The sequence below is a fragment of the Tympanuchus pallidicinctus genome, unplaced genomic scaffold (assembly GCF_026119805.1).
Source record: "Tympanuchus pallidicinctus isolate F22 unplaced genomic scaffold, pur_lepc_1.0 scaffold28, whole genome shotgun sequence".
In the NCBI taxonomy this organism is placed as follows: Eukaryota; Metazoa; Chordata; class Aves; order Galliformes; family Phasianidae; genus Tympanuchus; species Tympanuchus pallidicinctus.
The window spans coordinates 4602626-4888400 of record NW_026294745.1 but is presented as its reverse complement, the minus strand read 5'-3'; the positions used below and the strand labels follow the sequence as shown (position 1 = coordinate 4888400).

Sequence of the window (285775 nt, the reverse complement as noted above, 5' to 3'; positions counted from 1 at the left end):
TCAGCTTACATGTTGCTTGGCAAGTTTTTTGTTTTGTCTATCTGTTGATCAAGTAATACAGCCCATCACCTGTATCAGGCAGGCTTTGCACCCTGACTGGTCAGCTGGAACTTAAAGAAGACAAGGACTGATGTGATTTCCTCTCCATAACAGTAAGGAAAAAACAAACAAATACATTTTTATGCTAGAACTTAAGAAAGATTCAAAACCTGTGAAAAAAATCCCAAAACTTATTTCAGTGCCAGCAAACAAAGCAGCCCTTTTCATGAAAACTCAGTGCAACTTTTTCACAGGCCATATTCTCTTCTTATTATAAGCTCGTCATCACTGTTTAACCAGTCTCTAGCTTTCGCTTTACGCTGTTCTCACTTTTTTCTATCATCTTATTTCCTTAATGTAATTGTGTAGGCTTTTTGCAGGAGGTAATAATACAGATGACTTGCAATGAGGAAAAGGGCCCTTTGATTAAAAGAAGTAATTCTGGTGTGTGAAGGTTTTATTTGAGAAAAGCCAAACAAAAGCCTAATATGGCCCTTACTTTGCTACTAAAGGAGGCTGCACCAGTGGGACTTCTCAGGTGAGGCCAATTGGCAGAAAGTACTCAAGGAAAAATTCTTAATTTAGTTCCATAACTCCCAATGACAACACTAAGGGGATGAGGGAAGGACAGTGCACCGTGGGATTTCCTCGAACTGGAGAAGATATTAAACATAAGAGACTGAGCTGAACTGTTCAACCTCGAAAGCATGATGCAATACACAGCAGTTCAACCAGTGAGCAGGACCTGGGTTCTTCACATGAATAATTGAGCTTAAGTAAAGAGACTTCGATGAGGATTCAGGAAAGATTTCTCTGCTTTTGCAGTTTATTGCAGTGAAATCTGTCCAATCTATTGACAGAGCTCCAAAACACACATGGGTTGGTGCTCTGGTAAGCTTGCAGTGAAGCATTTGCCAAAAGCTGTTGAAATTCTCAACGTGCTTCAAGCGTTGGCATTCTGTGCAGAAAATGGTGCCACCTATCAGTGAGAAGGAGGAACCTGAACAGCAAAATGATTTGTTTGAACTGAAGAAACTGCTATTTTCATTGCAAGGGTGATGGTTTTCTACTAATGAGCAATTAGCGAGATGTTTGGCTTGTTCAGAACAGTTTTGGGAAAATGAGGTTCTGACCTGGCTGGCCACTTCCAGGCTGCACGAGGGGGACGTGGCCAGACAAACACTGGATGTTCTCCTCTTGCAGACCGTCAGGGTAGAGATCTGAGGAAAGTCTGCTGCCAGGGTGCAAAATGCCAGTCAGCCAGGTAAGCTGAGGTCCAAATCACCAAAGGTTAGTAGCTTTTTTGTTTGTTTGTTTTAATCTGAATCTGAAGAGATTTTGATTGAAATATACATATATCTCTTTTTATATGGTATAGGTCATTCTGAGATGCTCTCCAGAGCAGAATGTAGGCCTGTAAGTGATTCATTTCTCCATCCCTGTAAGCATTCAGCTTTTACAGCTTCTTACCTATATCTAAGTCCACTGGAGAAAGTTTGTCTTAAAGAAGTCTTTATGCACCAAGATTTCTGTCTTACGGAAAGAAGCATACAGGTCTGAATTTCCCCAAGCTATATTCTGTACTGTATGTACCATTAATTAAGAGACCTTTCAAAAAAAATACTCCTTCTTTTATTCCTGTGCTTGTGAAATCTGATTCCAGGTTAAGATTCTGATTTACTCCATGTGTATATATCAGAGATCTCATGATCTCATAGAACTTCTGTGTAGCAAAAGTATACAGCAACCAAAAAGAAAAAGGGCATCAGCAACATCAAAAAAGTGAAGAAAAAAAAAAAAAAAAAGAGAGAAGAAAAGTGAAGAGTGAGTGGATTGTAAGCTACTTTTAACATGTTTGTATGGTTTGCACCTCCACCATCCTTCCGTCCATTCCACAACATGAGGATCTTGCAGCCAGAACACAGTTCTGTTGCAGTGATACTTTGTTGTGCCATGGTAAAGTACACAGAAAAGCTTTGCCAAAATCTTTGTTACAAGGAAGCAATAAAGTAACTCTCAGTTGTGGAACCCAGGCTTACAGGAGAGCATGAAGGACTCCCTTCGTATCTCATGGACTGGGAAACGCAGGATGCTGTTCTCTGTAGGATATGCAATCTGAAACAATTTTATCGGAACTGCTAGGCAGAAATCTTAGTAAGTTGGAATTAAACAACTTGGTGTTTCTATCTTGGAGGCAAAAAAAAAAAAAAAAAAAAAAGTGCATTTAAAAAATCACCATATGCACAGTAAGTGGCAGTTAGTAATTAAATTCTCACAGCATCTTTTCACAGTGCCAGGCAGAGCATATTGGCTTAGCGTGGCCTGGTTGTCGACTCTGAACCAAAATGATTTCTAACAGCAATCAAATACATTTTGAGACATACTCATAAAAACGCTAGCTCAGAGGCTCAAAGCAATAATGATTCATGTATTAGCAAATGAACCTGTCCTCTGCAAGCTAGCCCTGAAATGTAATAAGGGATCGGTCCAAAGCAAGAAGGAAGTGTATTTATTAAGATGCTGAGAGGTAATATTTTGTAATGGAAGTTTTGGGTGACATCTCATCAGTGGAGTAGCTCTGGATTGAGGTGTGGGATTGGTCTCTGGAAGCCCTGTTCCATCATGGATGCCTCTATCAAATCTGTATCCATTGGGGCATGCAGGTAATGCAATGGCCAACAGCATCCCCATCACTGGGCAGCACCAGGAGAGGCTCTTCAGTCAGTGTTCAAAAAAGAAATCATGCTCCATTTTATCCCAATGGTTTTAATTCTTTGCTGGAAGCCATTCAGCTAACCAGCATTTAGCAAATGGAGGGACGAAGGGAGCAGAGCTCAGCTCCAGGCATCGCAGAGCTGTGAGCTTTCAACGCACGAGGCACAAAAGCCGCTGATCTCCTGGTGAGGCGCAGCTGTGGCTGCACCACGCCCTGCAGCTGCTGCCATTTGCCATCCAATTGCTCTCAGCTGGGCTGCAGGGCAGGTTGAAGCACCAGAGCACGCCTTGCAGAGAGCGCTCTGTAGCTCAAACGCGTTGAGAGCTCTTCCCTCGCTATGGCGGCGATCTCTGAGCACGCAGCGAGGCACCGCGCTGGCTCCATCCCACCAAAGGTAAGCTGCCGGCAGCGAGGCGTGCGGGACGGTCTGCGGTGCTGTGGCGGCCGCCATCTTGTAGTGCTGCCACCTCGTGGGGAGCGCGGGTGCAGCTACTGAAGAAGCTTCTGGAAGGAGGGTGAGGAGGACTAGCAGGAAGGAGGCATCTCCAAGGAACTGGGAGGAGAAACGTGTGCAGCCCGGAGTTCTGTGTTTCTCAGTGGTACCCTGAGGAAAACCTGGCTTTCTCACTGTGTGCTTTGGAGGGGCTGAGAAACTGCAGCCCTTTTCAGGTAGCAGGTCTTCAGTGCTGCTTTCAAGTGCTGTGGGGTGGGAGGTAGAAAACTTGGGTGCGCTCCTTTGTTTTTTGCTGCATATTCGCTGTAATGTGTGTGCTGGAGCAGTCTTTATGCACTTTCTGCACTTAATTCGCTTTCCTAACATATGTAGATGTATTTGTTTGCCTCTCTGCAGCCTGCTTGTGTCTTTTATGCTGGGTCCTACTCACCCCCTGTGGTACCACGTGTGTTCTCCCAGCTGCTTTTGATGCAGGGCAGTACTGAGTCAAAACTTCAGGAAAAATAATATTTTTCTTCCCCAAAAAGGAGCACAAAAAAAAAAAGTATTTGTGGTGCTTTCAAGCCAGGAGGCATTTAATAAGGCTGGCAGAACCTGCAGTTCTCTTATGTGCAACAGTGCTGTGAGATGTGTGGTGGAGATGGGATCAGGATGAGGGGCAGCTCTCAGAACAGGCTGTCATGCCTCAAAAACCTCAAATTATGTACTAATTATCCACCTACACTGCCAGAGTATAAATAACCAATGACTTCAGCTTGCTGAGCTGAGGATAGTTCCTGCTGTAACAAGTCTGTAGGCTGCGTGGGGTTTGTTGGTTTTTTCCCAATGTGCTGGAGGTGCCATGATCAGCAGTGAATTTGTATATGTGGTGTATGTACTGTTTTTCAGCAGTAAAAATGATCTAAAGGCAGTTCTCTATGAAATTGAGTCAGTGCTTAGTGTTTTCCTTACTGCAGTTGGTTCCTTAATTGTTCTACTTGCTTGTTCTGTAGTGTTGCATTTAGTTGTGGGAGGGAGAAACAGATTCAGAAGAGCAGCCTTTGTCCTCACCTTGTCCTTGCAAACCAAGGAAAGTGCTGACAAGAAGGCCCTTCCTGAGTCAGGGCATTAGAAGTGTTGCTCAGAGCTGTAAATTTCCAGGGCTGTCATCAGAGGATACCAAACCAGAGTATGCTTATGTATGGAAGCAAAAAATAATGCTAGAAAGGGTTCGAACATGGATTGAGACTGCTGTAGAGCAAGGAACTGTGAAATAATCAATCCAGATGTTTTGACTGCTGAAAGCTTGCTTTCTGGAGGAGAGGTTTTGACCCAGTATCTTTCAAGTATGCTCAGTTTTTACTGTGCTTGACACTAGCATCTCTCATAGCCTTAGCTTTACTTCACAGTGATACCGGTTAAGAAAAAATAAATCTCCCTTGTTGAAGCTAGGGAGACTTCTTACGGCTATGGCAATTTTTAATAGTCACTTTATTTTCTATAAAAATATTCTATGGCAAAAAATGTTAAATTATATGGTTTGCAAACATGGTAATGTTATCATTTGTAATCACAATTTTCCATCAAATGAATGCAGTGCTCAGTGCCTAGAAAATAGTGAAATATGTTGCAAAGTGGCTGCCACGCTTCGAGTGAGAATAGGAAGCAGTGCAGCTCGGATCAATGCCAAGTTGTTCCTGCTGTATTAATAAACCCCTCCTGCTCCCCTGCCTAACCCTGAAGCAGATCTCATTAGCCGGCACCTTTCACCAGATGAAGACAGAGGTTAAATCCCAGAACAGATGTGTGGGCCCACATGAAATTAATTCTGACCCTTCGCAGTCTGAGCTCTGTCCTTGGGGGGCTGGGGGAGGGGAACAGCAGCTTTGTCCCCTTGTTCCCAAGGACTAGAAGCGAGCTCTGGGTACTGATTCAGCAGTCTCTCCTGGTGAGGTTAGCATGGTGGCAGAGTTTCATAATCAACTCTGATTGCATGCTCAGTCTGAGCTTGGGAGCTCTTCTAATTTTTTTAATGATATCTTCCTGTTTATAAATACACTTCAGGTGCCATAATGCTGTAGAATACTAATTCACTTGCATTATTTATTGCTTTCCTTCTCTGAGACTGGAAACCTAAGTTGGAAGTGGAGGGTCCAAAGATGGTTTTAATTAGATAATTTAGATATCTCTGATTTCCCCCTTTAAAGTAGAACTTAAAGTGGGAGGTGGATGGGTGGAGGATGATAGGGTCTGTATGGCCCACCCAGCTCTATCAGGATGCCCCCTCTTCTTCTGGAGGCATTTAAAATGAGAATTTGTGTACTTGTTTCTTTTTGTAAGTAAGTGTAGTAGAAATGCTGGGTCACAGCCTGAAGCAGTGATGGAGCACCTGGTGGGAAGGCAGGGCCAATCCAGGGGAGCTCAGGGGCAGGCAATGTACCTCAGTGATTGGAAGGGGTGGAGCCAGAATCCTCCCCTTCCCAGACCTCATTTAAGGATTGGCAGTGGAGGTGAGGGTATCTTGCTGGAGATCCCTGCATGCCTAAGGCTTTCTGAAGGTAAGCAGCTTTTTGCCTTCATTTTTATGCCCACAGCTGCTTCATTTGGGCTTGCCCTGATTTGCAGCAGCTGAAGACTTTGCTACCCCACTATTATCACTGTACTTTCCATCATATCATAGTGTTATAGTAAGAAAAAGTAGCTTTTGCATTTTAAATATTCTGTGTTGGTTTTGCTGAAGTTTGATGCTGGGCTGTTGGTGGGACTGAAGTGTGGTAGTGTAAAGCAAAACTACCATGTTCTACCAAATATTACTTGGCAAGTATTGTTATAGTTTAGGTGTTTGGATTCTCTTAATAGTATTCAGTGTTTTAATTGCTGTTATTTTTTTAATGCTATTGTTATTTTCTCCTAACTATTCAGTCTTAACAGTGAAACTTTGTTCTCTGCTCTTGCTTGGGAGTAAATAGCATCTGTTGGGATGGAGGGGGAGGGGGTTGGTTCAGACCTTGGAAGCAAGGCAACAGGAACAGCTGGCTCTGAGTGCTGGCTGTGCCCACAGGGTGAGCTTTGTGTGTGCTCCGTGTGTTTGGAGTCCTGGACTTGTGCTGTAAAGTATTGGGAAAAATGGCCCATGTGGGAGAACACTGACTGTTTGCCCTTCAGTGGTGAACACTGCATGACTATCTGCTTGTTCTTTGAATTAAAGGAACAATCCAATATCTGTTTTGGTTTTCTCTATCATGTGCAGTATGACAAGCTCCTTCCTAGACTTCATATAAAGCAGAATCCAGAGAGGTTTCTTCTGTGCAGTGGATGACAAAAACCAGAGTAATATCTTCTGCAGAAAGTCTCTTGTGTTAAGTTGTTGTAGACACAGTTACGATTTTCCTTTTAATTAGGTAGTTGAGATGCTTTCAAAGCCATTTATGCAGATAGAATTGTATACCTTGCACATCTTCCTTCTTACCATTAAGATCCTCTGGCCAACTCCTGAAAGATGTGAGCTATGATGACTTGGAAATATTTGTTTTGCCCGTTTGTGAGCCAAGCTGCAAGCTCCTCACCTACAGACTCTCTTTGGAGCTTTTCAGAAATACATTGGCAGAACAGAAGCAATGCTCAGCCTGCCAAACCTTGGTCTTAGCTGCAAGCTGTTTATTTATTTTTTTTCCTTTAGAGGAGCCCTGATGATCTCCGTGAGCAAAGTCAATGCAATTAAATGTGGGTTGTTTATTTTGTCTCCCCTAGAGTATAGGCAGTCTGGTTAGTTGTGAACATTGCTGTGCCCTTGCCCTTCTGCTCGTGCTTCAACAGAGCTGGCTGCTTCTTCCCCACAGACAGAAGTGATGCATCAAAAGTGAACGATGAAATGCTGCACAAACATTAAGTGCTGTGGAAAAGGTGTTGGTTGATGGGAGGCTGCTGGATCATGAGGAGGGGATGCTGTTTGTGGTTGTGTATGGAGGTAGTTATTGACCCAGCCCCCAGATACTGTGTGGTGATCTGCTTGCAGTGATCTGAAGGATGAGACCTGGTTTATTTCTTGCAAATCAGCCAGAGGAGAGAGGAGCCCAAAATGTATGTGATGCTTCAGTCTTCCATTATGCAGCTCATTGCAGCAGAATTCTGTTAAAACAAATATTCAGAATCTGTTTCTTCAGTGTTACAAACTGGTTGCTTTGGTGGTACTGACTTATTGCCAATGTTACTGCAGTCCCTTTCTCATGGCACAGAGCAGCTGACTGAGGTGAAGCATGCGTTGAATTGGAGTAGCTGATGCATTTTATGGGGCTACCCACTATATTCTAATTTCATGTCTACTCATCAGCTTTTTTTCCTCTGGTGACATCAGACTGGGACTTGCTTTCCTGGATCCAGTCTGAGTTCCTCTACTGGGAGAAAAACTGGTAGCATAAGCACAACTTCTGGAAGAAATTCATTGCTCACTTGAGTGAGGCTTGGAATATCTCTTGTAAGGTCTGAACTTTGTTACACAGTTCTGTGTTAATGATTACCTCTGTAATTGCTGAACTCTGAAGTTGTGACTGAAGGAATTTGAGTATTTTTGACTTTTTTGGGGGTGTGCTTCATATGTTTTGTGCCATTGTCTTTGCATTATGATGTCCAGTAAATAAGTGGATAAATCTGGCTCAGGAAATGCTCGAGGCAGGAGTCTGGCCAAGAAGCTCAATTCACCACTAAATGGTCTTGAGGAAAGAAATTGGATTTAATTTAAATTAACATGCCCAGTGCCTATCACACAGCATCTTGCCAAAGTTCAGAGTGACCGCTTGGTAGACGAGGTGTCTGATAGAAGACCTGAGTGTTAACTGAGGATTTTACTGTAATGCCAAAGCATTCAGAATACTGGTGCATGAATACACCTGTGGAAGGGTTCTGCATTGAGGAGAGCAGAGTGCTGGAGCTTGCCATCACCTGTAGCAATAGCTGGCCAAGCTCCAAGCTGTCTATTTACTGGTTGGTTAGCTTTATTTACTGCTTCCGTCAACAGAGCATTTACAGCCCCTGGTTTGTTTCTTTGCTCTGATTGCTGTAAGTAAATGGTGATGATTTCTCTGGTTGCAGTGGTGAGATGCTCAGGTCCCAGACCCACACCTGTGCTGCACAGATAGCAGTGTCTGGGCCTGATCCTTCCCCAAGACGACAGCATGTTGGGCTGCCTGCATGCACGTTTCTGTAGCAGTGCATCAGGAGCAGTCTGCCAGTGTTGAATTGGCTGCTGCATTTGCAGTGCTGAACAGCAAGAAACATTTATAGTTAATAATTGCATTTTATTATAAGGCTAGCAGTTACGGACTGCTTCTCCAGTACTGCCAAAGCTGGCCCATCTAATGAGAATGTATTGCCATGGCAACCAATGGCATTAGTATTTTTTATAAGAAGTAATTAAACTCTCCAAGTCAATTTGCCCTTACTTGTCAGATTAGGAAATAGAATGCTGTTTATTGCTTTCTGCTGAAGCTTTGCGGTAGTTGGAGGGCCAGCAGGACTGGAGCTGTGGAGGAGATAGCAAGGCTGCAAGCCCTTTATTTTATGAATTATTCTCTTTCTAACATGTGACAAGTGTGGGAAGGCTCTGTGATGGCTTGGAGTGCTCCCATTCCAGGGGGATCCATAGGATGCCTGCTGGGTGGGGACGTGTGGTTAAATATAGAGGCTTTGCTTTGTGAATGTACGAAAATAGACAAAAGATCAACTTGCTGTTGAGACGTATGCGCGAACATGATATGGAAAAACAACATCTGTCAGAAATATAAGTAGAACGAGACAGATATCTCTGTTTTGCTGCTGCCAGATCTGTTTATCAGCCCTCATATGCTGCAGGAGGTGAAGTCTGTTTGTAAGACACGCCTAAGAATTTCCCAGAGGGAAGGGAGAACCACGGCCAGCTCTGGTGACAGACAGGGCTCTGAAAAGTATCCAGCTGGCTTTGTTTGCTCCAAACGTGGCTGTTCAGGTTGTTCTGTACTCAGGGTGAGCTTGGAGGGTGCCTGGAACAAACGGGCCAGCCATGCAGCAGGAAGGGACAGGGCAGCCCATTTCGTGCCACCTTTGTTTTTTGCTTGAATGTCCTGAAGTGCTGTTACTTATCCCTGTGAAACAAATCTTAGAACTGCAGCTGTCAGCAATCACATCCTGAGAGGTTTAGTTTGGCTGCCCTCCTCTTGTGCCCTGTAACTCAAAGAGACTCAGTCTCTAGCGGAAAAGGAGGAAGAGGCACCTTAAGTGTTTCCACTTCTAGCTGTGGAAGGGCTCTGTCTGATCAGCTGAGATGAAAGCAACCATCCCAGAAGGTGTTCAAAGTGCCCCTTGCTTTTTTGCTACTTTGTTGAACTAGTAGGAAAGGGGTATTTGATGCTTTGGATAAGGGAATACTTACACAAAGATCTTTGTTTGGTGGCTGGCGCTAGAAACAAATTTTATTTCAGGTTTGCCTGACTGCCAGATTGCAGTTTTGAGCACCAAAATGGAGTTGGAGCAAGACTGGACAAAGGGATCTGGCAAACATTCTTGTATATCCCCAGACTATTAACATGAGGGAAGATGAAAGAATAAAGCAATGGTAGCAGCTGCAGATATAAAATTATGCAAATAATTATGCAAAAATGACAGCAATGGGGAAAATCCTAAGAAATCTATTGCATCTGTGCTCATGGTGTCAGGACAGCACAGATAGCTGCTAGGAGGTCACAGAGCATCAACTCAGTACTTTTATGCAAAGGCTGTGGTAATGAAAGCCACTCTTGCCAGAGAGTGATTTATTTATTTTTGTAAGATAAGCACAAAGGAGAGTTTGGAGTATCTTTATTTTAATTGTTTTTTATTTTTTCTAAGGACAATAAATTGGAGTGAGATGTTAGAAATGATTGCTGCCTGGAATAGTTTGCGTTAAATCAGCACAGGTGGAGAGGGGCAGGTTTGGGGCGGAATATATCAGGATTGAGTTTTGGCTCCTGGAATCACCGCTCAGTAGGGTCACTCCTTCCACTCAGTTCCCTTTCCCCTGCCTCCTCCGTGCAGTAACTCCTGCAGATAGAGCTCCAATTAATAAAACGTACCTTTATGTATGCATTATCATAATACAAGGGCTCGAGAGGCGAACAATCCCTTCATGCCTGAGCAAATTTAAAACTCATGATCCTCCTGGGATGCTTGCTGGGAAATGAAGAAAGGGCATTGGAACACTTCTGCTGAATGATGGCTATCCTTTGCAAAGTGCTGTGAGGCTTGTTAGGGTCTGAGCGTTTATGGGAACCTTTCTGCTATTAGATCTTGTGAAATGACTGTAATTTAAAATGCTGGCTCTCTTAAATGGGAGATCTGCATTATGCTTTAAATCGTTCTCTTGGATGAGCCTGGGAAAAATTGTAAATGTGATCACTGCAATAAGAGCAAACAACCAGAAATATTTAAATTTGCCAGTATCTTTAAATGCAAAATACTGCTAGTGTGAGGTTTGAGTGCACAAGTGTGTGCTCCTCTGCTTGCTCCGTGGGACACAGCTGCTGGCTGACTATTGCTGTTAGGAGGGAGTAATCCTCCCTGTGTGGTGCTTGGGCTGTCTCATGTGCATACAAGGCTTGGGCACATCCCAGCTCATGCTGTACAGCCTGTATAGACAGGCAGCTGCCCCAGAAGCTGTTAAAATCTGAGGTGTAATGACAGTCAGTTAAAGAGACGAGGATGAGGGGAAAGTCAGTGGTCCAGTAATGTGCTAATGGCAGAGTTCTAATTAGTGATCAAAACACTCCAACTTCCTATATCCATTGCCAAGTGCTCTTCAGTGTGCCAGAAGGGAGAACTGTATGCCAGGATTTCACAATAACTTAATGGCATTGGAGGGTTTTTATGAGAGCATCTACTGCATGTGCACGTGTAATGCAAGTTGTTGTCCATTAGCCAGATTTAGTAGTGCTTTGCAGAAATAAGACTATTAATAATCACTTATTAATTCTTATTAACTTGATTCAGTTATTAATAATCGGGGACAAGTGACGGGATGCTCCCTTTCAATAAGTAAGTTCTTACAGCTTGGCCTTCTGAATGGAGGCTGTAGTGACTTCCAACTGCTGGAAGTGGTGCAGAGGGTCTGGGGGTGGTCAGTGCAGCGTGAGATGCTTACACACAGTGCTCAGTGCCCGACTGCCAGGAAGGTCTGTAGCACCAAAAAAAAAAGGCAACAGACTTGGAATCCAGTGCACTGAATGCCTGATAGTAATGCTTGATACAAATCCTTGGTGTGATCAAGGCCTCAGCTCCATGCTGGGGTCGTGTATCGAGTGAGCAGCCAGCCATGATTTGTGTTCTGATTTCCATTTGTAGTATTTCATCCAGTCTTGCATGAGCTTATTTGTAAAGAGCCCAACTGAGTGTCGGGGTGTTCGTGGTTTTACAGCTTGACTTCATGTAAGGTTTGTCTCCCTTCCCAGTACCTAAACGTTCTTGGAAAGACATAGTGACTTTGTGTACATATTTATTTTTACCAACATGAGAGATAAGCTCCCATAGGGACCAATCTAATTAAGCTGACAATCTTGCTAAGTCATGTAGTTACTAGCTAGTAGATAAATAAAATGAACTCGGCGTTATTTGTTATTTGTTCTCAGTCTTTAATCACCCAGTAGTAATTTCATAATTGAATTAAAGTACTTAACCATTCTAATGCAAATTGACTGGCTTACAGTTCTTCCCTGAGTAAATTGTAGCAAATCTGGTACCCATGGTATCAACCTTACTCGCTTACAGTTAATTTATCTTCATTGTTGAGCTGCTTTTCCTTTATTGCAGAAGAAAATGTCTGGTTGTTGGCTTGTTGGTTATTTTTTGGTTGGCTGTTGTTTTTCCTGTTAGAAGTTGGAAATGCTTGAGACAAGAGGAGCCAGAAAGGAGGCAGGTGACAGAAGCAGCCTGGTTTCTGTTCCTTCTTTAATAACATGCAAACAAGTGAATGGTAGACACAAATTAGATTGCTAGAATCTGAGGAGGCAAAATGAGTCCTTATCAGAGTGCAGTAAGAATTCCTCTTTCATAGTTAAAAAGAATACAAAAGCTTGCCTATACAGAGAATTGTCCGCATGAGGAAGGTGTTTTAATTGGAGAATCTGCTTGTGATTTAAGAGAATATTTTAGCAAACTTGTGTGCCACTTAAAAGTTTATTTGACTATGAAAATAATTACTAGGAAGGATGTACCAAAGAAAGAGTGTGGATCTAACTGCTCATTGCAGAGACTCTTGAATTTAGAAGTCAGGAAGGCAGGAGTTAATTTCAGACAGAAGACGGCCTTCCTTGCTGTTTAGCACAAGGTAACTGGACATGCTACAAGTACTGGGGCTTTGAGAGTCAAGAGGTGGAAATGCAGCTTCCATAATTGTCTTCAATCAGCATTTTGTAAACAGGTGCCCTTACCATACAGGAGGAGGTGGTGAGGGGACAGAGCTTTTGCTGCTGCATAGCTTATAGCGTTTCTGAGAGCTTGTTTGCACAGAAGCCTTTGGAAATCATAGCAAAAGGTAATTTATTTTTGTTTAGCTCATTATACTTAACTCTCTTCTCCTAGAAATAAAATAAATGCAAGTAAAATAAAGTACTTAGAAGCCTTCCTTTTTTTTTTTTTTTTTTTTTTTAGCTGTTTTGAGAGACCTTTATCAGGGGGTGGGCTATAGTTCTGGGCTGTAGGTTGGTGTAATTAGAAGAGGACAGTCAGAGATGAACTTCTACAGGAATTAAGCAGAAATTATTCTAATTCTAAAACAGTAGTCAAATCTCAGAGAGGAGAAGATAGATTGTCTTCCTTCTTTTGTCCTGTAAGATTTGCCTGCTGTACATTCTGCTGAACAACTTGGCCCAGGAGACTGTGAGCTGTAAGCATGAACATACTGGGGGGCTGATGGGGGCAGGCTGCTGGTGTGAGGCTGTATTGGGATTCTTTTGGTCCTGTGTTAGGTTGGCTCAATCTTCTCTTGTTCCTGCTCTTTGGTGACTGGATTTGTAAGCAGCTCTTCCCTACCAGGGAAGGCATGTAATCGCTCAGTTACGCTTATCTGTACTAAGACTGCAGTGGCTGATCCCAATAGATGCTTGGAATGAGATTTGGGGCTCTTTAGCAGCATCTAGAGTACCCTTACTTCTTAAACTTTTGGAGTTATAGCATGTTAGGTTCTGGCCAGGCACAGTTGGAGCTCAGAGCACATAACGGCTTACTTGAAAGAATTTTAGTCAAGGTTAGAAATTAAGGTTACTGTCAAAGGCAGCTAATTGAATTGCAGGGCATGCTTCCCATTTAAGAAGCATCAGACGTGCAGATCCTCCCACGTTTATGCTTGCCACGTACTAACAATTAAAGCTTCTACCTGAAAACACCAGATAATTGTATTCATCTAAAGGGTGGAGAGGAGAAATCTTTCTTTTTGTGATATACTGGAGAGAAAATGATGGCCGGTACCTGATTGGGGTAACAGATGCACAGGAGCTGTAAAACGCAGCTTCTGTTTTGTCTGGACATTCTAAACAAAAGGTTTAATTTGGAAACATTACGAATCTGACTGGACTTTAACTCTCGCTAACCTCTGGCTCCTCGACTTTCTGCTAATGAGGTGCTATTTATCAAACTACTCAGCTGTAGTTTTTTGGGTTTTTTTGGAATGGTTCTGCTGGTAATGTGATTATTTGATTCTGAGACTGTCACCTTTGCAGTCTCTGTTCCTTGGAGTTATCTTCTCTCTAGTCAGTTGCTTTCACTCCACAGTTAAAAATAATTTCTATCGTGACAGGGGGTATATATATGTGGTTTAGCCTGGAATGTGCTGGACAACAATTTCTTGAGCATATGTTCTTTTCTATCATATGAGAATGAAACATTTTGCATATTTAATGTTCCTGTGATCTTTGAGGGCTGGTCTCTTCCTGAATATTTCAGTGTTGTGTTGTGACCTTACCTGAGTGTAGCAACAACTTAGAGATCAAGCTGATGGCAAGTGGGGGTTAAGTATTGCCAGCTATTAAATACTTTCTGCTATTCCTTCAGCCTATCTACCATGTGTAGAGATGTGCAGGACGTATTAGCAAACTTGCTGATCCCCAGTTCTTCTGTTAGGAAGAACCTGCAATAGTAGCATAGATTTGTACATGACTGGGGAGGTTGCTGGAAGAGATCAGAGAAGTCTCGATATTTCTAGTGAGGAAAGAAAAGCACCAACAAAAATAAATGACTCATCTCTTATCACAAACTGTCATTGGCCATGGGTTTCATTTCTGTGGTCAACCTGTGCTGATAAATCTCTGTCCTCATCCATGCACATGAACTTCTAGAGTGGAGGGTCTTGGTTTCTTCAAGTACTGCAGCCCATTCTGCAGTCAGTATCTCACCAGTGTTTTTGAAGTTTTGTCATTCATGTAGACATAATAATATTAATAATAATAATAAAAACATTGTGATTGAGTCAGAGTGATTTGGGAAGCTGCTGTCTCTGTTCTTCTCTCTTAGCTGAAGATTATGGATGGCTGTATGGTTGTTCTTTTATATTTAACTAGGTTACTTTTGGTCTCTGCAGCTAATCAGTAACATTTCACTTCAGTGATCTCATCTTCTCTGTGAAGCAGAGCTGTTGGCAGTCTTCACAGCTCCTGGCACAGTTGGCATCTTATGAGACATCTCTGCCAGTGTAAAAGACAAGCTGCTGGGTTTTGGAGCGGTCTGGGAGGGAGGTGGGTATGCAAACTGAACTTGGAGTTGACACCTTTTCTGCATTGTCTGTAGGGAGAAATCAGCATTCAAGAACAGCAGAGGTTTCAGACTAGTTGTACAGGAAATGCATTTTTGTTGCAAGTCTTAGCATCCTTTTCCTAATTTTCTTCACACTTTACTTTCCTCAGTAATAATAGGTGGAGATGTTAATGATGATATCATGTGCTATTTGTGACTGTGACAGTGTAATTGAGAGTAATGATAACATAATAATGATAACGGCCTCGTACTGCAGCGCTGATGTCTCTAGGCAAAGGAAGTAGGATGGTAGTTCCTTGTCAGTTAATTGAAAAAACAATTTTGCTTGGGATCTACAAAGGGAGGGAAAGGAAGGGAGGAAAACGGTTACAGTCTGAAAAATCGGGCACAATATGTTTAGGATGTGCCAAATATGTTCTGGGGACTGTAAAAAAAAAAATAATAATAATAATAAAAAATCGTATTTAATGAACATTAGTGTGATCTATAAAAACAGATGTTCTCCCTCAATGAGGCATTAATTAAAGATAAAGATGAGTTGAAATGAAGACTGAAAAACCTGCTGCTTCTGGAGTCTTTTAGGGATAGAGCTGATTTATTGAATCTTGCCTTGGAATGCAAGTTCTAATGAAGATGAACCTTGAAATCGGGCAAGTAAATGTATTGTTCTATGGCCTAGCACAATATGTTCTATTTACATCATGTTGGAAGTTAAGCTTGGTATGAATTGCAGTTTGCCCTGTGGTTTCAGTGAAGGTACCTGATGGTGATAACAGCTTTACAATTGCTAAGGACACAGCCCTGTGTGGAGCACGTTAGTTACAGCATGGTGGAGCTGCAATGTGCCTAAATGAAAATGAATAAATTCAAGTGGGTGAATAAATATTGCTGCCTCTGGTAACTATAAAGTAAAAGAACTGCTTTAACTAAAGACAGAAGAGGTCAATTTATGGTTGGGTTTTTCTAGTCTGAAAAAGGTAGTAAATAGAGGCAGAGGACGCTTGCTCCAATAACAGCTTGTAAATTTAAGCAGGAGTGGTGGGCTGTGTCTGTAAGTGAATGCTGGAAAGTGGAACTCCAAACAATGACTGCAACTTCCTGGTAAGCAGGGCAAGATGTGGAAATGTGGAAAATAAAAATCATTCTTTAAAAGCTTTTTATCTCTTTAATTAGTGTACTGGCTCAAAATCTCCTGAGTGTTGCTGATGTAGTTCAGGTTTAAAACAATGGCTAATTTGCTTAATTGCATGCTTGAGCTTCTTTTATCTCTCCAGAAAGCACAATTGAGTTCCTCTGTGCTGTTGCAGTTCTACCTGGCATACCCCAGAGCTGCTCGGAGGGATGCGAGCATTATTTTGGACCTGTTTTTCCTGTTAGCTCTGCCCAGGCAGCAGTAGATGTTTCAGCACATAGCTATATGTACAGAAAAAGCTGACTGGCTTTTGTTCTCTGCTAGCTTTGTTTAACACACAGAATATTTTTAAAAAGCAATTCAGAAGACTGCGCAAAGAAAATCGTGTGGCAAGTTTTTTGGGTCCCGAGATGCATCTGTGCTGAAATTAGTTGGGAGTTTCATGTAGTTATGGATGGAGGTGCATAGGTAAACCAGCTTAGAGTTCATCTGTTTTCCATCCTTAAAGGTAAAGAAAGTGGGACAGAAAACAGTAATCAGAAATGAAATCTTATCTTAGAGAAGGGAGAGGAAAATGGAATTCTTCTGAAGGAAGAATACACATAGTAAGATACTCATTTCTTCTGTTGTAGTGGAAGGGAAGAGGCTTAAGTAAGAAAGACAAATAACCGGTTTGAGAGTCGTTAGAGAATTCACTGTAGTCTCTTACGCTCACTGCAGTCATCTAATGATGTTATTTTATATTCAAGCAGGAGTTCAGAAACAGGCATTTAAAAATAATTTATTTGCTTTTTTGTCTTTTAAGAGTAGCATGTCTTGCCTTTGTTTATTTTGTTCACTAAAACTTGGCTTCTGCAAGTTACGCATCTGGTAAATATCCATCCTTATTTGTCAAATGATTTAATTCTGAAATAAAGTGATTCTTCCTTGGAATCTGCTTGCTTTTGTAAGTATCAGGATCAGAAAGTATCTTCAAGGATTCTTCAGTTTGTGAAGTTCATCTTTTCCAAGGGAATCTGAGCACAGATAGGAGTAGGTGCACATCAAATTTGACTTGCAGTTGTAGGTGATCAGGTGTGCTGAGCAGTGTAGCAGCAAGGGTAAAGGCTTGAGGAAAACAGGCATTGATCACAGAACTGTAAGTATTGGCAAAGTTGATTGCAAGAGGACAAGGGTCATAAATCGATCAGGTTATAATGAAGATTGAATGTGGAGAAACTGGGAAAGTAGTAATCTGTTCTTAGAACACACAATTCTACTGTGAAGGAAAGAGGATTAACTGCTGCTTAAAATATTGCAACTCCTGTGTTCTGGGCTTCAAGGCCATAATGTGTCACAGCTCTCCCACAAGTGTTGGAGGCTGGTTATGCAGCCATTTATGCAGATCACACCTCTGATACCTTGAGGGTACTTAATTCATCTTCCAGCACCGTCTCACTGCCTCCTCCAAATCTTTGGGTTTGCAATACAAGATGCATATGAATGGCATTGCTTGGCAGAACTGAAAACCAAAGTACCTTGCTATGAAGACCCTTCAAGCATTAGGAATAACAGCTAATTCAATAATACAGGAAGTGTGCGGTTTCTTTAATTCCAGACAACCTGCTGAATATTGGACTGATCTGTTTTCTCTTTTGAGAGGGCTCAGATGGACTGAATTAATGCAAACATATTGATTGTTTTCCAAATGATTGACAATAATTGGTGTTTCAACTCCCCATGGGTTTCTCAGTGTTCTGGTAGTTTCTCAGTCCTGCTTCCAGTCTGTCAGTTCTCCTATTGTATCAAAATCTAGTTTTTGCATGGTTGCAGAAGGAAGGGTACCAGTGGAACTACTGCTACTTAACATTCCACAACATAATCCATGAGATTATGCATGGCTTGACTTGACTGGGGAGAGAATCCATTTTTGTTGTTTTACTCAGGAGCTCTCAGAAGTTTTTTGGTTTTTTTTCTCAGCAAGATGTCAGGATCCCAGCAGGCTTTCAGAATTCATTACAACCTCTCAACAGTATAAGACAAGAAGGCTGAGGTAGAGAGGAGAAGAATAATTGAAGATGATAGTTGTCAGAATAGTTTGCATGCCTGCACATCTGCATTGCTGTATTGGGATCTCTTCCTCAAATACAAGCTGATGCTGCAGCAATGTGTTGGCTGTTCCTAGAGAAAAATGGTACTCCTTGGTTGATTAGCTGTCAAGAAAATGCTGTTCTCTTCCAAAAGCTCTTGATGAGTATTTACATCTTACAAAATAGGATTATGGAATTGGGCTGGACTATCATCTTCAGCTTTTCCTGTGGAGCAAGTTAGAGAGAATGTGCCTCTAAAATAACGTCAGTCCTGAGGGAACGTTCATTTCATCCTCTCATTCATTTGCTTTACTGTTTCCTTGATGAATACAAATCTTTAATTTGTGAACACTTTGCTGCTGAAACTGATTTTTGCACTTGTAACTGTGAAACTTATGGATATGTCTGCTGACTGTCAGCCAACTGCAGAAGTACAAGTACTGTTCACTGAGGTATCCTTGACTGTGCTAACACTGGGGGGACTTAAACTCTGAGCTCTCTGATTTGTTCTCAAGCTCAAAACACTGTAAACAGCAAGGACCTGTAGTGACCAGCTTCCATGCACTTTATTCTGGCTTCTCTCTCTACCCTCTTGTTGCCCCATGGCTCTTAGGGGGCAATTCCTACCAATAGGAAACGGTGAGAAACAGAGCAGGCAGAAACTGGAATGTGAGCTTTTTTAAAATAGACAAGGGTAGTTCCTGTGTCTTGATTCTGAGAGCAGTATTCCTTGTGGGAAGAGTCCAGCCACTGCTCTGAAGACAGATTTATTCCCAGCTCTACCATTTCCACTGCAAATAGAGGCAGATGGTGCAGTGGTGTCTCTGGACCATATGTTCTTTGTTTGCTCAATTGGTTCTTTTGTAATTCTGCTCTGGTTGCTCCACCTGCTTGTTTATGAAAGATGGATGGTTTCTTTGCTGATTTTTGTCTGATTTTTACTGTATTTTCCCTGACCACACTTCTAAATGTCACTTTCTTGGAATTGTCAAGCAGTGACTTTTTGAGCACTTAAATCAAAAGGATATGGCTGAAACAGCATAAGGTAGGAAGGTTGCATAGTCCAAGCAGTTGCAGTGTGTTTCTGTCAGATTTATGGATACATGTTCTTGCTTATGCTGGCTTAACTTCAGTGACTTTGCTGTAAGTGTTCCCAGTTTGCTGGTAGTTCAAAATAATTAATGGAAATTGTTTTGTTGGCATTTTACTTGGCTATTATACATCGGGTCTGCCCAAGTTGGCCATCACTAAGAAAACAGTATAGTTTGATAAATATTTTTATTAAATCTTCATTCACTAGCTGGAAGGCAGAATTACCATTTTAAGATAACTGACAGGCATAGTGCTAAAGCAAGATTACGCTGTCAGGATGCAGAGATAAATTTAGTCAAAATAGGCTGTTAGTACTAAAACATCCTCTTCTATTCTATAACACAAAGTAATGCATATTCGTAATAGTGTTGAGTGAGCTCTTAAACAAGTAATTTCTTTTAAAATTCCAATTAGAGTAGATCGTCGCTAATAAAGATACCGTTTTATCCTTTCTCTGACAAGCAGTAGAGACATAATTTATCAGTACAATGGAAGGAAGCTCCAAAGAAGGAGCAGCGTGCTTCTGGTGCCCACAGGCTTCCCCAGTTCCTTCTCTGTTGTTCTTTCCTGGTGGGTATTATAAATGAATTCCTGCAGCTCTGTTGTGAGTGGGTTTCCTAATAATCCCACTGATTTAAATAGAAAATGGTGTGAGAATTAATTGAGGGAAACATGTAAGAAACAAATGGGTGTTTCCAGGGGCTTCTCTTCAGCACTGGTTGAACCCACTGTTTTGGTACCTGCAGCCCTTCCGTAGTGGATGACTGCTGGAGTGAAGCTGCTTGCTGAGCCCTGTTTGCTCAGCGTTGGCTGTAACAGGGCTGAATATCCCTTTCTGCTCCTCTAGTCGTTCTAATCATTGCTATTTGGACTTGAATTCTCTTCACCAGCACATCCTTGTTGCTGAATGTGTCCTGCTACTGCTTGTATTTGGTATACTGTATGTCCCTGTCCCAAGAATATCTCTCTCTTGGCTTTGCTCTGCATCTTCAGGTAGGCTGAGCTAGCAAGCTTTGTCCAAGTGTGGTCAGAACTGTGTTCTGTCTGTGGCAAGCTGCAGGCAGTCAGAGGAATGAACTGATAAAGAGGAATCTAGTAGAGCAAGTAACTGACTGACATGAATCTCCTTTTCCTTTTTAGGTGTATGACAGATGTTTACTGACATTTATGAGCAGGACAGATTTGATCTGGCACTTGAACCATGCCAAGACTAAGGGACATTGTAAAGGACAAGTTGATGAATAGGCCAACTTGTTGAGCTAGACTGGCTGAAAAGCAGTTTTGAGGTGCAGAAGGAGCTACAAATGTGAGAGAAAGCTCTGAGATGAAGAAAAATGCTGGCACATGACTAAATGGAGCATAAGCTGGCCCTGGATGTGTGTGAATCCAAGTCTGAGGGCTTAGTTTAAATGATGAGAATAGCATTTTGTAGTTCAGCAGTTCATTTTGTCAAATCAGAACTTTAGAGGAAGACAACTGAAATCTGTTCTATTTGTGGACAGCTGCACAGCTCCTATGTCATACCAATAGGCTGCTGTTGTTTCAGGCAAACACTGAAATGTGCACTATCTTGAATGTTTGTCTGGAGAACTGTGAGATTTCACTTAAGTATGATCTGTTTGCCAAAAGATTATATATCTTCAGTCTTTTAACTAAAAAAACTGATTGCTACTGATCTTTTTCCCTCCCCCTTACATGCTAGTCAAGTTCAGAGATTGTTTTGTTAAATTCAGCCGTTTTTAATTTGAGATGTGTTTTTTATATTATCAAAACTAACGTGAAAACACGCCTATTGAAGCAGGCTTCATAATGCTTACCTCAGGTTTCTGGGTAGTTTTGTGAATCAAACCTTTCCTTCTTTTGCATCTCCCATGGAGGGGGGGGGGGGGGGGAGGATAATTGAAAGGCATTGCCAGTTGGCTCTCCCTAGTAGCACACAAATGACAACCAATAGAGAAAAGTTACCTGCTTCCACCTGTGGTTGTGCACAGTGTGCAGTCTGAGGGTGTGCATTATCTGAAGGCTTTCCTGAGATTTGTTTTTTCCATCTTTCCTCTATCACCATTAAAAGACAAGGCACATGTGGAGGCTGAGATATGAATATTAAAACAGTGTCAAGAGGATGCTCCTGCAAACCAGTTCAAGGGAGGTTTTAGTAGTTTCCATCTAGATGGTGATGATGTATGTTGATTAATCCATATGACTTCACTTGAGTACATGCAGCGACTCCATCAGATGCTTTATTGCCTACAGAGGGAGTTGCAATTAGAGTTCACCTGTCGTCTTCTCAAAATTTATTTAAAGAAGGAAAACAATGCTTCCCCAAAGAGCTGCAAATTTCCTTTCATTACAGGGAATACTCAGTCCCCTACCAATCATTGTTGTCCTTAAAGGACAAGGATGTTGCCTCATGTTTTCTTAAGAAACTTCCTTTTCTGAGATGCCAGATACTGAATGGGCTGTGGAAGACAGGTCCTGCTTGCTGGAGAAGAGACTTCCTGCAGACCAGGGCCTGGAGTAAGAGGCAAAAGTTGAGATGCAGGTAGGGAGATGAATTGACACAAGGCAGGGAAGTCTGCAATGGGAGGAAGAGTTGAAGTGTAGAAAGAGCAAGAAAGAGCTCTACTATTTGTTTTAGGTCTTCGGGATCGCATGCTGCTCTGTATAATGCAGACAGCACACTAGTGCAGCACTAGGAAGGCTCGTCTTTCAACGCATGTTGGTACTTGGTAGTTTTAATTCTGTATTTGATTGAGGGTCTGAGATTACTTCAGGCTAAGTATTTTCATAATTAAAATGCCTCACTACCTTTGGATGAAAGTGAAACTGCAGATGATTGTAGAGATGTGAAAGGAGCCTGCATAACAAGAGAAAAGTTTCTTGCTTCTACATCGTTAAATAAATGTTTGATGTAGAAGAATGCAGTGAACAAGACTCAGCATGTTTGTTGTGATTTAAGGAGTTGTGCACTGTGGCACAACTAAGTGTCCATAGTATGGCCACTGTGCTAATCTGTGTGCTTATTACTGGCAGTACTCTTCTTAATTCTAAAGCAAATGACTTTTACGAGAGTAATTGTCATGAAAGTGAGCACTTGAATTGGCAGATTCCTGGGGATTTCATTCCTTTAAGGATGAGGGATCAAAGATATTTTGTGTCAGAATGAGTACTGTAGTGAGGGAGGAGCTGCTACCTGTGGGTGAATAGTCCAGAGGACTTAAATTTTTTAGAAACAGTTCAGAGACAAACATCTTTTTTCACTGAACCTCTCCTTACTCTCACTGCCGTTTCATGTCTTGTCACTGATACAGCTGTTTCTTACAGGTGGAGAAAATGCAGTTTCCTTGTTTACGGGTCACTTTCTTGCCATAGAGTCTCTAATCACCTCGAATGGTTGAGACCTTGATTCATGTTCCGTAAGGCTGCCTACCCCCAAGCCAACTTCAGGATTAAAATAATGATTGTAAATGAACTATAGAGCGAAGTCAAACTATCAAGTGAGAAGGAAGAAGGGCAGTGTGAGGAAACTGTTTACAAATAAATGGCCCACCAGAAATATAAATAAATTATTTTTCTTCCCACATCCAGCAGGGTGGAGAATCACTGAAGCTGCAGATTTATGTAAATGTGGGTATACATATGTATTCATGCAGCTAAATTTTGTCAGCATTCCTTTATATATTGGAGGATTAGATGACAGTTGCTTTAATTTAAGTAGTGTCTGGCATCCAGTCTGTTTGCTTTGGTTGCGATTATGTACTTGTTTTCCTTCCTTCTCCCCCGTCATCTCCATCTGTGAACTCACTTATATCCACCTTTCACTTTAAATTGTAACCTCATCAGGAAATATAAATTGACCACATTGTTTTCTGGAGGACATGATGAAATATCTCTGCCCTCTGCAGCTTGACTTTTGCTATTGCTGTTGCCAGCTCCCCTGCCAGTAACAGCTTGGGGTGTTGCACTGTGAGCTGCCTGGCTGGGGAACAGGGACTTGGTCCAGGGCCAGCTGAGCCCCTAACAACTCGTTCACAGCACATCACTCAAATGGTGTTCCTGTGCAACTGATGGATGCTGTACTGCTGTACCCAGGAGCAGGAGGGAAGGCAGGAGATGCTGCCACAGGCTTCGTTCCTGCTTGGCACCCCTTCCCTGCGGCACAGCATTCTTAAGAGTTGCTCTACCTCTGTGTCTTTGTCTTACATTGCTACAGCATCAGTGCTTGAGCTATGGGCTGTAGGATTGCTGTACATGTGACAGTTGAACTCAGATGGTTTGAGGTCCTCTGAGTGTTCCCCATCACAATGAGAAGGGAGCTAATACTTCTGTCTTTTCTTTTGGGGTAAATCCTGGCTCCTTTGCACTGCTTTTACTTTGTATTTTACTGAGCTGGTGTCTTCTCTCTCATCGGGACTGTGGCACCTCATCCATGCAAAGTTACCTCCCCAGGTGCCTACCACCTCCCTTGTAGCTGTGATTATGGGCACAGAAACAGGAACTGCACAAGCATGCCCTTGGTAACAGAACAAGGCATGTGCAGAAGTGCATTACTGTCACCTAGTGATGAACAACGATGGACTTGCCAGTTGTCAATTAATTGTATGGATCACAAGCATAGCTAGTGCAGCTGTTACCAGGTTTTGTAGCCAAAGCTCTTACAAAAAGAGCAATGGTGAGCTCTCCAGCAGATGCTTGGGCCTGGGTTGCAGCCAGTTCTGCAAGGAAGACCTACTAACCCTTCCTCTCTTGTGATCTATCCAGTTGGAAAGGAGTCTACAAGAGTCCCTGTAATGGGGGGGATAAAATGTCATTACTGTGATTCACCACTTCACTGTAGTAAATCCTTTGAGGAAATTTCTCTGGATCACTCATTGCAGGCAATATTTCAGCATCCATGTGCTTTGATATTTGCTATAAGCTGTATATTTTACTAATTAGCTTTTTCTGTCCCAGGGGACTACATGTTAACGTGTTCAACCTTTCCAAGGTGAAATGGCAGGAGCAGGCTGGGCAGCGTGTTCTCGCAGTGAAGAAGTACTGTCCCAGCATATGGGAGAAAACATCTCAAAGATTCTTTCTTTACTGTTTTCTTAAGGTCCCCATATTGATCCCTCCTGTTTAGCAGCAGGTACCAGCTCTGTGGGAAGATGCAATCGATAGTTCAGTGCAACAGCCTGACAGTTATTTACTCATCAGCTCATTAGGGTGGGGAGAGTAGATTATGCTTCTCATAATTTCAGTATTGACTAGCACGGCACACTTGGCTTTTCTTGCCCATTTTCTTTTTTAAATTACCAAACAATGGATAAGCCTGAAGAGGTGGGGGGAAAATAGTTTATAATGAGAGATTCCTGTAAAAGTAAAGAATGAGTCATAATAAGACAAAACTTAAACAGTGATCAAGAAAAAATGTGATAGGAAGAGTGCTGGTAGCTCAACATTGGATAAAATGGAGTTCCTGCTTTGCATACATATGATGGATGGGACTGGAGCTGGCTGGGTGTGCCAGCTGGAATCCCTTGCTGTGATCTGTGCTTGTCCAGTGCTGCTGACTGAGGTGCAAAAAAGCAAACTTACTCTGAACTCTATTAGTGCCTGCAAATGGGGGAGGAAGACAGCTTCTTGCTTCCCTGGACTGTTGCCATTAATAACTTGTACAGTTGATCCCCTGCCCCAAAGAGCCGTGCTCACCTCCCTGGCGTTGTTGTGACACAGAATATACACGCATCCAGTTAGAAACAATGGGATTTGGGCATTGTCTCCATACTACAAAATAAGAGCACTGTTTCCCTGGTTCAAGCAGACCTATAAACCAGACTGTGGTTTCCTTGATTTCTTTCGCAGTCGAGTTGCTGCGTCTTTATCTGCCTATAGAGAGTGTTTTCATCATTTTGTACCTTTGTGACATGAAACATAGTATTGAAGATTGATCCTCCTTATTTGGTATGATTTTGTGGATTTTTTAATTTGCTTTCTGTACAGCCTGTCTTGGGGTGAGCGAGTACATTGTCTGCTGGGGAGCGACTGGAATGTTGGATCCAGGCACTTCAAAATCTGTTGTGAAGAAAAGCACTCAATGAAGCTAAAAACTAATTTATGAGAGCCATTCAGAAAGGGAAAAGCGTCAGGAGTAGTGTTCAGCCCTCACATTGATTTTCTGTGACTGCTTGTGTTCTGAGCTTGTGCTTACATACATTGCCTGAAAAACTGTCTCCTTTGCAGCTCTCCTCCAAGGTTGCATTTTCTATTTTTGATTATAGGCTTTATAAGATCTTTTTCTCGTCTATTTTTCATCGCCAGGAAAGAACCAATTTTCCCATTGTAAGAACTAAGTGGCACTAAGGGCTTTTTGTAAAGGCACTAACTACAAGTTTTACTTGCTGGGTATTGTGAAGTATTGAGGCTGGCTGATTATTGCTCGTCTCAAAAGCAATCTTCCAAAATTAGACTGCAGGCTATATGAATGAGAAGATTTATTGCTAAAGCACTGGAAATTGACCCAACAAAAAGGAAGGTTTCAGTGGAAACTTCTCCATTAGATTCAGTGAACCCTAATCAGGTCCCTGTAATAAAGCAGCATTTCAGAAACAGGATACTTCAGGAATAGGTATAAATTATCTGTAGAGACCTGGATAGCAAATATTAATAAGAGTTAACCAGAAATATTTATGCAACCACATTCTTAAAGCAGCGATTTTCTATTCAGAGCCATTGCATGCAGGAGTTTATGTCTGTCGATGCACTGTGTTCTTTGGACAGTTAAATATTAATGAAATTAAAGCTCTGTAGCATCCCAGTGGGAGAATGTAACGGCGCATCATCTTGGCGAGCGGTTTTATTTTTCAGTAAAGTAAGCTTGGTTCTCACACTGGTGCGTGTGCTGAAAGCAGCAACGTAGCCATTACAAAGGCTGCTGCATCGCACCGGTGTCACAAGAAGCTGTGGAAATACTCGATGCAGCAAGGTTGCTCAGCACTGACTGGTAAAATGTGATTGCAGGCTTGCCCAGCTCCCTGTGCTGTTGAGAGCATGGCTGTCTGCCTCAGCACAGCACTTTGCACAGGGCCCCACTTCAAGTAGCTGAGAGGCAGAAAAATTGACAGCTCCATTTTATAGAAAGAAAGTGAGAAACCTCTAAATGCAGGATGCTGAACATTTAGACCCTATAAGTGGGGACAAGTTTACTGGCCAGGCCTGAGCTGAAGTGGAGTGCATTGGTTTTGCAATGGAGGTATGTGGCTATAAATTCTGCTTGTTTTTTTTCAGTTTCACTGGGCATAGGGAAGAGTCCTTTGCATGCATGGAGAGAACCCATAGCAGAGCATTGTTTTGGGGTGACAAACAGGTCCTATGTCTCAGAGTTGTCTGTCACTTCTACTTGTTTACATTTAACACTTAAGAAATGCAAAGCATCACTCTCCTTCCTAAAGCCCTTCAGAAGAGTCCTAATTGACACCAGGCAGTAAAAGCCAAGTTGTTGGAGCAGTGACCCGTTGTCATTGAAGCTGAAGAGAGTCAGCAGTGGTTAATAAATCATAAACCTATTTTCCAAGCCCTACCCTAATTATTCTTTGATTCTAAGATCATCTTGCCAAGACTTTTAAGGCAAAAGAGCTTGAAAGGTAAACGCGAATGGTGAGCAAAGCTGTTCTCAGGGGGATGTGTGAAGGGAATGGCTGAGAAAAGGAGCAACTGTGGGACTGACTGCAGTGCTGCCAATAGTGTTGACTGTGTTTCTGTGGGAAAACACAGTTGTTTGGTTGCTTGGTGGTTTTTTTTTTTTGTTTTTTTTTTTTTTTTGCATGGAGAAAATCTTTCTATTTCCCTTTTTCTCTTTTTCCTTTTTTCATTTTCTGATAATTAAGTGGAAATTGATGCCCAAAGCTGGCCACTGAGTTACTGCTTAGGAATAGTAGAATTCAGTGATGGAAAAGACACACAAATACAGCAGTCTTTTGCAGAGTGGTCCTCTGTGTGGTGGAGATGGCATTGGTCTCTGGTACCACTTTGCCACTGATAGTTGCTTTTGACTTTTAGTTTAACCAGATGTAGGGGGCTGCTTGCTGCTGGAAGTCTTGTGAGCTTCTGTGCCAAAGTCAACACATTTTTTTCCCTGGGAAAGCTTTGCAATTTAGGAGCATCTTTGGGAGTGTCAGGCATTTGAATTTTTCATGGGTTCTTAATCTCTTCTCTGGATACAAATACGAGAGGAAATGATTGTGAATACTCTGGAGTAAAATCACAGAAAATGTCTGGAAAAATTAAATTAGCCAGATGGTTACAGTCAGCTTGTCTGGAATGCCACTGAATGCACACAGTCTCCTTACACAGTCCTATGGAGGAGGACATAGAGCTGACAAGTGCAGTGGGGACCAGCAGCCAGGAAGAAGAAGCTGCAGTGCCCAGGGCAGGGGCTGCATGGCAGTAGGGCAAACATCTTGTCAGCAGCTAAAAGAAGGCTGGGTGCACTCACCTAAGTGTGCTGGAGCTGCTGTATCTGCTTGGAGGTTAAGTGAATTGAGAATATGAACTAAATGTTGCTGTGCTGGATGTCAGTACTTCAGCTGGTATAGCACTAACTCATGGAAACACAGCCATACATTCAGCTCCAGTGGTGGCAACTCCTGTCGTGTTCAGTTAGAGGGAATTCTGTCCTACATCTTATCCTTGAATGGGGATTTCTATAGCGACTGTGATCCTGCTCAACAGAACCTTTGATAAGCCCCACTTTCACTCTGTAGATTATTTGTGCCATTTTCTCTTCAAATATCTCAGTTTGAAATGGAAAGTGGTAATTTAACACTGGTTAGGTGACAAATGTGTTGCTCACAGATTTGGGTTTTATATATATAGATGCGCACACACACATATACACATTTTTAAAAAATCCTCTTCACATGATGCTGCAAAGCAGATAGAAAGCAAGTAGCAAGCTCTGCTGAAATGGTATGAAAGGAAATACAAATGCATATTGCTGCAACCCTTCCTTTCACCATTGATGTGCAATTCTAATGCTTGCAGGCCAGTATTGGAATTGTTCCCATTCTGCTGATGAAGACAGAATGAATTAGTTCATTTCCATGCCCTTTGAAAGTGGATGATAAGCACATTCACAAGGTCTGAGATGCTGTTGCACTTATCTGCATGCGTTCTCTAAAGAAATTGTTTCTGTTGGCCTTTTTAAAGTAGGAGAGTTGAACAAAGCAGTGTGCTATCAGTTGAGTGGCACTAGCTACAAAGCTTTTCCATGGGAGAAAGTATCTTATCATCCTTGAACTTACTAAAAAGAACAAAATCCACCCACTTCACCACTTTCCCAATCAGAGCTCAGTTTAGACCTGAGCTCATAACTTCTCTTTGGGGCTCTCAATTTAGATTAAAAAAAAAAATTAATGGAAATCTGCAAATGGAACAATGACTTTGGTTTTGTGATCGTGCAACACTTAACCTTTTTGTATGAGTTATTTAGCACCTTAAGGGGCAAAACATTTTAAACCAGGATTATGTTTAGTCCTTTTGATAGTTAGGCTAAAATGAAGTTATCTCTTAATTAAAATTGATCTGTCATCACATGACATGAAATGGGTTTGTCCAATCAGATTGGAAGAAGCCAACACAAATGTTCAGGTCTTATTATGTCCTTTAATTCAAAAGCTGCTAAAACCTAATGAAGAGAAAAGGATTTTCAGCCCAAGGTTATAAGCAAAGGAAATTTTTAAATGACTAATTATTTAAGTGGGAAAATTGCATCCTTGCGAAAGCTGTAAATTCACATTTTTGAATGAGAGCAAGAGGGCTTTGGTTTTTGGTTGGTTTTGAGGCCTTTTTATCTGCATTGGTTGTTTTTCTTTAATAGCTGGATAAACCTGCTCTTTCTGTAGCTTTTGCGTTCTGCACAGCATAGATGAAACTCAGGAAGCACAGAGACTCTGGATTACGTGGAAGCTTGTCCAAACTCAGTGCTGTTTCCCTGAGCACATCCTGCAGGCAGAGCATCTTCACAGCGAGGTGATGCTTCTGAAGTGTATGTGACAGCGAGCACCACCAGAGGGCTCGTGAACGGTTCCAAAACAACTTAATGTCAAGTTCCTTTTGTCCTAGCTGTGCTTTCCCCAGGATGAGGAGTAGCACAGGTGAAGCAGAAATGCAGGCCCTGCTATGTGCACTCACGCGCTGCTAGTGGATGCCTGTGTCAGTCTCCAGCACCAGGCTCTTCTCACACCTTCATTCCCAGAGCAGATTGTGCTGTTCCTCAGATGCGTGCTCTTCCTGTGATGTAGGCTGTGTGGTTAGGGACTGGATAGTTTGGAAGTTGTTGGCCTGTTCACTTATCTAGTGCAGTTTTTCTGGGTCCCAATCCCAATGGCTCTAGGAAGGGAATTAAAAAAAGGCAAAAATACCACTGACTAATTCTGAATACGTGATGTTTTGATGCATGTGAGCAGACTGGAGCTGAAAGGCAGGTCCAAGTGCTGATGTTTGAGACTTATTTGAGCTCATGCTTGTGGAGATGGATGTAGGTCAGTATCTTACCACTTGCTATTATCACTGAAGCCATCCAAGAGCAGAAGCTTTGCCTGCTTGCTTACTACTTATTGCCCTCTTGGGAACAATTTCAAATTAAACGTTACCGGTGCCAGCGATGCTGCTTGATAACTGAAGGATAAGGCTGAGTGGGAGCAGGATTTATTAATGGGCAATTACTAGGATGTAAGAAGTAGGACAATCTGTTCTGATTTAGTAATATGAAGCGTTAGGTCTGGGAATTGAAACTGTTGAAGAGGTTTCTCTGCAGTTGGGAAGTGGTGTAAGTAAAACTCATGCTGAGCTCGCTGGGGAAGGCAGGAGCTACCTGTGTGCTTCAGTTCTAGCCTCCACGTTTGTGCCTGGGAAGAAAAGAATGGCAATAGAAGATGAACACAAGACAGACAGGTTATAAGCAGCCAAAGATGTCTCAAGGCCCTTTTCATTATAGCATTTATTTGCAATATAGTTAGTCATCATATGGTGGTTATATGAAGCGTGCGTGAGTACAGCAAACAGAGAAAAGGGATGTTAAAGAACGTGGGGAAAAACAGGCCCAGATCTCTATAGGTGTTTTGAAACTTGCCTCCTGCCGGGCTGTAGGACTTCATACTTAATTGCTTTTAAGGTTTTTTTTGGGAGAGAAACTTCTTCCATTTAATGTTGGAGGTGATTCACATTTTAAAATAAACCTGCTGTCATGTCATGTAAAAATGTGCATTACTCACAGTTTGTGACAGCATAAGCTGAATAAAAAACTTGTTAAATGGATTTTCCAGATCGAACATTACTTCTTTGCATTTGAACCAGTGGAAAATCAATCACTGTAGCTGCCAGGAAAGACGTGATTTACAAATGCAGGCTGAGTGGTGTGAGTGGGAAAAAAAAAACATGACTGCAACTGTACAAAGGCCCTTCTTGCTAGCACAGCCTGCTTTGTCGTGGGAAACCCATCCAAAAACCATGACTTGAGCCAAAAGTCCATATGGGAGCAAAGCTGACTTGAGAAAAGATATGGAGATAAACATTGATACACGAGGCCAGAATCAATCCACCTTCTGATAAGGTTGTCGGGAAACATCTTGTTTTAAAGGTGATGTCTGGTAATGGCTCTGTTTGCTGCATGCTTTGTGCAGAACTAGCAGGTAACTATCAGGTTGAATATCTGCCCTCATCTGCCTATAATGTGTACAATCAAAATGCTTGGAATTATTTGGAACGAGGAGCTCCTTTGAATGCAGCATGCAGTTTGCTCTCTTGTTCTTTCGTAGGCTGAAGTGAAATTTTTCAAATCATTAGTCCTTAAAGGACTTCTGTTGTCTTGAAATCAAGACCTTGAAAAGGCTTCATACGTTGTATTTCAGAAAACAGTGCATGTTTGTGTACAGCCAGCCTTGCATTAAGCATTTCGTACATATTTGAGAACATTGAAATGCTCCAACCTAATAGACTGAAAAGGTTAGTAGAGTTAGTGCGTGGATTATTTAACAGTTTTTATCTGCTCATGATCTCAGTACATTGTAAGGTCTTCTGTGGTAGTACATTTGCAATTGGGAAAACCCATGGTTTTCTCCGTGGGGAGATGAGAGGATTTCTCACATTCCATATGTGAATTTTATTTCTCGTTCTAGAGGTAGAGTTTCAGAAGGATGAATGCTTTACAGGCTTACTGACAATAAGTGTGTAAAACGCTGAAGCTGACAAGAGAACTCATTGAAAGGAATTGGTATTGAGAGTTCTTTGGCAAAGGCCAGATTTTGTACCCCAGTAAGTTCGCTTCAGTCGTTCAAAACTTAAATTGTCCCTAAGTACTGGCTCCAGTACTACTGCTCACGGTGCATGTTTCACAGTCACTTTTCTGTCATGTGCCAACAGTTGTGTGGAACCTGACTCGGGGTCTTCATGGTCTTCCATTTCTTGCCATGCTCAGCTGGCAGTTAACTGCATGCCCGGTTCAAGTGGTGGAGATCTACCTAAGCTCTCCTTTCTCTTCTGTGCTCGAGCAAAATATGAAATGAAGCTGCTGCTCTTGCTGCATTCTGTTTCAGCAGCTGACTTAAGGCACGCAGCGTTGTGCCTCTTGGGGACTGCTCTCCTTTGAAAAGGCTGGAGAGACCTCTGGGCAGGATAGAAATTGTGCTCAGAAACGATTTTTGAAAGTCACACTTATATTTGATGGCTGTTGTGTTGTCTAATATTGAGAATGATTTCAGTCCAGCTTCTCACAACTGGAAAATCTCATTGCGTGCTACAACAGAAGCAAGAATCCATTATTCTTGTTATTACTGGATGTAACATAAGGGCTGCTTGTGTGTTACCATTCCGCTCTTCCCCAAAAAGTAGATGCCTTTTTAACCAGACTCGTGTGTACAATCAAAATGGTCTTGACACATTCTGTAGCTGTTTCATGGATCTGATAGCTGGGAATTTGCAGGGTCTCCAAACACATGGAGGGATTTGAGCTGTATGGTATATCATCATCTTCTTCCACCTGTTCATACAACTGCATTCCATTTTATTTTAATTAAAACCTAGCAGGTGTTTCACTAGGGTTGATCTGAAGAGCAAGAATGCCAGTTTCTCAGCAAAACAATGACAGAGTAAACTGAAATACCTTGCCTGCCTATTACCTGGTCCAAAGGTAGTAATTCTGTCTGTAGTACAAACTACTTTGCTACATGCATAAAATCTCTGCAAACTACCAGTTTCTATTTGTAACAGCTGCTTAATGCCTGATGACTAAATACCTGTAACCACTAACAGAGCAGCAGTGTTCTCATCTCTCCTTGCTAGACATACAGTTAGCTTTGCTATACAAATCTTCATAAAAAAAAAAAAAAAAAAAGTTTTCCTCTACGTTATTGAGATTGATCTGAGAAATAAGTAATTTAGAAGGCAGTGCTGGACTTGTGAGGTCATAGGTTGGGAGGATGGGCTTTGTTGTGGTGCACAGCTCTGTTTGTGACATGAGTGTACTGAAGTGCATCGGGCCATCTGTTACCTCTGGCTTCCTGTTCTTTTCCACCAGCAGTGCTGCAGAGAGAAGGGATGAAGATGGTGCTATCAGAAAGAGTTCTGGATAGCTACCATACCTGACTGAGTTCACTTTCAGTATCAGCCAGAGAGATGGAAGAAGTTAGGAGCAGGAGGCATGCTTTGATGCTGAGATTACTTTTTTCCTTTGTACTGAAGTCATGATGTAAAGTCCTGAGACTTCATTACAAATCTTTTTTTTTTTTTTTTTTTTTCCCCCCCCCCCTATTTCCACAAACCCAAGTAAAGCAAAAATCAGGGCATGCTGGGGGGGACTATTGTCAATTTGCTAATCATGAAATAGTTTTGTTTTTCTCCTCCTTTCAAAGGATACGGTGATGCTTTTTGCCAAAATTTGATGTTTCAACCATTCTGTTTAATGTCTAATCATTATTCTCCAGGACTGTCAGTACAACTTGTCTGTGGCTGCCAGACAGCATTGTTCCCACCTCAGTGAAGCTGCCATCTACCAAATTTGATAAGACTATCAGAAAAAATTAGAGATCAGTGCATTTTCTAGAGGCCTTTGTCATGGCAAAAGCAACGCATTTTAACAATGCTGAATTTGCTTAAAATGCGTCAGAGGGTTGTGAATTAGGCACCAAAGTATTGCTCCTAAGTAGTAGATAGAAGTGCTGTATGTGCCAGCTGATGGTCTCAGCTGAAATAGATTGTATGTGTGTATTGTCTCTTCTGATACAAGGAGTAGAATCAGGGATTTCAGGCTGATAGTTTTGTGCTGAACGCAGTAACTTGCTCTTGGCTATCACTTGTGTTATAGGATGAGCGGGTTTGATTTGTAAGCAATGAGAGAATCAGCCACTTTTCATAGTATGTTTTAAAGGTTAATCACCAATTCATGGCTGAGCATTCTGGAAAATGACTGCGTGTTGATTCATCTATTTCTGTCTGTACCAAATCATCAGCTATTCCAAGGTTTAGTTGACCTTGCAAAATATCTAAAATGCAATCTTTATTTAATAATTGTCATTTTCACCTTTGTCATCTCCACAAATAGAGTAAAAAAAACCTACAGAGTGTATTCAGTATGTAAGGAAGGGCCAGAACCCATTATATCAAGTTAGGTCGTCTTTTCCTACAGTGAATTCTGACATTAAAGGTCTTTACACATCAGAACATCAATCCTTTTTTCATATACGCGTGTGTATACCCAGAAATCTTGCACTGTGTGCCATTGTGATTCCCACTTTTCTAAGAAAGATATAACGGAGGGGAAGGAGAGGAACAGAGTTGGATCAGGCTGAAGTAGATGCTGCTCTTTCCCTGGTAGAGAGAAAATTTTATTTGAAGTGAGACATTTCTGCCTAGATGAAGTTTGTTACTGGGTATTTATGTGAGGATCTGAACCATAATGCAGGAGAGATTTACATACTTTACCCAATTGTTCTTGATTCTTCATTCAGTGATGAAGAGTCTTGGGCTGTGCACATACCTGGCACCTCGGCCTGTGCTACCCTCAAATCTCAAAACAGTGCAAACCCAGCTTTCCAGGATCGGGAGAAATTTAGCTCTCTTGCAGATGTGACTTCAGTGGTTTCAAGGATAATGCGTTTGGGACAGCTCAATCTGCTGTGACCCACAGAGCTGCATAATATGGGATAAAATGTAAATGCTCCTGGAGGTGGAAGCTTGTGCCAAGGAGCCTTATGAAAGAATTTGGCCTCTTGCAGGCGTAGTATACTATTATGTAAATTACTACTTTGTTTGACAACTGAATGGCATTAAAACTGTCTGGGAGTTTATTGCTTGGAGCAGAAAGATCCTAAGAGCTACATTTGACATCATTTAAATTGCAATGATGCTGTGTACTATGTAAAATAACTATCTTTTTTCAGAAAGTGTGCTCGCTCTCTCCCTGAAATTATTTAAAACCCCAGCAAGATCTTTTCCTATAAAATTCAGTGTTGAGTAGGCAGGGGAGTACTACAGAATTTTTAAAGGAACTTGACAGCAATGCAAAGAGCCTCTGCAAAGAGCTATGTGGGAGCTGCCTTTACCTGGCTCAGGAGGAAACTTAAAGCTGTGCTCTATGAGAGCTATCATATGGCAGAAGCATGTTAATGAAGCTCATCACAAGAGCCTGCATCCGGCAGCATTAAACACCAGTGCTGGGTCCTGGCCTTGGGATGCCTTCTAGGAGGAAGTGAAGAGAGGATGGGTGACAAACTATACTGCAACAAAGGATGCAGTTTGCTGAAGGTGTTTTTGAAGCGTTGTTGACCAGATCTGAAGCAAAGCCTGAACCTCAGACTGAAGGATCTATGTTGTGCTCATATCTAGAGTACAGTGAAGAATGTACTGCTCTCAGAGATGTGGTGCATGTACTGCTTTGACCGCAGAAGAAGGATTAGCTGCTTTTATGGAACGTAACTGGATGAGCAATTGGCCTGAGACATTGCATGGACAGAAATAGGAGACTTTTTTCACTGGAAGGTTCTGTAGGCAAGTAGGAAAAAGTTGTCTTCTGAATACACTGAGGATCTGAACCCTCCTCCAGTCCTGCTGGCCCTGTTTTTGTTATGGGGAAAGGTTTCCATTTTCCAAGCACTTCCAAGTTTGTGACTGGGGGGGGGGATGTTATCTGTAGTGCTTCTTAACCTTGCAGTGTATCACAGTGAAGCTAGGGCTTCATTGTTCAAGCAAAGAACCATTTAAATCTAATCATCTAACCCACCTCCCCTGCTTTCTAATTAGAAAATCAGTATGGAGCTCTTAATCTGCTCCTTATTTCCTTCCCCTGGCTGATGTCCACAGAAATTGTAACTGCTCTGGAAATGTTAGCAGACTTGATTGGAAGCATGGTTTGTTCCTCAGTGCCCCTGTTAAATACCTTGGATGAAGGAAGAATAATACATTGACTTTCAGTATTTCCATGCTGCACCCCTTGGCTATTTAGTCATGTCACAAAGAGCCATGTAAGTTTTCAAAAACCAGATGGCTGTAAACCTCTGTAAAATCTGCATGTATTCCAGTGTCAAAGGTAGCACCTTTTTTTGAAAAGTTAATTAATAGCTGTGATTTTGCAGGAAATTAAATGCAGGAAGCATTCCTTCAGACCTTGCTCCTGACTGGATGTCTGGAACTACAGTAATTGCCTTGTATCAGGAATGTCATTTTTCATTTCTAGCAGGTCTTGTTGAACCAGACAGATTCTTAAATTGCTATTCGTTCTCTGTTCTGTAGTGAAGCAAACCTTTTAGTTCAGCTTTTCATACATGGATGCATGAATTCTGAAGATAGCCAACATGCACTCTATAAAGGTACGTGCTGTGCAAAGCTCTAGCAGCTGTGTAACCTCATCAAAGGATTATTGCCCAGTAATAGCAGGCTGCTGTTTGTCTTTCTGACTTCTCAGAACAGAGAGGAGAAAATGAAAAATATCCCACTGTTTTACAGGCTTCAAAGGCATTGGGGTTCTTTGCAGACCCATTGCGTTGGTACACAAATAATTTCGTGGATAGAGAAGAGGGGAGAGGTCACAAATATTCACTTTATCCTCTGGATTTACATTTCTAAGGGTTGGGGTTCCGTTGGGTTTTTTGGTTGGTTTGGTGTTGTTTGTTTGCCCCATTTTTCCATAACCAGAATAATTTGACCTTTACTAGCTAACAAGGGATATTTTTCAGAGCAAATCAAAAGATGGGGGAAAGAGTCCAGCAGGCTCAGTTCTAAGGCCAGGACAGTTCTTGGCCAAAGGGGAGTTAATTTGTCCTAAAAAGTAACTTCAAAACTTTCATTTTAGTTGAACCCAGCACTAAGCAAACATCTGGATGTAACCAGCCTTACGCATATGGGATTTCAATGGGTTTGGTCATCATCTCCCAGATGATTCCTTCCCCTTCTCTTAATCTGAATAAACCCAGTATTTTTAATTGGGTGTTCTTATTTCATTCCTTGATCCTTTTGTTCTTTGTATCCTATCAACAGTTCGTGCACCATATATGTTTTTTTTGGCTATCACTGATGTAAATTCTGCAAAGTAGTTCACGCTCTGAGAACTCCATAATCTGTGTGCAAAATCAATTCCCTTCATTCATGCATGTTCCATGCCAGCAAGGTTAGGTTTTTCATTATTGAAGTCTAATCTGAGTCTCATGACGATTTGAAATCTTGTAGTGCAAGTGATGAGCACACAGCAGATTTTCATCACGTATTCTTCATTCATTTGCAGATGTTAGAGGAGCGGTGTGCAAAGAGCACTGAACTGAGGCAATCCAATGTTAAGCCCACTGACGACAATATGAATCTATAATTCTTGTTGTGAGATTTTGGCAGAAAAGCATTTCCATTAATATCTGCCCCTGGCGTCAGTGGAGCTTAAGAAATAAGAATCTGACACATTTATTCGCCACCTAAATTTTTAAACAGCAAACACTTTTAAAGCACTTGCTGAAATATTTAAGCCAGACATATAATAGACAATGAATGACAGGAAGAAAGAATGCACTGGTTTATTGGAGAAAGGGGAATTTGAGAACTTGATGTGGAGAACCTTTCTAGTTAAGCTGACTGGTGATAATTCCCAATTGAATTGTTTGTACTAGGTTATTGAATCTGAGAATCCTTAAATGAGTTCCAGCCCAAGGTTGTAATCTGAGCCATCTAAAACCCTTGCAGATGTCCTTCACTAGCTGAGATCAATCTAGAAAGTCTTACAGAGCTGTCAGCAACTTCACCCAGAAACAGCTTCTTGGCGGGAATGAATTAATAGGAGAATTTAATGTGCCAGCACTGCAATCTACCATCTCCCTCATCGTCTGCTGAGAGTGAGAGAAGTCAGTTTTTGGGCTTATGAACTGTCATGCACTGAATTCTCCATCAAAAAGGAGTTCAGGACCTGTTTCTGATTTAAAGCTCTTCATTCGCATCTTTTTTTTCCCTCCCCCTCTTTTCCCTCTTCAGCAAGGAACTAGAAGGGCATCGTTCAGAAGAAAAGAAAGGTAGCAGGTGGACAGCCCTTACAACACTTGCTGCTGCTTGGTTTTTATTGGCTGTAGCATTTTACCATTGCAGTTGATCTCTTAAATCAGAACTTGATCAGTGACTTCTGAGAACCTCAGGCTTTAGACTTCCATATTATTTTGATCAAGTGGAAATCCCATCTTTCTTGGAAGTCTCCAAGCTTCCTAACTCTGTTTATATCTCAGAGCAAAAAATCCGAGGTTTTGTTGATAGAGGATGCTGCCTCTTTTGAAGGCAGAGTGCGAGTAGCAGTTATGCTCATTTCCCTTCTGGTTCTTATCCTGTGCAGGCTGAGGTGAGAGATGCCATACAGGCACTCCTTGTGCCAGCAGTAGAGCTCACTTGTCAGACCTGAAAATCACAGGGCCATCTTTCCAAGTGTCTGAGGTAACCTTGGCGTGTCAGACAAGCTTGTGCCTGATCCTGTAATGCATAAAGATGTCCTGCCAGGAGAAAAGCAAGAGAGCTTCTTTGCTGAACTCCAAGTGAGCCTTGTCATTATTTATTAAAGAGTATGGAGCCAAAAACTCAACTGTTTTTGACACTTTAACCTCTTGTAGCTTTATTTGTATTTATGGTAAAGTCATTCACAGAGAAATGCATCGCGCTCATTTCTGAGGAAGCTGAAACAGCACCGTTCTGTTTGTTTAGGAAGGGCATCTTTTTATTCTCATTTAAAATACGGGACAACACAGTCGATTCCTCTAATGCTTTCAGCGCTCGTTCAGCATGCCTGAAAGAAGAGCCCAGCAGAAATCTCAGGAGCAAGCTGTAATTAGCTGAAGTGAACAGATGGCTCCAACTTCTTGTGCCTTAGCAATGTGACAGCACCTCACGAGGAGCTGTGACAGCATAGGACGCTTGTAGGAGAGGGGTGGGCTGAAAGCTCTGTGTCTGCAGCACACTCAGGCAGTGCCTCATCCAGGCAAATGTTACTTGACCGTTCATTGAATTATCTGTCTAGATGGCCTTGGATAAAGGACAGCAGCAAAGGAAGGAGAAAAAGACAAACTAAGATTTAAACTCATATTGAAGAAAGGGTGGAATGAGATACAGACTTTGAATGTGAAGTCATTTAATTGGTCCTGATTGGTTCTGTGGGTGGTTACTCTTATTTTGGAATTAGAATGTGTTTTCTGAGTAAGCCTCTCTTCTAAATGGATTAAGCAAATTCAACTAAAATATTTTAAATACTATTGAGGAGTGGGCGCAATCACAAGCGGAATCGGTGTCTGAAGCAACTTCTGGCATAAAGATGCCCTTCTGAGAGCAGTCAAGCAGTTCTGTTTCTGCTGTGTTTCGCACAGCCTAATTTAGTATCAGCGTTCCTGACACTGCGAGTAACATTTGTTTTATGTTCTGTTCCTCATATTTGAGTCTGTGTAGGAAGCGCTTCTCTTTCTGAGAATTTTCCAGATCTTCAACTTCTTTGGGAGGAATCCTGGTTTTTCAAACAGGCAAAGTTAAAAATGTAAGAAGCAATTTAGGTCAAATAAAACATTCCTTTGTAATCTATCTTTCTATAAGTTCAGTTCTTAGTAACAGAAGTAATTCAGTCTGATTTTTGTAGTACTTATATTCTGTTTTCTTTGTGTCTTGTATTTGGTCTTTAACAGCTGTGAGGCAGTACTAGAGCAATACCAGGCCATTTTTCATTTTGGTCTCTAAACAGTTCCATTTTTAACAAAACGATGGTGGTTAACTTGCTGGTAAGTGTACTCGCGTGCCTGAAATGAAGTACCTGCAGCAGGGATGTGCTGAGTGTGTGTCTGTGCTGCAGGTTGTTCATCTGAGCCTCTGCCTTGCTCTGGCACATAAATATTTATGTGAAGCAGTCTGATTCCCCATATGGAGTGCCTCTCACAAACATAACATCTCAGTCTCCTGTGAGACTAGAATGAGACGAGGAGTCGCACCAGAATCCCCAGAACTGCCTCTTTAAATAGCATCCTGCTTGAAATGAATGGATAAAATACTGTAGTAAAAAGGAAAATAGAAAATATTTGAGGCTGCATGGTTTAATCAGTGGAAGTACGGCATCAAGTGGCACCTTATCTGCAGCATGTGTGTGGAATTTGAGGCAGGGCAAGTATTGTGGTTTTGAGCAGAGAAATTCAAGAGTCTTTTCTTTAGGAGGGTTCTTAAAGTTGTCTATGGTATTGCAGATGGGAGAAACTTGCTGAATCTTGGTTAAATGCTGCACAATTTCTGTAAATATTGTAGGAGCTCCTGATAGCCAAAGGGGATTAAAGAACATTACATAGAAGGGGCACAGAGTGCTTATAAGAAGGAACCTGCCTACAGGTTTGGGTCCTTAAGCTGCTAAGGAGAGCCTGTTAGCATCTGTTTCTGGAGGAGGGCCCTACAGCATTTCATCCTGGACCCCATTATCTGCATGCTTTTGATGCACCAGCTTGTTTGCGGTGTCTGGTTGTGAGGACAAGTTGTCCTATGTAAAGATTCTGTAGAGAAGCTCCTTACTCTGGATGAAACCAGAGCAGAAAACTGGAGAGCTTTCACTGAGGCAAACCTTCAGGCATGATGGGGCCAGGCCTCTTCCTGACAGTGCTGAGTTCCAGCTCTGTTCTGCCATCACAACTTCTGAGCTGTGCGTAAGTGTAACTGATGCCTCCCAGCAGTGTTTGCATTCAGGTGTGCTTATCAATTTTTAACAATGTCAAATTAGCATATTTATTTCTAAACGTTGCAAACGGAATGTTGCTGGTAGGAAACATTTGATTTACTGCATTGCTGCTAGCCTGCCTGGAAAAAGCTGAGTCAAAAGGGTACAGACAGTGATACAGAGAGATCACTGAGTCAACAGTGATCCGAATCAAACTGCTGCACAGCGCACTCTGAGCAATGAGAGGAAATCTGGGCTGGCTCTCACTTTGTGCATTCCAGCCCCTTGTTCTATTAAAGGTCTTCTCTGGAAATGCGTAGTATGGAATCCATGAGGGGCCCATATCCTTAGTTTGCACTGCGTTCTTGGTTTCTCATCCACATTCCGCTCTTGCAGTTATTAAAAAAAAAAAAAGCATCTGAAGTTGAAAGAGTGAAAAAAATAAACCTGAAATAGGGGGAAACTTGACTCATATGTAATTTTTCTTTCAAATTCTCCTTTAATTTTAAAAAGGTTAAACCAATTGGAAAAATAATTAGCAGAACAAACACTGTTGTCGTCAGAGGAGACCTTGTCTGCCACGCCACTGGCTCAGGAGGATGGTTACAGCTGAGTTGCTGCCCAGGCCTCCTTCCTGCTCTGGAACACACAGCTGACCGATTGGCAGGCCCTGAACTCTATGCTGGTGGGTGTCATGCTGTAATAAAGCACACCTCAGTTAAACACATAAAAACAGGCTTTAATTCAGAATGAGGTACTTAACTCTGCATTGTCAACCTGCCCTATCTGTTTTAATCACACCGAAATACATATTGTCTGCAACTGTTAATGCTCCAGAGCCTGTTTGACAACTGAATGCAGCTGAAAGCCCTTAATTCTTGATTTGTTTTTGTTTTTAACATGTGGCAGCAAATCTAGATGCAAAAAACCTGACTATCCTCCACTGAAGTTTGCCCAAAACAGAAAACCAATTTGAAAGAGCAGGCTCTGTTCGAGAGCTTGTTAAGCAGAGATTTTGAATGGATTGGCAGTTGTTCGAGGCTCTTGTCTACTAAAATAAATAAAAACTCTCAGTGTTTAGGAAACATTTCCAACTTCCTTGTTTATAGAAAAAAATAATTATGCAGACTGTTCTGAATGGGATTTTAACTCTGTTAGAATTAGTCAAATTTATCTGTGCTATATAATGCCTAATATTCTACACAATAACGACAGCTCTGGGTGAGGTGTGCAGTACTGCAGCCCCACCAGTGTAGGTGGAGGTGTGCTGGCTGGTGTCTGCGCCAGGGAAGAGGCAGATGAGTGGGAAATGGCACGGCGGTGGCAGGCTGCCAGCACAAACCTGACTGCAAGGCTGGACAGCAAAGGTGAGCATGGGCCATGAGCTGCCACTACAGTGGACCCCATCCTGCCTTTTATGCACAGCAGCACTGAATCAGAGTTGTTAATGCTGCCAGCACTGGCAGCACGGTTCTGCTCCATCTTCATGTGCTGCTCACCTTGAGGAAACACTGCATGGCTCGGATTTTGCTAATATTGCAGGGCTTTGGGTCTCGGCCTCCAGCATTCCTCTGTTAGCTGGCTCTGTACTGCTGCAGGCATTCTGGAGACAGGACTGTTCCCACAGCATTTCACTCAGCATGGGCAGAGCTGTTGTTAGCCATAACCTGCATTGCATTGCGTCAGTGTAATCTGTATTGTTCTTTGTTTCCTTTATGGTTAGTTTCCTTCAAGCTGGATTCAGAAACCAGCAAGAACCCCCTCTCTCTGGCTTTACTGGTGCTAAATCATAACACTGATTTGGGGGCTGAAATACTTTCAGAAGTGGCGTGCTCTCTGATAGTGACCGTCAGAGATGGGATGCCCAGCTCGATGGAGCCGAGGAGCATCCAAGACCAGCTCTTCTTCAGCAGTGCCTTCTCTGATAAGTGTTGATCCCATTTGAGAAACTTGAGCAGAAGGCCCATCCATACACTGCAGAACTAGGCAATGGATAAGAAAACCTAATTATGCTCTGTTTTGTTATCTGTCTTTTGACCTTTTGTAGTATCTGCAAGCTTGTTTGTCTTGCAGTGCTAGCAGAAGCATGAGTAAAGGAGCTAGAAAAAGAGCTGAGAGCTCACAAAATTGAGCACTGATTTAGATGAGAACAACAAGCCCAGTTTTTCTTGTGTAGATGTTCCTTATCAGTTCTTTACTCACTGAGGTAGGTCAAAACTTTTCAAACTGGGAAAATATTTTTTATTGTCTGTTGAACTCAATCAAGCCACGATTCAATTAACTGAACCGAGAGAGAGAAATGCTAGCAAGTTAGATGTGCACCTGTCAGAGTGTGTGGAATATTAATAGGAATGTTCTACAAATTCTTTGTCAGCAGCAGCTGGAGCAAATTTTTTTGACTTTGATGAAAAGGAAAAGAAGAAATCTATTTCAGTGCAGTGACAGATGTATGTTTACTTTACAAACACGACGACTGCTAAGTGGTGCTGGAATTCAGCTGCTAGAATAAAGGCAGTGGCATTCATTTAGTTCCATTTCCAGTTGTAAGAGATCATGTTTTTTGTTCTCCCAAATAAAATCACTGCAAATGTCACTTAATTGCAAAACTGCACAGGCTGCTCCCATCTTGTCTGGTCACCTGTCACCCCAACTACTTCAGCTCATTTTGCTCTAAGGGAAGGAAGGGCTGTCTTTGGTCCTGTGACTGTTGTAAAAACAACTTGTATTTCCTACTGCGGGAGCAGGCAGGCTGATGCTGCAAGGGATGCCCATCCATGGCAAAGCAGGAACATCCATTTCCTCTTTGCTCACATCAGAAGCTGAATCTGTGACAAGCAGTTCCTCTGACTGGAGTAAATGGTGACATTTGTTAAGCGCTTCCAAATTGGTGCTTTGTGAATTCGTAATGCCCCTACCTGGTGTCTGATCCAATTGCTGCTGAAGTGAAGTCTGTGGGAGTCTTTCTACTGCATTCAGCGCAGCAAAGGAAGGCTCCTGCTGCATGGTGTGTGTGAGCAGGAAGCAGGGGGAGGTGGTATAATTTACTGCTGCTTGAGGATTTCTTACAGCAACAGCAATTCCTAGGCGGGATACAGAACGTCAGTGACCTAGGGCAGCAATTCAGCCTGGCAGTATACTGTCTGCAGCTCCCATTTAAAGACTGATGACCCAGTAATAAACATTGTTCATTGAAACTTGATGGGAACAGGAATTGGTTGGAACAAATTCTCCTATTACTGAAGTTCTCCATTTCCTTCCACAAAGCTCCCAAATCTTAGCTGGGACCGCAGCCCTCTGACCTTCCTGCAGAGGGTTTGGGAAACAAAGCAGACTGTGTTGTTAGAGTGGGCGTGATGTCCAGGATCTCCTGTACAGGGCCTAAATATCCTTCCCTCAGTTTGTAGCAGGAGGGAAATACTTCAGCTATGGCGTAAAGCTGCTTATGTTTGTTGAGCGCAGCAATACATGGATTTATTTGACTCATTAGTAAACTTTTGTATGCAGTGGGTCTGTTATTCCTTCAGGCTTTTGCTGCTATACAGTGAAGTACATGATTAAATCCAGCAAGAGTCAGCTTAGAATCAATCAGTTTTGTGTAGGTCCTTTCGAACACAAGTTACTTTAGTGCTCTTTTCAGTTAGAGTTGCCATTTGCTGATTGTTCGAAGAGAATTGGTTGGTACAGGTCTCAAGAAAAGTTAATTCTATTCAGACCTAGTGCAAGCAAATTTTATTGTGCGTGCAGCTGTTCAAGATTAAGTAATTATTTGATGAACCTTTGGAGGCAATGAGTCTTAGATGAAGCATGTACACATTTTTATTATGCATACATTTTTCTTGATCAGTTTTTTCTTCATTTGGTCACTCATTTATGTGGAAGCAATGTGCAAAATCTGCATATTTCACTCTTTAGGAATAAAATTTCCATTTACATAGCCTTAATGCTTTTAGCCAACATGTCCCTCTGTCCATTATCAAAACCCAATGATCTATTACACTCCACATGGCAACTTCAATAAGCAGGTCATCTCTAAAAGTCCAAGGTTAGACTTTCTGCTGGGCTCAACCGGGCTCTTGTCCTTTGAGTTCTTTTTGAGCTCACTGAGAGCCATTTCACTTTCTGTTGGGCAGAGGTCGCTTGCAGGGGATCATGGCCCAGCTCTCTTCAGGAGTGTTCTGCCAAGTGTTCTACATGCTTTTGTTGCTTAGAAAAAGATGACAAATCAAAAGTTAGTTCACTTTCTACTTTGTTCTTTGCATGCAGCTTGAAGTCCTTTCTGTTAGAACTGATTTCTGGGGGAAAAAAAAAAGACAAAAGGGAGAAAATGGGTTTTGAAACAATGAGCTAAAGGGGGTATGTTTCTGAGAAAAAGAGCCTGATGGTTGTTTTTAAGCCTTTGAAATACTTAACAGTCTGTGCTACCTAGAGTAGATGAACGTGATATTGGTCAAGCCTTTGTAAAGCCAGTAGAAACAGTAGCTTTGGGTTCAGGACTCTGCCTGGGTCCATTCCCAAGGGCGGGCTATGATTTTGGCTCCAAATGATGTAGGATGGCATTTCCTATCCCCCTGGTTAGCCTGGAGGTCTGCTCCTGAGCGCTGTGTTCTGAGACTGTCCCAGCAAAGCCTGAGGGACCAACTCCTGGGCCGTTGCATCAGACCCATGTGCTTAGGGAACAATGCAGCAACACCGACTTGAACCATGTCAGGTCTGAGCATGCTACTTCACCTTTGCTGAATTAGCTAAAATATAAGATAAGGAACATGAGTTTATGTTCTGGTAGCTGAAGAGAGTTTGGGATCTTGGCAGGTAAAGTGCTGCAGATAGATGGTGTGTGATCCAGCATAAAGCCTGCCTGTGAAAAGTTATCCTGTCAATGTTTGGTTTTTTATTTTTATTTTTAACAAATCTGAACCAGCGGAGCAAATTTGTACTGGATCAGTGCTTTGTGTCTCACAGCTGCAGTAGTTTTGATCTAAGTTGAATTTATTGTATCACTGAACCGTGGTGCAAGTGTGCAGAAGATGTGAATACAGCTCCGGGAGCTGTATTTCTGTCAGGAAAACACACCCTTCACATACCTCACCCTGAAGCTCTTTGTTTCTGGCTGTGTTGCTTCTGAATCTCAGAGCCTTTCTCCTCGATTGCCCTTCCTTCAAACTCAGCTCCTCCAGCACGCTGCTGTGTGTCTCTATAAAGAGAGTTACATAGCAGGGTAGAACTGCTCACGTGCTTACAAGAGATAAATGGTTTGAAATTTGTTTAATCAGGGTCAGTTTGCTTTTCTGCATGTATTTAAGAGGAGAGGATGACAGTTTGCTGTTTGTTGCATCTGTTGCCTGCGTGTGAAAGAAAAGCATTGGTCATCTTCAGAGTATAAAAACCAGTGACCAGTGCCATGTTGAAGGTATCTCACTGTTTGCTTTACCGTGTTAAACTTTTTCTGTGTTCGTGAGTAAATGTAATAAAATACATGGGTGTAGATCCTGATACTAAGTGACATCTCTGCTCCCCCAGAACGTGGTTTGCCACATTGCAGGTAGAATTGCCAGCTTTCAGCCCTTGAATCTTGGTGGAGGTGGCAGTGTGAGCACAGCAGCACCATCTGCAGCACCAGGATGAGGTCAGGGTGCTGTGCTGGGACAGTACAGCATCCCTGCTGCCCATGGGGAGCCCAGCAGCTTCCATTGAGCCTTTCATCTTCTGAAAAATTGCTTTTCATTAGCAGATGGTTCATGCTGAGAGAGCAAGCCTGTGCCTAAAAGCAATCTGCAAGAGGCTAAGGCTTTAATGATGAAGTGAGAGGTCTCTATAACGAGGAGCGCTCTTTGTAGCATGCTTGTGAACACGTTCCAGGCTTCTTCACACACCAGGGAGCAGATCGTTACATGTTCAAGATCTCTATCCATTCCCTTTTAGGCCCTAACTCTTATCAAAGTCAAACATATCTGTTTGGGCCTTATGTAGGTTTCTCCTTTTCTCCCCTTTTGGTGTTTGAGAGCTGTTGTCTCAAGCTGGCAGCTTCAAATCCTTGGTTGATTCTTCTCCTGACTCCCCAGTCCACATAAAAGAAAGGTATGGAAAAAGGAGGTAACTGTGGGCTTTTCCCATGTCCGTGCCAGAAGGAGGGCTCTCTGAGAAAATGGGATTTGGGGAGATGCTCATTCATGTTCAAATAAATGCTTTTCTATATAAGCTCTTTGGAAACTAGAGGAAAGGAGGAAATAGCAAAGTTATTTGTTTTCTTTAGCATTTACAGGCAACTTGGCTTGTGGCCTTACTCATTAACTGGAGTTGGCTCCTTCACAGAAATGATAACGTGTGCTCTGACTTTCGTTTCAAATCCAATTTTACTGGCAAAATTCAATTCTAAAGCTATTCTTCACGATGAAACCATATTTGCAAAGTCAGATGGGTAACGAGGAACCCCAAGTCATCAGCCTTCCAAGGCAGCCCTCAGCAGTACTGGGAAACATGCAGCTTCTTCCTGGCATGGCAGGTGTTAGTACAGTCTCTCAGAGAGCTCAGGGAAGATAACAAAAGAAAAAGGCGTAAGACACCATCAGCTCAGAGCCAGTTTCTGAGATTTCTGAGTGTAAAGACAACTTATTTTTGTGAAAGATCTTAAGATCTCAAACACCAATGGGTTACTTTGCCTGCATGCAAAGTAACCAATAGTTCCCATCAAGTGGTGAGCTATTAAACAGAGCTGTTAGCTCCTCTGCAGCTTATGAATCAAAGTAAGCTCTCACCAGCCCTCTCCAGGCAGCCGCTGTGATGGCTCTGGTTGAGAACTGAGTCCCCTCAGCCTTTAATGTGACCCCCACGCAGGCTGTTTGGCAGGCACAGCCCACGCTCCATCTGTCTGTGTGGCATCCTGCCCTCCCACTATGCACCATGTGCCAGGGCAGCTTTGCTAAACCACGGGTTGAGAAGCAGAGACCAGCAGACAGCACCAAGTGACCAATTGGTTTCTAGCTGCAGGACCATTAAGCGTCAGTCAAATTTCCTACTGCTTTTAGGGAAAAAGTGGAGAGCTGCAGGGCCCAAAAGGCCCTGTTAGGCACCTTGAGTGGTTCTGTGCCTTCATTGTGGACTCACAGACGCAGAACCGTGCTTGAAGCATCAGACTCTGCAAGGCTGATTGAACTGCTTGCTTGAACTGACCTCAAGCAAGAAGTGTCACGAAGTGTGTGGGGGGCCTGGGGGCTTCAGCCATGGCTGAGCCCTGCTGCATGCAGTTATCGCATGCACTCTGCTCTCAGCATGGAAGAAAAGCTTCCAGAAGTTTCAAAAGAGAGCCAAGTTAAATATTTTGCCATAAAAGGTTCAGAGCTTCTAATGTCCTGGTAGCCAAACTCTGCTTTTATCTATGAGGTGTGCGTGAATGAAAACTTTAGAACAAATGACCTTTATGGCATGTGCCAATATTTTAGCTTAATGGCAGATGTAAATTATTATTGCGTCCTATTTTCTAAAGAGAGCAAGTGCACAGGAATTTGATTATATCGAACCTCTAACTGCATAAACACAATACTAGCCCCAGTGGACTAATTCCATTAAAACTTGACCTATCCATCTCGAAGTTGCTCATGAATACAAACCAGAGCTGCTAGCACTGCTGGGTTTGCAAAACAACGTGTACATTTTTGTGTCAGATAATAAAAGCCAGCTTTATTTAGAGGGAGATTAAAATAAACAGGCTTAATAATATATTTTAAAACTTCATTGTTGGTGATGTGTTGTTTGTCTCCGCTTGAATGCTGTTCTTTATTACAGCTGTATATTACCTTCAAAACACCTCTCGCTCTGAACCTTGCAAGGTGCTGCATCTGTGAACGTATGATGTGTGGCACAGACGGGGAGAATTTTAATTCTTGCAGGAGAAAGGGCTGTTTCAGTATTTTGCCTATGCAAACTGTGCTCTGACTCACCAGTTTTTCAATGCTGCCTATATTTTAGATAACTCTTTTCTATCTAAATAACGTATTACTGCTGAGGTTTGGGAGTCATTAGGGAAGATCTGCCCAATTAGCATGTTAATTAGGACCTACCCAATTTGGTTGATAGGGAGGTGATTGTTTTATTAGCATTCTGTGAGATGAAAGAAAGATTAATGACTGTGCATGCACCCCTTGAGGGGTATGGAAGTAGCACTTCTCTTTTGAGCTATCTGCCTGTGAGAACAGGCATTTGAAATGGTGGGTCTTACTGAGGGAGTTACCTGCCAACCAGTTACGCCTGGAGCAGAGGAAAGTATAATTGAGTTTGTTTCTTGATGAGAAGGAAATGGTATTACAAAGCAAAGATCACAGGGCAAGAAGGTCTGCTCTTAGAAATAAGTGAAATCCGATTGATGGACTGAAATCAAAGACAGCTTTGGTCCCTTACGTTGGGTGAGTTTGTCAGTGAGCCAGCAGGACTAAATTCATGGTTGTCGTAGCCACTGTAGGCATATGTGGTGACTAGGTGTCCCACTGCTGTGAATGGGAAGGGCTGGCCTCAGTGCTTACTGCTGCCTGTAACATGCTCTCTGCAGCAGTGGAATGGGTGTGTTTTCCTAATGGGTACAGTAAAGAATTCACCTCTGCTGGCCTTCTCTTCTGCTCCTCTTGTCTACCCGTGCTTTGTGCTTCTCAGCAGCCATGCTCTTTGTACCCCCAGGTACGCCTCAGATGAGGCGCTACATACACAGAGGGATCTGCCTTTGTCTCTCCTGCCCTCTGTCCTCATCTGAGTTGGTCACAAGGGTTAAATCAACACCTCTGGATACCCCATACGTTAGGACCTGAAGAAGCAGGTCCTGAACGCTGGGCATTGCCTGATGTGGTCAGTACACCAATCATGTGCTCTCTGCAAGCAGGCTGGTATATTTCTTCCAGGTTCCATGATTTCTCATGGCTTCATGCTCCCCTACAACCGTGGAGCCTGACCTATTGATAGGTCATACAGATTATGCCCAAGGTATTAAAATTCAAAAGGCCTAAAATGAGGTCAGCTGAAGGAACAAGAATGAAAAGTAAAAAGAAGTCTGTCTGTATTCAAATGGAGAAAGAATGAACAGTAATAATAAGCAAAAAGGGCTCTGGACAAAACTATCCAAGACAAACACATCTTTCTTAGAACTTTATGATTACTGTCTCCTCCCACACTGTTTCAACTTTAATTCTGCAGCAAGAGAAAACACAGTGTGCTTGTAAAATGCTGAAGAAAGAAGCAAAGTGTTATCATCATTGATCTTTCCATCAAATTGTTAAATAATTTCTGTCTTGTTCTTGATTTAAGACTTGTCCTCTCTTGCTGTGGTTGATGAGCTGAGTCCTTGAGGTGATCAATAGCAGGACGCTCTCCAGTTGTGTTCTGCCAAGTCTTTTACTGTTGCTTCTTGTGACAGCGCCTACAAACTCCCACAGCCTTGCATTTTGTGTGCTGCTCAGTGCTGCATGCAGAGATGGAAAGCTGAAAGTACAGAAGGAACCTTGCAATGCAAGCTCCTGGGAGCAGATCCAGCCCACGAGCAGGGACTGTGGGAGACTGGAAGCCACAAATGGGCATGAAGTGGTGAGAGGCCTAATGAAGGCAAAGAAGAAACAGCTTTAACTAAATCCTTCTCGTGGCCTGAGTTCTCTTTGAAAACCCATCTTGTATATGGTATGCAGTCACCTAAACAAACATCATTCTATTTCTGAGACCTGAGCTGTAAAGACATTCTTTATTTTGTACTACTTGAAACTTCTGGTTTAAGCAAAGCCATATGTGTGTGTGTGGTAACATCCATGAATCCATAGGGAAAATTATTTCACTGGATTCTTGATATACAGTTTCATAGCCACTGAGGGAAGCAGATACCACAAAACTGGACTCAGGAACCTTGGAAGTTGTGTCCCAGTCTGAGTGACAGTTGGTTCCATTCTGATTTGATCTTCTTTTCCATTATATCTGTGAAACCAAAGCGTTCGAAGATTCTCTGGTAAACACACCAGCTGTTTATCATTCTGTTGGGAAACTGCAGCAATAATTTGTTCCAGGGCTCTCAAATATTCATGTGCCCAAGGGAAACAACAGAATGTTGATTTCCTTACTTACTCTGAGATCTCCATGTACATCAGAACTATTCTGATGTAGTTCTCTCTTACATGAAATCATCCTCCCTCATCACTTTCATTAAATTCCTGAGTAAACAGGAATTCTCAACATTCAGAGAGTTGTCAATGAGGTCTTGTCCATCAGTGCGCAGGAAATTGCATTTCTGGCTTTGGTATTTGAGTATTACAGAATTCTTTCTCTAAAGGAAAGGATACCTTCTTGTCCAATTATACCCAGTGGCAAGGAGACCGAAGAAGATGCCTGCGTATTGGATTAGTTTACCATAGCTTGATCGTGTTGTAAATGCAGGGTGTTCTCTAAACCTTTGTTCTCCTGCTCACATTTCCCTTTGTGTCACCTGTGCAAATCTTAACATTTATGTGAGAAATTGCTGTGGTTCCAGGAAGATTTGCTAGAAATAATTCTATTATATTTCTCTGCATGTCTGTAGGCCCTGGGTGTCTCTACCATTAGATGACCATAAAGTAGCGCACGATGCAGGAAAATCCCGATGTCAGCTCCCATCGAGCGTGTAGGGAGTCTCATGCTTTCAATGGTTTGCAGTGTTTTTATGATAGTTTTTCAATCTAGTATTGCTGGAATGGATTGCTTTATTTGTAGCCTTTGTTTTTTCTATTTTGTTACGCTGTGTCTTTCTTACCCATGTGAATGTGGATCGGGATTGTAAATTAAGCTCTTGATGAATTTTAAATTGGGATATGAGCAGCTTGTTTGTCTCACTGAGAATGCAGAAAAATGGGATACGTGTCTGTGTCGTGTGAGTTACAGCCAACCTGTTCAGTAAAAAGCTGCACACAGCAATAGCGATGTGTTTTTTAAAGTCACCCTGAGACAGAGTTTGCCATTTGTCAAGTGAAAGCTTTTTGATACCAGTAAAAACAGCATAAATTACGTTTCGATACTGCCAGCAGTACCCATGGGAGACCACAGTTCCGTATGAAACAATTGATTCTACTGATACAAGCAAATTAGGTTTTTGCGACACAGGGAGGAGTTTTCCTTTTAGTCTAAAATGCTCCCCATTGAGTGCTCCCACCAGGTATACTGTGCTTTCTGAAGTCATTAATGTAGATCAAAGAATAATTAGGCTTTGGCAAGCATAAGGGGATTTGATTAATCAGACTGAACAGCATCCTTTTATCTCATAATACCAACAGCCTGTTGATTCAGCATGGTGTGATCAGGTTTTAAGAAAGTACTTCTGCAGTTATTTTCCCCTTGCACAAACACATAACATCAACAATGAGCAGAATCCATCCTTTTATTTCTTAGCTTTCCCAAAAGTAAAGACTGGAAGCAAATTTATAAGCCATACAGCAGATCCTGGGTGAAAATAGCAGAAGGCTGCCGTGAATTTATAGCTGGTATTTTCCAGTGGTTGACATATTGCTTATCTCCAGGAGCTAGGTTTTCTCCTGGCTACAGCTCCGTGTCTATTACTATGCTCTGTTAGCCAGTAATTAACGAAATTAGACTTACATGCAATGAGGAAGTCTTAGAACACTTGCACTTGGCTGGATCAGCCGAAGGGTTCGGGAATCCAGATGATTCAATGTTTTTAGCATTAGGCAGAGTTGATCTGTAGCACAGTTGTCTCGGTGTGAGTACAAGTAAGATTTAGGCTGTTAATTCTTTTAAGAAACATCTTCCCTTTGTTTGTGAGGGCACATCACACCGAAACATTAATGGTGTGACTAAATCAGCCTTCGGTACGCTTGTTTGTGTTTTCCCATTATGTGGCCCATCTTAAATCTCCTCAAGAGGACCTAAAACTAACCTGCCTTCATTGGAATTGTTATTGAATTGAACATGTACACTTTTAGCCAGTCTTAAAATTGCTTCAGGAGCATTCACTTAATAGATGCAGTTTTTAGATACTAAACCTGAACATCTAATTCTTTGTGATAGGCAGAAACCATCTGTCTCACCCTGCAGTTCACATGTATTTTAATACCTACAGAAAGTAGGAACATAGCTGCATCATTCCAGACTGCATGGTTTTTCTATACCTTTGCAAATATGCTTTGTCTGTTAGCACACAGATGTAGAAGATCCATGGATTCATTGTTTCTCTTTCTCTGCTATTTTCTTATTCACTAGCAGGAGCTTGATTTATTCATTGAAAGCTCTGTTTGCAATTCATAGCCCATTTTTCCAAAGATTCCCATGCTCTCTGCCAGCACCTGTGCCATAGCTTTGTAAAAAGGGCATGCCCTGCCACCTCAGCTTGTAGATGACCTATCAATTCCTGGGGCATAAATGTTCATTTCAGATGGAGCAGGGCAGACAGTCAGTGGTGTTAACATGAGTGTTAACCTCGTGTCTGTGGAGCACTAGGAAGACTGTAGCATAAAAACGATCAGGGCTTGGCATACAGAGACTTTATCTGGCTTAATCACCTGGCTAAACCCTAGAAAATTACTATCAACGTTTTAAAGTGCATTGATTAGGCCAGGCAAGAGAAGATGAATCAAACCAGAATTTTTAAATTGACTTTGCACTTTAAAAAACAACACAAAAAAAGGAAAATACAGACCTCCTTCAGCTGCTTGGGTCAGTTCAGTTGTGCAGTGTTGATAGGGAATGGAAGAAAAGCTTTTATTGTTAACATTTAAGTTGACCTTAATGGCCAGCCTAGCATTTGAAGGAGTAGATGACGTAACTGGGAGAAATGCAGGCTTTTAGGAGACCAGGGCTCTGGTGCTGCAATGGAAGGGCTGTGAGCACGGAGGAGGCAGAGGAAAAACACACTGCCTGCTTCACCCATCCTGTTCCCTTCTTTAAAACGTCTCAGAGGACTTAATAGCTATTAGCAAGGCTTATTTTCTGTCACCATTATTACCTAGTCACTTCCAGTTCATTCTCCCTTTCCCAGAAACTGCAGGTACTGGACAGGTTGAGAGCACATCTGCTGCTGTGATAAATCAGCCCATGCTTTTTGTGCACTTACTGCCTGACATTTACAGTGAACTGGGCAAACCGAAGTATAGCAACGTTATGAATTCTCACCTTCTTCCCAGAAATGGTACTCTGCTTTTCCCATCACACTGCAGTATAACAGTGCGAAACACCAGGAGGGTCACTGCTGCACGAGTGCACGTGCCTGGCAGCAGCCAAAGGCATCTGGGGTGTGCTGGGAGCCCCAAGGAAATGACTGGACTGGGAAGCCCTTGGGAAGGAATGCTGGTGTGGAGAGTGGGGTCTGATGGAGGGCTGGTAAAGAATTACTCCAGCAGTTAAAGAGGAAACAGCACAGAAAGCTGCTCTGTGTTACATTGCATTTCCATATGAAACACATCTGCGTTTTCCCTGGTTGTTGAGGTGGAAAAAATAGAGGATCATAAAATAAACTTCACTGTTTTATGATAAGAACGTGATTTTCAGCTTCACTGGGAATGGGTTTTTCCTGCTTTTTAGTACAATTGTGGATGCTGTCCTCTTTCTGGTAAACTGGAATACTTTCCAGCCCTCCATGGTCAGCTGCTAGCAACCAGGAGGGGCAGAAGGTCCTGGGGAAATGGGAGCCTTCAGGCAGAGCGCCCAAAGAGCCACTGCCAGTCAGGGCATCTGCCTTGCTCCAGTCACAGATAACAGAGTTTACTTGGACAAAAAGCCTTCAGAGGACGTCTGAAGGGTAACAGATTTTCTGGTGGGTTTTGTACCTGGCCACCGTGGAAGAAGGCTCCACACAGTTGGAGTCCACAGTCTTGGGGAAGGAGGGAATTTCCACCTAAGATTAATCCTGAGGTATGGTCGAATGGAAGAAACGTACCAACACTCCTTGTACAGGAAATAGTCCTCAGTTGATGTGATGTAGTGGCTGGCAGCCCTTCTCATGACAGGGGGCTGCAACGGATGATCTTTGAGGTCCCCTCCAACCTCAGCCATCCTGTGGTTCTGTGAGCTCAGAAGAAAGCAAGCGCTCTCTGTTGCTTTTTCTAAAGAGAGCCTTACAATTGCTTGGTTCTCCACTGCTTTCCACCAGTCACAGCTTCACACAAAGCAGCACGGCAGTGCCTGTCCTCCTTCAGCACAGCACATGGTGCTGGCTTCCTTCCAGCTCTCAGGGTTGGGTTTACTTAAAACAACAATGATAAAATGATCTTTGCAAGTGGCCGGGCAGCAAATCTCACCCCACGCTGCTCGGTGCTCCCTCCCAAGGCACAAGGAGAGGAAGCAGCGCAGCAAGTAGGCAGTGTTTCCTTAGCAATGTTTTGCTGTTTGTTTTCTTTGCTTGTATCCGGATGGCGTGTTTCCTTTCACCAAGTGGTGAAACATACCACAAGGAAAGCAGGAGGAGTAATGCTTTTATTACCAAAGTATGCGGAACAAAGTGCTTTCCTCTCCCGATTTATTTCTAAATCACATTCCCACTAGTAGTTGCATCTATTTCCTGCAGTACAGTCTGGGTGAGAGAAATCTGGGGAGAAATTACCTCAATAATGTCTTTCTAATCTTTCTTGTTTACAGCACGGGTTTTGTTCAAAGTCATTATGACAGGCGGTGGAAGATTCTGAGTATGATGCAGTTATTGAATTTTAAATGAAAACTAAATTGGCTGTGGTAGAGGGGAAAAATATTTCATAACACAGTAATTTTTCCTCAGGGTACAGTTGCTACATTTTATTAGAAATAAGCAATTTTCACTATGTCTCCGAAACATATAGAGCAGATAAATGTGAGATATTAATCTGAGGAAAAAGGCCTTTTATAAGTATTTAACAGCAAATGGTGGCTTGAAGTTTGCACGTTTCCTATGTATTTCTGGTGTGCCTGAGCAGCTATTCACTCGTTTTACTGAAGTAAAACATGGCTTTCTGTATTGGACAAAGCTCTCTCATGGGGTCGATTAGAGGCTATTTGATGGACCTATTTGTAGTATTTTTCTGCTTAATCTGTGCGTTTGGGAAGTGAGGAGCATCATCTGTATTTGCAAGGTACTGCTTTGCACACACTGCCTTCTGCCTGCAGCTCTGCTATGGTAAAGCCTTGCAGTGCACAGCTCCCATTGCACGGACAGGGCTGGGCTTTCTCCCAGTGCTGCTCCACCAAAGCAGTGATGGGAGCACAGCTGCTGTGAGCACTGACGTTCCTTAGCAACCCCACGTAACTTTGGGATCCTGCTGCCAACCAGGTCACGACTGTTCCTGCTCCTGCCTCTGTGGGCTTCAGTGATGTTTGCTCATTAGTCTCCTGTTCGCTCGCTTGTCTCCTGTTTGTTTCGTGGCTGTAGATCAAGATGCAAATCTAAATGCAGGGTGTGTTAGGTAGGGTAAACGTGGCAAGCAGGCATGATGCAGTTCAATTTGAGCAGGCTTGCAACAAGAAGCAATTATGGAGAAATCCTGGTTTGTTTGGAGTCAGGTTGCTTTGCACTTTGGAGAGTAAAATCTATGTAGGCACTGAGTGTAAAATGACGTGTTAGAGACACTTTCAGAAGAGCACGGGTATGGGATTTTGTTAGATCCTTGCAGGCTGCTGCCATTTTCAAACCCTGATCTGGGGTTGGATTTTTCACACTTGTTTCAGAATGCAAAAATAGAGATTCAGGGGAGGTTTGCAAGCCAGCTTCCAGCAAACCTCACATTAAGTGAGCTAATTCAATTTATCTTTACTTATCGAATGCTGGAATGAGGGACCATTTAGAACTGAATATGTTAATGTAAGTCTCTTTCCAGATTAATCACGAGCAGTTATATTTTTATGATTTAGCAGTATTGTTTATGACTAACATTTACAGAAGATTGCTGGTAGATTTTCAATAAAAGCTTTTCATCTAAAACTTAGATTATAACAATTTTAGAGCTAATTGGACAACCGTTGAATTCAAAAGCTGATAAATATAGGGAGTTTTTCAAAACTCTGTATTGCATACTGCATAATGGCAGGTTAGACCTCCAGATGCATCAGTGTGTGATGAACACATAGCTTCTAAAAATACTGTTGTTATTCATTGGTTGAAATATATCCTAGTCCCTGAGCAAATGGAAGTTCTCCCCCCTCAATTCAAATTAAATCAGTCATAAAAGCGTTTTCCATTGAGCAAGTCATTTCATTTTAGAGCACATAACAAAATCCCCAATAGCACATTTTTCCCTCTTTGTTTGTTCACTCTGTAAACGTGCCAGTGCTTTGGTGTCCATTGCCTGGCTTCCTACATTGTCTGTGTAGGCTTCACAAACCGAAATGGGGCAGAGACGTGTATTAAGAAAAATTAAGAGAACATGATTGCAAAAACCTGGAGGAAAACTTATGGATCACTTGCAGTGTAAACAACATTTTTTTCCTTTTTTTGCACTGCCATGTGGCACATAGGCACCGGTGTCCCTTGAAGGCTCTGAGCCCTTGGTCAAAGTGTTGGGGTCATCTCAGTGAAATGCATGGCAGGGGCAGCATGGCCTGTGGGATGGGCAGCTGGGCTTACCCAGCTCCACCTGCAGGAGCCTTTCTGGACAGAAGGGCAGAGAAGGGAGGCAGACTTGTGGTCCGTCATGCTGACATCACTTCCCATCAGTCATGGAAAACTTCCTAGTAAAAACCCTGAAAAAGGTCAAAAATTTCGAGTCTAGGGAAAAACCTGTCCTCTCTCCCTCCCAAACTGGGATTTCACGATCTTTAAATTTTGTTGTCAGATTTGCCATTAAAGCTCTTGAATGTTAGCACAGATACGCTTTCCGTTAACTTCACGCATGAACAAACACTTTGGGACTTCTCCATTTGCATGTGTGCATCGTTATGCAGACAGTGCTGCTTCAGACTATCCCCCATTTCGTGATATTTTAATTAATTGTTTCCTGCTTGTCAGCACTGTGTGACAGTCATTCAATGTTAGTTTTATATTTTGCACAAACCTTGCTGTAAATAGTCCTTCAGCATCTACATGAAGAATGTAAATGTTGTCCTAATTTCCAGCATCATTTAAAAGCCCACATAACAGCTATCCTCGCGAAAGCAAATTGAGTCTGTCACGTCATCTTCTATGGAAGTCTAATTCTTGGTAACAAAAGATATTGCAGCTGACAGATGGAGCTGCACAGTACATAATTAAGTCTCCAGTGTATGTCAGCTGTAGCCTTTCAGACACCATTAGTCTGACCAGTGCAGCCATTTAGGTACTCATAAAAAAAATTTAAATTCCCTTGGGTAGACCTGGAGGTTTGTGTGAAAACTGAACTCCAAAATGTGCTAAAGCGAACAAAATAGGATCGTGTTCATCCCCGGACCTTCCAGTGATAAAATTTGATACGACTCTTTAAATCCTCACTTTACTTCCTTTTCCTTTGCATTTATTATGTCCTGAGTGTAGCTAAGCATAAACTCTTCTCAGTAGGGAGGCTCATGGAGTCACTGGATGGAAAATACATTTTCTTTAGAAAACTAGCTCCGGGAACCCCCAGCTGTGCAGAAGATGCAATTGTGTTAGGTTTGTAATGGTAGATTGTAAAACTTAGGAAAAACTACAAAACAACAGAAAACTTCAAGGGAAGAAGAGATGCGCTTAGCGGTGCAGTGCATGCAGAATGAAAGGAGAGCCAGGCACCCTGCGATCAGATCTCGCTATCTGTTGTGCTCAGGGATTGCTGTGTTCAGGGCTTTTCTTCCTGCAGTCACAAAGATAAAAACAGGAGGTTTTTCAGTAAGCTGTTCCACGGCTCTGCTGATAAATGGTGGCACATCTCGCAGCACTGCCTCTGACTACGTGAGCTGCCCTGGTTTGCAGGAATACCTGAGCAATACAAGATCTCTGTTTTTTCCTGTGACTCCAGTGTTTCTAATTTGTTCCTTTTTCTTTCCTTCCTTGGAATACTTACAGCAGTTTCCTGAAAGGCATTATTGACAACAGCAAAAGCAGCTCTCAGAATACAACCCCTTGTTCGTGTTCTTCCTTGCTTTTTGGTGCGCCTTGTGTTGTTAAAGACAGGTTCCATGCTGCATGTATCATTCTAGTTATTAAGGGAGGTTAATTTGGAAGCTTTAATTAAAAGACTGGCAGAGAAGCACAGAGCTGTACTCTTAAAGGTCTGCCCATAAGAAGTGCGCAGTGGTACAGCCTTCCCCTGCAGCTCGGAGTTGGGAGGGTCTGTTCCTGCAGTCCTCCTGGTCAGCAGCCTTTGTCATGTGTTGTTTCCTCAGAGAGATGCGCACTTGGCTTTGTTCTTTGGCTTATATTAGGCAGGTTTGACTTTAAGAAATAATCCTTTCCCTAAACAGAAGAGTGAATCTGTCTCATTCTGGGAACTGCTCTTGGTGAATTTGCACTCTGTCCTACGTCTTTCAGGCTGCTCTCTAATCTGGCATAGATGTACAGAACTAGTTAGAAGACTGAGCTTTCTCACCCCATTTCCATGCTCTCCCACAACATAACCAAGTTATAACACTATCCTCAGGCAGAATGCATTACGGAGAGTGCCATTACTCAATAAACCACACATGGGGTCAGGCAGGAGAAATTTTTCCTTGCGATCACCTGAGGAATAAGATGTCAAAAATCCCAATTTCATCAGTCAGACTTCACATGCTCTTTTCCCCTGGCCCATGCTGTTAGATGCTGATGTGGCACTGCTGGCAGAAGGGGCTGCTTTGGTTCTCATGTGGTGGTGTAAGGTAGGGGGTAGCTCCAGCTAAAAGCTGTGATGGCTGTGATACATCAGGTGCAAGACCTGGAGAGAGCAAACTGTCATATCGCATACACCAAATTTTCAGCAATTAACAACTGTAATGGCAATTGTGATATTTTATAGGCTGTCCTTCCCACTACTGTGGAAAATGGAAGTTAATGGAAATACACTTGATAATACTTGCTGGCTGAAGGGCTTACATTAGTGATCCAGTACCTCCAAATGCACACTTAGGTAATAATGCAGTGAATGAATCAGGGAGGAATGAGATTTTTTCAGAGAAATAATAAACACGTTTCTCTCTCACCAGGCTCAGCTGGGATATTACTGCTGTTCATATAGCCAAGCCTTTTGTTGCGGAGATGAAGTGCTGCGTATAAACTTGTTCATTACCAGCAACCTGACAAACACTGAGCTAATATCATGTCAACAATCAGCTGGGGATAATGCATTTCCTCTCCTCCTAATAGATTTCCTTACATATAAGCAGTACTAAATATTACGGTGGGGAAAAAAGGCAGAGGAAGAATGTCTGCTCTCTGTGATACGCACTTCTTTTGATTTGAAGTACTAGGGGCAGCGAGGATTAATTTGTTTGGGGATTATCTACGCACAGGAAGAAACTTGCTGATCACTCAGGTGAGTGGCTGCTGCTGGTGTTTGCTGCACTTTTGTCCAGCGGTCGCCGCTCTGTTCGGTGAAATCGTTACATCCAGAGGTGGGGAGAGAAGGCTTCATCACAGCTGCTGTTGCCCTGTTGCAGGTCTGTTAGCAGAGCTCTGGGAGGTGTGTCAGTCAGATCTACTGCGTTCACTGACCAAATTGAGAGCTTTGTTCTTCTTTCCTATGGGAAACCGCATTACCGCTACCAGCCAGATTTGCTGTCCAGACAAAGTCATCCTCAGAAAAGGCTTAGTGCATCTTCAGCACAACATAGCACTTAACGGCACATGTATAATTATGTTTTATAAAGGTTTTATAAGAATAGTCTGAACGATATTAATGATGTGTGAGCATAGGTGGCAGGACGAGATTTATGTTTCAGGCAATTACATTTTACAAGCTGAAGTAGAGAACAAAGGTAATTAACAAGAATAATGAAGGCACTATCTTGCCATAAATCACTGTTAAAAAGAGTAAATAATAGAAGACAAAGGGATTATGAGACAAGTTCGGTCATTATTCATCAATTTTAGAGTAGGAGGGTGGGTTTAATTAGCGAAATGGCATAGCACTTGTTTGGGGCTTTTCAAATAATTTTGATGCTCTTCTAGCGGGGGAGCAAACATCTGATCAAATGCAGATGACAGTGATTGTCTCCTCCACAGTCCTGATCAGTGCAGGAAATTTCACTTCATCCTCCTTTTAATGAAGCAAATGGAGCTATTAGTAGGCGTGCTGGAATGAGGAATTTTGCAGGTGAGGTGGCAGTCTCCCTGACTAGTGAAGGAAAGAGCACCTGCTTCTCCAGCAGTTCCAGCTCCCCATGAATTGCTTAGTTCCAGGTTTTTATCTGCCAGGCTTCGTGGATCAGAGAGCAAATCAGCCTCCTCTGGGAGGACTCTTATCTATTAATTACTTTTTCCTTTCCTTATCCTAAGAGAAGCTATTTCTCGTGCTGAGCTACGGGAAGTTGATGCTGAAATGTTCTAACTGCAGATGTTACTGGGGCACAACCATGAGCTCACATGGGCAATTTGTGGCAGTGCAGGCACAGCACTAGCATCTTCTCCAGGTGATTTCTTTACATGTCTCAAGGAAGCAGCTCACCTTCAGCTGGTTTTACCCTTTCTCCCCATTCTGTTAAGTCTTACAAGAGGTGAGAGAAATAACCGCATCTCCTCCTGCAACTGCCTTTTGTAGAGTGGAACGTTTGACCTTCACAACACATGAGATCACAGCAGGTGATGTGTGGACTCACCATGGCTTTTTTTTTGTGGGAATTACTTAGCTTAGTCCTGGAGCATGAATGGTCCAGCACCCTCAAAGGCTATCAGAATCTAGGACTGGCTGTATGCTATGTGTTTCTTGCTCTCAGAGCAATATCATGTTAGTTTGTTCCCTTTCTCTAAGCAGGGATTCATTCTCAGGGCATGGAAGAGGGAGATATAAGGCTCTTCCTCTGCCTGTGTTTTGCACCTTGCTTTTACACGTGATGCCCTTTGGACAGATCAGTGTTAACTACATACTAGAAGTCTCTGTCATATGAAAACCTTACAACCCATCTTCTGCTGTGAGCTGTTGGCCATGGTGCTTGGACACCATGCTTGATAAGCATGATGTAACGGCTTAGAAAGCAGAGCATTAGCAGATGTCTCACTGCTTAGCACAAGCACTGCAGAATGATGTGACAGGCTCAGTCGTCCTGATCAGAGTTATCCCTCAGTGAGTTCTCCTTTGTCTTCAGTGTTGTAGGAGAAAGAAGGTGTTTTCTCTGGACTCTTTATTATATAGGTTGTGGGGAAAAAAGTGAAAAATTGTGAAAAAAGAAATAACATCACAAATGCTTGTTCAGCACAGAGAAAATGGAGGCAGATGTGTCTAAGTCCAGAAATTAGCAGCGTGTACTTGGGAATAAGCCCCAAATGTTGAAGCTTGGTAGGATGGAGACACAGAGACACCAGACGAAGCCACATACCAAATAGTTCAGATAGATTTTCCCACAGATAAACCAAACATTTAGCAAAGTTTCTAAGGATTGTATCTTAAGATTTTAACCAATGCAAAGGCTTCTTTGGAAGTTGTTCTTTGTTCTGGTTGTGCTACACAGGGCAGAGAGAATAAGGGCTGAAAGCACAGCCGTGTGGTGAGAGGGTCTTTCAGCCTGCTGGCCTGGGCTGCAATTTTGACTGACTTTCCGGAGTAAGGAATAAGCTGGTTGCTACTTGTAGACACATCTGATTTCTCATTGCCAGGAGGACATGCTGCTGTTCTGATAAGGAAAAGTAACACCAAGTTGTTTCTCCATTCCCAGAACACAAATCCATTTTTGCAAGCTGTTAGCCAGATTATGATATGAATCAATATCGCCTCTGTAGTTATCCCCAGTTGAAGGCCTTTTCATTTGCACTTGGTATTTGTCTGTTCTGGTTTAGTGTGAAGCAGGTGGGGGATTTCTTTGCACTGCTGGAGAATTGCTACAAGGCATCATGAGGGAAAGCTGTTTTATTGCAGGGTGAAAATCAGAAACATACGCAGCCTGTTTTGTAGAGCATTAGGGCATCCTCTGACTGAGAAGTACCATAATGAGAAATGGACTATTAACTGTTATTCATGGTTACGTATGCAAAGCTTGTGAGCCAAGTTTAATTAAATTCAATAAAGACATATGCAATAAAAACGAACAGTTAGCAGCAGTGAGGGGTTCTGATCTGAATCTGTGAAGGCTTTCTTCATCCCTGTTGTATAGTGAGAAATGAAAAGAGTACTTCATCTCAACTCCAACGTGTATAGAAACAGAAAGCATTGTATTGCCCAACTGCAAGGGGGTAAACTCTGTTTCCTTGTCTTTATCCTTGATTATATGCTCAGCATGCCCGCCTAGCCTACCAATTCACCTTCAGATACCGACAAAATGCTGTGTGTCACACAGAGAACACGTCTTATAAATGTAAAAAGTTACAATATGAGTTGTAATAAACTCTTACAGGAGGCCTGCTAATGTGTGCAAACAATAGCCAGTAGCTAGCCAGTGTTCTGGCACGGTCTGTGCTGCTGGTGGGGATGAGTGCTGAGTAATGCTGCAGGGGTGCACTGCTGAGCTAAAGAAGCTTGTTCAGTGTTCCAGGTTCTCTGTGCTGTGTCATCTCTGGTGATGCTGTGTAATAGTGCCGATCCCTGCGAGAGGGCTTGATCCCATGCACCAGTGAAAAGTGAGCAAGGAGAGTTTGTACAGGATAAATGGTGGATCTTTGCTGGTCTGGCTCATTTTTACTGGAATGGGTCACGGAGGAAGTTGTATGAAACATGGTGCAAGGAAATCTGAGCTGATGTGTAACTTTTGAGAAGTAGTGGGAGCCCAGCAGGGGCTGCGTAACCCTTCACAGGCCAAGGCCCAGGTAAGGATTTGTTCTTGGGCTTCCTCCATGTGCTAAGCTGGCACACAGCGCCGTGCACAAAAAGAAAAATGTGAGAGGGTGGCAGTGCTTCTTAGAGTCTCAACTTGGACAAAGAGTTTTGAGAGCTCAGTTTTTTTTCAGGGGGATCAGTACAACTTCACTTGTATTACAGATAGCACCTGTCCTCCAACTTGCATAAATCAGCATGAAGTTGGTGAGAGCCCTGCACTGGGAGTTTTGTTGGTAAAATGGGAATGGGACAATGTTTGAGCAGCATCAGATGGGGATGGACAGCATGGGGATGCAGCATCACCTCTCAGCAAACCAGGCTGCTCATGTAGCCTCAGGTGATAGCTTCCTATGGAATACCCTCCTCCAGTACTGATACTGCTGTGTTCTTCGTAAAGATGTGAGGTCTGAATGCAGGTGCAGTGAGTACTCAGAATTTCAGACTTCGCTCACGTTCACCTCCCTCTCTTTGTATTTAGGCCTGGGGAGTCAAGCAGAGCTACCTTTTAAAGATGCTGTTGAAAATTGGGAGTGGAAGAAAAGTCTTCAAAGGCTGTTGTGGGAGTGGAGAGGGATGGGGATTTCTAACGGGATTTAATGGAGCTGGGAGCTGAGTTATTTAAGACTAGAGCAAAGATCCTTTGTATTGACAATTCGCTGTATGAGCCATAAACTCTTCACTCTGCGCATATAAAAGATGAAAGGACCAATTACTTATTGAGGCATTAAACACCCAGGGGACAAGGACTTCTGTCTGGCAATAGTAAACATATCGACTGAAACCTATTTGAATTTCAAATTGCCAAATGTCCTGATTTTTGAAAAGCTTCCTATGATAACCAAGGTCTGGAAAGTCAATTGAAACTTAATTCTCCCCGATATCTCATGGGGATAAAGTACATGAATCCGGACAGATTCAATTATTTAATTTTAATGAAAAAATAGATAGCTGCTTTATAATTTCCTTACTAGCAGTAGATGGGAGTTCAGCTCCTTTTTCTCAGGTGTTATCCCAGGATAAATGACAGTTGAGGTCTGCCAAACACAGGTTGCTGAGAGGTTAATGTCCAAGGATTTTCTGTTCCCCGTTGTCCCTCGGTCACCCTTCACAGGTCAGGCTGATGTGTGTGCTCTGCCTGCAGGTGGTGCGGGTGCTATGGATGCAGCATTACCCAGGGGTCTGTTACAGGGTGCTCTACATCCACGTGTTGCAGAAGAACGTTTGCTGTCTCATCCATTGGAAAGACTCTCCCAGAGCAAAGCAGCCACAGGTCACTGCTGCTGCTGTCTGCAGGGTGCAGGAAGGTACTGTGTGACTGCTTGGAGGACAAAGTGAGAGCAAGTGGGGGAAAAAGCCTCTCAGATCCTGCTGCTTTATTTCGCATGGCAGAACAAGGTTCTGTTTGGAAATGCCCCTAGTGCCAGCAGAGGAGCTTGGGTGCTCTGGGAGTGATGTGAGCCTGACATGACTTGCCTCAAATCATCTTTCACTGCTCTTGCACATTTGTTACTAAGATAATTCATTGTGATTGATGCCATTAATGTGAGTAACAATGGAGTCACTATTTCTTTGTATTTCACAGCGTTGCTTTAAACTTTGACTCCACGGGACACCATGAAAACAATTAGTGCAATGTAATCATGGGTATTTACTATTCAGTACGCTTTCCTTTTGTTTTCACATTAATGCTGTATACAGAACAAGATACACAGCAACAGCAGGGTTGTTATCAACACCTCAGAGGAGCTCATCCTCCTCTTTGTATGCTCTGCACACCTAGAGTGAACATCCATAATCGTAACAGTTGACTGCATGTGTACTGAGGGGCAGAAGAGACACCTCCTTCTGTATGCTGTCCTTGACCTTGGCATAATAAGGTTTTTATCAGATACAGTCAACAGGAACACCACACAGTGCTTCTGGCTGAGTACAACTGCTGTTTGCTGATGCTTCTGTTTTAATAGGTCTGTGCTAAATAAGAGAGGATGAGTTGCTGCATGTAAGATACGTTCAGCTGGTTATGAAAGGGATTTCGTATCTCTGCCTTTGTCTCCAGTGGTTTCTGTTGGGATTCCCATCATGCAGTCATTTTTCTGTATTCTGTTTTCTCTCTGGTCTACAGTCATAAATGAAGGCATGCATTCATCACCACGGCAGCTTTAAATATCAAATGCTTGATGAATTTACTCTCAGATGGCCGGAAGCAATACTGTGATTGCAGCGTTTTATAATCATCAAGACTTGTTTCTCTAAGCTGAATTAATTTGCATGAGCAATGAGTTATTAGAAAAGTTGCTGGTAACTGGTGTGTACGAGCAAATAGTGGGAAAACTATTGCAGACTGTGCTTTCCTTGGGGAAACTCAACTCTGCAAAATGTTCTGAACCAGTGGGTGAAGAATTGTATCTGGGAGCAAAGGTTTAAAATAGAAACAAGGAATCCAAGCCTCTGTGGTCACATCTGCGGAGTCAGGCTCCCTCTGTGGCTAGACAGAGCATTCCCATGTTTCTACCAACACCCATCTCCAACTATGGCCTTACTTTCCAGTAAATCCAGCGCTGGGGTTTGAAATGCATGTCAAAAATACAAAGAGAAGCATTGCTCTTGTGTCAACTCAACCTGTCACTGAAGTGCACTCAAGAATTCTTGATGAGTTAATTGTGTAGCAGCAGATGAGATATTCTGTCCCCCTTCTTGTGACATCTAGGCTCTATATTCTGCCTGCTGACTCAATCAGTAGGAGTAAATGTCATGTTCACCCTTCTGTGATCCCAGTATTTACATCAAGGCGGGTTGGTGGCGTACAGATCTGGATGGATGATTGGGCTGGCATTTGTTCTCGTGGTGATGGCTTCTTTTTAAGAAGATTTCTCTCTTGGGACTGAGGGGCAACATCTGTGTCTGCAGCAGGATCTCAGCTTTTTTTTTCCGTGAAGGTGCTTAACCGCTTCTGTTAATTACCAAAGTGGAGGGCAGTGGTTACATTTTCCAGTTTCAGTGAGGTTTCTCCATCTCATCGTGGTATTCTTTGCTGTATTAATTGCTTATGTACAAAAGCTTGTGGCATTGTGCAGATCACTAATAACAGGTCTTAATGACTGTGTACCTCCCTCTCCTTTTCCAGTCCGTGCTTTATTGATGTTTTCATTAAGCAGACCAAGCAGGCTGGTTGCACATACCAAAATGTCTGCTTTGCCTCAGAGAGAAAGACAAATCCTTAAAGGAATTGGCTGTGGGAGGATGCCAGGCAGCGAGCTCAAAGGGACAAATAAAAACACTCTGAATGATCCTGTTGGAACTTCTGATCAGGAGAGATGGCAGAGGGAAAGACTGTGCACTACTAGAGTTTCCAGAAAATTCTTCCTAGATTCTACGTGTGCTGGGAGGAAGGCGATGTGGAAAGTCTCCTGGCAGATCTGGGTGAACAGCTTTGGGTGTGTTGTTAAATATGGCGGGATGACCTGTTAGCTTAAGGGCTCGTGCAGCCTTTCTGAAATGGTTTACCAGTCACATTTTGTCATGTCCGCTGCTGTGATGATTTTTAATAATTCCAAAGAAGGGGAAAAGCCGTAAGAGGAAAGAGTTTGCTATCAGAACCTGTCGTGGTGGGACAGAGTGATGCAGAATGACATTTAGCAGGATCTGTGACAAATGAGACTTCCTGCAGCCAGGAACAGCAGTCCTTGAGTTGCTCTTGTTCTAATACCTGATACCTGGCTTTCTAGAAAGCACTGTTGCTGTTTCTTTAGATGGTGGGAATGATAAGAGGGCTGTGAGACCCTGAGTGGTTTGTCTACAGGTGGTGGAGTTTAATGATTCCCCATGAATGGAGCTGATTGTTCAAGGCCAGATCCCAGCAGGCGAAGTAGGAAGGGGGGAATGGAGACTTAAAGGCATGGCTGGAGTCAGAAGCCCAGTGAGCCTTGTGTCCTTAGCAATGGGGAGATCTTGTGCTGATCAGAGATCGCCTGTCAGTAGAGTGAAACTATTTTATTTCATCTGAGCATCCGGACCAGGAACCGAATACCACTGAGAACAAAGCCAAGCCCTTCAGTGAGATGTGGAGAAGTGGCTGCAGGTTCTGAGAATCCCAAGATGTTAAAGCTTCAAATTGCAAATATAAAATAAGGCTATTTTAGGTCAATTTTATTCATTCTCAAAATGCATTAATTATATTTTTTTCTAATGCTAGGCCTGTGCATTTTGACTTGTGTTGCCAAGGGAACTTGGCTGTATCAGTGGAAAGATGTGAAAAATAGTGCTAATGAACCCAAGTTACTTCTGAAGTGTTCAGAGTAGAGAACAGCATGGTGGATGTGCAAATTTTTATTGGAATTCACTTGGAGGACCTGAACAGCTTGCAAAGCCTCCAAACAGAACTTGTTATTCTGATAGCTTTAACATGGAACTTTTCTTTCTAGCTGTGTGTATGTATATTTATATACACATGAATATATCCTTGGTTCATGCTTCCTGATATAAGAAGGCACAATTCCTAAATTGAAGACACTGCCATCCCAGTTTTTATTCCCTCCTGGAGCTCTGGGGATGGTCTGTGCAAAAGGCACAGTGATGCTTTTCTTCACGCTTTTCTTCTCACCTTGGGAATTTTGTCAGGTGCTACTTCAGAGGTGTTTCATTCATTGGACTCATGAATTATATTCAACCTTTATTTGCCTGTTCATCAGATCACCCTTTATTTTGTTATTCCTTTGAGAGAATCCAGCATGAATTGGAATTTATGAACTATCAGTGTCTCCCATGCTCACTAAATATGCCAACACTCCACCAAACCTGATGGATGAGCATGAGTAATAACTTGGCATTTTGTAGAACTTTTCATCAGAGCCATTTCAAAGCCCTTCACAGTGGAAGTATAATTATCTCCATACGGCAGAGGAGGAAATGGAGGCACAAAGCTGCTCATATCAGGAAAGCATCCAGGTCTCCCAGGATCTCCCTTCAGTGCCTTGACACTGCCTTCACTGTTGTTCCACCTTTCTCTCTTCATTCCAGGGGGATTGTTGAGAAGAAGGCAGTGAGTTTGTACCTTTTCAGTGCATAGCATTTCTAATACAGGTTGGTCAGAGCACTGTAAAGATAATTGAGTTTCAGTTTATATTCAGAATAATAACTTAAATGGTAGTAAGTGTGTTCATTGATATCTAATTTGGTGTGGCTAATTTCCTTAATGCTAGTGAATGCCTGGGTATTTCTTATCGCCTTCACATGTTATCTGAATCTTGTTGCACATTTGTTCTGCAGCCATGTAACTATGAGTTAATTGCATGGTGACTGAATTTATGCTCTGCTATGGAAGGATTTCTCCTCACGCAGATAAACGATAGATAATTATGATATTCCTTCTTTAATTTATGTAAATTAAAGGGTTATTTGACTGATTTTGTGTGCAGATTTGGGGAGCTGCAGATCACTGCTCGAGCCAAGCTGAGCTCTCACCACTCCCAGTGTCATCAGTGCTGCTCTGTAGATGTCAGGGATTTTGCATGGGAAAATACTGTCTCTGTAGCAGGGAATGTCATGTGTGTAACATTAAACGTTTGCCCATTGTGGCACTTGCTGTGTTTCATCATGCCTTAGAGAAGAACATGCTGGTGTGCTGTGACCTATTTACAGCAAATGCAAGTCAATATCTATTAACTTCTCCCTGTTCGTTCAGTCGATACTTTGTCCTTAAAGCGGTTGTTTTCCTTCGCCAGCTGCGCAGTTCACGATCACAGAGGAACTTTTCTCACCTCCTTCCCCTAGCACTTTTTCCCATTAATATGATCAAGTGGTGTTCATTTAAAACACACCTGAGACATGAAAGATAAGTGCAGGATGCAGACAGCCACCCGGCACTGTGGCTTTCTCAGCTCTCTTTTGCTGGATGAACGCTGATTTTCACACATTTATTTCTTCCCAGTGCCTTGGGTAGGGGCAGGGCAGGAGGATGCTTTGCTGGAGCACAGCTGAAGGCGCAGCATGGAGCACTGACTGCCCTCCCCCCTTCTGCTGTTGCTGGAGAAATGCCTCCAAGAGTTAACAGAATTAATTAAAAACTCTGTCGTGTAATTAAAACTCCCATTTGCCCCACATCATCTCCTGTGCTGTGGAGAAGGAGACATTGCTTGCTGGCAGCCACCCGCTGCTGCATCCTGCTGTCCTCTGGCACAGTGCGAGCTGGACACGAAGGTGCCTGTGCTCCGTGGGGCTTTGTTGGCTTTGGGCTGAGCTGGGCTTTGTTACTTTGTTTTCAGTGGAAGCGTTTCTATCTTCGGTGTGCAAATGGAGATGCTGCTGTCAGGGCTCAGCCCACGGGGGTGTTGTACGGCTGCAAAGAAGAGGATGGACTCAAAGTGTCACTGCGCAGTGCGACTGCTGAGACTGTGGGGTGAAAGCATGCTGGATTGGAGATGCTGGGAGAAAGCACAAGCAGTCCGTCAAGGTACTTAAATAATGTTTCATGTCTCAAGAGAAATGCTCTTGTTAGGCCCTCTGGAGGAGAAATTGACATGTGATTTTTGTGCCACCTGCAAAATTAAAAGAAAATGCTGTTGGTTGCTGCATTGTCTCCTGAAAGGCAGAGGGACTGGCAGAAATGTAATTAAATTACCTGCAGCATTCATCTGTTGTCATAGCAGCCCTTGCAGTGAATACAACAATAATTTCATCTACAGCTTAGCTTAATGCAGCCTCACCTAGACCAGCCTGTAGGCAATTTTTTATCCCATAACTGGCAGAGAAATAATTCAAGAGTTCCCATTTACAGTTTCACCAACTGTAGTCTACTGCAGTGCACAATCACAAATCATGCATTTGCTGCGTTACTCCAGCATCATGTAGCCATGACCATTACCTGTGGGTGCTCTTGTGTGATTCAGAGATCAGATTAGGTGCCTGTATCTTCTTACCACCTTAAAAATTCTAGTATCACTGCATCAACTTATATGCAAGTAATGAAGGCACAATGCAGTGTTATTCCATCTTGACTAAGTCCAGGAAGACCTAGCTGTGCTGTAAGCCTATTGCAAGTAATACAGTTCTAACTGAGATGTTATTGATGGATCCAGGTGTAGTGGCTCTACACATCTCCTGTCTGCCTTCAGTAAATGTAGAATGAGCTCCTTGGCTCAGCTCAGTGTCCCATAGGTAGGCAGCTCCCTTCGCTTTGCTTGGCAGATGGGCCAGCAGAATGTCGCTGAAGAATGGAGAGAGCACCTAATCCCTAAAGGTGGAGCACCCGTTAAGTCCAAGAAAGGGTAGTACTGATTTCCATTGATTACTCTGCTTTGGGTACAGTGGATTTATCACTGTAAGAAATGTCAGTAAAACTTGCTGATATTCTTTTTTGTTCTATTAAAGAGTGTATTTACTATTTTTCTCTGTAAATGAGCTATTTGCCACTTCTCTCTATTAGTCACGCAGTTCAGATATGTGAGAGTTAATTTTCAAGGGAGCAATTAAAAATAAATACAAAATGGAAGAATAAGATAAATGAGACATATAACATCTGCAAGATATACCTGATATATAAATCAGATATATCTGGGAAATATCTCCTTTATTTTGTTTCTCTCCATTCCTGTTAGGCAGTTCTAGGGAGCTGAGGTTCATCTTATGATGACTTACCTTTATCTCACAGATTCAGGAATTCACAAGCTGAGGATTGTTTAAAATACCATGTGAAAAAGGCTACCCTGTGCATGGGTGAGATAAGCTGATTTGTAAGCTGGGGCTTTCCTGAGCCCGGTGCTTAGTGCATTCTTCCTTTGGGCATGCTCTGCTCAGAGCACTGAAGCTTGCTTTCTCTGGAGCAACTGTGCAAAATAACCTCCTCAGGCTAAGCAGTGCAAAAATGAGTTGTTGGAAGTTGCTTATGTGTTGTCCTTTTACTTTTCATCGTATAAATAGACCCAATAATAAATCCACATGCACACTGCCTTTCCTGTGATGCTCTCAGGAGCTTTACACAGGAGCATAAATAGTATTTGTTCTTGTTTTATAGATGAGGTAGGAGGGATGGCAGTAACAGAAGAGCACAGCTGAATCTCAAGATCTTGAGCCAGGGTAGCAGGAGTTTGAGCATTTAAATATGCCTTTGCCATGCTGGAGCATTCCAAGCAGTGTGTGCTTCAAATTTGGTAAGTATCAAATATCAGACTGTTCTGTTCTCAGACTATACTGGATGTACTGGACAGAAAGCAAGCAGGAGGGATACAAGTGAGCACTTGTCCACCTCTGGTACCTGAAATGGGCCACTGTCGTACGTAAAATTTGCCTTTCTTGGGCTCAGATACAAATTGTTTCATTGGTCAACTCCAGTTCCCATTAAAGCCAAATATGATAAATTCAAAGCTTTAAATAATCATAAGTGCATCCAAGTGATCACAGGCCTGCAAGGTTACAAGGGCTTAACCACTGAGAAACCCTGCCTGACAGCCATCTGTTGGTACTTGCATTGTGAAGCTGAGAAGGATGCTCATTTACAAAATGAAAAAAGCTACCTACTCCACAGAAGTTTTGTTCTGGGTTTCATCAGAAATGCTGCAAAGTCAGAAACAATAAAGTATCACATGATTTAGCTGCTATGGCTCGTCCATCCTACAAATAACTAGTTTTCCTATGACTTGCATGTCATGTTGAAAAAGCTCTGATTTCTGCTCCAGAGGATGTGGCAGCTTTAAATCAATGAAACCACCCAGAGAGGCAGCAGCAGCACGGTTCTGCTGCAGCCTGCCCCAGCTCCCTGGCTGCTGCACTCATGTCCCATGGGGCTGACATGGCTGCAGCCCGTGGGCTCTGAGCAGTCTCTTCTGCTACAGAAGGAGCTGTAGGGGAAAAGGAGAGATCGAGCCTCCAGCATCTTTTTGTGCAGACAGACTCCTTGGCTGTTTGTAGCATATTGGAGTACTGGAAATGAAGATGACGTTGAAGGATTTAACGAGAGAAGCCACTGGAAAAGGATTGAATGCCAATACTATTTCTGATCTGATGCAAAAATGAGGTCAGTTGTGAGGGAGTAAACTAAAGAAAGAAGGAAATGTAAAGATCCAACGGTAAATATACCAAAGGTCGTGGGACATAACAAGTTAATAAACTTAAAGGGATAATTTAATTCGACACCGAGAATATGTGTCTGCGTGCCCTACAGAGTAGGTAAGGATTTGACATGACAAGATGGGAAGGTTTTGTTATCCTCTCGTCTTGCTGGGATTTGCTTCAATTATGCCAAAGAATGTTACTTCATTCTTGCCCTAATAACACTGTAAAAGAAATTAAATTACTCATATGTAACAAAAGTGAACTGATTTTGACATCTCTTGGAGGCAAAACTCCCTCTGTGCTGGCTCCTAAGCACATTCTCCTTCACTTAAGGTCTCATGCATATGTATGATTATCACTCATAGTAAATATAAGCACTTTGCGAGAGCACAAATTAACTGCAGAATGTAATGGAGGTTGCCAAGGGTATTTTTTATTGTTGACTGTAATATGAAGTCTACAGTATGGGTACGATAATGAATGGGTCATGAAACATGCAGAAGTAATCCCATCAAAGGATGCTATGACATCAGAAACCACAGCAGCTAAACTGATGTCACTGGAATCCCAAGCTGCCTTTATTGAGCTTTTGTTGCATTTCATTTTAAGAGAAGCTTCGGTTTGACTTGAAGGTTTTCTTTATATTTTTGTAACGCTTCGATTGGTAGAAGGAGCAATTAACGACAGTGGAGCTAAGAAAAAAATAATTTTATTTGTTAAGGCTGACAGACCTTAGCTTTTGGTTTCAGCTATATTAATAACAGTGGGTTGTCTTCAATCTGATTGCTTTTTCTTAGTGTTTGATTGCCTTTCATTGTATTGGCTGCGTTTGGGGAAGTTTTTTGTCATAAATTTAGACTCCAGAAATAAACCTTACAACCTTGCAACTAAAGTTGAATCCTGCATGGCACAGCCTATTGTCTCAATGATCTGCCCTTCCAGGCTTAGGAGGAAAATAACACATCCCCGACTATGTAGCATTTAAAACAAGAAAGCTTTATTTTTAAAACCCATTACTTTTCCCAGCCTATTCTGAATGCAGCTATCAACTTTTTGTTCTTTTGAGAAAGCAGCATTTTACCTGACCTTTTTCAGACTGATCTTTATTCGGAACCTCCCCCCCCAGGCCCTCAGTACCTCCAGCCTCCAGGAGGCATTCTGCTGCTGCTGTGTCTTGAGGGCAGATGCACAACTTTTCACCTCCTGTGAACTGTTGTTCTGGACAGCAAAGACCAGTTTTGAGATGGATTTTCCTGAACCATTTTTCTGTCTTGAGCCTCAAGTCTTTTTATAAAGCAGGGATGGAGTTTTAGGGGGGAGCTGCTGAGCTTTCCATTTTAAACCAGCTAAAGAAGCAAGAAAGACTGGGAGATGAGTGGCAGGGAGCTGCACCAGCTCTGCATGCCTTTGGCTGACCATTGCAGCACTCGGGCTGCACCGATGACCCAGGGAACAGGCAACAAATCCTCTTTAGGCTGTGATGGATCTCCCAGTGCACAGGGACACGCTGCCATCTCAGGCGTGCCCTCATTATAAGGAGCAAATCCAAGAAAAGAAGTGAGCAGGTATATTGCAGGCATGGGAGGAGTGTGGAGGAGGAAGGGAGCTAAACCTTCATTCCAGATGACATTGTCCTCTCCATCTATGATTGAGTAGATGAGGAAAATGGAGACAGATGGCCCTGGATTAACTTTAACCATGCTTTGCTGCAGTTCAGCATCACAAGCTGCTCTGCACAGCATGTCACAAAGGTCAGCTTGGTGCTGAGAAAGGGTGTGTGGGGGAGGCACTGAGCCAGCAGAGAGTGAGCATTGAGGCCCAGCAGAGCGTGGTGCTGGGTCAGAGCAGTGCGCTCAGAGCACCGCACATCCAAGAGCTTAGTGCTTCTGATGCAGCTCCCAAATAATATGTCCAAATGCCAAGCGTTTTAAAAGACATTTACAAAATAGATGAAATATACAAACTAATAGAGAATGAAATTTCTGCTTATTTTACCCATCATCATCTTTGTTTCTAAAGCAAAATGAGTCTGGCACACAGACAACGGCAAACATAGCATTTTAATGACACTTAGAGCATCTCAGAGGACCATTCAAAGCAAGAAAAAAGTGGTGATGTCCTTAATGACAGCAGATGGTTTCTTCAAGGTGAATAATTTTATTGTTTATTGCTCGCTTTGTGTAGTGCAAGAAATGACATTTAAGAAACTGCTCGAAGATGTTGTTTCAGTTCACAAAGAAAACATTTAGGAACCAAATTATCTATACCAGTGACTGTGTCATCACCAGAGCTTTAAGTCTGGCTTGGAGGCATGTAATGTACTGGCAGTGGGACTATCAGGTGGTGGGCTTTCAGAAAACTGAATGTGTGGGTCAGGCATGTGCTTGGGAAATGTGTCCCCTACAGTGTTTTGCAGTAAACACCCTTAAAATCAGGAAAGAAGTGGGAAACAAACAAACATACATACATACATACGTACAGATGTAGCTACCTGAGTTTTAGTAATTAAGCAGCAGTAAAACGTGCCCAGTTATTGCAGCTTGGTCAGTCAGTCACTTTGATATCACTCACTGTGCTGCTGCCATGGTGATATTTTAAACTTGGTTGCATGCAGCTTTGCTAAAGAAGCGTGTTAGAAGCCTAAGAGTGCACTGAACACCAAACATAAGGTCTGCTTTGCTGTATACTGCTGCTGGCAACAAAAGCCAAGGGTTGGGTGAACACTCAGCACTGGAATGCCGATGAAAATACGGCCTGTGAGGAAACAAGTATGTTATAAGATAGGTGATCTTATGAAGCTTTTATTATGTACCTTTTTCACTTTGGGAGGAAATGAAATGCTGTTCAAAAGTTTTCCTTTTCCAAGACCTAGATCTGGAAAAAAATATTGTATAATGCAATAGCACTTGAAAAGTGTTCTTAAATCTCCTGTAAGCTTGTGTTCAACATTTCAACATCTGGAGCAAAGATTTTAGTGCGTTCATATTTGGGGACGTCTTTCAGCTCATTTTCCAGGCTGCTTCTTTCTCCTTTTTCCTCTTCACATTCACATATTCCCTCTAATTCCTGCCTCAGCAGACATCTGTCACTTCTGCAGGGATCACACTGAAAAGAAATTTAAGTGTGACTTTTCCCACGGGTAAAATACATATTGCTCACTAATGCAAACTGGTTTGAGACTGTACTTCGCCTGTGCTCTGCCCAAAGCTATCTGCCACCCATGGCTTTGGCCATTTTCTTCTGATCTTGCAGTAGGATTTGAAGCCTGTAAGTAAGGTATATGCTTCTGGAGAGGAAGAAAAGGTCTCTGAAGGTAGAAGAAAGAAAACAGCTCTTTACAACTTTGTGGTTTGGGTTTCTTTCTTTCTTTTTTCAAAGATACTCCTGGAAGGATAGTGAAAAGGTCACAACAGAATTACAGGAGAAACTTGTCCAGAGATCACAGGCACAAGCTGTTTTCAGAGCAATTTTTCCAGACAAAACATAATCAAAGACAACAACAACATTTTGCCTTTTACAGGAAAGGCCGTGTAGGATTTCAGTGCATCAGCTCAGCCTGGAGGACAAGAGGACACAGGCCCTCAGAGCAAGGAGAGCCCTTCCCCATGGGCTGCTGGTGACTGCTCCACGGATGGTGGCACTGAGTGCAGTGGAGGTACGGCCTGAGATCCTGCCAAGAGCTGATGCTACAAATTATATGTATTATTCCTCCCCTTGCTTCATTTAATTTACAGTAAAATTTAATTTACAGTAAAATACAGTAAAAAAAAGTACAGTAAAAAGACAAATATGACAAACCTGAAAACAGAGAGGGGGCTGAGGTGGTTTGCAATATGAGCCATTTCTATTGCTGTATCAGAAGTAACTAATTAAGCCATGATGTAAGTAGCACAAGCTCTCTGCGCAGCTCTGTAATACCAGTTATCTGCCTCAGCAATTTCCAAAGCAATCATGGGCTTCTGTTGGTTGCCAAAGAATTTCTTGTGCTTGAAAATCAGCCTTCAGCTAATCCATCAGTGATTCCCATGGCACAATGAGTGGAACAATCGGATGAGCTCCGTGCCTTCTGGACAGGAGCAGGGATGAGGCTGCAGAGCAGTACAGCTGGTGATGATGCTCTCTTCTCCCAGAGCAGCTTTGCTGTGGGGTTGTGTTTGAGACGTGGACCTTGGCTCATAGTGGGCAGGATCAGGCAGGGCTTTGTTCTCTTGGGTGCAGATCAGAGAATTACAGGATGGCTTGGGTTGGAAGGGATCTTAGAGAGCGTGCAGTTCCAAGCCCTTGCCAGGGGCAGGGTTGCCACCCACTAGAGCAGGCTGCTATGGGCCCCATCCATATAGGATGGAAAAGCACACACTGCCTTTATTCTCTCTGTTAAAGCCATTTTTGTAATTGACTTACTACTGCGTCATGTGAGGGTTTCAACATCATTGCAAATAATTATGACGTATGATTAGATAAGCAGTTGAAGAGCTTGGGGGAAGAGGGGTATGAATCATGGCATTTTCTTAGTAGTGCTCTCTCACTTAGCTTTCTGCTAAGTGTATTTATTATGATACTGTCCTTGACAACTTAATAAAATTTTTTTGAAAGGAAATCTTTTTAATTAGCTAACTTCTGTGGGCTTTTGCCATAACCTCTCAGAAAGATCCAAGGCAGACTGGTAATTTAAACCACTGGGCTTGGTTAACTCCATTGCTTTAGATCAGTTTCTAGTCTGAAAACTTGTGTGGCAGGAGCATGATGGTCTGCCTTTAAAAGGCTGAGGGAATTAAATCTCCCTGTCCCTGAAGGGAAGGGCACAGCTTTATGCTTTGCTGTGTTCCCTGGCTGACAAGAGATTACACTGAGCTGTAAGGAAGGGCCTGGGCTTTAGCCTTGTGTATACATTTCTTTTAAAGAAATGGCAAATTAAAAGTAATGACTTGGGCATTGCATGTTTGCACTTTCTGCTGGCTGTAATAAATCTCTACACTGAACTGTCGGACGTGTTAAATCACCACAGAGGAGCTTGTCCTTGTTCTTGCTACCGACACAATAGGATTTTAACAAACAGTATCTTTGATTAGGTCCAGCAGAAAAACGAAGGCTAACAGAGTAGTTGGAGCTGTCAGGGATTCAACCAGAAACCTTGCAAGTCACCATAAGAGCAAAAGTGCTCACAGGCACAACTGAAAACTGACAGCAGGCTTTGGTTGCTGGGGCAGAGCCCCTCAGAGCCCACCAGACGCAGTCTGTTGAAAGCACTGAGGTGTTGTGCTTCTGTTGCTTTTTCTTTCCTTTTTTTTTTTTTTAAAGTTACCTTCGTACAATCATCTATGTTAGCTGGTGATTTAAGCCATATGTGCTGTGCATGGCTGCAGTCATACCTGCTGCTGCCAGGTCTGCAGGTTGGCTCCCAAGGGTTGCGTGCAGATGTCGAATGCAGGCACACAGTGTGCAGCTGTGCCATCCCATCCTGAAATAGAAGTCTTGTCTTAAATATAATGATTTGAGTGTGGGTAGACAATATTATGATAGATAATATGCTTATTTTGATAAGTGGAGTCCTGTTCCTGGGAAGCAGCAGCAGAAACTCACAAGAAAAGAACTAACCCAGGAAAATGAGACGTGACGGGCTGAGCCAGTGGATGAGCAGTGATGATAGATAGCACTGAAACAGATCTGCAAAATGCACTTGGACTTAATTTTAAAGATTCTTAATATTCTCGTGAGATCTGTAAAAGTCTCCAGGATAGACTTTACACCACTTAATATTGTTATTTATGTTCTGGCCACAGACAAATGGCTGGAGTAAGGGGCCAGTACTTCAAGTGAAAGAAATCCTCAAAATAAAAGCGAGCAAAGAAACCTGGGCTCTTTTGCTTTGGAATAATGACTGTCCCAGTGGGATAATTAATTTCTCTTAGAGGAGCTCGTTATTTTTCAAAGATATTATACTTATGCAGATTTAACTGTAGAAATATTATATTGTTGTAATTTCTCCAGTGTGATGTAGTTCTAATTACTCACTGCTCAGAGCATGAAAAGGAAATAAAAGATGAACAGCACATTAATTCTTATTTTTAAAGCAAAGAAGAAAGATAAGTTTTAAAAGAAGAAAAGCAGAGCCCTGTCACAGGCGGGGAGCCCTGGCACAGCTCATACAGAGGATCTGCACCAGCACAGTTTCTCCCAGGGGACGTTGCTATAGGTGAGCGACAGCCTGCAAAGAGTGCTGGGGAAGATTTGCACAAGATACAGAAGATGAAAGAAGCATGGCCTGCAGCACCTGCTACCGAGCACAAAGCGAACATGCTGTGCTTCTGTCACCTCTTTCCTGGGAGCAGCTCAACCACTGCCACCTGCCCAAAGCACACACCTTACTGCAGCTGCCCGCGTGAATTTAGCACAGCAGGAAGAGCTCTGTGTAGCTCAGGCAATGCTGGAGCCAATTTCCCCTGCAGTTTGCCCCACTGGAGTTGCAGTGTGCTTACAGCAAACCCCTGGAGTGAAGAAATCCAGCAAACCTCACTCTTGGATGTGCCCACCTGTATTGCTGCGAAGAGTCTGCAGTGGTTACAGTCCAAAGCAGCACCAAAACATCCATCCATCAAGTCAGCTCTAGGACAGCAATTATGAAGGGTTATCATGTGCTGGTCATTGAGGTGTGATGGGATGCTGACAGCTCCCTGTGTTGACGAGAGCTGCAGTGTCTGGTTGTCAGACTTAGGGAAATGAGATGCACTTTGGGCCAGGATTTCCAAATCTGCCATCTTACTTTCACATAATGAGGATCCAAAGATTCTTCTTGGGAACAGTTCTTCTCTCACAGCCATGCAACCTTGAAAAATACTGCTGCTACCAATGGAGCTTTCCCTCAGCCCTTGAGCACTTTCTGCTCTATCTTCTGGTCTCCTGCACAGCCATCCCAGGTGCAGGTTCTGAGGATACAGGACTGAACAAAAGCAGAATGAGCTCTGCCAGCTGCCTACCTTGCTTCTGACTGATTGCCTCTATCCCCCTCCACCACCAAGAAGGGAGATGATTGAATTGCTGCCCAGCTTCTTTGTCGTGTGCCTCAGCATCCCACCAAGCATAAGCACTAGGCCACGGCCTGACCTTTAGATGCAAGTGTCTCAAACACTGGGGAGCGGAAAAGGCTGCTTTGTCTTGGGCAAGCATTGCCTTCATCTGCAGGGAGCTGAAGGAGCATTCATTAGGCATGTTAGGCATACTACCAAAATTGAAGAATTGGATTCATAACTTCACTGTTTCCCATAAATAAGCCTCAGCTGCTACATGACTGGAAAAATCCTTTACCTGAGACCCTAAGGCTGGTACCACACAAGGCCTTCCTCCCTCCCACGCTCACTCCTCCAGCAGATAGATACCTGAACTTAAGGAAAAATGTTTCATTTTAAGAAAGTTGAGGGATATCTTTGTGGTAAGAAGAGACAGCAGGTACCTGCTCACCAACCGTACGTGCAGATGGCTTGGCAGATCCAAAATTGCAGTGCAAGGAAGAACTGAAGGTTTTACAGGGGAAATTATTATTGTCAGTGTTTTATGGAGGAAATAACCCCATAGAACGTATTTTAAGGTAGTAGTTTAGACAGGAGCATGATAACATCATAAAGCATAAGAGGAAAACTTGAGGCATTCAAAAACATCAGGGGAAAAATGGGAGTGAATTACTGCCATTTCGCTTCTCCTGGTTATTTGTTGTCTTAAATGAAACCTGTGCTTATGTTTGTAAATATATTTCTTTAATTCTTTTTAGATAACATCTACAACTGGAAGAGCTCACAGTACTGCTGTGTTAAAGAACAAAGGTGGCCATGACTGTTCCCAGGCAGCAGCCAGAGCATGCAGGTAAGTGTGGCACAGCCAGAAGGGATGCAAGCATTCCCAGCGTAAGAGGACAAGCCTGAAAGTCAGTCTGAATTATATTTAAGCAAATCTTTGGAAATTTTCCTCACTTTTTTGAAAATATGATGAACATTCACCACTCTTCTGAGGCTCTAGTTCAGCATTTTTACTGCACATCACTCACCTGCACAAGGACAAGTGGGTCTCTCCCTGGAGAACAGATTCCTAGGTGCTCTGCTGTAGCCTGGATGCTGAGCTCAGTGGGACTCTGCTGATTTCCACCATTTTCCAGCACTATTTAAGAAGGGTGTCTGCAGTGAAGCACCTCCCAAGGTATTTTCACATGAGAACACCCCTTTCCCAGCGAACTATCAGGGGATAGCATGAATTATTTTAATGGCTACATCACTTCAGCCAAAGCTTCCACCATCTGCTATACATTCTAATTACAAATGCAGAAAGCATAATTTGCAATCAAATCACATTAAAAAAAAAAAAGAAAGAAAAAGAAAATGAGCAATTAAAATGCACATTGTGCCAGGCAAATCCACCTCCTCAGCCAGTGCATCCACCACATCACTCGCCTGTTACAGACAGGGGCTGAATTAGTCCCAGGCCATTGGAGACTTCAGTCCTGCTGGTTTCCCTGACAGCAGCTTCCAGGGCTTGATCTTCTCATCTTCCAGGGATGCTCTGCAACTCCAGCCTATTGTTGTATTTGTTGGTGGCTTGCTAACCCTCGGGGTGATTTTTTTGGGGGGGATCAGTTACTTTTCTAGTGCTTAGACCTTGTTGTCCCTGCCTCTTCTGGGGTTCTCACAGCTTATGTGTCAAGAAAAGCTGGAGCGTTTCAGAGCAGTATGCAGGGATTGATGCTGACACATTTGCCAGAAAACACCCCAGGCTGAATTCATCTTTGGTGCAGCACTTCTGCACTTAGCAAACTTATCATCCTCTCTGTAACATTCATTTTGAAATGTGCATTAACATTCCAGCATCGTTTATGCTCAGTAAGTAATCCAACCCTACCGAGGGCTTTTCGCACACGTTCAAAAAAAGTCTCCTGGAAGCATAGCCATGAGGAAGGGCTGGAGCCTGGAGGGATATATGGAGAAGGGAGGCTTTGCTGGGAGCTGGGGAAGCCTGTGGCTGCTGTGCTTTCCCCATGAGATGGAGGACAGACAGCTCTGCCCAACATACGCTGATGCTTTTAGGCAGCCCAAAAGCACATTGTGTCCAGCCCTGGGAATCAGGGTCAGCACCCTGCAGTGGCTCACAGCAGAGAGAGGAAACTTTGCTTGGCTAATTCAAAGGAAAACTTTGCTCAAGGGATTCACAGCTCTGCCTCTGAAGCGCCTGCAGCCCCTTTTCATATGGCACACTCCCACTCCTGTGTGGGTGGAGAAAAACTCCTCTGAGGCAGCACTGCAGTCTCCCTCTGATCTTCTTTCCTGCCTGTCCCTTCTCAGAGCCTTTAAAGTCTCCCTTTTTGGCAATAGCAGGTTCTGTGCTGGAGCTCAGGGGACACACAGCAGGCAGTTCCTGCTGTCCCCTGTCCATAGCAGTTCTGTATAGCACAGCCAGCTTGCAGGGCAGCACTGAGGACCTTACATACATACAACTGACTCCTATTGCATCCTTTTGTCTTGAAGGTATGTATCATCTTACCACAGGTTAAGAGCTCACAGCTAAACCTGACCCTACTGCTCGATGTTGGCACTCAGAGGCAAACACACAAAAGCTAATTTTCACTTCTGGTGCTCCAGCTATAAATGAATTCTAATTTTCCCTCTGTAAGGCTGCTCAGGTAATCCTCCCTCACCTGCCTCTCAGAGTTGCTCCCTGAGATCCTCATCTGCAAGGAGAACACAAGGCACCCATACTTCCTTGGAAACATTTCAAGGCTTCACAACAGTTTTACAATATCTTACAGCAAAGTAGCAGATGGGATTCTGGACTGATCAATACCCTAAGTAGAGCCAAGTGCCGGATCACTGATCTGAACTGAAAGAATAAATGGTGAATCAAGGGAATACACAAGTACTATCAGTTCTGTAAGGCAATAGCAGTGCTGTGTTCTGTGAGCTCTCTGCTTCCTGGAGTTGTGAGGGTCCCGTATGGTGAGCTCAGCATGTTCCAGCAGGGAGGCATTTCTCTCCCTGCACCAGCCCAGCTGCTATGCCTGAGGACCAATCCCAGTCCTGCTTACTGTTGGTATTTTGTTTAAGCTATTTGGGGATTGTAAAAGCCAAACAAAGCGCATGCAACAAGTTATAAATTCAAAGGAGATCTTTCTAAGAGCCCAAAAGCAGCTAACTGTAGTTATGGTTATTATGCAGAGACAGACATAAAACTATAAAGCGAATCAACATGTTTTATCGCAGTTATTCGACAACATGCCAAGTCCATGCAGTTAGCTATTACCTTTCTACAGCTTGCAAAGATGTACCATAGTTTCAGCTTAATCTGGAATTTTATTAGGTAGTTATTTTAATCTCACTTTGATAATGGCACTCCAAACAGTGATAAAACAAAGGAAGATCATATTTAGACCAGCAACGTTAGAAATAATGTTAGAAATACCTAATGCAGAAACAGAATCCAGCTATCTGTTCTGTTTTGCTGTACTCAGTGGGAACCATCAAGAGCCTTTATGAAGCATTCTGTGAGTGATAAAGGCATAGCTCCTACTGGTGGCAGAGACGAGTGCTTAATTGGATGTTCCCTGTCCTCATTACTTATCCACATGAACATTTCTCACCCATCACTGGTTTGAAAGCCAGCAGAGCCCATGAGACAACCTTTTCTGAGCCCATGACTGAGTACCAGGCACTTATTTGGCTATGCAAACTCCTCCATACGTTTTGCCCAGGTACAGTGCTTGTTCCAGCAAGACAAACCTCCTGCATCATGAGCTTCTACTCCCTTATTTTATCCTGAGGAGAATCTGAGATTCTTTTCTGAGACCAAACAACCTCAGTGCTCCCTGCATCACTATGGTGGGACTGATGCTAGGAGCACACCGCTTTTCTCTCTGATCACCTTTTAGGTTCAAACAGGAGCTATTTAATCTGTTCTTCTCCATGACCATGCATGCTGATGGTTCAAAAAGCAGATTTTTCTACAGCCTTGTAACAAGGAGATAAGAGACTGGCAGCAGATAAAACTACTGAATAGCAATTTCTGCTGCCACGACTGCACAGAGCATGAAGGGCAGCAGCTCCATTGAAACAAGGGACGAGCACAGGGTGCAGGCAGGAGCCGGCCCTGCAGCTGCTCTCTGGGGTAGTGGTGCTACAGGGAGAGCCATGCAGGATGCTCCCAGCAGAGCAGCCGTGCTGGCTGCTGAGAATCAGCTCATCCTCTTCCCCACCACTTGCTCTCTGCAGGTTACACCATAACAGACTGCCAGGACTACAGCCTCAAGCATAAGTTACCAATGACAGCAGCACCCCCAAGGAGGAGGACCTGGAGCTGCAACCTCCCACTCTTTGGGACAGAAATTGGAGAGGATTTTTGCTGGGCAAACGATCCCTGCTGTATAAAAATATGAAATTTGTTTCAAAAGCATGAAATAAAGAGTTTTTCTTAAAACCAAGCCATAAATCTGTGGGCATGCTGCAATAGAATGAAAGCTCTCATCAATATTTATACTTAGCTCCTCAAAGAGCACAGGAGCTCATTTACTAAATGAGACAGAGGAAAAGGAAGCATTTTAGGCAGGCAGGATGTCTGTCAGGAATCATCTTAATAAGGAAAAAGCTCCACAGGAGAGTACTGTTTCTCAAAGCTGCCCACTACTGCTTCACACATGATGCACCAAGTGCAGGACACCAGGCTCTGGGAAAGGATGCACCAGCAGGGGATCTGTCTGCAGATCCATCCCAGCTCCTGTTGGTTTCAGTGAGGCTTGGAGCCACCCCATGGAAATGTCAGATATCACTGATACATCAAACACGAGATCAGCATACGCCGACCCTTGGATCCAGCCAGAGTAATGGAAGCACTTCATGAGGCCCCATGGTGAATAACCAGCAGCCATCCCCATGGCCTGCCCACAGGCTGGCAGGTGGTCACAGATTGCATCAACATGTAGAGACCTGGCTCTTCATCACTACTGGATCTTGAGACCAAATGCCCTCCAGGTGGGAGCTGCAGTTTTCATCAAGTCTGTTTCCAGCACAGCAGCACATGGCATCTCCTGTGTCCTGCTGCAACAATTGAAACGGAAATCCTCGCGCTCCCAATCCGCAGGAAATTGATACAGGCAAAAGGCAGGTGATGATTCATTCATTTGCTATCTCAGATCCCAATGCTCTTTCCCTGAGAGCAGCACAGGAATGCACCTTGCCACCCACCTAAACATTTGATAAAAGTTGAATACAACTACCTGTGATTGATGCCTCTCCTCACATATGCACTCCAACCACAATCTGGATAATGTGTAGCGTTATTAAAGCATCAATTATCTTCAGCACAAGTGGAGCTACATTAACAGGGCTGCAGTCTGTTCATTTTGATAAGGTTTTCTCTGTTCGTTTATCAACAACATGGGGACACCAGCAGGGCAGGGATCCTGCAGGGTTTAACTCTGCTGGGATGGAGTTGACGCTCGCATCGTCCTAAGTGCACTGTCAACAACAACACCCTGATGGAGAGGGTTTATTTCTCAGCAATTTGGCACAGCAGCCTGTGAAGAGCCAGTGTTCATCTCTGACAGACACTCCAGCTATAAGGATGGGATGAGCTCACTGGGTCGCAGTGTGGTGCCAGTGCCTGACCAGTAGCTCCAGATCCCCAAGCAGGAGGGTCAGAGACACCAGGCTGAGCAGCTGATGTTCCCAAACAGCTCAGGTTCTGCTCCTGTCTTGTGCATACAAGATGGTAGCTTAGAAACCACGGGGAAGCAAGGCAGTTACCTCTGAAGCCATGCACTAACCACATCACCGTTCAGCTCTGAAGAGAAGTTTCCCTCTGCTGTTTCTCTCTTCTGGATCTAAGAGTTGTGGCTCTCTCTCCTTTCCAAGCCCAGGGACAAGGCTACAAAACTACAGAAAAGCAGTTCCTTTTAGTTACAGACCTGAAAGTTCCTTCATAAACTACACCCAGATAGACACTTGGCTAATTAATAACAGAAAATCCCCACGTCCAATAGACTTCAGTTAATGAATATCGATTGTGATAGTGCTGGAGAAGGCTGCTGTCAGTCAAACTGATGTCTGGTAGTCCTCCTTTGTCTGAGCAGGGCTGTAAACTGCACAAGAGCTCATTCATTCTTCAAAACTAGGCAGCAGAAAGGTGGTCACAGCTGCACTGCAGCACTAGGAGACCACCTTAGCCTTAATGCTAATAGCAGCTGGTCATCAAGGCCAAGCACTCCTTACCGGTTGGCTTTCTGAACACTTGTAAGCCTGTGGGACTTGGCCCTCTTGAAGCTAAAGCAGAGTTTATCAGCAGACTGTCCAGCCTGCGTGCACTGAGAGGAGCAGCAGCCACTAACCCTCCAAGGCCACCCAGAGCTCCACAGAGCAGAGGACTCCCATTTGGCTAAGAAGACGGGCAGGGATTCCTGTTGGACACTTCCAAATACCCACCAGGGATGTCCAAATGTGTGGTGTGAAATGCTATTTTACAGGCAGATCTAATTTCTTAGCAGGCCACAGCCAGCCTACAGCCGAGCCTTCTTACGTTCCCCTGTGCTGGAAGAGGACAGGTGAGCACTGACTGCCCGAGTAGATAGCCCTGTATTTCAGAGCAAGCCTGCATCAATCTCCAGCTGCATTTGCACCTTTCCATCTGTTTGCAGTCATTTCCCTCTATCCTCCAATGAACATCTAAAAAGTAAAAATCTAAGCTGATTAACACGAACACCACGGTCACCTGGACCTTAAACTCACATGATAAATCTCATCATGCTCCTGCTGAGCAGTGTCACCTTTGGGCTAGGATGACTTTAAGCAGCTTTTAAATGAATGAAAGCTCAGAGAAAGAACCAAGAGCAGTCCACTGCAAACTAGAGACCTTATCACTGTCCTCTGGTGGGGGAATAAGGCAGTAACAGGTCAGGCAGGCAGGCTACGTCAGTGTTTTCTTAAAACCACACTTTCTGCTCACTGAAACAACAACAAGAACAAAGCACAACAGCTCTGTCTCCTTCCCTACATCTGATAACAATCAAATAATAACAGGAGTGACTTCTGTGCTCTGTGCCTGGTACTTCAGTCTGGCCTTCCAGTTAATACACGCTATGATTAAAGCATCTATAATCTGCAGTCCGTGGAGACCTGTAGAGCACAGCAGCAGCGGGTGTGCAGCCTGATAAGGGTTGTTCACTCTGTGCAGATGAAACTTTCAATATTTATAACTGCTGATTTTTTTTATCCTGATACCTCCTATCGAGGGAAGAGGGTGAAAGTTTAAAGATAAAAGCTTGTTGAAAGACCAGGTGGAATGTTTTCCCAAGGACAAGCAGAGGCTTACAGCTCTCTTCTCCAAGGAGGTTTAAGGACATTGCTTGAGGATGTGCAGCATCAGAGATGGGGATGAAGTCTCTGGACTTGTGTAAAGGCCATCCAGGGTTTAAGCTGTCACCTCCACTGAGAAAGAGCTTAACCCTTCTTCCAGCTACAAGAACCCAAGATAACTCCCACATTTTCCATACCATGAGACTGTGACTGCCCACTGCCCAAACAGTTTAATATTCGTGTATTAAAAAAGAATCCCAGCACTCCCATAGTGCCAGTACTATGGAAGATATGAATGACATTGTCCGGCAGTAATTTCAGCAAAACAGAAAGATGCAGAGAAAGGTATTCAACGTACACACATTTCTATGGTACAGCATTTCATTTAAATGATGATACACATATATATGCACGTCCTTTAAATGTAGTCACTTGATCCGCATTTCTGCAGAGTAAGAGCACTTAGGTATTTAATAAACAGAAACACAACATGGGTATAAGGAGACACATTTTAAAGCTGGAACAGGTTAGGTGAACCTGAGCTGAGATATCTCAAACTGTAAGTTATCATCTCAGCTAATCTGTCTTTATCACACTAAATGGGAAAGCAGGCTGGCCAGGGAGGAGAATGCCATGCTTTTTCGCAATAACTTTTTCAGGTTCTTTAAAAAAATAAATAAAAGGGGGAAGAAAAAAAAAGTCCAGAAAACATCTCACCAGAGCTACAAAGTACCAGAGGAAAAGAGGCAGAGCTCTCTGCACTGAGGACACGTCCATTGTTTAGAAAACATGAAGACAACTGGATGAAGAAAACATAACACAGTGTGCCTGAGACAGCTACAGATTTTCCTGATTTAAACAGACTTGTCTGCCAGGAATGAGCTTTCTTGGCCTCTGGACTGGATTTTTCCCCTCCACAAAACATGATTTCAAAGCCTAATGAGATAACAATAAGTCGGTGAAAATAATTACAAAAATGGTCCTGAGTTCATTTGCATTCTTAACAAGGAGTTTACCTCAAACCAAGGCAGAGCACTTAACACCCTGGAAAACACTATCAGAAGGAAGTTCTGCATGACTTCTGGAACCGTAAGAAAAATCCAAATTAACAAAGCCATTCTAATATCAGTGGGGTAGTTAAAACTTAATTAGCACCTGCATACACACTGGCCACAGCTTCTGCAATGCCTGCAGGTCGTGAGCAAAACTACATTAAGCTGCTTATCATTCTGAAGCAAAAAATCAAGGATTAAACTACTTTCCATTGCACATCAGTTGGCCGCCCTACACAGTCACCATGATTATGCTCATTGCCAAAGCTCATGACTGTTTTGAATTAAGAAACATTACAGCATGAGATGAACATACGTGAAGGAACATTAGCAACACATTATTCATGGAATTACTGAGCATCACCTGAGAGATACTTTTTGACAAACCTAAGCTTTCCATGTATCAACATGGGCATGTTAAGACCACTGTATAGAAGCTAAATCATCTCTCTGAAGGGAGTTTAAAAGTAAATATGAAAAAAAAAGTATAATTAGAATATGATGTTTACAGTTACCTATTGAGGTCACTCACTAAAAAATGGTTGCTGGCTCTTGTATGAAACAAACACATGTGAGACGTAGAAGCAAGACCACCCCTCCCCTCAGACCCTCTGAGTGGCAGCAAGGCACTGTCAGTGCAGTCACTGATCTCAGCCAGCACCTGAGAAAAGGGCCAACAGTGAACAAGTTCAGGAAACACATTACTTTGAGGGGAAACCCCTCCAAAACACCAGGCAGCAATAAGTAAGCATGGAACATGAGGAACAACGAAAGAAAGTCCGTACGTAGATACTGGAAAAGGTCACTGAAGAAGGCCGCTCCTTTCGAAGGCAGTCCAGCTTTCACCACTTAGAGATATTTCAAAGGCAGAATTGTCCAGCAAAACACATGAGTTTTGTGCAGGTCCTTAAGATCCGTGTGCTGTGCAGATGTGTTTTTAATTGCATCAATCTAAAGCAAAGTGTTCTGCAAAGATATCATTTTTCTTCCCAAACAAACCTCGTACTTGCTCAAACTCCAACGGCACATTAGCAGATGTTTTCTTTATTTCTTTATCAAAAAGCTACAAAAAGAGAAAATATTGACAAAATTCAGTACAAGCCCTTTGCCACGGCTGATACCAGTGCTCACTCTAACACCGTAAAAGATACAACAATTAACCTTTTAAATACAAGCCTGCTACTACTGCTGCCAAATGCTCTGCCTTTTAACTGACATCTTCCCCTTTCCCCTGGCTGTAGGTAACCAAAAGTCTGCCTCACTCCCTCCTCAGCAGCAAGGCTGATGACCAGGACATGGCTATTGCATTCAGGAAGCAGTTTTCCTTCCTCTTATTGGAATCATTCACAAAAGCACAGCATCACTACCTCAGAAGCTGAGAGCTCCAAGAGCCCCGATATGTCGTCCTCTATTTCAGACAGCGACTGGTTGAGGATAGCAGCTGCCTGGGCCACATCTGGATGATAATGGTTTTGTAGAGACTGCGAGAAAAAGAGGAGAAGGTCTAATGAGCACAAGGTAACACACATCCATCTGGTTTCCCACACAGGGAACAAACAATCTAACCAACCCTTTGGTCATGAACATTAATTCTGGCAAAAGAGGCAAGTCTGCTGTACTGTGTTACTATGCAGCTTCAAGAAATATGGATTAAAGCACCCTTTCACCAGGTTCACATTCAGCCCAAGACAGATGGACTCCTCCACTGGCCATAGCTACTACAGTGCACACCTCAATTCTGGTACCTTCCAGAGCCCTGATGCTGCATCTGAGCTGCTCTCCAGTAACACCCACCTTGCACAAAACCCCTGTAGCATTTAAATGGAATGTGATAATCCTGCCTCTAAGGTTTCAGAGTCACCAGGAGTAATTTAACTAATTTCAGCCTTCGTACACCATCCTACAAACGTTCCAGGTTAAAAGTTAACATTTCAATCTTCCCCCAGCATTTTAGAAGTCATTTCTACAGGTTGACCTATCTGTACTCAGTTTCCATCAGTGCTCATCATGCTCTTCTCTCCCCTCCAAAGCAAATAAAATACCTCATACATTCGCCACTATTTACTCTGTTTCAGCTATTCACAGCCCACTTTTCAGCTGCATGATCAGATGTGTACTGAGAAGACTCCTACTAATTAGCAGGCACTAGTTGTCATGTGTGTAAAATCCTTTGCCTCTTACACTAAGGATGGAAAAGGATGCAAAGTAAAAAAGTAGCCAGAAGTTCATCTCATTTGCAAGACGTGTGTCAGCAGGTTCATGGAAGTGATGCTGCTGACTGCTGAGCTGTGTCGTGAAAGCAGCAAGGATGGGAGAAGGCTGAACATCTGTGTATGGTACCTTGTTAGGTGACATACCTGAATCTCCCAGAGAGAGCTCTCCAAAGCCCTGCTCTCAGATGGCTCCTCCTGTTCCATGATATATGGATCTTCTGACAAATCTAAGGAAAGAGATAGAGATTTCATACCTCCTGTGATGTCCGTAATGCCAAAGGGAACTCAGGGAACCAACTGGGGCCGGGATCTCTCCAGGGATCCTGCTCTTCACGATGCCTAAAGGTGTAACACAGAAGTCCCCCCTTTCCCTCTTACCTTGTGGCCCATTTGGTCTGTGCATCAGCACTTTGCAGGCCGGATGCCTCCGAAAGAGATTACAGATGAAAGGAATGACCATGAGCAGAGCCTCAGGAGGAGCAGTGAGGGCCAGCCGGGCCAGGCGCTTTATGAACGCTGCCACCAGGTATGCTGGCAAGTGACTGTGGGGAAGGAAGAAGAAACCAGCATGTCAGAGTTCCAGCAAGTGAACCAACACACTCATCAACTCAGACAGCATGTCAGGTTAAGGACCAGTGGGATTCTTCAGCTTTTTGGACTGTGAAGTGAAATGGAACTACACAGCAAAGAATCATGATTTCAAGCAGTTACAAAGGGTCTTATGTGCTGTCTGGAACAAATTTGGGGGCATTTCCATTCAGTGCATGAACAATCTCAGATCAGTTCGTGATTCAACCCAGACGCGTGGCACCGCTCCAAACACTTGCTGCAGCCAAGCACAGCTCTTGTACACGGTCATTCACACTGCTGTCTTTATTCAGTCATTTTATAAACTTCTGAGTGCTGGGCCAGGCAACCTTCATTATATTTTTCTAGTGTAGTTCTGTGGGTTTAATTAATACATGTGCCATGGTGTTAAATTTACATAATACTTCTAGAGCAAGCAGTGCAGCTGGTAATGGGAACATAAAGCTGCTGGAACGTAAATGTGCAGAATAGTTCTCTTTTATGGTAGAAATGCAAATTTTTAACAGCAGTCAGCTCATGTAGGCACGTTCTTCAGGTCAGCAGAGCTGGGATGAAAGATGACAATTTTCAGCCACTCAGCCTCCAGCCTTAGAGCTCACTACACCTGCAAGGCTCAGCAAAGCCACCCCAAGGTACAACCATCTGCCAGGTCTTGTTACTCTCTCCAGAGAACACTATGAATACAAGGGGGATGATATTAAATATCATGTGCCGAGCATTATTCTTGGTTTATTTTACAACATATGATGGCAACTATATAACCAGCTGCATATCTAGTTTCTTCCCTGGGCATGATGACAGCATCGAGACAGAGTGTCAAATGCTTTATGTTTCAATATTACATGTCTGCAAAAAGGTCATCAATTTCTCAACAGATTTATGATGCTGCGTCTATAAAAAGCCTGCGAATGTTCCTTTTCCATATTCATAAAGACAGAGAGAAAAAGCATCACTTTCAGCCAAACTGGAATACAGATCAAAATACATCCGTAATGATTTGCCGATCAAACTCTGATAATGAACTGCATTTTTACGCTCTGAAACTAGACAGATGTGTGCTGCATCTTCAAAACCATCACAGGAAGAATTACACAGCACTGCAGTTACACTCTTGAATTCAGTTTTCTCAGTCAGAAAACAAATTTAATTCAGCAGGCACTCTGAATACATTAAATCCAGACATGGGAGACTGTTCAAGAACAGATTCTGGCCAACAGGAAAGTAGGAGCAAAATACATGTATGTATATAATAGAGGTTCTGCTTACGATGAAGACAAAAACAGATCAGCCAAATGGAAGAAGCGAGCTCGGTACTTCACATGATATATAGAAGGGTCCAGAAGGCTGTACAGCTTTTTGTAGAAGTCAGGGTATTCCCTGTTGAGAAGGCAGAAAGGAAAAAGACAACATCCTTCGCTGATTAGTGACGTACAGCAGGACCACACTGTGTCTATAAATGCCTCTGTGTGTTGCCCATAAACCACCCCAGACTACTGCTGTGCTGTGAGTGACTGTTGAGCTTTCCTTGGTTTGTCTTCACAGCCACCGCTTGAAATCAAGCTGTAAAGTGAACTTCTGGCTGGTGCAGTGTCCAGCTGTTCTGGAGATGTGAAAACACATCCACTGACTGCAAATGGCACAGGATCCAAAGACTACAGTGTGCTGCTACACCATCAGATCAATGGAAATTGATTTCCAAGAGCTGAGCAGTGTGAAGAAGAGGGTATTTAGGCTCAGCTGAAAAAAAGGTCAAACTATCAGAATAGCTCAGCATCCAAACAGCTCAGCTTCTTGGGCAGGGCTTCCTCACAGCCAAAGCCTGAAGATGCAGAGAATTCTTTTCAGTTCTGGTTACATGAAGATGTAAATGCAGACAGCCATGTCCCTTTAAACAACGTGCTCCTTTTACTTACAGATTATGCTGATGAATCAGAATAAACAATCCATTTAAGGCTAGAAGACTAATTGCTCCACCTGTAAGAAAGCAGGCATCTATCAGTACAATAGATAGATAAAATGATCAGCTACGACCTGTTTCATTACTTAACCCTTCCTGGAAGTAGCACAAAACCAACAATGCCTGTAAGTAGAGGCAGCATGATGCTGTAAGGTGACAGAAGCTCAGCCAAAAGCTTCCTGAGGATCACAGGTTACTTGCATAGATTAAGCTGTAGTTTAGAAGAACAAATAGACACAAACAGTCTGCTTTAATTTCCCAAGAAAGCTACAGTGAGAAGGAAAAGACCTCCTCAGAAAGACCATTTCTAAAGCAAACTGCACATCTTGTTTCTGGATACAGCCCAGGAATCAGCAGTGATGCCTGAACTGTGTGAAAAAGAAATCATTCCAATATTCAACTCTTTGCAAGTTCAAAAATGTAATCTTCCTAACACATAACAACCATCAAACATTGACAGATGCAGGTGAACATATCTCACTTTTGGAGACAAGAGAATTCATCCCAGTCCCTTAGCTTCATCCCACCCAAAGCTGTGGTACTGCAACCAGCAGCCCTCCTAACTACGTATGTACTGTGCTGCAGAGACACACAAAGGCTAAAAGCCTGTTTTTGCTCACCTACTCCATAGGCCACTGTCAAGAAGTCTATCATGAGAGTGGGCTCATTCATATGAGGCAGGATGGAGTCATGCAGAATAACAAGAACTTTTTTGTAAAGGCCACTGGGTAGCTGTGAAGGACAAAGCAATACAGTCAGATCACCAAAATGAGAACTCCAAGAGCAACAGCAACATAGGGCTCAAAAAGACAAGGCAAACAAAAGGGAACATGCGAGGACAAAACAACGGTTCACAGCAACAAATGGGAGAGCATAGAAGTGACACCTGACAACTGTGTTCATTCTAAGAAGTGGGTGCTCAGCTAGAAGCATCAGCACAGCTCAGAAGGAAAAGCAGTAGGAAAGTGACTAATAAATAGGCTCGGGAACATTCAGCTCGGAAACAGGAGTTGTTATGCTGCAGATAACTCCTAATGGGCAGGCTTGTTTAAGGTGGAGAAAAAGGCTGAGTAAGAAGGAAAAGACCAAACATGAGGTAACGTCCCCTTGCCAGGAGAACAACCCAGCAGAGGTGGTGACTGCGCTGATCTCATCTAATAGCACAGAGGGGTCCTACCAGGAGCACCATGCAAAGGATGGCTGCAGCCTCTAAGGATTGGCAACTGGAAAGCAATCTGGATCAGTGACTGAAGTACCCCTCACCTGGTGCTTCAGAAAAGTGAGCCACATTCTTTCAAACGCCTGCCTGTGTGCCTTCAAACAGAATTGCAAGTAGTGAGATAAATATGGGTGGAGATGAAGTTCTATTTTCAGTAGAAAGTTGAACTCTGAAACACCAAATGAACAGTTACCTGCAGCTTTGACACCTTCCATTCCTCCCGGTTACCTAAGAAGAAAGGTAGAAGGGAGATGGAACTTGAAATGGATGTTAAAAACAAAAACGATGACTTGTTCTATTTAGTCCTTCGAAACAACCCCAGTTATTACAAATACCCACAAAAAACCTAAGGAACAAAACCCACTCTGATGAAGGAGCAAACCTATATGCATAGGTTTATATGCATATACAAGGAAATTTGCATTATATTAGTCAAACTTTTCCCTCCTCCCCTAAGCTTAATTGGACACATTGAAAGTAAACTGCACTTTTCTTCCCACGCTGCAGCCTAACGAAGTGAGAGAGAAGCTTATGAATTAAGCAGAGCAAAGATCATAAATGTTCCTATGAGATGTTAAAGCTCGATGTCTGAGATTTTCCTCTACCAAATGGGTTGGGACACATCAGAATTCAGTTAATAGCATTCCAACTCAGAAGCATTCCTGTTGCCTCCAGCAGCCGCCTTCTCGCTGTGTGAGGAGCACGCTTTTCCTGGCTGTTAAGCTGAGACCAGGAGCACAAGGAGAAGACAAGTGTTCCCCAAACCAGGGTCTCTAAAAAATTTGCTATAGGTTCTTTGTATTGATAAAAAGCTGTGACAGACCTGACTGCAAGTGTGTTACGTGGATTTTGTAATGCTGCTCAGAATCACTGTGCTCACAGAAGCACAATTTTTCATTAGCAAACACTGACAAAGCCTTTGCACAATAAAAATCAGAGATGTGATTTTCCTCTTCACGTGCAGTTCATCGTGTGGAGTTTACTAACCTTGCTTCACCATAAATTTGACCATGTCACGCTCTTTGTTCGGCATGTTAATGGGTGAAATGAGGGAAAATACATTCTGCTGGTAAAATGGCAGCGGCCTCTATAACAGACAAAAAGCAGAGGATCAAACATGAAGAGAGGTCCACGCAGAGGGAAGTCACACTGGGCTTCCACAGTCCCCTACTTCCCAACCACTGGATGTATGTAGGAAAGAAAAGCTCTGATGGCTGTACTGCATGCTGCTTCTCCATCGCTGCCTTATCCTGGAGTATCACTCATTTGCCTAACACAGAACTTACATCTGAACTGACTCTGATTTAACAGAACAAGTGGGTCCAACGAAAGAAAAAAAGACCCTCCCACACTCTAAAGAGAATTAAACCTTTATGCCCTCAAGCTGAATATCTGAGCAAAACAGAAGCAAGAGCTCTGTGAGGTTCTAATCAACAATACACAACAATATTGAACTATCCCCAGTTCCAGACTGCTTTCAGTCTTATAATTAACGTATGCTACAAAAAAAAAAAAAGCCTTCAAATGGGTGCACTTATTACTCCTGCTTCCAAAGTCATTCTACATATCAGTAGTTCCTCCCCACTTCGCAACCGAGGTGTGTGCTCCAGAGCAACAAATAATTCACCCAGACCCATCCCTCAGCCCAACTCAGCATTACCTCTTTTGTCTTTTGCATCACTTGTCCGATGCTCTCAGTGACCGCCTTCATGACGAAGTACCGAACGTCGTCATACTCCATGTATTCTTGGAAGCGAGAGATCAGCAGGGAGGCATCCTCGTGTATGGGAATTAAGCCGTTAACAACCACCTAGCAAGAGGGTGGGAGTGAAAAGCAAGTCAGTTTCTCACTGTGTTGGAGCAGATAGCTGAGAAGGCTGAGGGCAACCCCTGTCTGGTGAGCAGAGCTGTGTCCCGCCTGCAGTGCTCACAGCTGCCATGATGGCTGATTCCAATCCAAATCCCTCGCATCACAGACACCGTAACTTAGAAATGATGCAGCAGCTGAGCCAGGGGCAGCAGCTTCCCTCTTACCTCCCCCCGAAAATCAGAACTGATACTTCAGAAATACAAGAATCCAGCCAGGCCCCACACAAGGCAGCTGCTCCCACACCACCACCCATCGAGGGCAGCACCCTACAGACGTTTCCACCACTGGAGCCCACATCCCTCTTCTCCACTCCAATCTCCTTGCCTGAAACCTCAGCTCTGCAGGTTCTGCGGCTCACCTTCAGAAGATGGCGAGGAAAAGCGATGCTGCCCTTCCACTGCTCTGCGACCAACGGGCATTCTGCCTCCACCTCCACAAACTTCATGAGGGTGCAGAGCGATGATTCCTTTAAAACACGGATAAGAAAAAGCCCCGCATCAAGGAGCACGGCGGTGCTCGGGCCCGCAGGTGCTGCTCAGCACAGGAAGAACGAATCTTCCATGAGCCACGTGGATGCCATCACCGTCAGAGCAGAAGGGCGTCAGAGCCCCAGGAAGCCCCGCGGCATCCCGCACCGAGCGGGGACTGCTTCTACCGCACAGACCCGTACCGCAACGGCAGCCCACAGCTCACCTTCACCCGGAAGGAGTCGTGGCCCAGCAGCTCGGACAAGCACTCCACGCAGTCGTCGTAGCGGTGCCTCATCCATATTTTGTATTTATCCTCAGCGCTGCAGTTCCCTGCAAAGGCGCGGCGCTGACGCTCCCACCCGGCCGGTTCCCGGCTCCGGCCCCATCCCTGCCCCGGCCCATCCGCGCCCTCCCTTCTCACCGCTCAGCGCGTCCTCCTCCGCAGGCAGGCTGCCGGCCATCAGCTCTCCCCGCCGCAGCAGCGCGGCGAACAGCCGGCGGCACGTCCGCGCGGCGCACAGCGCGTCCTCCTCGTCCTCGGCCTGGGGAAGATCGGGGCCGTGAGCGACGCCCGGTGCCGCCCCGCGCCGCGCTCCCTGCCCCCCCCCCGCCGCGCCCCGCACCGCCAGCAGCTCCAGGATCTCGAAGACGCGGTTGGCGTTGCCGCGGCCGCTCAGCACAGCCTCGAGGCTGGCGGCGAGCGCGGGCCCGGCCATGCTGCCCTGCGGAGCTCCGCCCAGAGCGGGGCCGGAACGCGGCGGGGTGGGCGGGGAAGCGACGAGCAGGACGAGGGCGGGTTACAAAATGTACACTTTATTACACCTTCAGGTGGGATACAGCGCGATTCCTCGCAACGCCGCTGGGGCGGCTACAAACGCCCGGAGACGCTCGATAGCGAAGGAACAGCGAGCGCAGCTGCAGCGCGGAGCCAGGCTGCGTAACGCGGTGCTCAACGGATGGCGGCGCAGGGCCTGGGCCGTGGCAGCAGCGCGGGTGAGCAGCGGCACCGCCCCGCCTCGGAACAGGCTCTGCTCTGAAGAGTAAAAAGGTCACAATGAAAAAATAACTTTAAAACCATCCCGGACAGGAATAGTGTAACTTTGTCTAGTTGTACACGTTGTGCAGCACGACGGCCAAAGGAAGATGAATCCATTTAAAGCCAGCAGGAGTTTTCTGATTCCTCACGCAGTGCTGTTTGCAAAGTCTTTATGCCAGAAAAGTAAAGAAAAGCCCACAGTTCTGTGCAGCTTCTTGCTTTCTTCATAACAGTAAGGCAAACCAATTTGGAGGAAGAGGCATTCACATCCAAAATATCCACCTGAAGATACATTCATCATTAGCTTTAGTAAAAGAATAGTACAAAAGTTAGATCTCGATCTTTACACAGTTGTCACCATTTCCCCCCTTCCCCGCCCCCCCTCCCCCCCCCCAGAGCTAAAAGCTGAGTAGAAAGTACTGAACATTTCAACATGTTGCAAGAGCAGAACAAAACCAAGTGGTTCCGTTTGATCCACGGGAGTTTCCCTGGCAGCAGTCCTGGGACAAACAGCTGCAGAGCCTTCCTTCGGCTGAACACACTGAACATATACAAAAAAAAGGCTACACTGTAATACACATCACACAGTATTTACTCAGTTCATGCCTAAAATATCCATTATCTTAAAGCGAAGTACCAGAACGAGCACACAGGGAGGGTGCTGCAGTAAACTGTACACAAAACTACTAACAAACATTTTAAAAGGCTTACAAAAATGGAGAATGAACCTTTTTTTTTTTCCTTTAATTACATATACTTACAGGTTTTCACATTTACTGGCTAAGCTTTTCAGGGAGCACTTCAAATGTAAGTTAGACCTTCCAGAGGTATCTGCCTGAAGCTAGAACAACATGCAGCTTTCACTGAGGTGCAGGATGCTTTGTGTTAACCACAGGAGGTTCTTTGACCAGCTTCAGCGTGGATACTGAGAGCACATCCCAACTCTAGCAAAGAACTGCACGGTCCCACTGGCAGCTTGTGGTATGCTAACACAGATGGATGTTACTGACATTTATGGCATTTCACCCATTTACTTTTGTGAAGCTGGACATAACTTAAATCTAAGTAAAGTTTGATTTATCAGGTTTCAATCAGCACAGAGAACAGCAGCAAAATGCACCCGTACAGATTCTGAGTGCTGCAGAGCTGCTAACACACTGAACTTATGTGAGAGTTTTCATGTCTAAGTGTTGCAAAGTCCTTCTGTTAAAAGAAAAAAAAAAGTGGTTTGACTTCATTTGGATGTTTGGAGTAGCTGCTTCTCGCTTGGCTTAGCAAACAAGAAACGCTGCACTGCCCTGTTATTGCATTTAACCATTAGTTCAACTTGGTTTAGTAGGTGCCTTTAATCTGACAGTAGGTGTCCTCATTTGGACTTTTGCTTGCTGGTTCTGGGCTTCAGATGTTGCTGGTGTCTGGACTGGATTCTGTACGCCTGGAGCCTGAATCTGGGGAGATGCCGTGGTCACAACTTGCTGCTGTATCAGTTTCTGCTGCACAACCTGAGCAGTAGCAGTTGTTGCAGGAATCACCTGAACCTGCTGCTGACCTGCTGTGGTCTGAGACAGGGTCACTGTCTGGGGTTGAGCTTGTACCTAGACAAGGCAGGAGAACAAGGCAACCATTAGATTCCCGCTCTGCAGAAGGTCTTTGCTGTCTTGAATGACGAGCATCTTAGACAAAGAAGGACTGGAAGCAATACTGGCACTGTGGTTTTGGTAAGGAAGTGTTCTGCCACTTTTTCTTACAAATGATAACTAACAAACAGGACACCTGCAAGGCACACCTGCTCAGTGCAGATCAAACAACATGCTGCTGGATTCTTTGCAGAAGGTACGTGGAAGGTAAGAACACAGTGGATAGATTAGAAGGGCAGTCTTCGTGTGCCTTGAAGAGTTCTCCAAGAGCTCTACAGGAAGTAACTCGCTGTGTGTTGACCAACGAGGCTCTGCTCCCTGCTGCTTACCTCGCCCTTGCCGCCTCACATCCGAGGTGGTGACCAGTCAGCCTACAACACTTCATCATTTTAACATAAACAGCCACGGATTTTATTCCACACTAAAACACTGCACTTCAAACTGGGTCAGATTAAGAGCTGACGGGTTAGATTTCTGAGAGTAACTGCTTCCTCCATCCAATATTAAACATTCCTGCCCATCAGCAGTGTAAGAACGCCTGTTGCTAATGATCCAAAAGTTGTTCTAATCAGTGTTAAATAAAGGGAAGGGAGACAGAACCGTCTGTTCTCTTCCTCTGCTCCCAGTCTGTTGCCACATTTAGAACGGACACCGCAGCACTGACTTCTATTAAGCACTTCAAACAGCTGTATGAACTGGAACTAAACAACTCCCAGTTTATTCCAGTTTTTGTGTAACAAACTCAGATGGTATTCATGAGTTCCATTATTTGACTATACATCACAAAAAGCTAATATTTAAATTTATTTCAGCTTTAGAAAATATTTTCCTCAGTTCTTCTACATTCATGAACAAAACTCTGCTGTATCTACCAGAATTTTGACTACAGATTTTACAGCAACCTGACCTGGCTTTCAAGTGACTCATTTTTAGAGAGTGGAAATGGTCACACCCTTCCAAAATTCCACCCGTCCCCCACAGAGGGAAGATCCACGCATTTCCAAACACATCAGCCTTCAGCAGGACCAGGTTTCTAGTGCTGCAGGCAAAACATACCTGTTGGGAAACTGAAACCATCTGTTGAATGTTGGCAACAGTCGCCTGCTGCTGGACCACTTGAGGAAGTTTTGCCACCTTCAGTGACCATAGAATAAAACAAAGATTTAGTCAGAATAAAACTGCTAACAGCTGCAACACGCGGTACTATCAGAACCGCTACCAAGAAACCTTTCCTAAGTTGTGTTTACTGCAAGTTGGTATGTTGGCCTTCTCAGTGATAGTGCAGCTTTGTAAACAAAACAAGTTTAGAAGAGCATGTTGGAATAGCATATTTAGCTAGGAGGGAAAGAGGAAAAGGAGAATTTTCAGCTATAACTGTAATTACCGTTTCCTCTTAACTACATGTAACACTGAAGGAAACACAGACATTCTAATGGACTAATTTATCTTTGATACAGCTTCGAAAGAGTAAGGCTTCCAGTTCCTCATCCCCTTCCTTTCCATGGTTAGGCTGATCTAATTATGCAGAGAATTAGGTAACCATCAGCTCCCTTTAGCTGCTAGACATCAGGCCAGGAGGCAGCACCAGAAAACAGGAAGAAATAAATAAAATTTAACTGTCCTTAATAAGAACAGTACGAATCCACTGCTAATAAAAAGGAGTGCCAGTTTACTTCTTTTGAAAAGGAAAGACAAACTTTCCAGCTGGTTTCTCTGACCTGGCAAAAGGCCAGATATTCACCACCAATTAATCTTATTATAAAGTTAATTTAAACAAATATGTAACTGGAATTAATATGAGCAGGTGCTGAAGTGTTACTCCACCTGTTACCTTCAGGGTTATCCCATCACAGTAGTGTTTAGAAGCAGGGAATGGTGTTACCTGTACCTGAATCTGAGCCTGAACCTGCTGGGTTCCACCTGGCTTCTGGGTTTGGGAAATTGGGGTCGTTAGGAACTGAGTTTTAATGGCAGGCTGTGTAGTATAGGTCACTTTCTGTTGCTGCGACGTCTGCTGTTGGGTCTGGACTGTGACCTGTTGAGCATTTATCTACAGAAGGGAAAAAAGCATCAGTGACTACAAAGCATGTATTTCAAAGAACAGGCACACAGCTAACGAGATTGATCACATTATTGAAGTAAATCCACTCAAATAAAAATAGCCAAAGGAACTGGGAGAGAAAATTTCCATGCATTTATACAAGTACCCTCAATCATTTTAAAGGTTCTCTTCCCACACAGGCACAGTTCATATGGCAATACGCTTCCAAAACACTACATTAATGTAACTATGTTTGTGGCTCAGTGACAGCCAAGCCTATGAGATGGTGACATTTCAGGGAAAAGTGTATTTTGCACACTTTACAATGTAAAAATGAAGGTCTCTGAGAATTTCCCAGACTTGGTTGCATTACAAGTGACTAAAGAGAGCCTTAATCTCTGTCACTTAACACAGAAGACAAAACCAACAAACTTACATTAAATTTGAGGTGTGAGAAATCACAAACATATTAACAAAGAGTCCTCTCTAGATACACGTAAGACATAATCACAGGAATATTAAGTGCCTAGGAGTGCCACCACAATCCACAGCTCAAGCTTTACAACCAAAGAAACATCAGGAAACTCAGGCAAACTGTGAGTACCTTCTGCTGCACAGTAGCTTGACCCTGTGCAACCTGGGGCTGGATGGCTTTCTGTTGTTGTGCTGCTTGATGATGCTTGAGCTTCAGAAGCTGCTGGACATGTAGTGGCTGGGCAACTACAGTCTGACCTCCTGAAAATTATAAACATAGTTACAACTGTGACTTTTCATTTACTGCTTTGTCCCAAGCAGCACAATCTGTGTTTGCAGGCTTTTACAGGCTTATACATCGGCACAGCTTTGAGCACCAAGGACCCACTGATTTTAATTAGAATAAGACACATGATTTTGACAATAGAGTTGCATGAGCAAGCTACAATTACGTTCTAACAATTATACTTCCTACAGGAAAACTTCTGTCTGCACTACAGGAGTCAGTTACAAAAGACAAGTTCTCCTGTATCTGCTTCATACTTAAAAAGAAGCACTTACTGCAGCTTTTTTTCAAAACCATATCTGGTCTTGCCTTCTTATATACAGGTTTCTGGCTTAAGAATGATACTGACCTCCAGATTATGTGGAGTAAGCACAAGTCTCTTACCTCATTTTGGGAGCTCAGCCTCCATCGCACTACTTTACTGAAGTCTAAGTCCCACAGAAGACATTACTTGAGCACCCAACCTTTATGGAAGCGGAGTTTAAAACTGTATTATATTTTAGGAAGTGTTCTGACATACCTGCTGCTTTCTGTGGCTGCCCAATAGCAACACTGATGCCTGCAACAGTAACAGGGAGCGTAGTGACTCCTGCAGATGACACGACAGCAGCTGGAACAGACACCACTGGAGGTTTTGCCAAAGCAACCTGTGCTGCTTGTGGAGTTTGGGCCTGGATTTGTCCTTGTGCTTGAAGCTGGGAAGCAGGAACACGAGTCTAAGCAGTAAGGAATGAAGATTATTGTACCAGCCAAAAAAGTATTTGGTTCATATAACAGGTGATTAATAAGTGACAGTGATAAATGTTTCTGAGTATGATTTCTCCTTTACACTAACACACTTCAGAGATGGGTCAGTCAATAAGTGCTATTAAAGCTACTTGTGTCAGAGGTCTTTCATACAGCCTAAATCACACAAAGGGCACTTAGGTGCACGAATAACCAACATCCAGTTCATTTAAACCAGCAGTGAGAACAAGGTGTCTGCAGCTGTTTTAATTAAGTCAGAGACAACTTACAAGACGAGCAACTTGCAGGTTTGTCACAGTAGTGCCTGTGAGGACTGCGCCAGGACGAGGTGCTGTAACAGCAGTGAGTTGTTGAGTTTGCTGTTGCTGCTGCACTTGCACTTGTGCTGCTTGCTGTTGTGCCCCTTGCTGTGTCTGCTGTGCTGCCTGCTGCTGAGGAAGCTGTAGCTTCTGCTTCTGTAACTTGATTAGCTGCTCCTGAAAAAATACACCACTTTATTTTCCATCTTTTATAGGAATAAAGGAAAAAGAATGGAGATGGACCTGCAGCTTTGAAGTAACATTCTATGCCAAATTTTAGTTAAGATCACAGAGCTAAGGAGCAACTCCTTCACACAACAGGTTGCCAGTGGGTAAGCAACAGTAAGTGCTTTACATCCTGACCTGTGGCAGCAGAACTTCTATTTGAAATGGCTATCAGCCATAGAATCATAGAATCATAGAATCACCAAGGTTGGAAAAGACCTAAAAGATCATCCAGTCCAACCGTTCACCCATTCCCAATAGCTCCTACTAAACCATGTCCCTCAACACAACATCCAGCCTTTCCTTGAACACCCCCAGGGTCGGTGACTCCACCACCTCCCTGGGCATCCATTCCAGTGCCTGACCACCCTTTCTGAAAAGTAATACTTCCTCATGTCCAGCCTGAATCTCCCCTGCCGTAGCTTGAAGTCATTCCCCCTGGTCCTATCACTAATGACACGAGAGAAGAGGCCGACCCCCAGCTCACTACAGCCTCCCTTCAGGAAGTTATAGAGAGCAATGAGGTCTCCCCTGAGCCTCCTCTTCTCCAGGCTGAACATTCCCAGCTCCTTCAGCCTCTCCTCATCAGCCCTGTGTTCCAGACCCCTCACCAGCTTTGTTGCCCTCCTTTGAACACGTTCCAGGGCCTCAATATCTTTCTTGCAGTGAGGGGCCCAAAACTGGACACAGTACTCGAGGTGCGGCCTCACCAGTGCTGAATACAGGGGAACAATCACCTCTCTGCTCCTGCTTGCAACGCTGTTTCTGATGCAAGCCAGGATTCCATTGGCCTTCTTGGCCACCTGGGCACACTGTCGGCTCATGTTCAGCCGAGCATCAATCAATACCCCCAGGTCCATTTCCTCTATGCAGTCCTCCCCGCCTTTATGAAATTTTCATAGAATCAACTTTAAGAGATCTGCATTTCATTCTAGCCCATTAAAATAGGGCACAACACAGTGGCAGCAATGTTTACTCACCTGTGACAGTTTCCCAACAGTTTTTATTTGAGCTGGAGACTGGGCTTGTGCCTGAGCCTGAATCTGAGGCACCTGCACCTGAGCAGCCTGCTGCTGCTGCTGCCTCAAAAGCTGGAAGTGAGCAGGAGTGATTGTTTTGCCAGAGAGCTGGACTGTTGGTGTTGCTGCGAAAGGAAAAGTAAGAAAAAGAAATGCTCTGAGGACACTCCACATTGAATTTAATTGTCTGATTTCACCTGAGAAGCCAAGTGGTTAAAGAATGTTCTGCTACAATACATTTTGTAGACTTAGTATAGACAACAAGCCATTAGCATAAACACAACAAAAAATAATAAAATATATACTCCTTTCTTCTTAGTAGTTTATGTTTGATACTCAATATTTTACTGCTTGATTGCTAACAATCTCTTTTTAACTGTAACCCCTACGGGCTAAGCAATTCTCTACTGCAACGCTTTGCCCAGAAATACCAACAAAAAAAGGTAACCTGAGCACCAACATTCAGCAAGTTAGGAATCATAGCACTGTCTCATTGTGCAGCCAACAAAGCCAGACTTTCAATACTATCTGGGTCAAGCAAACTTCAGGAATTCTGCAGGAACCCTAGGAAACAACCCCTAAGCACGCAGTTATTACCTGGCGTCACTTGAGTCACCAGCGATCTCGTCTGGGTCTGCACAGGCGTTAAGTTTGTTGTTACCACAGCTGATGCAGTCACTGATGTCACTGCTCGGACCCCCTGTGTAGATGCTATGGTCACCAGCTCTGTGGAGGCCGCAGGAGCTGCCGCCCGCTGCTGGGTGTGCACAACTTGTGCAGCTGCAGTGCCTCCCGAAGTCTGAAGAGGAGCACAGTCACACGTTACTCTGCAGTCTTTATGTCTCACACAAAGCCATGAGCTTCCCAGATACAGAGTTTTAGAAATTGACATCAAAAAGCAAGCAAAAAAATCCAAACCTTTCTAATAAATGCTTGAATAAATCTCACAGTTGGAATCTGATTAAATCTTTGTCAGGCTGATCACCAAACCCTCAACTACACAAGTTTGATTTTACTACCTGTCATTTTTTGCTTAACCTTCTACAGACTTACAACCTTAAAACAAAAAACAAAGTTACCTAAGCATAAAATATTAGAGGCTGGAAATTATATTGACATTGCCCATTTCTTCAGATAATGCTTTTGAAAACAGCTCACAATTAGGCACTGTCTCTTAGGTACATTATTCTGATTATCTGTCCAGGTTTATGCTGGTATTTTCCTATTGGAGAGCAGTTGATACAGAGTCACGAGACACATGAAGTTAATAAAGAGTGGAATTTCTGATAACTAGTACAGCTAATGCAGGATACAGATCTACATGTGCAACCAAAATGAACCCAGAGATGCAACCAGTATCTAGTAGTGCAGTCTACTCACAGTCAGTGTTCCAGGTATAACAGGTGAAGCCAGACGTTTATTGATGGGCTGAAAGGTAGCTGCAGGGACTCCAGCAACAGTATTCACTATGACATTCCCACTCACTGTAGCTGAAAGCAAAAAAAAAAATCAAGATTAAAAATGATATTGTAAAAAAAAAAAAAGTGAAAATCTTATGTCCTATCATCTCCAATGCCCAATTATAAAATCTTCTTACCAGTCTGTATACTTGTCCCAGTGACTGCTGTTTTGATTGTGCCTGCCTATTGAGAAGACAATTGAGACAACTTCAGAAAACAAATAAAAGAAAACTGAATATAGCTCTTATGCTGCTATGCTGTTTAACACAGTGCTGTATTCCAGAAATGACAGCTCAAGAAAGAGACCAGAAAATGCAGAGATAGTTGTAAAACTTGCTTTCATTCTGCATATCTTCTGGGTAGGTCAGGATTCTGCCATGTTAATAAGCAACTGGATACCAGTCAGGTGTTGGGTAAGTGCTGGACATTTTACATCCTTGTCAGCAGAAGGGAGCGAGGTATCATCAGTGGCACACACAGGTAACCTCTCACAGTGTTAATGTGTGAGAGGTTACCTGCTAGGAGATACAGAGCAGTGTTATCAGGACAGAGCCCTTTCTCTGTCTCTGGAAAAGCTGTACTGTTCTGGCCCTTCAACAAGCATTAAAATCACTGCTCCCTGAGCACATTACTAAACAAAGTGGACTGGCTTTAAAACAAGAGCCTTCAACCCGTTATCAGATTCACTAATAGAGGCTCTACATTCAAAGAAGCCATGAAAGCTTTACAGTAATGCAAGTAATTGTAGGTCCTGTAGGATACAGGATTCCACTTTCCCAGCAAAGATTAATTTACTCACAGCTTTGTTTTTTAACCTACTTTAACAGAGTAGCTGTTACAGCTACGGCCTCTTTTCTGAGTTTTTTGGATAAACAGTGTTAAATGCTAAACTGAAAATTCAAGATATCTATACACAGAATATAGCTTTCTGAGGTGGAAAAATGCTAACACCTATTATTAAAATAATGATATTAACAGTTTTAATCAGCGAATTAAAAAATGCCCAGCACACTCAGGAAAGAAAGAGAAAGAAGAAGAAAATAGCCTTTATTTCACTACACTGCCCTAAAATTCTTACTTTCCAAAGCAAGTAAAAGCACGCAGATGTAGTACACAGAAAAGAAGAACTGAAGTTACTACATCAGACACCAAGTCCTCCCTTTCTTACCAATACTGCTGTGTTGGCCACAGTAGTTACTGCAGTCTGCACTACTGCCTGTGGCTGCTGAACTACCTGTGCCTGAGCCTGTGGCTGTGGCTGGGCCTGTGCTTGCTGGACAGCTGGCTGCTGAGCTTGCTGCTGGCCGCCTTGCTGCTGCTGAGACTGTGGGCCTGCCTGCTGCTGTGCCCTCTGCTGTTCAGCCAAAGCCTAGGAAACAAAGTATGAGTTTCACAGTTGTCAAACCAGTGCATGAATTAATCAGGATGTATTTAAAACAAAAAAATTAGTTCAGAGCATACATGCAGACACAGCATGCAGGTCTGGCTTCCTCGTAAACACAACTAGCTACAAGATGTAAGCAGTTTCAAACTATGAGCTGCAGTCTAAATGTTGCACAGCTTAAAACATAACAAGCAATTTACCATCTAAAAGCAAGAACAAGCATTTCCTACTGAATAGCTTAAGAAAGGAGGAAACAGAACAATCAAGAATAAAATGAGATGGTTTCACATTTTCACCAGATTTTAATTTTCTTTTAAAAATACGTCTTCCAGAATGCTGCTTGTGAGCAGGAAGTATCAGTGCACACACAGGCCCGAGGTTCCACTTTGGACCTTCTGTAAATGCTACTAAATGAACAACTTGCTACAACAATCACATCAGCAAACTTCTCCCAGAAGTCAAATTTTCCTCATGCTTCCTCTTGTCTATATTTTTTATTCTGCAGTCATACACGTAAGTGAAATGGAGATTGCACCTTTTTCTCTTTTGCAATACGTTCTGCTCGCAGGGATGCAACTTGAATTGGAGGAAGTGGCTTGTCATAGTTGATTCCACTAGAAACAGCGATAAGACACAGCATGAAATAATTACACAACTAATTTATTTTTATTCTCTTAAGTAAATAAAGACAGAGTGCCCACCTTTCTGCGAGAACAGAGGCATGCTTTGGATTCTTCTGGAAAGGATTCATGCCAAGTCTGAAATTAAGAGAGATTTTATTATTGAAGACAGGAAGAGAAACTTTAAATGCTTTTTTAAATTTCTTTTTTTAGTAGGTGACACTGCGGTTTTGGTGAAGTTTTCATGATACTCCCATCAGCACTGGAACCTGCATAAAGACAGACATTTAAAGAGATGTGGAATAAATGATAAATGAGTACGTGCAAGTTACTGCTGTAACTTCTGGACACACAAAGAAAACCAACTAAACAGCACAGACATCAGAATGTTTGCAACACAAGTAAACGGGTGGCCAAGTTTATAAAGGATACCTTAAAAAAAATAACAAGACTCTTCATCATGTATATGAACAAATCATGCAGAGAATAAAAGCTAACCTAACCACATGGAATGTGAAGGCATTCCAATACCAGGCCAGAACACAAGGAGAGAGGTCAAGAACAGAGGAACAGAACAGCAGTTTGAAACAGATGAAAAAACCCCTCAGCTGGGAGAGCAATTCAGAACAAAGCATCCAGGAGATGTGCGGCGACAGGGAGGCTGGAACATCCCAGTTAAACTCACAGAGGTTTGATGGGTGGACTTCTTTTCCCTGCAATCATTTTCATCATCTCAAAATGGTTAGTGTAAAGCTGCGTGTGGGTGGCGCCTTCATCCTGGGCATAGATCTGATTCGTACGAAGCGGGCGACTGTTTTTAGTCTAAAAATGAAAAGAAACAAACTCTTAATGGTGAACACAGCCACACAGCATCTCGTCTATGTACAAACACACGGTGAGCTTGGAGATTATTTAAAAACGAACTCCAACATATCTATCACAGACTGGTTTCTGCCTCGTGTCATTGATAACTTACTGTTACACAAAATTCTATGGGAAATGTATAAAGAAAGAGCAAAACAAGGAGCAGTTCTCACGGTCACACTGGCATCAGCGCTTGGGGACATACAAAGTGGCAAACTAATTTGAAAAAGAATCTTTGCTTTAAGTTAAGTTTAATTCAGTACTCAAACCAAGAGCCCATTAGTTTACAGTTATGCACAGCGCACACGTCAGAGAGAAACACCATCACTGCACTGCTCTCCCAACAAAGCTATGTTAACGTCCAGCACAGCATGCCATCCTAATTCTTGGCTCCTCCTAAGCAGAAGCTGCCAGTCAGGGACAAACCTGCTTAATGGTCAGAGAATGGGGCTACAGTCAGCAGTTCTAGATTCTCTACCTAGTTCTGTCACTAAATTGCAGAACAGTTTGGAAGACGTTGCTTATGATCATGGAATTCATTTGTGTTTCTGTGGAGTGTTCCAACCCTCACTTACAAAAAGGCACGTCAAGCATTAAACTCCCTACGTGTCTGTGAGCCGCTCAGACCCCAGCATGAAGTACATCCTCACACATCTTAAGTACCATAACAATGATCAGGATAAGTTACATGGTGGTTGTCAGGTGGAAAAATGCCTACTACGGTTAAAGTGAAATGAAAGAGTTCTTGCATGACATAAAATTAATCTAGAAAATCCAAAAGCTGAAGTCTGGTGTCAATCCACTGTATCAACAAAGAAAGGAAAAATAAATTTGGAATTTTAATTGATGTTTGAGAACTCAAGTAACACTGAACATGGATCTCATATGAAGTATCTGCCCACCTCCATTGCTGCTAAATACCACAGTGTCTAGATTTGATTTTGAAAGAATACCAATGCACACCTTATAAATACTTTTTGTCTTCTTTTTAGGATTAGCTTCGTACATTAGCTGTAAAATAAGAAGGAAAGTTAGATGATCTTTTGTGGAAGATTTTGTTCAGGTGCTTTTTCTTTTCAAAGAAATCATATAAAATAAGTGGAAATCCTGATGAGGATAATTTTATAATCTTTTAACGTTATTTATTTACACTGTTGAAACATTTAACAAAAAAAGTGCTTACGAAGGTAAGGAAAAAATACTCTACAAACTTAACGTAGCAAAGACGCATCTCTCTAAATAAACTCACCTTTCCTTCTTCCCTGGGGATAATGACATTTTCGTATCTGTTTCTGCACTGTTTTGGTGAGCGATAGACTCTGCTGCAGGAGTTAACAACATCACTAACAAGGTCCCAGTTGGGAGTGTGTGCTGGCGATACAACAGCAAGATTTAAAGGGAGCTCCAACAGCTGCTTCACTGCCTACAATACATAAGGTACAAAAGCTTCAGGTCACAAATCATTCCAATCCTCCACACCCACCCTTAGCTGCGCCCCTCACCATTATTAGAATGAACAGGTAGTTCAGACCTCAGAACATGGCTTCACCTGCGTTCACAGAGAATAAATAAGCATCAAAGTTTCCTATGCAGATAGGTGTGCAGAAACGCACAGAGAGGGGTACAGTAGGAACAGGGAGCTGCCATTCAGGCACTGCTCTCTTCTCAAAGGTGAGGGAAACTTTAGCTATACTATCCAATATCCAGACTTATCTGGGCCATTACAGTAAGCAGTCTCTAAAACAAAAATAGGACTTCATCATCCTCAACTTTTAATTTATTCTTAAAGAAAGAAGGGATGTGCAGTCTGCTCTGAGTTAGGTGAGCACCATATGAAACTGATCAGGAATTTGAAGTGACTTTCAAGAAAGAAAACTACTGAAAGAGCTATTAATGAAATTAGAGGGAAAACATAATACAGAACAGCAAAAAGCCAGATGTTGTCTGACCTGCAGAAGTGCCCAGTCCTCACTGATCAACCATTCGGGGTTATCCTGGCCATTCTCAGCAGCCGGTTTCACAAGAGTTGGCAAAGGCTTTGCAAACTGTGTTTGTTGTTTCAGTAAGATGTTCTTCTTCTGCTCCTTGCCCTCTCGGCGCATCTTCAACATTCCTGGAGTTGCTCGATCAAAAAGTGAACGAGGAGGAATAACCGTCTCCCCGTGACGCTGCTTCTTCTTCCTGCCTGCAGCTAAGACAAGAGAAACCAAATTATTTGTAAGTAGACACAATCACTGCTTGATTTCTTTGTTACACGTGGCTGCAAAGTGCTCCTGAAGGTATATATGTCCATATCCATTGCTACCTCTTAAAAGCACACTGCCAGCATCTAGATTTACCACGGCCAGAGCCTTCGTGACGTAAGACCAGCCTGACAAAGCTGCCCCTCTTCTAGAGCTGAACTTCCAAAAGCAAAATAACCACGTATGATGAAATCAAAAGAGGCGCTGTCTAAAGTAGAGCTTGCAGTGACTGCAGATCACTGTGAGACAAAACTTTTCACCTCACATCTGCACGTTTTGATCGTTATGAAGAGGAAGCAAAGACATTGGTATATTTGTAAAAAATGTTAGCAACGCAATTTCAAGTAGTTCTGGCATTTACCAGAAGGATCTGTTTTGTGCCGCTTGCGTTCCTTCCTGACATACACTGGAGGCAGTTTTGATTCTGGAATAGGGGTGGTATCATACATCAGGCACATCACAGAATCAATGTAGATATCATTGTCATCCTGAGGCGGAGTGGGGGGAGTCCAAAGCTGCAGAGAACGTACACTTTTTAGTTACTGCCATATTAACTAAGCACTGATCTTCAGACTAAGAAGGCTATTCAGGCTGCTGTTACTGATACTTACTGGCATTATTTCAGTTTGTCCATCTGGACCTTCATAGACATACTCCTACACAGCAAAAAGAGAATGCAATCAAATGACACGACTGAACTCTGAAGGAAAAAGCATTCTCAGAATAACTGAAGAAATACACAGTTAAGAAATACAGTAATCAGGAATTACTTTGTTGTATGCATCCTCCCGAGTATAGGTGAGAAGTTCCTCTTCATCCTCCCAGAGCATTTTTTGCTCTTTTTCCTTTAACTCCCTCAGATGTTGGACTTCCCACGCTTTCTTTGCTGTTTTCAGTTCCACCTGGGGGAAAAGTAAAAGGCCTTACAACCTTCATGCAGCAGCAGACACTGGATTAAAAGTTACTGAATTGTGGTATTTATGGATAAATCCTTTAAGCTGCAACATTTTCAGGCACAGAAAGTGTGAAACCATTTCTTTACAAATAATTTCACAGTCTCTTAAAGGAGCTTTTCTTGGTCTCTGTTGCAGGTATTTAAAAATATTGAAATAAAGCAAATTCTGGCTAAACATTCAAGACAACGAGAAGATCCTTTAACCAAATAGGCAGTCTCACCAAAGCTGATGACATTTTTCCCTGCTGCCAGTGGAGTAGAGCAAATATTTGCTGAACTGTTCTGAAGAACATGGCTCCCAATTTACAAGAAATCAAGAACTGATATGTTTAAACCAAAAGAATTACAAGACACTTCTCATAAAGCATTCTGGTGTTCAGAAGTAGAGCAAGAGGAAGTAGCTGAAGTTCTTTACAGTGTGTCCCACATCACTGGATAAATTCCCATTCACACTGGAAATATTAACCCTCATTGTACACACTAGGAAACGACAAGGTGAAGTAGAAATATTTATCATTTTACCTCATTCAGTCGTGGTTCATTCTCATCCACTGAAACATGGAAGAGCTCTAAATAGTTCAAAGCATACTTCTCAATTGGAGTCAGCTGAGAGAACACATTAAGGAAGAAAGAAGTTAGTATTACAAATAATAAAAGAAACATAAAGGAAAATGCATCAAAGCACTCCTTTAAACAAATCTCTTTTCTGATGGCATAACAGCTCAAGTCAGCAGGACTTTCCCCATTCATTTAATGAAGCATCAAACCAATTGAAAACAAAGTTGTTTCAAGGCAAAACTGCAAAGAAATTGAAATATTTGAACATTTCTTTTAACTAAACATTCATGGAAAAAGTACCTGATCCACAACAGCAACCAGCTCCTGCAGTGGTGAGGGTTCCTCATTGTATTTTGACTCACAGAGCTCTGAGACCAAAGCTTCGATGCTCGACTCGGATCTTATTTCTTGCATGCGATCATCTGGCTCTTCATTCTCTCGTTCAATACTGTTGAGGGCCTTTCAGAAAGACATTTTTAAAGTAATTAAAACTTCAAAAACATGGAAAGAAACCCTTGTAAGGATTTCACTATAGTCCAACAAAAACTTCTGCAATAAATTGCTCCTTAAGCAACAGTCCCATGCAAGCTTACAACTTGCACTACAACCAAAGGGACCCAGTTAGGAGGAAAACTGACTGTCAAAACAACGTAAAACCAACAGAAAACCAACTGGCAGAGTTCACCCCCACCTCCCCAGAAAGATAAGGCAGCCATTAAATACTAATGTCCTACAGTTGCATCTTCAATTTGGGTTAATAATTACCTCTATGAATGGTCTTGCAACTTTGGGTGAAATGGTTTCTGCTGGAGATGGCTCTTGAGAAAGTACTACAAACTCTTCTGCTTTCACTCTAAATCCAGAATCCTCCATAGGAGAATGAACTTCAAACAACTCCTGAATTGTTTGCTTGGTAATTGGAAGGAAAAACAAGCATTATTCAGCTTTCAGGACCATTCCAGTTTTTTATATTACTTTGAATAAACTTAGTTTCCAGTGACCTTATAAACTGCGTACTATCTATCATTTCTGGAAAATTGTCCTTTTTCTCTTCAGTAATTTTCTCTTGTAGGAACACACAGCAGAATGAAGTGTCATCAGGCAATTTACAAGTCAGTGAGAAACACACCCAAACATTCTACATCACAACATCACCAGTGTCAGAAAGGGACGGACCAGCTTGGTCAGAGCAGTCACCACCCTCTGCACCTTCAGTTTATCTCACCAAATGCTTTTAACTTCCTATTTTAGCTTTTTCAAAGTTGTTGAAATTGAAACTGATGCCTTTCAAGTAAGGGAGCAAGAGCAGGTAATGGCACAATCTCCCAAATATTAACACCTAAGTTCAGGCAATCACAGTAACTACAACATTTACCACCCCAAACACATTTCTAGCAGTGTTGCTCTTACTCCAACAAGAGTCTGAACTTAACACTGCAACACTGGTGTTTGAACATATTTTAATATTAAATATTAATAACTTACTTGTGTTAAAAAGGCCATTGAATAGTCATTTCCCTGAGCTGCTACTTCTCTGATCAAATCCTTTGTGCCATTTTTCAAAAGCTTCTCTTCTACAGAATTACCACTGACAAGTCTAAGAAGTGAAATAAAAGAGCAGAAATTGGTTAAGTCACTTCCAAAATAGCTTTCGGAAGCAAGGAGAGGAATTGCCATTCAGTAACACTGAACTACTGAAATGCAGTGATGCTTGCATGCGTGAACAAAACAGATGCTACCTGTTTTGCTTTAAAGCTTTCTTTTAACAACCAGTATTAGGGAAAACAAAAAAAACGTAACATAAGGTACGGTAGCATCCAGAAAATTTGCACGTGATTCATACAATCAGAAGTGGAGTTAAGACAGACTGTGTTACCATATGACAAAGCAGTGAGGGGGTATTAAAATGAGGTGGTTTTCGGCACTGTTTCCACTTTCTTTCAGATTACGTAGCCTTATCTGGGATGACCTTACATTAAACACATTAAAGAAGGCTCATTAATCTGTAACGTCATTGATCACCTGTATATGTGGATATCTTTACATCTCCCAATTCTGTCACACCACTCCTGTGCCTTTGCATCCATCACTGGATTTAGATCATTGTCATAGAACACAACAGTGTCTGCTTCAACAAGATTGACACCAGTGGAACGACTGTGAGAGGAAAGGATGGCACAGAAAATGCGCTTGTCTCTGTTGAAGCTTTTCATCAGCTCCTACGTAGAAGGAATAAAAGCAAGTCACACACCAAAATAAAAAGCCAAAGCAAACTCATTAGCCTAATTAGGAAAAAGCCAACGTTTCAAAGAAACAGTGTAAATTTCTTTCCACTGCTGTAGCACATAGAAGCCTGTGCAGCACGTTGTGGTACCAGCAGACAACTGTTTGCACACACTTACCTGCCGTTGTTCGTGGTTAGCATATTCATCAATCCTCACAAACGTGAGGAAATGGAAATTCAGGAACAATTCCAGTATGTCCAACATTAGAATCATCTGTGATAAAATCAGCACGCGGCGCCCTTCGGATTTCAACTTCTGAAGCAAGACAGCAAGAGCTTCTAGTTTTCCTATATTTAAAAGAAAGAGTAATGCTTTCATTTAGACGCACCACTGCTGCACAACAGGAAATTACGAAGCGTTAGCACTCAGTGTCCACCTTTACCTGAGTCATACTGCACCAGGCGGAGGTCAGGGAACTGCAGCAATTGCGGAGTTGTAATCCGCTGCAACTGATGTAAGTGTGGAGCTGCCTTCTGCTTCAGACTGTGTTTGAGGACTTTCAGTCTGTGACTGTACGAAGGGGGAGGGTTTGCTACATACAAGCATGGGGGAGCAGCAACTGCAGCTGGCAATACGAAGAGAGCCCTGTGGAAAGCATTTTCAAGTGTGAATAGCAGGTTGTGAAGCTACATGCAAAAAGATCAATAATTTCCAGCCTGTCAGCAGCGCAGTTTTGCTCTACAGTGCATACACACTTTGTTGAACTGACTTAGGAAGTGCTGCAAATCTTAGCAATGTTAATATTCTCTCCATCCCTTTATCTTGGTTTTGTTTCATCTGTTCTGATAACAGATTCTGTTTGTTTTGTGGCTATTGTATCCAGTGACTGGAGTTCAAACACAAGAAACATTTGTAACACCAAACTCTTTTAAATACTTTTAGTTGAGTTCTTCTGACTGCATTCTGTGTCTCTAGAAACAGTTATTCGCTCTGCACACAATCCACCAAGTGCCAGCTTTAGCTAAGTTTCCATCTGCATCTCTGTGCCTTAATGTGCCTTGTGGATGGCTAATGGCAAGAAGTCAAAACCAAACCCAAACCACGAGAACATGAATTGACATGTGGTCAGCTGAATTTGAGTCTGAAATTAGGAACAAGGTAGCAAACAACTCTGTTACCAAGATCCTAAAACAAACCTAAGGGATGGCTTCCTGAATCCTGCAAGTCATTTACTGCTAAATCAATCAATCTAACCCAACCAAGCTTGTGATCAGAAATAAGGCTTTAGAATTCTGAAAAGGACAGATTAAGTAATATCTAAATGTAGTCAAGCCCTACGAGGACAGAGTCGCACATTACCTGTCAATAACATCCTTTAGAGATTCTTGCTCCCGAGCCAAAGTCCGGATCATTTCGTGCAGTGGATCACTTGGGCCTCCAGAGGCACTGGAAAGGCAGCAGTTGACAAAGCCAGCCCACCTCCAACTGCTGCCCCCATAGGAGGACACCTGGGACGGCCTCCTTTCACCAGTCAGCGAACAAATACTCAGCAAGTCACTGCCATACACCGGAGCCCTTGAACAGCGGCGCTCGTTGCCATGGAATATTCTGTCCAGGCGCTCCTTCAGAAGTCGGTTCTTTTCCTCATATGTTTCCTTTGCCAAGGAAGGTTGAAAAAAAAAAAAATATTTGCTGCTTACAACAATTCCTTAAAAATTTGAGGTTCTTCAGAATGAAGCTATCAGGATCTGTCACTTGTGTCTCACCCTGCTAACATGGTCAATTCTAACTGCTTGAATCAACTACAAGGTGAAGTTTCAAATAAAAACTGGAGATCACATTTAAATTCAACCATAAAAAGTCTATTCCATTTCAGATCAGTGTCTTGCTTTCATTAAAGTACATTCTCACATGTGAAAAAGTGTCATTATGAAAAACATTACATTTCAAACACTTCACTAATAGCATTCATGTAAAGAAGTTGCAGTTCCTTACAATTTGTTCAACGTTCCCCGGTGTTTTACAGGTTGCTTGAGGATCTTTTTTATAAAGTGTCAAGATTAGAAATCTTGAGAACTTTGCCCAATTGTCTTTGTGTTCCAAAGACAAAATCTGATCACGACTACAGAATTACAATAAAGGAATGTATGAATATGTAACAGCTATAAGAATCTGTCAGCTGCCGTGGAGATGTATGCATCGCATTTTAAAGGATGGACTATAAAGGAAAATACATCAATTTGTCAATCTAAAACACTAACACAGAGAGGGTTTTTTTTTTTCCCTTGAGTTTTTGATAATGAAAGTTCCTAATTAATTCCAGTGTTCTAAGTTACAACTTAGTACGAAGCCTGAAAAGTTCTGTTTCCATAAGAAAACAGAAGCGACATACCTGTGACTGCCCATGCGTAGGTGCTGTTTTTAACACTGCTCCCATGTCACCAGATGACAAATTAGTAACTGCAGTTCTACCTGGAATACAAACTGAGGATAAACCTTGTGTTTATACATTTATTCTTCCAAGACTGCTTTCATTTGTTATTTTCAGCACACGGACATTTCATAGCTGCACAGCCCTCCAGTCAGCTGCACGTACTGGTGAGCCCAGGCACCACGGATTAACCCAATGCACACCAACAAGCAGGAGCAGCTCTTATGTTAAGAACAGACTGAGGAATAAGCAGAGGTGAAAGCACATTTTTAGCAGACACAAACAACCCTAAGGGAATATCCAGCATACATCCAGTTTTATTACACAGCTAAACCGGCTCAGCAATTAGTTTCCAGTCACTCCAAGCAACTGATTTAGCATTTTATCCAAAATGTAGGAAGTCAAAATAAGTATTTTCAATATGCTTTACAACTTCCTCCAAAGATGAAAAGTGAGACGTTTCAACACTTGAAAACAATATTTATTATTACTTTTAACATACTTCTCTTTTTGTCATCATGAGATTTCATAGAAATCTTATATTCTGAATGATCAATTTCTGTTGTCAGCTACGGTCATATTAGGAGCTCCTGTAGCATTATCCAAGCTGGAGGATGGAACATTTGAGCCACAGATCTTCTACATTACGACAGAAATCCTTTACCTCCCAACAACTGGGAGACTGCTGAAGATGCTCTCTTTTTTTGTGATGAGACACCTAGTCCTCACAGTCTCAAAATACGAGCTTGGAGGGCACATTAGGACACAAATAGAAGCAATACAGCCTGTTTTAAGTGAATGGCTCATCTCCACAGAAATTTACAGCAGACGGCAATTTCCAAGGAACAAACTCCCAGCATTGCATTTACCATCATTTAACAACCTGCTGTTAATACCATAAGTACATCCTAGACTGCAATTTCTCTGTTGATCAACATCTTGGTTATGTTTTAAAGCAAGGCACTGATCACATCTGCAGCAAGGCACCAAATATCTGAACAGACTTTAAAGAGTGAAAGGAAAAAGAGTGGCTTGGATAAAGGCAAAGAAAATCAGAAAATCAGTGTGGAGAAGCAGAGGAGCACCAGACATTCTACATAGTACAGAACAATAATCACCCTGACCTCTCTTTGAAAATAGAAACAAAGTATTTCAAACTTGCTTCTTCCCACAAGTCTAACTTAAGACCTATTTGATGAAGAAAAATCTACACATTTCATTCAGTTTCAAGCTCTTCTAAGTTCTGAAGATGACTTGACTAAAACTTCAGTACACATCACTTGTGTATCATTTGTCAGAAGGATTTCTTTCATAACTATGAAAACCTGCTTCTGAACCCAACTGAAAGAGGCGAGTTCAAAACTTTGGAGTATTTATTGATTTATGATGTTAGTAACTGAATGTTTAGATACATTTCTTAAGCTAGAAGGCATACCTTGCTGTGTTACTGCTGTGGAAGTTGGCACCCCTGCTTGATGCTGGTTTCCTAAAGCATTCAGAGCATTCTGAACAGTTCCAGCTTGGGAAACCGTCTGCATGACAACAGGACCCTGAGGTCTCAAATACTGCTGACCCGGTGCTGAAACTATCTGAAGAACACTTCCTGCAATGAAGGATTTTTAAAAACATTAAACTGGAGGAGTGTAAAAGGACCAATAAAGTTCTGTACCAAAAGATACTGCCGTGTCATGGTTCTATGTTTTTTTTGTTCTGGGTTTCAGTATTCCACATCAAAACATCATGTAGTATACGGGGCATTAAAGTGTCACTGCCCCACTCCCAGGTTCCTATCCCTGTACATTACAGCAGTCAGGGGATCTGGCCCTTCCGGGTGGGGGGCCGCTCTCTTGCTGCCTTGCAGTGGGTGCTGCAGGTGCTTTCCTGGCCGTTCCAAGCTGTTCAGGTTTGACTCGGTCCCGGGAACTCTCTCTCTCATCTTGTCCGATTTATTGATCTCAATTTCAATTAAATTGTATATATTGTGTTATTTTGTATTCCGATATTATAGTAAAATAAGTTTTTCCTCCATAGATTGTTGCCACTGCTCTTTTCCTCTCTTCCTTCCTTCCCATTTTTGTGGGACTGGGGTGGGAGGGAAGGCAGAGGCCTGTCGTCCCTGTCACGGACATCGATTGAGCTGGTCAACTCCGTGACTACAAACTACTTCAAGTCATGCCATAAACACGTGGGGAGAAAATTTAACATCTATTTAAAATTCCATCATCTTTACCAGGAGAGATCATCTTTGTCTCCTGCCAGAGATTATTAACAAAGCCTTTAATAGTTACACAGGAGTTTTATATATTCAGGTATCACTCTGGTTCTAGCTACTTTATATGGAGTTTGGACAAAACCCTCAATCAGCGTTTCATCTATTGATGATTTCTGCCACAGCAAAAGATTTCAGGTTCTCCTGAATGTGGTGACCCATGACACCAAGAGGGTAAATGTGAGAACAAAAGTGTAAGTAGGCCATTCAGATCAGGGTAATAATAATTCACAAGAGATATTTACACCACTTCAGAACAACTGAAGAACGTTCTCAGTTTTGTCTGTTTCTGCCACCTGTTGGGTAGCTTATTTGAAATAATCTCACCTTACTTTAGCTGTATTGCATGCGTGTGAAAGCAAGTTCAATAATAAAGTCTTCAAGTACAGCATTGTAAAGGAGTGTAACCATGCCTTTCACATTTAATCTTCAAAACACAGCTAGCTCCTAATTGTGTCACACAGCAAAAAGGCAGACAAGGACAATAAACACAGTAGGGGCAAAGATCTTAAGGTACAGCCACAAGGGATGTGCTGTCCTCATCAAAATCGAGCGTTTAAGTAATGAAAACTCACTGTTTTGGAATAGATACCTTGTAACTGCAAAGGCTGCCCTGCAGTGAGCTGACGAAGTTGACTATGTGACAAAGTAAACTTGTTGCCTTGGAACTGCAGTGTTACAGGGGTCTCTGGCTGAGCAATTCTGCCTTGCGCTCCTGCTATGGAAGCCAGCTGTGCTATTTTTACTACCTCACCACCTGTCAAGGAGGGAAACAAGCATTAGGAAAAAAAAAGTGGGAGGAGAGCCGTTCAACGCTCACAATTTTAAGCTTTGGTTAGTACACTGGTGCCGAAGCACCTTCCATGCATAATTATACTCAGTGCATCAAAAGTGTCATATAGAAGTTAAGCAGGTATTGCTTTCTGTATTTGTTGGACAAACTGGAAAAAAGCTGATTGTTTAAAAGCTAAGAACATCAACATTTTAGAAGCTGTCACTTTCTTAGCAAAGACATAAGAGCGACCTGAAAACTCATGTGACACTTTGTAACAGGACAAGTATAGACATTGAAGTGATTTCCACTGCCTTTTCAAGAGCATAAAGGAAGACACAAAAACTCGCTATGCATGTAGCAATATAAATACACATTAAAAATAGGTTTCATCAGCAAATTTCGGATTAATTCATATTTCAAGCAATCTGCACTTAGACAAACCAAAAAGCTGTAAAGTGATGAGGACCAAGCTTTTTGTGTTTTAAATGCAGAATGGTTGGAGGCATGTAAGCATTAAGTTTTATGATCTTGAGAAAAGACTGTTGTGAGATTTTAGCTTTTGTAAAGGCAGCGCGTTACCCCAGAGATAAATTAATACATCAGTGCTCTACTCTACACACATGCTAATAGGCAGTGCACATCCAACCTTAAAGCAAAGCCTCATTGCTTTTCTCTGCCTAACAGTTGCGACGCTCCTCTCCTTGAGAGGCCTTTAGCAGATGGATTAGTGTTGAATACGAAAGGAACAATTAGGATAGAGCTAAAACGTTTGGTCTGAAGGAAATCTTGCCAGCAGAAGAAACATGCAGAAATAGGAGATTAAGTTGACACCGCTAATGTATGTCCACAGCAATTCTATTGTTTCTTATCCAATTTTCGATTTTCCTTGGTCAAAAGCAACATACTGAGCAAGGCTAATCAGAAGAGTGAAAAAAAAACAACGATTTCTGTACACATTTTAGGGTGCCTAGTAACTTAACCTCGTTGTAGTTAAAAGGTGGGAGAAACCTCGAAAGGGGAGGCCACTTACTAGGCAACCGTGCCTGGGCCTGGGAGGTGAGGACCAGCCTCTGAGGCAGCACACTCTGTTGGATGGTGTGCGGGGGGGGCTGTGGCTGGGCCTGGCCCAGCTGGGAGGCCTGTGCTGCGGTCTGGCCCCGCTGTTTCACAGGATGGGCTGTGCTAGTTGCTGTGGTGAAGGTCGCTGCGGGTTGGTGTCTTGGAGCACTGGTGGAAGCCTGAGTTGTCTGAAACTGTGCTGCTGCAGCTGCAATCAATAAGGTTTGTTTGTGCAAGCTGTTAGAGGTTTTAACTCCACTGCTTTAAACAACCTGCATTGAAAAGAAACCTTCCAACAGGATATTAAAACAGCTACAGGAACGGCTTTTCCTTACAGACTGGGATTTCTAGCCATGCCTCCATCCTACTTTTACGACATCATTTATTCAGTAAGCATTGTCTAAAGGTTAAATAAATTCACAAATGCACTGTAAACTCCCAGGTTTGACAGAATGTTACATGTGATCAGGTTTTAAATACCACTACGCCATATTTACTCCACGCGCTATCAGTTAGGTTTCACAAAGCTTAGTTTTGCATTACACTGACAGATCATATCATAGAAAACTAGTGGGGAAGTTTACTGGCAATTAGTTTGTCGGTATTTTTAAGCCATTAGTGTTCTAGACCATTAAGCTAGAGGAAAGAGTTCTATTACCAGGCTGTACCAGTGTTTAGAAGTCTATGTGAACAACAAAGCCCTAGAACTCTCTTACCTTGATTTGAGGACACTGTAGCTATGGGTGATCTTCCCCGTACTTGTCCCTGCTGAGTTACTGTTGCTGTGGTCACCGTGCGTTGTACCTGAGTGCTCGGAAAAACTACAGTCCTGCCCTCTGGTTTCTGCCCATACTGAACTGGCTGGAACAACCTGAAAAGAAGATGAGAAGTCGAAGGCCACAGGAAAATCATAATTTGGCTCTTAAAAAATAAGTCCTGTCACTGGGGAAAGTATAAACTGATCCTAGAGTTACTCATCTCTTGCTCACAAAGGTAAGTGAAGCTGGCAAGACTCAATACCTAGCAGACTTCACTTAGAGAAAGCCCATACACTCAGTTTGCAAAATGTAAGAAATAAAACCACCCTTCTTGCCATGCATCCAGTCAGATGCAAGAAGCAGCAGAATTACAGCTAGCAAGTTCAACTCTCCAGCTCCAAATCTAGAAAATGTATCACTTGTATCACTTTCAGAGAGATGCCAGCATGTCATCAGGCCTTTTCATCAGAAAAACACTTCCACATGACATGGAGATCACTATTGCCGTGAGGGAAATTTTGTTACTGACAAAAACTTATGCCTCTTATATCTGCAAGCACAGCTAACACTGTAAGCACAGCCAATAGGCTCAAAGAAAGATTTCCCAACTAAGTCGTAAAACAATGCTTCTTGTCAGATAAGAACCTCAAGAATAAAATCCATACTCTGGTCAAGTGAAAACTTCAGGAAGTTGATAAAAAAATTTCAAATAGAGTTGTATGCCTAAAAAATCCCTATTTAAATGGATTCCCTACTTCCAAAGGTAAACAAGAAAAAATACAAAAATACAAAGCAAAGCCTGAGGCGTTATGTGAATCACATGACTAGATATGTAGACAGAAACACAGCAACAGATCTACATCTTGCTCCTTGTAATTCTAGCTGCAAGGAAGACGTGCACATACCTGCTAGGTTTGAGCTTCACTGGGTTAGGCCTAGCTGGTGGTGGAGGAGAGCTGTAGATTTCTTCTATCAACTTTCTAGTAACTTTTTGTTTTGGCAACATTTGTGCCTCATAGTGAGTCATTTTGTTTTCCATTCCAATGAGATCAAAAAGAGAGAGGTCCGATTCCTAAGGATATTGTAAAAGTAGATTTATATGATGGCACTGACAGTCAGTTACTCCGTGTTCTATGCTGAAATCGTTTTCTACATTTTACTTTTTGATACAAAATAATAACTTTAAAGAATTTGTCCATTAGTCAAAACTACCTGAAAACATTCATCAACACTCACTGACTGTTTTTGGAGACCAAACAGCAGATGCCAACACAGGGACGCAGTGAGCGTGCATTTGAGCCATGGCTACAGCAGTGTGAAAGACAAGCCATGCTGATCTGCTAACAGTGGTGAAAACAATGTTGGGCAGCTAAGAACTTGCTCTACCAAACAGTGTTATTGTGCTCTCTGCACTGTTGTGGTTTCCACAGAAATTAACAGGAGGCTTTAGTTCCAGAGTGACCTACATAAATACTGGTATTTTTCAGGAGCACTCAAAGAGAAGAGTTAACTATTCCACTCACCTTCCAAATATCCCTTTCTAGGGCACTCAGTACAAGAGATGCAGTTCTATATTCCAGCATTTCTGATACATATGAAGTACTCGAAAGCCGGGGGTTTATCAGATCTGGGTGATTACAGATCCTTTGCAGCTGCATCAGGACATGCAGGACACTGATGAAATGTCCGCTTTTGAGGGCCTCTTGAGTTCTACCAAGTAAGATATATGGAAACACATCAATTTCATCACAGCTTTTATAAAGACACATGAAGATGTCCATAAATCAGAAGAGAACACGTAGCACAGTATCTTATTCAAAATCCTTAGCACAACCTTAGACTTTAAGTGTTTCTAAAGCACTCAAAACAGCACTACAGGAAAAATCAGTTTGGAAACACGATGTTTAGGCACCAGTGCTACCCTGAAGTCAGCTACAACCTTGTATCCCTATCCTCAGAATTCCTTTGTTTTATGTCTGTACTACCCAACAATAACCACTTGGTATTACAGCACAAGTAACTGAGGGTAAAGGCAGACACGTTTTGGACTTCAGATAACACAGAACCACACATTTGAGAAAAATCTTAAAACAGAGGCAGAACTGACCAATTACTATTTGAATTTTTAGGTCGTGGATGTGAAAGCAGGCATTTTTCATAAGGCTGGCAGCAACACCGAGCGTCATTGGAGCTCACACCAAAGTCTCATTCTACTCCACAGTCACGTAGAAAAACCATTCTATTGGTCATCCAGAAAAATAATTCCAGCCGAGACTTCCTAACCATATCATCTTGCTTTAGCACCAGAAATGACAGCATCTTTAATTCCATTTTAACCCCTTACCCTGGTTGCAATATGACATCTTCATACATCGCTTTCTGTCGACTAGACAGACGGCACTTCAGCACGTGCTCGTATTTCTTTGTTAGCTGCTTTTCAACATCTCTCTTTGATCTTCGCAAAATAAACGGCTGAATCATCTGAAACATTTCAGAACTGAACTAAGAACTTCTCACTTCAAAGATGGTTTTACAACAAGCACCTAAACTCATTTACACCCAATATATTTTACATGATAAGCCTCATAAGCCACAAGCTGAAAGCACAGTGCTGTACAAACATTACTTGTTCTTTGATTTCTGCACATTACGCTTCAAAACCTGAGCCTTGTGCTTTTAAAGCAAACACCCCCTCTTTCACAGTAGCAGAAAATCCTGCTTCCAGCTGGAGTTTCCTCTGTCTGAACGGACCAAAGTAGTAAGAAAGGCCAAAAAGCAAGAGCTAAACCTTATATTTTCCTTTCTTCCTTATTTTCACAACAGCCTTCAATACAACTACTGTAGAAGGACAGATTAAAAAAAATGACAACGTACCCTGTGTAACCTGATGACCAGTTTATGGCAATAATCCTGGTTCTCCTCATTAGGTGCTTTTACAGGAAAATCTAGATAAGGTCTGGAAATTCCTGGAATCAGGAAGTGCACCATGGTCCACAACTCCATCAGTGTGTTATGCAAAGGAGTGTCTATCAGAAGCAAGCGATGTTGGCTGTGAATAGTAAAAGAACACTTTTAAGCAACATAGCATCATTATAAAAATGAGACACATGTTCAAATACTGTAGCTTTAGGTCTGCCTGAAATAAGCAATGCTAATTACATTCAATCTAGAATAATTCATCTTTTTAATCTTGAATATACCATCAAACTAGCTTCCTCATTGCAGAATACAAGAACATACAAGAGAACTTCTCTTGAAGCATGGATCAGCTAAGAGGAGTGCTATTGTTACAGCAGAGACCACTAAAGAATCCTGAGCATTTCTCTGTATTCACACTGCTTCAAGCACAGATATATCTCTACAGCTGAGTACTGCTAAAGGCTATGGGAATTCAGACCACAGTGTTCTTAGAGTTTGGTTGCTGGTTTTTTTTGAACAGAAAACTCATGAGATGTTAAGAAAGGAAAAAGCCACTGCCAGTACAGAAATAATGCTCTATTCCATACCTGCGCAGACTGAAAAGCGCTTCCCAGTGTTTCTCAGTCATGTTCTTAATTTGCTGCATCTCATCTACTATTAAGTATTTCCATCGCATTTTCATAAACGCTGGGTGGCCTTTGAACAGCTGCTTGTAGGAAGTGATACACACATTAAAGCTGTTGGGTTCTGACCATTCCTACAGAAGAGGGAAGAAGAGACAAGACAGAAGTTGAGGCGGAACACTCTGGTATCTTACATCCTGCTACATCTTCACTATGCTCTGACCCAAAGAATTCTAAAAGAGAGCCTTACATTGCAGTCGGTTCAGAAAGCAGATTAAGTACTGAATGTGTTCATCAATACCAAGGGATTACAGAGATGCTTTACAAACCTAGAAGCATTACATGCAAGTCTTCTTGTAAAGTAACTTGTAGTCCTAAAAGCTTTTCATACCCCATCAAGGTGGAAGGAGCACACAGAAATACAGGTTAAAAGTCATCTAAAATGAAAAGCATAACGGGCTAAGAGTTGCCAAATACAATACCTGTCTCTTTGCCCTTAGTTCTCTTTGGCTGCCAAAGTACAGAAGAATCTTCAACCCTGGGCACCAGCGTTTCAGCTCCAGCTCCCATTTCAGTATGTTACAGCTCCGTACAACAACAAGATGAGGACCCCAGTTACCTACAGTTTAAAAACAGGAATAGTCTCCTGATCATTTATCTTGACTTATCTTCAACCCTGATTTTTAAAGTGAAGCATTACTACATTGATCATTAAAAGTGAGATTCAACAGCAGATGAAATTAACTAGCTAATCTATTTGTTATCTCCAATAAACGATACCAGTTCCATAAGCTTTGCCCTACTTGTGTTCTTAGGCTACAGTTGACAAGATAGTGCTGGCCCAGTACCTATCTAAAATCGTGAGATTTAGATCATGTAAATTAACATACCTTCATTACAAGCCAAGTGTGCAAAAAAGGCAATAATTTGCACTGTTTTTCCAAGCCCAGCCTCATCTGCCAGAATGCCGTTGAGATTTTTCCTATACAGTTTTGCTAACCAATCCAGCCCAATCTTCTGATATTCTCTGAGAGGTCCATATAATAGGGATGGAGTATTGTATTTCACCTGTAGTGAGAATGAGTTGTTACTCCCAGTTAAATTCACAGAGCATACAACAAAACACGTTCATTCTGAGGTTCAATAAACAGGAAACATTTACTGTTAGTTGTGGCTAAAATCTGCTAAATGGCACAGAAGGCATTCTTCATGTAAAACACACACAGTAGCAGGAAATAGGGAGCTTTACCGCTGTTGTTATCCTAGAGCTGCCTTTAGGTAACAGCACTTCTGCTGCTGCAGCAACTTCTGATATGTCTCGCATGTGCTTCTTTGGAGGGCTTGATCTGTCTATGCTCTTGTACTGGTCAATGCTGAGCAGTGAGTCTATGAGGACAACTTCCTTCTGAGGGCTTTCCCTATCAGTCACATGGTCATCCATTTCTATGAAAGATAAATGACATTGGCATTGAAAATAAACTTAAGAAGCAGCTACACAAAGTAATTGAGCTGGCTAGCATTCAGATAGGAATCTAAAAAGAAACAATTAGAAGATCATAAAATAGAATCTTAGAACCATTAAGGTTGGAAAAGATCTCCAAAATAATCTAATCCAACTGTCCTCCTACTTCCAATACTGCCCACTCAACCACGTCCCTAAGAACCATGGCTACGTGTTTCTGGAACACCTCCAGGGATCCCACTGCTACCAGCAGCAGCCTCCTCCAGGGTCTGACCACTCTTTCAGAGACAAAGTTTTTCCCAATACCCAACCCAAACCTCCCCTGGCACAACTTGAGGCCACTTCCTCTTCTCATCTGTTCCCTGGGAGAAGAGCTGAGTACAGGGAGACGATCACAAGCTAAAATGAAAATGACTTAAGCTTGGGAACACAGCATTTTCTAGACGTTCACCATTCAGTAGGTGAGCAGGACCATCAGCTTTTTTCAACTTCTATAAAGGTCTTTTCATAATACCTAAAGCCTATCTTCAAATATTTCATTTTATCACCACTTCAGTGTAGAACAGATGGCAACTATGTAATAATAGCTATTATGTGTGCTGTTTTATTTAGTGTGGAGAGTTCCTTCATTGCTCACTGTTGTTTCTGAGAGTCACATGCAACTGAAGCTGGCAAATTTTATTCCCTTTTCATAAACTGAGTAATGAAAAAAAAGAAATTCTTTACAGACCATTATCTAAAAATATTTAGTAAGAACAGGAATAAATCTAACAACCTGCCCAAACGTTTAGTCAGAAAGTCACTGTATTTTGCATTCATTTTTATAGAGAACATGGCTCACTTAAAAAATAATTACAGATACGATTCACTCAATATTTGTTTTCTCCTGTCATTCAACAAAGATCCTGGAGTCATTCAAGTTGCTTCACTTGTAAGTTAACGTTTTCTCTGAGATAAAAAGTAATTACCTTCTTCACTGCTGTCCTCTTCACTGTCAGGTTTAGGCTGGGGCCAGTGAAAACTTTCAGAAAAGGCACCTTCATACATCTTCAGCAAATCATCCAGAGGCAATTCAGCTGCAAGTCGTTAACACGTCAGCTTATAAATACCAAAGCTTTTAATAAATGATATCATTATTTTTAATCTCACGACATTCTTCACTCGTTTAAAACCAGTCCTCTAATCAGAAGTTAATTGAAGAGGTAATTACTACTTGGAGGACAGCAGTATTTATTTAATGACACAGATTACAGAGAACACTTGGCATTACACCAAATAGTTTGCTCAACCAGCTTGCTTTTTACTGCACTACAACCCAAGATCCAAACTGACAGTAAGCTACTGGTTGGAAAGGGTGCAACAAATCAAAGGGGTTGAAAGACAGTTGAAGACTTCAGAGCTTCAAAACTGAACCTCACCTCAGCCTCGCTGACCAGAATTTCTATGATCCTTTTTTTGTTTTGTTGAGGTAGGAAGGTACACACTGTTAAAGGCCAATCAATCAAGAAACATTCTAATTAGGAACTTGGCTGCCCAGCCAAGAGTTATAATCCCTCCAACTAGCCAGCTGGCTGCAGCCACTAAGCTGCCAAACAGACCAAACAAATGGATTTGGAAACTGCATATTAATTGCTAAGCAGGCCTAGCTTAGTGGGCAGCTTGCTTCTGAAAATCAGCAAGGTTTTACCACGAAAACTGAAGTTATCCCTATGGGACACTTGCATACACCAAGCTCTGCACAGCACCTATTAAGTTGCTAAAGAAAGCAAACTGCCAGCCCAAACACTGTGTCTCAAAGCCCCTTACCTTTCAAGTTCCTATAGCCCCCAACACCAGCCCTTCTGCATCATTTCAGACTTGCCAGGTGTACCACAGAACACCTCTGAGATACTCAAGACAGCTAATGACAAATTGTTTACATTCAGTCTGACACACTACTGTTTTTCAATAATTAACATAACACACAACTAAAACTCAGTCTGTCAAAGCATTGCTTTTCTTTCACACCAAAAAGCTCAGTCTTTCTCAACTTACCTTGCTTGTAAACTAGTTAAGGACTCAAACTCCTTTCTCAAGTACAGATGCCCATCATCATCCCATAAACAAACCTTATTTACAAATACAATAACTACACCATGTTCTCTCCTGTTGTCATAGAACTCTCCAGAGAGAAGAGTGAAGCTACACACTTACCTTCCTTAACCAGATTTGACAATTCACTTTGATGGTTTATATTTCCTTCTTTAGCTTCCTGTTCTTCAATTGTTTCTTCTTCATCTTCAACTAAAATCAAAACAAATGCTAACTGTGGCATTCAAATTACATTATAATTTGGGAAGTTTATAACTATGCATCCTTCAAGCATACTAACAGAATATCACATCAGCAGGTTTCCAAAAGAACAAGATTGTAGATGGAAGACAAAATCTGGAAGTAGCTATGCCTAGAAGTTAAAAAGTTTACAAGAAAAATAGAGAAGTGTTACTGTCTTGAGACAGAAGGCAGAACAGCTTAGCATTGGCTGACAGTGGACCCCAGAGGTGGGTTATTTTGTAGCTTTAAACTGGGGATTTTCCTTGTCAGAAATGTCCCCACAAGAAAGCCACTGAAGTAGATTGTTACTCAGTCTGAAAGCTTCAAGAGAAGTTTAAGACCACTGGTAAGGTTTGAGAAACAAAGGAATGAGGAGAAGCAGAATTAAGATCTACCAGCAAAGACAGTACTTTGTTTCCAAGGAAAGATTTATTTCCAAGTTTTCAATGAAGCTCTTTCCACAGCTGACTATTTGATCTAAGAAGTGGATCAGGGTTGCTGTTTGTTTTGTGAAAAGCATCCAGTCCATGCAGTAACACACTCAACACCAGTGGCTTCAAGGTTTTGATATATAACTTATTCTGCACTATACTACAGACACAAAACTTTGAGAAGTGACATACCTTCCTCATCAGTCAAAGATGTGCTTGCCTTTCTTTTCCTCCCAGATGATGAGGAACTCTAGTATTCAATAAACAAAATATTTAAGATCATAGAGAAAACAAAGCTAGGATTTTTTATTTTACTTTTTTTTTTTTTTTTTTTTTTGTATTTTTAATGAATGCAAGTGCCCTGCAATGGCAGCAACAATCACCAATAGACATTTAACACATATTAACACTTTCCTGGTCACACAAAAACAGAACAAAACTGGAAATACATTTGCAGTACCTGTGTCAAAACCAATTACTTTCTCCCCAGCAGTTGTTCCAAACTCTCATTTTCATATTAAGAACAAAGATAAAAGATTTTTTTTTTTCCATAGTGCACATCAAACCCTGTAATTCCATCTAAATACGTACACTTTCAGCAAACTCAAAAGTAAAAGTTCCCTTTGGAGTTGATACGCATCCATCTGTGTTACTTAGTGATCTACCAGTTACTCTCAGCCTGCAAAAGAGCACCACCTGCAAAAGCACACTGCAGAAACAAACGACCACCTCAGGTTCAGAAGATCGTTAAGAGCTCTCAGCCATACATTTTCACCTGGCCCACTTACACAGAGGCAGACATTCTGCCCCTCTACTGAAGACAGCCTGCAATCAGCCATTTCAAATGCTTGTGGCCCAGCTGTGGCACAGAGTAGCAGAAGACTTTTCCTCTTAAAAGCAGGACTGAGGCACAAAACTGCTATCATGATTGGAATCAAAGACTCAAGTATTTGCTAGTCAACAGAAAAAAGATAACATGCAGACTTTCATGCTGGTTTGCAATCATTCCATCTCAAGTGTCCAGCATACACCACAGCATGGCCCAGCCTGCACAAAATAGCCACCAGACAGCATTGGGCCCGCAGTTCAGCTGAAGCACAGGCTAAAGCTTGTTCCCAACAGAAGATGCAGACGCAAGCATTCTGCTTAGAAACAGGGAAGCACTTCAGCAAGTAGGTATCATCTGTGTCACAGCAGATGGCTCAGAGCCACAGAACAATCCCTCGCCTATTCTCTGCTCCCTCTCCCCACTTGTACAGATGGACTCAAGGAGCTTGCTCCGCTCACGAAGAAGTGAAATTCTGAAGGGTTCTTGATAACACCAGGCAAAGCACTGCCAGGCAGGCCAACAGTCATACACAGAAAGCACAGCTGAACTCACCCAAGCGCTGAAGGGGCCCTGTGGCTGTACAGCACTCCCTCTCATGAAGCACCCAAGTCCAAGAGCTGCGCTTCCTCCAGTGGCCGGCCCTTATATGAGCTCAGGGTGGCTCCACCCCTTCTGCTCAGGTGGGGAGCACAGGTGCAAACAATCTGCTTGTGCTCCCTGGGCCAACCGGCCAACCATGCCCCTTCACCAGGTGCTCAATCAGCAGTGCTGACTGAGCACCTGCTCAAGCCCTGACCACCGCTCCCTTGCAGAGTCCCAGCACACGTTTCATCTCGGGCTAAAGACATTTAAGTTTGGTTTGGTTTAATGCACTCTGTAACATGTATCTAGCTATGTCAGCAGATAAACTAGTAGGCTGAAGAAGAGACAAATACACACTTTCATGTCTCACAGAGTTTACCCCTGGCTACAGCAGAAGAAATTCCTGCCCAAAATAAAGTCTAGCAATCAGTGTATTTTTTTGGTCTTAAAATCTTACAAGGACTGATTCAAAGCCACTGAATAAATATGAATACTTCCTTTAACAGACACATATCAGCTATAATCCAGTATTTTCTAATGACAGTAACCTGTTTGTCAGCACTGTATACTCAGGGAAGATGCTTCACACTTATCAAAACTGGCTGTCATGCAGGCAGTGACATTTAAACTCTTCGTTTTTAAAGAGACAGAAGGACTTACCATTTCACTTTCTTTTTCCAATAGAAGGTCTTCTGAAGATTTTGCATCCTTACCTGAAAAATTATTACTCTTGATGTGAGTAACGGTTTTAAACTAAAGAACATAGAGTTGGGTTAGACAGCAGGAAAAAAATCTTTATTATGTGTGGTAAGGCAGTGGAACAAGCTGCTGAGAGGAGCTGTGGATGCCCCATCCCTTAGAGGGTCCAAGGCCAGGCTGGATGGGGCTTTGGGCAACCTGCTCTAATGGGAAGTGTTACTGCCTGGGGCAGAGAGGCTGGAACTAGATGAGCTTTAAGATCCTTTCCAACCCAAACCACTTTATGATTCTATTAGTCATTTAGCCATTTTACACTTCTTGCATTAACTTCTAGAAGTATTCAACAGAAAACAGAATTGGTACTAACAAAATCAAGTGGAAAAGATTACCACAACTTACAGCTCAGATCTGAACATGATCTATTAGCACCGCACAACTCTATTACCAGCAAGTTGAAAACCCACTGAATGAAATTATGTGAAACAGCAGCAGAATTTATATTGAATTTCTTACAAAAAGAAACACGATTACCTTTTCTTGAAATTTTCTTTAAATTCAAAGCTTTTTTCCTTTTCTCTTGAAATTCAATTTGCAGTTTTATCTCAACAACCTAAAAGGTAAATAAAGTCTAATAAAATGCTTCACTTTTATAAATATGTTACTGAAGACCAAAAAAAAACCAAAAAAGCCAACAGTGTGACCCACTGACATACCAGTAAGTCGACATTTTACCTGCTCAATGTTAGACCAGAAGTATTCTATTTCTCTGGCAATTGATGCAGCAATTCGCCTTAGTTTGTTTTGTTCTTCCCTTTTAGCTCGCTCTTCATTAAGTTTCTTCTCCTCATGATAACGTGCCACAGTTCTTACCATCTGCAATGCCATGAATACTGAATTAGCTTATTTCAGAATACACATCATTGTATTTCTTAAGTTTATGTTGGTAGGCAGATGTTGACAGTAGTTTCAAAATGTTAGCACTTTGCTCCATGATTACTAATTCTTACCATGTCAGTAAAGCAATAGTTGCCAAATAGCTGCCAAGGAAAGGACGATTTTATATCTGCCCTGTGTGTTTCTTTGTTAAAGACTGTAAGCAGACTTCACATATTTCATCACTCCAATTTTCATTCCACTGCTACATGAATGACACTTGCTGCATTACCCTCTTCCCCTACAGAAACAGTTCTCTAACTGCTGCCCCTGTACTCCACATGCCTTTGTAGCCAATAAAATTATCAGGTCCATGTCAAATCCAGGATATACAAAGCTGACAACATGGCTTCTCATTTAAGTGAAAATCAGTGCTCTGTATTCTCATCACTTGCAGCCATAGAGGAAAATAGAAGAACAACAACCACATCTGAACAGCTTTGCAATAAAGCTGAAGACCGACTCTTGGCTAAAGCCAACATCAACTGCTCTGATTCAAAACCATAAGTATCTCAAGTACCTTCTTAGCAGTTGCCATCTTCCACTTTCTCTCTTGGGCAAAATCAGTCGCCATCCATTGCATTTCTTCCAGCAAATAATCCCAGTGAGATTTGGGTCTTGGAGCCTCTTGGAGTTTAGGCAGTCGCCTCAGCGACCATAAGCCTTCCTTCCTAAGTTCTGCTATTCGCTGATGGATTTGATTTTCCTTTAAAAGAAGCACATATAGTTAAAAGGATCTGCAGAATACACTTAAAATAGCCAAATACAAAAATAACTGCTCAATACTCAATCAATATACATCGACAGCAACAAAATTCTAAAAAAGTGTAACAGCATGAAACAAAACCCATGTCTGAGCACCACACTAATGGAAATAACATTAAACTAAATTCAACCTATGCAAAAAAGTCCTTTAACCTTTACTAGAAGAGGTACTTCAATAAATAGCAGGATAAAAAGGCTCACCAGAAAGTCCAATAAACGATTTATGAGACAAGTAAGCTGCACTTGAATCATCCATTTCTTAATAAATTGAAACTGCAGCTACATTTATCCACAGCAAAACACAAAAGAAAAATATATCTTCATTGTTAATACAACTTGATTTTGTCGTGAAAAATGAAAACTGAAAAAAAAACCAAGTTCTCTGTGATGTCAAACTTAAAGCACACTGCCTGTATTAACTGTTATCCTATGTATGTGCTAACTGTTCACAGGATTTCAGAAAAAAAAAATACTTACCAGCTTGACTTGCTCAGCAAGCTTGTCTTGAGAATTGTCCTGTGGCAATACTGCTGCATTCTGAGCTGGACTTTGAGTTTTAGGAGCTGCTGCCACCGCTAAGCCTGGGGGTTTTGATGCAACAGGAGATAGGGACTTGTTAGTTGCAGGAGAGGTCCTGTTTGTTTGTACTGGATACGTAGAAGGCGGTGCTGTGCCTGAGATAGCTGCTGGTGCAACAGATGAGGTAGGCGGTAGTATATTTGCTGTAAGACGCTGAGGAGTCTGAACAGGATCTGCAGATGGTCGTGTCAGAGTCACAGCCTGCCCAAGAAACACATCTGTTAGTGATGAGTTTGGTATTCATCACTGCCTTAGTCTACATGTCAGCAAAACGTAACAAAGACTTCAATTCTGTAAAAAAAAAATTCACACCTGCGTTTGTATAAGGAAAGACTTCTTGTTTGCAGGCTACCCACAGATGCATTAATTTTACAATACCTGTGTTGCGCACATATTTTCAAGGAGACAGTGTTCTCACACTGTACTGAGCCCAAATACAGATTTATTCTCACCTCAACGGCGTCCACATACCTGTTGCTGCATTGTAGCCTGCGGCTGCGGCACTTGGTTTGGTGTCTGTCCTTGTACATGGATTGCTGGTGGCACCTGCTGCTGAAGCGGAGCTGGAAGCGGAGCGGAAGTCAGGGGGACGCTTTGGGGCTGGATCTTCACCTGAATCTGGGGCTGAGTCGGGGATTCCACTATCTGTGGCTGCTGCTGCGAAATCTGCAGTGCAGCTGGAAGAGATGTCATGGGGACATTCACAGGTTGCAGCCTCCCAGGCAGCTGCGGCGGCGGCGTATGCAGACTTGCTGCGTTCTGCACAGGAGGGCCTTTGGAAGGGTCGTACTGCTGTTGGCTCTGTTTCTGTCCAGTCAGCTGCACCGTTTGAGGAGTGGGAGGCATTCCACCTACAAAGCAAAAAGAAACAACCCAGATTAAATCGGAGGGTCCAGTGCTCTTTACTCATATAAAGAGGAAACCAACTGCAAATAGACTAATTTGTTACTTACTTTGCCACAAGACACCATCACTTGAAAATACCACATCACAATCACAAAATAAATCACTATTACAATAAACAATGAAACATTCCATGCACAGGACCGCAACTAAAATTTGGAGCACGGTAACTACAAAAAAAAATTATTAGATGTCTTCTGAATGTCCTCTACTTAAAGGAAAAAAAAAAAAGAAAAAAAAGGACTGGTGAGCAAATGGAAATTTCACCTAAAATAACTGTATTTAATCTAAATAAAACTTAGTTCTTAGCACATTGACTCTATTGCTTAGTCTGAAGTTTGGCACAAATAACGAATAAATTTTTTTCTTGCAAGTTGCAAATTAGAGGAGGTTTTTCTTTTCACAAACCATTGGCTCAGGTCCAGAATTCTCAAATTAAATGTTCTGCATCAGCATCTGTGACGTATTTCCATGCCCACATGCACTTCTGGAGCCCGTCACTCAGCTCCTTAAACGAACCAGGCATTGCATACCAAGTATTAATTTACAAGGAGAGGTAGGTGGTGGGGCCAGGATCTTGGAAGGCCGGGAGCCCAAGTTTCTAGTCCCATCACTAACGTCTCCTTGTTAAATTAATGTGCAACTGGCATGTGGTGACACAGTACCTTGTGCCGTTGGCATTAGCTGTTGAAGCGGAACTCCTGAAGCCACACCCGGATGCTGAAAAACCATCCCATGACGGCCCACTTCAATTCGTGGTCTCTTAGACGAATCTGTGATATTCAAATTCCATTTATGGCATGGTACAATGGAATGGGTTGTTTTACAAAGCAATCTACTACACATGATTCCAACGCTAGCTCAGAAAGCTACGACTACTATACATGTGTAGCATTTATGAAGAAGATGCTCCAAGGGCAGGGTCCCTTTAACTTCCGGTTGGCCATCTCCAATCTTCTTAGCCAGAACAAGCAACCTAACAGCACCTCCATGCTCGCCAGACCCAGTCCTATGTATTGTGAGCAGAGTGCGCTGCAAACGCGGCACCGTTCACAACAAATAGTCCTGAGGATCTGGGAAGAATTGTGTTTCAAGAATCACTGAACAGTGGGCTCCGTTAACTGTTTGGAAAGAAAAGTAATAAGGAAAATGAACTGAACTTCTTCCTGAGAAACATACCTGCCGGTGCCAGTGTCTGCTGTCTCTTAAAAGCCTCCATTTCTATGGTGTTCACAGTCCCTGTTACTGGAGTCCCTGTATGCGTTTGCTATTGGGAAAAAAGAAAACAAATCACAAAAGTTCAATCTGTAGGCAGTCTGGCACCAAGATGTTAATTTACAAATGGATCTACAGAGACCATCACAGAACAAAGCCTTCAGAACAGTGGTATAATGAAGAAAGTAAGGCTGGTTCAATATCTGCCAGACGGTTTCAGATGCCCATGTTGCACTGATAGTCTTTGATCAGTTCAAATCTCGAAATTGCAACTGAACAGAAGAAGGTGGTTACACACAGAACACGTTTAGAATTTAGTTTCATTTTTAATAAATGGATGTTTTTATTAATGTATCACCCTTTCTTTACCATTTGCACAAGGCTGCAATGAAATTAGAACAACATATTCATATAGCTTTAGAGCTGCAATAAAAGGCTGACAAGAGAAATTAAAGACTGCGTCTTCATTGTAGGATTAATTAGAAGGGAAACTAGATGAGGAAAAAGAATTTATGCAGAAACTGTCGTAATTAAGACAATACAAATATCAGAGAGTCAATGCATTTGTGAAAGCTAATCCTTTTCACTGCGAAACATCATCAATTAATTAATTCCCATCCTGAAGATAGTTTTAAGCTTACGTGGGTCTCCACCACTGTCACTCTCAGGACAGAACTCCACAAGCTTTAGATTTGAAGCATTAGAGGAATAATGGCTAAGAATAAAAGATGGAATAAAAGAGTCTCAGCCAATCTGTCAATTTCAATTCCAGTTTTCCAGCCACGAGACTTTTGTTTGTTGTATTGGTTGGCAAAATGACACTCATTAAGTAATATTACAAAGAGAAACACAATATTGCTGTAACTCTAATGTCACCTCAGAGCATGTCAGAAAATGCCAGACATTTTGTTGGAGCATAAATATCATGCAGCTATGAATTAGCACTGCAAATTGAGAAGCACTGCTGGTATCAAGATGGGTTTGATTCAGCAAGTTGGAGCTTAGCTTCAGCAAGATTATGCAGTGCATGAAGACTTTATTTTCATGTTACTGCAATTGATATTGACAAAGATGGCAGGTAACATCTCCTGGAAAACTCATTCAGTGTCAGACCCAAACAGCAGACACGTATGCAAGATTTATCAAACTTGGGGCTATAGGATGATTTCCATGTTCCTTGGGCTCTCAGTTTCGCTGGCAAGTTATTAATGCCACCAGTGCTTGTAGGAGTCCAGCTCTGTTCAGCGCATTTCTGAACCTTACTTTTAAATTCTCCTCAATTTTTGCCATGCTAAGTCCAATATTCTTCTATGAAACCTACCATGAGAAAAATAAGGGCTATCTGAAGAAAGGGTTTCACAGACTCTGTCAGAAAGTAGAAAAGCAGCCTTTCTGTATTGTAACCTCTATACCCTAGAAAACGAGCTTATCTAAGCCTCCTCCAGTTCTCTACACACAACTTGCAGTGAGAACCTCTACCACATCCATCTATAGTAACCACTGTGAAGAAACATTATGACAACATAGCAAAGACAGAAATTTTCCAGAAGAATCTTCTAGTTTACTTATAGGTCTTTTTTTCACTAATTTTTAAATAGAAATTCTGCCAATGTAAGTTAAGCCCAAGGAAATAAACACCAGTCTATATTGAAATTAACTAGCAGCCACCACCCTTTATCCCCATTGCCTCACTGAATACCAATAACCAGACCATGGCCACCTAGAATGGCTGGGTTTCAAACACAGCTTTCTGAGGTCTGTGCATCTCACAGCACTCAGATTCTATCAATAACTAGGAATTAATAACTTCCAATCTCTTTGCTGCTGTGAGGATGTTTGTTGGCTGCTCTACTGACACTGCCACACTCTTAGGTGGGAATTCTGATTTTAAAAACATCTGTCTTGCACCCACACCCAGTGCTCACTGCTCACTGCCATATTGCACCCAGAATGGACCAAGCTTCCAAGCGCCTGCTTTATCACAAGGCAAACATGCAGCACATTTCAAGTTCAATGGCCAACGTCTGGCAGAGCATGAGATGCATAAACATTTGGAGAATTATTCAGAATAAGTCACAGAAATGTGCTTTGCACAATGCTCCTGAACTAATTAACAAATCTTGTTAATGCGCCGTTGGAAATCAATGCTTTCTGAAGCACCAACTGGAGGAGATACTTTCTGCAAACTGCTCCAAATGCTGCTTTGTCTTATCTGCACTCTGACTCTGGATGACCACTCTCTGCCACTTTCTGGATGCATGTCTACCTCAGGATTTTTTGCTGGCATTTTCTGAAGTGCATGCCTCCAGCTGTCTGCATCACCAGCACCTAATTCAGGCCAGGCACTTCAAAGAGCAGGAAGTACATCTTTACAAATCACAGTCACGTACCACTTACATTAGGCTAAAACTGTCCTAAGTTTCAGTAAAGCAACGTGGCTCTCCAGAGGTCATGGTTATGCAGCACACTCCCACTAATCATTCCAGGTGCTGCACTTTCACACCCAATTTGAATGATGCTGATCAGGACAGATTATTACTCTGTAAACAGTTACAAAGACAAAGCCTGAAGGGAAGAGCTGCTAACAGTTGGGGTTGAAGCATATCGTCACATCCACTCCGTTTTATACAATGTGAGCACATGCTCCAGAACACCTCTGAAATGTCCAATGCTTCTAGAAGTACTTCTTTGTTGGTGCAGCCAGAGCCCAGAGGTGAACCTAACCACTGCCATCAGTAACGTGGTACAGTGTGACATACTTTGAACAGCCTAGATGAAGAGTTCATGAATGTGTCAACATGGACCATAACATCAAGCTGTCAGTGAGAGCTGTCACTGTGCAACTCACTGCTGAAATGACACTGAGAACAGTCTGCTTGTTACACACGAGTTCACAATCCACCCTACGCTACATTTAACTCTCCCTGTCCCAAATCCAGGAGGAAGGCAGTGCAGTCCATACAGCTGGTGAGGCCCAGGACAGTAACTCATCATGGGACACATAGTTTAAGTGTGGGCGATTCATCTAAAAGGTAAAAACTGTGGTTGCAGGGGAACAAGGGTATGGCTATGGGACTTCTCAGTCTGGGAACACAGGGCTGGGGGCAGCTGCATAAGCACTCAGCTGCTCCACTTTGAAGTTTCTACCATCACTGATCCACATACAAAAAAAAAATCCTATTAGATTTAGACAGAATCTCTGCTTTGTTCAGGGTTCTTTCATGTTAAAAGAAAAAAAGACTTAAACAACGAAGTTAAACACTTCAGTTTCTTCTTTCCAACATCTATGTCAGAGCTAATGGAAAGGAGTTAGTTATTTAAAAAATACCATTAGAGGGTTATCAGCATCATTTGAAACATTTCACAGAAGGTATCACCAAACCTTCTCTAGTCATACTCAAAACCTTTAATACATACAGAAAAAAAAGAAAGAAGGAAATTTAGAAGAAATCCACAATTACAACGCCACAGACAAAAGAATCCATGTTATCACTATGCAGAATGCACAAATGAAACAAATGCATTAGGGAAAATTAGGGAAACAAAAGACAAACAAACCAAAGCAAAAACATTCAAGCTGAAAGTTAATGAAATAAGCCAGCAACCTGGAGACAAAGATGCAACTTCCTCAGAGCTTCATTAATATTGATGCATTTGAAGATTGCAAAGTGTTTTTGGTTTTGTTTAGATGATAAGGGATGGGCTCTAGGGAAAATTCTAATTCATCTAAGAAATATCAAATCTGAATGAAGAAAAAAAATCTGGGATGAAACTACATTTTAGAACCATTGAAAAGTACCTGAAATGGTTGCTGCTGGGATGAAAAAGCAGCAGAAACATTTGGAGGAAGCTGGGTTGCTATAGCGACAGGAGTACCAGTCTGCCCATCCTTTCCTGTCACAACCTTTACCTGAGAGAAATATTTTGGGAAAAAAAAAAGAAGGGAGAATCATTTTCTTTTTAAAAGTTTTTTTTTCTTCTTTGTTGTTTGCTGTTGTTTTTTATTGGCTGCCCAACACGCCAGCAGTGCAGACGGCCCCTCACTGAAGAGGAGCTGACAGCCAGGCAGCCAGCAGCGTGGCTTGGGACGAGCTCTGCCTCACTGCAAAGAGCAGAGCCAGCCTTCACTATCTACAGCAGCTTCCCACCGCTGCAAACCTTCTGTAAATCCAGTTTACATAAAAGCGTGGTTTAAATTTAATGACTGCTGCTCCTAACAGACAACAAATCAGCGTGACAGACAGTTTGAACTGAAGAGAGCTCCAACATTTATTCAAGCGATGAGCACAGCCACCATTCGCTCTGCCTGGAGCCGCCAGCGATCGCCCTTCCAGGCAAGGGATGAAGCGCTTTGCTTGAGCAGGAAGTGATAAAGAAAGGGAGGGGGAAATAAAAGAGGAGACAAAAAAAAATACAAAGAACATACTCAAAAGAAGTCTTAAACTCTCAAAAGGATTCGTCGTTTGAAAGCACACAGACTTTTGCCATCGCAGGCTGCAACATTCTGCAGCATTAAACTGACAAACGGCCGTCACAGACAAAAGAGGGTCTGAAGAGCACAGAGGGGTGAAGCCTCAACCGATGTAAATTGTAGCAGTGCCACCGATTTCAGTGACCTTGTACAATTCACAGCCACCCAAGTTCTCTCAAAACTCACGTATGTAGTTAAAAGGAAGAACAAGAACACCCAAAAAGCTGGACAAAATGCAAACCAAGGGAAAACTCACTGGATTCCAGTGTCAATAGCTTTGAGGTTACTGAATATTGAAAGAAATGGTTTCCTAGTCAAGAAACTTAACTACAAAACAGTGAACTTTCTCTACTATAACATTAAAATTCTGCCCAAATTCCAGCAGGAGATGCAATCACATAAAAGCACCAACGTTCCCTGAATACTTTGATTTCTAATAGATATTTCAAAGCAATACCAATTTTACGTAACTGGTTTTGCTTCATCTTTTTACAAACTGGCATATTTATGTCCATATTTACTTCTGCACATTTCTGAAGGTATTTATCTGCACAGTGCCATCAGTTACAGCAACACTGTTGCAGCCACTTGTCATGTAATTGGCCAGACAGGCATTGCTCAGCACCCAGAGGTGCCCTGTGCTGCAGGTCATGATCTACACAAGTAGGAGTAAACATGCAGGAAAAGTTGCTCTGCAAAGAGGGCAACTCTTAGCAGCAAGCTTATTGCAAGTCATTTGCCAGTAGTAAACAAACAGCGCATCCAAATTCTTTAGTTGTTTCAAATCTTTGCACAAAATAACAAAGTTAATGTCCAAGTACAAGTTGGGTTTTATCACTCAGACCGCAATGCAGGCACAAAGCAATAAGACGCTCCAAATAAATTAATTCATTACTATGAACCCATGCACATTATAATTAGATTACTCCAGGGTTTTTCGCTGGCCACAGCAACACTAAGAACCAAATAAAGAGACTTTTTGCTTACTCTTTTTTGGTTTTTATAAGTCTAGAATGTGAAATTTAATCTACGATGCGTTCATTCTGAAAGCTTAGAACAGCTTCCATAGTAAAGCCACCTACGTTTGTGTGCAGGCTTACATACTGACTGGGACAGTGAAAGTTGCTTTCAGCTCTCTGTACTTTGCTTACTTTGCTTTTGCAGCAGACGGCGTGCTCAAACCAACTTGTCCCATCACACCACCAAGCAGAATGGCATTCTCTCAAACCTTTTTATATAACTGCTCTATTTCATCAATAAAAACGAGTTTTCAGGTATCATCACACTAGCTAATGCTTTGCAATTCAGGTGCCACAACTTCACCCACTATTTAAACCCAAAATATTAACAGATCCTTACCTCATCATTGATGACCTCAGATTGTTCTTCCTCTTCTTCTTCCTCTAGATCCAAGTCATTTTGCCTCAGGTAGGCTTGCAGGGGAACACAATGTTTCTTCTTGAAAGCTAAAAAGTCCATCATATTCCCTTGAAGATGTTGCAGGAAAAACAGTTCAATCAAACATTCCTTAAAAGTTTCCTTAAGAATTTCCATCTGCTTGTGGTGGTGATCCAAACACTGCTTTCTCATTTGGGCAGTCTCTTGGTTGGCAGGAGGTATCTCCTCCAGTTTTTTGGGTTGTTTTTTCACTGCCGTGTTAACCGTAGGCGTAAGAGGAAGACTTGACAGCCCCTGTGGCACCGTGGCCCGTGAAGGACTCGTGGGAGGCGGTGGTGATGTCATTCCAAACCCACCAGGGCCTCCAACTCCAGCTATTAATCCCCCAGAAGCCCTGTCGTAGCCAATGGGTCTGCTCAGCTGCTGTCCTTGAAGCACTTGTTGCTGCTGTTGCATAAGTTGCCCTTGGATAATATTGCTGATCTGGGGTGGCAAGCTCGTTGTTGTGATATGGCCCGGGCTAGTCAAGGATTGCATGTTTGCCCCGCTAGCTACAGGACTTTGAGGACCAAGATGATGAATGGTGCCACCGGACTGTGAATGAGGTTGTGAAAGTCGGCGCTCCCTTACTGTAGCAGGCGTCCCAGAAGATGGGAGTTGCACCTGCGCTGCAGCTCCTTGAGCAATCTGTGCGATTCCCGGCCCTTCTTGATACACAAAGTGCCCACCATTCGAAGGACTCAAGCTGATTTGCCTCACAAGCACGCTGGCGTCCACAAATCCTCTGGTAGGGCTCTGGCTGCACATTCCCAAGCCGGGGCCCGGCGTACCTGCCCGAACGTTCGGTAACGTCTGCACCGGCACGGGGCTGGGCTGCGTGGGGCTCTGAGACTGAACCTGCTGGGGCAGCGGTGACGTGACCTGGATATACGATGGGGATCCATGCTCAAAGCGCCTCTGCTGAGGGCTGAACTGAAAACTGGGCGATGTCGGGTTTGGAATTGGCAGTGGTGTCAGTGTGATCTGCTGGTTTCCCGAAGCCACCGGCCCGACGTTCTGCAGCGTGATGTTCACATTCTGACCAGCCACTGGGCTTCTACTCATTATAAACTGCTGAATTTGATAGCTGGGGGACTGGGGTGCAGATGGACTTGCAGAAGGTGCGAAAGAAGCTGCAGGGGACTGGGGTAGATTTGCTTGTTGCTCTTCTCCCTCACTGCCCGTGAAGGACCTGGACCTCTGGAGCTGGCGCTGGGCATTCTGAGGACCATTACCATGGTGCATTCTCAATAGTATATGGTGATTTGTTTTTACAGAATACACTGAAGAAATACATAGAAACAGAAATTCAGGTAAGGCAAATATTGTTTGTAACTGAAACTCTTCAGTAACTACATGAAAGAACATGTTTTCAGTAAGAATTCAGTTACCCTGTCCTTGCAGTTTTACTTCAGTCAGATCATGTGAAAACTATACTGACACAAACTCACTTCAATCTCTCATACGTTTCCCTAACTTCTCTAGTTGTTCTAACTAAGAAAGTACTCTCAAATAGTTTGTAAATTATACATTCCTCCAAGCTAGCTAAACTGACTTAAAATAATAAAAAGTACGTATTCTTTATTTTCTTCATAGCTTCAAGAACGAATGGTCTCCATTGTCCCAAGGACCTGCCCTTCTACATTTGTTATCCCTAGCACTTCAGTGCTCACAACATTCAGTACTGGCTTCTTCAGAACGCAGTACACTTAGAACATAAGGCAGGTTCAGTCAATGCTAACTGGAAACACATCAAATGTGGACATACATTGGGTGACTACTGATAGTGCTCTTGAAGAAAAAACGCGTCGTGAAAAATCTCCCCATCAAATAAACTCGAGCAGAGTGCCCGGTACCTTCCTCTGCCTTCCTCTTCCTTCAGAAGACCAACCCCGTAACGAGATGAAAACCAACGCAAACAGCATCTCATTGAAAGCACTACTTATCGAGCCGAGGTATCCAGACACCCAAAAACGCTTTGATTTTCATTTGCAACCACCGACCAAAACAAAACTCCGCTGACAGCATCGAGAGCTTGCGCTGCGCTGGGACTCGTGCAGCAGCCCGAGGAAAAGAGAGCAGCTCTCAGCGCAAACAGCCGCTACCTTCCCCGAGCCCAGCCTGGGAGCAGCCGCGCACGGCAGCACGGTGCTCGGCACGGCTCCCCGCACGGCAGCTCGGCTCCCCGCACGGCAGCTCGGCTCCCCGCACGGCAGCTCGGCTCCCCGCACGGCAGCTCGGCTCCCCGCACGGCAGCTCGGCTCCCCGCACGGCAGCTCGGCTCCCCGCACGGCAGCTCGGCTCCCCGCACGGCAGCTCGGCTCCCCGCACGGCAGCTCGGCTCCCCGCACGGCAGCTCGGCTCCCCGCGCCACCTCCACCCGAAGGCTGCACAGCGAGAGCGGCACCGCGACTCTTTCGTAACTCCGACACCGAGCAATTAAGATCCAAGCGATATCGCCTGTCGCCAGTAACAAGGCCCTATTATGTTGATTATTATACCTCGGTCACGCTCGCGGCCGAGCGAAAGCACCCAATTAACTACGCGCCGATAGGAAGCGCGCTGCCGAGAGCGAGGAGCGCCTTTTGTGTGCGGAACCGGGGCGGGCCGGACACAGTTCGGTGCGGTCCTCCCACAGGCCGCGGCCCGTCCCGGCCGCCCCGCCCCGCCCCGCGCGGAAGGCCCGTTCCTCCGCGGCCGCCCCCGCCGACGGGACCGGACCGCCGAGCTTCGGGCCCTAGGCCCGCGGGACCGGAGGAAGGGGGAGGAAGGGGAGAGAAGGAGGGAAGAAGGGTGCCCGGCCGCCCCCCGATCCCGGCGGGCCTCACTTACCGAAGGCGCCGGGGCCGGACTTTCCATTCGCTCCTCAGAGGAAGCGGGGGCGGGGGGCGGCCGGAGCGGCAGCCGCTACCAGCGCCGGCAGGAGACAAACCGCGCCTCCTGCGCCGCGCTCCGCTCGCTGCGCATGCGCCGCCGCCGGAGGGCGGTCCGGGCCTGCGCCGATGTTCGCGCATGCGCGGCGTGGGATCGCGGGAGCTGCGGTGAAGGCCGGGCGAGGAGCCGTGCGTCCAGGGAGGGTCGGTGATAGTTGGGGGGGTCCGTGATGTCTGCCACCGCAATAACAGCTGGGCTGGCAGAACCGGTGTCAGAGCAGCGCCGCAAGGCAGGGCTGGGCTCCTGCGTTCTCCTCATAAACACATCTGGACTTAAATGTTAGAGAAATAGCGATTACAGAGCTACAGCTACGGAGAGTTTGGAGACGAAGAAGAGACGGGGGTTCCTCTGTGCATCTTGAAGATGTCCGTATCTGGGGCCTCCTGGAAGCTGGGCAGACATTTTGGAGACCACAAGCCTTTTCTCTGCTGTTGCTCACTGCAAAATTTCATTTTCCTTCAGGGAAATTACTGCACAGTACAGAACCAAGAGATGCTGTAAGAAGTGTGACGTAACAAGCAATGGGAATGAACAAAAGTCCTTGGAGATGTTGAGATCGACGAGAAGTTCATTGAGAATTTTCACAAAATTGAGATGCCCTGAGAAATGGCAGATGGACAGAATTCCCTGAAAAGGTCGCACAAAAGCTCATATCCGTTACCTAAAAAACTGCATGCATTTAGCACGGCCCTGTTATTACCGCCTGTAAACGTTCTGCAGCTTCTGGTGAGCACAAGCAGCACAAATTCCCACTGTGATCTTTCTACCTTTAACCTAAATATGTTACATAAAACGCTAAAATAATTGATTCTGTTTAATTAAATCTCCTTCTAGACTGCCATTAGGAAAACAAATTCTGCTTCCCAAGAGGATCTGCCTCATTCCTTCTCGTTCCTTTTCTTCCTTGAAGAGAAATTTATACAGCATTTCTGCATCTCTAAAGGCACAGGAAAGCTGCAGCTGCTACGAGGCATTCTGAGTGTAACCGAACACAAATTTTCACTGCAAAGGAAGATTTACGACCGGCTGTTCCACTCAGCAGCTCTCTGAAGCAGATTACCAGTGCTTGGTGAAACTGTTCACTCCTTCCTGCTCAGGCTGGGGAAGAAGTGCCATCGCCTGCAGTCTCAGTGCAGCACAGAGAGCCTCCGTGCAGCAGCGCCCGTTGTGGGCTGAGGGACCTCCTCTGTGCCCAGCCGTGGTGCTCCGCTGGGCTTTGAAAGCTTGTTCTCCTTGGTACCCGATTCTTACAATTGCACAAGACCTCGCTAAAGCAATTACCTTTAATTACAACGCTAAAAAAACTTGCATTTGAGAGCGAACACTTTGCCACAAATCGTTAAAACACGGAATAGGCGAATCAGTGTTACTTTACAGCCTCTGGCATTTTCTTTTTTCCTCCAAACTGGCATCAAACCAAACGATAACTCCTACATCGTCCCTCCCGCGGCCCGAGGCGAGGATCCCCTTCTGCCGCCTCAAAGCGCCTCGCAGCTCACGGCAGGGCTCGGCCGGCATAGCGCCAGGCGGGACTGCAGCGCCCCCTGGTGGCAGCGCCCGTGGCGGCACTCCGCGCCCGACGGTCCCAAGGGAGGCGGCGCGCCATCATGGCGCATGCGCGAGAACTTCAGCTCCAATGGAGGCTGCGGGCTGAGCGGCCACGCTCCGATTTCCAACTCCAGGAGCGGCGGTAGCGGGAAAGAACGGCAGTTTTCCCTCAAATCACGGCCTTCTTGCTGCAGAAGGCACACCGAGACCAGCAAATTAAAAAAAAACACACCTGCAGGAGTTAAGAAATAACCTTTCTGTATTTTCTCCAGAGACAATAAACAAATTCCTGATGATTTTGACTTGTGTCCGTTTTGGTGCCTTCGTTATAAGAAAAAAAAGGTATTTGTCTTAGATTGAAGGAGACAAAAAGCTCTGGATAAAAGATTTAATACAGGCTATGTCCACAGGATGAGTTAGCAAAGGATGTAACAGAAAACCTGGGCACAGTCCCTCAGAACACTCAGTTTGCCATGATAAAACAGAGAAAGGCCTTCGTAAGGATAAAAAGCTCTAATAAAAACCCACGTGAAACAAGGCAATCCTTGCCGAGGGCAGCTCTGGCCCAGAACAACAAGGAACTGTAACATCAGTAAGCACTGCGTGGAGGAGCACAGAGCCATCTCTAAAAAGTAACTCCACGTTCAGTACGGACCGTGAGTTCTGATGCTCCTCCTCATGCACATCCAGTCTGTGTCCAAGGTGGAATCAAACCAAAGACCACAGCCCTTGCAGCCCTGGATTTGTCCCACGTGAGCTTTCAGAGCACGAAGAAGCTGCCACACAAACCCAGCCAGGGAAGATTGCTGAGCACATATACTCAACTCCCAACACTCAGAGCCTGGTTCCACCCCTTTCCAAAGGATCCTACTGTTATGGAGGGCAGGAGAGCTACTGCCTTTACTGACTGTTTTCTTTTTGTGTGTGTGTGTGTGTTTATTTTTGCTTTTTTCTTTTCCTTCCATCACCTTCAGAGAGAGCTGGCAGCAAGAAACAGGACTCAAACTGCAGCTGGGGAAAGGAGAGGAAGATTTCCGGAGTATAGAGATTCCCAAAACACAAAAAATAAAAACTGATTCCCAGAGAAAGCCCTTAGCACGTGCTCCCCATACCACTGCACATCCTCCTCTATCCTTAGCAGTTTGACAGAAATTAAGAATTCACACATACAAATCAAACGCAGGCTTGATTAAGCCCAAGTCAGCACCATTCATACATGCAAAGCTGATTCAACCCCAAATCCAGCAGATGGTTAGTTAGTTTCCTTTTAAAGCAGAAATACTACAACCAGCACCACCACATCTAGCAAAATCACCCCAGCAAACACAGAAACTTTCATGGTGGCGCACTTTGAATTGCAATCCTGGCAATTAACAAACGTGTTTCTCCTTACATCTCAACACCTCAGGCAGTGGATGCCCAGCTGCATTAGGTAGCTGTGGATCTACATTCTAGACCCTGCCCAGGCATGAGGTCAGCAACAGGAGGATGACACCTTTCAAATAAAAAGCACTGTCTTAAAGTACATGGTTCAAAATTACATGTTACAAAATTAAGATCTCTCACTGAGCAAGGAATCACGAGGTAAGGTCTAAAAGATCAGACCTGCAAACCTTGAGAAAACGAAAAGGTTGATTCAATAGCAAACATTTGTAGCAGTTAGCATGATAATGAATTTCTGTCCCATGCATATTATTTCACAAGAAAGCCATGAGTGACAAAAAATAAAAGCTTAACAGGATGAGTAGAGACTAGACTAATTAAAGGTGAAGAAAATGGAAAGAAAAGTTCATGGAGTCATAACTTCATAAAAATAATCCCAAAAAAGTGTATTAAAATGCTTTATCTCATCTTCACGTAGAGATTACACAGATTTAAAATACTATTTCCAGGGAAACGCGTAATAAAAACATGATTCAAATAGCAATTAAGACACCTTGCGTCACAAGAATCCTTTAGAAAGCTGCTTTCTCATCAGGCTATTTTCAAGTATCCCAGTCAGGTGGATCAGTCAGTGGCACAGCCCCTCATCTTCTTCCTGCTGTTCTGTTTTTTGGTTGATTTTTTTTTGCCCCGCTCATTTTCTCCTGGGCATCAACTTCTTGTTCTGCAGGTACGCAATCCCCTGCTTCACTGGATTCTCAGATGAGGAAGGCCACTTTTCTGCAGACAGAGAGCTGTGAGCTGCATGGGTACCAGGTGCAACCACGCATTGACTCAGTCAGAATCACCACCACAACCATCACTGCCTTCAACATCGCTGCTCTGGAAAGTAAAATGGAAAATGGTTTGTCAGCATTTCATTTATGTGACACTGAATTTAAACACCTCCATGAGGATGAGGAAACGGGGCAAGATCCCAACTTCATGGCTTAGATCCATCTAAAGCAACCAACTCCTGTGATGGTAGATGACACTTTTGATAGAAGAAAATGTTGTACAGTGGACTACACTCAGCAAGAGAAGAACTCTTCTCTATTTGTAGCTGCATGATTACGACCTGCACTATGTGGGAAACTTAAAAGTAGCACAAAATGCTGGTACTGAAAATAAGCACCAAAAAAGGCTAATGAGACATTTCGGTATCTTGTTTGTGCTTTTCAACAAGGCTGTATGCTTTGTATGCTAAACTATTTCTCATACTCAAAAATGGCAGACAGAATTAAACCTGATGTTCTCCAGAGCACGACTGTTAAGCTACATAAAGTAAAGCTAACTTTAATGATTCTATTAAGCAAAGATGGACATTTTGTTCAGAGTTGTACTGCACAGAAACTTCAGCCCAGCCCATCATCCTCTTTAAGAACTGCCATCCCTCTGACCAAAAGTTCACCTGCAGTTGTTCTAATGACCCATTCTGAGCACACAGCAGATTTACTTCAGCAGCTCCTAATTTTCTCCCAATCACAAAGTTTTTCTCATGACCACAGCGTTACGTAAAATGGGAATTAGCCTGAAAACAAGGAAATGCACTGAGCCACTAGGAAACTGCAACCCCAAAACTAGTCTTTCAAACAGCTTCCCAAAAGCAAAAGCTGGTGCTGTTTCCACAACTTCTGTTGCTGGTGTATGACCGCAGCCAAACCAGCCTGTGTTTTGCAGCACTGCTCCCTTTCCCCTTCTCAACCACCCCACGCAAAACCCTGCTTAAGGAACACTTTGTATCATCTGTTCCACCATCATCAAAAGACAAAAAGTGAAGTGACAGAATACATTTTATACTCCAGATGACTGTCATCTTCCATAGTATAGGTGGAAAACAAAAATGTTCTTACAGGAAAAGCCTTTTTAACTTAACAGCTTCCCTTTGTAAAAATAACGGCTTCAATCATTACCTTTGAATTTTTCTTGTTGGCTTCCATCTCAGCAGCAGAAGAGTTGAAGTCATGAATGGAGAGGGTGCTCAGCCAGCTCATCATGGACTTCTCCTCCCTTTCTGTGTTAATAATGGTAGGATAGATATACTGCTCTTTGAAAACAGCAATCTTCTCCTCCTCCTCCTTCCACTCCAGCGGCTCGTGCAGCCCATCGTTCCCAAATCGTCTGTTGTATTTCTCAAAGTGCACTCTTTCCAAGACCAGGCCAAGCCCCGGAGCTTTGGGCACATCCACTTTCTCCTCTCCCCAGCTGCGCTCTATAACAGACTCAGGAGCATAACCTTTCACAATAGCTATCACCAGTCCGATCATTTTCCTGATCTGGTGCATCATGAAGCTCTGCCCTTTCACTTTGATCACTGCGAATTCTATGTTGTCCCGCACGAAGGGCTCCCCGCAGTACATCTCCATGATGTATCTCCTGGCGCTGGGGTCCTTGGGTCCCTTCTGAGAAGTGAAGTTGTGGAAGTTGTGTGTTCCTTTATAGCAAGCAAGCAGGCTGTTGACCTTTTCAAGGGTCTCTCTGCTGAGTCGATAGGCCTCTTCCTGCACATCGTGGTCTTTATGGGCAAAGGCAAACGTCGGCAGCATGTAGGCGTAGGTTCTGGCATCGCATTTGTTCTTGGAGTTGAATCCCCCAGTGACTCTCTTCAGCCCTTATTTAAAAAGCGACATCAAGTTTTTGAATCAGTAAGCTGCAAACCTGCTTGTGACTTCATGTACATCAGCAGACGTGTTCTTTCTTAAATAAAATGCAATCAAAAGATATAATTTATTTTATAGGACGCCGATTTCAAACCAGCGTAAGCGCACAGGTGCTTGTTAAAACTAAACCCCTTTTGAGTAAAATTACAACAAAAAGGGAGAGACTTTGCGCAGGAGAAGCTCCTCTTTGTCAAGATTTTCTCTGCCCGTTCCAGTATCCTTACCCAGAATTCTGATATGAGAAGGAAGATGGTTATTGATCTTTTCTAAGATGTCATCTATTAGCCTGACCTTTAGCGACACAATCTGTCCAGCTGCAGACACACCCTACAAAAATCATAAAACACGGACAGTTATGCACCTCGGCAGCACGTGCAGAACTGAAAGAGCTGAAGAACGAATTTATTCCTTTTTTCCTCACTGGTCATTTCAGGCTGAAGTGAGGCAAAGGCAGAAACCCGAATCGGAATGCTCCTGGAAGGCCACCTGGTGCTGCACAGCCGTCGAGCACTTCAGCAATCTTACATAGCAGAACGCTGCACTCCCCTTCAGGACACATCCCGCTATATTTGCCTGCTGTTAAGCACCAGCAGCAAAGCTGACTTGTACATAAGCCAGCCGTGAACCCCGCTCCAGATTCAGCACCTTGATGTGGCGGGTTAAAAAACAAAGTGAGATGCAGTTCAGTTTCTGAGCTCCGCATCAAGCAGGCAGCAGCAGCAGAGAGGAGCAGCGTCAGGCTGGGAAGCTGGAACAGGTGAATGGGAGGGAAAGGCGAACACACGGCTTAAGTACAAAGCGCCAGCTTCACACACGCCATCTAACCAATACCCCACAGCTTCTACATGCTTGCTTTGTACTCAAGTTTAGCAGGGGATGAAGGGAGGAGTTTCAAACACTTCACCACAGGTAGACTTGCTATTGGATCTCATGCTGAACAACGCTTTGACAGCACTGGAGGGGCAGAGCCCGTTGTGTGAGCAGCCCTGTGCAATGTACCTTATCTGTCCGAGCACAGCGCTGGAACGACATCTTCTTCATGTCTTCGCCGTGGTTTTCTGGGATGCAGCCGGACTGCACGAGGGCAGACACCAAATCATCTTCGATGGTCTTGAACTGCGAAGAGCCCAGATTTCTCTGAGAGAAAATAAGAAATAAAACAAGCAGTAATTACTGGGCCACCGCTCTGAAAGACGTCACTGAAAACTTTTGTTAATTGAACATCACTGTGAAATTCATAGCATCTTCCCTCCTGTCTGGCAGGTGCTGCTGCTCCTACAAAGCCAACTTATTCTGCAAAGCTCCAACAAAGCGCTTTGAGAAAATACATACATTCTGCTCCAGCTTTTGCTGTCACTGCAGGAGATGGGGCGTTTCTGACCCCTCTGCCTGCAGTGGAGTTTTCTGGAAGTGAAAGCACGAAGCAGAACGACGATGTACGGCTGCGGGGGTGGAACGGCTGCGGTTCCAAGCCCATTCATTGCACCGGCTGCCCGCCCAGCCCAGCGCCCCGCCCGGCGGCTCCTCGTCCTCCCGGTCTCCTCCTCCTCCTCTCCCCCTGCACACCCCGTACCTGCATGCCGTGGTAGCCTTTCCCCGAGTACGCCATCAACAACACAATCTTCCTTTTGGGCGTCCTTTTACTCTGCTCCTCCGCATCCCCTTCATGCGCGGTTCCCTTCAGTCTCTTGCCCTGCTGCCCGTTCTCCTCCGGTCCCTCGCCGGCCCCGCTCGGCCTCTTCGCCATGGCGAGCAGCTCCTGCACGGACGGAGAAGGCTGCGGGTCAGAGCGGCGGCGGGGCGGCGCAGCAGCGGTGCGGATCCCCCCCTTCTCTCCCCCGCGCTCCCCACGCACGTTCCGCGGTCGGAACCCTCCGCTCGCAGCGCGCAGCCCCCAGCGAAGCGCCAGCATCCGCCCGGCCCCGCCGCCACTTACGGAGCACCGCGCGTGCGGCGATACGGCGGCCGGGAGGGGGCGGTGCTGCGGCTGCGCCGTCCTGCTGCGCGCCCGTGCCCGGCAGGTCCTGCAGCGCCGGGCGGTTCGTGGCCGACGACCCCAGACAGGGAGGGTAAGGGGCACGGGCACGGTGTCGGTAGAGGGGGCTGCACCACCCCTCCTAGCTGGAGGAAGGTGCCGGCCTGTAGGGCACGCAGTGGCTCATACGTCAGCGCTCACAAAGCGACGTGCTTCGTCTGCTCCCAGACGGGCAGATGGAGCTCTGTGATCTGCCGCCCTGCCCTGAGCCCTGCCCGACCCCGCGCCTGCAGTGCAGCCGGCCTCGGGACGTGGAGAGCGCTGGCGCCGGCAAGTAGCGCTGGGGATGTCGGCGTTTTACTCAGTTAAGCACAACAGCTGGAGTCGGGGCAGCTAAAGCTGGAGGAAACGTTTGGAGGAACGTCTGGTTTTGCCCTCAGGTTCTGCAGCGATGTGGAACTGATGAGCTGCCAGCAGTGCTACTTTGGAACGCAGCCCGCAGAGCTGCCAGATGGGGTTCGGAGCACATTCCTCGCAGGGGGTCTGAATGCTCCCTACACAGGAAAGTTTTCATTCAGTCCTTTTTTAACAGCGTGTTTTCAGACAGGCAGATGAGGAACAAGGAGAAATTCAGTGACATCCAGAGCTGCCGCTGTGCCCAGAAGGTCTGGCGGCCGAGGAATGTTGGTTCTGCAAAGGTTGAGTCAAAAAGACAGGAGTTGGTATCTGTAAGTGGAACACTCGATGTTATCGCCGTGGTTTAAAGCACATCCGCCCAGTTCTGCTTCCTTGATGTCACCAGGCAAGATCTGACTGCTGGCTGCCCAGGGAGCAGCGCTGCTGACGTCCTTCCAGCTGCTAAATATAATGTGGGAACAAAGGCAGACGCACTGAGAATTGCTTGGGATTGTTTTCTTCTGGCATCAGCAGCAACAGAACATCACAGTGAACGTGCAGAAAGCTCTGCTGTTTGCACCGTGGCTTTTAAATCATTGCAGCCTCACGGTTCAGAGCTGCTATTCTGTTCTGTTGCTCAGTCTTCCCAGTCAGCGCTTTCTCCCTTTGCTCTGCTGCCTGTGAGGAGTGCTGTGGGTTGTTTTCCCAGGGAAAGACACTGCATGCATTAAAAACAAGGACCCCTTCCAGCAGTGTCAGCACACAGGTGCGTTAGCAGGACGGATGCTCACTCATCTCAATGGATGCTCCGTGGCTGCCCGCTCCTCCCCTTCACCACTAAGCAGGCTGAGCCAAGCACAAACCTTACCTGGCACACCCAGAGCCCTGCCGATGGGCTGCACAGATACTGAGAACAGCCTGCTAACAACTTCCAAACAATTTTATTTCTTAAATCGGCGTTGTACAATTTAAAGCCAAGAAAGAAAAAAAAAAAAAAAGTCACACAAAACACAAATAAAAAACGTTGACAAAGTATCGGGCGTTACCTCATAAAGAACATCATCATACGCTCTCACAAACCTGAAGATACGTGTGATTAGGCTGAGGTTTCTTGAAATCTATTAAGACGCTACACACAAACGCTGCAACAGTAACAAAGCCATGACAATAGCAAGAGGACTATGCTAGCAACTTCAACAGTGTTGGGGGGATTTTCTTTTGCTTTTTTTTTCTTTTTTTTTTTTTTTTTTGCATTCCTTGTTGTCTACAAAGCAATAAATATTTTCCACCAAAAAAAAGTTGGTTTCACGCTACATGCACTTAGATAAAAAATAAAAGTCACCAAAGTGATGGCAAAATAAATCACCTGTCTGGTTTTTTTTCTTTTTTTTTTTTCCTTTTTTTCCTAGTTTTTCTTTTTTTATATATATATTTTTTAAATTCAAGCACAGTGGCTAAGTTTCAAGTATTGAGAGAAAACATATATACACGTTTGCGTTTGTGTGCATACTATGCATACACACACACACAGCTTGTATGTATATACACAAACACACATATATCTATCTCGGTTGCAGGGCTGTAAACCACGATTTTTTGGAGCAATATATATTCGTGTACACTGAATGTGGACAATTCTGATACATTCAAGTAATTAAGTACAGCTGGAAGGTTAGTGCTGAGCTTGCCACGTACACGGACCACGAAACCTGCGGCACAACCACGGAACCCGGGCTGCGTTCCTTAGAAGCAATCAGTGCAGGCGTGGGACTGCAGGGGGCGCAGGGCAGCAGCAGGCGCGTGCACGGCAGGGCAGTCCTGGCTGAGCGCCTTCCTGCTGCGCGCGTGCCCACCTGCGGCGCAGCCCTGTGCGCAACCCCGAGCCCTTTGGAAGCGATCCGCGTCTCTTCGGCCGTTCTGGCCACAGGCTGGGGGCCGTCTCGTCTCCCGGTTGTTGTTTTCTTTGCCTTGTCTTTTTTTTCCTCCAGGCCCAAGCAGAAGCGGCCGCAGAAGGCAGCGGCGGGCTGCGAATGCACGATGCAGCAGAGGCCCAATACTGACTGTGTGAGCTATGTCTAAGCCTCCCTGGTTGGGGGAATCAAAAATGTTTCTTAATTTCCTTCTTGGCATTTCTACTCCGTGATCACAAACATCCACACTGCCAAAGATGATGCCGGCTCAAGCCAATTGAGTTGCTCCTGAAACCACTGTAAAGTATCAACGCTGAACATGCCAATATCGAGAGGAAAAAAAAAATGCAGTGAGGACTTAACCACCGTGTGCAAAGTATTATTAAATCCCCTGAAACAAAGCCTGAGGTTTCGAGTTGCTTTCAAAGATCCTTTTCTGCCCAGCGCTACCAAAATACTGCCATGACTGATAAATTAAGACACACACATGCGCACGCAGACAGACGGAAGGCAGCTGCGATCCTCTCACACATCTGCTCACAGCATCCGAAGCCTCAACCAGAACTCGAGCCACTCACACCTGCAGTCACATTTGGCTACAGAGTCTCCTGAAAAGAAATGCTGAACATTGAACCGAACGCTACCAGATTTCTTTATAAAAAAAAATGAAGCAGCAAATAAAACTTAAAAAAAAAAAGGAAGAAAAAAAGAATCCATTTCCAATTGTGTGTAGGATCTTACACCTGTTCTCGAGCTCTTAAAAAGCACGGAGCTTCACACTGACTGTCCTTAAAAGAACACTTAAATAAAAACCCAAACAGACAGAAACATCTTGGTACTGCCAGACTGCGAGTCAGCGTTGCCTGGTATGGAGGAGGAACAGCACAGACTCCGCAGTGCCTCACACTCACAAATACAGTACAGTTAAATACGTACAGTTACACACAAACCATATATATCAATATATATTCAACCTCAGGAATACATATTAATATATGCACACACGTAGTGCAATAAAACAACCAGGAAACAAGGAAAGGAATAAAAAGAACAGCATTCCTAACAGTCGTGATGTTCCTGGGTTGTTGTGTGATGCAAAGTCAACTTCTGAAAGTTCCCATAGTGTGTAAAGTGCTCCTTTGATTCACAAAGCTAGTGTTCTCAGTTCAGGGTGAGGGCTCTGGGAAGGGTCTCAAGCCAACAGCTGAAAGCAGGACAGCGCTACTGCTCCCTTGTGGTGGATATGTACTGACGGGCTGAACTGACAGCCAGGAATCTTTAATGCTGACCCCATTGAGCTCGGGGAACAAGGGAGGAACGGATTCGTTTTGGCTTCTGAGAAAGACAGGGAAGTCACGCTTCCTGTCGCCTTCCTGCTTTCTGTGCAGTCTCTTTCCCTGCGCCGTTTGTCCACCCGCAGACAGAGGCAGCCCAGGCGACAGCCACAGAGATCTGAACATCCCAGACAACCCGCTCCCAGCCTCGCTCAATGCATCTGCAGAAGGCAGCCGTGACTTCAGCCACGCTCAGGCGAAGCGCAGCTTCCTTCCTTTCGGCTCTGCGCACACTCCAAGGCTTCAGCGTGTGTGAGACGGGATGAAGGAGACAGGCGGGGAGCCCGGGGCTGTCAGGAAGCTTGAAGGTGCCCGGCTGTCAGCTGGGTAGGGGGAAGTACACAAACTGGCCTTAATTTCTGAACGACAGCCTCCAACATTAACTGAAGCCAGCAGTTTAGGCACATCCATTGCCTGCAATGGAGACAGCACTGGAATACCCTGTTCTTAAGCAAGTGGACAGGCAGCAGTCTTATCCTTCGAAGTGCTGGGAAGAAGCAGACTGCTATCCTTCATCCCTGCTGCCGATGAGCGAAAATTTCCACATCAGCTTCGTCTTCGTCCAGGCCTTTGGACAGGGAAGCATTCGTGCTTCTACAGTCACACAGCCCCCACAAAAGAATCTAAGACTGTGGAACAACTTCCCAAAATGCCAGAACGCGGAACATTGAGCAGTTCATCCTCCAGGTGTCCTGCTGTCAGAATTGTTTCCACCACAGCAACAGGCCATTGGAAACAAGGTGATCAGCTGGGATGAGGTGCGTGGAGAACATTACTCAAATCAGGCGCAGAACCCCGACAGCAGAGCTGATAGCCTGCGCTCGATGCACAGTTTACCTAAGAGAAGAAAAAAACAAAAACACAAGAAATCAACTTCTTTTTTTCCTGGCAATATAAAAACGACGAAATATGAAGGAGATTTGGAAAAGAGAACCAAAAAAACAACTGTATTTTAGCAAGGCTAAGCAGCCCGTCCAGAACCATTACCATGTACTGATTTAGACTAGGTGAGGACAACCACAGACGTCATGCTGGGAAGGGACAGAACAAAGAGATGAATAGAGAGCCAAGAAGGAAAGCTGTGAGCTGTGAGTTCTGACCGTGTTATCAAACTGTTCCAAAGGACTATCATCCACCGCCAGCAATTCATACAAGGCATGGTACAGCCCAGCAGTCACTGCAGATTCTCACCTTCTGCGCCTGACACTCTGTCAAAAGCTGCATATTTGGTGGAATTCACACCTCCAATAGGAGGACTTGCTTTATTTCTATGTTCACATCACTTTCCTTTTCAGAGAAATATCATCAAGTACCTGAGATCTAAAATTAAATGCATACACATTACAGCCTACCAGAGAACAACTCAATCAGGAAGCTGGAACATCGGGTAAAATAGGGAATACCAGGATATCAACTGGGAGAAGAAATTCATTAGATGCATTAACTGTATCTCTGCACAAAAGATGTGATTTAGGTTTGCTAAGAAATGGTATGATAGAAACTACTTAGTATTCCCTATTCACTCAGCCCTCCAGTATCATACAGCACCTGCCAATCTCCTTTTGCTCTCCTTCAGTGAGCCTCATGTGGACTGTTAAAGTTGGTGATAATTAACTGACTGATTGCCTGTGAGCCAGAAATCTCTCCTCTCATTACCTACCCAAGAGCTCTGTCCACAAGGACGACTGGAGCAGTCTGGCAGCACTTTGGATGCTGGCCCAAGAAATGCATTCACTAGCCAGCAGAGGGGGAGAGGCACGGCTTGCCAGCTGTGTCCTTTCCCTTTAGCTGTTTCAACACTGCAGTGCCACAGTGAGCTGGTGTAGCTGTGACAGAGCAGAGCTGAGGCCAAGTCAAGCTGCTCTAACAGACAATAGCTGCCTGCCACCCCTCTGCCTTCCTCCCATTGAGAGAGAAAACCAAAACAATTAAGCCCTGTCCAGAAGGGCAGGCAAAGTTCACTCTGAGCAAGTGAGGTCAGTCCTTTCCACTCTGCACACATTTGCTGTGGAGCCTCCACTTAACAAAGGAAGGGTGCAGAAGAGGTGACAGCAGCAGAGGGATCCATCTGTCTCTGGAAAAGGAAGCCAAGCAATTGCAGACAGGTAAAAGCCAAGCTACCACAATCAATTGCTGAAGAGAAAAATACTCGTCTGCTGCCTTCTTAGCGTGGCCTGAGGAACACAGGTGAGCAGCTCCATTTATAAGAAGTGCTGGAAGGAGCCCTAGCTGCGCTGACTGACCATCTCTGCCCAACAGGTGCTGCAGTTTCATGTTCCCAAGTGCTCTGTGCAATCAGATGGATGGTTCCGGATGGAAACCAAACCCAGCCCTTTGCCAAACCACTTCCTTCAGCATGTTCATTCATGCATCAAAAGCTCCAACAAAACCCTGACAATTGCTCTGCAGGACAGATCGCAAAACAGGGCTCAGGGACTTGCGTTTCTAACAGTTTTCCAACTGTTACAGCTGCATGAGGCCAGGCTGTTAGGAGCTAAAGCAAATCAAGAGATCTGTGCTATGACCATCCAGATGCAGCCAAAGGAAAAAAGGGATGCTGGGTACTAAAATTTCTGGTCCATGCAGCTAGAACAACACGACATGACCTGGTGGGGAAAAAAAAGTCCTCGAGCACTCACATTTGTTGATGTTTTCTATGTCCCCCTGTTCAGTGATGATGTTCAGGAGCCCCTCCATCAGCAGCAGAGCCTTGTGGTATCTCTGTGCACAGTCCTCTCTGTGGTGGAACATCTCATCCAGGGCTGCAGACTGCACCTGCAGGCAAACCCCATGCAAAAGGTCACTTCCATACTAGATCCAGCTTTCCCAGCATGGTTCCTTAGTCTCCCTCACCCAACCTCCAGCACCATGAACGAAACCACCTGCTAACACCACCAGCAGGAACTGTCAATTTTTGGTGCTTGTTCTGTGCTAGCCCTGTTCCCTGGCTCTATACAGTTATTACCATCTGCACAGCATAGCTGAAGATGAGCTTCTCTGCAGTGATGCTGTTGATCTGATCCATGAGTTTCTGTTTGTCCAGGAAGAACCTCTGCAGTCTCATGTTGAGGCAGTGGCAGGATGAAACACTAGATTTATACAGCTCATTGAGCTTCTTCACAACTAGAATAAAGGAAAGAAATGCATTGGGCACCAGCTCCAGTTCTCCCTGTGACTCCCAACCTCCATGCACAGGCCTCCAAACAAGTAACTTCAAGGCAACCAAGTTATGTTGCATCCAAACTTAAAACTGGCAGCGAAGTACCTGCTGCACCCATGAGGTCTTTTCCCTTTCCTTTGTCGCCCTGACCAATTGTAAGCCTGCACACTGCAACACCTGCATGCCTAGTTCACCTGAGGCCAGGTCAATTTTTGTTTCCTTCAGTTGCCAGCAGACACAGAACAGTTTGCATGGTGCAAGATGTCCCACGCGTCACCAGAAGCAACAGACATGCCAGATACAAAGCTTCTGTTACCTGATGGGTGATGACATGCTGTGAAGAAGTACGTGACTCACATGTGCTAGCTGCTGGAGCTAAGTGTGGCTCAGCAGCACTAAGCAAAGGAATCTCTCCTGGGACAATGCTGTCCCAGAATGGAAAGACACCAATGCCTGCAAAAGGTCAGCTCCTTTCCTGCACCACAGCAGCTAGGACAGGAAGATTATGTGACAGAGAACCAAGCGTCAAGTATGATTTAAAGGGATTGAATAACAACCCCAAACAGCATGCGAAGCTAGCTGTACTGCTACACGATGTACCCGCTACAAACTCCCACCACCTGATGAGCAAGTAACTGTGACACACATCTGAAACCTCCACACTGCACAACTTGCTCCTAGGGGGAGGTCAAGGAACCTCAGCGCCCTGCTGAGGGGCAGCCAAGAAAGAATTTGTAAAAAAAGACATTTAATGAAAAAATAGAACATTCTCACAACAACAACAAAATACAAGTAAGTAAAGGAACATCGTCATTTGTGGAATTCAGTCAGAGCCCTGGGCTATGCACAAATTACAGGAAGCTGATGGCTATGGGTAGGGACTCTGCCTGTCACTCACTGCCCAAGGATGCTCTGGGACAATACCTTGTTGCACTTCAGCTTTTTCCACACATAAGTGAAAGAAGGCACTCAAGTACCTTGAGAACTCTCTTGCCCTCACAGTGCCCTATAAATCTCAAGGGAACAGTATTCTGTGGGAAGAGAAATAAGGAAAGACAGCCTTATCCTGTTCCCATACACTAGATTCATAGCATAACTGTTCCTACAAGTTGCAATTTGCCCTGGAAAAGGAATAATTAATTTGTGTTATGTCAGCCCGAACATGTGGAAGAAGTGTAGCTAAACCTGTCCAGATGCAAACATAAAGCTGTACGACTAACAAATAAGTGACTTCTGTATTGCCAGAGTTTTGCTTCCTGTGTTTTTGCTTCATTTGAAAAATCATCATAACCAAGACGTGTCTCAATTCGCCAAGTAAGCACTTACTGGGACATGTACTATATAATTAAGTTGGACTGACGTCAAGTACAAATAAGCACCTGAGATAGAGATGTACAAGGAATCAGATAAGATGCATTTCCCTCTCACTAATTAGGACTGAAGATTCTCACAGGGAGATGAGCAGGAGTTGAAGACCTGAAGCAAAGGCTGAGAGAGTAAGATTCCTGCCAGAAAATACCCCAGAAGCAAGGCCTGGCTATTTGAGAGAACAATGAGCAATAAGCCTGAGCGCATACTGCTGGGTGTTCATCTCAACCTCCTCCCTGCCTCTGTGACACGGTTTTCACTCTTTCATTCCAGGCAAGTTCATTGCACCGTGTGCCCAGCAGCTCCTTACCTTGCTTGACAGTGGAGGAGAGGCACAGCTTGCCAGCCTTGATCTGCTCTATGGCTGTCTGCAGGCCTGAGGACAGAAGCTCTGCTACTTTCAGGTACAGCACGAGCTGCTCTGCATAGCTGCAAAGAGAGCATATTGCAATGCAAACCGATCACCAGGGCGGCAGTACGGTCCAAAGGATGTCTGGCACAAAGGCACACGCGGCAGGGAGGAGCAGCGCGCACGGAGCTCCAGGCCCTCTGCCCAGCCCTTACCTCCACTCCCGGCTGAGCAGGCTGATCTGGTCGGCCACCACGCTCTCCTGCAGCTGGTATTCGGATGCTGCTGAACCGCTCATCTCGCTGGAGCTGCCTTTCAGGGCAGCAATCTCCATCACATAGTGGACAAAGGCCAGCGTGAAGCGGAGGCTGCGCAGGATGTCGGTGTGCTCTTGCTGTTGAAGGGAACACCAAGGGGGGTTACAAGGGGAAGGCTGCTCACATTGAGCTGTTGCCAGTGACTCATCCCAAATGAAAGAGATAACATCGGAGCCTGAAACCTTCCTACACTTCTTTTCTGTGCAAGGAAAACAAACTCAGCACTGAGCCCACACTGCACCAGTTCCTCCTCTGCATTAAAGGCAGCAAGTAACAGCCCCAAGCCAGAGATCCCAGGCCAGTCCCTGCAGAAGCTGGAGAGACTTGCTTCAAAAAGTGACATGCTGCCTTCCTAAGGAGTGTTCACAGCAATTCTGGGCTGTTTGGAAAGTCAGGCAGAAAGGTGACAGCACCGCTGGCCCAGATCCAGACCCCGCCACAGCCATGCTGGTACAAAACTGAAACCAGTGTGCAATTTATGTGAGAGTGACCACCCCTTACAACACAAAAACCTGCTAACAGTGTGGCCCATCCCACACCCCAGCCCTTGCTTAGCTGTGTCTCCAGCTGCTCCCAGCCCAGCGCAGGGAGCCCTGGGTGAGGTCCTCTGAAGGGACAGCAAGGACAGCCTTTAACTGCAGCTCCTCTCAGCTGGTGAGGGGAGAGATGCACCCTCAAAGCACTACATCCACTTCAAAGCTGTTTTCTCTCTGCTATTACAGACCAAAGGGTATTATCCCATTTCTCAGAAGCTGTATTGCTTAAATCATAGCAAACATTTTTGGGAAATCAGTATTTGTGGAAAAACTGAACAGCTGTGTGTCCTACAAAATGAATCGCTGCCTGCATCAGATGCTGTGTGTACTCTGTGTAGTAAAGCAGCTAACATGCTTGACCTTCAAATATTTACAGGAATGGTTCTCTTACAGGGGCTTGGTGAGGCTGTTTCAAATGTGACTATGAAGGAACGGTAGCCAACCAAACACACACATAAAAAAAACATGCTTTATGTTTTTCATTCACCATCTCAGGCACTTGGCTGCCAAAGGAGCTTTGGCTATCTGAAACATTAATCTCTCCTCTGCTATCTTGCTATCTGGACAGTCCAGTAAGGCAAGGAAGTGTTATCTCTGCCTTCCTCTATTTTCTTTCAAAGCAGAGGAGGAACTTGGAGATTAAGTAGCTGCCAAGTCATACAAGAATCTTGTGGCAGAGCAGGAATCTTCTAAGATCTTGCAAACCTCAGCCTCATATCTCCAACTAATGTACAGTCCCTCCCTTTGCTTATATAGTTAGCTTGCATTAACTACACTGGCATTTCTGGTCTCATTAGGCATCACAATAGTCTTGCCTTCCAAAGCCATCTCTGTATTGTGCCCTTAAAGCACTGCAAAACAACAAAAACCTTCAATTTGCCTTGCCTGTACTTCAGGAAACATTTTCAAATGATGAAAGAAACCACCACCTATCTGAATGCAACAGCTCTTCTCAACACAAATAGAGGTGCTTAAATAGCAAGACTTCATTGCCATGAAAGCATCAGCAGAAAGCAGATCTGCCAGGTTTCAGTTCTGGCTGACTCTGCAGAGCACAAAGGGGTCTCCAAAAATGCCAAAAAGGTTCAGTGTCAGGAAGGTTTTGTGAAGTGCGTGTGAATGGCTGCTGCACCCAGCAGAAATTGTGATCAAACCCAAATGACTCATTATAGAAATGAGAAGCTGAACTAAATGGGATTAAGATCAGGCTGATACTTCTTTAGAACCCTTCAGATCCTGAAGAGCAGTGACAGCTGGCAGGGACCCATATTACTTGGACTTCACAAAGACAGTATGCTCAGTTAAATTCACTACTGCTGTTATGCATCAATGTTTAAGTTATAGCCTTGTAGCTCTGCAGCTAATTGAGCAAATTAATGCAATTCAATGCATAATTGACAAAAAATTTGAGCTAGAAATCTGAAGCAGAAGAGCAAACCCACACTCTACAAACAATGCATGCAGATGTCAGCAGGTATCCAAGTGGTTTTTGAAACACCAGCAAGATTCCAATGCAAAGAGCCTTTCCCAGTCCTAGGCAGTCCAAGAAAGCATTACAAATAGCACTGAATCCATGACTGATTCAGTCTCCCACCTCTCCTGCAAATGGGCACCCTGACCTACATTTCAACTATATCTCAGCTACAAAAGCATTTGTTCTGCTTCAGCCAGCCTTCAGCCTGCAGAGAAGGGGAGTCTGGCAGTCTTTCAGCTCAGCAATCTGGTTCAGCTGTTCTTGTGCAAAGCATGTCACGTTCCACTTCCCCCCATCACCAACATAAGTGTCACGTTCACTTTTTTCAGACCCTTTCAACTGAGGCTGTATCACTGACTGACTCTATAAGTGCATGCAGCAGGCAGGCATTTGATATGCCCAAGCTACTCACTCTCTCAGGTCAGCTATTACTAACACTGAGCCTTTTAAAAGGGAAAAGGCCCAAAGTGTCCCAGTTCTCTTCAGAAACTCCGATGCAGAACACACCAGGTAACCGACACTTCCAACCTGCAATTTCAGCTTTTGAAATCACGTCTCAAGGACTAAAAAGCTCAACAGCAGGCTCAAAAACCAGTGCACTACGCATGTCCTGAATCTTCTGAGCACTGTCTCGCCCAGCTCTCCTGAAGCCAGTTCACACCGTCTTTGGAAGTGACTGCCTTGGCTACAAATGTGGAGCCAGAGAACCTTTGGGTACACTTTCCTTTTATTGTTCCCTGTCCTTTGCCCCTAACAAGTCCCTATAAGATATACCTACCTCCATGAGCGTCTCTTCAGGCAGCTCTGGTGCCTCGAATGTAACAGCACCTTCCAGGTTAGCGGTGATTGGATCAGCAAAAGCATAGCGGAGACTCGAAGGGCCCTCCAGAGCATCCCCACCAGTTCCCACTGCCAAGTGCCTGCCAGTGAATGAGCCTCCAGAACTGAGAGAGCTGGAAGACCCCACTGAAAAAAAGAAAGAAAGGAATTACTTAAGATATTTATAATAGGCGAGTTATTTCTCGCCCAGCACAGGGGATGCTTGTCACTGTAGGATCCAGGATCCTGGCTCTGGTAGGAGCCAGCAACAGGTACTCTAGAGGAAGATACAAAGATTCGTGATGCAAAATAACCACACCACATGCAAGATCCTCAGTGACTCAGGAAGACCAGTTTACAAGCTCAAGCAAATTTAACACACCTTTCTGACTGCCAGTGATTTATGGTGACAAGCCCAGAAGCACCTTTTTTTCTCCCTCAAATCTCTTCTGAACCCTGCCACAATACCTTGAGCTGAATTTATCATACACCACCATCATCAGCTTCAGCCTCATCATGGATCAGCACAATTTGAACCCTGGTCCCAAAGCTTTAATACTGTCAATGAATGAGTACCTCTGATAAGTGAGGTTTTAAACATGGTTTTAAAACATTTGCCACTTGCATGCAAACCAGGAGAGCTTTTTGTTGCATGCCTTGTACTTCTGTTTTCCTCTCTTTACAAGTAGGAGGTTGGATAAAGCAGGTGATTTCAGCTGAACCATGATCCTAACCTCAGGATTCAGGAGTCTTTAAGTACTGTGTTCATCAGCCAATTCCACCACCATTGTCTTCTTCTTTTCTTAGCAATTGAATCCACCTTGAGAATATACTGCTCATAAAAGATGCACACTTCAAAAAGAAGTTTCTGTCTCAGAGTACTGATAACACATTCATCAATTCCAGAGGGCTTCGTATCCCTGAGACACTGCTGCAGAGGGATATATTCTCTATGTGTCAGGGGGATGCCAATACCAGCTCTAACACTTTACTAATTCTCCTCTGATCCTCCGGAGGAACATTTTCCTCTTCTATCCACAAACTTCATCTGCTGCCCTACCCTGACTTTGAAAGGCTGAGCAAAACAATGCACATCTCAACAACTGCAGTGATGTGCTGCCTCCTCTCCTCTCAGAGGTCTTCAAAGCTAAGTGAGGATCATAAAAGACTGGTAAAGTATTTCCAGATCTTTCAGAGAAAGGAAAAGACCAACACCACCACATTCTGGATACCCTGTAATTCTGTGGAACTGTTCACAGAAACTGTTGTGATGATTCATGAAACGGCTCTGTCTTTGTACCTGTCAAGTGATCTTACTCATGGATTGTCAACACACTTGGGGTGCGGAGTTCTAGCTTGCAAAGCTCCCTTTTTCACCATCTACTTTTATGCATTAACTATAACACAAGGAGCTATTGCAAAGATCTAATAAATAAAGCTTGTCAAGCAGCTTTGAGTGCCTTTACCCAAATCTTTGGATGTGTTGTAGGCTCACTATTCAATAGTCTTCTCTACCAGGAATTTCATCTGAAATTTTAACTGCTCAGCAGATCCTTAAACATCCAACTATCACTCCACCAAAGTGGCACTTGGATCTACTTCCAGATTGCTCTTATTCACTCAAAAGCAATAAATAAGACTGAATTCTCTATTCACAGCATTTCAGTGGCAGCTAGAGGCACTAGCCAGGATAGTAGCCCCATTGTGCTACAGGACAGTCAGCCACTTTGTATGAGAGTCCCTGCCCTACAGAGCTCACACTCTAAATAAAGGAGACAAAAGAAGGATTGCAGAACCAACTTCCAGACAAGGATCGGAGTGGTTTTAGGTATGATGGAAATCCAAGCCATACCCAGAAACTGAGCCCAGTCCCCCTTAGTCTGAGTCAAGCAGCTTATTCATAGTTGCATCCAAACCTTCCCTGCAGTAATTAAGAACAACAGCTTCGACTACATTCAGATGAGGAATGGCCAGGACAAGAACTGAAACCAGCCAAAAATGCAGATAGAAGTATCCAAATAGTTTCTTGATTACAGATTCCAGCTCCCAGACACATGGCCCCAAAATGGACAATTACTGCAGCCTCAGCTGTTGGCTGATGAGGCCAGAGTGCTGGCATCTTAAAGGATCTGTCAATCAGGACTGCACTTCCCCATTTCCTACTTAAGTAATTCACAGCATAAGTAACACCACTTGTACTTTTGCATACAGAGCCCTTTCGTAATGGTACTCATGCACTGAAACTGCTTCTCATGAATGGTCACACTTGCCTTTTATAACTTATCTGAAACCTAGGAGGAAAACCATCAGAATACAGAGCAATCTTTATCTCTGTTGACCTACCAACAGCAATGGATCTGTGAACAGCTGCAGCATTATTCCTGAAGCAAACAGAAATGAAGCAAAAGGAACAGTTTGCTTCCCTCTTCCAGTCTTGGAAACTCTTATAAGGCGTTAGTCCTTGTGCCAGCATGAAGAGTTATGAGCAGTAACTGGGGGTTGGCAAGAGCCAGTACAAGAACCTCAAAGGCATTTAAACCACCGAGCTCTCTCTGGACAGCCTGCTTCCACCACCAGTTTGCAGCAGTGAGGAATACAGCACGTCGCTCTGTCTCCAGATATTGGAACAGGCAGGTATCAGCCCTTTACCTGAAAACATCCTGGTCCTCGTGGTCTGTGGGGGAGTTGTTCCACTGGGAGGGGATCCAACAGTAAAAATCACTGGGGATGGGCTGGCAGAGCCCCCCGCCCGGGCACCAGAGTGCAGTGTCCCTCCGTAAGCACCTGAGGGAGCTGGGGAGACAGTTGAAAGGTGCAGACTGACATTACAGGAAAGTTACTCGGAGCACGGTGTGCCTCACCCAGCGGTGTTACGTCCCTGCAGACTCTCTCAGGAGATGGTGGCTACCAGCACAGGCCAGCGCTCCCTGTGGAAGCATCCCACAGCCAGGCAGGCTGGCACGGACAGCAGGACGTGAGCCTGGGCAGCGTTACATGGTCCTGCAGCTGTTCTTCCCTCCTCACTTCCCAACCTGCACACGCAGGAAGACCCACCCTTGCAGAGTCATTCATAGTCAAACTGCCTGGCAGAAAGTCCCCACTTCCACATGATATCTCATTCAGAAGGGGCCAAGAGAGGAAGCCCTGCCTACAAAATCACACTGCTAGCCAGCAATTACACAGCACGCATAAAGCCACAAGCCTTCGAGCGCTCACAAAAGAAAGAAAGCATCACAGCACTCCTCACACACAGCAGTCATTTCCTACAGCAAAAGCCATCAGAAAAGAAGCCTCCTTTTCATAGGAGGCATGCAGGCAAACACCTTCCCCCAGCACAAGCCCATCCTGTCAAATCTGCCCGTTCTCCCCACTTACCTGCAACTTCCATTGGCTTCTCGCTGTTCAGGCTGTCATTGCTGCCAGCTTCTGAGATCTGTGCCCCAAAGGCTGCCTTGAGAAGCAGGTCAGTGAGCCTGCCTGTGCTTAGAGATCTAAAAGGAGAACGTACAAGATGATGCAGAAACTCACCAGTAAGGTTCATGGGTTTCAGTTAGTTTGTGCCATTGCTGGTCCACAAACACTACACAGCAAATAGTCCAGAACTGAAAAAACCACTAGCCCTATTCCTCCTCCAACAGAGTATCTGAAGCACCTCCTGTTACCTGCAGAAAGCTTATGATTACCATGACTTACAGTATGCAAGTACAGAGTACAGCATTATTGTAGCATAGTTTTCCTTTGATGGAAGATATGGAAATTAATACAAGAAATACGCAGAGGCAGGTAAGAAAAACTTAATGCTAACACCTGAGCAACCCTGTATCCTGCAACGTTCACAACAGTCAGTACCTGGCTTTCAAACAGATCTTTGAAGACCTGTGCCCACTGTGTGATAGACAAGGAACACACACCTCTCACTTATGACAGGCGCACGCTTCAAAAAGAATAAAGCACACATTTGCATAATTGCAGGGAGCCTGCTCTAATAACCAGAGCCTTGATCCCCACTTGATGGAACCTTGGGCAGTAACAGTGTAAAGCTGCAAGCAATCTTTCATGTCATAAAATCTAGGCCATGGCCTGCCCCTGTAGAGAAAAGTCTTTAAAAAATCTGCATAACATCTGCTTGCATCCCAGTGGTGCTAGGAGACGACTGCAGAATGCTTGCAGATACATGATGATTGAAATAGCTGACATTTGAGATTTGCCCCGTCCATCCCATGTTAGGGAAGGAAAATCCACTGTGTACAAAGCAGACTACAGCTCACCTGCCCTTGATCTCCTCCACAGGCCTCAACCCCAAGCCAGTCTGCTGGCAGTGGAAGTGACCCATCTCCTTCAGATCTGGCAGGGTCCTGTTCCGCGTTGGAGTCATCATGACCCCCTGATGGGCCAAGAGAGTGAGAAGGTTCTGGGAACTTGGGGTTTTGGGAAACTCAAAAGGGGACACAGCCTAGGAGAAAGAGAGCACAAAGAGAATGTTTTAAAACCAAAGGTTCCCTCATCCTTCATTTATTTATCAAAATTAAATTGTACACATAAAAAACATGTCTGAAATGAAGAGGTAGAAATCCCAGCCCACATAATTACTTGTTCCCTGTCTCAAAAATGCTAAAATGAAAGGACAACAAACTGCTGAAAATTCATTGCAGCTTAATAAAAGCACAGAGAAAATGCTGTCCCAGCACCAGCTTCACATCAGATGCGAGGGCTGCCACCCATCCAACAGCCTGCTGTCTCTGCTGGGATTTCTACTGCATGCACATTTGTGTCAAAAGCCTTGACGTGCAAATCAACCCTGACACTGCAGTTCACTAATGCGCTTCTGTCCTAATCTGGTCAGCTCCTTTTCATTGCCTGTTTAGAACCCTGGACTCTACTCAGACTGCAAACACTGCTGCCAAGTGAGAAGAATTAGGACACCACCACATTTCACACAAATTATTAAGCAGCCCTTGGAGAATAGTGAATAAGTGGTGATAAATCCAGGTCAGAGATCATACAGTGGTTCACCCTGAAAAAACACAACAGCTCAAGCCATGAAAAACCCAAAAGCAGACTCCTTGATTTACCTTTGTAGGGGAGCCCACGATAGTTGGCAATGGGCTTCTCTGCATGAACTCAGACAGCTTTGGTGAGGATCTGAGCTGCCGGCAGTGCTGCAGGCCATGAATCTGCAGAGGTTGGCTGACTGGGGTATGGCCAAAGTGAGCAACTAGAGGATCAGAGTGCTGCTTGGTTATCTTCTGCCTGCAGGAATGCAAATCTGACAAGTTGGGAGCACTGTGGAGCCGAGAGCCCATCCCTCGAGGAGAATGTTCGGGTGCTGAGGCACCTGGAGGCCCAAACACAGTGACAAATCACATCATTTTCTGGTTCTAAAAGAAAATGTCAGATTGATCACAAGATTCATTGATAAGACACCCAAGAAGGTAAATTTGTACCAGGCATCTACAGATCAAAGCCTTCAATTAATGGATAAAGATGGCACTCTGTGCCATAAAACTTCTATGCCTGACTGGGTTTTGACTCCACAGGAAGAACAGAAGGAACAACAGGGACATAGAAATGTAGTTTCCTCCCTTTACTGCAGCCATTACAAAGGAAATTAAACACTGAACAGGCAACAAGGCAAAAGAAGAGTCTGGAGCTTTGAGATGGTTTTCCTCCACTCAACTCAATTAACTGCAATGTCCCATGAGTGAGTTTGTCCCAGTGAGAGTTTGTGTGTCGCAAGATCTGTCAGCACTAGAAGATGGATGTCAGAATGTGAATGGATCAATTCTGACTCCTACCAGCGCACACAAATCCTGGTGGCCAAGCATCAAGAGAAGATGCTGAAGGAACACACCCCACACTGAAAGCTCTCAGATTATGGCTCTGGCCTTGTCCACAAGAGTCATGAAGGAAAGCAAGGACCAACGTACCAACTGCAGGAATCCGACTTCTCACTTCTGCCCCAAGAGAAGAGGGGATAACAGTCTGGCTGGGCTGCTCCGGGATCGTTCCAACTTTAACACAATCAAAAAGTTTATTTGGTATTAAGTTCCCACAGTAAACAACACTACTTGCCACCTATTTTTAAAAGGGTGGTGCTTATCTCTCCCATCTCAGCCATGGTTGTATAGTAAAATAAGGAGAAAAGTTCTAGCTAGTACTCGTTTAGCCAAGTCTAGTCTGACTTCACACAGACAAATTAACTCAGAGGGCTAAGGTATGAACATTCATACAGCCACTTTTCATTAGGAGCACTGAAGTTTCAAGCACTTCTAGAGCCTCTGACAGCACTTGGATCATGTTTTTCCTCACTCCAGCCCAAACTGGTAAAAAGATACTCTGTCCCTAGAAAAGCCCTCTGCAGAGGACAGCAACGTTTCACACAGACACTAGAACACTGCTTACCTCTCCTGAAGCTAATAGGCATTTTCAGCTCCATTTTACCAAGGCCAAAACACTTGTTGGTCTACCAAGAAGAGTCACAGGAGAATACAACCATCTGAACTCCCAGTTACCTGACAGCTATAACCCGGCCAAAACCTCCTCTTTGCAGGAAAGAGACATGATTGTATTAGAGCAGAAATGTGCCAGTTGACACCTTACCTTGTGGTGATGGCATAAATGGCTTGGCACCACCAAAGGAAAGCTTTCTAGAGCTAGGCACAGATCCATGGTCTCCAGGATAAGGAGGGGAAGCACCAGTTTTAGGAAAACCAAGAGGGCTTGTACTGCTAGATCTCCGGACCGTACCAGACCTTGCAGGAAACAAAATACACATTACTCCAGTTGCTAATAAAGAGGAGTAAGGAAAACACCATAACCACACACTCAAACACACAGTGCTATTTCCACAGACTTGGAGCTTCATGATTGCTTATTCTGGATCAAAATCGCACTGTGCCAGGACTACACAAATACAGATCACACCCAGAGGAGTTTTTCTTTGGGCTGGAATGGTCAGTACTGCCTGGGTGCCAAACTCCTGTAACATCTTATGAAACCTCTCCTTGGAGAATTCAAATCAAGTTGTTTGTGCCACACATGCAAGAACCTCAAGTATACCTAGCCTAAAAAGAAACAAGAGGAAAGTAGAACAGGAGAATGTGAATAGAGCCACACCATCCCTCTGGAGAAAAACGGGATGTGAGTATACTACTCCTCAATTTTGAACGGTGTCATCACACCTCAAAGAGCACAGCCTAAATCCTATCTACTGAAATGCTGATCTATCACTGCAAGCTCCTTTCACCAAGATTCCCATTACATGCCTCTATATGAGAAAACAGCTTTTCATCAAATACTTTATTCTACTCTTGATTTAGAAACAGTTTTTTCCATTGCTGAAAGGACCTCAGTCACAGCCAGTAGGTGGTGTTCTGGAGAGGAATCAATGAATACACTGAAAAAGAAAACCTCTGCTCAAGTCACTGAAGGATGCTATCACCAAGGTACCCTCTTTCCCATCCCAGCAAAGCAGTATTAAGCTGCCCACACGCCTCTGAACAGCAGGAACAAAGCCAGGTTTCAGTAGTACAAGCAGGGCTAACTGCAGAGGCAAAGTTGCTCTGATGAACTGTCAATAAATCTATTCAACAGCACTACCAGGTATATGTGTTACTTGATGTCATGTTTCAGGGAAGAAAACAACAACAGTAATAGAGGTAAGAGTGATTTCTTCTCCATTCTTCCTCCCCATCCTCACTCTAATCTTTTACTGTTTTTCAGTCAAACACATCCACACTATATTCACATGCTAGGAAAAAAAGAAGGAAAAAAAAAGGAAATCCTTAAAAAATTTAACCTAAAAATCACTTCTGCTCAGGTTGCTCCAGATTTAGAGGTGTAACACTCATTAAGTACCCTGTCCTGAAACAAAATTGAATGCACAAAAAGGAAGCAGACACCTGGACACTCAGTGGCAGAAAGAAGGTATTGATTGTTCTGCCAAGTTTTCAACTCTTCAAAATATCAACCATCCAGGAGGCTAAATATTATCTGTTGTGAATGTGCAGGAAAAAAAACAGGAGCTGATTGAAGCTGCTGAAAGATGTGGAATGTTAATACTGCCCTGTAAGTAGATGAACGGGACAGGTGATGTGGTCAGAAGTAAACACACATAATTACCACCTCAATAGGCAAGATACCTGACCACAAACAAGCTGTGCCACACAGGCATCACCAACCAGTCAGATGACAGTGGTCGATATTTCAGAATCTGAGTGTAGGCCAAGGTTTTTAGTCAAATGAGTTCCAAACATGACAAGTCATTCGGCTGGAATAACCTGTTTGATACAGCTGATGGAAAAGTGGAATGACATACAAAATGCTCGATGAAATTTTCTTCTTCCATTCTTGAAGCATGTCTAATGAATTTGCTGATTAGAGGAAGTGATGATGAGAGATAAATATGGCTTCCTGGGGCAGAAAAACATGACGCCAGAGATTCGGAGGTGATGCTAAAAGCAGAGCATGAATCATCTGATTGGCTCCATTCCTCGAGTTCCTCTGCAGGGACAGTGCTAATCACACCATTACACAGTGCTGACTAAAAGGAGCAAAACAGGAGTTTGGCCCCAGACAGGCAGTCGCAGGCTGAGCCTGGTCTCAGCAGCCTGTCATAAGCTTTGCAATATGAATTACAGGGCATGAAGGGAACTGGAAGCCAAACCATCACACATTCAAATAACTGAGAGTAGAACAGTACTAAAGTAACACTGGCAGAAAACAAACATCTTGGTCAATACACACTGTAGATCAACACTTGCCTTCATTTCTGGCGAACTTCAAGTAAGCCTTACCCTAAATTAAGCTGATAGAAGCCCAAATTCAGGCTCGCATAGGCATTACCCTATTTCTGACAGCTAAACTTGAACTAATTCAGAAACTGTGAATACTCTCTGCCCTCGCTGCACAAAGTTTTCAAGATCCTGTGCAATTCTCCTTCCAACTAGTCCATGGCCTGGGCTGCCACTGTTAACCCAGATCTCAAAACCATAGGAATCATCAATTACACACGTCAAGAGGCAAAAGCCTGGCATTTCTTGAAGGTACAAGACATTACTCCTGAGCACGGCTGAAGGCTGACATCCAGCTCTTCCTGAGGACCCTCATAAAGCATGCTCTGCCTCACAGGCAGAGATTGCTCACAACTTAATCAGACTGCATAACCACAGTGCCATGCAACTCGTGTAAGAGGCGTCATCAATGGTGTGATTAGCCACAGGAACCAATTAAGCTCAAGTCAGGTAAGTTCTGCATCCCTACCCATTTTAGCTGTTTACCTCAGCTTTTGCCTTTTATAGAGAAATGTGCCACACGAATGACTGTCCTTGTTTGGACACCAAAACCGTAGGAAAAGCAGTCAGACCCCAAAGGGCTTTCAGTCTGCACAGAAAACTTAAGGGAACTGTCTCGCATATACATATATAGACAAAATTTACAGTACTTGGCAACAAATAAATTTCAACATTGTGACAGATGTTGAAAACTTCTAGAGATACAGAGAACAAACCATAAAAGAACCCCTAGATGTGACAGAGTGTAATACACTGACGTCAGCCCTCAGCCCCAGCCCCAGCACTCACCGAGGAGAGGCGTACTGGTGGGGAGACTGCAGGTTCTGCTCTATCCGACGGTAGTTATGAATTTGAGTTGGAACCGGGATGGGCACAGAGTGTCCGTATTTGCTGCTGGAAAACTGACCTGGCCGGCTGTTGAAAGGAGACAAAGTCTCTTGTAAGAGGTGGACCTTCAGGCAGGTAATTGGAGCTATTATCTTTATAAGGCAACCACACACGGGGAGTGTCCATTTTGCTCTCTCAGGTTGTGGGTTTATCCTGGGAGGCAGTTCAAAGCTGTATGAATGGGAAACGGCACCGCACACCTCCTGGAAGCAGGCACCTTTCTTCCAACTTGATTCCCACCCACAGTTAAAACACACACCCAAGCACACCGCTCCCTTCAGGAAAATGGGAGCCCTGTTATTTCAGGCCACAATTGGCCCAGTTTCCTACAGCCTCAGATCCACAGCCAAAGAGCACATAATTGAACAAAGGCCGAATGCTTGTGGCTGACACAAGACACCACCAAAGACTTTGGTGCCAAGAGGCACCATGCTGTGGTGGTACTTCTTTGAAAGTCTTGACATATCATGAAGAAAACACATTTCTAAGAGCGTATCAGTGTATTTGCAAGTTAACTGCAGGGTGAAGAAAGCAACTCAGGAGAGAATAAATCCAGGGGACAGGAGCCAGTATCTCTACGCCCATCCAGGTCAGCAAGAACATCACATCCACAGAAATGGATAGGCTCATTCTGCAAACTTCAGACTTCCTTCCATTTCCATCCAAGCAGGTTAACAAGCTCATGCCTGCTATCTGTTCCCCCAGGTGACAGTTTTTCTGTTGCTCTTAACCTGTATGCAACTCCATAAAAAACACGCAACACAAAACCCACGCGAACATCACATTTAACTAAGTAGCTGCCTAAAGTCTTTTCCCAAAGGCTCCAGTATCCTAGGAGTAATTGCCATGGCAATGTCATTTACAACTGCCACTTTGCAGGGTGGTTGCACAATTACATAAAGATCTTATTGGTAATGAAGGCTTCTACAGTATTCCACGTTGTCAATGTACAACACACCTGTGTGTGCCCCTCAGAAGTAGGAGGCATAACTTCAGGTCTAGATCTCAGGAAGGAGGTGTTTTACATGAGATGAAGATGAAAACAGACATGTAAATCCAGCAAGAACATACATATGTGCATTTGGGAAGAGAGAAGAATTTGTGTTTTGATAGTATGAACTGCCAAACAACAGAATTTCTTTTTTGGAGAATGTCAGCAGTTCTTTGTGGCTTATGGGTACAGTGTTCAACAAAGCTGATCTGCAGGCTTGTGACTGCCACCCTCTGCACTGTGCCCAAGACAACACTTCGCTCAATCACAAAGTCACCAATTAACTGAAACAAGTGATTCTGATTTCTCTCCCTTTCTCAACAGGCCTTTTATTTTTATTTTTTTAAGTCGTACATATTCTTCCTTGTTTGTTCTTACTTCTCTCACCAGAGAACAAACTTACCCCTTGCTATCTGCTTCGAAAACAGGGCATGGAAGCCTTGCTGCCTCTCGGTGCATACAGTAAAATAAAGGCATTAAAAGTTTCCAATTCCAAGTGGCAAAGTGAGCTTTTGTTGTCGCTGCTTTCCACCAGCATAAGGCACGGAGTCAGACAGACACAGTGAACAGCTTTAACCAATAGATCTGAGGGCTGATGGCATTCTTTGCATACATCCTGACTTTTGACACAAATTCCAAACAAATTTCAATCTGGCCAAAATCCTTTAAGGGAAAAGAAGATTTGGGGTGAAAGGATTCTCCCTATCCCCAAAGGTCATACAAGTTCCTATAGGAGCCAGATGTCCTACACAAGGTGCAAGCTGCAAAAGAAAGCACCCAAATTAGCTGACAGACTAAATCTGTTAATTGGCCTCAAGCCTCAAAGACTGCAATCGACCATAAATTTGCAAAGACAAAGAGATAAACCTGAAACAGGGAGTTTAATTACTTGGCAGCAATTAAAAGCTCTTTGAAAATGGCATTAACCCATTGGTGTGGAATACATAAAGGAAGTACCTTCGGTTAGACTTATTAAAGATCTTCAACATGGAAGTGTTTTTAAAAAAGAAAAAGCTCAAACTGTCAGCATATTTTAATTATACCTAATCCTAATGAGGAGAGCTGTTCTACAGTATATCGTGATATGCTGAGGAAAGCCCATTGCCTGCCACAGACTCTGCTTTCTGTCCTACTTGGACTACATCCAAGCACAGCTTGCTAGCCTAGAGCCACACATGAAAAGGGAGAACTGCTGCCTGCACGAAAGGCAGAGGGAGAGAAAACCAGGAGTTTTCTGCACCAGTGAAGCCAACTGCTGAACCAGTGGGCCACATGAAATTCATGGTGAAGAGCACTGAAAATCATGCTAATAACACAGACATGGCTGGCCAGCAGCAGTTCAAAGATCACGTTTTTGCACTGCAGATTCAGAGTGGCTGCTGCAGAAATTAGTTATTTAAGTTTTATTTCCCATCCTGGGCACATTTGGAAGCAGTGCCTCAGTCTTTCTTTAAAGCAGACAAAAAAAAGTGGGAAGGAGCTCTACAACAGAAAAGATAGGAAGAGCAGAAATACAGCCATCGGCAGTGACTTTCTACCTTGTGATCCCCCAGAATTTGAGGCCAGTTTGGTGAAGGGAAGGCAGCAACTGAAGTGAACATCCATGAATTTCCACTCACTGCCTTCCAGAAACAAGGCCAAATCCTTTAATAAGGACTGATCCCCAGAATGCAAAGGAATCAGTTTATTCAGAATAAGCTGTTAAAAAGCTTAGCAGGTAATGGCATAAGAAGTCTCATGCAATTATACTCCACACTGTGGTATATGTCTGCCAATTAATCTGATCACGTCAGCAAGGCTTTGAGCTATATTCTTCTCCTTTATATTTGTATACTTTCAGGCTATGTTTTGTCATTTTCTGGGCTCTGTTTATGTGACAGCATGTTCAACACAGACTGGGACTACATTTTCTTTCTAAGTAAGATTTTAGGGTCTTCCTCCTCCCCGAGTGTGAATTCCCTTCCAACTCTCCTCCTTCAAAAGCCACCATATAGACAGAACAGAAGAAGAAAGGTGTCTTGCTTCCTCAGCAGACAAGAATGAGGTTGGAAGCAAGCCTGCCAGCTCCCTGTAAACCAAGTACATACCCTAAAGCTTCAAGCTCTAGAGTTTATGCAATCACGTTTCACAGACAAGGGACGTTTCTCCTAGGTTGTTCTTGTTACCCTTTAATTAAAGGACAGATGTGGAACTTGCTCAGCACACCAATATCTCTTCCTATCCTAGAAGTCAATGGCAGTTTAAATAATAAAAGTTTAATAGTCACAACGGAATAGTCCTTCTTACCTGGAGGGGCTAGGAGAACTGCTGTAAGGGGGAGAAGGAGATGGTGTTCTTCCCTGACTTTCCAAGCCAGCTGAAGTCACCAGAGAACTCCTGAAAAAATGATAGAATCAAGCTGTTAGAAACCTGTGAAACAACCCTGCCTCCCCCTGCAGAACACAGAACAGAGCTGTGTCTGCCCAGCATCCTCCCCTGAGTACTGAGTCTAGGAGCCCTGGGTCTGTCATGCTGCCCCACATACACTCCAGTGTTCAGGTGCCAAACACTGATCACCTGGCAGTGGCATAGGACTGAAAGGCCCTTTAGATTGCATTGCTCTAATGCCACTTTAACCCGGATAAAGAGCCTTACAGCAAATGAATTGCAGTTTAGTTTTAATGGATGCAGTTCAGTTTAAGCACAGAGTATCAACTTCAGAAGCTGTGTACACACTAGCACACGCACATTCAACAATTTCAGCTCCCTTGGTGCTCTTACCCACTGTACATCAGGCTGTCTTGGATTGGCTTCCCTCCTGCAGCCTCTGCAGTCATTTCACCTGAGGAACAACGGAGCGAAGAAACGTTAGTGATCATATCCCCAGAAAAGCAACTGAATTTCCTGCTCCTCGAAGATCTGCTAAGTTGCACAAGATTTGCCAAATTCACGCAGGCTGAAACTTAAGTTTGTGGATGCTGCTGATCCTCATACTATGAAGTCCTGGATGAAATCACAGCATTTATCACCAAGTCCCAACTCAGCAAATTATCATACGCATGGCCAAGACTGAACAACATCCTTCTGCTGGTTAAGTACTTAGACATAAACATACTTAGGTCTGCAGCTGCAATGGAGCTCTGGCCCTTGTCTGTGTTTCATGCAATTCCTATCAAAGTATAAACACACAGAGGTACTAATAACAAATTCAAGGTATTTGAAGAAAAATCCGACACCTCTTTTTTTTTTTTTCCCTTAAATTTTTCAAGTATAAAATCTGGTTTGGTAGTTGAAATCTTGCCTTTCTCTGTGCTGCTGAGTGAAACTGAACATAGGATAATATGGGAACATCTTCTGAGAGTGGAAGTCATTTCTCTATGAGCCTACTTATCTCTTTCTCCAATTGGATTTCCAGGTTCAATCTCTTACTGCATTCCCCAAATAATCTTTACTCTCATCTCCTATCTTTGAAGATAATTACTAAGTATCCTGTGAAATTAACCAGACAGCCAGATGTCTCCTGCAACTTGAGAACGAGAACATTCCCGCTATTCAGTCGAAACAGCTTTAATCAATGCCTCAACTGTCTATTAACTACCTTTAGGATCTATATCCACCTTTTCTCAGAATGTCTGCAATTTCCATGAGCCAACTTACTTGAGAACTGTGCAGGGACCATAACGAAGTCATCAGTGTCACAGGATGAATTCTTACTGCTGCTTCCAGCAGAGTCCTTCGATCCATGCAGGAAGCCGGGGGAATCCTGGGTAGGAGATGCTAACGCCTTCTCTTGCAGCTGCTGCTGCATCTCTCCAAGAGACTGCTAATTCAAGAAGAAAACAAACACTGGCTTCAGCACAGCTACCTCATCATTCTGCTGGATCCTTTAAATCAAGCTGCACAAGGCTACAGACAGCATTTCTCTCATAAACCGGGGCTGATAGCTTGCCAGAGGCAGATGTTCAGTTTTCCGAAAAGGATGAGCTTTTTATGTCAGTGTCAGAACTGTGCATCCTTTGTTATACAAAACATAGAGCCAGCATGCCTGATGCACCTGAGGTAAGAAAATTTCACTTCAGGTACCATACCCCTTTGCTACTGCTAAGGCCTTCCGGATCAACAGTGCATTTGATACAAACTCAATCTGGTGAGGTTGAGAAATAGAAAAGCTTTCAAAGCTTCTATCTCCACCCACAAACACATACACAGCGTCTGCACTTTTGGGACAACCCCGTTTTGCTGTTTCGATATGAGGAGTTAGAGAGACCCAAAGGAGGCCCAGTATTCTGCAGATGAACATCACCTTGCTCTCAGAGGCACAACAGGCTCTAGACAGCTCCATTTTTCCTTCAGAAGAAAGAAAGCCCCATAATCCTCACCTCTGACAGACAGATGGAGGAGGCTGGAGATGGATGATTTAAGAACTGCCCACTGTGCAGATCACAATCTTTAGTGCTAGTCCTTGTGATTTTTTTTTTTCATGAGAAAGATCTGAAACAGCTTTTTCCTGAGCCCTATTTAGGCCTCGTTCGCCATAAAGCCTCTCCTGCTGTCCCTACAAGGGACTGACTCTCACTACAAATGCAGAATACACAGGCAGAAGGAATTTCCCAGCTATCAAAGCTCTTTTCCATGCAATACGCTAGCCCTGCCCTGCAGACGGGGCATTTTTCACATGCTGAGCCAGCACAGCTCCATCAGCATATCTTCCAAATGCAGACCAGGACGGGTGCAATATATTTCTAACATGGAGCCCTCACAGTAGGACAGCGAGTCTCCACTGCTCCCTGAACCAGGAAAGCTTAAGGGAAGTGAGTCTGTTTTTGATATTATCTACCCACCCCTGGAGCCTTTTGGCCAAGGAGCACCCCAGCCAAGAACCCTTCTGTCTGGGGCTGCCAGGGGTAAAAACGCAGCCAGAGACACAATTGTGTGACATTTAGAGAACAGACCTTCCCTCTCCTGCAGGCTGCACCAGGAGAACGTAAATCAGCTTCAGACTGTGTCCTTACACCTCTCCCTCAGCGGCTCCTCACAACAGATACAATATTTTCCACAAACACAGAAAGGAAGCCTCAGTCACAGCACTCCCTGAAGGAGTTGAGAAGCCTTGGCAACCTCAGCAAAAAAGCAGCAGTAACAGGGAGAAGATAAGAACATTCAGTCCTTCTTCCTTCCGCTACCCATCATACCACCAGCATCCCTCTGTTCAAAGTTGAAAGGCAGCTTCCACCAACAGCCTCCAAAAACACGCTTTCACTTCAGCGAGCTGAAGGAATGTCACTGCACTGGTCAGTTCATGTCCTACCCTTCAAGACAGTTCTCATAATGTGCGAGGCCTGGTGTGAGCAAACTGCCACACTGAATGTGTCTCTGTGAGGCTGGAAATGCTGGTCAGGAAGGAGCAGTGCTGTCTGTCATAAAAAGGGCCAATATGTTGTCAAGTCGCAAAGACTCTGCTTGAGAACAGAGAACTTGCAGCTGAATAAGCTATGCCTTAAATTATCGACTTTTTTTGGTTCCAAAGAGCTTCCTATCTCTGCCAACATGAGCAATATTAACACCAACTCCTTTCACAAAGGCTCTTCACATAATAGGCAATAACACTTTGAAATATTTCTTGAGAAGAGAAAGACAACATTCAGCACGCAAAGTATAAGCTGGAAACAAAGTATAAGACTGGAAAACAGTGCACAAAACCCAGGGAGAACTCAGGTTTTCTGCCACTCACACCAGACAACAGCAAAAGCAAAGGCTGCATTTCCAAAGAAGCAAGTGAGAGGCCTGCAAACAGGAGTGGTGCATCCTCTGAGCTGTACTTACAGGAGGTGATGCCAGGTGGGAAGTAGAAGAGCTGCTGGAGGAACTACCAGAGCCTGAACTGGGGTAAGAAGGCATTGGCACAGAAGCAGCTAAAAATAAGGGAAAGAGAAAAAAAGAAAAATACATATATCAATACAAAATAACTTGTCAACATGAGTCAATACTAAAGTGCCTTTTTCATCTTCTTACATCAGGTTTATCTCACATACCAGATATTGCCAGCTAAAGGAGAACAGTAGAAAAACTGGCATTCTATTCAGTTCTGAGATTTGTATCCATCCACTCCTCCACACACTAGTTCACCATTACAGCTCTTAGGGTGGAAGGTCTCAGAACATCCAACCAAGATCAAATTTGAGCGTGCAACCATTTGGGTAGTTGAATAATTTTAAACAGAGATCAGATGGGGCAAGTAAGTGAGAAGAACAGTTTGCTTTGCTTTTCTTCCATTGAATTGGCAGAGAATGAGTATCTTGTGCCATTTTCTACCTTTACAGGATCTGTGCTAACGATTCCATGCTTGTTAATTGAAAGAGAGGCAATAAAAGACCCTAAAAGAACACTTCTGTTTGAAGTAAAACTCTGTCATTTTTTGCATTAACTACTACAAAGTTCTAGACAACAAAGTGGAGCAAGCAAAAACTCAAAACTACACTCCTCAGCAATTAACTGTTGAAACGGCGTTTTAATTATAAAAGAATGGAAAAACAATCATTCTAATAAAAGGCTTTATAAGGTCTTCCCTTTTAGCCTATCAAAGAGGGTTAAAGGATGGTGAGATCAGTGAGATCAGCACAAAGAGAACAGCCACTTAGAGGCTGAAGTCCTTAGTCTGACAAAGATGCAATGAAATCCAAAAACAGGAAAACAAAGCCAAAAAAGTGCAGACTTATTAACTGGAACAGGGTCATGGTGCTCTTCTCCCCCTGTTTGTTAACATAAACAAAAACCAAATGTTTAAGTTGTACTGCAAACAGAAACCAATTCAGAGCTCTGGGGCTTGTGCAATAGAAAGCCCCAGCAGCATTGACGTGCACACATGTACAGGTGCCTTCCCCAGTGCTTTAGAACACACACCAGGACACTGCATGGTAGATGCAGAATTAATGAAATCTTTCTAAACCTTCTGAGAGAGCTTCGTTTTGTTTTGGTTTGGTTTTTTTTTCTTTTAACCTTCCTCCCCCCCATCTATGCCGTGCTTGGTTTGCTTCTTGCAATGCACTGTTAAAATACGGCTCCGGATCCAGGACAGAAGCAAGCACTGTGGTGCCCTGAAGATGGATGTTTTGGGAGGTCGGTCAAGGGTTTGGCATGGAGAGCTACACCACCCACATCCCCTTCCAGCTCCCCAGGCTTCCAGCACAGCTGCTTCACACTGCCCACGCTCAGGGAACACACACAGAGATCTGGGAAGTTGCCTGCAAAAGAGAGAGCTCTGTCCTGCCTATACCACTCTGCTTCTGATCTCACAGACTCCCACAGAGGAATCCCTAAGACCTTTCTCAACCGCTTAATACCACGAACCAGAGGCGAATCTCCCCATTTTTATCCTGCCAGCTGCTCTGCACCACTCACCTTTGCACAGACAAACCCTCCCACTATGCAAAGGCTCTTAAAAAGCAAGCGGCTTTTGAACTGCGTCCACATGCAAAAATTGTAGTGCTGGCTGTTTTTCCTGGAATTGGTATTTTCATTAGAGTCATATCAGTTCTCTCTCAAGGTCCATTCCATTCTAATTTTGGTTTTGTGTTTATTATTGATTTAAACCTGGCTGAAATTGAGACTTTTCTAATTTTGTCTGTTTGCTTTGGCCAGCTTTCCGTTAATCTAGAAAGACAAGTAGGCAGACTTCACTACCAACTGAAACTCAAATTAAAATGCTATCTGTTCAAAGCCCAACCTTCAGATACAGCATTTTTAATCACGTTCTCATTTTAAACCCAGCAAGCTCCCCAAATCCACGCTGTAATGCCATGAGGTCAAATACAAAAGGACCTGATGCTAAAAAAGGACTTTCAGTCCATGCATCTCTGCCTTCCATGCACACATTGGTGCATTTTTCCACGTAAGGCACACAAGACAGCTTGAAAGCACAACACTCACTTCCATCTCCTCCACACACCCTGGCACTCCCAGTTTAAAATTAAAAAGGCTGCAAACACTTGGCTCATCATGTTTTCAGCTCAAGTCTGAATGTGGGGAATGTTAACATGAATGGCAGGCCCCCACCCAAATCCAGAAATTGCTGGGTTGTAACTGTAATGTAAATAAGTCTGTTTTCATCACTGTCCTCTCCATCTTGTTCCAGCAACAAAGCAGCCATCGTGCATGTTGCTCGGATATCCAACACCAACTGGTTTCTGAACTAGAGCTAGGAGCCACAAAGACAAGGCTGTGCTCCAGCTGCGTGGATCCTGATATCAGATCCCACACCTGCAGAAATCCCTGCTGGCACATCATCCTACAAGGGACTCGGCTGCCCTAAAAATATCTGATCCTCCATCTTTCCTTCAGTTTATTTGGAATCAGAGTTTTATGAGCATTCAGAGGAATGTTTTTGTAATTATTTCAATTTAATCAAAACTAGTCACTAATAAGTCACTTAACTGCAGACAAGGCAATAGTTTAATAGTTTAATTGGCCTGAAGAACAAGCTGCTTTTTATAGTTAAAAAAAATTGCACCACCACCATTTTGTTCTCGTACAAGTCCAAGTGATTTTTTTGCTAGTATCTTCCTGGGCAATGAGGCACATCAAGATGATAAAAATGCAAAAAGTCACTAAGTCAGACACATCTCCCAGACACTGAACCACCCCACCAGCACTGCAGTGTTTGCCTATGAACCGTAACTGCTCATGATTTATACTCTGAAGTCACAGTAAAGGAGGTACCAGCTTAGCATTCATTAAAGACAGGAGCAAAAGAACTCCAAAACAATCTGTGTGGGCACTAATTACCGTGTGTTTACTGAGCAGACTTGCACAAGCACCTAATTATGCCCTATTACTGTAACACACTGCCCCATACCACACAGGGAGCAGAAGCCTGGCTACAGAAAGACGACATCCTGACTAGACGGGGTATTGTAAAGACTTTATTAACAAAATTGTACACTTCTGCAGTACACTCTTAGTCACAGGTACAAAACCCACAGTATAAAACTAATTATAAACAGAGAAAAAGTGGATGCTTCAGTTAAGAAAACCCAAGGCCCTGAATCCAGTCTCCAGACTAAAGCCAGTGGCAATCAGAGCTCAGTGGTCTGGATGTCAGAGGATTTATGTCCTCGCTTCAGAGTGAGATGACTGGAGAGCAGAGGATGAGCTTGTCAGAACAGCTGAATTTAAAAACTTCTGACAGAAATGTTGATTTTGCTGAAACGTCTTGAAAAGTGTGAAAATGTTTGTGAGTGAGGAAGCCTGGACCTTCTTGGCAACTTCAAAATTCTCCACTTAAGAAAACTGTGGAACTCCTAAATGTCATTCTGAATTCCAAAATTTCACTGTTTAAACTTTTTTTTTTTTTAAAAAAAAAAGCATCTTTCATCTGATTTCCCAGGATGGAGCAATAATATATTCAAACAGAACAAACAGCTCACGGCTCTTTGTTTTTTTATCACTATGTTTTAACCAGATCTGGATGACCCTCGGCAGCACTTGGAAAGCTAGATGATGTCTTCAGCTCTGCAGTCAGCACTGACCTGCCTGCAGGGGCAAAGGCCACTTCTACGACCAGTGGCTGTAGACCTGAACAGATGATACAACAAACTTTCCTATGGGAAACTTGCACACTCAAATCTCAGTGTGCTAGTGCCACTTCCACTGAAGTCACCAGTAGCACAGTTATCAGCTGCCTGGGAGAACAGATGTAAGGGTATACTGTCCTTCCTCCAAGCCTGAGGACTCCATCATTCAATGGGAGCATGACCATCATGATTCAGATATAACCAGCTTTCTTCTCTTTGATACTTCCTGCATTCATGCTGCGGTGATTCATACAGATAAAGCAGCACAACAAGCTTAGTTCTGCACTCAGCTCTGGACTTGGCTTAGTTCTGCACAGAAAGCCATAGTAGGATAACCCTTCAGCCACCATGATCTTGTTTCATCATCTGGACCTGTGTAAATATGAACCCTGCTACCATGCTAAGCAGCATCCTGATATGAGTCATGAGTAAGCTTCACAAGGTCACCATGATGCAGGCATTCGCTTACGCAGTGGTTCTTCTCTCACCAACTGGCAAATCAAAGGCTCCACGTGGAAGTAGTCCGGCTCTTCACTGTACTTCCCAGGTGCCTCCATACACCACTGCCACCCAGCAGTGGTAGACTACAAGAAGGCTCTTCTCCAGTAGCAATCTTCTCCCAGTACACAACAATTTAATGGCTTCCCAAGATGGGAACGTATTTCTCCCCTCATCTTTTCAAAACCACTATTAGTGTATCCTGCCTGGGGAGGACTCCAGGCTGTGGATGCATGCCTGGGGATGGGGGAGTTATGATAGTCCTTACCTGCCTGCACAGGTGCCCTCTTTACTGGGCTGTGACCATGCACCATTAATTCTGGTGCAGCTGGGAGCAAAGGCTGAGCTACCATCCCCTGCTTGTAATGGTGCCTCTGGTTTCCACACAAGGGTGCACAAGTTGGAAACTGAGGCCAAGCCAGGGGAACCCTTCCCTGTTTGCAGGGGGTTTTCCATTCTCCTGGCCAGTGAAGCAATGGAACAGCTGGAGGTAGGAGATGAGTTGGTGAGCATGCAAGGCAGAGCTGTGGGAGTCCTTCCCCACCCATTTGGGGATCAGACTTTGAAGGCTTTTTCCCAGAGAGCAGAGGTGGAGCAGGTGCTGAGGGTTGAGCTGGCTTAGGAGCAGTCCTAAACAGGCAGAATCTTTTCCTGCCTGTGGAGCAGTCCTGTTTCCCAGGACTCACACCACATCTTGTTGGCTTGCAAGCTCCCCTAAACCAGAAGTGTCTTTTCTTGCCCGCAGGATGGTCACCTACATACACAGTTAAAAATCTGTATCAGAAATAACTCAGAAATTCTGCTCTGGGCCAGGAAAGAGGAGGCAAGAGACTGCAGATCAGTGCAGACTTAGATATGGAGGAATCCACTGCATACTTGTTCAAGGGGCTCTGTGTTCAGAAAGCACTGGGCACACTGCCACTGAAACTCCCAGCCCTCATGTTGGGCACCCCAAAGCAGCCACTGCTGGAAATCTTGGCTCTATTACTTAAGAGATCAAAAGCCCATGAATATCCTTCCAGAAGAAAGTAGATGACTACACAGAATTCCATCAAACCAAGTCACTTGGCCAGAGAAGAATTATAACCCATGCATTGGCAGCAATTCTGAATTACTTTCCACCAAAAATAAACCTCTGAATCGCAGTACGCGTGGTTAAAAGTCTTCAAAAATTTTGATTCAGAAGAGGAAAGAATTTTCAATAGAAAACGGCTGTTCTTTCAACCAGTTTTCACAGAACTCCAAAACATATCCTCCTCTAAATTAAAATTTAGCGAGAATTTTGAGGTACGCACTGAAACTGTATTTTCAACCCACAATTCAGCAAAGCCAACCTAAGGTACCACAACTAGAAAGCAATGACAACAAGGTCAGCTTCCTTCTGCCCATTCACTGTACTGAGCTGTCCTACACATATAGGTGAAAACAAGATCTTCACACACAATCCTGTTTACCTGCAAATATCCCTACTGGACAAGCATTCCATAAGAAGAGATAAATGCATTTCAAAGATACATTTACTTCTGAATTAGGTTTCTAAATAGCCCCCACATTCTCCCTTTGAAGATACTTCAGCAACACTGAATACATTCTGATGGCAAAATCTGGACATGACACAGTAATGACCCCCTGAATCCACACCTGAACAACAAGAAAACATAAAGCAGCCTTTTTCTTTCCTTTTGAGCTAGCAGCACAGGAAGATGTCATGGTTTGGAAACCATTATAATGAAAATGCAACACTTACATTTTTTCATTGAGGCACTTGCATCCAAGAATGGGTGATGAAAAAACTCATCTGAAAAAAAACCAACACGAGCAATGAGTCAGCGAAAGGAAAAGACCGTAAGTTTACAAAGCAGTTCAAGCATAAAAAGGGACAGTAATTTTTATAGTATTTTTCCATGCAATCTAGTCACTTAATCATGGAAGCTGACTACTACAGGCAGCACTGGGAAAGAATACAGATGAGACAGGTAAAGATGTGGGACTTTTTCCACAGAAAATGAAGTTGTCTGGATCCAAGGATCACTATTTAAGGATGGGAAAAAAAAAAAAACAAAAAACAACAAACCAAAGCCAAACAACAACAACAAACAAACAGCAGCTCGTGTGCTACCAGGCATCTCTGCAACATCAGCTAGGGGTGAGGAGGGAAACCAGGTGGGCCAATGAAAAAAGGCAAGGACAAAAAAAGCTTTGCTTGGTAGCGGTGGTGAGTCTCAAGCATGTCCAAGTGGCTTTTCCTTTCCCACAGACTATTAAAGAATCTGGTAATGTTCTGCTGCAAGCTACAAGCCTGGGCTGCCAGAAGCATTCACTAAATTAATTGTGAATAATTCCATCTTTCAATGGCTATTGCAGTTGAGTCAGCTACTGAGGGTCAGAAACAACTGTGTCAATAGTTGGCATGACTGTGTTAAAAGCTCTTATCAGCAAGAAAAGGCAAATGCTAAGATGCCAAGTAGCATTAAAAGCCATAATTCCTAGTTGATCAGAATGACAAAGTCACCATAACTGTAGGGATCCAAGGGAGATATACATTTATTGTATTGTGCTGCCACTAATCCCACAAAAGAGACAAATGACTTCTATTGAGTGATATTCCATAATACACAGAGGGGACCTCATCCTGCATTCAAGGCAGAAGTGCATTTTCCAAAAGGCCACCACAGAATTACAAACCCAGAACTCCTTATGGCACTTGTGCTGGTATATCTTCACTCATTACAGGAGAATTTTCTCATTATCCAGGTCATGAAATGTCTCTGTCTTGGCCTGCTGGAGACTCTCTACATGTTTTCCTGTCTTACGTAGCTTCTGATTCCTTCATCTCCAATCCACTGCACTTCTGTACTGATTCTTCCTCTGTCGTGACCAGCAATGCAAAGCAATTCAGCCTTTCAGAAGTATCAGTCATGGATCAACACTGATTACTTGGCTAACTGTGAGCTGTTCAACTTGTTTTCCCAGCACGAATTTCCTGTTGCATCACCCGAGGTTTGCAGATTCCCAAATTCTGTAAACAGCTCCTCTTTGGCCAGACAGCTTTCCAGAAAGCACAAACTGGTTTCAGTTTTGTGGGGCTTTTTGTTTTGTTTAACATAATCCCTTTCCCTTCAGCCCATTCTTGCCAATGCAGTGCCAGAATCCTGCAGTCAGAGCCCACTAGTATGGTGCTCAGCACAACAGAAGTCATGGAATCCTCTGGCAGGGAACACTGGAATCTCAGATAACACTTGCTGTGGATGGAAAACATCCTTATTCACCAGGAGCTGCTGGTCCACTTGACTTTCATGCTGCTTCTTCAGCCCACTCCTCCAGAGGCAGCACCCTCAGCTCAGCTGATTCAACCAGTTATGTAGTAACATCTTAGAGGGTGGAAGTGACTATATTTCTTTCATGTTTTCCCCTCCAAACTGCTTGTTAGTTGTTAGTTGCTAGTTAGTTGTGCTTGCAAAGCAAAATTTAACAAGAAATTGTAATCATAAGCAGGCAGCTTGCAGTTTCAAACCTTCCTTGTCTTCCTCTAGATAATCTTGAGATTGCAAGTTCCTGGTAGAACATACAATAAGTCAAAGGAGCTTCAACCTCATGCAGTGCAGCTGTGTGGAGCAGCTGAGATGTGGGGGAGCTCTGTGGAGAGCACTGCTCCTATCTCTAAGGGACCACAGAGGGCCAAAGGGACCAAATAAGAGCAGCCCTGGCTCAGCACCACACACAGATCCTAACCATCAGAGCACAGGAGGGTAAAGGGGACAGCTAACAAAGGTACAGACCATCAGCCAAATTAGACTTTTTATAAATAGTGTAGGTGAGCAGAGCCTTCAGTTAGCTTGCCAGCAGCAAACCAAAGCACCTGTCTACCAGGAGAGCCATCTAAGGGAAGAAGAGGTGAGGGAGATCTGCTTCAGACAGGATCTTGAGCTGCAGGGCGTTAACACTTTGTGTGCAGCTGGCCACGGGCAGCAGTTGAAGACATGACAGAAGTTGGACACGGGGAAGTGCTCTCAGCTAAGCAGTGCTACTGTTCTGGCAAGAGGCACTACCCAAGCTGACACTGACAGGAAAAGACTAAAGGTCCATTCAGCAAGTGTACTTCAAACTGTAAGCCCCCAGGAACATAAAGGAGCTGAAGACCTAGCAGCAGAAGACAGCAGAGAAAGGAAAACAAGAAGGAAGAAGGGACGAGACAAAGAACACAACTGGATGATGAGGAAGAAGAGATTGGTCTTTAATAAATCACTGCTCTGGGGTATGTTTTCCCCTTCACTGACGGGAGATAGTGTAATACAAAATGAATAGATCTCAGTGGCTGTCTGGCATCCTTCTGTAACGCACAAGGAACACCTCTAGCATAAGCTCCTTTAACAATACATTCACAAACTCTCCCCAAGAAATAATTACATATTACAAGGACACGCCAATCTATAGAGAAAAGGATCCTTTATGTGATTAGGGGAGAGAATCTCAATCCAGTAAGATGTTCTGAAACTGTTGTCCTGAGTGAAATCAAAGTATATTATCTTAAATTTTCAAGAGCTAGAGAGACAATGACTCATGCACTCTATTCTGAAGAAGTACAAAGCCAGCTAACAGGGCTGCTAAAAAGGTTCACCAGACTCCATTTCTGACAGCAGGGAAATGGGAACCTCAAATGTAGTTTTCTTTTGAGATGTACAGCAGCACGACAAAAGAGGCAGAGATCCACAACCCAGATAGAAGACCTGCAGGGGCTACTGAGAGAAGTACTTATATTCAAGTCAGTCTGTCAATACTTTCAATAATTCCCTTTGGAAAAGGTTTGTTTTCTTATTTCTGCAACATTGTACACACTTGTCCTTCACATTCACCATGCAATAATTACAATCAGACTTGTCAATCCATATGCTTGCTTTACCCAGATGACAGTGTCCCCAGAAAGGCACTCCCGTTATCTCTAATCCAAAGGAATAACAAAGGCTGCATCATCAACTAGCACATGCTGCCCCAAAGGAAACAATCCACCTGAGCTGATAAGCACAAAAAATAACAGAAAACCAACCCTTAAAAGACAAGTAACAAACCCTTTTATTCCAAGTTGGACTCTAAAGTAATATTCTGACTACATGATCTTACCCTTATTCAATTTATTTTTGCAAAAGAACAGCCAGTTGTGTGACAACCTGATCTAGCTGTAGATATTCCTTTTCACTGTAGGGGAGATGGATTGGATGCCCTTTAAGAGTCCCTCCTGACTCAAGTGATTCTTTAACTGTGTTGTGATACTGCTCAACTGATATTTCACACAGACCTGTGGGCTCTGAGACCCCAGCAGCAGGGAAAACCAACAGTTAAATAGGCTTGCCCAGTGCTAAGCACCACTCAAATAGATGCTGGGCAAGCAAAACTTACCATTCCACCAGCAGCACAGACCAGTGAGAGGCAAGCTGCTCACTGCTGTTCTCCTCTGCCTTCAGAGCACCACATGCTATCAGGACTTTGGTGAGAGAAACTATTCTTGTCCTGATTTTCACCTGAGAAGGGGCTGTGCTATCTTTACCCAAAGGGAAGGGAGAAGGAGAAAAGACCATAGCTGCCTTAAGGTGAACTGGTCCTTTAAGGGACTTGAGAAAAAAATTCTACATTGCCTGCTTTTCTCAAGATCATGACTTTCAGAAAAGGCTGCAGGTCTTTCAGCTCACCTGGGCACATCTGGAAGAAGCTACTACAACCAGAACTTCCTGGCACCTAATATTTGTTCTCAGCCTAGAGGGTATTTAAAAAAAAATAACAATAAAAAAAAAGGGATTATCACAACAGACCCATGAAGAAGGGGGTTATTACCTGAACTGACCATTAAATTGATATAGCTTGCAGCTTTTGGAAGACACTATGACAGTTAAGAACTGGGATGCACAAGTTGCACATTTCACCTGATAGCACACTGAACAGAAAAGAAACTTCAAAAGCAGAAGCCAGGAGAGGGAACATATATTAGAAAGCATTTGATGAAGTCTGCCAAATCTCTGGGTTCGCAAAACTTTGCTGGAATCCATATGGACCTTTCCAGCACATAAATAACTTAATTAAATCAAGATCATTGAGTCTCCCAGGCAGATAAACACAGGTACCACCAGTCTAGTTGCTTCTCCAAAACTACACAGGTTTGTGCAGGAAATGGCAGAGCAAGGCACAGACTGGCAGCAGAACTCAAACTGGAGTGGCCTCTTACCAAAGTCCATGCGGTCCTTATGATTGCGCTGCAGGAGGCCCAACAGTAGCTGCCTCAGGTGGCTTGATGTCTCCCTGGGGATGCTAGGATTGAAAACAAAAGCAAAATAAGAGACTCTCAGTCTGTTTAAGCTACTTCTGCATATTCAGAAAGGCAAACTGCAAATGCAAACTTGCGTTGTCCCTGCTGGGCTCACTGGAGAGAGGCTAAACAGGAACATCTCTATTTGCATCCCTGCTTGGCTTTTACTCCCCATTGTAACTGCTAAGGCTACAACTAATCTAGCTGTAGTGGCCTCTCCCACGAGCACCTGCAATTCCCCCTTCGGCTGCAGTGCCAATACCATCCCTCCAGCTCTCAGCTCAATCCAGTCAATAGGCAGTATTTCACACTGAATAAAATCTCTTCTGCTTGCTCTAGTGGGAACAAAGAAGTCATTAAAATGAAGCAGTTCATGAGGGGAAGTTTCCAATTAAGAATCTGGTTGTGAATATGTATCACCAATTACTACCATTTTATTAAGGCATTTCTTTTTAAACACAGCTGGCAAGTGACCTTTGTCTATTTGCTTCCCTGATATACAAACAACATTTATTAACCAAAGGCCATTAAGATCTGGCACCCAAAGCAAGCTAAAATTAGCACAGCTATTTCCCCACCTTCCAGTATGACCAGGAAGAAAGTACTCCTTTCAATGGTCACTGCAACACAAGAGAGCCAATAAATCACCATTCTCACCCCAGTCCCATCGGTAGATAGGAGAGAGGCCAGGGCAGATCTTTGCAACTCCAATGTACTGTGAGAAGCAGGGAATAAATGAATGGATTAAGGAAGGGAAAGCAGAGTTCAGCTCTTGCATAAGTGGATTTAGATCTGTTACTTTCCTCTGTAACCAACAGCACCGTTAGGGCCTGTAGCAGCAGGCCCTGCGTGCAGCCAGAGCAGAGTTCTCCAAATTAAGCCTAGGCGGCTCCAACTCCTCTCAGCATTAACTGTGTTTATCACTGCTGTGCCCAGCATGGCCCCACGGCCTGCCAGGCTTTTCCCAATCCCCACACAAGGGTCAGCCGAGGTAATGGCACGAGTGCTCAGCACAGTAATTTGAACTGCGTGGAGCCCGAGCCTGCTCAGTAGCACAGCACGTGATTCACTCGGGCAGCGCTGCACTTTGCTGGGCTGGCATCACTTGCCAGCCTGCAGCCAAGGCTGACGGACGCTGGGAGAAGCAACTGTTCCCACACGGCTTCCACAGACAGGGTGGAAAAGAAGATGGGTCAAATGGAAGAGAGAAGGAGTGCTAGTTGGCTCTACCAGAATTCCATTCGGTCTGAAGTGAAACCAGAGATGTTGGGCAAGGTGTGTATTTATAGGCTTCATAACTATCTGGTTATTTTTCTGTGAAGTCCTAGGCTTCATCTGTGTAGGAATTTGAATCCAGTGATTCCTAGAACAGAGAATCATCCTAAACATACACCACCCTTGTTTGTATTGGAGGAGACGCTTTTCCACCCCTGACACTGGAACAGCTGTGCGCTCTTCCCAGCCTGACAGAGGAGACCACAAGGACTCTGGGTGCGATGCAGATAAACTAACAGTCAGTTTGAGCCAAGAAAAACAACCCCTTGTCAAAAAGCACATGCCTTAGAAGCACACCGAGTCTACTTCTCAGGATACCCAGGATACCACAGCTATCAGTCTCCTGAAAAATACATTAGTGTCGGAGATCTGCAGTCCTCCAGTGTTATCATCATCATTTATTTATTCAAAACACAAAGCACTCATCCAAAATGAGCCTGTTTCCCAGCAATGACTTTAGCTTTTGTATGATTTTAAAGCCAAGGAACAGGCAGGTCAAGTAGTAGACCTCAGATGCTAGAACAGACTGACGAGATGGCAGATTTATAGTCTGTTTGCCTCCTCCATCTCTCACCTCTAAAACATCAAGCTTAGAAACCTAAGCAACAAAACTGCCACTTTCCTTCCGTGATCTAGATATACTTTGCCATGCAAATCAGGGCAATGAATGTTAATTATTTAGATCAGTGCTATTAAAATTGTGAGGCCTTTGGGCTTGTTCCTACTGCCACGGGCTCCCCACCTCAGAATGGCATTTCACCTGTCAGCAACAGCATCGGCTTGGGAGGTAGAGGCTGCTGGTGAGGATTTAATCAGCTGTTCTTCCCCACCCCATTCCCAAGCCAAAACACACCATCTTCCATGGTGATGCTGGGGAGGTGGCTGCCAGCATGCCTAGCCCTAAGGAGAACAAAACCAAACACTGGCACTGCTGCTATCTGAGAATGAAGTCCTGAGTTGTTTCATGTCCCATCCTGTACTGGCAGGGCTGGTGGGGGCAGTTCATTCGTGTTTGCTCAGGAAATAGCACTGATTGCAGCTCATGTTAAAACTTACAAACTTCAGAAAGCATTAACAAAGGCCACTTTGGATCCAACTTCTACAGTGGGAAAAAAAAATAATGGGTTTGGATTTAAATACTGTGAAATTTGAGAGTTCAAAAGTAGAGTCGAGTGAAAATATAGTAAACACAGAGTGTCCATAGGAAACTCACAACAAAAAAAAAAAAGGACCAATCCCTATAAGAACAGACATGCAGTCCTCTTACAGAAGGGTTTTGTTTCTCCCCATGGCTGTCTCCTATAGCACACATTAGCCATGCAGCAGCGCAGTGTGATCAGAGGCAGGGAGCTTATTAATTGCAGTGATTTTTTTGAGTCACTACCTCAAAGGTGAGCAGCCACGTTTTACACTGTGTATGGGAAACAGAAGGTCTGCTTTCTGTTTACACAGACTATGTGGCTCCAACTATGTGTCAGTGGTTTTGCTCTGAATTGTTTCACTCGATCACACACTCAGATTCAATCTAAAAGAATACAGACCAACTTTAGTCCTGATCAAAATTTGCCTCTTTGCCACAGATCAAAATATGAAGTACTTACAGGAGAACTAAATGCTTAGCAGAAGCCACTGCTAATCACTCTGGCTTCTTTACAGCTTTTTCCCCCATCACTTGGACCTGTCTGAACTGATAAGGAAAAATCCATACAAAGCAACTCAAGGAACTTCCTGCACATGTGGCTGCATTAGCAGCTCTGCCAAACAGAAGCTAACTTTCTGGGCAAAAATGCCTCCCAATATTTGGATATGTAATCTGGAACTTCAGTCCTTTTCCTCTACTAGGCTGAGATTTCCAAAGCGTGCATGATGCTTGGCTTTAAGAATGTAGATCAAAAGTACAGACCACAGCAACAAAATCAAAATATACTGACAAATCAGAGCACTGATGTGCTAGCACATCACTAGGTAACATACACCCCTGGGATGAAAAGAGCTATCTTCCCTGTATGACCAATGGAGACTGCAGCAGTGTCCATTACCACAGAGGTTATAATATTTCCTCTATTAGCAGGATGGACACAAGCAGTTGCTGTCCTGATACGTGAGAAACAGCAATGTGATCTACACAGCCAGGTACAGCAGGTTACAGGAGAGACACTGCAGTTCGGCCGCTTACATGATTCAAGAATTGCCATGATTTTTATTTTATTCTTAATAAAAGGCTGTTCTTAGCCTCAGGGAAGCCATACACCAGAAAGGACCATTGCCTGGTTCCTGACATCATTAAAATCCTGATTTTTATATATATTTTTTTGCGATAAAGGAGGGTAGCATTATCTATAGAAAGAGAGAACACCAATTATGGAAATGCAGTGTTCTTTCTCACGGGCCATATCACCATTGGTTTAAAGAATGGGGCAAGGCAAGCTGCCAAATATTTTTCAGTCATCTCTCAAGTGACAAGCTGGGAGCACACAGGGATAGGTGTAAAGACAGAGTAAACAAGTGCATACAGACAGCAACACTGGGAAATGCTTACTTCGGCATCAGCATCTTGTTTTTCTCATAGAAGAGACGAAGATCCTGGGGGCTACTGGCCTGTAGAGGAAAAATAAAACCAGTATGTGAAACAGCTTACAATAAAGGAAGAGGATCAGCATTTCTATTTCACAGTTACTCTGAAGAGCAGAGAGGCACTTTTCAAACCCTCACAGACACAATCAGAAGCCGCAGCTTGCTTTAGTCTGAAAAGCCAGAGCTCTGAACCAGAGTGAAAATACAGCATTTCAGCCTCCTGCCTTTCTGTCCCTGATCTGGTTCTGCCCTGCTCCCCCTTTCTGAGGGCTGAGCTTCATTTCAGTGGGCTCCAGCGCTCAGCTCAGAGCTGAGCTAATAGTCTCACTTAGGAAGCTAAATAACTGAACGTGAGGAGTCCCAGATGACAAATGGCAGCTCCTGCTGCCAACATGGATTACTGCTGCAGGGTATTTAGAAAAGGGGCAGAGTCTGTTGATGGACAAGGAACCTGAAGAAATCAGGAACATAAGGAAACAGCAGCAGAATCAGTTTTCTACTTTAAATCCAGGAAGCTAGAAGGTCTCGAGTTACAGGTCCTACGTGTGCATTAATGTAATAATTACTGGAGATGTGGACAAGCTCCCAAATTCTGAGAGAGGAGATTAAAAAAAAAAAAAAAGGCTTGGCACAACTGAGGTTAAAAATAACATTTCCAGTACAGAAACGCAGACAAAGATCTCCTAACGTCATTCCTCCGTTTGTTTTACACAATGAATAAATACAGGCTAGGAAGCTAACCCCAGTGTCTTCAGCTTTTCTGCTTAAGCAAAGTCTCCGTATTAAAGAGAGAGTAGGCTGGGATGACACAGACAAGGTAAATATACAAACAGGGAAGGAAGATTAGAAAGATTCGCGTGCGAGCAATTACTGGTACAGCACAATGTTTAGGAAAGCATGAACCAGGAGGCATCAGGCAGCTCTCGTGGCGTTGTGTGCTCCAAAAACCCTCAAGCCTTCCACCTACTGCCATTTCAAAATTGGAAGCATCTAAGGTCAATTAAGATGCTTAAAATGGCAAATCAGACAAGTGAACCCACAGATGGCCATCACAATGCCACTAACACAGCACGGCTGGAAAAGCAGCCACAAGATGCTGTTTCAACATCACCTGTTCCCTCTGGCTGAAGATGAACATGAAGTTAAGAACTACTGAGAAAGCACAGTACAAAACTCTGAAAGAAACCAGAGGGAGCTGCTAATACCAACAGACTGCTGTAACACTGATTAGAGCAACACTTCTTGCTTAGTGTTAGCAAACCAAACCTACTAACTTTTCTGCCAACTGGACCAAAACAGGCGTTGCTGTTTACACACTCACCCACCCAGATCCTTGCACAAACAGAGCTACTGGATTCCTAAGAGAAGGAAATCAAGCCTTCCTAGTTCCTTCTGTAATAATCTATCCTCCATCGTTCACAGACACAGCAGGGACTCAAACAGGAGGTGCAAAATACATTCTTGGGAAACCATTTAAATGAATTGAGTTTGGCAAAGCATGCTGTTATGCAGATGCCGATCTCTGTCAGCATTTCCAGTCACCGCCATTCAATTTGATTTGGTAAAACTCCATTTTACACCTCACCCCTTGCAGATCTTGCACTTTAATTAGATTCCTAATATTTGGCAAACTTCAAAGAGGCAAGTGTACACACTGCACCAAATGGCTCAGCCACAGCACTCTGCAGAATGAAAAATACGCCTGACAGACAATGAACAAGAAGGAACAGAGCTCTGCTCTGCTGCAGGGAAGCCAAGAGTCTGCTCACATGAGAGAGGCACAAGCCTTGGCTGTTTTCTCTGTTAGTTTCCTGTTGCAACAACTCAATTGTTTCACAAATACAATGAAGCTCTGATCTATTTCAAACACTGTTTTGTCAGAAATTTTCCTGGCAATGAAGATGGGGTATATTAAAAACAGCACATACACAAAACCATTAAGAAACCTCCTCTCAATAGAGGAGGTTTCCACCACGCCAGTGCTTAGAAACAACATCCTCAATAAAGAACCCCTCTTCACACAAGATGCTAGAGGAAGGAATTGAAGTGACAGTTCTAGGCATTAAGGACTTATCTAGAGAGATACTAATCTATAGAGATACACCCTATCTAACCAGAACATTAGGAAATCCTTGTATGCACCTAACAACTGGACCATTCAAGGTACACAGAGCCAGCTGCTACCTGTAGAACAGCACCCATCTGTCAGAAACCAGGTATGGGTACAGAATGGTACACAATGGGTAATTCAGCTTTGTTTTCCCCACACACAGGAGACACAGCAGCAGGCCAACTCCTGCCCTTGCTCCTCCTCTCACGTTTCTCTGGAGCAGCTGCACTGGTCTGGTTTTGTCTGTCCTTTCTATATATATAAGACAGTCAGACAAATTCAGTCTTGCCACTCTGCTCCTTTGTACTGAGCAGCAGTGGAAATATGTTTAGCCAACACAGGCATTCAGCAGAACCCTGCCAAATCCCACTTGGTGCTGGCTGCCTGCAAATAAATTGCACCCAACAAGCGGTGGTGCTTTCAGAAGCACTCAGCACTGGATTTGTTGTGCTTGGGGGGAAGCTGGATGCAAAAGCACAGAGCTCAGTCAGAAAAGGACCAGAGACATTCACACCCTCAGTGAACAGCACTGTCTAGTCAACATTTCATAGCATACGTAATGGTATCTGCTCCAGTTAAGTGGCAAGCATCCAGGGGATCCTGAAAGCACAAGCAGCAGGAAAAAAAAAGTTATATAGATAGCTATATCCTTTTTCCTTAGCTGCCCATGGAGGCTTTTCTCTCAGCTCCCATGAGAACAAATACAAGGCAAAAAGCCTGTGGCTCACTGACCACAGCAACAAGTTTATCACTGTGCCAAGTTTTGGTACAGCAGCCTACCACCACTTTTTAACCTCAGTGAGGAATACGTCTGCCTACAGACACAGAGAGGAGCTCTGGGAACAGAAGAGCAGCCCGCCTGGCAATAAACCAGAAGTTCAAATTCTGGGAATGAAGTCCTCCTCCCCCAGTTTTCTTCAAGGCCCATTTTACAACACAGCAGTTGTTTTAAGTGATATATAATCCTAGTACTTACGCCAATTGAATTGACTCAGAAACAAAGCAGCAGACTTGGTACGTCAGGCTTAGAAATTAATTTTTCATCTACCAGCTAGCTGGGATAAGAACACACGCACAAAATTAACTCTTTCAGAGCTGCCAGACCAGCAACTTGTGCACACTCTCTCTCTCCCTTCCCTGCTCCTCGGCTCTCTTCATGCATCAATAGCACACTGCAGCCATACAGCAGTGAGGAGATTTGTGCAAGAGCTCCAGCAGCAGACAACCAGGTCTCCTGGTCCTTAGCAGAACCTGATAGCCCAATCTTTTCATCTCTAAGCACAAGAGAAAGCTGCTACACTCTCACGGCATTTCTCAGGATGGCAGCAAGACCTGGAAATGCACTGTTCAACTCCTGTCCTGTGACAGGAATGAAGAGATGCAAGTGCAGACCACTTATTAGGCAAGGCAAATTAACAATTCCACATGAATACAGTGCTCAGCAAATCTGTTTATAGGGATTATGAATCCTATTAATCCCATCACTGTGGCAGACTCGCTGTTTTGTTTATGGGCATGTTTAATACAAAAAGCTCCTTATGACAGCTTCACAGGCCATCCTACCAACTGTTCACACTGAGCATCTGCAGCTTCTTTCTTGTCTGCATGCAGGGAAGGAGCAGGAATGGCTTTGGGAAGTTGCCTTGAGTGACCCCGCTGCAGTTAAAATTAAAACTCTGAGACAACTATAAATCACATCCACAGACACACACTCTCATACACACATCTCTGTCTAGATTTACAAGCACTTTCTAGACTGACAGCTGCCTCAGTCTTTCCATACATGTTTGGACTTTTCTCCATCTAACCCAGTCCCCCAAAGCTCGTTTATTTTTAGACACTAACTCCTTGCTACAGATAACACCAGAGTCCTTTGGGTTTGCATACCCATGAAGTTCTCCAATTGGCTCATAAAAAGCTAGAGAGCCCAAATGCAGCACATTTAATTCCCATGGGAATCTCAGCTACCAGAGGTGAGTTGCTGTCCTGGACAGTCTGGAAGGGAATGCATTGTGAGGATTTAACCTCAAGAGGTTACCATGAGAAATCCAGTTGCTGGCTGCCCTGCACAACCAGGTTTGCTGGTGGCACCATGCAAAGCAAGCCTATTATCTCTCCATCCATTTCTAGATGTGCCCCCCCCATCAAAGCACCAGCTTTGGGGTCTCTTCAATAACTCTGGCCACAGGTCCACCACTTTATCAACCATCCTTGCCTCTCCTCTTAAAAGCCTGCAAACAACAGCCTGCCTATCAGCAAATTCTTACAAAACAGTCATGCCAACAAAGAAATAAAACTTGTTAACCTTTAACTAGATTTCCTACATCTGCCCTGGCCAGGCTCCATTCACCTGAAACTTGCAGCCTAGAGAAGGCAGTTTGTGACACAGTCAAAACAAATAGAGGGTACATAGAGAACCATCTGGGCTGAGATTTTCTTTCTCCCTAATCAAACAAATCCACAGCTGCTACTGCAGTAACAAATGAGGCTAGCATTTTGTTTCAAAACACAGACCCCAAAAAAAGAAAAGGGCATGGGGAAAAAAGTAAATCAAAACAGAGAAATAAATGACCCCCCCAGCCCAACAGATGCCAAATGCATAAGGGAGAGAAAGAAGTCATTGGGTCAGGCAAACACTGAGCAAAGCAATGAGCAGGGACTGAAGTACCCCTTCATTGCCCAGTGCAAAGCCAGAGAGTGCCATGGCTCAAAGGGACGCAGGCATTGCAGGACTGCCTCACCTCTGTGTGAGCCTGAGGACTCATGGTCAGAATAACAGCAGTCCATTGCCCATCTTCCCATCTAAAACCTTGGCTGGAGAGCTGAATGAAGCTGACTGGTATTTAATTTTATTTTCTGTGAGAAACCTTCACTCTAAGAGCAAACATTTTCAGAAGAACATTTCTGTGACGTGCTTCAATGACAAATAACAAAGGCTACCTTACTCTTTTCAAAGAAATCAGATGCCCCAAGGTTGTATGAGATACTTTCAGTGGAAAAACTTAAGTGAAAAAACACCTGTGGAAGTCACACAGGTGCAAGCTAACACCACCTGAAGGAGCACAACATCACAGGCCTTCAGAGACTGAAAGGCTCCAAGAGACAAGACTTAATTGGTGCAAGGCTCCCCAGTGCACACAGGGTCAAAGTTTGCTTTCTCTATGCCCCCCCCCTTTTTTTTTCTCCTTAATGCACAAATATTTTCTTTCATCCCAACAGTCATTTTCTCCACTCAAAGACACCAACAGCAACAACGAGTGGATGCAGCCAGCAAATGGGAGCCATTCAGGAGTTTCCATCTACTTAGTAGGGATGTTTATAAAAAGGAAACATGCACAGGAAATGAAGCCTTGTGCTAAATAGAGACTAAGCTGGTGGGTAGAATGTAAGACACTGGAATGGAAGAGGCACATAGCAACAGGGAAAAAATTACTCTGAGGGGGGAAAAAGTTCTTTGCTCTGAGATAAAAATCAAAACATACCATCAGTTTATTTCTGTATTTGTACACTGTTGCCTACAACAGACAGTGAATTCACTTTTCCCCTCCTGGTGATACAACTATATAAACATTCAAGGTCTCATATGAAATTGTCAAGAGGTGTGGAGCTATAGCTCAGAAAATCCTGTAGCACATAAAGTTTGGCCTACTGCATGAGCATAGATTCCACTCCTCCTCACCTTTGGGGGAAAAAAAAAACCAAAACAACAAAACAGGATGAAGAGAAGTCAGAACATGAGGGGGAAAAAAGGCCACAGATCACATTTGTCCTAACTGATCTGAAGCCAAAGCACTGCCATGAACTGGAACTGACATCAGTATGCAAATCTGTGGTTTCCTGTTTTTCCATGGATTAGACAGATGAGCTCTGCAGAACTGAAACATCGAATAAGTAAAGAAGCATCAACAACCTGAGCATCTCTCTGCTATGCTATAAGCCAGCAAGGAAAACACCTGACAAGCACAGTGCTTTAAGTGGTTGTAAGGAAGAGTGTGCAGATCTCATTGGGCATGGAAGAAAAACTAAGTAACATGCAATGTACTCCGTCACACTAATGACTGGGAACAAGACAAACACACAGTTTAGATTAACTCCAGCTATATATGAGATTAAAGGTATGTGAAGTAATCCTGAACTTGTGTAAGATTGAAGTAAGTTCTCCATCAATTGGGAATTTAAAAATCAGAGGATGTTTTTCAAAACTGATGTTTTCTAACTCAGCCAGCACTTGTGGCATAAATTACAGGGTGGAGTTTTACCAGACTGCACTGTGTTTGAAGGGGTTTGGACTTGATCAACCTAAACATTTCAGGTTGGAAAGGATTACTGTGAGATAACAGAAGACACTTGAGCTAAGAACCTAATTAGCTGCTCTAAAAACAAAAGTTACTTCAGCTGCTACATATTACCACCAAATCATCCTTAATATTAACTTGCAATTGTCCTTTCATAATTGGTGCTTGTAATTCTGTTGGGTATACATTGAGCATAGCATCATAAATACAAACTTTATTTAAGGAAAAAATAAAGCAAGTGTGTGCTTGGAAATACCACTGCTTTAGCTGGTCCATGATAACTTTCCTAAGGAGACAACCTTGCTCAAGGATTTATAACCATGAAACACATCTCATTGACATACAGCTCAGAAAAACAAAGGGGTCTCATTTTCTGGTATCATCTCCAGCATTAATATATATAAAATACCACATTGCCAGTATGCTGGACTGACAGACAAGGACAAAGCTGGTTCCACGTGACAATATAGACTACAGATACTTCAGAGGAAGTGGATTTAGAAAATACTAATAGTGAATTTGGAGAAAAAAAAAAAAAAAAAAATCCAGAAACCTTAGATCTAAGCAACTCACCTGAAAAGGAGCCTTTCCTGTCAGACACTGATAAATGATGGTTCCAATACTCCAGAGGTCAGCTTTGGCATCGTAGTGTTGAGACATAATGACTTCTGGTGCCTTTTTAGGAAGAGAACACAAATTTGTCTTTTACAAAGGATGCAGATATTTTTGGCAGGTGCAAGAAAAGGAGAAGAAGTCACCAGTATGCTTTAAAAACCCTTATGCTGTTACACCTCTTTTGGAAAAACACAGTTCTGTCCCACCCCAAGCATACCATTTTCTGCTGAACCAACTGCACTCAGAAATTTCTTTGAAACCACACAGATATTTTGAAGCAAAGCAAACAGCAGGTAAGTGACTGAGAAAAGCAAAGGCTCACATTGCACAGGTAGACTTTAACTTCTATCCTGATCAGCATCACTTGTACTTTCCTTATTTAGTCCAAGATGGCAGCATATTAATTATGCTCCAGAGCTTGCTGCCAAGGCCACAGTTTGGTTTCAAAGCCAAATCTGTGTGCTGCAGTCCAGCAGCGTAAGCCCCACTGTGCCTCAGAGTCTGCTTTCCAACCCCACACTGTGTCCTTGGCTGCTCTCTCCCAGGCCTGCTCCAGAAGCTGGACACGGTTCCAGAAGCTGTAGGTTCAGCACACAGCATGCACGGGGAGCAGCAATGCAAGAGGGGCAGAAGGACAGGCTTGCTAATCCCACACATTTGTAACAACAGATTTCATCGTAGCATTGCCAGCATGGAACAGGATCAATTTTCTAGCAACGTTAGGAGCAAAGGCCACACGTAACAGAAAAAAAGTGGCAGTGAGAAAGTTAGGGACAGACAAGCTCCTGTCAACAAGGGATGACACCAAGCAAAGCCAGAGGACAAGAACCGCAGATGAGGGTTTCAAGCCTCACGTGACATGGATCATATCAGCATTCAGCCACAAAGCGTGCTGTGGTTAACGTGCCCTTCTTTGTAAAGAAGCAAAATGAAAAGAGCAGTGATGGGCTAGGAGGGAACAGGGGCTTGCCTTCCTGCAGATGTTCCCAGCTAATGCACACAATCCACAATAGCAATAAAGACAGGCTTCAAATATCCCCTGAATTTCAGTTTCATCCTCCCTGCTGACCTTCCCTCAAACCTATCTATCAGTAATTGGAGAACAGCAACATGAAGCATTCTGAGATTCCCTGTCCAGAGGTCTTGAAATTAAAAAAATAAAAATAAAAAATAGCAAGCAAGAGGTCATTGGTAATTTCTTCCAGGCCTTAAAAGCCAGACATTTTAATTTACTTTCACAGGAGACTCAGAAAGAAGTATTACTAAAAATAGACATTTCAGGAAACTCTCCTAGGAGAAAAAAAAAATGACATCATCTTCACATATAGCATAGTTCAAATAAACATCAGACTTCAAAGAAAGAGAAAGGGAGGAAGTCTGTTTTGCTCAAGTTTGTGCTGTGGAACAGACTACCAAACACACTCCCTCTGTGCAGCGCAGCACAGTCCAGCCTGACTCTTTGCCTAAAGGGTTCAGACTTAAAAGCATGACAACGTGCCTATGGTCCCCAGAACACTTCTAAAAACTTTAGCCTAAACTGATCTATTACAGCTCTCTACTTTGAGCTCAGGCACCCACAGCCACCAGAACTATCACATGGCTGGCTCTGATATTTCTAGCCTGCTTTTATCATTTTTAATTTCACAGACTTTATGCAACATTGAGGTCCTGACTGCTTCCATGAACATAAACAACAGATCACCTCCTCATATCCAGGTTCTAGACTAAAACACGCGAAGGAAGAGGAAGGGAGCACTTTGTTTTTTAAACTCATCTGTTTCTCAACCTAAGGAGCCACCCTTGAAGTAGTTGGTTTGGTGGAAGAGTCAGTGTGCATAGGGTGGTTAGAGCAGTGAGAGAGAGCAAGTGAAACACACTGCAAACAGAAGCAGATAGGCTCCATTTTACATCAATTCCCTGAGTACAAAACATACTTTGCTGTAAGTTAGCAAGAAAGGCAATATCTGTGTCTAAATACGTTCATAGGACTGAGAAGATTTCACAAGACTGAAGAGCAAAGATCAGCAGGTATTTTACAAAACTACTGTTACACTGGGACCTTCCTCATTCCTCAGCATTCTAGCTTTCTCAAAAACAACTGCAAGATTAAGAGTGACAGTGGGCTTGTGGAACCACAGCCTCAAAAAGGCCTGCTGAAGCAATGATTTACTGAGGTTCTTCAACAAGGAAGCAACACTTGAAATACAGCCAGATGTGTGAAATATCATCCTGGCCCTCACTCATCGCTGTTGTTGCTTCGCTTGCAGCAGAGGAATTACATTTCATTGCCCAGTGCCTTCAGCAGAGGGGCTCTGCTCATCCCTGGGAGACGCAGTTTTTGGGAGCAGAGAGAAATGAATGTTCTGCTTTGTTTAGTTTTACTTATGAACAGCTCACCTGAAAGTTAGACAACAACACAGGCATCTGTTGTCAGGCACTACCAGCAGCTAGAACTCAGAAGTATCCCTGCCTAACAGATGTTTGTTTATTTGTTTTTTGGTTTTGGGGTTTTTTTTAGACAAGTAAATAAAAAACCACTTTCAGAGGTGGGAAAACTAATGAAAAAATGAAGTTTTGTTTCTGGGGAGACAAGCAATACAGAAAAATTTGTAAGCAAGCACACTTACCATGTACATTGGTGAACCACATAAAGTTGCTGCCATCATATTATTCTGCAGGTAACGGGCAAATCCAAAGTCAGCTACGAAAAGAAACAGAGGTGGATCAAGATCAGACACAGCAATTCCAGAGAGCCTGTACCTTTGCTGTTGATTCCCACAGTTCCTGTGAGTTCTCACAGCAGGTAAAGTACCCCACCTGAACCACAGAACAGATACCTCTCCCTGAGCAGTAACACTCATGCTCTTATTGCACAGTACAGACACAAGAAAAAGAAAGACCGAGCTGCTTAAAGCATTCAGAAGAATAAATTCTCAACCATTTCCAGAAATCAGCAGTAACTTTTCTGTATCTACTGGCCTGCATTCCAGAATGTCAGATGCTAAAATTTTCTTGACTTCAGAGATGGTGTGCCAGTTCACACTAGCCAATTCACCTGCTGCTGTCTCAGCTTTCAATTTGCAGAACTGAAAATTACCCTCCATTGAAAAGTATAACAAGCATCCAACAGAAACCACTGCTTGCCACCATCAACATTTCTTGAACTGTTCTACTGAAAAACAGTCTTAGTCTGTTCCTTCAGAGGGGAGAAAGCTGAACCATTAGTTCACCTGACAGATGGAAAAGCCAGGGGCTAGGAATACCAATATGAATTACATCTACAGGTTACTCAGCATCTGATCATATGATATTAAGAGGTTCTCTCAAGGTTACTAGATATTTCAAGCCAGGAGATATCTGACACAGCTGTTTACACTGTCACCTGTCACTAACTGGAATGGCTAGCTATTCCCTGGACCACTTGTTTCTCGGGGAAGTAGGAAGAAGGCTGAAGAGCAGCAATGCAGCCCTCCTGTGTCTACAATTCCCAGTCACTTCCATCTCCCAGATAATTCTGCACTTCACAAAATCAATCAGCCATAGCCAAATTGGCAGCAGATTTTAAAAAACTTTTCCACTGAACACTATTTCTCAACTAAATGAGAGCCCTTGCTGCACACTGCAGGATTCAGGCAAGAAACAGTTGTATTTAATCAGTGTTAGCTTCAGTCTGTGAACAATACTATGACCTGACAGATTTCCACATATCTGTGGGTGATATTAGCCAGCACTTGTTTCTGAGGCCTACAAAGGATAAGTGGAGTTTCTGGAGCATTTGTCCCTGCTACAGGACCAGCTATGCTACTTGCCATCTTCCTTAACAAATATGCAGAAAGAGAATTTCTTGAAGACATAGCTGAGAAACCTGGCTCTAATTCAGACTTTGAGATGTGCCTGACTTCCTTTGTGCTGTGAAACCAGCCAGAAGAGCAGTGAGTTTTAGGCCTTAGAGACACCAGCATTTACTCTCAGCTCTCATAAAAGACATACATAAATCACTGCAGCTGCTCTTTTCTTGGTAAGCCTGGAGATTACAAACCTATTAGGGCAGGTTGGTATCTGTTTTTACAAAGGGAGGTACTGTTCAGCTTGGAAACAGAGCAAGACTCACTCAATTTATTTTGCATTAATCTGTGTCCTGACAGAGCAGAAAGCTCTGCTGACTGGAGGCTTCCTGAAGTTACCTGAGCTTGGCTATTTCTGGCAGAGAAACTAAGTGAGGAAGTAATAAAACATTAGAACATATTAAAAAGCGTAGAAATTCCTTTTTTCCTCCTAGACATTTCCCAAAAGAAATTGAGGCTTGCCACATATCTGCAACCAAACTCCCTTGAGAGGTGCTCGGGTGACACTTGTAACAGGGTCTTACCAATCTTTATGCGAATGTTGTTGGGATTTGATTTCCTGCCTCCAGCGTAGGAGAGGAGGATATTCTGTGGTTTCAGATCCCGATGGATGATGCCTTTGCTGTGCAGCATTTTCATTGCACCTGCTATCTGCTGGAGAAAGAGCCTGATGGTGTCTTCACTAAGTGTCCGCATAGCTACAGAGAAGGAAAAAATAACCACAGATGAAAGAATTACAATGGTAGTTCTCCGAAGGGCCCAGAGGATTGATACTCTATAGCTATTAACCACAATTTGGCATTCTTTTCTTCCACATAAGGCTTTTTTTTCCTCCACACGCTATTTCTAAATTATTAAAGCAGACATTAAAAGAGACTTTTTGCATTCCTAGTTTATCCAGTGGCCAAGGCTGTTTTCAGCCTTGAGAGTCTAACGGTTACGGTGAACTCAGGTCAGCAAACGATGCTGAATCTGGCTCATGAGCTGGGCCCAAAAATGACATTTGATGAGGTTTAGGGCTTCCCTCAGCAAGAGCTGCCAGCTAACTTGAAGCTTCCAACCAGGCAGAGCCTGCAGCCTGATGACTAGAAGGCCTTTGAGCTATGGTCAACAGCAACCAGACACCTAAGGTTACAGCTTCGAGGAGAGTTTTGTTTAAACCTGGAAACACAGGCAGGATTGGAATTTGTGCCTGTAGGAAGAATTAAGGCCACCAGGTATCAGTAGCGTTGGGATACAAATCCAAGCCTAGGCCTAACCCTCCTGCATCACTACCTACTAGAACAAACCATAATTCCAATGCAAATCCAGTGTATTTGTAATATCCTTAATTCTAATGAAAGTACCCCTAGCAATTGGCCCCTGCCAATTTGTAAACATATCTAAAAAATAATCAAATTCTGTAAATATGGAAGAACTGAACTTCACTCTCCCAAGCTGCAGGCTTCCTAAAAAACATGGTGTGAGAACTGAGAAACATTAAAGAAATTAAAAAACTCAGCTGGACCTTCTGATCAAACTGAAGTGACTTAAGCTCTTGTTATTCTAAGAGTCACAGGTATGAAACTCTTGCCAAAGCCAGGAACAGCCTGCTGAACAAACCACAGGGCCAGCAGTGCTACCAGCCTGCTTCCTTATCAGTCACCAAGCAAGTCAGGCTTAAAGAAAGCACCATTCCACTTAGAGTAATTTCTTTTGTAGAAGGTCCCTGAAAATAACTTGGGACTTCATTAGTGTTTTTCCAGCTGCTCTCCAGTAAGACTTTAAAACAAACTGGCAGGAACTTCAAAATGCTGCTCTACTTCATCTGCTAGAAGGGAGGAATCCTTATGAAAACACACATAAGGTTGCAAGCAGCTTTAACACAACACAGGAAATTAAAAATCTAACTTTTGAAATATGCACATGGGAAAACAGCAAGGGACACAGATAAGTTAAACAGTGTTTAGAACAGAAAGACTCCCACCACTCCCAAAGCTCGCTGTTCTGGAAAGAGGCACAAGCAGAGCTGAAATGTCACTATAGCTATCAGCCAGCCCTGGACTCATACATGTGACAGGAGAGCACGTGTATATAGAGTTTCTCTCCCCTCACTGGGCCTTCTTCCCTCATGAACTGGCACTCAGCTGGAATCCAAAAAGAACTCTTCTGCAATAAGGAGAGGTTCTCTGAGGAGATTTTAAAGATATCAAGAGGCAGCTTAGACACACGTCTACCAAACCTACTTGCATCTTCTGGGAAAAGCATTGCCTGCCCTTTAACAACTGCAACAGGGAAACCTATTCAGAAACAGTTAAATCACCACCCTTCCACAGAACAGCAGGAGTTCCAGAGACTTCTGCCCAGCTCAGCTCAGGCCTACGAAAGGACAGGTTGTCTCATTTTCTCCCAGACAAGAAGCAAAACGTGGAACTTGGCAGTCCTTAACATTAAGCAGGCAATTATGAACTCCTGGCTAAGTACGCTTTGCCTCTAGCAGAGAAGCTGCTTTGTTTAGAGCTTTGTCCTGACCTGCAGCTCCAGCAGCACGCTGCATCCCTCCAGGCATCACCTCCCTTTTACATAATGTGGTGACTGTGAGACTAACACAACTCTAGCCATCATCCCTCAGCCAGGATCAGGAAAAAATATTCATCTGAATAAAATAAGGCCTTAAGTTACCAGTCTCTCCAAAAGAGAAGTTCTGTTTGAAGCTCTTAACCTTACAAAACTGTTGTGCTCTCGATACACGAGGCATTTAAGCTCTTGTCCTGAGCCTGCAGAGTCCTCCAGTTCACCTGCTGTGGCACAAAGAGGGCACCATGCTGCAGCACAGCAAAACTGGGCACAGATCTGCTAGATTCTTGGTAGCATGAAGTCTCAAGACTTTTGCAGTGCTGAGAAATTAAGAAGCTGCCCTCAGCAACAAAGTAAGCTACATCAGGACACAGGGGCATACCCTTTACCTCACTCCATCAGCAGACATCACAGCACAGAAAAACAAAGGTCCTTATCTCATACTCAGCCCATCAGTCTACAAAATGACAGCAGCAATTTCCAACTGAAGGACAGAGAAATAAATGCAACTGTCACTGTCACAGACAGAAGACTCTGGAGAGTTCAGCGAAAAGGTACAAGTGGTATTCCTTCAAACTCGGGGATTCAAAACACCACAGTGGAAGCTTGAAGGGTCAGACTCATGGTCCCTTCACACTTTGCAGCATCTGGATTTTTCAGAGTACTGGCAATAACTCATTTTGACACATTCTTCCTACAGACATCATTCCCATTTTCTTCAGACTAGCAGATTTAATTTCACATCAGGTCACCTTGTTCTACAGCAACAAGGAGAAGCAGCATTAGCCAGAAAATTTTTGACAGCCAGAAACATTTACACATTGGTCTGCAAATTGGTCTGTAGACAACTCCCATTAGCACAGGGAGAATATATAGGACACTCATTCAAGTCAGATATGGAGAACAAAACAACCCACTGTCTACTGCACCTCAAACAGGGAAACTTGCACTTCTGCCCCTGTAAAAAGAAGAATTAAAAAAAAAAAAAAGGAGGGCAATTTATTTCTCATCCTCACCAGCAAACTGCTGGAAAAATACTGAGCTTGCACTGCAGTCTGAGCTTCTCCATGGAGGCCTGTGGTCAGCAACACATTCTTGCAGAGAAGTATTTCACAAACCTCACTTTGCTGCTCCTGAGAAGTAATAATATCCCCATGTTTATTTTCATGGGCTCCACTTCAGTGACGAGGCACTCTGCTTACTGCCTGGGAACAGCTGCTTCGCAGGTCAGTAGATCAGAACAAACATCGACTGCGGGTCAGCACAAGGCCTGCATGCCTGGTAGCTCCCAAGGCGCAGGAGAAGGATGGAACCACCTAAAAAGGTGGTTTGTGGGCAGCTCTGTGCAGACATGCAGCGTGTTCCACCTGGCAAGGGACTGCTAGGCAAGCTGTAGCACACAGGCCTTGGCAGCTGATCCAGGGGTAACATCAGAGCATACTTGATGGTTATGCGACATTTTCCATTTTGGAAAAGTTATTTAGGAAAAATAACTTCTCTTACAGGTCCACAGGTATCTCAGACAGAGGCCTGATGCAGTCACACTTACTCCCCAGAGGCCAGGCAGATTTATTGGGGGTCCATCCCACAACTCCTCCAGCTGTGCTCACCCAGCACGTGGCCAGTGTGACTCCTGAGAGGGATCCTCCTGCACGAGCCACAGCACTACCATGAGGCAGACTGAGTCTCACCATGGATATTCTTAATTGCCCACCTGCAAGGGGCAGCACAGACGACCTCACACCTCACTTACAAAGCACTGCCCACAGCTACTCCAGACTAGAAGATGACAGCTCCTTGCATGTTTCATGGTCAAATCAAGAAGTGTCCTGTTCAGATGCAAAGGTCTCTCCAGAGATGTGAACTCCAAGAAGCAGCTTTTTAGAAGAGTCAGGAATACATGTTTATGAACTATCTACAGCAGCCTGTCCTTGTCAACACCAACTCACAGAATTTAAAGAAATTTTAGACCAACTGGCTCTGATCTCCTGTTATAACCACAGAACTCACACAGCAAAACCAGCAACTTCTGAAATGCCTCTCAGTTCTACCATACATTGCAGATCCACCATTGCAAGCTCACAACATACCTTTCTTTTAAAGCTGTGATGGCTTTAAGTGAAAGATCTCATTTGAACAAGATCTATCAGAAGAGAAATCATTAAACAACACAGAAGCTCTGCTCAGTAGGACACGTACAATCTTAGCAGGTGAGGCTGACAGTTTAATCCAACACAAGTGCGCGCTGCATTAAAACGTGCACATATGCACGTCGTCCAGTTATAAAGACAAGGAGAATTAGAGTGCCTTTTGATTCAACACAGAATTACCATATTGCCTAATGCTTGTAATTAGAGGGCAGAATGGATTGGGAAGCTTACAAGCATCTCATTCAATGAGAACCAGGGGATTTGCATGTGCTGCTTGCGTAAGTGCTGCAGGAGCTATGAGCAAAAACGTCTGAGGAGTCAATGGGAAAGTAGATGCTGCATTGAAATACAATCATGCAATTATCAAAATAACTGAAGCAGCACAATAAGTGCTCAGTAAAGATGAGCTCCTGTGCTCATCCAGTGAAATACTCTGGAATAAATATGAATTTTCCAAGATGAACTTCCTTTCAGGAGAAAATTATCATCAAAAATCACCCTGAGTGCCTGCAAAAATGCACATCTTTGGAATAACTCCTCTCCAAGTGCTGGAATGGAGAAAGCCACACAATGGAAGAGCTGAGATGAGCATCCAGGCCTTAGTATTTGAAAAACCCAGATTTCTGTTTTAGTGATGAGAGTAACTCTCTCTGTTTCTGCTGACTTTTACTGTCCACCTCCTTCTGGATATCTCTGCCTGCTCAGCTTTCTTCTTTACTGGCAACTGGCATACAGATGTTGAGGAGTTAGCATAAAACTAAACAGCCTCCAGTTTCCCAGTGACAACCACAGCTGTTGGGATAAAATACTTCAGAAGTAAAAAAAAAAAACACAACAAAGCACAAGAACAACCCAGAGCTAGTGGTTACTTTTTCCAACTAACTCGGGCATAGAAGGACCAACCTTATCCCAGGCAAATTGGAATAAAACTCAGTTTTACTTTGCAAATATAATTCATTGTCACTTTCTCAGACTAGCCACCATTTTCCTGAGCACTCTCATTTGATAAATGAGGAAGTGAGCTTTGCTAATAGCCTAGCTGGTCGTACAGAATGCTTCACTTTTTTGGGTGGAGGAAGAAAAAATACAGCACACATAAAAGCAGCAGTATGAGAAGGAAGTTTTTCTATAAACCCATGTTTTCAGAAACCGTTCAGCTAGAAGCTGTGTTCTAACTTGTACACAGCTTTGTCAACAAGCATGCACAACTCAGTGCTTTAACATCAACAAGGTTCATTTCATGTGACCAAAAGCTAAAACTTTACCAGAACATGGGCAACACTGAAGTTTGACTACTTTGAAAAGCACTGCATCATTAACATTTACTTCTTGTGTTAAATAAGAAGGTATCAAATACAAAGCCATTTCCACTTGGTATTCATAACAATATCCCAAAGACGTTGCTTTTAAAGCACAGCAACAGCCAACAGATGCAAAACACCATCATCTATGTAAAAAAAGCACACTAAACCCAGATTTCAAAAAAAAAAAAAAAAAAAATCACTTCTATCTTATCCACATCTTAAACTAAGAAAACACAAGAAAAGCAGAACGTTTCTTCATTTACCTTAAGTACTAATACTTTCTGAAAATTTGCAATCCGCAGACAAACACATCTGCATGAACAGAGCGTGCAACATACCAGCATCAAGCCTGAAATAATCACTGTAAGGGTATCAACACTAGCTGTAGGACAAATGTAAATTTAGCTTTTAATCCTTCAATTTCTGCCATTTCCCAGCATCGTGTACCTCAAATAAGCAGCCTGAAGGATTATCCAGCTGAATAGCTTTAAATTTTAACAATGAACAAAACTTTGTTTAACTATAACCCAGAGCCACACAAGAAATGAGATTAAAGTTATTTCCTCCTATTTAGTAATCTTTTAGTTAGCATGCAAAAACAAGAAAGCTAATTTAAAATAAGAAAAGCAGAGCCATAGACCAGCAGAAGTGTAAGCAACTTGTTAAATGTGTTATTCTCCTACTGTTCAAAGAATTCATGAGGTCACCCTACACTGTACTACACCTACCTGCACCTGTACTGAGGTACAACCTAATTTTCATATACACCAGCATGCAGTATCTCTGCAGAGGGCTGCACTGAAAAAAAACTTGAGCCTTGCAAGTCCCTGCAGCACAACTGAATAACATGGAAAGCACACTTTGTTCAATTTAATGGCAAAGATACACTTCAGTTTCACCAAAAGGGTCTTTGAGACAGCAGTAACAGATATCCATGCTATACTACCTCAGAGATCCTGAAGCTTGAAGATTTCATCACCCCCACAACACTACCAGCTACACTACCTTCAGCATACTGTGAAATAAGGAAAGTGCTCTGTCCTAGGTGTGGCTAAGGAAGATATTGAAAAAAACTGAATATACTCTTGGGATCCTGTTTTAATCCAACTCTACAGAAATGCAAGACCTCAGTACGAACTGCTTTTTTGCAGTGATCAAGAAAGAGGCCAACCACGTCCCCAGCAGTGTCAAAACATGACTGATCTTTAAGGCTGCTGCAACTAAATCAGGTATCTGCTGACTGAGAAGTCCACATCCTTCAGTCACTACTGACCTACATAGGAAAGACTACAACACTAGCTTTTACTGCCATGGATTCTCAGTCAGCATTTCCTTCTGAGTACACCAGACATGCTCCATGCTGTTTTACTCACTGTGAAGGTAGTCTGCCAGGTCACCACCATTGCAGTACTGGAAGGAGAACAGAAAGCTCAGTTAACATGAAGAAAATCAAAAGGTTTCAAGTTCAGGAGACTTCACTAGGATCACAGGTGATAAATAATCATATATACATTAAAATAAGTATTCATTAAGTGGTAGAAGAAAGCTTTTCCAATAGGTTCCCTTTGTGTCACATTTCCCTTACACACTACATTGCATAATGATAAACCAGCATTAATTAGCTTTGGTGTGCTTGTGTATACATCTGTGTACATGCACAGAAAGACAAAACCAAAATAGAGCAGACAGGTCATCACTTGAAAGAGCACCAGCAAGCTGGCTAAGGAAAATTCAGGAGCAGCCATAGCTGAAAACTGAAATTCTCCACAACATGCTTCGTATTATTATGGAAAGTCAGCATGACCTCGGAGTGAAGATTGCAGAGGGAAACAAACTAGCAAAAGCTTTGCAGCTGTTTTGTGTGGATAGAGTTTTCTTTCCATGCATCTTTGAAGTGCTTACTACTCAGTAACACCTACTTGGCCCTTGAAATAAGGCATCCAACTGATTAAAGCTGTACCAGCATGACCTTCTGACAACAGCAATATGAAATGTCCCACTGACTGCTATCTTCCCCCACACTGCTCCAGTTCTAAGAGGTATGCAGCTGAAGATTAGATAAGCAAAGCATCACATGTGATGCTAAGCAGAAAGCCCTATATGTGTAATAAACTCATCTGCTTAACTCATGTTAAATTAAAAAAAAAAAAATACACTCACCTCCATAACCAAGTAGACAGAATTTGCCACCTCCTGGGGAAAGAGAAAATGGAAAGAAAGGATTTATGCATCAAAATATTTCACATGCCTTACAACAGCTCAGTTTCATTTCAAACAGGTGAAACGTTCTTTAAGTAACAGATACTGGAGGAATTTTGTTACATATTGATTACTGAAGGATCACTTCCTTTCTAAGCATCGAGTACTTCTCCCCAGTTGAAGCACATTATTCCTTCCTGAGCATACACCTGTTAACAAACCAGATCTCCTGTACTGTGCTTTGGGTCTTAACCTTCCTCTCTGGCTGTGGGGATTAACACCCAAACACAATGCAGATGCTGGCACGCTATTATCTTAGAGCCTTAATCATTTCCACATTTAACACAGACCTCTATAGCAGCTATGCCCACATGAGCAGCCTCGTCTGGAACAAAAAGATAAGAGCAATGCATGCTGGGGACCTGCGTTTCAATCCCCATGCAGGAAAGGTGCTTAACAGGAAGAGCAGATGGCGAAGGTTTCTGAGGGACACCGTGCCTTTCAGCTTCCTGTGAGGCCAGCCCCAAGCACGCAGTGTGATACAGGGCTGTGAGCAAGAGCACAGCACAGCCTGCAGCTCAGCACCATCAGCTCAGCACAGGGCAGCGTCCCAGCTCACAGCAAGTTTCCAAGTCAGTGTTTGCAGCCTGCATACAGTTCCTCATACCACAGCTGTACTTTTCATAGAGGCTCCTTGCTGAGCAGGCTGTAGACACTACAGCTCAGCAGCACCTCTAACCCATTAATACGCACAGTGCCAGCAGGGCTCAGGAAAGCCTATTATTACCTTTTTAGAAAATGAATAGGCAATACAGCTTACATATGCTAAATCCAGAAGTTATTACTAGTATCTTCTAAGTTATTAGCTAACAACTAGCACACACTGCATAGCTTGGTTATTCTTCCTCTGTGCTTTATTTAAAGACTGTGCAAACACATCATAAAGCAAGTCATTGATTTCTAGTCACCAGCGTGTACAGTGATGGGGTTAAATAAGGACCCAGGCAGGAAAGGGAGATGCTTTGGTCAACTTCCCCAGCAACAGTGACTGCAGTGGATTCATCTCACAGCAAAGGGTGAGGAGATAAGAAGGCACTGCCCAACAAGAATCATAAGAGAGGAGGTAACTCCCCAACCGTCTGCTGGCAACAGCACCCTTTGCCCATCCCAGTCTTATTGGGGAACATTCTTTGCTGATTATGCACAACATGAGCCTCACCAAATTTGTCTTCAATACCCATTGTTTCTGGTGGGAACCAAAATCGCCTTCCTTTGATTTGGAAAAATGCCCACAAGTGAGAACCGGAAGCATGGTTTTCTCTGTGGCTACATTAACGAACTGCAGAATGTATCGCAGCAGCAGTGCAGAATGGAATAACCGACACCAAGTACTCAACTTCAACACCAAACACACTGCAGAGGGCTTATTTTGTAGAGGTATTTTGCAGGGACTGTCAGCTCCCACAGTTTGCTAGCTGCTGGTACCCATGAGCCCAGTGCTAGAGCCCACCTCCTTCCAGCTTTACTTCCATCATGAAGAACCATTTGTAGGCACAGAGACCACATGAACTGAGCCGCCAGCACCCAGCTGTGCACACACCCGCTGCAGCTCCAGCACTTTCAGCTCACAGATGCCTATAGCAGGGATGCGACAACTTCCATATTTGCAACTTCAGCATTTCAAGACTCACCAGACAGATCTGTAGGAATTTTACCACAAAAACTAAACATTTATTCAGGAAGGGCCCTAGAAACAAAGTCATGCTTGGCACAAGCCTTCAGCCAGTAGCTTACAGTGGCTAATGAAGGAAACAAGCAAGGAAAGAGATCTCTGTTTTCTCAAATGGGCTGATAGACTTCTCTTAAGCTGATTCAGCAGCAAAAACTATTTCTTCCCTTTTTTTTATCCTTCATGGTACTTACAATTTGTTCATTAGGAGAACAAGCAGGGAAAAAAACAAAACACCATGAGGCAAACTTCGCAGGCTACTAGTCTCTCTAAAAAGCATCAAAAGGCCCAACTCATTTCCATACCAGTAACAAGAACAACATCACAGTTTGTTCTATTTCTGCAGAGGCTTATGTCCAAGAAGTGCTGCAGACAATGTACTGCCATTTGCCAGCCCTGCAGCCAAGGCCAGCCCTGCCACTTGCCTATGGACCTGCACAGAAATGACACCCTGACTTCTCTCGTCACAGTGCTCCAGCAGTGCCCTGCCTGCACTCAACAACAACACTAAAGGCCTCTGCCAAAGACATCAAGCTGATAATTAATCAGTCTGGATCAGTGCCTGACTTGCAGTTCTTTCAGCATAGGCCCAAGAAGTGAAGTTACAATTTAATTGAGTGTAAAAACAGGCAACAGGCTCTACTGTCTACAAATAACACACATCTGCTGACGGAGGACAAAGAAATAAAGAAACTTCATTTAGCAACACAGCAGAAATCACCTCAGGACAGCATTTGTTCAGGTCCCCCACTGAGGTACTGAGTGTGGTGAGGTTAGCGATGCTGAGGCCCAGCAATCCTGTCTCCCTTTACATTCTCTCTCCACCCACAATAGAAGGTGGCATGATCCTCTTCTTGGAAAGCCTGTCTTTAGGTGTGTCCAAAGGGAAACATCTGGGTGTACCCACACTTAGTCATCCTCCTTCCACAGCTTAAAAAGGCTGCAAGAGGAAACACAGAAATCCTCCCCTGTGCTCTACCCCAGCTCCTAGCCTGCTACCAAATTTAGAAAGACGTTCAGGGAGGGGAAAAAAAAAAGTTTAATTACACAACACTCCAAAACCCTCACAATAGTGCTGTATTTTCACCCATCTGCGTGGAACCAGCCTTGTAACAGATGCTGAGGTAACAACTCTGCAAAGAATGGATTCCATCTCACATAACTCATCCCTTCCAGGAGGAATAGGGTGCAGAAAGAGGATTTGGAAAATGAGCATTGCTGTGTGTTACATCCATGTGCTGCACACCACTTTGCTGGCAAGGCTCCTTCTGCTTACAGGAGGGAATATGCAAGCACTCCAGTCCTCAGAACCATTCTTGTTGCCATCCTGGAGAAAAGCACATCAGTGCCAATTTGGTCAGCCTCCCTTCAGTGTGGAGCTCCTCTTTTGTACCTCCAAGAAGATCACTGCCATGTGCTGCCTAATGCTGTCTCTCAGCACCTGCAGCAGCTGCCAAGCAAAGATAATCACCTCAGAGACCTCTGTGAGCAGTGCTAAACCTCACCAGTTGTTCCAGCCAAATGGAAACACAAAACACAGGGTTAACTGGACAATGGAAGATAAAGTTGACACCAACTGAAAGCTAAGCTTAACATTGAGGGGTTTTGTTTGTTTTAAATGCCACTTCCCCTCCCTTGCTGCAACAGAACCTCAGCACAGAGGCACGCTGCATCCTCCAGGTTCTCATGAAGCTGTGCCCTTCTGGCATAGGAGCTCTACTCATCCCTCTTCTCAATGCAGCACTGAGTCACGAACATCAGCTGTAACAAACAGAATTTGGCTTTACAGACACCACCTCCTACACCAGAGACACCTGGAGAAAAGATCTTTTGCTGTGGCAGTGGCTCTCATGGCAGCTGGGCTCAGCAGGCAGAACCTGCAGTTCTCAAGAGAGAAAAAAAAGTCTCCCAACAGCAATCTCTGAGGAGGAAAGGAAAACCTTCATGCTATGCAAGGATTATCTCTTGACACAATTATTTGAATGGAAGCAAAATAAGAGACAACAGAACATTAATTCGAGTTATGGGAGCACCCATCAATGCTCACCCTATGCAAAAGGGATCTAAAACAAAAAAGTAGGAGACATTCACGTGCCTCTTGAGCCCATACAGAAAGATGAAAAATAACTCAGAGCCTACTGCCTTCCTGTCCTTGGGCCCTGCTCCCTCTCTCCACTCTTTCTGAACTTTATCAGTAAAGAACTCAAGAACACTTCAAGCAGTCTCATATTCTCTCCAGTATACTCTCCTCTCTGTACATAGGCACACTACCACAAAAAATTTCTTATGCCCACATGAAGCTTTAAGGCCAGACGAAAGCATTTTTTAGGACAGTGCTTTAGGATTCAAGCTGCACAGCCAACAACGTCCTGCTCCATAATAAGGAAGCAGTGGTCACTTTCCTCTTGCGCCAGGGCCACACTGGAATGAAGAGAGCAGCTTTGGGCTGTGGCAGCAGTCACACAAACACAGCTGAGGAGATGGTAAGCAACCAACAAATGCCACCATGCAACAGCCTATTCAGTATTTTTGCTTGTTTTGGAGATCTGAGTCCAGCAATACAGCCTGCTGTTACTCTTTGGGAAGTGTTCTAACCAGCTCAGTACCATCTGCACATCTTTGACTTACCAAGAGAACAAGGGCTCCCAGTTCCTTCATGCCAATCCCATAGTGACAAAAGTAAGACCCAGAGAGGCCCAAAGACTTCTACAACAGCCCTCAATTACATTCTGCTCCTACAGACCCAACAGCTTGTTCCAGGGTTTGCAGCACCAGCCAACATACAGGGCAAGCAGGAGGGAGGCTCTGCAGCACAGAAGTTTGTGGGCACCATGCTGAAGGTACGATTTCTATAGTATCACGACAAGTTGCAAGGGACAGTGCTACTCCATTCCAGGCACTATGCTATTTTCTGCATATGAAACAGAAGAGAAGTTTCAGGGCAACTCATACTTCAGTGCAGGTTATTAACAGCAGGAGACCCATCCTCTGGTTCTGCACAGGCTTCAGGAAGGGAGGGAAAATACTTCCCATACAGTCAAATCCCCTGGCAACAGTCCTGAAGTCTGACTACGTGACACATAAAAATGAACAGGGTACTGTCACTTCTGTGGAGTTACAGTTTGCCAGGCAGCTAATAGAAACAGTAGGATGGCTATAAGACAGCTCAGCCTTTGAGATTTGAAGGAACTCCACCACTCCCTTTCATGAAGGGATCACTTCAGATTCCAAACCAAGCCCCACCAAGCAGAGCACTCACTGAATGACATAACAGCAGCACTTGCAGAGCCCAAACAGAAGAGTACAGCTCCTTCAGGGGCACGCGAGGTCTCTGCAGAACAAGCAGCACAGCAAGCCAAAGCTGCAAGCTCCATCTGATGTTAACCACAGAAACCAAACCAAGGATTGATGTCACAAGAGCAGAGAGAAGTGGCAGGTTCAACAAGACGCAGAGCTTCGAGGTGAGACCAGAGGCATACACCACAGCAAATTAAAGACTTTTGCTGCTGGGACACCGGAGAAACAGTCACTTCTTACAGCACCGTCTGGGGGTAGGGCTGTGTCACCTGCAGCAGCTGATGTCTCTGGCTGGCTGGCTCTTAGGGCAGTGCGAATGCCTCACCGCATGTCACAGACCACAGAGGAAAAGTAGCAGAGTTCTGAGAAGCTGGGACATAGTGACATGGAATGGCAAATGTAGTTATATCTTTGCTAACAAGGATGAGTTCAGGAAGCTTCTTTGAACCAAAAGCAAGTGCCTCATTGCACACGGCAATGTACTGTGCTAATGCTGGCAAGAGAAGAGACTTCAACGTTTTGAACATAAGATACCGAAGATCCAATTTGCTTTTCTATATTTTTTCTTCATCTCTTTTTTATAACACAGCCACTTTATAAAATGAGCATTTAAGGTTTGCTACCTTGCAGACCAAGGGTCTGACACACTGCTGAAGGCTTCAGCCTGAGTCAAACTCACCAAGGCATACTTATTGAGGGAGGTTCAAGTCCAAGCAAAGCCACTCAGTCTGGAAGTTGATTTTAGAATCAGTGAGTTCAGTTCTATTAGTAGAGTTGGGAACAGCTTGGATTTTTTTTAATAGCAAATCCCATAAATGCTTAATCTGATATCCTGCAGGAGATTTTTTTTTATGCAACTGTAGAAACCACAGGCCCAACCCCCACTGGATTTTTGTTTTTTATATGGCTGCTGCATGACTAGCTGGCTCTTGCTAGCTTCCTTTTCATACCCATTTAGGAAAGCAGATATACACTCACAGCACAAAGGCATTATAACAAGGAACATAAAGAAAAAGTCTGGGTTTTCTTTCAGAAAGCAGTCTTTAAATTAAGAGGAAATATATCCAGTTACCAGAAGCCAGAGAAACAGGGCTTTAACCTACAGCATTTCAAAAGTGATGAAAATGGAGTACACTTTAACACACTTGCTACAATTGCCAGTTACATTGAAAATAACTATCAGTCACACAAAGGAAAAAGCCTCCACGAGAAAGTCACCAAACTGTTAGCTCTGCCTGCAGCGACATCACAAAGCATTCACAAAGGAAACAAAAGATGTGCCTTAAACCTCCCGAGTGGCACACTGCAGCTCTGCCTTGCACCCTGCAGCACCAAGGCATACCCAGAGGGCTGGCAGGCCTCTCCTTGCCTGCCCATGTAAAACACTTCGCTAAGTGAGATCTCTTAAAACCTTGAAATTCAGCATCTTTCATTCCGTGCAATTGCAATGTACTGTCTGGTTGACTTCAGTACGCCAGCCAGCTCTGCTGACCTAATTCCTACCATTATTCTGATGCTAGGAGACAAGCCAGGTGTTCCTGTAGCCAGACAGAACATTTTTGCCCTAAGCCACCAGTGATGCAGAATTTGGTTTATTTCACTCAACCCTCCCCCCAAAGCAGCCTTAGTATTAAAGCAAAGGCAGCTTTGAGATCCTCACTCTGCTTTTCGACAGCACCTCTTCATATTTATGGTGGCATTTAAGGCCTGCACACCATAAAGCAGGACACATTCACACCATTAAAGCACCTCTCTGCCATGTGCTCAGCACAAAAGAAGCTCTGAAGTTATCTGTTGGCAGATAGACTGAGTTCAGTCCTGCTCAGCCATCACTCAGGGCATTCTTCCTGCCCACATGCTTAGGAGGCACTTCTTCCCATCCATCTTCCAAATTTCCACCACCTTGCTTCATCCATTCCAACCCAACGTGTTCAGCCATCACAAGGACTTGCCCAGAGGAAATTTTCCTAAAGGAAACACTGATGAAGCTTAAGGAAGAGCTGCATGAATAGCACCTCAGCTGCTACCAGAGCCTTGCTGTCAAACTGCGAACACAGCAGCCTACCAGTTTCCAATTACTCCTGGGAAACATTCCTTAATCCTTCACCATAGTCTGAGTAATGCTGCCTTCCACGGGAGCTCTAAAGGCTATTAACCTTTCAGGTTGCTGGCTCTCCCATGACATCCTGATCATGTGAGAGGAACACAGGTATGTGCTTTACATACAGGATGAGTAAAACGGGGATCATCACTTCAGAAATGCAGCAAAGCCACTCCCTCTAAAAAAAGTTCAATGACTCCTCTAAGGTCTATATTTAGTGGTCAGCATTTGCTAGATGTTTCTGTCACCTGCACAGTGGAGTACTCAGCTAGAGTAACATAAAACAAAGATCAAGATGTAAAACACTCTACTTGCCATAAACATAGGCGTTTTGATTCACTAAACTCTCAGCCATCTTACAGAACTACTGGCAGAGGGCAGATGGATTTTCCATCCTTTCCCCCCTTCTAGCTCTAAATTAAGGCAGACTCAATCTTCAGTAAGAGTGACACCCTCCAGCAGATGCAGGGATGCTGACAGAGCAGGACAGCAGACACACCACCCTCAGCCACAGCACAAACAGAAGGAGGATTGCTCGGCAGCATGCGGGAGAGCCTGTGCTGCACACCCACTCACAAGGCAACGTGCCAGCCTCGCTCAGGGATGGAATTCAAGCAGGATTTATCCAGGCAGCCTGCCTGACCTCAGGAGTGTGATCTGCCTGACAAAGAGTGCCTTCTTAGTCATCCCCAGTGTCACAGCAGAGCCTTGTCTCCTGAGACATGGCACCCAAAGAGTAATGCCCAAGGAACAGCAGATCCCACGTGAGGTGGCACAAGTGGTGGTGGGGAAGGTGTCACTGCAGCACCACTGATTCACCTGGCAGCACGCAGATCAGCAAAGCACTGCAGCAGGAGCGAGCAGTGCTGGAGGGCACACCGAAGGACACTGCTGCTCAATAAGCAGTGCCAGGGGACACAGGAGGTGGACTGGCAGCTAGAGGCAGCATCAGGAAAGGATGATGAAGCAGAGAGCATAATATCACTGTCCCAAAGGCCAGGATCCTATTGATTATAGGGATTTTATAGAAAGCTACAATGAAATAAGCTTTGTAGAGCTTGGCCCCAAAGAGCAGCCCAGGTGAACTAGTCATTCAGTCAAGGAATGCTTGTTCTGCCACCCCATGCCCGAATCCACGTGCACAAGAAAAACTGCACTGCAAGAATTCCCTGGTCCTTGACTCCTCAGCAGGTGCTCCAGGTGATACAGTCACCCCAGCAGAAATATTTTTGGTGAGTCTTTACTGCACGAGTGATTTCAGCATTTCTCTGAGCTCATCCCTAGATGATGAGTGTACCAACTCGATAAAATTATGGAAAGCAGACCCTCAGGTAACCAAGGCTGAATTAGAAACTGTGTGATATTAACAGCTATTTTTCTACAACCAGATTCACAAATAATATATATATATATATATATATATATATATATATACACATATACACACACACATATGTACATACTGCCACAAAATCAGCCATAGCTTAGCTGCCATAGGAAGCTCAGATCAGAACACACACCTAGGAAAAGTGGTCCTTCTTCCCATTTCACATAGGAAAATGCTTTCTAACATCCAAAGGATGATTTATATCCAGGAACAGCAAATTTCCTGCATGCCCTGGGCAGCTGGGCTATGGCTGCTTTGCAACAGTCACATTATGTATTCAGCTGGCACCTATTCAACCAAGCCTCCTGGTACAAGAGGGGCACAGGGAAGAAAACAGTGCTAGAGGAAGCAGTCCAGCTCACAGTCCTTTCAGGATCCAACAAGTTCAAAAGTTACCTTAGTGTCATTCAACCCTATTAACTACTCAAGTAATTTACAACCAAACTCAGATTCAACATCCAGTGTTAAAAAAAAAAAAAAACCACACACAAAAGTGAGACTCATAAAGCAGACGACACGCTGCCAAGCTTTCGCTGTCGGCATGCACAAAAGGTTGAGCTGATCCTCACTGCTTTTAAAGTTCACGCTGCAAGAAACCCGTTCCAAACCAAGATCCTGTACAGTGGAAATAACTGCATCCTTGCTGTCATTGATTTCCACCTTAATGAACAAGGATTCACTGGCTCTCTTCAAAGAGTAATAAGACTCCTGCTTTCCTGATGTCTGCATTACTGCACGCCTCTCAACTGCAGCAGTCTGGAAAATCCCAACCTCTGCAAGCCAGTTGAGGAGTGAGCAGCTATTCAGTAGCTACTAACACACCCTGAACGGAAAAGAATCTGGTTTTCCCTTTATGCCAAACATCTCCTGTGCCTAGGAAAGAACTGCTGCACAACTCTGTACAGACACTAAACTGAGTGCTTTCAGAAGTGCAACAAAATATGGTTTATCTTTTTCTTGAGCAGGGGTTCTCTCTTTAGGCTCCTCAACTACTCACAGCACCTCTCATTAATATATGAGCACATAATAATGGAAATATGCATATTTCATTTTGTGAGCCGCTCTCACATAATGGTGCTGCTCTTAGGACTCCAGCAAGTGGATTTATAAAAGTCCAGACACTGCACTGCTGTGCATGAACCATTCATCAGTACTAATTTATCCCCTGTACGTGCCTTATTTTGTGATATTGTGTCATAGGTCTTTGTCAGTATTTATGAGCCAAGGAGGAACATGGCAATTTTTTTATAAATTGAAGAATAAATTTAAATGTGTGCAATGGTGTGAGCTGCTGTTGGTATTAAATACCAGCTCTACAAGTGCTTGTCTGAGGCAAATCTGGCATTATATCAAAAATCTTGATTTATATGAGGCCTGCTTAGTGTTAACTCGTAACTAGGAAAACGTAAACGAAAGCATCACTGGGTGTAATCAGTGACTTACAGCCACTGTGGGTTAGGCAACCATTTCCTTGTATGCAAGAAAGATGTGACAAAATGTTCAAGTCACTGCTGAGAGGATGTGCAGAGAAAAGGAAGACAAAACACAGTGACAGACAAAGCTACAGGGCAACAGTAAGATTCGCAGAAGCTATTTTTTCCTTTTTGCTCTTTGATGTCGTAATAGAAGAATAAACCCCCACAGCTTCAGAAAAATCTACCGGGAAGGGCTGACAACTGCCACAGTGACATCTGCAAGGGTAAACATGCATGCATCTATGAATGAAGCAGCTATGAATGAAGATGAATAAGCAATGGTCTTTCCCACAGAGGAAGGGCAAGGCGGGCAGAAGCCAGCCCTCCGCAGCACTGCACTATTACCTCTACAGGTAATTTTCTCTCACACGACTCTGTGGCAGGCTGGGTCTGGTCACAGGCCAACAGGCAGCAGAGGGGATCTCACAGCCTGGAGTGCCACATCCCCCCAACACAACCTACATCACCTCATTCTACCCGACTAACCAAGCCAGCCAGGCCGCAGAGCAGTGTGCCCGGTGCTGGCTGCTAACAGCCCAGCCCGTAACGAGGAGCTCCGCTCAGGGCCGCCCCAGCTCCTCACCTCAGCCTGGGGGCGGGTAGCGAACAGGTGGCCTCTCATCACCCAGAGGGCATTTCCAAGAATCGATCCTGTTCCCAGCGTCCAGTCCTCCCTGTTGGATCACCCCAATCCCCCCCCCGCCCCGTCCACCCGCTCTCAGCACCGTCACACTCTTCGTTTTCCAGGAACCCGCCCGGCCGAGGGGCGCGGGGCGGTGCGGCCCTCAGGCCTCAGGGCCTGGAGGTGAAGGAGACTACAACACCCAGCAGGCATTGCGGCCGGGCCAACCAATCAGCCGTCGCGCCGCGCCTGACGCAGAACCGCCGCAGCCAATCGGCGGAGGAGGAGGAATGTCAACAAACACCGGCCTCGTGACACCGGGCCGGGACCCCCGGCGCCGGGCGCTGTACTGGGGCCGCGTCCCCCAGGCCGCCTTCCGTCCTATCTGCCCACAAACTGAGGGTTTCCGTTTCACGCTCTGATCCTGCAGGGTTTTTCCTCACAGAAAGCATCGCTAATGCCAGAGAAATAGAACCCTGCTAGGCCACGAGGTTAACAAAATGCTCTGGGGAAAGAAAAGTCATTGGAGCAGTCATGTTTCAGAGCCCTTTAGATAGAGCTGGTTTTGAGGGAAAAATCAGCTGTGGGAAACCACAGTCATCTAAAAATGCCTGCTGCAATTTTTAAACACTTACTGATTGCCACAAGGACAGCAGAAAAACGCTGATGGAAATCCTCAGGAACGGAGGCAATCATATGCTACAAAGTCATGCTCACACTATTTCTATACTGTCCGGGAAAAATGAAACTTTCAGACCAGAGAAAGAAAAACAAGAGGCAGGAGTGCCCAGAGCAACTCCTGCAAGTTTTGTTTCTAACGTTTTAAGAACTTAAGAGCTTCCAGCACATTGCACTTTGCTGCATAAGCATCCTGAGAACCGGAGTCCCCACCCCAACTCCCAGCTGCAGAAGTTCTAGCCTCCAGAGCACAGTCCGTACACAATCTGTCACATTGTCCAAGGAGAACAGAGAAAACAGAGCTTCCACTATCTTGAGAGAAGGCCTTTTCCCCAGAACACATACATTTGATTACAAACATCTGTTGAAAAAAACAAAATGCCAAAAACTCCACTCAACCTCACCCATATCTAGAATGCTTTGCCATAATTGAATGTACTTACCTGGAAGTCATACAAGGCAACGATGTTCTCATGTTTCAGTTCCTAGAAAAAATTAAACAAAGACAATAAGCTCAGAGCAACAAAGGGCATAGGTAACAAAGACTGAAAAAGGAAAAAGACCTCTGTCGGCCTTTACCTTAAGTATTTTAATTTCCTTGCCCAGCAGAGTCTGTGATTTTGCAAGGTTCTTCTTGTTAATGCATTTCACAGCTACTTCCAGCTCAGGTTTCTGAAAGCAGAAAAGTGCACGTGTAATTCAAGAGCATTTCCCCATTAGCACAGGCCAGGTGAGCAGCCTCCACCAGGGTGCTGGCACTGCTGGAAGGCGTCCTGCAGCACCAGAAAAGGCCCGTGCTCTGTGCCCCAATGCATGTTCAGACTTGCCTCGTCCCAAGCTGTGCCAGCACAAGGAGAAAAGCCCGAGGTTTGGGGTTTTGTTGACGATTATCCCCTTATTTAACCTCTAGAAATAAACGCTGTGGGAACCACGGCTTATGCCAAGACCTAACACCGGCAGGCCCGCAGCAAGCTGGCTTTCCCTGCGCTGTCCATCGAGCCGCTTCCCCTCCCGGTGGAGCACGGCGAGAGGCAGAACCGCGCCGAGAAGGAGGCGAGGACAAAGCGGGCCTCGCCGCCACCTGGAGCGCTGCCCCCAGCCCGGCACGAACCAGGCGAGAAAAAAAAAAAAACACGGTAAAAATCGTCCGAAGGGCCGCTCACCTCTTTGTGCCTGCCTTTGAAGACGACAGCGAAGGCTCCGTGTCCGATCAGGTCCTTCCTGCTGAACTCAAACTTCCCCACCGTCTCCATGGCGCTGCGGGCGGCGGAACCGCGGCCGGGACAACTTCGGGGCCGGGAAGCGGCGCTGAGGGCTGCTGGCGGTGATGGAAGAGCTCCCTCGAAAGAAAATTAAATCTCTCCCAATCAAAAGACGGCGGAACGGCCTCCCCCCCCCCTCCTCCTCCTCCCGGTGAGCAGTCAGGAGCTGGAGACTCGCTGGAGGGGGAAAGCCGCTCTCCTGTCAGCCCCTCGGCAGCTCGGCATCTGGCTCCGCTCCCCCGCCTCGCCTCCGTCCATGGGCCGCCTCTGCCTGCGGGGCTGCGCGCTGCTCATCGTTGGCGGCCGGGAGAAGTTGGCTCTCAGCAGCGGGCCTCCCCCATCTCCTCCTCAGGACGGCCGGCGCTGCTCCTCCGGCGGCCGCTTCAGGAGCCTCTCCCCATGCCGAAGCCCGGCCCTGCCCGCCCCGCAGGCGCGGCTTGGCTGCGAGTCCACCTTAAACGCGATCCACCTTAACTCCGAGTCCACCTTAAGCGCCGATCCACCTTAAGGACCGCCTGCGCCCACCGTCCTCTCGTATCCGGCGGCTCGGGGTCACCCCGCCACCCCTCCGGGCCTCCCCACCGCCCGCGATCGGACAAAGCTGCGCGGAGTACGGCGCCAACGGGAAAACAGCCGGCACCGACGGTGGCCGCGCAGGCGCGGTGCGCGACAGTGGGGAGGCGAGGCACGGCACGGCACGGCACGGCACGGCACGGCACGGCACGGCACGGCACGGCACGGCACGGCACGGCACGGCACGGCACGGCACGGCACGGCACGGCGGCCAACTGAAGCTCCGGGGGCCACAGCCCGACCATTTAAAGGCGCCGTCGCCGCCGGCACTGAGTCACGGCACCCCCGCTCGGCGCGGTGCTGCTGGCGCTGCGGGGGGCTTCTTCCAGTGCAGCCTGCCCGTTGTCCACAACCCTGAGACCTCCAAAGTCTTTCAGAAATGACCAAACAAATGGCGAATTTCTCAACGTTTAGCCCAAAAAGCACCTGCTGGGCCGCAGGCCTGCCAGCACCCCTGGGTGCTCCTCCTCCCCCTGCCCCTGGCCTCACACAGTGGGCTCACTCACCTCTGCTGCTCTCTGTCGTCCTCTGAGGGCGGCAGGACGGCCCTCGGTCCCCGCACCCAGGGCTTCTTTCTATATCCCTTACACACACCGTGTTCCTGTCTGCATCCTTATCAAAGCGCCTACACAAGAACAAAATATTCCAGCACACATCTCACGACCTGTTGTGCATTTTGCTTTTTGCTCACTGGTGTGCCACTGGTTGGTGCTGGTAGGATGCACCCAGATGCCATCAGCTCTTCCTGTTGTTGTAACGTGGCTGTGCAAACAAACAAGGCTCTCAAACAAGACAAAGCTGACGTGCGGTGCTGAGGGTGCTCCCTATCGTGACACCCAAAAACTGTGGTTGTCACTGCTTGGGGAAGAAGTTGGGAACAGGCAGTGCCTCTACCCCAGGCCTTGCTCTGAAGCAGCGGTTGGAACAGCGTGTGGACTGTGGGCTGCTGCCCCTCGTGCTGCAAAGCTCACGGTGCTTAAAACATTGATGGAAGAACGGCAGTGTGCCCCAGACCCAGATACAGGCATTGCAGTGGTTGATCTGAGGTTATTTGCACCTCCAACTCCAGCAGTGTGAGCACGAGTTTAGAGGGATTTGTCCACGTGAGGAGGACAGTTTGTGCATTCGGCAGTGTCTGTTGGGACCTTTGAACCATCACAAGGCTGGGGTTTGTGTGTGATTTCAGTGCTGCCAAGCCTCACAATTAAAAAAAGGTTACCTTTTAAAACTAGTGTGCTTCAGCTGCTTGTGTGCTTTCTCACTCCGAGGCCCGCGCTCTCCACAACTTCAGGCTTTTGTCAGTGATCACAAGGAGTTATTTTAAAAGTAAACACAGTAAAATGGAAAGCATCACAAAACTTACGAAATCAAAATCAAGCTAATCAACAAGTGACAGGCACAGGAATTTGCCGGCTGTGTAAGAGCCACTGCTGTTAACACAGAACATAACGCTTGCAAAAATTTAAGGCAGGAAGTGAAGAATGCATGTTGAAACGTTTCAAGTTGGCAAAATCTCATATCCTCCTTCTCTGGGCAGCAGCCATGGCCCCAGGGCCAGATGCTCAGTGCTGCACAGCTGTACTGGGACCACCGATGCCCTCAGCTGCTGCCTCCATGGTGCCATCACAGCAGACATGCAGCTCCTGTGCACGGCACAGAGGAGGCTGATATGAATGCTGCTCAACCAGAGGCTGAAATGTCGCAGTGGTGAATGTTCTTTGTTGTGTACTGCATGTACTTGTTTGTTCCTGCGTGTGCTGAGGGCTGCAAAAAGAAATGTGTAATCTAAATAGGTTTTATGAAACCTGCATTCTAACGTTGCCTTTGGCACACGTGGCCAGGCAGTAAACTCTCTCCACCGACATTTATTATCATTCTAAGCAAAGTGCTTTTGTTTATAAGCATGCCTGAAGGTTCACTGGGCAGCATTCTGGTGGATAAGCGGTGCTTCAAAGCAGCACAAAAATACTGAAGGTACTCAGAGGTCTCTACAAGGATCAGGACCAGGTGGTGCTGGATGCTGTGTGCACACCTGGTGCCCAGCATGACCTTGGTATTGACCACTTAACTTTTGTAGTGCTTAAAGGGCACTCCAGCTTGTCTTCCAGAAATAGACTAATGAAAATATTTCAACAAATTTTGCAGAGATTTTAGATTTCCAGTTGGCAGCTAGTGAGGTACAATGCTACTTGACAGCAAATTCGGTTTGGAGTGCATCCTGCAGGCACACGTTATTAGCAAAATGCTTGTTGATGTTGGAACAAAGAGGGCTGAAAGACTTATTAATTCATAGAATTCCTCACAATATTTTTTTTCTGTGGTTTGCTGATTAAATACTTATGCTCTATCAATTCCTTCCTGATGTCCAGAATTGAGTGAGAGTGTATTTAGGCCAGCATCCAACGCATGTAAATTCTGCTTTCCTCTTGTAGTCTCCCATTTGCTAATGGTATGAATGCTATCACTAACAGGTATCCAGCTACTTCCTCAGATGGAGGCAAAACACACAGCACAATTTACTAATGGATAGCTGAGGTAAGGCCTACTGCTGTGATTTACGATGGGTGGAGAAAAACACAAGCATACACCCAGCTGTGGGAACCCTCACAATATTTTCTCAAAATTCTTTTGCAAGTTGATGCAACTTTATCCTTTTCTGTAATTCACATGTGAAGACAAGCAATGAGGCAGCTGATATCCTGGTGGTTCCAATGATACTCTTTTCCAATAGCGTGTTGTAATCAGCAGTCATAAATATATCTGTCTACAGGAATGCAGGAGTGCCGTCCTTACCTCAGGGCTGCAGAGGTACACTGTAGCTATCTCTGCCCCCGGCTCGGTGCTGTGGAATTGGTTAAAGCTACAGGATCATGGGGGCATTATGTGTGAACAAGAAAACCCAGCAAAAAGATTTTGAAGGAAAACAGAAGAGAGACTTTCCTCCAGGCTTAAATTGTTCTCTGTCCAGCCTGTGGGTAAATTAACTGTATGCTCAACAGTGAAAGGTGTGGGGGGAATCCTTGGCTGGATACAATCATACAGAGCAGGTTATTTCTATCAGCACATATCTCTTTTGACATCAAAGTTCGGCAGTACACAGAGGGAATCTCCATGGCACTCCTTTGTAATCTTTCTGTGTATGGTTGTTGCCTCACAGAGGCAATAAGGTCTCAGCCAAACATACCAGTGCTTCTGGAAGAAGGGAAATGCCAAACTGTGAGGCTTGAGCACATGAGCAAGATGTGGCTGCACAGGGGCTGAGACTGTTAATTGGCTACACATCTCCTTGTCATGTGAAATGGAAGCTTCAACCTTAAGATGAGCTTTAAGATGAGCTGTGGTGCAGCCATAGGTGGACACAGGCAGTGCTGCTCTGGGTAATAAATCTGCATTGCAAAAATGGCAGCATCACATCTTGAAAATTATTTTATTTCTTGGCCAAGAAAGATGGACAGCCTAGCACGAGAGGAGTGATAAAGTATGGCTTAGCTTCAGAGCACATCTGGATGAAAAGCAGATGCTATTTTTGAAGATTAAAAATTGAATTAAAATTTTGATGTATTTAAGCAGTAACACACACATACGCTTTCCACAAACTTCCTAATAATCAAACCTAACCAGAAGCGTCCGGGCAGAGCCAAAACCAGCCTGAATGCTGGCATTTTTGCCAGATCCAGCAGGAAGGAGCAAAAGAACTGAATACGCAGTCCTTGGCTGAGAATACCTTGGTGGAAGGAAAACACATAGTTCCACTAATATCTACATAGTAAAAGCAAATATTAGCTTAGCGTTAATGGAACAGAAGACAAGCTGCAGGCTGTATTTAGTGGAAAATAAAAATTACACCTTTTAATCTTACTCATTGCAGATACCTGTATCTAATTTTGATTCCGGCCCAACTATCGGTAAGGGCAAAACTCAGATCTCAATGGCACAGCACCAGGCTAAGTGCGTGCTGAATGCAGCCATGTCACAGAGCCTTCCTGGAGAGGCTGACTGGCTAAAGTTATTTGGAGCCCTGACAACATCCGTAAGTTTACAGCAGTGCTTTAGGTTATGTTAGCAGTATTTGTTCATGTCTCACACAAGATCTATGGAAACAGCATTCCAGCTCCAGGAAAGCTCTTTTATCTGAGAAAGGGAGTGATGCCCCACTCACAGCAGCAGCAGCTTTTGGTGTTGGAGGCTCTGAACTAAGCAGTGGAGTTCAGAACCTGCAACTGACTGCTCACAGCTTTGCAGTTGTGCACACAGCCAGATCAGACCTTTAGATGGCACCTAAACATGGGACAGCATGGCTGGAAGAACCGAAAGTTTGAACTCAAAGCACAGACTGCATTCCAATGGCAGCTGCCCCTCATGTCACATGCAGGAGAGGAAGTACTGCTTTCCCTGCACTTCCCTAGCCCTGTCACATTCAGTCTGGATTTATTTACACTGGGGCCCCTTTATTGGTTAATAACACTGAGAGATTTAACCAGCCACTCAATTATCCTGGCAGGCCAGCTCTGTGATATTTTATTACCCCCTCCCCACATGTACACACCAGCTCCCTGAACAGATTTCATGAATTATTGAAGGTGATGTTTTAATGCACTCAGCAAGGTGCTCTGGCAAGGGGCTCCACAGGTTCCCCTGCATTTTAGTATCAGATGCATTTCAGCTGCTGGCAGAGGGCAGCGGGGCTGTACTTAGCATTCAAACCTGTAAGTGCCCACGTGAAGAACCATTACCTAACCTGTCTGTCAAACAGCTGATTGCATTGAGGTTTGCCAACGAATGAGAATCTGCAAATCTTCCACTCAGAGGAGTTTGTTTTCAGACTAATGGGAAGCTATTGCTTGCCAAAGTGCACACTGCTTGCCTGTGAGTCAGCAGGTTATCATCACACAGTTCCTTACATGATGTGGGGTCCAGACAGGGTACAAGCAAGTCCATCACCAGCACCCCCAGCACCCCACCTGCATCCTTGCCATGCACAGAGCCCCTGAGGTCCATCCTGGAGAAGCTGAGGTTTGTCAGGAGGACAGTATTCAGGTAGGCACTACTCTTTACTCATCCCATGTAGAGACAGTGGAGAAGTTTGCAGACACGTAAATAACAGCTGTTTAGATTGTAGCAGTGAGCAATGCACACAGGGATAGGACAAGATATAATGAGGTCAGGCAGCAATGAAGGAGCTCTGTCCCTAACATCTCATTGTGTGGTTGGGTCTGGATGCAAGTAGGCTGCCTGGGCAGCAGAGCACTGCAGCGTGGGAGCATTTTTGGAGCAGGTTGGGCAAGCATCTGGCAGAAATGACACAAGCAAGGTCAAAGCACAGCCTTGGACAAGCTGAATGCACAATGCTCACCTCCCTCCAGCCTCACAGTGGTTCTGAGCAGAGACTGAGAACATCTCAGCATAAAAGCAAAATAAGAGCAGTTAGGACTAACCCTGGCCTTGGATGTTATCATTTCAGCTCCTACACATACAAAGAAAGAGCGGTTGGGAAAAATCAGGCTCTTCCCCTAGACGTGTTATCAATCAGCCTTTTCAACTGACAAGGACAGGGAGCCTCAAAGAAATGTACAACTGAGCACAGGTGCACAGTGTAGTAAGTCTTGACACTGCTGAGATCAGCATGCTCACTGCTACAGCCCAAAGAAATGATCCTTCATCTCTCCTTCCTAGAAATATGCAAAAAGGGACGATACTCCAGCACAGGAGCCCAAAACAATGAGGGGAGGAAAACTTTCCAGTGGAACATCAGGAAAGTTCTACTGTTTAGTGCTTCCAGACTTGGTTTATAGTGAGAAAAAAAAGAAAAAAAAAAAAGAAAACAAAAACCAATGACAACCACCAAACTGAACATCCAGGTCTACTGAGACATCTGATTTTTAATTTTTTTTTTCCTTGCTCAAATCTGACATTTTTGCTCCATAACTGAACACCTGGACACACAGCTCAGTTGAATCACCTGGCTGGGGTTGAAGATATCCTGCTGACAAATGAAGGATGAGTTTCTGAAGGGCATTTAGGCTCAAGTTCCCTGGTTCCTGCCTCTTCAACTCATCTGTGTAAATGACAAGGTCTGTACTACTTTGATTTTGGTAGCAACTGTAATACAGTAATTGTTACATCCAACTAAAGATGAGAAATATATGCATCTCACCAAGCAGCGCTGGATTTGTTTGCTCTTTACCAGAGGCAATGAGGTGCAGTCACCAATAAAAACATATCTGAACAGAAGTGAGAGCAAAAAGGCTAACCATGATTTAGGAATTCTCTGCCCTTAGACAGTGCTCCCCTTGGGTAGGTACGAGCAGGGTGAGTTGCTCAGTAATAAGGCAGGATAACCCTAGTATTTCCCAGCAGAAGATTCTGTTTTTGTTGACACAATAAAGCATGACTGGATGCGATCACAAGGTATATGCAGGCACCCAACCTGGCAATGCTGGAAAAGATCATTCAGAACTGTGAGCGCTACAGAGGCTTTCCATGACTCATGAAATTTCAGTCAAATGTTCCATGACTCATGCATTAACCTCACAAAACCCAGAGGGAGGAGAAGCTACTGGGCTGCTGGTTGACAGGAGGCTGCTTAAAACTAACACAGCATAATGAGCAGGACACCAGTGTACTCTTTTTGTCTCTCGGGAAACTTGTAAAGAGTTGTATCCACCCACATATTAACGGGGGACCTGAGCTGAGGTTGTGCAATTAGGATGGGATGTTTTTACAGCTTCAAGGCTTGAACAGCAATATTAATATAACCCAATTACAGAAAACATACCCAGATGCAACAAACCATTAATACGAGCTTATATTTAAACGTGCTTCTCTTTTATTCCACTGCAAATAAACAAAATGAAGAGAGAGCAACCAGAAAGTAGCCTTAAGTGAACCACATGAGAAATACCATAACCAAGGTTGGCTTGCCTTCCTTCTGCCACAACGCTGTACGCTTGTTGAACTCTGTAAAAGGAACAGCCTGATGCAGAGCTGGCCCTGTGCACAGAGCACAGAAGTGCAATCTGATTGCACCCATTAATTTGGAAATGCTTCCAAACTGCGTATCAGAGGCCATAGGAGCACCTGGTTCTATGGGATGTTCTGTGGGATGCTGGTTGCTGAACAGACATCAATCCAGAAGAGCACAAGGGGATCAGCAAAGGAAAGGGTGTCCACTGGGGGATTCCCAAAGGATAGAAAGTGCTCTGTAATTTTTAATTTGGTATTCAGTCCCAACCTAAATTTTCACATACCTGGAATCCTGATGGTGTATTTAGAATTCTGTTCTACAACCATAATAATGTAGACCCAAGTCCAGAGAGCAATGCAAACATGTTGCATTTAAAACATCACAGCCCGTTTGGTTCAAGTAATTACACTTTGCACCATTCCAGCAAGGCTAAATATTAATAGAAATATAGCTTCTGGGAAAGAAAATAAGGATGAAGAAGAAAAGTAGGAAAAGGGCGCTGTATAAGAGGCATCAAGGAGAAAGAGTGGAACACTGGAACTATTTGGTACAAGAGAACTTGTTTATTTTTTGATGATGACATTATCCTGTAGTTTATAAGATGAGGATCTGTCATAACTTCCTTTAATCGCAGAGGTTATATTGAAAATCAGATTTTTCTGTAAACAGACCACTTTTAAACTAACATAACATCTTCCATGAAATAACCTCCAAGCACTTCATAGACCCCAGATCAAACGCTTTCAAGTGAGACCTTTCTCACCATGCAGGCTGTCCTGCTGAGAGCAGGAACCAGAGAATGTAACATCTCACTTGCATACAAACCTCAAGCCTCATCCAGAGGCAACAAAGCCAACTGCATCGACCTGTGCCAGCAGAGGACCCAGTTATTGCCAGTCTGCATGTTTAGGAACAAAATCAACCTGAAAGCTGTGCAGCTACTGTGACATTAGTTTAAATGCGTCTTGTGACATCAAATTAGACCATGCTAAGAAATGTGCTGCTGCATGTATGGGTACAGCTGTTGCATAAGGCACGGGAGCAGTATCCCTGTGATGATGACACAGAGCAAGCCATTAGGCACGAGCAGGGAGAGCAGCCACAGCAAGGTGTACACTCATGTTCTCTCCTGTGTGCATGCCTTGTGCTGACCATTGCATGTGGATTGGAGCTGGAAGGATTACATCTTTCTAAATGTGCAACGTAGTTCTTCTTACAGTGAGCTTCAGCATCTCTCTATACACAATTAGGATGCCACAACAGCATTCAGAGTAAAACAAAAACTAACAGGAACAATCAAAATAGAGCCACCAACAGCCCCTGAAAGTCAGCATGTCACTGAGGATGAGCTGCAGCCCACAGAGCCACCCATGTCAAACCAACCTTGTTTGATTAGAGAAATTCTGTGGCTAAATTCAGTTAGACAAATACGCCCTGCAGCAAGCGATGCCATTTTAACAGCATAAGTGTACTCTTATTTGAATCACAGATGATCTGTTGTTGCATGACAAATCAGTTGTCCTCCCTATGATAATTTAGCCAGATCTCTCATGGCCCAGAAGAGGCACATGTCTGCCTGCATCACACTGGAAACATCTCAGCTCTCTCTGTCAGCACAGCTTTGCCCACATAAAGGCTTCACTATGCATGGCAGTAGTAAATTCCTTAGCATCCCTGCCAGTAGCAGGCATAAGCAGTAGCTGACCTGAGTAGCACATGCATGCTAGGTTTGGGCTGGCCCTTCACTGCGTTCCTTTAGCAAAGTCCTTGCCAGCTCTTCAGCTTTTGAACTTGCCAACATTAGACTATTTTGATAGTGGGAATGAAGAACCACTGTGCTGCTGAGATATTTTCCTGACCACCTCTGGCAGGGGACAAGATGCAAACACTTTCAGAGGAAGGTAAATAAGGCAGCATTAGTCCAGTTCTGTGTCCAGTTCACAGTGACTGACTACGCACTGCTGGCTTACGTAACATCTGCTCTTTTTTGTTGTTGTTCAAGAAACCAAGGCCTCTCCCACATTGACACGTTAACTCCATTGAAGCGCAGTGCCCCTTATCAGCCGGCTCCTTGTAACCGGTTTGCTGTGTACAGGTGTTTTCCAGGAAGCTCCCAACAGTACACCCAGTGCTGGCTGCAGGAGCAGTTATCGATCAACTGCTTCTAACCAGACAATGATAAATACATAACCCTGAAAAGAGCTTGTGTCACATTGAAAAAGGAAAGCTGTTTGCCAGAGTTTTCTCCCTGCTCTCGTTCCTTTGACCTCAACCCTCTGCCAGTGCAGGAGCCCCAAGAACAGGAGGGATTTAACTTCTACTGCCTCCTCGAGTGTCAGCAAACAGCAGGGTCAGGCCACCCTGACACTTTGAGCTGTAGCATTTCTAATGTGGACTTAACAGAATTGATCCACCTTTACACGCTGCTTGGAATATCTGCATTTCTGCACATACATTTCTTGCAGCTCTGCCAGGCATGCCATTCCACTTTGTGAAGATACCTCAAGTCCTCACACCATCTCAGCAGTGACCTCAGGAAGAAGCAGAGAGCTCAAGGAGCTGCCAAAACCCATCCTTTCTGAAAGTGCAGACAGCTGCTGAAGCAGACAAACGGTGCTTCTCATCTGTTTGTGTGCAATGCGTGCAACTAAAAAGCAAGTCAGGAAAATCCTTGTCTCTGACAGTAGGTTTTTCCTGAAGCTCTTGAAGTTTTTAGTAATTTTACAGTTAGCTGAAGTAAAGATGATTTAATTTAATATCATAATATAGAAATAAGGGGAGTGCTGCATGCTGTGTAAAATGGAACTCAGGAGACATCTTCTGAAGTACAGCTTGAAGAGAAAGTAATTATAAAAGGTGGTTAAGACTGTAGAGTCAGTCCCTTACATTTCAGGGCTAGTGAATTCCTGATACGAAATTTCTGAGGAGAAAAAAAAAAAAAAGAATTGTGAGGCAAATGGAAAAATCCCACATGAACTGGAGAAAGCAGAGTTTGTCAAGGAAAGGAAGTTACTCAGCACAGACTGCAATGAGGGAGGGCTGGCAGCAATGTGGTGCTCCAGGCATAGCAGAGGATCCACAGCCCTATTGAGAAATAGGAACGAAGAAAGGCAGAATTCACACACGAGTACATGGAGATGCCCAGGCCTCAGTGACCAGCCCATGCACCAAAGATAGCTTAAGTCTTATCCCAGACTGCATCACCTGCAAGATGATGAGAACTTGCACAGGAACTTGCAAAAACTGGTTGCATTAAAAAAAAAATTAAAATACAACCAACAACACCCGTAACAACCAAGAAGAAAAGGAGGAAGACTCACAGCTTATTGTACAGCCTAAATACCATCAGCACATCACTCAGAAAGGATCCAAGCAAGGTATCAGGGCAGAAGCACCCACCCTCCATGTTACAGCATCCTGCTCTGGGACCAACCCACTGCGGCAATGTGGGCTTTCCTGGGACCCTCCAAACTGCAATCTGGCAGGATGGCATGCAAACTCCTGGTGCTAGGTATGTCTGTCCCTTCTTTATCCCCTCAGCATTGAAGAGGCCCCTGATGACAAAGCAGTGCAGCTTTGTTGCTGAGTTCACACTTTGTCTTTTCAACTGTCCTTTTCCTGGCCCTACCAAGTGCTGAAGCACATCAGCTTCCCTGGGACCAAGCAGCAGAGATCTGAAGCTCATTCTGGAATTACTTTGCAAATATCTCATCCATACGATAGCTCCACTCCTGGAGAATCACAGCCTTCCACATGACTTTGAGCTTGGGGCTTTCCAACAAAAGCCAGTTTGTATTGGTGTTTTTCCTCCCTCTTTCTCCAGGAGTGCTGAGGTATTTGAGCACAGACAAACATCTAGCAGCCCAGGCAGTAACAGAGCTCCAGCATTTGTGGTGACACTGTGCTGCAGGAGACTGTGCACAAAGCACACACATTCTCCATTTGACACAGGGAAAGTCTGAGGGTTTTTTTTTGTTTTGTTTTGTTTTGAAGGCCAGATTTCAATCGCCCTCAGTCATTTTCTCCAGCTTAGAACCCAGATGTTAATTGTAGGTATTTCATCTCGGCAGGGCCGTGAAGCCAGAGCCAGCCCAGCAGAAATCCCACACCGCCAGGCTCTGCAGCAGTTGGCACTTATTGCCTGAATGGAAAGAGCAACAACCAAGCAGAAATATTTGAACTCCTCTTTGTTCCTGGTAGGGCTCTTGCAGCATACACGAGAGCAGATTGCATTTGTTTTGGCTGGGTTGGAAGAAGCAATGCAGAGTGCCCAGGTATGAGCTGAATGCAGCATGCAACAGAGGCAGTTGTTGTCTTGGCTGTACCCACATGCACAGGGCTGGAGCACCAGCATGGATGCTTTTATCAGCCAGGGAGAGCTGCTTCCTGGGGCCTTATCAGGCTGCAGGTCAAGGATGTGTGTTTATCGGGACGAGCAACTTTGGCAGTAAATCTTCTGCCTGTGGGTGTGCACAACTTAATCTGCTACCAGAAGCCACCAGTGACATAAAAACATTTGAGCAGTCCAGACACAGACGTATCTCAAATCTGCTCCAGTTTGACCACTAGAACAAAGCACCAGGCAAACAGCAGCACCTTCAGAGCAAGTGCATTTTTCTGCCCTTATTTCAGAGCACAGCACTGGAGGGCTCAGCTACATGACCCATTTATCCCCACTTTCACATCCATCTGCAAGTCCAAACATACAACACCGTTGCTTGTAGGGCCCATTTGCCTTTACAAGCAGTTCCAGCAGGGTCGCCTTGTATTTGTTGCTGTGGAACCCCATGCAAGACACTCACCCTCCCCAAGAAGCCCAGGAGCAGAAGCCCTACCACCTGCAGCCCCAGAGGTTTTGTTCCACTGATAGCACTGCTGCAATTGCAGCAGCCTGTGGAAAAACAATTGCAGCTGCTGGTCAATGAGTCGGACTGCCTGGCAGGCAGCCCAGGGAGACCAGAAAGAAGGGGACAAAAAAATGCCCTCCATCACACACTGCTACAGAGGCCCACCTTCTAGCTGGCTGCCCCAAACCCAGGATTTCTGGATCTCTGCAACAGGAAGGGGCTGCTCATCTATCACCATTAGAGTACAGGTCCTGGATACATCATTTGCAGCTGAGTTCATTTCCTTTTTTTCCCCTCTCCTTATTGCTCACCCTGACCAAATTTAGTGTGGTTCGCTAATTAGTGCATTTCAGTTTTCATTCTGCCATGTAAGAAAATCCTCTCTACATCCTGATTGTAAGAGGAAAGAAGCGAAGGAGAGATCTCAATAGCATCTCTACCATTCCACCACAGATGGGCTCACCCAGATGCTGCAGCTGCACAAAGCAGTCCTGTGCTGCAGCACTAGGAACAGCAACCCAAACCTCCAGAAGTTCAGTGGGAAGATGGATAATCATCAATACTGAATTATTCTGCAGCGTTTGTCCAAGGACTCCATGCTTCTCTATGCCGAGTTCAAGTGATGCCAGGGCCTTGCCACAGCCAGGAACAGCAAGGTGCTTTCCCTTTGCTGTCAGCAGCACAGTTACACCCCAACAGCTCAGCATACACCTGCAGAGCCCAGTCCATCCCAAACAAGGCCAGAGGTAGCGTGCACATGAGCACACGCAGCAAGGACAGGCTGGCAGCCACGTGGCCCTCAGAGTCCGCTGGCAGGTGTTTATTTGCTCACCCTGGTAACACAGAAAGGCAAGGAGGAAGCAAGTTTGAATTACAATTGAAAGCTGTAATTGCATGGAGGGGCATGGCAGGAGCATGGCCCCTACACCTACAGCAGCACCCGGGGTGAGGAGGCCTGACCCGGGCGCCAGCAGGATGTGCACAGTCACCAGATCTCTGCATGCAGAAAAGCATCACATCCCGTCAATGAGATGCTGCTCAGGGGAAGCTCAGAGGCAAAGCAGCACTGGGGCCATCGCCCTTCCCCACGGGCAGCCCAGCATGGATCAGGGTGCAGCTGATGGATGAGCCACTGCAGTGACAGCGCATGCAGACCACGGTTTTCCATTGCATCACCGCTACCTTGCTTGACCCAAAGGTTAGGAATAACAGTCTGCTGGGCTGCCAGAACAAAGCTATTTCGGGACAGGCTCCGGGCTGACTCCCTGCACAGGGCAGCTCTAAGGCAGGCCCAGCAGCAGTCCCAGGAGCAGGAGAGTGCTGGGACATGGCTTCACTGCTGCAGCACAAGGCATATCAAGTGCCCAGCACGTGCTCCATTGGACAGAATTAGCACGGCCTTGCAGAACGTTGCCCACCTGAGCATGGCTTTTGCTTAAAGAGGGCTGGGCAAACAGGAATTCTCCCAAATATTTGGGACATCAGAAGGAGATTCACTGCTAAACTGTTCTATCCTGCTTCAGCTTCTGCACACCCATTTCCAATGCAGCCTGGGAAAGCAGCTGCTGCCCACAGCTGGACAAAGGTCTTAAACTACACCACAAACATCTGTCAGATCTCACATCATGGGCATCTCCCTCCGAACAGCTCCATGGAAGCAGGTAGGGAAAAAGAGCAGATGGACACAGCACTGGAAAAAGGGACAGTTAAAGCAGAGAATTGCTGTAAAACATCTTTACTTTTGTGTGCTCAGAAAAACAGAGCAGTTACAAGCTTGGGTTGAGCATAATGATAACATTTCAGAGAAGTTGAAGCACAACAATGCAAGTAAGTTGGCAAAGACTTCCATGGCTGCTGTAGAAATCTCTTCCCACAGCTCTGTCAGAAGACAGGCTTTTGTGGAGCCTCCACAGTTCTTCCCAAGCCCTCCTGGGCTGCAGTTAGCCCATTATTTGGCAGCTTCAGAAACAAGCAAAACCATTCTACAGTTCTGCCCCCAAGTGATGTGAATGTGGGCAGTACGTAGCCCATCAACTCAGAGCAGCAGGGTGAGTACCCCAGCACAGAGGAGCTGCAGGGTGCAAAACAGTCACACAACTAGTAACGATCAATGCCCACATACCACCCAACACCATGATTTCCTATTCCCCTGTCCAAAGCAGCCTCAGATTCAGAGAAGCCATCAATTTCTCCAAACTGTTTGGAGGAGGGGGACATATTGTTACTGAGTGGCCCCTATATGAGCTCCCTGGTCTGTTCCACAGGCAAAGCATGCCAGGGCCTTCCTGGCTCAGCTCTCTCTGCATTACAGCTGAGCTGGTGATCTGACATTTCCACCCTTTGAAAGTCAACATACAAACAGGCTTCTGCAATCACAGCTGGTGCTTCCACCTCCAAACCTCCTTTTAACACATCAAGTAACTGATCTCAGCTAAGACCCTGAGCTTTCCAGCTGCACCACCTGTGAGCTGGTGTTGCTCATCAGACACAGGGTGGAAAGGCTTCTCCCTAGAATGCACATTTCCTCACATGAATCCCAAAGAGATGTCACCACAAACCAAGCAGCACAACCCAGAAATCTTGCTGCAATCCCTTGCAGAGCTTGTGGAGTTCCATCCCCACCATAACAGAACAGCTCTGGTGCATATGAAGTGCTAAGTACTGGTGAGCTGCTCAGAGCAGGCTGACTGCTGCTCCAGCAACTGCCAGGTCTTGGGGTCGTTTTTTGACTGTTGGAGGTGTGCATCCCCAAGCTCAAAGCTGTTTTAATTAAAAAAAAAAAAAAAAAAAAAAATTACAAAACACAACCAACAACAGAAAACCAAACCCAGATCCTTCCTGTATCACTGAGGGACAAACCCACCAGAGCTGGCAGTGTAACACTGAGTTGAGGTTCTCACTGCTGACAGGACTATAAATCTCACCAGAGGTTTAGGAGTTTTACTTTATTTCCAACTGAAGACCAGAAAACTGCATGGAGGATGGGGGGGGGGAGCTGTGCTGGCAGCTCCTGCAGTGGCTTTGTAGCTCCTGGCCTTGCAATTTCAACTTGTACTGCAGAAGATTCTGCTTCCCAGCTAACAGCTCCAGCACATGCCTACAGAAATCCCCCACGTACCATTCAGCTTTAATGGCCTTTCCTATTCTTAGCACCAGATTGTATTCTCAAAGCATGTTGCTCTGCCATGTACTCCCTGCTTTTGGCTGTCCTATACTCCTCCCTAGGCTGTACCAGCCCATGAGGGCCAGCCAACTGCCCCACACAGAAATGGCAGCAAAAAGCAAATAAGTGATCCACAACACTGAGCTTACCAGGAACTGCTGGAACACAGAGAGCCAGGACAAGCTACTTGCACAAGGCATCCCCCAGGCTTGCTGCTGGGTTCAGCCTGGTCCCACACCACGTGCACCTGGCAAAGGAGATGGAAAAAGCGAAGTGGTGGGGCTGGAGGCAAGGCTGGGATTTGTCTCCTACAGAGTCACCTGAGAAGCAAAAAACCATCTCTAAAAGCTATAGCAAAGCAGAAAAATGCTACAAGCACCTACCCACCTGCTCATATAGGGCATTAAGCTGAGCTGCTCCACCTGAGATATGGGGCTGAGCCCCAGCACCTGCTCTCCTGCCCACAGTTGTGCAAGGGCAATTGCTGCTTAAACCTGGGGGAGAGAACTTTCATCCTTAAGCAATCAGAAGGACTCGCTTTAGCAAAACCTCCTGGGTAAGGGCCGAGTGTTCCCTTCCCCGGGGCTGCGGGAGGCAGCAGCCCATGTTACACACACACCTGATGTGCGATTTGAGTTAGAGGACAGAGGAAACCTTCTCGCAGCTTTATTGTGTTAAGACGTTGAACACCATGTCATGTCTGAGATTGTTCTTAATGTTATTATTCTTACTTTTAAGTCAGACGTTGCTATAGCTTTGGCTTTTGAAAAGTGCTTCTGCCCACCTTACTTTTTCATCTTTTTCCCTTTTTCTTTTCGTTTTTCTTTTTTCTATTTTTTTTTTCTCTTCTCTCTGTCCTCCCCGCCCCGCTCCGCTCCGTGCTGTGCCGGTTGGAGCGGGCAGTGCCGGGGCTCTGCTGCCCTCCGGCGGCCGCACGGCTCCGTCCCGGGGATGGACACACGGACGGAGCCCAGGCAGCCCCCCTGCTTGCTGCTCAGCCCCGCCGCTCTGCTCGCTTTTGGATCAAAAGCACCGTGGCTTTGGTCCCCCTGCAGCATCCCCACGAGGGGAAATGTCAGGGTGGCTCTGCCCAGCGCAGTGGCACGATGACCCAGTCCACCTTAGCAGGTTTGGCCTTGGTATGTCTGCATCCCGCTGGATCTGGAGGAGCCATTCTGCCACCTTGCCCTCCACCGGCACCAAAAGGATGTCCCGGCACAGCCGAAACCTTGGGTTCCTTCCCCACCCATTGCTGAGAGCTCTTGGTACAACGGTGTCTTTGTGCTGTGGACATCTGCTCCCGGTGCCCCGGCCCTGCAGCTGTGACCCTTGGGCAGCACCAACACCGCTGGCCCCAGTCTGAACCAATGACCTCCCAGGGAGACTCTCTGGCTGCTATTTCCATCCCGGGGAGTGTGATCATCTCACATCAGCACCCAGGGCTCACAGAGCAGTATGGCAGCACAGCAGGCGTCCCGGTTGGCTTTTGTCCCACTGTGTTGGGTACCAGCAGCATCACAAGTGTGCTGCAAGACAGGAGCTTGCACTGGAGGCTCAGTAGGATATTTTTAGTGTCAGCAGGGACCAACAGGGGACAATGGCGGGCCTGGTGTGATCATCACCCAGCATGGTTACATGCTCTGTGGTTGACTGTGCATCACTTGGGGTAGATTTCAATGGCTTTACACTCTGAACCCAAGGATACATTCAATAAGACATTTACTTGGCATAGAACAGGGCTGGCCCTCCCTGCCTGCCCTCAGCTTGAGCAGCACATGGACACACTGGGACAGCTCATCCTTCAGTGCAGAACTACCGAGTGCCCTGTCCATTCAACCATGAGTCACAATAACAATATTTCGTACTCATCTTCTCGAGGGGAACATTAAAAGCCACTGAACTGTTATTTATTATCTGCAGCCAGAGTCAGGAGGCAACTGTGTGCTCCTCCTGTACTGATGGATGTGTCCAAAGGGACCTCAGAAAGAGCCTGATCCAGAACTGCATCATTGAAAGGATGCTACCATCTGAGCAGGCAGGGATGCACCGGCGCAGCAAAGACCACCCCAGGCGGTCACTGTGGCCTCACTGTACAAGGGAGACCAAGTCAAGGACCATCCTAAAGCAGGTCTTGATCTCACATTTCACTCCAAACCTGTGGCTGAGGCACCAGGAGGAGCTTAAGGCTGATTGCATGCATTCCTCCTCCCCACAGCCCGGCCTCTGTGGTGCATCCAGCTATGACAGCAACACAAATCCATCCATTTCAATCCCTCCCAAAATGTAAAACAGCATGAGGCAGAAGCTCCAAGAGCAGAGGAATTCCGGTGCAGGGATGAGGCTGTTGGGGTGACGTCATGGTGTCCTGTTGATAAGGCTGTGCCCAAGCCTGAGCAGCCAGCACCTTACTGAAGGTGGCAGGCTTGATCCAGCAGAGGACTGGGAGCTGTGTGTGTGTAGGCAGCCAAGGTTTATTAGAGAAACTGTTAAACTCAAAAGACTTGGATACAAAGATAAGCTGTGTTGCCTTCTGAAAGGCAAAGCTGATTCTGACCTGTAGAATGGACACAGGTTACCCAGACATCAGTTACCATGGTGGACTGGACAATAAAACAATCACCTTGCAGTTAATCTTCGTGGTGTCAGTTTCTTTCTACCCAGTACATCCAATGGGATGTGTATGTAATGGCAGCACAGCCCGTCCTGCTGCCACCACTGTCCCCACTCAACCACAGCAGTACTTCCCTCCCTCCTCTGCAGTGTTTGGCATCCAAAGCTACACATCTCTATGGAACAGTTCTAAATGCAACGCTAGGCTGCTTTCATCTTCAGCTGGATGGGGGAATAAGAAGGTGCAGAACTCAAAATCTGTTATTAGACCTTTAACTAAAATTAAAAAGAAAAACAAACAAACTAAAAACAGCCACTGTTCACTTCTCATGGAGAATTCAAAACCTTCACCAGCATGTTCCTAGGAATCTTTTTCTGCTTGCAACACTCAGCTGCACGGGATCGCATCCACCCGTCGTCCTGGAGCACCACTGTCCTCTCCGTGTGGTGAGGTGTCATAGGACCACACACAGCAGTGCTGCAGCCCAGAGCAGCGTGAGGCCGGCCGGCAGTCTGAGCACAAAGCAGGCCCGCAGAGGCTCGGAGGCCGAGGTGCAGGAGCAGACCTCATAGCTGTTCTCTGAGCGGCTCTGGTCGTGCTGCCCGGGCTTGGAGCGTGCTCCAATCCTGCTGCTGCCCGCTGCCTCCGGGGCGTCCGCCTGCATGTCGCTGCACACCAGCCAGTCCCTGGCGATGGACTGGGGGTAGCCAGGCTCTGCTTCCAGCTCGCTGTCCAGCACTCGCCAGTACTCCTTACCCCTGAAGAAGTAGCTTGCACCTGGGAAAAGAGATGTTTCCTTTACCAACACTTTTTTTTGCCCAGATTTTCACGCATCTAGCTCTAAATCCAACCACACTCTCAGTGAAGCGCAAACCAGCAGATATCAGGAGACAAGTCACCACAGAACAACATCAGCTGTGTTCTGCTAGTGAAACTGAGTTATGTGGCACCCAGGCGCTTTTGCTCCCTGCCTGCAATGATAGTGTTGCTCAGTGAGCAGAGGAAGCTGCGGCTCAGAGCCTGCCTCTCTGCAGCTTTTGGATGGAGGAAGTGCCAGCCGACATGGGACATGGGACTGTATCCCAGAGCATTGCTTTTTTCCTCACTTTTTGGACCCATCTCACAGACTCACCATCTGACCACCTCATAGCATCATCTAAAGGGCTCGGTATTCCCTTCCATGGAATGGTCTCTGAGGGGTACCCGGCATCCATCCTCCTCTCGTGGTCGTCGTAGCGCCAGCAGAGGTTGTCCTTAAAGAAATAAGTCTTGTCATTGTGGGCCCAGGAGAAGGCAGCATCGATCCCTCCCGGCGGCAGCCCGAAGTCCGAGATGGGCCGTGGGTATCCTTCCTCCACGTTGTTGTCCTTGAACACCCAGTATCTGTCCCCTGAGGAAAGGAGAGAAGCGTGGAGAACGATCACATCAGTTTCGCAGCCGGGGCTGGCCTTCCCTGCAATGAACCAGTACTTTGTTACATATTGCCATGACAACCCTCTGCTGGGCTCTTGGCACCAGATGGGGTCAGGGGGAAGCAACCCGCTGGGACAGCTGCTGAGCTGGAGCTGGGCTGCCCAGCTGGGGGTCCTCATGGTCAGAGAACAGGTCCTCATCCCTCCTCTCCTACTTCACATCCTGCCATGGGGACAGGCACTCTGTCAGCATGAGGTCTCTGGGGACCTGATGCATCTGCAGCACTCTGGGAGACACCTGGCCTGCTTTAAAGGGCAGGCTTTTCCCTTCATTTTCTAGAAAACGTGAAGAAGCACTTAAACAGCAGCAGAGACTCAAAAGCCAGAGTAATTTGTGTGCTTTGGTTTGTATCCAGGGATCGATGAAACGATGCTGGAGAGTGAGAATGAGGCAGTGTTTTATGGCTGGAGAGTAAACCTCTCGTTCCATCATCACGGGCACGATGAAGAGCAGCACTGAGGGCTGTGTGGGAGGGCAGGGGGAAGATAAGGGGGCAGTCTGGATCCAGCATGCATTGAGGGCTGGGGAAGGCATGGCCCTGCTGAGAGGTCTGATGGGATCCCAGAGTCCCCAAGGGAAACACTTCCCTGAACACCAAGGTTGTGTGAGATCCTCTACTGAGCCCTGTACAGCCTGGCTCTGGTGATTCAGCACTTCTGAAATCAGTAATTCACCCCTGCTTGCAGCCCAGCAGCAGACAAAATGCAATTTCCAGCACCGCCAACTCCATGGCTGCTGCCTGCCTGCAGGGCCCTGTGCTGGCACAGGAGGGACATGCTGGGGCAGTGGCATCATGCAGCTTCAGCCATCGCCGTGGCACACCTGGGATGCTCAGAGGATATTGGTTTAGGACGTGAGAGCTAACCTCTCTCCTCCAGCTCTTGCAGGAGAAACTGGAGAGCTCTTTTTTTTAAAAAAAAAAAAAAAAGAGAGAGGATTATATCATTTATGGTAAGAAAAAATGAAGTAGCAGAAATATAGCTAGCAAAATCAACCTCTTCAGGTTCTCATTTGTGTCCCTTCTGTGATTTCTTTTTAAAAAGACAAAAGGCAGGCTCTGTAAGGTGTGAGCAGAGGGTGTTTTATCCTTCTGTTTCACTCTCAAAAAGCATAGATTTCCATTAGGTTTGGCTGAAGTGTGATTTCCCCCACGTCCTGCAGGACACTCTGCCTGCCTTCCCCTGGTGCCTCTCGCCCCGGTGTGGGCAACACCTGACCTGTGCTGGGAGAAGGTGAGCCCTGGGGTCTCTGCAGGAACAGAGCCATGCTGCATGGCCCTGTACTGGGGGCACACACCGTTGCTCGCTCTCACCTTTGAAGAACACAATCTTGTGGTCGCTGGTCCTCTCATAGACGGCGTCCACGCTGTCCAGGTTGAGGGGCAAGCCCCGCCAGAACCGGTGGATCTGCGCCGGCTGGAGGGAGACCAAGTGCTTATTGCGGGTCAGTCTCCAGAAGTACTTGCCTGGAGGGACAGAGGGCATTACTGACCTACCCCAGTGCCCACCGCCGTGCAGGACGGGCCGGCACCACGCCATGCATCGGCAGAGGGAAGCGAAGCGTGCGAGACAGGAGCCGCGGGCTTTACAGCAGCAGCTGCTGGCACTTTGTGTTCCTGGCAGCTCTTAGAAGAAATCCCCCTTCTGGGGGATCAAAACAACCCCCCAGCACTGTGCTGCCTAGGACTCAGCCTGGCTTTCTGCAGGGTGCTGATGGTGCTTTCACCCCAGAGGGCTCTGCACACTGAGATCCTGATTTGGAGCAAGAAGTCTGAGAGCGAACCCACAGCTCTGCCCCGTGTTTATTACTGCCCATTAGAAATGACCGTGTGTTATTTACATCTGCTCTCGCACAGGTTCCCAAGGGAAACGAGCAACAGAAAGCAGAGATGTGCCTTCAGATTGGTATTCAGCACATTCAGCGCTTTCTCCGGAGCTGGCAGATTGTGACACTGTCTTTCAAAATGTTATGGAAATTGGATCCTGGCCTAATAACGCAGGAGGCAAAATTCTAACGCTTAAACATCTGCAGCGAGGGGTTTTTATTATAATTACAAGGATTTATATCATATTCTTGTTCTTCTGCTCCAGTTTGCGTATTTGCTCTATTTGACTGAGACCTACAAATGAATAATACATTCAGATGTGGTAGGAATTGCCATAATTATAGATTCTTTTTAAGAACGTTAAAAAGAAGAGTATTCAGATTTGGTGGCATTGTACATCTATGGAAATGCTTGTAATTAAATAAAGATGATCTCTGCATCTCTAATTAGAGAGACGCTAGAAAAAAGATGGATTTTCACTTTTTTTTTTTTTAAAGAAATCCATCTCAACGTAATTCCTTCTCTTGTAGGCACACATCTGAGCTTCTGAGAGCTGTGTGCTCATTGGCACAACTAGGGAAAGCCTAAGTGCTTTTGACTTGATTGTCCTGTCCCAGCAGGGCTCAGCAGGGTGCAGCTGCAGCCAGTGAGATGCGCAGCAATGCTCAGGGGCAGCTGTGCTCAGGGCTCTTGGCTATTTCTGTTGAAAACTATCAGGAAAATAAGATGAGAAAGGTAGCTGTAGCAATGAATTCTTAATATGATGGCCCCGCTCTGCCCATGCTCGTGCCTTGTCGCAGCCAAGCCTGCTATCCCGAGTGCTGCAGTTGGTTGGACAGTATCAGCCAAAGCCAGGCACGGGGGAACGGCTGCCATCCGCATGCAGAAATACAACAAAGGAGAAACTCCCAAACCCCATGTTTGTTTAAAGAGCTTGATTTAAAACCACCCTCCAAGCTGGCAAACTGAGTAGGATTAAAGCCAAGTGTGAACTCCTGCCATCCCGAGTGTCTCGTTTTACATGGATGACGGGCTGAGGCAATTGCTTTCTTTAATACGAGGTGATTTTGATTCCAGCTGCGTACCATGCTCTCAGTACTTCAGATGCCTCTGGCAAGATAGCTGCCTGCAAACACGCACACAGGCCAAAGTTGTTCCAAAACTTCAGAAATTTGCAGTCAGGCACTGAAATCAAAGCAAACAGCATTGCAGCAGTGCGGGGAACCCATCACTGCTTTCAGTAGGGAAAGTCCTCAGGAGTTCGGGTTGCTGTGTTGGATGGCACTCAGCGATGCTTCTCTCCAGCCAGGGAACCAGCCATGTTAGCTCAGAACACAATGTCCAGCGGTGGATGGAGCTCATCCCTGGGGCTCACCGCAGTCCTGCCCAGGAGGAGATGTCCCAGCTCCCTGCTGCACAGCCGGGTGCTGACGGCAGGCTGAGCCCTCGGCTGCTGCTCTCCAGGGCAGTGTGCAGCTGGCACATGCTGACATTCTGCTCTTCCAATTTGCATTTTGGCCCGCAATAAATATACCCAAAAATAGCTGTCAAGATGGAATTCTCTTTAGTTTTCCTTTTTTTTTTTTTTTTTAATCCCCTCTGCAAGACAGATATCCATTTATCCTGCGTACAAGTTGTTGTCTCTCATTTTCCTGTCTTCTCCATGGCTTCTGTACAAATACTTCAGGGGAACAGCCTCCATTTTGTTTCCCTCAGACAATACCAAGTTCTCTGGAGCTCTTAATGGTTACAGTCAGATGGATGCTGCTCTTGATCCCTGGGGAGATGCTTTTGCGTCCCTGCTGGGTGGCTTTGGGGTCACTAAGCAGTGTCTGGGAATGGAAAGCACTGGGCGTTTTTCCATCAAGATGAGAAAAAAGCTCATGGAGGCCAGCACAGATAGGCTCTGTGCAGCTGAAGAGGCACCAATGGTATCCTTGTCAACAGCTTGCAACCCTGGGGACACACTGCTAGCAAGTGTTTGCTAACGCGGAACCAGATGGTTCTATAATTGTACGTGTGTTGTCTTTGAGTGATGCACAGCAAGTGGCATCAAGGAAGATGAAGTGTGGGAGGAAAGGAAAATTGAAAGCATTCAAGTGAAAAGCAAGAGAGTTCTGCTCGCTCCGCCATCCTTGTTTCTACCCATACTTTGGATCTGATGGTGCACATTGTGTGGACGTGGTGCAGGGTGGGCAGTTTTCTTCTGCCAAGAGGTTAGATGTGCACAGACATTGAAACGTGCTCATCAGCCATCCTCAGCCATTGCGGGCTGATGAAGTGTCTCAGAGCTTTTATTTGAGCTGAAAGAATTCAGCAGCATGTGAAGCGCCTTCCTGGGCCTTCAGGTCCTGCAGGACCCATAAGCGCTCTCCAGTCTGCAAACTCAAAGCCAGCTTATCCTGATTGCATGCCCTGGACTTTCCAATACCACCTCCGTAATGTCATGTGAATGTCACCACAGGGCCATAGGCATGCTGGGTTACTTACCTTTGAAGAAGAAAGCCTCTCCTCTGATCTGGGCTACCGCATCAAAGTGAGTGTTGCACCTGTTGGGCACATCCCGCCGCAGCCTGCACAGAGATGGCCAGTTGGTGAGCAGGGGCTGTGCCCCAGGTCCCCATCCTAGAGACCCCCCTCCCCACCAGCCATGTGCATGAGGATTTCCAAGGTCAACCTAGGCACTCATCAGCCTGCAGATGCCTTTGTGGAACGTGCATTCCCTGGACCACTGGTGAGCTGGTGCAGGGATGTGCTCTTCTTGCGCTGGCTCTACAAAACTAGTGGGGACAGAGGTGGTCCCACTCCTTGGTGGCACAGCACCGGCTGTCCCCAGGCAGGACACATGAAGGGTTGGAGCCATTCAGCACATCACCACAGCAGCTGGGACTCAGAAACTCAGAGCCATATAGCAGAAAGCAGCAGAGACAAAACAGAAGGATGCAGAGGTGAGAAAATGCCACATGATATATGGCAAAAGCTACCTGGCAAGTGGCAGGCTTAGATGCTGAGCTGCCTTTAACAAGGTGGGTGGGAAAGGCACAGAGTATGAAGGACCTAAGAGCTGTGGAGACCATGTGAGGAATGATGATTGATAGAGAACAAGGAAAGGATGCTGGGAACACGCAGAGAAGAGCTGATGTGGGTGACAGGGAAGCATAAATCTAATTTGCTGACAGAAGATCTGTGCAGCTAGCACCAGCTTAGGCACAAAGTGACAGATGTGGCAGTGAACTCCATTCAAGCTCACGATCACACGTGGGGCAGGAGGAGGAGGTCACTGTAAATATGTTCCCAGTTATTCCAGCTGCTGCCATGAGACCACAGCTCCTACAGCAGTGGGGACCACGGTGCCATGGGCACCACACCAATCAGGACAAGGAGGGGTGTAGAAGATGCTGAAATGAGAGGAGGTAATTGTGCAGAGGTGCTTCCTCAATATTAGATTTTTCTACATCCCTGTTACTGTGGAAATATTTCACTGTTGATGCTCTCACTGCTGTTATCACCTCTGTGCAGGAGGGGAATTGGGGCACAGGGACATGAAGTGACCTCCTCAGGGTTGCACCCTGGATGGGCAGATCAGGGGGTGAAGGTGACAGGCTCCATCTCTGCTGCTCTCTCTTGGGCACTCCCCGTACCCAGCCAGAATGCGTGTGACCATGAACTCCTGCTTTTTGTTCAGTGTCCCTTCCCCTCTTCACTGTCCTGCTGCTCTGCTAGTAATATCTTGGTAACTCCAATGCTTATTAATGATCTAGATCTGGAGCTTCCCCTAATGAGGGCATGCTGGCTGCTCACTGACACTCTTAGCAGTCCCTTGCCAGCTCAAACCTTCACTTGAGTCAGGCTATCGGACCATTCGCTCCAATATTCACCCCCACAGGTACCTCAGGGAGTTGTTCACTGCAGAAAGATTTAGGTAAGTGATGCAGACACTAATCAGGATACTGCTGAAGAAGTCTGATTAACATTTCAGCAAGGGCGGGTTCACCTAAGGGTGATGGGGACAAATTTCCATTAACATAAGTAAAATTTCAAGTCTTAAGGAAATGCAGAGTGTTTCAAGATAATGCAGAACTTCTAGGCGTGCCTTGAATTACAAGAATTACCTAAACGATTAACAGCAATCATCATTTGTTGTTGCTCTTAACCACTGTGGGCACTGCTTAATAAGTTCAGCAGTGACTGGAAGTGACTGAGAGATGTAAGGAGGAAGGGACACTCTGTGTGAGTGCGCTTATCAGATGGCAAGAGGTCCAGAGGGGAATAGCACAGACAAGATCCTGATGACTAGTGGGGCTCTGCTATTTCATGTCATTCACAGGAACATCAGCAACAGCTGGAAAGAAATGAACTTACGGGACAGTGGAGCGGTTCTCAGGCAGCTCTGGAAGGAGAGGATGGTCCTCAGTTTTGCTCCCTTCAGGCTTGGCTGTGGGGGACACAGATTCTCTGACTCCTGTGTGTAAAGACAAAGAAGCAGTAGAGAGACACACACCCTCCCCACAGCCCCACTCACCCCAAAATACAGCTCAGAAACAGGCCATGGCTGGGCAAGAGACAAGGGCTTACCATAGAGCTGCCAGATTCTGACTTTATCTTCATAAGGCAGGTCGTACTTCAGAGGGTCCCCAACTGGACCTTGGTAGTAGGGCCTCATGATAGACTCTATAGCTGAGATGTGGGTCAAGCCAATGGCATGGCCAAACTCGTGGACAGCAACAGCAAATAGGTCCATCCCATGAGCATCTGGAAATACATAATTGAAATCAAACTCATTATGTGTTGGATAAACTGGAAAACAAATTTTTGAATAGGTGAAGCGTGAAGAAATGTTCCTCCTGTTGGAAAAAGGAAGCGGAAGTGTGACTTAGGAAATAGAAAGCCAGGCATCAGTTCACAGTGTGAGCGCTCAGTCTTGGACATCAGGGAGAGTATATTTAACAATGACACCTCCCTGATGACTTCTTTTTTCAGTCTGAGCTCTCTCTCTCTCTTTCCCCAGATGTCCTCATTTGCCATCCAACTCATAGTGCCTCATATTGCACCCACACAGATCCACCCTTCTAACAAAAGGCTCACTCTAGAGCTTCAGATGCTCGGGTCAGATCTAGACAGGGCTTAATGTCCACTTCCAAACCTACATCATCACTTCCAAAACAAAGAACCGCTCCCAGAAGCCCTGTGGGGCCAACCCCAGTTGGTGCATCCCTACTACCTGACTCCAGATGGGCTGTGTCAAGCACACGTGCAATTGCTGGTCCTCCCTGCACAGCAGTGCCCTGTGGAGCTATGTTGATGACTTTATGTATGGTTCTGAGAAAGTTCACAACTGCAAGTGTTGTAATGGAATGGCTGGGAAACCGAATGGCTCTGCAAATCTCAGGGGAGCCCCATGTTTCAAATCAGTGATCCTGAATCCTGTGCTGTTCTTTGCTGTCTCCACAGGGCCTGAGGTGCTGGGGGATATTTTTGCTGAATTTTTGCTTTTTCCTTGATGACTATTATTTACAGTGCCTGTAAACAGCCAGGGTGTTTATAACCTGTGCTGTTTTCTTCAGCACTGGGTGAGAACAAGACATATGCTTTCTGACATTTTAATGCCAAACTGACAACCTTGGGGGATATTTTTATATCACCTACCAACCTGTTATTTTTGAATCACTGGGGAGAACAAAATGAATGAAAGATGAAGGTTGGGTAGCTCCAAGACCTTCAAAACAGAGGGCAGCCTTCTCACCATCAGATTCACCACCTTGTTCCTCGGGAGCACTGAACCCACTCCTCCACCTGAGTGCTTAACAGACAACTGCAACCAGCAGGCACAAAATGGGCACCAATCAATTGCTGATAATACACACGCTAATGGAAGCTACAGGGCCTCAGTGTCTGCCTCTGCCCTGTCTGTCTGCAATGCAGAATCTGCTCTTGACTGCACAGCTCTGAGCCCAACCAACCTGATGACCGAAAGGTCCAGTATTCATCATCATCAAAATGAGTGTCCCCTGCTGTGTGATGGTCTCCAGGGAAGAAAGCGTGTGCCACCGTGCCTCCAGGCCCGTCGAAGGGATAGCCGTCGTTGTGATCAGCCTTGGAGAAGTCAATCTGGATGTCGGCGTTGTTGCCTGCCACCTCGTGGAAGTTGAGCGGGGTGATGTCGCTCCAGACTTTCAAGGCATAGTACATCAGGGCACGAACTGTGTCGTGGCCCAGGTGGGACTCTTTGGGGAAGGTGCGGACTCTGAAAGAAAGAGGGCAACAAGGAGGGGAGGAGAGGGGCACAAACAAGCTACTCCAAGGACCAGCAGGAAGAGAAGTAGATGCACAGGGAAACCCAGTAAAGATTTGCAGTCACCATTTATTTCCCAGTACGTCCGCTGGGGCAGCGCATTCTGAAACCAGTATGCTGCCAGCAGTCTCTGAGACTGCAACCCATAACAAGGAGGAAGAAAGAATGCCTTTGATGTAAATCTCATTCAAAACTCCTCTAAATTCTTGCCTGCAGGACACAGACTGATGGAGCACCGCGCTTGAGAAGCTCTTGCCTTGCTTCTTGGTGGAAAGGGCACTAATTAGTTGAGGCTTAATGCACTACTGCACTCAGCAGCTCATCCTCACTTCCAGCTTTGTCTTGCCCTGAAAGAGAACCAGGTGGGAGCAGCAGTGTGCTGGCATTTGTCCTGCAGCAGAGCAATTCAAACCTCTCTTTTGTTCTGAGTTGGAATGGAAAAAGCCAGCAATTCCTGCATAGCCAAACCTGGAAAAAGAATCCCTAATATTGCTGATTTAATAGGGTGAAAAGTCAAAGATGCAGTGAGGCACATTGGCTTCAGAAAGAGTGTGTTTGGATCCTCTCTCGTTGACAATTTAGACAAAAATTAGCACATTTCAGGAAAACTTACTGTTGACCGAGTAATTACTGATGGAAACCAATTCTGCTTGAAAATTTCTGGCCAGCTCTACCCCAGTAATAATAGGCACTTTATTTCTTGTGTACCAGCACACCAACCAAAGTGTTCATGAAATATTCATGGCCTGACAAATTTTAAAAGCTGAAGCAACAATTATGATCACCTCACTGCCCTCCTGCATAATATAGCTGGGAGAACATCGCTCAGCACGAGACCACTCCCTGGCCCCAGAGTGCAGTAATGACCTGAACTAAACCTCTAGAGGTAATTACAGGTGTCAGAAAGGGATGTCATGGCACTCAGCTCTTCCTATGAATAGCGATTTGGGTATTGGGAGGACTGAAGTGAAGGGAATAGGAACGACTCATTGGCTGAGTTTGGATGCTCTTGCTTACACACATTTCCTTCAAATCCCACGCCCATGGAGCTGCAGCCCAATGTGAGTTATCACCTCCCAGTCTGGTCAAAGTTGCAAAAAAAAGAGCAAAAATTGGTCAGAACCATGCCTCTGCTGTATCTATGCAAAGAGAGAACTTCAGTAGCAAAGAAAACATGTTTGCACACATGCAGCATCCGATAATCACAGGACCGCAAACAAAACACATATAGAATGGAGACAGAATGGTGCCAAATTAGAATAAACACTTCTTAGGCAACTTTTTATGTATGGAAGGGACGATTTATGATCAAATGGTGGGTAGGTTCCCCTTAATACCACAGAACGCAATTGGTATTGCCGTGATTAAAAGCGTCATTGTGAACCTCCACAGTACAAAAAAGGTTATCCCATTTCCAGATATACCTTAACTAAGTATTTTCATCTTCTGAAAGAGTTCTCTGGACTTACGCAAAGCCTTTGTTGCTTTTATGTCCACTGAGCAAGTAATTACATGCACAAAGCACACCCTGCTTATCGCAGGAATTAAGCCATCCCTTGCAAAATCAGGGTGCCCAGGACTCAAGTTTTCTGTCATTATCTGTTCTTTCCTCCTCAAGCACTGCTCAGCCTTCTGCAGCTGTAGAATAAGCACAAAAAATCTGATCTCCCTGCTAATAGGACAGCGGATGGAAAGCCCTCTCTGAGTAGACAAACATTATTAATATTCATTCCAATCTCTGACTCCAGAAACATTAGATTAAAGCAGAAACGGAATCAACACTTGCTCTGCGTCTTATAAAAGGTCCTGCACCCCTGAGCTGACCTGTTTTTATTAGCATGCCATAGGTGTAAATGAACACCCCCCATCCTTCATTCATTACCACTGTTATTTTTCAGGAGAATCCTGTCAGGGTTTTCAATTCAACTTCTGATTTGATTGCAGAAGCTCTGCTAATTGCTTGCAATGAGATTAGGAGAAAACTATTATACCGACAGGATGTTTGTTGGCATTATGTTACCCAGTTCCACTGAACAGGAGGCACATTTCCAGCACAATGCAGATGCACACAGAGATAAATAAGCTCCCTCCCACCTTGAGCATTATTATTATTTGTGGTAAATGGAGCTTAGGTACCCAGTGGAGAGCAGCTCTCCTTCCTGGATGTTAACCCTGATGAGACTACCCTTAAAGAGCACCTGTCATGGGTAAAAGCCTAATTTGAGTAATTGGAGAGAAACCTCTTTCCTCCAGATAGCCCCAAAGCGTGGCGGGGTGCGAGCTGGAGCAGCAGCCCCTTTGGAGAAGCCCCTCCTCTGATGAAGCTGCAGGCTGCTGCTGCGGGTGGCCTCAGCTGCTGCCAGTCATGTGTTCCCTGGGTGCCCTTCTTCCTCAGTCCCATCTCAAGGTGATTTGGGTCCAAGCGGTGGATAACAGAGGTCAGAGAGGGCTGCTCCAGCTGGTTGCTGCAGGGAGCCAACCACAATGGCCATTTTGAATTCTGGGCTCCTCTTTGGGTTTTATCCTCAGAAAGGCAAAAGCAAAAGAGTATTAGCGATGTACGAGAAATCAATTGCTGGTTAATGAAAGCACTCCTTCATGTTGTGCAGCCCTGATACTACAGAGAACTAAAATAAATGCTGATCACTACTGAGCACCGCAGGCCATGGATTGCCTGATAAACCCACATTGATTTTTCTGAGGGGGGAGGAGGGCACAATTGATGGGGCCACGGCCGTGGTGCGGAACTGGTGTCACCCATGGCACCTCAGTGTGACGTGAAGCACATCACAGACATCACCTGCTTGTGCTCAGGGGTGAAAAGAAGAATCCTGAGCAACCTGCATGGCTGTAAGATGCTGTGTGCAGGGCAGTGCCTTCTTCACTGCTGCGTGTGCCTGTCCTTAGAGCATCCTTCAGTACAGCTTTGTTGGAAGCTTTATCCCCACCTTACAGCTCTTCACGTTTTCTTCTTCACCTTTTAAATGCAAGGCGTAATAGAGTTTGGGTTTGTTTGATTTTTTTCTTTTTTTTAAACTTCAGTCAATGTGTAAAAGGTAAGCACGTAAAACTTTATGTCTGTATCGACAGATTTTCATGGCAGTTTCAAAACAGCTATTTTAATCTCAAGTGTTGGGTGTAAATACCACGCTGGAGTTTCTACACTGCTATAGCCTTCCCTTGGCTTATACAGCCCTCAGTCATAAAATACAGCTCTTTCTTGAATGACAGCCAAGACTCTGGGAAGGATGAAATGAAAAAAATGCAGAAATAAGTTTGTCAGGAGATGGACTTTTTATACCAGGCATATAACATCATCTCAAACCTAAGGGCTTTTTTTATGGCAATGCATGCAGCAGTCACACAGCACGGCTGGGGGTTTCCTGGGGTTGTGCCCACCAGAAGAGCCCAACCCCTGGGATGGCCACATTTGTCAGCAGGGACCGCCAAGGGATTTGTCACTGTGCTGGGAGGTGGACTCGCTCCAGGCACGACTTCAAGATCAAAGGGAAGTTTATTATTAGTAAGGAGGCCTCATCATGCCACGCACGTGGGTTTGTAGGACCCGGGGCATCCAGCTCTTTCCAGTGGTTCTTGGGAGAGCACTCACAGCCACACATGGGCTTTCAGGGTGGAAACACGTGTCTCAAAGAGCACAGGTCTCAGTGGGACAGGGAGAAGGAGTGATTCATTTCCAGACCCTCACCTGCAGCCTGGCTCCAGAGTCAGACCTCAACTTTTGTGTTTTTGTGTCAGCAAACACACACATCGCTTCATGGCTTTAGGGGAAATATATTCTCCTGTGGCAAGGACTAGAAAAAAGGGACCAGATGCCTCCATTACCCTAAAAATGCTCCCAATGCTTGGACTCAGGTGATAAGATCAAGGGAAAAAGACATATTTGTGCCAAGCCAAATCTTTGACAGCTGCTTGAGATGGTGCAAAGCCCCAGGGAGCTCATGAGAAATTACACTGCAATGCAGCAAAAAACTAGCAAAAAGCCTCTGCTGGCCTGTGGCCACACAGGTCTGTGGTCCTGTGGTTGGAGCTCTTACCTCCAGGACAGGTTCCTCTTGTTCCACTTGGTCACAGCCTGCGTGTGCCGCTTCCTCCTGGCTGCTAGGCCAGCCATGTCGGGCAAGGAGCAGCGAGGGGTCTTCATCAGCTGCAGCGTGGCCTCGTCTGGTGGTGAAGAAAGAGAAAAGATGGGTGTAACGGGAAAGCTGCAGCTATGGGATGAGAAATACCACAGCAGCCACCTCCACCAGCTGATGGTAGTGACTGGGGCCATAACCTGAGCCCACCCATGAGTCCTATATGAGTCCAGTCCCCCTTCCCATGCAGCAAACACAGTTGCAACAGAAAGCACGGCCCTTTTCCTGGGCTTCCTGCAGCCTGCGAGGGGGTGGAGGAGAAATAATAATTGCAAGTGCTTAATTAGGAGCAGAGGGGAAAGTCTCGGTGCTGCTGAGATGGGGACGTGGGCAGCAGCTGCTCAAGTGGCACCGGCTGCTCCAAGGCTGTGCATCTGCTGGCTAATTGTCTCCTTGAATGGCAGCAGGAGGTCATGGCCACGTCCGGGTGGCAACGTGCAGGGACAACGGCAGCCTGAGGGCAAACAGGGAACCATTCACCACTGGGATAAAGCTGGCTTTCTGCTGTCCTCAATAAGGCCATTGAGCGGGTGGCCCCACGCTGGGCAGCTCTCAACAGGCTTTGGGCAGCTCCATCCCGGTTGGATGCGGTCACCCCCACTGGTGGCTGAGCCATCATCCTCCCCTGCACTGTGCTCTGCTGGTGGAGAAACCAAATCACTCCCTGCTCAAATTCAGAAGTTCAATCGGAATTTTTGTTCCATTCAAATTGAGGCTGCAATTAAAGCTTTGAACGGAACAACCTATCAGCCTTAGTTTCTCTGTCTCTTTTCTTTCTGAGCACATCAAGAGCTATTTTAAGCTATTTTAAGCACGACAGTAACCCCAAGGGTGTGTGGGTCTGGTGAAATAATTGCTTGCCTCAGGTTGCTGAAAGCACAAGGCAACAAAGCACCTGAGCCATGTAATTACTCTTCCAGCTGCAAACAGGGACGTCTGTCAGCCACGTGTTGGTTCCTGGGGATGATGCTGCTCTGCATCACGGCAGCTGCCAGCCCCTCTCCTCTATCCCCTGTTCACCCACCCCTGGGCCACCCACTGACCGAGGACCCCCGTTGCCTCCAGCCCCCCGAAGAGCTGCATGGCTGTGATGGCTTTGGTCAGCTCCTCCTGTGTCTGCAGCTGTCCTGTGACAGGATCCGGAGGAGGCAGATACCCAAACTTCGTCAGCCAGTCCTGTGATACAAAGGAAGGAGGATGAGAAAGGGAAAGGGGTGAAAGACATTTGTAGAGAGGGAAGTGTTGAAAGTCCTGCCCATTCTGCTTGGAAATGCCACTCCCATTCACATGTTTACAGCTGGTTTCCCTATTGAACAGCGTGGCTCCTGTTGACAAATGAAGATGTCACGACGGATCTGTACAGACTGCTTAAGTAGTGGGACCTGGTGATCTTCCTGCATTCCAGTGCTGACATCTGTCTGCAGTGCATCCCCACTAGTGGCAGCAGCAGACCCTACCCCTTGGTGTAATCCTGTTGCCTTTTATTCACTGGCAGTGCTCAGGGGAAACCTACTGCTGGGATGAGCAAGGAGAGGGGATGAGGGCATCCCTGTGGGAACAGGACAGGGCCGCCACTGCTTATGAGCCAGCACCAGCTCTGCAGTCTCCACAGGGCAGCTTAGGGACTGTGGTTAAAGAGCTTCCCCTTGAACTTCAGCAGCGTTTTGGTTGGAAACAAGCTTAACAACAAAGCCCTAAAGCTGAGAACAGCCCTAAAATTGGAGACAGTCGATTGGAAACTGAGATTAATGGAGATCAAAGTGAACCAATGCTCATGGGAGAAAACTAACATCTACCCCATTCCAAAGCTGGAGCCCAACTCCTACTGAAGCCACAGGGATGTCCCCTGAGCCTGTCATTCACAACCTGAACCACAGTAGCACCCCCACAACCCAGTGGGTGTGGGTGAAGCACAGAGTGCTGAAGCCCATGCAATGCCCACATATTCAGCCAGCACTGCCTCTCACCATCACACTGCCACAAGTGCCTCGTTAAAATGCCACTATTCGATAGAAATTCGTCTTTCAAGAGCCAGCACACTTTTATGAAGAACTTTCTCTTCCTCTTTTCAGCCTAGAACTGATGAAAATACTACCATAAATCTCATTCTTACTACTGCTTTTTAAACGTCTGGTCAATTATGCTCCTAAATCTATCCTTGCCTTCCTACTCGCTGATATCTCCACCTCAGCACAGAATAACACAACATGTCAAGAACGCCTTAAATGCCTGCCCTCTATTTTCTTTATCAGTATCAAAGAAACATTGATCCATTGAACCTCTTGAAGTCTGATATTGATCTTGACTTCCACCACAGTCGATACACCACAAATTTATGGTAGTTAGATCAGTGCCAGGAGTCTGTATTTGCTTATCACTAAAATTGGAGACTCTCATCTTGGTTTTTCCTACAAGAGCCATCCGAAATGCCACAGAGCCCCCAGCCCTGCTCTGGCACCTCCTGGTAAGGCAGCCACAGCACTGAGCCTCCACATCCCATATTTGCTGGGGCAGAACATTTCTTTAGGAAAAAAAACACTTGGACTTGGAGATGAGAAAGACCAGCAGGAACTGTCCAGCTAATTATGTGTGCCCTGTGAAAGCTTCTCACATCTTTTCTTGTCTTTAACCAGGACAAAAGCTAAACTCATGAACTTTCACAAATGGGAAATACTGAAACATCTTCCACTGAGATAACTTCAACATATTCACTACTTATTTCAGCCTTTTTTTTTTTTTTTAACATTAAAAAGATCTTTTTTTTTCCCAACTCTCATTACCTTAAAATGTTTAATGAAGCAGTGGTTTGAGCAGAATGCTAAAATTCTTAAAACGTATTCCTTGCCTGAGTTGACACGATAAAAACTTCTCCTTAAAAATGTGCTGAGTTGAACGAATTGACCTAATTCCATCAGAGACAGCAACTCCATGTTTTCAAGAGGGAAAAAACTGCTTCTCCAGAAGGTTCAGACTGAGGGGATAACTCCAGCTCCAGAGCAAGCTGGGATGGAGCAAGCAGCAGACACAGCCGTGGTGTCATCCCAGGTGGAGATGCGTTCCTTATGGGGCAGGTGGTGCCCTGTGAGTGTCCTACCTGCTGCAAAGTGACACAGCTCCTTTGAAAAGCTGCCTCAATGACAGTGCAACAGCACGCCTGTTTCCCCGTGTCCTTGACTAAACATAAGAGGAACCACTTTCTCATCTGGGTCCCCCATGTCACTGTGGTATAATGGGAAAAAGTATGCTTTGTGCCTTGAGCTGGGCATGCCTCTGTGCCCTGTGGTTAGCAGAAGCTGAAACTGTGGAATTTATGTGTATATATATATATTATTTTTATTTGTTTGTTTCTTTGTTCTCTTCAGAAAGCACAGATTTGGGAAAAACACTCATGAAGTCCGCTTATGCTCTGTAGACAAAACCTGCTGCAATTTTGGACTTCTTTGCTGCTCAGGCACTTTGAACTGAATGCCAGGCAGCGAGGCTGCTGTGGAAGCATCCATGGATAAGGGCTCTCCAGGGCTGGAGAAAAATGCTGGCTCCAGCAGCAATGAAGTCTCAGTATCACTTATACAGAGCCAATTTTCAGATTAAAATGGCAATTTCATTTCTTTCATATCTCCACTTCATTTTTATCAGTACCCTTTTGTCCTAGAACCTACTTACCTGCTTCATTTTGAAATAGATGTAGATTTTGTCCCTCTTTTATGGAAGATTTATGAGCTCTGTAAGTTTGCTTTTACTAATATTAATATTATATAAGCTGATGGGCTCGCTCAACTGCTACAGGCAAAAAAAACGAAAAAGACTCAATCAGCAAATTTTCTTCTAGATGAGTTCTTAAGGGTCATAGGTTGTGTTGACAAGAAGACAAAAGAGCTCAGGATAATGAGGAGAGCATAAACAAGATAAACAGCAAAATCAGGACAAAGAAAAAAACTATGCCCAAGACTGTTCCACACTTCTGCTCTTGTGTTACGCTTCTAAAGCCCAGCCAGAAATGAATCAGGGCCTTGGAAGAGTGGGATGGAGCAATGCTGCCCATGGGATGCTGCCAGCGTCACACTGTGCAGGGGACGAAGAGCCAAACCAAAGTTAATGGCCCAGATCACCAAAATAAAGCTACAACTCAAACATCCGGAACTAATTTCCAAATTACATTTTGCTTTATCTCTGTTGCTACCGTTAAACAGATTGGAAGCATTTAAGAAAACTGAAAAAAAAATCTCCACCACCGAAGGCTGGATGAAAGGCAAGCGACTTTTGTCCGCTTTGGTTTTCCTTCTAAGTTTTCAGTGGTTTATAGTATTCAGATTTTACAGTAATTTTCATGAGATCAACAACCGAAGGAACAGCACCCATTAATTAGAGCACCGCATATGGTGCTGCAATACTCCAAGGAGCGTGCTCCTGTGATGCAACAGCCTCCGGGCCACGTAAAGCCAATAATTTTCTTCCAAAGGTTGACACGTACCTCTCTAATGAGCTACTGTATGCACGTAATCAGCTGATTAATTCGTTAGGAAGAAAACTGCTGTTTGGATTAGAACCAGCATTCTGGTCGCCGTCACCTCTGAACCGCAGGAAGAGTTTCATTAGCTCATGCTAGAAGAGCTGGTAGCATCCAAACAGCTTTTTAATTGGCTGTGTACAGCATCCAGGGTGGAAGTTAATGCAGCTGCTGCCCATGCCCTCTCTCTCCCCTCGCTTTAAAGGCTCGCTCAGGTTAACAACAGTGGCACTGCAAAAGGCCACAGCCTCCAGCTCCCACAGACAGCGGGCTGCTTGGCCAGGTCTGCAGCAGACAAATAGCATCGTGTGGTGACATCAGACACGGGACATCCAGGTCACTAAGGAGTATGGAGGAGAGCAGCTCTGCTCCTGCACAGCTCAGTTCTCTGCCATCCCCAGGAATTAGCCTGGCTGCAAACTAGACTGCCCACTCACAGGGCTGTGTTGCCATTCTCTTGCACATTCATGAAACCAGACCACCTGGGTTTGGAAGCCAACATCCCCTGGATGTGATGCTACACACAGTACTGGCCTCCGTTTGGCTGGACACATCCTGAGCACCATCCCAGAAACCCAGAGGTAATCAAGGGATGCTGCAGAAGAAGATATAAATCCTCTGTGGACCAAACAAACCGTGTTTTCAGCTTCTTTGAACTGAAGATCAAAGAATCAATTCCCACCCATACAAGGAAGGCAGAATAGGGGAGCAGTGTTTACTAGAGCTGGTTTGTGTTTCTTTCCAACGAACAAAAAACTGACAAAACTTAAAAAAAAAAATAAAATACAGCTACTTCTGTATTTTCAATATGAAAGTGTGTTTCCCTTTGCGAAGCTTTAAGACACTAGGCTTTTTGGACCAGTTTCAATCATCAGAAGTTTTTCATCACATCCCAAAAATTTCCATGCAAAGGCAATGAATGATGAAACATTTTGTGTAATTAAAACTCCACAGGACATCGAGAAAAGGAGTTTCAATGGGAATAGAAATAGAGGACTTTTTTTTTTAATCAAATAGTTTTACATAATGCCGCCTGTCACGGTGAAGCATCCTTGTTGCCACTTAGTTGTTTGGAAAGGAAAAGAGGAAAATACAATAGCCCATGGAGCTGTGGTGGGATGCTTGGTATATGACCAAAGTAAGATTCTTTTCTCTCTCTACAAAAACGGCTCCAAACCACACAAGCTGTCGGGTAACATCATCTGTGAAGGTAGCCCTCCTCCTGTGCAGCTGGTGTGTGGTCAGTGCAGCCAGTGGGACATATCAGTTTGTCCCTGCACCAGGTTGCCCAGAGCTGCCCTGTGGGTGAGGCATCAAACCCAACCTCTGATGCAGCACAGAGTTAAAGGAAACGTTGCCATCTGCAGTTCTTCCAGCACTTGGGAATCCAGGAGGAGTCCCTTCCCTGCAAGCCTGGCCGCCATCCACACGTAACCAGGGGAGAGCTCTCCCTGCTCTGCACAGGGAAATGAATCAAGGCATGAGGTTGCCTTGTCCCCGAAATCTCTGTATGAAGGAAAATCCAGGCCAAGGCTTTTCATGGCCAGGGATTTCTGGGCATAGGACACAAAAACATCCACACTTTCCTGGATGGATTTGCACAAGACTCAGTGAAGGGGGAGCAGCCGGCAGGGAGCAGAGCCAGCTGGAAGATGCTCCTCGGGAAACATCTGCTGGGGATGCACCATGGGAGCAGGAGCTCATCTCCTCCTGTGCTCCTCCTCCCTTCTTCCCCACACACCAGGAGATGGTAGGGACCAGCTGCTGTCCCTCGCCCATGGGGACCCACTCCCCTGGGAGCCTCCACCACGTGAGCCAGGACTGCAGCTCTGCCATGGTGGCCCTCCTTGGATCATCTCCACACACAGCTGTTGGGACGTGCCATGAGCAGCTCCAAACCTCCTGAGGAATCGGTGCTGGGCTGCTGACATCACCACAGCAGATTGCACAGAGAACTCCCAAGCGCTCCCCACCCTCCATCTGGACTGGGACCAAGATGAGCAAGAGAGTGATGAATTATTTTAAAAGAACAAATTGCTCTTCAGCAAAGTGAGGATATGCAGCAAGGCTGTCCTATGGGGTGACTTCAGAGGTCCTGTTATTGCTTAACAAGCCCGTGTGTCTCATTGGACCTGAACTGCACGTTTGCTGGCAGTGCATAGGGAAAGTCAATGGCGCAATGAGAGCGCAGTGCCGTTCATCTGTATTCGCTGCTGGTGTCAACGAGATGAGCTCCTACTCTTTTGGTTTCAGTCATTAAACAAGCCATGTGTGGTAGCTAACTGAACAGACTGTTATACATCAAAACAAATCTCTCCCTCCTTCCATCTATTGTATCTTTGACCAGGAAGGTGTCTCCTCCAGGATGGACTCCTGAGCTGACTTTCTGCAGCGTGACCACCGAGACCAGTTTGCTTTGGCCATCCACATTCTCACTCCTAGACTCTATCCCAGGCCTCAGAGTTGCACTTTCAGCACAGTTTTACTATATCTCCATTAACAGGAGCCATGAACATTTCCCCTTTGTAAATCTGCCCAGTTGCACAGCCCTGCTCCATTCACCAGCTATAAGATTGGTGCTTTTTTGCTGCCTACTTCTCTCCTGCTCGTTTGCTTTGGTTTTCAAGATAACCTCAGGACACAGACTGCCTGTTTAAATATGCTCATGGTGTGGCTTGGTTTTATTTTTGAGAGATTGCAGAAATTCTGTTGTTCTCCACAGAATGGGAATTCAAAAGCTCTCATTGCCATGCCGTGCGCTAGGTCTGATGCACGGGCTGTCGCTGTGTTTGCTTCAGCAGCCCTCAGATCGGGCTTAGTTGTATCTTCCCATGTAGTTTTTAGCAACAAAAGTATTATAACATTAAGAAATCAATAAATCAGAAGCTTTACTGGGGTGTGAAATAGAGCTCACTCATGTCTCTTGTCCCTGGATCTATGTTTCTATAGGAGAAACCACATTTGCTACTTTGATGGCTTTGTTGCTTCTGCAAACTTTTTAAAACAGCAGTATTACAATGAGCTTCCCTTGTTGACAGGATCTTTCTATTAGCTGTACAAGTGTCTTGAGCAATTATTGATGCTGTGGGCAACTGCTGAACAGAAAAAATAGAGTCTCCTGTTCAGGGGCAAGGCTATCAAATCAAAGGGAAGCAGCAGCGTGGCAGTCCGTGGGTGACCAGCCCCATGGTGAAAACAGCAGTAACTCTTTGGTAGTACTCCAGGAGCAACCATGGGTTGGAGGGGCTGTAAGAAACTGCCCTCCAAATGCAGGGAGATGAATACAACTCCCGGATTGCTAGGGGATGTTGGGCAAGTTGCAAGCCATGAGAAAGATACAGGAATGTATTAAAACAAACTACCTGAAGTGAACAATGTAGGCTGCTCTCACCAGCCCAGCGCCCTTCCCTGTGGCCACAGAGCCTCTGCTTTTGGTGAGAATTCATGTTAATTGTGACCTTGGACCAAAGCAGTTCTGCAGAAAGCAGCCAGAGCAAAGCAGGAATGGACAAACACGCACCTCCTACACCTCCTCTGAGAGATTAAAATCACAGAGTTCCTGTCTTTGGCAAACAAGCCAAACCCTGCAACATAGAGCTCGCTTTTAGCAGCGCCAGAACCAGGGTTCAGTTAAGCAGAGGCTGTTAGGGGTTCCCAGGACCATCTCCATGCTCCTGAGGTCAGCGCCTTATGTTACATCCCTCGTGCAAATCAGGACACCAGGCAAAAGTGATCCTTGTGAACCTAAAACCAAAGAGGGCACTGCGGGCCCAGTCCTGGCCAGGTACTGAGCACAAACAAGCATTGCACGTGAGCAACAATGTCCATAATGAGCCTCTGCTCCTGGCTCCAGCAGGAGCAGCAAGAAGGCCCCAAGGTGCCGCAGTGAGCGAAGGCAGCGGCCAGGCAGCACGTCAGTCATCCTGCAGAGCAATGCTTTATGCACAGCCAGCCTCTGGTTGCAGATAATAAATAATATTTCAGTGGCTTTTAATGTTCCCTTGAAGAACACAGGTACAAAATATTGTTGTTGTGACTCATGCCTATTTGAATGGACAGGGCACTCGGGAGCTGTGTGATGAAGGACAAACCACGCTGCCGTGCCCTGGACAGTTTGGGATGCTGTTCCCCAGGGATGCTCCGACTGCTCCTGCGAACTCGGCAGGACAAGGGAAGATCTGAAGCCCTGACACACAGTCCAGCATGACAGCAATCTGTGCCATCCCAGCCCCATGCAGCACCATGGATCACCTCTGACTGCAATGACAGCAACATCCTCATTTGCTGCCGCCCTACTTGTGCCAACGTGCAAATTAAAGCCGATGCCTGTGATTTTATGCTCCAGGCTTGTGACAAATGAGCCTGCTTCCCCCAGTCCTCCTGCCTGCATCTCCACACACCCCCACCCCAGCATGGCTGGAAATCGTCGCATTTATGCACAGAGATCATCTCTCTCCCGCTGTGCAGTAAATGATGAAATGAAAAGATTATAAAACTTACATATTTGAAAAGACTCTAATGGGAAAATATCCCCAATTCTCTGTGGCCTCTCCATGGCGCTGATACAGCCTGACACAGTCAGAGGCATCCTTCACCTGTCTGCGCACAAATAGCCAGATTTCACACACCTATTAGATCAATTGCAGTGGCAGACAGATACTGAGATGAAGGGATCTGGTTTTCCCAGCAGTGCCCCACACTGTGATGGTGCTAAGAAGACCCTGGTGAAGGTGGATGGCGCCAGTGCACTGCTGAGTTTTATGGGGAAATTCACCTCCAGCCCCCCACCCTCCCAGCCTCATTCTGGCAAGAACCGCCTGGGCAACGCCTGACACCAACCAAAGTCATCACACAGAGTTCTGCATTCATCTGTGAATGTGAAAGGCAGAGACACTCCTGGATCAACCCTCCGTCAGGCCAAAGCAGAAATCCCATCTGCTAAATTGCATACATTTAATCACACCAGCTTTGTTTTGCCCTTTTTTTCCTTCCCCCTTCTTCTTTTTTTAAGGACCATATATTTTGACTGCCTGGGCTCCGTGACACAAGTGCTGTCATCACATTTGATTGAAGGTGTCACGGTGGCCATCTGCACCCCAGCAGACACAGCGTGACCCCACATGCTGAGCAGCCGCCGGATGGATCACATCCCATTTGTGAGCAGTATGGCAGGCAGCTGCCAGGCCCATTGCCTCCTAGTGCCTCCTATGCACCACAAGGATGGAATCACCTGCTGCTGAACCACAAGTGAGAAGCACCCAGCATCGGTCTGCGGCTGCAAGTCCATTGATCCTGCACCCTATTGCCTGGGGCACAGTGATGAGGAGAGGTCAGAAAAACCCGATAGAAAGGTTGAAGATGGAATGAGAATGTTCTTGGAGGAAATAAAGCAAAGCCTTGGGTTCTGCCCTGAGCATGCAAGAGGATTTCTGCACATGACAGGTAATGGCCTTCTCTTTAATGAAGAGCACAGTGAGTCCTTGTTCCTCCTCATTTCCATTCCTCCTGCTTTGCTTGGGAGAGGTAAAGTGCTGCTGTGCTCAAACTGCAGTGAGCACAGGAGAGCTATAAAAACACCACTAAATAAGTGTTATTTCCTCTTTGACACAGGGAGCATGGCAACCTGACCTTTCCAGCTACCTGCAACCTTCTACAAATCCATACCTACTTTGTAGAAGAAGTTCACAGAAGGAGCAGAGAAAGCATTCAGACAGCGCTAAGCTGGTTAGATCCCGAGACCTGCCTGACCATGATAACAAACCAGCTGTTTTGTTCATTATTTCCTGCAGGAAGCCACAGCCACCAGAGCAGACATTATCCCTTGCTTTTCTCCATGGCAAGGACGCAGACTCAGCGCGAGCAGATCTGCTGCTGGGAGCAATTAACCCAGTTGAGCAGGAAGCTGTCCCTGAGCAAACCCGGCAGTAGGATGCAGCCCCTTCCCAAAGAGATGCAACTTCCAAAAGAAGGCCAATTCAGTGTTCCAGCTATTAATCTGACAATTTTAATTGGCAAAATAACCAAAGAAAAATTTTAAAAATTGAATGTAATGCAAGTTTAAGCATTTACATTATTGCCCATCCCACAGGGAAAGATGAACCCTCTCCTCCCACCATTCACAGCCTCACATACCCCAGCCATTCAGCTTCCCCCAGCTCCATCTCTCCATAGCAGAAGGAATGGGGACATCTCCCCACAAGCCCTGTTTACTCCATTGCAGTGAATGCCATGGCTCCTGTAGCTTTGTAGCAAGGAAGCAAACCTCACTCCACTCTGGACAACCTTTACACCAAGCTGAGTTCTCAGGCAATAAAAGAGGATGTCCAAATTCTGTCTTGCAGACAAGGGAAGAAATCTTGCAGACAGGACTTGCCGCAAGTCAGGCTGGCACTGTTATGTATGTATTACATGAATTAATGCCTTTTAGCTAAGCTAGCAAGACTTGAATCTTTTCCAGCCCATAGGCTCACAGTTTTACTAAGTAGCAAGTATTGACTTTTAGAAAGGCCAAGATAATTTTATGACCATCAGAATAAAATTTTAAGCCATACAAAGCCAGATAATGGCATGAGGGAAAATAGAAAGAAATCAAATCAGTTCATATATATCAGGTCCTAATTACTGACTGACAACTGCCAGGAAGGAATTTTTCCATCCAGAAGCAGCATTCCTATGCTGATGGCCGCATGGTGGAGGGAGCCAGGTGCATTTGCTCTTTGCAGGTCAGACATGGGGACGAGCACAGGGAACCCTGCTCCGATGGGATGTGCTGGTGCACTGGGACCTGATCTGCTCACAGGCATAAAAGTACTTCCACCACTGCTAAATTCCAAACTAATTCTGCTCTTTTCAAGCTGATCCAGCAGCACTGCCAAAAATCACACCTCACACACCTGCGCTACCCCAGCAGCCACCTGCAGCACTGTTCTACTTGATCCTGGCTCTGGTTTTTGATGCACTGAGATGCGCTGATCCCAGCACACTCAGGGCTCTGCCTGGAAAGCCACCTCCCTTCTCTACTTGCCACTTTCTGATTTGATGAACTTGGGAAGGAGCACATCAGGAGAAGGGCATGTGGAGTCACAGCTCCTCCGAAACCACGGCAACACCATGGGACTCAGCTGGGGCTGGGACTTCTCCTGCTGAGCATCTCCTGCATCCGTGCAAGGAGATGCTCAGCAGCTGCCTCAGCCCCCCGCCATCAGTGTGCTGCAAGCCAAGGGAGGGCAGCTGCTTAGAGCTGCTCCTGCAGCACACACTGCAGAGCCGTGCTCTCTCTCTGCACCATGCCAAGAAGTGGATTAGTTAATAGACAAGGAGGAGATATTTACTGTTGCTCGTAATGGGGTGTATAAAACTCCCCTGGCGCGCCCTCCAAAGGCTGCAAGCACCTTGAATCAGGCATATGCTAACAAAGGGACGTGACAGAAAAGTTTTAAGACTTCATCTTTCCACCTTTCCATATGTCAGCCCATTCTCCAAGCCAGAAATGAGAGCAGAAGGCACTGGCAGGACTGTGTCCCCAAGGGACCGGCGGGGCTCTGCCCCGCAGCACACAGCACCTCCCGCCAGCAGATTACTCAGCCTAATGAGCCGGATGAGATGCTGAAGCAGCGACGTAAAGAACACATTGTTATGCATCATTTTAATTATGCATATAATGCCTTTGTCTTTTTTGTTACCTTATTTCATTATTGAAAACCTTTATTTTACACATACATTTTAACTCCAGCCACCGACAAAACTACTGGTAAATAATTCAGTGCTCCACGAGGCATCAGCTCCTCCAGAGCAGCAGGCCTGGAAGCCCTCTCGGTGGCTGACACCTGAACGTGGCACCAGAGCACCCCGAAGGCAACATCACCACTTGCTTCTGTGTTGCATTGCTTGGCTGGGAGTCGTAATGAAGAGCCGTAATGCCTCGGGGAGATGCAGCACAGCATCAGCCCCAGCTGTGCCAGGGATGCTGCTAGTTCTTCCCACACACATTTAATAAACAGGTTCTTTTAACAGCATTTGTCAGCTTTTATAATTACGCAATATATGCGGCACAACACCTTAATTTTTCATGTGGCTGCCTCCTTTTTTCCTTCCAATAAAATAAAATTAGAGGGAAATCCACCAGCGCAATCTGCATCCCAGCAGAACTATCGAGACTCAGCACAGCCATGCACACAGCCATGCTTTTACCTTCCCCTCCTTCCTCGCAATATTCCCACGGTGAAGCTGCATTAAAAATGCATGGGTCAAGCAAGAGGTGCCTCGAGGTGGAAACTTTTCCTCTTGCTGTCACTCCTTTGGTCTCGCTACAGCGAGCAATTCTGTCCAACACCCAATGAGGTCAATGAGAACTAAGCAGGTGCTTAAGCTTTAGGCGTGTGAATAAATTACTCATTATTGAATGGAATCCACATGTGCTGAGTCAGCGATTTTAAGCTATCAATGTGGATCAGACTGACTGCCACCTGAAAGAGCTGTCCTTTGTTCAAAACTAGAGAAAATGTCCAAAAAGAAAGGAGGAAAAAAACCCAACAAGCTCCTACTCCACTTCCTGACCTGATATGCAGAAGCCAATTACCCAAATCAGAGATGAATCAATGAAAAAGGCTGCCGGGTGCTGGGAAAGCAGCAGCTGGTCTTTCCCAGAGCCATGCAGAGCCCAGATCGATGCTGCCTCGCAGCCATTGTCCATATATTCCACCTCCACTCCCCGATTCATTCTGGTGATGCATTGCAGAGGTGTCAAAGTCAGATCATTGGAATTTGTCTGGGAGCAAAAGGTACTCAAGGTTCAGAATGACACCTTGACCCGGGCAGGTCGTCCTGCAGCAATCATCACCAGTTCTGGGATGGAAGACTGCAAATGTTCAGAGAAGGAAAAAAAAAAAAACTTGCCCTTCCTTCACCTTGCGTACAAATGAAAAACAAATGTGATCTTCTTGCTCTTGACATATCCATGCTTTAAGGAGCTTCACAAGCATCTATTTCCTCATTTGAGCTCACACAGAAGACATATTATCTCTTTTAAATACATCTTCTCCTTGGCAATGTGAAGCCTACCTCCCATCTTTAACATTTTAAGGAGCCGCCAAGCAGTTATTTGCAAAACCGATGGTAGATGATGGATATAATCTATTTTAAACCTCAGCAAAATTGGCCAATTTCAGGAGAGTTTAATGTACAGATGAATTAATCAAGCTCAGCAGCTGATGAGATGGGAAAGGCAGACCCCGTCCCTCCATCCACATGTGAGCCACTTGGAAGAGACCCAGCAGCTCCCAGCAATGCCAGGACACGACCAAAGTAGCTCTGCTGCTCTGGCAGTGAGGCCCAGGGATGGCACAAGTGATGCGCTGGGGCTCTGCACCCATCCTGCACCCCCTGTAGGGTCACTCCCCCAAGGACAACAAACCCAGGCTCCAACACTGACCCCATTACAGGACTCTTCCATCTCACTCGATCTTGTTCTCAAGGTCTTGCTGTTTGGTTGCTTGGAGATTTCTGTTTATTTGCTTGTTTTGCACTTTAACCATGCAGAGCGTGGCCAAAAGTACCGATTCCCATGCAAAACCGTGGAGTTCACAGTGTTTCAGCCCTTCACTAAGGACAGGTCCCAGCAGAAGCACAGGGCCCTGCACACACACCCAGCCCAGTGCTGAGCAGCAAGGTGCTGCCGTTGGACCTGCATGCTGTCTCTCTTGTGCATTCCCAAGCTGTCACCTCCCATCAGCCTCCCCACGCCGGCAAATCAGCAGTGACGCGCTCGCCGGCAGCGTTCTGAAACCTATAATGCTCCATCTACGCCAGTGTGACTTTAAACACAGAGCATGCACAGGGTCAGGCTCACTGATCCCCAGCCCCCAACCCTGGGGCAGGCAGAGCACCCCTTGGGACCATCCACACGCTGCCCCACGTGTCATCGGCACCAAACACAAACACACCAGGCAAGAGAAGATAAATGGCTCCAGGGGAAATCCGATGACCTCCCCAGCTGTGTCAGGAACCATTTGTCAAGTGGCAGAAACCATTAAGCTGTTTCACTGCTCACCTATGGGGAACGTCGCAGCTCTGATGGTGCTGCCTTAATGCAGATTTGGGGGAGCTGCTGCTGGCACTGCTGACGTCAACCGTGGCTCTGTGTGCTCTCCAGTGCTTGGTGTAGATGAACTGGTCCCAGACAAGGTCAGATGTACCAGGAAGAGCTACCGTGCTCATGGCACTCCTTTTGAAGGCATCAGGCAGCAGGTCATAAAGCACCTGGGATCTGAAGGTCAAAACATCCCCTCATTCCTACAGGCAGCCAGAGCTGCACAGGGAAAGCACAGGAGAGCACACCTGCATCTAGAGGCCTGGCTCATTAACAGGTCAGTTGTAATGAGCCTGACAATTACTTTCCAGCACTGCCACAACACGAGCAGCCCCCCCAGGTGCCTGGCAAGACAGCTGCCCAAGCAGGAAGACGCTCCAGCAGCATGCTACTACCCTGGGACCGAGCAATTAAGTAAGAGATTTTGCTTTGCTATTGCTTTGTAATAAGAAAAGAATTAATTTAAGCACACTCATCATTGGATGTACAACATTAAGGTGTTACTGTCAAGAATCCTTTTGGGAAGACTGCTTGGACCCTCAAGAAAAATGGCATGCATAAGTTGGTAATTCCCATGGATAGGCTGGCTGTTCCCATAGATAGATGTGCTCCAGATTGGCCAAAAAGGGCAGAGAAAGACCATAGGGGTTCATCCAAACACCAGATGAAATGTAACCAAGGACACCAAGGCAAAGACTGAATGTGCAAATCCATGTGTTGGGTCACTCCAGGGAGGGGGAGCACTGAATTAAATATGACTGCATCAAAAGGAGCTTTCAGGGAGGGCTGAGAAAATGCCAGCTCATATAGGGGAGCCAGAAGTTTGCAGAAGTGGAAGCCATGCTTTCATTTGCCAGTGCCAAAGGACTTCACCAGACAAAGGCAGCAATGATTTCCCATCCACAAAACACGCAAGGACCTGGCCATGCCCACAGCCCAGCACGTAGTGATGCCCCAGCACTGGCACAGAGAAAGCAAGAGGCACGAGCCAATGGGACAGAGCAAGGGAGACCGACCCCATGAAAGCCCCAGGTGCACTCTGCCATAAAAAGGAGCTTCTCCTCACAGATCTATGACCAACAGCCAGACAAATTCCCTGCTTTGAAAAGTAAAATCCATATCATTCCCACTAGACCTATCCACAGCTACACAAAGCACAAGGAAAATGAGCAGTCACAGAGCTCTGGCACTCACTGTTTCTCCTAGCTCACCCTGCTCTCCCTGGCACCAGCTGCATGCTTCCAGGTCCCTGGGTACCATCTCCCACCTCGGTCTCCCCTGATATGTTGTGCCTGTTGCTCCCACACCAGCTGCCTGTACCCTGAAGGCAGAGGTGCCTCCAGGGAAGTTTGCAGCCAAAAAAACCTTTTACACACTGGGCACTGATTTCTGCAGTTGGGGATGGAATTTACATCACTGAGTGCCCTAGGAGGTTTCATGTGTCCTCATCTTAACTCTCAGTGCGTTCTCCTGCATAAAGTATGACTACTCGCGTAAATACAGGCGATGTTCCCAGGTCACAGCTGCAAAATTTACCACCAAAAACCAGCTTCCTCCCCTCGCCTTCACCCTGCGCTTCCAACGCCTCCCTTTTTGCTCTCCTCATAGGAAAGCTGTCATTGCAACAACCCACGTCTGAATACGTCCCCCACTCTCGGCTCAGTGTGTCCCCTGATCCCTTTGTGCTCATCCCAGGCAGCACTCCCACCCCTGGCTCCTGGGGCTGGCAAGCAGATTGCTTTTGAGGCACTTCCAGGTTCCTGAACTCTGTTGTTAATGCAGCTTGTTTCCCATCAGCTGAGAGCAGCGTGCCGGGGACATCATTTATTTTCCATGTTTATTTATGTTGGGAGAGTCCTTAAAGGATTTGTTTGCAGCTGCTCTTGTGGCTGCTCAGCCCGAGGTCAGCTCCCTCCAGTCTGACCCAGGGAGTGCAGTGCTTTCTGTCCTTGGGTCAATTTTTCTCTTTTTCCTTTTTGCTATAAACCATTGAAGACCAATTTGCAAATGGATGTGACCTCTGCTCAGCATTCACGGCTGATGGCCACCCCACACCCTGCCCGGGTGGCCCTCCCTCCCAGCTGCCTCCCAGCTGCTCCCAGCACCATGTAGCATCCTGAGCTGGTGTGCCAGGAGCTGGCTGCCAATTTGTTTTCTCTTTGGGGTTCAGGGCTCCCCTGGAGGAGCAGAATGTGCCACATCGATCGCCTCTGCTGTCCTCGCACCCATCTGGGCAAAGAAACATTTGTTATCTTGTGACGGTTCCCTGCAGAGGCTGCTCAGGCGTCCTATCCGCCTGCATGGTGGGGCTGGTAAGCTTGCCAGAAACTCCACTTTAAAGGGTTTTGCAACATCAATTAAATTTCTACAGTTGTGTTTATTGGCTCTGAAAGCAATTCAGGCTCTGAGCGCATGAAGATGGGCTCAGCTCTCTCCCCCTGGCTCCCAGCACGTCTGGCTCCCAGCACTCCTCATACGCAGCGTTGGGAATACGGTGCTGTCCCTCACTGAGAGGCAATGAGCCAAGGACTGCTGGGGTTTGGGTACCGACTGGGTCTGGATAACCTAGAGGCTGAGAAACGACCCCAGAACTACCAGAAAGCAGATGTCCTTGCCCTGAGAACAAAGCCCTCCCAACAAACAAGCAGAAATGATGCTCTGTGATTGCCCAGACAAGCATGACACAGCAGGGCAGCAGGCAGGTCACTTCGAGGGCTCTGAGGAATTCCCCCTCAAGCTCCCACAGTTCCGACTCCTGTCCCACTCCTACGATGCTTAGCCTGTGCCTCAGGCTGGCAGCAATGACCTCTGCCAGTGACACCAGGACTGTGAGAGCTCCCTCCAGGAGAGCCTGAGTGGAGGGCAGCTGCTGAGTGCTGAAGGATGCAGGAGGAGCCAGGCTGGAATTTAAAGCAGAATGTGGGGGGGGAGGTTTGTTTTCTTTTTTTTTTTTTTTTCAGCCAGAGGATATTAACGCATGAGATAGGAGAGAAATGTGAAGGAGAAAGCCAAAGGTTATGCAGATACTGATGGAGGGATTTGCTGAGAGGTAGAGGAGAATTACCGCAGAGTAAGAGCAAGGAGCTCCATAAGGCATTCTGCAAACTTTCCCTGCTTAAAGCACGGGTTCTGCTGCCCCGCAGCCATTCAGTGCCCGGCACCGAGTGGCTCGGAGGGTTGGAGCCCCTGCCGCAGCCCAGCCGAGCTCCCCATCTCCCACCCGCAGCCGGGCACCGGCGCGTTTCCTAGGATGTTTCCCCGGTTTCCACCAGAGGGCAGCGGCACGACACCGCCGGGACATCGCGGTGTCCCCGAGCAGCGCCCGCGGAGCTCCCGCATGGATCCCCGCCCGCAGCGCCGGCCCTCCCCGGGCTCTCTCGGCCGCTCTGCTCAGAAGGAGCAGAAGGTCTCTGGAAAGGGGTCTGGATGGGAGCAGCGACCCATCGTCACCCATCTCCAGGCTGCTCGGCTCCAGCTGTCCGCGTAGTGCTGCCAGCGCGCAAGGGACAAACAGCCTTCAGCTCCAGCTGCCGACAGCAGCACAAGCGCTGGCGGCTCAGCTCAGACCAAGTTCACAACACCAGTGCCTGTGCAGCATTTGTGTTCCTGCTGCAACCCCGAGACGAGGCAGCAAACGCTCCTTCCTCCACTACATGACCCCGTGCACTGCCGTGCTGTGATGGGCAGCACAGCAGCTCTCGGGAGCCAAACTATGCAATCACAGAATCGTGGAATCCTTTGAGTTGGAAGAGACCCTGGAGCACGGCTGCTGATTTACTGTAGATTATCTTGATCTTGCTGGACACCGAGTGGGGGCAAACCAAAGCACGAGGGACGTCAGAAATGCCAAAAAATGCGCCAGATTGTCTGATGACAGACAGATTGTCTGTCATCCTGTCATGAAATAGGACGTGCATACAGCCCACGAGGAAGAGTGGGACTGCTCTGCACTTCATTGCTGGCTGAGGCCACGCCAGATGATTCCTTGTTTTGGACTCCCATTGATCAGGCCTGGAGGATACATTTCTGCAGCATAAACAAAATGTAGTAGAAGTCCCAACCCACCTAACTGTTTTCTGCTGCGCTTTTCTACAAAACACATTGCCATTTCATCAACGTGTCTGCCAGGGATTTCCCTTTTGTGAACCCAATTTCCTCTCACTTTTGAACAAAAAAAGCATCTCTGACATGGAGGATGCAAAGGGAGAGACAGCACAGCTTGGTACAGAGCAACAGGGAATTTGCCAGGCAACAACAAAGTGGAGAACAAGCAAGAGAAATAAGAGACAATTTAGTGCAGAGAAATGATCAAAGAAGCAAAGACGTGTCTCAAGCAGCGTCACCGACCACCCTTGTGTGGCAAGCTTGCTAGGGGGACTGCAACCATACAGCAAACACAGGGAGCAGGCTGGGAAGGAGCCAAGGAGCCCATGCAAAGGTGGGACCTCCCCACCGCCCCACTGAGTGACTACAACACCTCACAGAGGACTACAGAGAACCAGCAGAGGCTGCTTTATTTCTCTCTTGATAATAACTGACACCTGGCAGCCTTTCCTGTGACTGACTCCAGATCTCACAGGTAACAGACCACAAGCCATGGTGGGACCACCTCTAGCAATCACGGCGTCTTTTTTGCTCTCCGTTTTCCCCTTGGCATCAAAGTCTATAACCAAACTTCCCAGGAGCTACGGTAGGGCAAAAAGAGCATTTGGTTGTGTTACACCCTTCAGATAAACACCCCCCCGAGTTTTTTGGTATCCAAGTGATAAGCCTTTGGTTTGCAGGGGCCCAGCAGAGCTGCCCATGCGCTACAGCTTTGACTATGTGGGAAACACAAGAAGCAACCTCCTGAGGCGCCCTCCAGCTGGCACCCCAGCAGCAGAACTTGTGCCTGTGACAGCACCTCACTGAGAAACACACTTCTTTATGAAGGGTCAAGTGATATGCAGATACTCCAAGACTGCCAACAATCAGTGAAGCCTAAAACTTGCAGTGCTTTGCACAGCCTGTAGTTGCCAATCAAATGCATGCTTCTTCCAGTGAGTTTCCAGGCCTTCCTCCCAACAGAGACTCCATGTGTGCCACTCCTTTCCATTTTTTATCCCATTCAGGATCCTCCAAGGTTGCTCGGTGCCAACACATCTCCCAGATCTGTTCTTCCAAGCACCAATGACAGCGAGGTCCCCAAAGGCAGGCAACAAGCCACCGGGTTTCCTTTTGATCTACCAGCAATCTTCCGTCTCCAGCGAGGGGCATTTGGTGGTGAGAAAAGTGGGAAAAATCCAGAACTGAGTGGTTTAGGATGGGAAGAACCTGTATAAGGGTCGGATGTTTCCACCATAGTGCAGGACAGGCAACCTCCATAAATCAAGGCAGTAGCTACAAACAGTATTTCAGAACTCCACTGAAGCAGTCCAGACCTCTCATCTCTCCTGTACTTTGGGTAATGAAAGCATCTTGCAGTACAACACCTTGAAGGCTGCAAAAGATGCCCTCAAATTGCAGAGTTATCCGAGGGTGTGATGGCAGAGCCTGGGCTGTGGGTGATCACCAGCAGCTGGGAGGTGAACAGCAGGAGATGCCATTTGGGGGCTGTTAAATAACGAGACAATATAATCCAAACGTGTTCATCACCTTCCAGCACAGACCCTGTGACACAGGAAAAATTGCTTTTGTTCACCCAAAAGATCAATACTGTGAGGATGAAATAATGTCGGATGGTGTGAAGAGCTCTGCCTGACCACTGGCAGTCGACAGGCAGAAACTCCTCGTGAAAAACAGTTTAAAAAAACTCCACAAAACTAAAATGCACCAACACACTGCCACGTTCCAGATCACCTCACTGGCACCGTTCTTGCCAGGTGCCATAGATCATCTCCAGGCTTCTTGGAAGAACGATTTTCTGTGCCCGTGGTCCGTCCTGATGCAGGAAATTCCTCAGATTTAATCAGGCTCTCTTCTGCTAAATCACCACAGCTAATCAAACTGTCAGTCCCATCTGAGACCACACTCCTGGGTGAGCTTCGGCCTTCGCTCCATGTTGGTCTCTGCAGGACCGCTGCACAAACCTGCTGTTGGAAGCGGCTTCTTGTGATGCTCACCTAAATCTCCCAGTTCTGCTCCACTTTGGCAGCTTCCTCCCTCGCCCCCGCACGCCTGCTTTGTTTTGCACTGGATTTAACTTTGCGTATGTGGTTTGGTGTGGTTTTTTAATGTAACATCAAATCTCTTAATTCTCTGACCCAGAAATCAGAGACAATCCTCATAAAAATCTGGGACAAAGAAGACACGCGGATGCACGCGCGCTTTGGAAAGGGCTTCTGGAAGTCCCAAATCTACCCATTTACAGTGATTTTGATTAAAGAAAGCATTTGGAGAACTGTTGCTATCAGATCTGGGGTTACTTTGAAAGCAATCAGTGCTGCTCTCCCCTACGCAAGGCCCTTGGGGTGACGAGAAAGCCGCCCAGGTTGGCCATCACTGCTGAGCCGCACATGGGATGCGCTGGGTTGAAGGGCAGCGCTTTTTCCTCCCATGGTGTCACCCCACGAGGCCAGATGTCCCTGGGTCCAGCTGGGCATCTGCCCACTCCCACAGCACTCCAGAAATAAAGGTTTCTTTGGTTACAGTGTGACCTTTCCGAGCCGCACAGTCCATTCCCGCAGCAGTTTTGCCAGTGAGTAAATAATGAGAAATTAGCGTGCGGCCCCACGATGACTCACAGCGAGCTGCCGCCAGCACTAATGAACTTGTGGGGACAAAGCAGGGTGCTGGGGACATCCGAGAGCATGGCTTCGTGGCCACGTCACCCATGTGACGCCCGCAGCTGTGGAGGGCAGCTCTGTGGCTCTTTGCTCCAGACCCAAAGAGCCCAGGCCAGCCATGGAAATGGGAACGTGCCATTGTGCATTGCGTCTTCGCGTGCTCAGTTTACTGAGGGAAAATAAGAAAATCCTGCAGGAGCAAGGCTGAGTCAGGTAGACACATGCACACAGCAGCCCCATCGTGTGAACCCCATTATATTCTTAGGGGAAATAGGCACAGAATTAAAGTTCCATGGCACTCTACATCAGCGCTTGGGAAGGAGAGTTCTGATCCCACAAAGCCTGACTGCATTCAGCCCACCCCAAGGACATCAGGCAGTTTGTACAGCAGCACCCAGCAAAGCAAGAGCTCCCCCAGCCATGGGAAAGCCTCCAGTGATGTGAAAGTGGAAAATTGAGCTTAACTGCCCATGGGTGATTCACACGGCTGGGCAATAGCAGCCAAGTGTAGGACAGAAGAGCTTTGCTCCACCTTGAATTCTGGGGAAATCAAATCTGAAAAGGAATTAGCAGTTCAGACCAGCCAGACTTTAACACCAGATTAAATGTTTTCACTGGAGCCTTTCTGTTTGGGAGCTCCCAGCCAGCCTTTTGTCAAGCCAGTTTACTTTGCATTGTACTTTGGCTTCAAGAGGTACCTTAAAATGTAACCAGCAGCGTTTTTCTTTCCATGCTGGCTTAGGTTTTCTTGGATGGAATTCATGAACGTGGGACAGACACTGCTCTGAGCTGGAGGGAACATGCTCTGGTGGCAAAGTCCTCTGCCCCATACAGTTGGCCTGAAAGCAGCACTGTGTGGGAACCCACTGAGAATCCCATCCTGAAACTCTTGCCATTTCAGAAGGCTGAAGGAAAATCCAATGGTGATTATCAATTTTTAATTTCCCCATTAGCAACAACAGACGGCTACAAGTCTGGCAGTTTCTCTGGATAGAAGGAGCTGCCTATCTCCACACCAGGGCTTTGCTGAGGAGGGCCCCGAGCCAGATGGCTGCACGTGGGGGGCAGGAGGGAAGAGGCCAACATGGGCACATCCAAACAGCACGGCAGCAACAGCATGCCCTGCCCTCCTGCTTCATCGGTTGCAACTTAGGCAGCACGGGCATTGCAGAACACCAAAACGGAGCCCACTTCCCGAGATGTGCCTGGGTGGTGTGGGGGCTGCAGCCCTCCTGCCCCATCCCTGAGGTGAAGACAGAGGCAGCTCTGTGTCCTCAGCCCCCTGGCTCTCCCCACGGCACATCCTTGTGATTCAAATAAGAAGCCGCCACAAAGGCGGGGGCCCTGCCCCAAACAAAGAGCCGCTTGGGGCAGCGAGGGGGACGCGGCCTCCACTGATGAATGCAAATGCCTCCATCCCTTGGGAGCAACTTCTCTGGGACAACACAGAGCAGCATTGTGAGCATGTGGCTGCACTCATACGCAAACCCCCAGGAATGCCCAGCGCACCCCAGCTGGAGGAACTGGGGGCTGGGGCAGACCCTCCCGTTACCCCAACCACACAGGTGGGATCAAGAGGCTCCTACTCATCTTTCTGCACCCACACTCTTGCAAGCATTCTGAAACTCCCCCATCCTTTGGTGGCTGATGCTGGTGATGCCGCCACAACCACCACCACACAGAGCACTTCTGTTGGGACACGGCGTGCTCAGCTCTGGGCACAGACCCACACGCAGCTCCCCACTGTACAGGTGCTGAACCTGTAGCACAGCTAGCATAACCCAGGTTTACCATTAAGCTCATTTTTCTGCCCGTGGGTCTCCAGGTCAGCACCTTCTGCGTACGGATTCCACCTCGTCAGCTCTTACGAAAAATAGAAGCTGAAGGCAGCCCTCCCTCTGGACCTGGTTCAAAGCCCAGGGAAGGCAGAGCTCTCATTGCTTGTTACTGCCAACGTCTGTAAAGCTCTCGCTGCCCGGACCCCGGAGACCCAAGTCAAAGGGCTGGGAATGGATGCGATTTGTGAGCACTCAGTGCAAAGTGAGGAAGGGTTTGGGAGTTTGTTTTGGGAAAGACAGTGGTGCAAGAGGCAAAGTGGTAAAATTCCAACCCAATGAACTAAAATTCAAGGAAAACATTCAAGTCAGGCTCCATTCCATCTGCTATTTTGCACTCTCTTTGTTAGAGCAGCTAATGGACAACAATAAAAACATTAATAATCAAGCTAGATTTATAAACTGGGCAGCCCATTCCGTCGGTAATGAAATCTAGAGAATCACTCAATACGATATTGCTTTGGGCAGCACTCTACCAAAAGCTGCCTTTGAATTATAGCCCTTTCTCCTTCTGCTGAACTTTAATTTGGCCCGGCACCACGGCAGCATGCAGCAGGAGCTGTGAGCACACAGCACGGCCCCGCGTGGCGGTGGGGGGATGCGGGACGTGGGAGCTCTGCTGACACTGTGCTCCATTTACTGCGGAGAACTGCTGGATGTGATTTTCAAAGGTTAGCGGAGCATTCTATTGCCATGGTTTCATGCTTCCTAGTTTTCAAATATTTGGTTGGAATGCATCACAGATCTTTAATTTCTTAGTTGCTTCATAAGGCGGATGTCAAATAATCATTCTCAGAGCACTCACTTACCCCACACTGCTATTTTCCTGACAAACACCTCCAACAATACCTGGCATTTTCTGCTCCCTGCTGCTCACTGCAGGGCACAAGCATGAACCAGCCAGTCCCTTCCTATTCCCAGCCGTGCTGCCATAAGCCCGCAAGATGGATTTGCCCCAGAAGCACGCCCAGGGGAGGGGGAACTGTGCACATCACTCAGCCCACAGAGGGCTCGATGCTAATGGCACAGCTCTCCATGATCCCACGTCTGCCACACTCCTTGCACGTCTTGTTTGCAAGCTCCCACAGCTCTCCAGCGCAGCTTGGAGCCACTGCTGCTCCAACCCAGCCCAGGACAGAAAGCACCTCAGTGCCAGAGGGCTGCCTGCTGTTGCCAATAAGCCCCCTCAGATGTTAGCACTTAACCTGTACAAGCTGTGTGCAGCCTGCACGGTACCAAGGGTAAAGGCAGGTCAAAGCCCAAGTTTGAGTCAAATGGATGGGGGCAGAATACACCAATTCAAGCTCTGTTTACATTAAATATTAAACCCAGCTTTAACATTTGGTTAGAGAGAAATGGAAATGCACCATACTAATGCAGATGTGTCTCATTTTCCCCACATTTCCTATTCTGCCAGAAAATCTTGGGAGCTCAGGCAGGGCTGGGAGGCAGCTCCTGGAGCACACGCTTGGTGCTGGCAGAATCCTGGCGCACTGCTCTGCATGAGCCCACCGTTAGGTAACCCCGCCGTGCTGCAAGCTGCCTCCTCCTTCCCAGCACTGTGAAATCTGCTGAATTTCACAGAATTTCCCCACAGTGGCAGCTCCAGCCCTGGAAATGCTCAGATGGCCATGCACAGCAGCACGGCTTCCTGAGGGCGGGTCTGGTGCGGCCGTGGGGTTCTCTCTGGGCTGAGGTCTCCTCTTTGCCATCAGCTGCCAGAAAGTTTTCCTCCTCCCAGAGGGAAGCCTCCATCTCTCCCCGTAGAGAGCTGACACCACGACCCGACAGGGGCACGAGCTGACCCTCCTCGCCCGTTGACCGCCCCCATCCCCCTCCCTGCAAATAGGGCAAGGAACCGGGACCACCAACCACCCGGACCGTGCAAAGCACAGCAAAGCAGCCCCTACCTTATCCCTGTGCCTGCCCCTATCCCTACAGATGGCTCTTACCCCAAACGCGCCATTTCATCCGCGTGCCCCACCGCAGGCTGACAGGCTCTGCGAAACGCCAGCCCTTACCCAGAGCCCCGGAAACAGCCATCCATGTGCGGACGCCGCTGGGGCCATCGCCCCGGGCCGGTGAGTGGGGGAAGTTGGGCCACCAGGCGTCGGGGAGCGACGGCTGCAGGGGAGGACACAGCGCGCACGGGGGCTCCGCAGAGCCGGGGCGAGGGGAGGAATACCGTGCAAGGGCTGCGGAGCGCCAGGGGGCTGCACCCCGCAGAAGGCGCGGGGTGGGGGGTTGCAAAGGGACACGTCGCACGAGGGACGAGGGGGTGCCGTGCAGCGGTGCGGGCCGGAGGGGGCACGGAGCGACGGAGCGCGCCCAGAACCGCGGGAGCGGGCGACGGGCGGGGGGAGCGAGGCGAAGCGAGGGCCGGGCGGGGTGGGAGCGAAGCGGAGAGGAGCGGGGGCCGCGGGTCACTCACAACTCCCCGGCTGATGTCGTCCGCCGCGGGGGTGGGCGCCGCGGGCGCTTCCTGCCACGCCAGGCACAGGGCGAGCACGAGGAGCATCTCCCGGCGGCGGGCGCGGGGCCGACCGGCGGGGCTCAGCATCCCCCCGCGCCCCGCGCCGCCCCGCGCCGCCCGCCCCGGCAGGGCCCGGCCCCGGCCCCGCGCTGGGCTCCGCCGGACCGCCGGGCTCCGCGCCGCATCCGCGCTCCCTCCCCGGGGCTGCGGCCGCCGCCGGGGGTCGGGGGGGCTCCGCTCCGCCAGGGACGCTTCGCGCCGCCGGTAAGCTCCACGCTCACATCGCCCCGCCGCGCCCCGCGGAGCGGGCAACTCGCTGCGGGAGCGGAGCGGAGCGCTGCCCGGCGGCTGCCGCTGCCACTCGGGGCCGCCGCGGCTCCGCGGCTCCGGCCATGCACCTCTGCGGGCGGCGGCGGAGCGCCCCGGCGGCAGGAGGAGGAGGGCAGAGGAGGAGGAGGAGGAGGAAGGAGGATGCTAATGAGGCGGGCGGAGCCTGCGCTCCGCTTTGGGGGTGGGGGGCAGCGCCGTCTGCTCGTGGTGCTGTGCAGCACCGGCGGCGCGGAGCCATCGCTCCCCATCGGCAGCGTGTGCCACCCCCGCCGTGTCTGCGCCGCGGCTCCGTGCCGCGCTTCTGTCTGCGCGCCGCAACTCTCGGTTCTGCGAAGGAGCGGCCCCAGCTGCCAGCGGCTCAAGGCGCAGTCCCGTCGCCGCGGTCGGTGTGCGGATCGTCCGCATCGGGAGACCGCGCGGTCCCCTGGAGCCCCGCGCTGGGACGGGCAGATGGCTGCTGCCACCCCGACGGCCCCGCTGCTGCCAACACGCGGGGGCAAACGCGGCCAACACGTCGCAGCTGCGTCCCCTCGTCCCCGTTAACACGTTATTATACTCCACAGCTTTGAAAATCGCCTCGAAAGTTGCTTTAGAAAGGAGCCTGCAAAATGTGCTTTCGTTCTTTCCTTCTTTCTTTTTAAATATGGAAACGGAAATGATAAACAACGGCATCTCTTATGACAGCTGAGCACGAACCAACTCCATCCCTCTGTGCTGCAGTTCACCATGGTCCCCGTGCTGGCTGAGCAGAGCCACTGCTATGCAGCACCGTACCGCCCGGTCCTACAGCAGCCCCGATAACGCAGCAGGGTCTTACAGCAGCCAAGTGACCTCTGCTCCCATTCCAGGTGCTCCTGGAAGATGACACATGTTCCACTTTAACCTTCAATCCCATTTTGCAGCCAAAGGCAACAAAGGATAAAGGATCATTGTGGGCAGCCGTGGAGCTACTGGACCAAAGATAAACACCGAGACCATCCCATGTGGAACAGTTTTGCTCTTAACTCCAAGGGGTCAGCCCTTCAGGGCACATGTTACCATTTTATCTTCACTTGCAGTTTTCATCCCTTCCCACAGCCCCACACCACAGACAAGGCTTCTCACTTCCCATCGATGAGGGTGCATTAAGCAGATCGGCAGCAGCACGAAGGAGGGATGCTGCTCAATGGCGAATGGCATTTAATCCTCTTAGTTTCTTTCCTGTGACACTGACTGCAACAGAGCACCAATTTCTACCAAATCTCAAAGACGTTACAGCTCAGCTGCTCTCTCGCAGCTCTTTTCCCACGGCCGTTTCTCACATCCATGTATTACACACAGCAGTGCTGCAACCACAGGGTTCCCAGGGCTTGCAGAAGCCTTTCCTGCAGCACACTCAAGCTGGGCTCCAGCAGCTCAATCCTTGTGCCAAAGCTTCACAGAAGGCAAAGCTTCATGCCTCTGCACTGCCAGCAGTGCACCTGCAGGGAGCCCCAGCCTGCCTGGGTGGGTTGGCTTTGGATGGGGCAAGTGGCTCCAATAAGAGTTTAAATAATAACATTAAAATAAGAAGTGTGTCCTATCTACTCCTGATATCGATGCTCCTTGGGGAGGACTCGTGGCTCAGGATCCCCACTCTCATCCCAACTATCTTGGCGTGGGCATGAGCCCAGTGCTGGGATTTCCATGCAGTTTCTTTCACCTGCAATGGGGCAAAGACAGGTGGGAGAGGAACTGAACTCTTTGCAGATCTGGCTGAGATTTTCCAAA

At 45.0% G+C, this 285775-nt stretch overlaps 5 protein-coding genes and 2 long non-coding RNA genes across 25 annotated transcripts; 2 read left to right on the top strand and 5 right to left on the bottom strand.

Annotated features, from left to right (window-relative positions):
* Window positions 1–69449: 69449 nt before the first annotated feature.
* LOC128084612 (uncharacterized) lies at window positions 69450–89059 on the top strand. Its single transcript, XR_008208628.1, has 5 exons — window positions 69450–69633; window positions 71194–71329; window positions 75751–75885; window positions 79993–80084; window positions 88839–89059. It is a non-coding gene; the product is annotated as an uncharacterized LOC128084612 (long non-coding RNA).
* On the bottom strand, window positions 86757–96671 carry NOC4L (nucleolar complex associated 4 homolog). Its single transcript, XM_052690858.1, has 15 exons — window positions 96538–96671; window positions 96336–96456; window positions 96138–96244; window positions 95803–95910; window positions 95235–95384; window positions 94562–94661; window positions 93768–93802; window positions 93619–93669; window positions 92976–93087; window positions 92312–92372; window positions 91665–91775; window positions 90189–90352; window positions 89955–90037; window positions 88965–89078; window positions 86757–88660 (listed from the first exon to the last, which is right to left on the bottom strand). The coding sequence occupies exons 1-15, from the start codon at window positions 96628–96630 to the stop codon at window positions 88544–88546; spliced, it is 1527 nt and encodes a 508-aa protein (XP_052546818.1). The 5' UTR covers window positions 96631–96671; the 3' UTR covers window positions 86757–88543.
* A 40-nt stretch (window positions 96672–96711) lies between these two features.
* On the bottom strand, window positions 96712–144395 carry EP400 (E1A binding protein p400). 14 transcript variants are annotated; one of them, XR_008208627.1, is made up of 55 exons: window positions 144273–144395; window positions 141363–142723; window positions 135497–135584; window positions 134983–135090; window positions 133886–134265; window positions 133313–133615; window positions 132591–132776; window positions 131870–132010; window positions 131669–131747; window positions 131099–131151; window positions 129220–129277; window positions 128477–128566; window positions 127252–127359; window positions 126071–126264; window positions 125712–125889; window positions 125304–125440; window positions 124786–124955; window positions 124154–124328; window positions 123624–123760; window positions 122803–122989; window positions 122185–122351; window positions 121238–121392; window positions 120493–120729; window positions 119280–119444; window positions 117854–118021; window positions 116380–116471; window positions 115347–115642; window positions 114430–114632; window positions 114165–114334; window positions 113785–113981; window positions 113248–113359; window positions 112528–112671; window positions 112063–112221; window positions 111727–111810; window positions 111020–111151; window positions 110861–110905; window positions 110611–110764; window positions 109956–110197; window positions 109256–109429; window positions 108970–109017; window positions 107828–107964; window positions 107224–107280; window positions 107058–107136; window positions 106307–106507; window positions 105276–105321; window positions 105059–105168; window positions 104276–104477; window positions 103640–103803; window positions 102405–102611; window positions 101909–102104; window positions 101233–101363; window positions 100470–100637; window positions 99644–99721; window positions 97712–98545; window positions 96712–97232 (listed from the first exon to the last, which is right to left on the bottom strand). XR_008208627.1 is itself a non-coding variant. In XM_052690844.1 (54 exons), the coding sequence occupies exons 2-54, from the start codon at window positions 142683–142685 to the stop codon at window positions 98273–98275; spliced, it is 9288 nt and encodes a 3095-aa protein (XP_052546804.1). In that variant the 5' UTR covers window positions 142686–142723; window positions 144273–144395; the 3' UTR covers window positions 97525–98272. The 14 variants fall into 14 exon arrangements, 13 of the variants coding, with proteins under 13 accessions (XP_052546804.1, XP_052546806.1, XP_052546808.1 ...); XM_052690844.1 differs by lacking the exon at window positions 96712–97232 and having other exon boundaries at window positions 97525–98545; XM_052690846.1 differs by lacking the exon at window positions 96712–97232 and having other exon boundaries at window positions 97525–98545; window positions 100476–100637.
* A 126-nt stretch (window positions 144396–144521) lies between these two features.
* On the top strand, window positions 144522–146224 carry LOC128084613 (uncharacterized). Its single transcript, XR_008208629.1, has 2 exons — window positions 144522–145100; window positions 145209–146224. It is a non-coding gene; the product is annotated as an uncharacterized LOC128084613 (long non-coding RNA).
* PUS1 (pseudouridine synthase 1) lies at window positions 146161–151959 on the bottom strand. 2 transcript variants are annotated; one of them, XM_052690859.1, is made up of 6 exons: window positions 151860–151959; window positions 151578–151763; window positions 151004–151141; window positions 150229–150331; window positions 149258–149955; window positions 146161–148187 (listed from the first exon to the last, which is right to left on the bottom strand). In XM_052690859.1, exons 1-6 carry the CDS (start codon window positions 151914–151916, stop codon window positions 148140–148142), a joined length of 1230 nt encoding a protein of 409 aa, XP_052546819.1. In that variant the 5' UTR covers window positions 151917–151959; the 3' UTR covers window positions 146161–148139. The 2 variants fall into 2 exon arrangements, with proteins under 2 accessions (XP_052546819.1, XP_052546820.1); XM_052690860.1 differs by having other exon boundaries at window positions 151941–151957.
* A 1338-nt stretch (window positions 151960–153297) lies between these two features.
* Window positions 153298–244002, bottom strand: ULK1 (unc-51 like autophagy activating kinase 1). 4 transcript variants are annotated; one of them, XM_052690837.1, is made up of 29 exons: window positions 241825–244002; window positions 226030–226206; window positions 225446–225538; window positions 225310–225351; window positions 213539–213571; window positions 212752–212788; window positions 205893–206066; window positions 204151–204224; window positions 201482–201583; window positions 194469–194527; window positions 190574–190656; window positions 186107–186157; window positions 180116–180204; window positions 177950–178115; window positions 177074–177134; window positions 176600–176689; window positions 173224–173349; window positions 170243–170394; window positions 169570–169653; window positions 168715–168977; window positions 167911–168095; window positions 167018–167133; window positions 166292–166435; window positions 163602–163789; window positions 160712–160890; window positions 160458–160576; window positions 158585–158742; window positions 158259–158394; window positions 153298–156456 (listed from the first exon to the last, which is right to left on the bottom strand). In XM_052690837.1, exons 1-29 carry the CDS (start codon window positions 241873–241875, stop codon window positions 156401–156403), a joined length of 3288 nt encoding a protein of 1095 aa, XP_052546797.1. In that variant the 5' UTR covers window positions 241876–244002; the 3' UTR covers window positions 153298–156400. The 4 variants fall into 4 exon arrangements, with proteins under 4 accessions (XP_052546797.1, XP_052546798.1, XP_052546800.1 ...); XM_052690838.1 differs by having other exon boundaries at window positions 177950–178112; XM_052690840.1 differs by lacking the exon at window positions 166292–166435.
* Window positions 244003–244126: 124 nt separating this feature from the next.
* Window positions 244127–283806, bottom strand: MMP17 (matrix metallopeptidase 17). Of its 2 annotated transcripts, none has more exons than XM_052690842.1 (10): window positions 283655–283806; window positions 259074–259206; window positions 257932–258058; window positions 253545–253828; window positions 252160–252336; window positions 251947–252019; window positions 250075–250157; window positions 247072–247224; window positions 245419–245676; window positions 244127–245063 (listed from the first exon to the last, which is right to left on the bottom strand). In XM_052690842.1, exons 1-10 carry the CDS (start codon window positions 283781–283783, stop codon window positions 244741–244743), a joined length of 1740 nt encoding a protein of 579 aa, XP_052546802.1. In that variant the 5' UTR covers window positions 283784–283806; the 3' UTR covers window positions 244127–244740. The 2 variants fall into 2 exon arrangements, with proteins under 2 accessions (XP_052546802.1, XP_052546801.1); XM_052690841.1 differs by having other exon boundaries at window positions 251947–252046; window positions 283655–283804.
* Window positions 283807–285775: the final 1969 nt, after the last annotated feature.

Coding starts and splice junctions, on each gene's coding strand:
- ULK1 (XM_052690837.1), bottom strand. CDS start 241,875: ATGCCTTGTGCAAGTAGCTTGTCCTGGCTCTCTGTGTTCCAGCAGTTC. Junction 225,352..225,445: donor AGGAAATTAAAATACTTAAG/GTAAAGGCCGAC, acceptor AATTTTTTCTAG/GAACTGAAACATGAGAACAT. Junction 166,436..167,017: donor GAAGCCAATGGAAGTTGCAG/GTAAGTGGGGAG, acceptor CTGTCTCCCCAG/CTCCCTCAGGTGCTTACGGA.
- EP400 (XM_052690844.1), bottom strand. CDS start 142,685: ATGCACCATGGTAATGGTCCTCAGAATGCCCAGCGCCAGCTCCAGAGG. Junction 131,152..131,668: donor AAAGAAAATTTCAAGAAAAG/GTAATCGTGTTT, acceptor ATAATTTTTCAG/GTAAGGATGCAAAATCTTCA. Junction 120,730..121,237: donor TACAGTGTCCTCAAATCAAG/GTAAGAGAGTTC, acceptor TATTGATTGCAG/CTGCAGCAGCACAGTTTCAG.
- NOC4L (XM_052690858.1), bottom strand. CDS start 96,630: ATGGCCGGGCCCGCGCTCGCCGCCAGCCTCGAGGCTGTGCTGAGCGGC. Junction 95,911..96,137: donor ACGACTCCTTCCGGGTGAAG/GTGAGCTGTGGG, acceptor CGTGTTTTAAAG/GAATCATCGCTCTGCACCCT. Junction 89,079..89,954: donor GCTCTCTCTGGGAGATTCAG/GTATGTCACCTA, acceptor TTTTTCTCGCAG/TCTCTACAAAACCATTATCA.
- MMP17 (XM_052690841.1), bottom strand. CDS start 283,783: ATGCTGAGCCCCGCCGGTCGGCCCCGCGCCCGCCGCCGGGAGATGCTC. Junction 258,059..259,073: donor GGAGGCAACGGGGGTCCTCG/GTCAGTGGGTGG, acceptor CTTCACCACCAG/ACGAGGCCACGCTGCAGCTG. Junction 253,829..257,931: donor AAGAGGAACCTGTCCTGGAG/GTAAGAGCTCCA, acceptor TCTTTCTTTCAG/AGTCCGCACCTTCCCCAAAG.
- PUS1 (XM_052690859.1), bottom strand. CDS start 151,916: ATGCTGGCGCTTCGCTGGGGGCTGCGCGCTGCGAGCGGAGGGTTCCGA. Junction 151,764..151,859: donor GAGGGTTCCGACCGCGGAAC/GTGCGTGGGGAG, acceptor CCGTCCGTGCAG/GAGCTGCTCGCCATGGCGAA. Junction 150,332..151,003: donor GCTGTGCTCGGACAGATAAG/GTACATTGCACA, acceptor TGATTTTTGTAG/GGTGTGTCTGCAGCTGGACA.